The sequence below is a fragment of the Rhamphochromis sp. 'chilingali' genome, assembly GCF_963969265.1.
Source record: "Rhamphochromis sp. 'chilingali' genome assembly, chromosome: 16".
NCBI classification, from domain to species: Eukaryota; Metazoa; Chordata; class Actinopteri; order Cichliformes; family Cichlidae; genus Rhamphochromis; species Rhamphochromis sp. 'chilingali'.
The window spans coordinates 7,464,137-7,688,662 of NC_137943.1; the positions used below are offsets into that span (position 1 = coordinate 7,464,137).

The 224,526-nt window shown below is 41.7% G+C and overlaps 3 protein-coding genes across 6 annotated transcripts; all 3 read right to left on the reverse strand.

Annotated features, from left to right (window-relative positions):
• Positions 1–23,599: 23,599 nt before the first annotated feature.
• On the reverse strand, positions 23,600–59,028 carry rem2 (RAS (RAD and GEM)-like GTP binding 2). 2 transcript variants are annotated; one of them, XM_080861744.1, is made up of 5 exons: positions 58,319–59,028; positions 55,263–55,599; positions 52,620–52,693; positions 38,640–38,817; positions 23,600–25,192 (listed from the first exon to the last, which is right to left on the reverse strand). In XM_080861744.1, exons 1-5 carry the CDS (start codon positions 58,328–58,330, stop codon positions 24,924–24,926), a joined length of 870 nt encoding a protein of 289 aa, XP_080717870.1. In that variant the 5' UTR covers positions 58,331–59,028; the 3' UTR covers positions 23,600–24,923. The 2 variants fall into 2 exon arrangements, with proteins under 2 accessions (XP_080717870.1, XP_080717869.1); XM_080861743.1 differs by having other exon boundaries at positions 23,600–25,252; positions 58,319–59,004.
• A 13,065-nt stretch (positions 59,029–72,093) lies between these two features.
• LOC308383680 (somatostatin receptor type 5) lies at positions 72,094–75,728 on the reverse strand. Its single transcript, XM_080861745.1, has 2 exons — positions 75,190–75,728; positions 72,094–74,764 (listed from the first exon to the last, which is right to left on the reverse strand). Exons 1-2 carry the CDS (start codon positions 75,660–75,662, stop codon positions 74,458–74,460), a joined length of 780 nt encoding a protein of 259 aa, XP_080717871.1. The 5' UTR covers positions 75,663–75,728; the 3' UTR covers positions 72,094–74,457.
• A 14,185-nt stretch (positions 75,729–89,913) lies between these two features.
• Positions 89,914–201,263, reverse strand: carmil3 (capping protein regulator and myosin 1 linker 3). 3 transcript variants are annotated; one of them, XM_080861729.1, is made up of 40 exons: positions 201,031–201,263; positions 197,669–197,763; positions 181,108–181,158; positions 177,692–177,751; positions 177,489–177,610; positions 174,225–174,319; positions 173,737–173,807; positions 173,494–173,567; positions 159,528–159,603; positions 156,222–156,310; positions 151,640–151,734; positions 147,684–147,770; positions 145,245–145,354; positions 143,691–143,768; positions 137,316–137,392; positions 132,694–132,798; positions 128,448–128,517; positions 128,259–128,340; positions 126,136–126,232; positions 125,985–126,039; positions 123,606–123,778; positions 122,531–122,599; positions 122,050–122,143; positions 116,625–116,723; positions 116,415–116,534; positions 110,350–110,463; positions 109,562–109,737; positions 109,388–109,475; positions 107,104–107,229; positions 104,163–104,229; positions 102,019–102,206; positions 101,179–101,258; positions 98,621–98,740; positions 97,557–97,725; positions 96,007–96,379; positions 94,630–94,736; positions 92,716–92,923; positions 92,323–92,394; positions 91,881–92,000; positions 89,914–90,652 (listed from the first exon to the last, which is right to left on the reverse strand). In XM_080861729.1, the coding sequence occupies exons 1-40, from the start codon at positions 201,086–201,088 to the stop codon at positions 90,612–90,614; spliced, it is 4,251 nt and encodes a 1,416-aa protein (XP_080717855.1). In that variant the 5' UTR covers positions 201,089–201,263; the 3' UTR covers positions 89,914–90,611. The 3 variants fall into 3 exon arrangements, with proteins under 3 accessions (XP_080717855.1, XP_080717854.1, XP_080717853.1); XM_080861728.1 differs by having other exon boundaries at positions 109,382–109,475; XM_080861727.1 differs by having other exon boundaries at positions 91,845–92,000; positions 109,382–109,475.
• Between the last annotated feature and the right edge of the window lie 23,263 nt (positions 201,264–224,526).

Sequence of the window (224,526 nt, forward strand, 5' to 3'; positions counted from 1 at the left end):
CTCATCTAAATGTCATCTTTCCTCAGGATTCTTTCATGGAAATGCAAACAAATTCAGGCAGTTAGAAAATTGCTCAGTGCCTCAGCAGCGGGCAGGTTTTGTTGTTGGAGACACTTTTATTGATCATAAATTGATTTGAAGGAGGAAAGTCTTTATTTGGGAAGAGCTTCTCTTCTGAGAAGAATCACAGGGCTGGGAAGAGCAACCAGAAGAGAACCAGAGACTAAAGTACTCAAAATGCTGTCTATACAGTAGTGGGTGTGTTAAAAGCTGTTAATCCTTGTGGAATACCCCCACCCATCTTTCACTTGTCCTTTTAATCCATTTTATGAAACAAAGACTCAAAATACAGATGATAAAAATGGGCTAATTATTAAGGTGTTTCCAAAAGTAACCCAGTAAAGGAACTTGACTAAGATTTATGGCAGACTGATTTGGTATATCCAGATATTTTGATAGATCCTGTATACGTCCATTTAGCAATCTAGGGTTGCACACGTATATATATTTTGAGATGTGTATATTTGACTTCACAAATACATAAGTCACTTGAACCAAAGAGAGTGATATTACCAGCAGTGAAGAATCAGAATCAGAATTAGAATCAGAATGGGGTTTATTGCCAAATGTTGAGCAGGTTTACAACATTAGGAAATTGCTGCGGTGCTTCAGTGCAAACATGGTGTCATAAATAACACTTAAATAGACATGGAAAAAATAAAAGTAGGGATAAGAATTAAAAGTGCTACGTGGAAAGATATGTGCATGAGATATATACATGAGAGTAAGAATTAAGAGTGCTACGTTGAAAGATATATACATGAGTGCAGGTGGTGATCAGTGCCAAACATGGAATGATACAGTGAACACAGCGTAGGGTCATGTGTTAGTGGCGGGGACAGTCATATGGTTATTGTTCATGTGTCCAACAGCAGAGGGGAAGAAACTGTTCTTATGGCGAGAGGTTCTGGTGCGGATGGACCGGAGCCTCCTGCCTGAGGGGAGCAGGTCAAATAGACTGTGTCCAGGGTGAGAAGGGTCAGCTGAGATCCGAGCTGCACGCCGCAATGTCCTGGAGGTGTACAGGTCCTGCAAAGATGGGAGTCTGCAGCCAATCACCTTCTCAGCAGAGCGCACAACACGCTGCAGTCTCTGTTTGTCCCTGATAGTGATATAGACCTGGTTATATCATTAATGTGTATATTCTTTGTGCTCTTGTTAGCTTCTATGTTACTTTTTCCAACAGGCTAACATGTGTCGTATAACATCAAGCGAACTGTATTTTCAGATACTGTAGCAAAATGCTTTTTCAAAAATAAAACTATAAGAAAACTATTTTGCTTACTTAGCAAAAAAATACACAAAAATAACTAGCTAAGGTAATAGAGAAAACACTAGGAACCACAAATGCTAATAGTAGTGCTGCATTCATAGAGAGTATAAAACCATAAATAGTTTAAGAAAAAAGATGCTAGTACTGAAGAAAAATTAAGCTAGCACTAGCATTAAGTATTAGCATAATTAGCATTAAGCGCCTCAAACCTGCATTTTATTTGGCCACCAGATGGCGATAGCTGTGGTTGTAAAAAGACTTCTGGTCCTATAGAAGTATATGAGAAAACTTGAGGTTACTCTATTCCGTAACCCCTGTTCTCTGATAATATGAGTGAGTTGTCTCACTATGGGGAACGCTCTCTCAGCGTTGTCCTCAGAAGCCTCCATATCATTACTCCAGCCAGTATTGGCTGGCAGTTGTGACGCTTGCGTCAGGGAGGGGCCACCCTCCTCCTTATAAAAGGGTGTGACGCAGCGTCACCCGTCATTGACCCGTGCTGGAATAAGCCAATTGGATCGCCTCAACAATCCAGTGGGAAATGCGTTGTTTGCTAACGGGCTTGCCAAGATGTGGTTTAGCCCACACGATTCCTCAAATACCCTCCACTTGTTCTCATACAATGATCTTGTGGAGGGGGCTCTAGCACTCTGAATAGTGGCTATAACCCCCTGGGGGAGTCCTGCCGTACTCAGATTCAACCTCTCATGGGCCAAGTCCACAGGGCGAGGCGCTCGGGGTGAGGGTGAAAAATCTCCCCCCTGGCTTGGGAGACTAGGTCTCGTCGGAGAGGGAGAGGCCAAGGTTCGCTCCACAAGAGGGGCATAATCTCCGCTAACCAATGGGACCTCATCCACCTTGGGGCAATCAATATCATTGTTAGCCCTCTCTCTCTCACTCTGGATAGAGTGGGAGAAATTAAGGCCAATGGAGGGAACGCGCATAAGCAGAGCATGTGGCCAGTTGTGAGCTAATGCGTCTACCCCTAGCGGAGCCTCCTGGTCCCTCAGGGAGAAATACAGTGGACACTGAGCGTTCTCCCTCGAGGCAAACAGATTAACCTGTGGCTGGCCAAAGCGGGTCCAGATTTGGGTCACCACATGTGGGTGCAGGGTCCAGTCCCCCTACTGCGGGTTTCCCCTGGACATTAAGTCTGCTCCCAAGTTCAGAGCTCCTGGAATGTGAGTAGCTCTCAGTGACAACAGATTGATGCTGCTCCACATTATCAGTCTGCGAGCCAGCATGTGCAAAGGACGGGAACGTAACCCGCCCTGTCTGTTCATTTACGCCACAACAGTGGTGTTGTCTGTTCTGATCAGAACATGGTGGTTTCTCAACAGGGGAAGGAAGTGTCTCAGTGCTGGAAATGCTGCTAGCAATTCTAGCCAATTTATGTGAGCATCCCTCTGTTGTGAGTCCCAGCTGCCGCTCACTGCTCTGCCCTCGTGAGTGGCACCCCAGCCCGTGAGACTCGCGTCCACGGTCACCACCTTTCTGGCTGTGACAGCCCCCAGTGACACCCCCTGAGTGAGAAATGTGGGATTTCTCCAACAGTGGAGTGCTGCAGCGCAGTCTGCTGTCACTCTGATATGGCGGTGGGTATGGCGCTTTCGATTCAGTCTCAGTGATGCAACCCATCGCTGAAATTCCCTCATATGCAGTCTGCCTAGTGGAATGACCGCCAGTGAAGACGCCATTAATCCCAGCATCTGCAGACATTTTCTGAATGGGAGATATCTTCCCAACTGAAAAATGCTGGCATGTGATAGCATTTTTTTTACTTTGTCCACAGAGAGACACGCTCTGTACGAGGCGGAGTTTAGAGCTATTCCTATGAAAGAGATGGCCTGAGCTGGCTGCAGGACACTCTTTTGGTAGTTTATGGTGAAACCCAGAGCCATCAGATGATCCACTGTCAACCTGGTGTGCTCTCTTCCCATTATTTCTGACTCTGATAGCAGCAGCCAATCATCTATGTATGTTGCTATGCGATGCCCCGCCTCTTCAGTGGGGCTATGGCTGCCTCTGTGCATTTCACAAATACCCGAGGGCTCAGTGAGAGACCAAACGGCAGGACCTGGTACTCATACATTCTGCCCTGAAACGCAAAGCGCAGGAATTTTCTGTGAGGCGGGTAAATAGGGATGTGAAAATATACGTCCTTCAGGTCTATTGATGTAAACCAATCGCCTGGGCGCACTGCATGCAGCAGGGTGGTGGTCGTCAACATCCTGAATTTGTATGACCTCAGATGCTGATTCAGAGCCCGTAGGTCCAATATCGGACACAGTCCCCCGCCCTTCTTGGGCACGAGAAAATACTTTGAGTAAAAGCCGCATTGGCTCTGCTCCTGGGGTATTTCTCGTACTCCTCCCTTTGATAGCAAGGTAGTTATTTCTTCTTGCAGGATCCTGGCTGATTCGCCTTTTGCAAGAGAGAAAATCACTCTGTGAAATCTGGGAGGGGTGGTTGCGAATTGCAAACGATAACCTCGCTCTAATGTCCTCACAACCCATTCTGGCGCAGCGAGAGCTCACCATTTCTCTATTCTTGCTGACAGCGGCCCCAAAGACAGGCGCTCCACAGTAGACGGAGCTCTGGCTCCCTCTTGTGGCGGAAACTGGTCCTTCGGGCCAGACCCGACTGCACATGCACGGGCAAGCAAGCCCAGCGCTTATGGGGCCGGTCAAGCAAGACCAGCGCTTATGGGGCCGGACACCACTGAGGGAATCAACCCCGGTGGTGTCTGGGTGCGTGGGGGCATTATGTTTTTCAACATACTTTCTGTGTTTTTCACACATTTTTCCCGTGACCTTGGCAACATGCCTGGATGCAACGGGTGAGTTTTTAATAAACAGTGTGTTTTGTGAGACTGACATGCTTGATTCAGCTGAACAATGTCTCGTCGTCTCTTTGTTGAAATGCGCTCTGTGGGATCCAACTCGAGTCCCAGGAGTTGAAAGGTGGAGGCAGAACACACTTCTCCGAACGGGCTCCGGAACTGAGCCCTGGAGTGAACTTGGAGCCCGGGCTGGTCCGGCTCCAATCTCCCCGTGGGGGATGTTAGGCAGTCCACTTCTTCTTGCGGTCTGACTGCTTGGCTGGTGATGGGGCACCCTGAGCGGCAGCAGGCGGGACATGTTTCCTGGGCCAGTGGGTCTTAGGGTTCTGCAATCCTAGGGGACCCTGGACCGCGAACTGCGGGGCTGGGCGGCCAGGGATTTTAAACGTCGGCATGCCGGCTGGAGACCTGAGCGAACGTGCGGCGACCTGGTGGAGGCGGGGGCGCAGCCTGGGTCTTCCTAGGGAGACACAGCTGCAGGGCCTCTCCCTCTTTCTTTTCTCTCGCAACATCTTTGCATGGTGGCAACGGCGGTCCCGAAAAGGCCAGTGGGGTCGATGCTTTCGTCCAGAATGTCACGTTTTTCTCTGTCCAAAAGCCCCGACAAGTTCAGCCATCTTGCCCTCTCCTGTAGGACGATGATGCTGAGGGCTCTGCCCGCCGCTTGTACTGCTGCTCTAGTGAGGTGGAGACACTGGTCCGTAAGTACGCCCAGCTCTTCCCACAGCTCGCTAGCATCCGGGTTTGCAGCAGCCTGGTCCTGGAGCTTCGCCGAGTAGGCTAGCAGGAGCGATGAGGCGTTCAATGCCCTCGCGGTGGTGGCAACCGATTTATACGCCTTGTCAGCCAGGGAGGACTGCAAGCGTTCGGCCTTGGAGGGCAGGGACAGACCAGATGACATGGAAAGTTTCTGGTTTGGGTGGAGATGAGAAGCCACCAGATTCTCCACTGTGGGAATTTGGTAGATGCCCTTCTCCTTCATTCCAGCGCAGTCAAACACCGCCGCTCCCTGCACGGGGTTGGGTGACAAAAATGGCTTTGCCCAGCAGCGTGTGACCTCGTCCACGCATTCGGGGAAAAGCGGCAGTACCTGCTTAGTAGTGCGCTTTGCTTTGGGGAGCATTTTACCCCTCGTACCGTGAGGTCGAGGTCTCCATTGTCACCGCGGGCCATGGGATTGTCAGCTTTTCAGCTGCCCGTTTTGCAACGTCAAATAGCTCCATGCCGCGGGACTGTGTGCCGGGGTTATCACAATCGGCTCCTTGTGTCACAGAATGCCGACCAGAGGGGGCAAAGAAAACGTCGTCATCCTCGTCCGAGACGAGATGTTCCGACGCTCCCTCAGAGGATTCGCTGAGTAGCTCGTCATTAGCCTCGAGGGAATCAGACAACATAGCTTCGCAGCTGACCTCGGCATCATCCACCAGCGGGAGGACGATATCCATCTCGTCGACCCAGCTGGTGCCTGGTATGGCGGACTCAGTGTGCTCCATTGGTGGGCCGATTGGAGAAGACATTGGGTCCTTCTTCGACAGGCTAGCCTGGCGGGCTAGCCTTCGGCGAATGCTTTTAGGGTGAAGCGAGCGCAGTGTTCGCATATACCCGGTGTCGAAATAGCCGGGCGTGTTGCAGCCCGAGGCACATCACACACGCGTCATGTGTATCTGAACCTGAGATTTTGCAACCGCAGGGGCAAATTCTGGGCAGCGGTTTGCAGTCTGCCATATTAAGGAAGCTTGGTGTAGCTAGCTTGGAATGGCTGGACGGCTAACGCTGATTTTTTTTTTTCTTCTCTCGGTCGGGTAGCTATGGTGAGTTAGTATGACCTAGCTAGTGTGGTGGCTAGCGCTTGTGCTACTTGGCTTGGTGACCGTGTGTAGCAAAGACAGTTAGCTTGGTCAGCTAACTGTTGTGCTAGGTGCGTGGTGGCAGCTGACACACTCTCCGACCTGGCTCTGTGGTGAAGAGCAGGTGACTCAAAACGCAAGCCGTGCTAGCGCCCAGTGACCAAGGTGTTAGCTTGCTCGTGTGGACAGTTAAGCTAGCACTCGCGTTCACAGTCAGGAGAGATGAGGTTTCTAAGAAGCGAGAAGAGGAAATTGAATGATGGGTGACGCTGTGTCACACCCTTTTATAGGGATGAGGGTGGCCCCTCCCTGATGCAAGCATCACGACTGCCAGCCAATACTGGCTGGAGTAATGATATAGAGGCTTCTGAGGACAACGCTGAGAGAGCTTTCCCCATAGTGAGACACCGAAACGAATGTTTGAAAGAGAACAGGTTTCTGTAAACAGTTTCCTTTTGATTTTACCCTGTCACTCATTTTGGGTCATATGAAATAAAAAGTTGATTTTATTTAATCAACGTTGGCCATACTGTGGTATGAAACCGCATGCTCATTGGCTAATGACCTGTCAATCCCAAGCCGTTAGCCAATGAACACGTGGTTTCACAGTCAGAGCAGCCCTTTTCATCACATCCATTTCTTTTGCAACCAAAATGGAGATGGTGGAAACCCTCACGTTCACATCGGGACTCCAGAAATCAAAATCAAATCAAATCAAATCAAATCAAATCAAATCACTTTTATTGTCACATCACATGTGCAGGTACATTGGTACAGTATAGGGGTGGGTTTTTATAATCGATTCATCGATTAAAATCGATTCTGGCTTGGATAACGTAAAATCGATTCATTAAAATCCTGAATCGATTTTTTAATATAAATTTATTTTGTCCGAAATGCCAGAATCTCTGGTGACATCTCACAAAATTTCAAGAACCACCAAACAGTAAATGAGAGCAGGTACAGGGATTCTGCACATAGACTTAAACACACAGCGCGACCCGCGGATCAGAATCAGTTAGATGTCGCCTTTCTCACAGTCGGGGCTGAAAGCCGACAGCTCGCTGATCCGGGTCCGCGCTTTGTGTTCACGCCCTTTATGCGCTGATTCTAAAGCTGTTAGTTTGATCTCTCTCCAAACAATATTGACCGAATCAGCAGCAAAAGAAGATCCAAACGCTTCACATAAACATCGTCATGAATTCACTCTTTTACTGTTTTGCTTCCATTGCGATGCGCAGCTCTCTCTCTCTCCCTCCCCCTCTCCCCCCCCCCCCCTCTCTCGAACAGTTTCGCTTTCTTCATTATTCGCTTGCTTGTTACACAAGTCTACTGTTGCTTACAGCGCTGTCGGCCGCTGTTTTTTCCCCTTTTACATTCTTCCGAAAAGAAAACCTCATTTCTGCTGTTCAATACTGAACAAATTGAAACTTTTTAAAATTATTCAAAATGCAAAATGCTTAGCCATGTCTCTAATAAAACCGCTGTAACGTCAGAGGTAATGTTGATTAATTAATGGTTTTCTTTCGTTTTTGATGTACTGCAGAATATTTTTATAAAATCCCAGGCCAGGAAAATCACCTACATGTTTTTCTGTGTTTTATCTTCAGCTACTTTGACACAAAGGCATCTGCTGTGATGCTCACACCTTGGATAAAGTCTTGAGAGTGTCAGCTTCCTTTTTATAGATACAAAAATATGTAAATGTCCTGATCTGAATTATATCTCTGACTGTCAAAATTTCCCAGATTTAAATCGAATCGAATCGAATTAAATCGAATCGTGGATCGAATCGATTCGGGACCTTGTGAATCGGAATTGAATCGATTCTAGAAATCAGTGACGATACCCAGCCCTAGTACAGTACATGTGAGTGAAATTCTTGTGTGCGAGCTTCACAAGCAACAGAGTTGTGCAAAATACAATAATGTAAACAAGCAAAATACAAGAATGGCTACATCTGAAACTAATAAATATATGTACAATATATAATAGTATATGCATTTCTGGATGTGTATACTAAATATTTTCCTACGTGTGTGTGTGTGTGTGTGTGTGTGTGTACCCATATTTTACAAATTAAATAGAGTAAACAATAAATAAAATATATAAAAATATACAGAGTTGAGACATGTGCAAAACAGTGGCATTACTGTACAGCATAGGTGTCAAACTCTGGCCCGCGGGCCAAATTTGGCCCGCAGCCTAATTACATTTGGCCCGCGAAGCCATACCAAATTACTATTAGAGCTGGCCTACTGGTATTATACAGCTAATATATATATTGTTTAGTATTAAGCTTTGCTTGTTCCATATTCAGTTTTCCAGCAAAACTTATTTGAGTCCATAAGAAAAGATTCATTCTTATATCTGGAGGAAGATTTTTTTTTCAATAAATATTAATGTTAGCCCGGGACTTTGTTCCAGTTTTGAATTTTGGCCCACTGTGCATTTGAGTTTGATACCCCTGCTGTACAGTATGGAGTGCATAATGTTGAAGTTCCAGTAGTGAAGGTGAGGTGTCTATGACGTGTTCAGCAGTCTGATGGCCTGGTGGAAGAAGCTGTCTCTCAGTCTGCTGGTACGGGACCGGATGCTGCAGAACCTCCTTCCTGATGGAAGCAGTCTGAACAGTTTATGGCTGGGGTGACTGGAGTCCTTGATGATCCTCCCCGCTTTCCTCAGGCACCGCTTCCTGTAGATGTCTTGGAGGGAGGGAAGCTCACCTCCAATTATCCGTTCAGAGCACCGCACTACTCGCTGGAGAGCTTTGCAGTTGTAGGCGGTGCTGTTGCCATACCAGGTGGTGATGCATCCAGTGAGGATGCTCTCAATGGCACAGTGATAGAAGGTCCTGAGGATGCGGGGGCTCATGCCGAATCTTTTCAGTCTCCTGAGAAAGAAGAGGCGCTGCTGCGCCTTCTTCACTGTTTTGTTTGTGTGTACTGACCACGTAAGATCCTCAGCCAGATGTACACCAAGGAACCGGAAGCTGCTCACTCTCTCCAGAGCAGCGCCGTTGATGATGATGGGGGTGTGTACTTCTCTGCACCTCCGGAAGTCCACTATCAACTCCTTTGTCTTTGCGACGTTGAGGGTGAGATGGTTGTCTTGACACCAGTGGGTCAGGGCGCTGACCTCCTCCCTGTAAGCCGTCTCATCACCATTGGTGATAAGACCCATCACTGTAGTGCCGTCCGCAAACTTCACAATGATGTTGGAGTTGTTAGTGGCTGTGCAGTCGTAGGTGTAGAGTGAGTATAGGAGAGGGCTCAGTACACACCCCTGTGGAGCACCAGTGTTCAGTGTGATGGGGGATGAGGTGATGCTGCCCAGTCTGACCACTTGGCGTCTGTCAGACAGGAAGCTAAGGATCCAGCTGCAGAGGGAGCTGCTCAGTCCTAGATCCTGCAGTTTCCTGTCCAGCTTCGAGGGAACGATGGTATTGAATGCTGAGCTGTAATCTACAAACAGCATTCTCACATACGTGTCTCTCTTCTCCAGGTGTGACAGGGCAGTATGTAGTGTCAGGGCTATGGCATCATCAGTGGACCTGTTGTGGCGGTATGCGAACTGTAGAGGGTCCAGTGAGTCGGGTAGTGCAGAGCGGATGAAGTCCCTGACCAGCTTCTCGAAGCATTTGCTCACGATGGGGGTCAGGGCTACAGGTCGCCAGTCGTTCAATGAGGAGATGGTGGAGGATTTGGGTACAGGGACGATGGTGGCCATTTTGAAGCAGGCTGGGACTACAGACAGAGAGAGGGAAAGGTTGAAGATGTGTGTGAACACTCCAGCCAGCTGAGCCGCGCATGACTTGAGGACGCGGCCGGGAATCCCGTCCGGACCAGTAGCTTTGCGTGCGTTCACCTTCCTGAAGCACTTCCGCACATCCTCCTCAGACACAGTGTGCGCACTGACGTCATCCGCGGTGCGCACACTGTCCGGTCTCATGGTGTTCGCTGTGTCGAATCTAGCGTAGAATACGTTTAGATCCTCACACAGAGAGGCCGTGGTCTGCGGTGTGCTGGGTTTCCCTCTAAAGTCTGCGATCGTGTTTAGTCCCTGCCACATACTCCGAGGGTTGTCAAACTGTTGCTCCACCCTGTCCCTGTACTCACGTGGGAGGAGATCACAGTAGCTATATCAGTCTTTTATGTCCACATGAATCCAAGTTCTATAGAGTTTGCTGTTATTTGTAGAGAAATAGTCCTGTGGATTTCAGTTAGCTAAAATTAAACCTAATCTTAGCACAATAATGCTAAGCTAAGCTAAGTTCCAAATAGTGATGGGTCGGTCGCGAACGAAATGGCTCTTAGAGCCGGATCTTTGACGTGAACGACGCGAGCCGGCTCCTTATCGCAAGCCATGGGGTTTTTTTTCTTTCTCTCACCCTCTCTCGCACTTTTTTCCGCTTTACTCAGCATGCGAGGAAGAGGGGGGAGGGGCAGTAGTTGCACTCAGTAGCACAGGAACAGAGCAGGAGGGAGAGACAGAGAAAGAGCCAGGGACAACAACCTCACATTAGAAAGGTATAGTAATCATCCACAACTATTTTCAGTTGCAGATGATAAAGGATTCAGAAAGTTTATTCATGCAGGTCCATATGACAGAGAATATGCATGTTCTTTTTGTTTTCATATTATAATTTATATTTAACTGTGTTTTGGTTTGCAGTGTTTTGTGTTGTTTCACTTTAAATTTGTAAAAGGAAAAAGCTGAAAATTTAAATAGTTAAAAGTTGAAATGTGAATAGTTGATTTTTGTATTATATGATTTATTTATTACATTTTATGTGGAGTGAATAAATAAAAGTATATTTACGGTGGCCCCTACAGACAAAGCACATACAAAATTCAAATCACGTACAAACTCTGAAACGCGTACAAACTCCAAAACACGTTAAAACATGTAAAAACTCCAAAACACATACAAACTCCAAAACACGTACAAACTCCAAACCGCGTAAAAACTCAGAAGCACATAAAAGCTCAAAACACGTACAAAAGACAACAGAAGTGCTCCAGGATGCTAGGGGCAGTGTTGAGCTTTCGTTACCTAGTGGCTACACAAGCCAGCAAGTACCAACGACCGGATTTGGTGTGTGGTAATAACAGGTAAATGAACTTTTTTTTTTTTTTTTTTAAATATTTGACTATATATGAATGCTTGTGTATAAATACATAAACAATACACATATACTTTCATGCTTTCAATTGTGTAATTTAAGTGATCTAGGTAGCTCTGTTTTGGAAGTTCAGTTCATGCTAGAAATGTGTTTTGGAGTTTGTACGTTTTTTGTCTCTAGGGGCCACCGCATATATTTATATATAAACATATATAAATAAAACCACTTTTTTTGTACATTAGTAATTCCTTTTGTGCATAATTTTATATTATTGTTAATAATAAGTTAATTAAAGCAACAAAACAACCTGAAGAGCCGGTTCGGAGCCGAAAGAGCCGGAAATCCCATCAAAGTTCCAAATGCCCATGAAAGTAAAGACAACATTGAGAACAGATCTACTCAGCTCCTTTAACCTCCTAAGACCCGAACTCTTCCACTGCATGCATTTTTATTTCTCTTTGATATTTGGGCATATTGGGACCCGATAAATATAAAAACAAAGGATTACCAGATTTTTTGAGAGCCACATATGAGGATATTCATTTAAAATTTCGATAGAACAGTAGCAGTATAATGTCCTCGAAAGTGGATATCAGGCCCTTGTAGAGCAAAATTGAGTATTCTGGTCTAAACAACCCAAAATGTGATGTCCACATATGTGGACGCCAGGTCCTAGCAGGTTAAAGTGATTGATTTATAGCAGTGATTAATAAATAAATAAACTTTCTCTAGTTCTACAGAGTGAATCTTTTTTAGGGTTGCCATATTTTGCAACACACGGCTTTGCTTACACGTTTTGACCTGCTATTAATCCACATTACTGAAAATGTGGGGAGCACTGTGTGGGGAATTCAGCGCATAATGAGTTTGTTATTACAATCCCCTGGCCTTATTGTTCACCGCAGCTTTGACCAAAACAATTTTTATTACATCAGCGGGAGATAGTCAGGCTATCGTCTGGCTCATCCTCACTCCTTTTGTTGCGTTTTGGTTATCTCGAATGTATAATCGGCTCTATGCACTCATGAGACAAAGCAGAAAAACAATGACCTTTGAGCTACAATGAGCCGTTGCTCCTTGAAAATAAATCACATGAATTCCCCAGAGCTTCCCTCCAATGCCACTTAGTGCCCTGCCATACCAGTGTTGCGGGCATCTCTGCAGCCTCCACATGTCCCGGTCCCAGTTACCATCATTACCCCCTTGCTTACATGCCCATACCAACATATCAGGGAAATATGCTCCTTATTAGTTATGCACAGCACTTACTGAAAATAGTCTATCTATGGTGCAAAATGAGGAGTAAGTTTGACAGCCTTTCTCTGGCACACAGTAGGTGGTGTTTCGTCTTTTAAGCTCCCTGTCTTCCCTGCTCCCGAGAAGTATTCTTTTTCCCGAAAATCACAGTAAATGCCCACAGAATGAGTCAGCGACAGAAATACAGAGAGAGGGAGGATATCTGTCACGATTTAAGAGACTGATATACTGTCAGTGAAACAAATTCTATCATATTTTCCTTTTCTTTTTCGTTGAGAGATTCTGTATGGCTGTCAAATATCTGACAGCTATCTGACCTGTTTAAAATGCCATAAAATCCGTTCTGCGTCTTCTCTTCTGAGAGACACGTTGCACAGTTATTTTGAAGGGCCATCCAGCGTGTGCGCGTGCTTATCACCATCTATTTGCTTATTCAAAAAAAAAAAAAGAAACAGAAAAGTAAAAGCGAACATGCACAAAAAAATCTCCCCTGTTTCTGAAAATCAACATAAATATAGGACATTTGAGATGCCAAAGGACTCTAGGACTCATCGTCTCCCTGACAACGGTCTCCAAGCAACCATTACTCCTCAAAGCCTTTCTCCAATCCCGTCTCTGCCTCTGAGTCTCTCTCTCCTCAACCCCTCTGTGTCTTTGCCAGTTTGCCTTCCTCTCAAGTGTCCTCCCATGTATCCACTCCAGATAGTTAATGTACCAGTGTAAGAAAACACATCAGCCGTCCGATGTGATCGTGCGTGATTGGGTGTAGGCTGTGGCGCTCTTGCATTTTGGCATGAGGCTTTTCTCTACACCTGCTAAATCTAGGGTGGAGCAGAAAACGGGTAATGTTCAGATTCTTCATGGCATCTTTTTTTTTTTTTAGGTTCTGTCAAAAAAGCTTCTAGTACTGGTGAAGCAACTTAGTCCTAAAGGGGCACTATATGATCTGTAGTGATATCCATGCTGATTTTATTTTTGGAACTACATTACTTCAGTAAAACAGGCAGGGCATAGTTATTTTTAGCTGTGTTTTTGTTTTGAGGGAGAAACTAATACCCCGAAGATCACAACACTGTTTTTGTTTTCATCCCAGACTGTATGAAAAATTTGTGCATGACGTAAAAGGCTCTGAAACGTTTCCTGACACAAAACCGGTTAAACCAGTAATAAAATAAGACTTATGCTGTTTTTTATTTTGTTGTTTTTTTCCGCCTTTCTTCATACTTTATGTGGCATATTGCTCGCTAAATAAATCTTCCTCAGGGCACTCGTGGTTCTTTTATTGTTGTACAAGAAAAAGTCCCAGGCAGAACTGGAAACATTAACAATGCTTCATTTCCAGCAATCATTTCATTGCAATGCGGCAATTACCAGCCATTTTTTATAAACTGGCGTTAGAGAAGATGAAATGTCTGCTGTGAAAACGGTCTATTTAACTTCATTTTCCCATCGTCATACGCTGCCCTCTGGAATTACGCTCTGTGAAATTAAATGTTCTTAGCAGTGCGAGTGGTACAGATGAAATTCCATTTACTTCCGTTTTACTGGGCTTAAAGCAGACATCTGAAAATCTGGCCAAATAAATCCAAACTTTCTGCATGGTGAGATACTATTAGGTGTTCAGTCAGTGAGGAGAAAAATCATGCAAGTTGGATGAACCACAGAGCTGCAGTTCCCAACCAAGAACTAAAATTACAAAGTCAAAAAAATAAATATAACTGAATAGGTTGGAGCTGAGTGTGAGATTGAGTTAGCAAGTGAGCAAAGTTGAAGTTAAAAAGTCCAAAAGGTATGGAGCTACTGAAGCCTATAAGGTTCAAATAGTATTTACAAGTTCTTTGCAGAACATCTTCATACGCTCCTCGGCCGCTTTGCTCTGGACACCTGTTCAGCTGCTTATTAACACACATATGTAAACAGCCATTCTTAAAGCAGCAACTCAGTGCATTCAGGCATGTAGACATTGTTAAGATGACCTGATGGAGCATGAGAATGTGAAAGAAATGTGTTTTACGTTACTTTGAACAGGCTGGTCTCAGTATTTCAGAAACTGCTGAACTGAACACACAACCATCTCCTGGGTTTACAGAGAACGGTTTGGAAAAGGGAAAATATCCAATAAGCGTCAGTTCTGTTTGTGAAAATGTCTTGTTGATGTTAAAGCAGAAGGTATTGCTGCTTCAAGTTGATAGGAACGCAACAGTTAATCAAATAACCTCTCGTTATAGCCAAGGTATACAGATCTCTGAGTACACAACATACCCAACCTTGAAACACCTGGGCAACAGCAGCAGCAGAAGACCACACAGGGTGCCATTCTTGTTAGCTACAAAGGCAACAATTCACACATTCTTAACACGACTAGATATAGAACACTGGGAAATGAGGATTCTGAATTTATGTTGCGATGATTTGGGAGGGTAAGATATTGGTAAATAACATGAAGTCATGGATCCATCTTGCATTGTATTAACAGTTCAAGCTAATAATGCAATGCAACATTACACCAAAACGGTTCAGGCTGATGGTGATGTAACATTGTGTGAATATTTTCTTGGCACACTTGGGTCTCTTAATAGCAATGGATCACTGTTTCTGCTTCCAGCAGTCTAAAGGAGCACCTTTGGAATATTGTGGAATGGGAGATTCACTCCGTGATTCAATATGAATATATATTGAAAAAAACAAAAAAAACACCCAGCACGCCCCTGCGGGCGGTTTATCCTTCAAGCTCGGGTCCTCTACCAGAGGCCTGGGAGCTTGGGGTCCTGCGCAGTATCTTATGCTGGGCTTACACTGTGCGATTTTTGGCCCATTTTGAGCCAATTTTTGAGTCGTGCGACCGTTTTGGCAATCGGCCCGATTTTGGCCTTCATCGTGCGTCGTGCATCGTGTAGTATACGTGGGGTAACGAGAAGCGATTAACACCTCACGACCAGCTCCCGATCATCAATCGCTTGGTCGTGAGGATTTCAAACCTGTTTGAAATCCTCGCGACCGTCGTGAGGGTGTCACCGTAGTTTCTCACACTGCGCACGCGCAAACACAAATGTCAGCGAAAAAGACGGCGCAGCACAGCAGTGTAGCGTGTGATGTGGACACAAGCGATGGAGGCACAATTTGTAGAACTTTGGAAAGCTCATCCGAGCCTTTTCGATGTGGCATCACAAAATTATCACGACCACAACAACCGTGAAAATAGTTGGATCTACATTACTGCTCAATCACAGCTGCCTGATCAATGTTTTTCATTAGCAATTTAGCAAAGTTGATGGTGGTGGTGTGTCTGTGTGAGTGAAAGACAGAGAGGGAGAGCGAGCGACAGAATTTCTGTTATAACCTTCATTTTATGGACGCACAGTGTGAGCACTCGGGTCGCATCAGAGCATCGGGTCGTATAGTGTGAGACCCTGCATCGTGACCTATGAACTTCTAACCCCTGCGAGTCAATCGTACAGTTTGAGCAGGAGCTGAATCGCGCGACTGAAAAAATCGCACAGTGTAAGCCCAGCATTAGCTGTTCCCAGGACTGCACTCTTCTGGACAGAGATCTCCGATGTTGTTCCCGGGATCTGCTGGAGCCACTCGCCTAGCTTGGAAGTCACCGCACCTAGTGCTCCGATTACCACAGGGACCAGCTCGAGAGTGGAGGGTGACTCCACATCCTCTCGAGCTCTTCTCTGAGCCCTTGATATTTCTCCAGCTTCTCGTGTTCCTTCTTTCTGATGTTGCTGTCATTCGGGACTGCTACATCGATCACTACGGCCGTCTTCTTCTGTTTGTCTACCACCACTATGTCCGGTTGGTTAGCCACCACCATTTTGTCCGTCTGTATCTGGAAATCCCGCAGGATCTTAGCTCGGTCATTCTCCACCACCCTTGGGGGCATCTCCCATTTTGACCTCGGAACTTCCAGGCCATATTCGGCACAGATGTTTCTGTATACTATGCCGGCCACTTGGTTATGGCGTTCCATGTATGCCCTGCCTGCTAGCATCTTGCACCCTGCTGGTATGTGCTGGATTGTCTCAGGGGCATCTTTACACAACCTGCACCTGTGTTCTTGCCTGGTGTGATAGACCCCAGCCTCTATGGATCTTGTACTCAGAGCTTGTTCTTGTGCTGCCATGATTAGTGCCTCTGTGCTGTCTTTCAGTCCAGCTTTGTCCAGCCACTGGTAGGATTTCTGGATATCAGCCACCTCCTCTATCTGCTGGTGGTACATACCGTGCAGGGGCCTGTCCTTCCATGATGGTTCCTCGTCTCCCTCCTCTTTCTTGGGTTTCTGCTGCCTGAGGTATTCACTGAGCACTCGGTCAGTTGGGGCCATCTTCCGATACCCAACATCCACAATGACGGCGAAACAACTACTAGCTCAGTGTTCCAACATTCAAAAGAAGGGACTGCTCTCACAGCTAGAGATTGACGAGGTACAACATAAATGCTACGGCAAGGGGGAGCCAGGACGCCAGGTCAGGGGGGAGATATCATCACCCCCACCCGAGATTGGGTACCAAGCCCCAAGTGCGATAGGAGAAGGATCGTTGAGTGCGAGAGGAACTGACCTGAAAGATAGGACCATGGCCAAGATTGAAACCTGGACCCCCCGTAGCCGGTTACCAAAGGTGGAAAGTAACGAATTACATTTACTTGCGTTACTGTAATTGAGTAGTTTTTTTTGTGTATTTGTACTTTTTAAAGTCATTTTCCAAGTCGGTAATTTTTCTTTTACTTAAGTATATTTTTTAAAAAGTATTGTACTTCGCTACATTTTCAATCACACCCGTTACTGAGTAAATTAAAAGAACAAACAAAGAAAACAACAACATTGCGCTTCGGAAATACTGCAGGGAATGATGGGTAGTAGAACAAATTAGCGTTGGGTCACGATAAAAATGGAGTCTGACATCGGTGGTACGGATCCAGCGAAAAAAGAAACCCCATCGAATTCTGCTGATCCTGAACTCGAAGAAACCGATGTGAACCCCTGGCCGTATTTAAGGGACCATTTTGGCTTCAAGTGCAAGAAAGGCAACAGCTTTATTATGCAGTGTAAGCTGTGTTTGCACAGAGAGACCGAGTTAGCAGCTTTTAAAAATTCCACATCAAACCTGCGCAAGCATGTAGAGGTAAGTTAAATGAAACTTGTACATTTATTTTAGCAAAAAAGGCTGTGCTCAAGTTAATCACATTAAGTTAAGACATAAGCTGTTATTGGGCACGTTGTTGTCCATGCAACTTAAAATATTTTTACTTGATTGGTAAATTGCCAAAAGAAAATGTGTTCACTTTTCCTGTTTGTTAATAATAATAATTAAAAAAAAAAAAAAAAAAAAAAGTTAAATTAGACAGAAGACAGAAGCGGCTACTTTCTTACTTAACCCACATATGTTCACACTGCAGGCAAAAGAATAACATGTGCTATGTGCAGAGGTGTTTTTTTCTGTTCTCAAACTGATCTCCCTGTTGGAGCTCAGTCTAGGGCATAGGTGTCAAACTCTGGCCCGCGGGCCAAATTTGGCCCGCAGCCTAATTACATTTGGCCCGCGAAGCCATACCAAATTACTATTAGAGCTGGCCTACTGGTATTATACAGCTAATGTATATATTGTTTAGTATTAAGCTTTGCTGTTCCATATTCAGTTTTTCAGCAAAACCTGTTTGAGTCCATAAGAAATGATTCATTCTTATATCTGAAGTTTTTTTTTCATATAAATGTTAGCCCGCGACTTTGTTCCAGTTTTGAATTTTGGCCCACTGTGTATTTGAGTTTGACACCCCTGGTCTAGGGGGACTTATTTTTTTCTTCTTATCTTTCCTCACGTGGTGCATTTTCCATCGTTATTAGTGATGGGTCGTTCGCGAACGAAATGGCTCTTAGAGCCGGCTCTTTGACGTGAACGACGAGAGCCGGCTCCTTATCGCGAGCCGTGACGGCTCGTGTTTTTTTTTTTTTTTTTTTCTCTCAACCTCTGTCTCGCACTTTTTTCCCGCTTCACTCTGCACGCGAGCCTTGTGCTTTACGCTGGGCAGAGGGGGGAGGGGCGGTAGTTACACTCAGTAGCACAGGAACAGAGCCAGAAGGAGAGAGAGAGAAAGAGAGCCAGGGACAACAACTTCACATTAGAAAGGTATAGTAATCATCCACAACTATTTTCGGTTGCAGATGATAAAGGATTCAGAAAGTGCGGATTCATGCGGGCCCATATGACAGAGAATGTGCATGTTCTTTTTGTTTTCATATTATAATTTATATTTAATTGTGTTTTTCAGTGTTTTGTGTTGTTTTCACTTTAAATTTGTAAAAGGAAACAGCTGAAAATTTAAATAGTTAAAAGTTGAAATGTGAATAGTTGATTTTTGTATTATATGATTTATTTATTACATTTTATGTGGCGTGAATAAATAAAAGTATATTTACAGTGGTCCCTAGAGACAAAGCACATACAAACTTCAAATCACGTACGAACTCTGAAGCACGTACAAACTCCAAAACACGTACAAACTCCAAAACACGTACAAACTCCAAAACACGTAAAAACTCCAAAACATGTAAAAACACGTACAAACTCCGAAGCACGTAAAAACTCAGAAGCACATAAAAACTCAAAACACGTACAAAACACAACAGAAGTGCTCCAGGATGCTGGGCGCAGTGTTGAGCTTTTGTTATCTTGTGGCTACACAATCCAGCAAGTACCAACGACCGGATTTGGTGTGTGATAGTAACAGGTAGATGAACTTTTTTTTTAATTATTTGAATATATTTGAGTGCCTGTGTATAAATACACAAACAATACACACATGCTTTCAATTGTGTAATTTAAGTGATCTAGTAGCTCTGCTTTGGAAGTTCAGTTCATGCTAGAAATGTGTTTTGGAGTTTGTACGTGTTTTGTCTCTAGGGGCCACCGCATATATATTTATATATAAACATATATAAATAAAACCACTTTTTTACGTTAGTAATTCCTTTTGTGCATAATTTTATATTATTGTGAATAATAAATTAATTAAAGCAACAAAACAACCTGAAGAGCCGGTTCGGAGCCGAAAGAGCCGTCTCTTTTTAGTGAGCCGAGCCGAAAGAGCCGGATCTCTAAAAAGAGCCGGAAATCCCATCACTAATCGTTATACCTCTCTGACCTGTCTTCCCCATGTGATGTTTGTGTAATGTATGTATGGTAGGAGGGTAAGATGACGCTGGCAAAGGTCGGCAACCTTAACCCAATTTCCTTCGGGGTCAACCTTCAGGATCAATAAAGTTTTATTGAATTGAATTGAATTGCTCCTCAAAATTAACAGAGCAGGGCCAAGTTTAAAAAATTAAAACACATTTTTATAGCAGCTGCCGTACAGCTCAATTCAGTACTTGTTCTCTTATTTGACAGTTTAAAACACATTCACATGTAAAAGAATTATATGGTTTTGACAGTTTGGTTGGTTGGTTTGGTGACCATTATCCATTTTGATGTATAGACTTGCAGTTTAACTGCCACTGAGCTTTAATTTGTAAAGTTTTTCTTTTAATTAAAAAACAACTACTTTGAGATTTATCCCATTGTCTTTTTTGCACTACTCAGAAGAGGTTGTCCTCCTGCTGACAAAAAAGTAACTATGTAACTTTTACTCTGAGTAAATTTTAAATGAGCTACTTTTTACTTTTACTTGAGTAAATTTTTAGACAGGTAATTTTACTTGTACTTGAGTAAAATTTCAGCAAAGTAATAGTACTTTTACTTGAGTAAAATATTTTAGTACTCTTTCCACCTCTGCCGGTTACCAAGATTACGTGAAGTACCCTCAGAAGGTCTGCTAGATGATGTTAATGCAGCACTACGGACGATACCTACAGCCACGATTACCGACACTAACAAGCTGATGTACAATACAGCAGCAGTGATCAGTGAGATGCTTGGCTACAAGTTGAACAGCCACAAGGAGCAGTACCCTCCATGGAGAAGGAGGCTAGAGGCTAAGATCAAGGTAGCACGGAGGGAGGTTAGCCAACTATCGGAGTTGCAGAAAGGTGCGATGAGGTAGGTACCTAAGAAGTACAGGAAGCTGTCTACACCTGAGGCCTTGGAAACTGCCATATATATATATATAAATATATATATATATATATATATATATATATATATATATATATATATATATATATATATATATATATATATTAGGGGTGCAACGATACTCGTATCGATATTGAACCGTTCGATACAGTGCTTTCGGTTCGGTACGCATATGTATCGAACAATACAAAATTTGTCATTTATTTTATCAACTTTCCTTCTAACGATGCTGTCTGTGTTGAGCGCTCAGTGAATCTGCGTTCGACTACTCCGCCTAGGCTGCACTGTCGAGCGCAGATCCACTGAGCGTTCAACACAGACAGGATCATCAGAAGGAAGAGCGCAGGGCAAGCTAGCGAGACAGAAGTTAAGCTCTCCTTGCAACATGGCAAATTGAACCTCCCCCACCCTCATTCAGATCTGGCGTTTGGAATTATTTTGGTTTTCATGTGACGTATGACCCTGAAGGTAAGCGCGTCATGGACTAAAGTAAAACAGTATGTTGGATGTGCCACGCAATGCTCAATTACATGGGTGGGAACTAGTGTGTTAGCACAGTTAGCTCGTTAACGTGTTGGCCGTCTAGCCCCACGCAGGGGTAGCTCGTTAACGGAGATTTGCCGTGTTGTGGCGTTAACATCATTTCAACGAGATTAACGCTGACAGCACTAGTGGGAACACAACGAATATGACTGCACATTTACGCCGACATCATCCTAGTACAAAGACAAGTGGAAGCAGACAAAAACAACAAGCATGCATGCTACAAACTTTATCCGAGTCATTTAGACAGCCGTTAGCACATGATTCTCCTTATGGGGACCTGCTATGTTTAATATTGTGGCGAGCTCAGACAAGGAGGAGACGGAGGTATCGTTTGGTCTTGCTTCCCGTGAGCTAGCCAGGAAGCACAGCCGTTTATTGACATCTGCAGAAGAACACTGCCGCTAGCTAACTGCTCAGCGCGGAAACCGCACAGCAACAACAACAACAACAACACACAGGGCGCCCTCTGACCCCGGAAGGACACACCGTCGCAGCGAGAAGGCGTCACCCGTCACTATGGCAACATAAACAAAACATAACTGTACAAACAGAACCCCGAACAGCCCTGACCCGCTACAATATGCTGCTGAGAATATAGCCCAGAAGAAGCGGATAGTATAGCTTTTATTTTGGAAAGAGCTATTTCTCTGTAATAAACTCTCTTTTCCAAAGATGAGTGATTCCTCAATCAGATACAGGGCTTGCAATATCGCTAGCCCGACGTCCTGGGGCTAGCGATTTTTTCAGTCGGGCTACCCTGCCCGTCGGGCTATTGTAGGAAGGAAAAATATATGTCAATGCTTTTGCATTCTTTCAGAAATGTAGCTGGGTAATTATGTCATTGGCATCGGTGAGCCACTGTCAATATGTGACATATTGAAATCGCGTTTGAATTTGCGCTTGTTTTTTTGCTTTCACTTTGCAATCGTGCAAACTGTGTATAGAGAGCGACAGCACTGATCTGTGAGTGATGATAATTTGTGCACCAATTCCTCTGACATCGTCTTATTAATCGTTAGCTTACTATGCAAACATGACAAGTGAAATCTCCCGCAGCAAGCTTAAACATGTGAGAGGTTGATCGCGCAGAGAATCGCTGAGCTTATGTGAGTGAGTGTGTAAAAGCATTTCAGTTCTGCTGAGCCAAACAAGACAGGTCAGGGTGAAGAAGTGACAGCCAAAGAAAAGCTTACCACAAAACGGAGAAGTTATGACAAATCAGACTATAAGGCAAAAAGAAAGTGCAGCTTTATGGTTTCATGGACAAAATAATTTCTGTGGCTGCAATATGACGAGCTAAATAACCAGGGCTGCACATAAGTGGTCCGCAGGTGCGCATTCGCTGTCAAAATAAAAAACACGCACAAGGGTTAGGGTTAAATTTAAAAACTGTATTTTTGAGTTAAAATATATATTTATAATTTTAATAAATGACAAATTAAAAAGGCATGAACATTTTTTTTGTATCGAAAAAATATCGAACCGTGACACCAAAGTATCGAACCGAACCGAACCGTGAATTTTGTGTATCGTTGCACCCCTAATATATATATATATATATATATATATATATATATATGTATATATATATATACATATATATATATATATATATATATATGGCAGTTTGGACATAGCTGTATTAGCCAAACCTGTTTAAAATCCTTAGTTACAGAGACACAGTTAAAAATAAGGAATAGATATGTAGCTTGGAATAATGGTTAAAATGTCCAAATATCTGCACACTTGAAGAAAAGTTCCACAAAACAACAAAACGTAACTCCTTTGTATTAGCAGTAAGCTAATGTATTTAATGAGTCACACATCTGGCTTCAGCTGACTTGATTGAGGTCTTTGACCTTAAGCGCTGATGTTTTATCCACAGTTAGCGACACAGTTTGCACGAGTTACATTTAGCAAGACTTAAAGTAATTAGCTCAAAGCTACAGATAGCCTATATAGTGCTAAAAACAATGGTTAAACTAAAGGCAAATGGTGTGCTTTTGTTTATCTACTAACTCAACTACAAAACTACAAAAATTGTAACGATATTCACTTTCATATTAATAAAATCAATATAACATCACTTTAAATGAGCATATTCAGAGCAGAGGGCTGTGGGAACAAAGGGGTACTTCAGTTGATCTGCAAGATACTGCACAGGTTTGTAAGACTGAAAAGGCTAGGAGTGAGTGCTATAGAAGGATTTGTTTTTTGCACTCTCATCATTAAGCAGGTAATTTATCACTTCACACAAATTACAAGTGTTCTGTATATATGGTGGAGTTCAGGCAGTTCATATTGCTAAGCCTTGGTTCATATTCCTTCCTCCGATCTATTTTTAACCTAAGATTTTGTTACAGGCGCACAATGATGAGGCAGCATCTTTTTTGCTGCTAGCCCTAAATGGAGCCAGTGTCCTGAGAATCCATCTCCCAGTCTGTCCAGAATACCTGCGAGTCATCTGATGGTTTATTACACCATCCCTCAGTGTGACTGACAGCTGTAATGAGGCGCTCGTTTTCTAGTGGCGTCTTAAAAAACTGACGAGACACTCGGACTGGATGTCAAAGAAATCTTTATTTATTCTCAGTGGTAAAGACGAGAGTGCTCAGTTGACGATGACAAACAAGTGAGGAAGTGTCAGTGACGCCCCCACGCTTGATGAGATATCAGAACAACGTTTCCAGAACGTTCTTTTCTGGGTCACCTGTGTGGCCAGCCCCCACAGAATTCAGTCGAAACACACATAATAATAATAATAACATTAATAATAATGATTATAAGAATCATCATCATTCATCATAATAATGATGCCGGTGGGTAAAAAAGGGAAGAGAAGGAATACATCAAACAGCCACAGGTAGATTAGGTTTTCTTGTTTTGTCCCCCTGCGCTTCGAGAGTATCTCAGTGTTCTGTGACTCAGCTTCGATTGAAGAAGAGTTCAGTCTGGTTATCCCTGCCAACGGCTTAGTCCTTACAGCCGTCTTGACCTTTTCTCCTTTGCTTCACATCCTCCAGTAAAGGGTTCTTTGTGCTGATCACTCGTGGTGCGTTCAGCAAAGTTATGGCTTGGGTGCTGACGTTTTAAACCGTGTATAAAAGTCTCAAATGAACATGTGCCACAGGCAGTATCATCAAACACTACTTTAAATCAATATGGGGACAGAACAGTGGATGCAGTGTGGAAAGTGGCCAAAGATGCGTGGAGATGGAGCACTTTTATAAATAGTCTTGCCTTTGAGATGGTGTTGCTAGAGACACTAGCTAGATTGTGCATTAGCTATTGGCCACTGAGGTACAGAATCGTGTAACTGTAAAACCTACAGGATCATGTCTTAAATCGTCTACTCTGCATGCTATAAAACAGGGTCTATAACAGGTATACATTAGATTGCTATCAGTCTCTACGTTATCAGTGCGTGCTACTTGGGTGTGTGTTTATTTGTGACCCCAGTCTGTTTCTCATTTCGTGACATTAAGCGTCAAATCGCCAGTTTGATCCAACTCTCATGCTAATCTTCCCTCGCCGGCTCTCATCAGGTAGCGAGTGCTCACTGACTCACCCAAGCCAGAGCAACAAATGGAGCTCACCTCCTTATCGTTGATTTTTTGTTCTCCCGAAATGAGTTTCGGGCTATCTGTTCATTGTTTTCTCCCACTTTCTCCTCCCCTGACCTTCCTCTTCGGCGGCTAAATTTCTCTCCTTACACCTCTCTAATTTTCCCATTCCCGTGAGCCTGCTCCAGTCCTTTTCATGTTGTCCCTCCAACTCGATCTCCTTTTACTCCTCAGTCTTTTAGCCCCCCACCCACTTCCATGTCTTTCAATTTGGTGTATGTCTGTGTTCATGTTGAGTGTGTCTATTTGCCTGCATTTATGTGTGTGGGTGTGTGTCACAGTGCACTGAGGTCATGACAGGAGCGGGACTTCTGCCGAAGGATTTTGCTGCCCCTGTGGCGGCTCATCTCCCTGTAGCGGCCTCGATCCCGGTCCCTGTCTCGGCCGTACGATCGGGGCACGAGACCAGCCAGGAAGCGCTTGGCCCGGCTCGTCAGGCTCTCCCTGCGGCCAGCACCGGGGTCACCGTCCGTCCATCCGGGGCCCACGCAGTCTCCCCTCGCGGTCCGCACTGCCGCCTCCAGCAGCTCACTGGTGCCGTGTTCTAAGGAAGCAGAGAGCTCCAAGTAGAGGCAGTCAAACATCATGGCGCTGGACTGGGCCTCTGGTTGGAAACAGAGACATTTGGGAAGCATTTTATAACTAAGGATCTACATAATGTCAGCTGTAGATGGCATTTAGAGGCAGCAGTTTGAAATTTACGGACACTGGATTGTGAAAACAGCCCAGCTGCCGTGTGATGTGTATCACCACGAGGTAGTACTTGAGAGCTCACTCACTGCAGTTTTGAAATCTCTATTAGCTTTCTAAGTGTTTGGAAGTCCTTTCACAGAAAATCGTGACCGGCTGTGTGAGATGGGAGGATTGGACTCTCCCCCGTGTAATGTGCTTCTGAAACTGTGCCTGAAAGCTACGGCAGTAACAGAGAAATAAAAGAGGAAGGGGAATTGTGGTGGGTTTTAGACTGCGCTATTTTATGCGTTTAAAAACAACATTATATTTCTCATTCATGAACATTGAGACTAGAAATCAAATTATTTCCTGTCACGTGTCCTGATGTGGCTTACCAGGGTGGCCCACAGAGTTCAAAAGCACTGCAACTTAAGAAAACACAAAGAAGAAATGTTTCAAAAGCATAGAAAACACTATGGAAATAGAAAAAAACAAAGTTGAAGCTTCTTTGAGGCAACAATAATGTGACAAAATGGCTACTAGAAAGCATGGCTCTGCAGTGTTATAAGAATAATGCATTTAAAACACACATTACCTGCATATTTTCCCCCCTCACACAGACACAGCGTTGGCTTCTTTTAAACGTGTCTCAGTGATATCATTCGCATGTTTCCCTTTCTGTCACTTCCAAAAGCTGTTCTGTTGTTACTCACTCCCCAAAAACACTTCCACTGTATTTTGTGAGTTTTTGCCATTCTACTACTTGCTGATTTTTCTAAAGTTGCAGTGCGTTTGAACTCTCAGGGCCACCATAGTTTACTTCTGCGTGAGCAGCCTCCAACCACCTATGGAGGTTGTGTGTTACTGTTAAAAGACTCGGAAGAAAAGTAAGCCAACCTGGGGTTAGGGTTATGTTGCTTTTCCCAAATTCTACAAAAATACTATGAAGTATGAAGTCATCATATACGAACAGATGCAACTTCATGACAATGGATGAAACACTGTGATGCAGCTGAAATAAATTAGTACAATAAGAAACTTGCAGTACAAACACCTCTCTATCATTTACAAATGTTGTTTTTTATCAAGAAATGCGCATTTCTTATTTGTAATTTTATCTGCCTCTTACAGCACCACAAAACTAAGGAATCTTAATTCTACCACAAGGCCCTGATTATTGTGCATTTGTAAAATCAGCATTCACAGGTGAGTCCACAAGGACACAGTGAGACAGTTGAGCCAAGATGGGGTTAAATGTGGCCTGGGCTGTATAAGCTCAAATCTCTTGGCAGCAGGGAAATGCTTTCTATCTCAGTGTGACTCTCGTGAATAAGGACAGGTGACTAAGCATGTTGTTGACAAGGCTCAGGATATCAGCTAAAAGCGCCCGTCTGTCCCTGGCCAAACAAGCCACAGTGATAAGGAAAGCTGACAGATACAGATCATTCTACAACAAATGGCTTTCTTTGTTAACTCAAATGGCACAACCACTGCTCTCCCTCAACTGTGCTTTAGCTTTTACTCCTGCTCTGCACAGAGCTAAAATCTGAGAGCTCACAAGCAGCCACGCGCTGGAAAGGTCTTTTAAGTGTATTATTGGCACTCACAATAACTGTTTTTAGAAATACACCGCAGGAACTTAAAATGAAGAGGTCACAGCTGTAGAACAATTATGTTTGGGTTTTGTCAGGACATTTTAGAGTATTAGTTTAGAAAAAATGATGTCAAGAGCACAATAATACTCAGATGAAGTGCTGATAAAAACTCAATTGTCTACTCACAATGGATGGAAAACAGCACAAAAAGTAAAGCAAATTCAGATAAGCTGAACCTTTCAATTATGTAATTTTATATTAAATGTGCCAGAGTGACTGAGGCTCTCCTGAGTAGTTCTGATTCTTCTATTAAATGCACGTTACAATGAACTCTAATTGGAATATTTCTGAACAATAAAAGATTTATAGCTTTTTTTTAGACCAATAATTGCATAATTACATAAATGTGCATTCCATTTTTTTCACTTATCCTTAGCTTATGTTTAATGCACGATGTGTGTTCCATCTTTAGGTAATATCCCCAGGTATTTCTTAAATCTCAGACTCTATTACAATGGCTCTGTTTGGTTCACAGTTCAAAATAGTTCTCTTTTGTTTTATTGTAAACTGCTTCTCTCCTCTTCGCCTGTAACGTGCTGGTTTAACGAGGTGCAGACAAAGACAGGCCATATCTAAAGGTCACCTCTTTACGTTCTGACTGGGTTCCACTCACAAACTGATGCTCTGAGTAGTACACTGTATTGCCAAAAGTATTCACTCAGCCATCCAAATAATTGAATTCAGGTGTTTCGATCACTTCTATGGCCACAGGTATATAAAATCAGAAACATTTGGGAAAGAATGGGTTGTTCTCAGGAGTTCTGTGAATTCCAGCATAGTACCATGACAGGATGTGACCTGTGTAACAAGTCCAGTCATGAAATTTCCTCACTATTCCATAGCCAGCTGTTAGTGGTGTAACGCAGTGAAAGAGATTGGGAACAACAGCAGCTCAGCCACAAAGTCATAGGCCACGTAAAATTGCAGAGCAGATGCTACAGACCTGCAAACTTCATGCTGCTTTCACATTAGCTCAACAACAGTGCATAGAGAGCTTGATAGAATGGGTTTCAGTGGCCACATCCAAGCCTTACATCACCAAGCACCACTGCGTGTAAAGCATGCGGCCACTGGACCAGTGGAGGCGTGTTCTCTCGAGTGACGAATTACGCTTCTCTGTCTGCATGGCCCATGAATGAGTCTGGGTTTGGCGGTTGCCAGAAGAACAGTACTTGTCTGACTGATTGTGCCGAGTGTAAAGCTTGAAGCACAGGGAGATTATGGCAAGGGGTTGTTTTTCTGGAGTTGTGCTCAGCCTCTTAGTTTCAGTGAAAGGAACTCTTAGTGTGACATTTCATGCTCCCAACTTTGTAAGTGGCTCCTTTCTGTTCCAACATGAGTGCAAATCAGTTCATAAATAAAGCAAGGGTCATAAAAACATGAGCAGGTTTGGTATGAAGAACTTGACTGGCCTGCAGGTTGAGTCTTGACCTCAACCTCATAGAACACCTTTAGGATGAATTAGAGCGGAGTCTGCAAACCAGGCCTTCTCGTCCAACATCCATGTCTGACTTTAGAAATGTGCTTCTGGAAGAATGGTCAAAAATGTCCATAAACATGACATCATACATCATAGGGTGACATCATATTAAACCCTATGCATTAAGCATAGCATCTCCCTCAAGCTGATATGCATGTGAAAGCAGACAAGCAAATATGTTTGGCATTATAGTGTAGGTTTATGGGACCTTTTCCTAAAATAGCTGTGTACTTGAGATGACTAGATATGCTCTCTTTTTTACTTAAAAATATGCTAATGTCATTATTTGAAACTTTGGCAATGATTAAAATGAGCCACCATTCTAGCAGTACAGTGGGGGAGCTAATTATTTTATCCCCTGCTGAATTTTTACATTTGCTCTCATACAAAGAAATGAGCAGTGTCTAATTTTTATGGTAATTTTATTTTAAAGGGGGAGGGAGACAGAATATCAACCAAAAATCCAGAAAAAAACTTACATAAAAGGTATAAACTGAGTTTCATATCATTTAGTAAAATAAATATTTGGGTCTTCATCATACTAGAAGATCGATCCACGACCCGTCATCAGTGTTCCAGCTGAGGGAACATTTTATGGACACTGCCCTGTCCCTTGGCCCCTCAATGCGGTGAAGTCATCCTGTACCGTTAGCAGGAAAAACACACCCAAAGCATAATGTTTCCACCTCCATGCTTGACTGTGGGGGTACTTGTGCTGTAGGGCAGGGGGTGGTGTTCTTTAAGTCCTCCTCAGCATTTCTCTTCCTCCAAACATAGCAGGCTGCATCAGTGCCAAAGGGCTTGATTTTACTTTCATCTGCAACGTAGCACTTTATCTGAATCACTTACATGTTCACTAGAAAACTTAAGACAGTCCTGTACATGTGCTTTCTTGAACAGGAGGACCTTGCAGGCGCTGCAAAATTACAATCCAATAATGGTGTAGTGTGTTGCCAGTGGTGTTTTTTGTGACTGTGGTCCCATCTGCCTTCAGATCATCAACAAGTTCCTCCTGTGTATTTTCTGGCTGATCAACTACCTTTCTTATGACCATCCTGACCCCACGTCAGGGGCGGAGCGTGGAGGTGGCTTACTGGGCTTAAGCCCGGGTTGTTTTGTCAGAAGTCCAGGGTCTTTTGGAGTGTAATTTTTTCATAGTTAGATGCCTGGCTGACAACTGTATAAAACAAAAAGTACACACAATATTCGAAGCACATAGTGCACACTGTGGGAATTTACGACTGTGCGTGAATTCCCCCGATATTGGTATGATCCAAGCTCAGGCACTAAGCGACTGAGCGAGGGGGCGGGGCAGCTGCTGCCTGTGAGTGCGCTGTTGGAGAAACGGAGCCAGCCATACTAAGGAGAGCTTAAGTTTGACCAGGTACCAAAGCAAATCATTCGTACCGTACAAATAATGTAAATATGACGGTGAATCACGAAAGATTGATATCAAACTGATCACTTGACCAATATTACGTTACTCGCTCTTCAAGTGAATCAACAAATGGCGAAATGAAAAGCCGAACAAATGCTTTTTTTTTTTTATAGAGTCTTATCTTACGTGTGTTTATTTCATATTTTCAGTTCTTACCCTCCCCGACTAAATCGGTTTCAGTTATGTACTGAAATATAAGAATGGACATTAGAGGCTTCTTTCAAAGAAAAAACTCAGGTAAATGTTATTTTATATATTATGCTTTGTATGTTGTTCAGTATATTTCAATGCAAAACAAGAGGGATTTCAGTACACAGCAGGATATTTACATTTGTAACCAGATATTTACATACACTTTAGGGAGAAAACATAAAACATTTTTACTGTACAACATCAATTTAGAGTAAACTTTTGTTTTAGATAAATATTGAAATATCTTTTGAATTAGTTAAATGTCAGAATAAAGAGAGACAGAGCTGTCTATTTTTATCACTTTGATCAAATTTAGGAGTACATGTACACTAAGTTAGTTAATTAATAAGAAACTCCAGACGATTCCATTCTGAGCTGAAGAAGCTTCTGATAGGTTAGTAGAGTCCATGTGAGTAAATTGGTGGCACAGCTGTGGATGCATATAAAGGCAAAACACAGAGCCTGTTTCTTTGACATGGGAAAATCAAGAGATGTCAACCAAAACACCAGGAAAAGAACTATGGAGCTCCATAAGTGTGGCTCAGTTTGAATACAATTTGGTGCCATTTGCAATTAAGAAATACAGATAGTTTCTCTCTTTACTCTTAAAGTTAACAAATATGTTTTTTATATTTATCAATCTAAAAAAATAAACATTTAGTCTGATTTGATGTTACAATTAAAAAAGTGTTTGTGTTTTGAGCTGAAGAGTACATAAATATGTGGTTTCAACTGTATATTTGATGATTGTCAGCACAAAGAGGGAGAGAGAGGAACAGAGAGGGAGAGAGAGGAACAGAGAGGGAGATGGAGAATGAGGACAGAACAGAGATGAACAAGAGCAGGTGAGACACACATGTTAGTCAAATGGTTGTTTACCAAAAGTATCACCGTATCATAGGTACTCATGTATCTCGTACCTAGTGTTTCTTTTTAGGTTTGCTATTTTTCAAATTCTATATTTAGCCTTGTTATGCAGGCTTGTTTGCACAACAAGGCTAAATAATTATATAAACTTTTCTCAATCTAAATAGTGGACTTTGGTAGAATTAAAAAAACAAGTGTAGTGCAGGTCTATGATGATTTTTAGTGCTACTATCATCTAGTTCTGATTGTGGTTCTGTCTTGGTTAAGTCCTCAGTAGTCCTGATTTTGAACTGTTGTAGTCCTGTTTTAATTCCGGATCAGTTTTGGGTTTGGTTGAATCGGGGTTTAGTCCTCATGTTGTGATATAGCCCCGATTTTGTTCTGCCTTGGTGCTTAATTAAAAAACTAGTTTAAGGTGTCCTGCACATGTGATATATATTTTTCCCTATATGAAGTCATTCTTTTTTGAACAAAACTCAAAACAGAGCCTATTAATCTTTCAGTCATTTCTAACCCCTCCCCCCCCCCCCCAAAAAAAGCAAAGAAGGTGAAGCAAAGAAGTAGGTGACAAAAGATTTAATAAAGTTTCCAAGACGAAGAACAAAAACCAGACTGTAAAATAACAGAATTCTTCTATGTGGTCACATATGATCATCTCATGGTGACTTAAAGTTTTCTTCCAAAAGTTTCAGGGCTTTCAGTTGGATGATGAGTTTGGTCTGATTTCTTTGATATGGACTTGTACCTGAAAATGAGTTCAAAACACTGATCCTATAATGCTTACATTATATTATGATATTATATTTTAAATTAAGGCCATTCCAATGCAACTTGTCAGTCTGGTTTTGGTGTGGCTGCCTTTGCAGAGCATGAACATATGCACACCAGTGTTACACGGGTATTGCACTAGGGAAAAACAGCTCCAGATTTGATCTGGGTCTAATAATCCAAGCACACAGCAGCTGTTGAATGTCTGCAGTGTCACCTAATAGTGGGTGAGGTAAGAGAGAGAGGAAATACAGCAAATCCCAGACCAGATTACCAGGACTTTTACTAATACCTACAACAGCTGATTGAATAACCTGTTAAAAGGGAGCTTGCAAAATTGAATTGAAGGGGGAGAGGGCTGAGAGGGGTACAACATGAGAGGATGAAGCAAAAGGAGAAGAGAGAATTGAAAGATGAGGTAAGAGCATTAAACGAGATAACAGAAGCAAAGGAGCAGATCGAAAGCAGGAGGAGATCAGACAAAAGTAAAAGTGAAGAGGTGACAGGAAAATAAGCAACAAAACAAAGGAAACGAGTGGAGGAGAAAAGCAGAAGAAGAGAAAAGGAAAGGAAATGAGGGAATTAAGAGGAGATGAGTAGAAAAGCAAGAAAGATGATGAGAATAAATGAAGACAGAAGGTAAGAAGGAGAGAGGTGGGAGGAAGAATATGGAGAGGAGCTGAGACAACGAGATGAGACAAGGACAAGAAAGATATCAAGAGCAGAGGAGGTAGGAGGGAACGAATAGGAAATAAAATGATGAAAGGAGAACAGAAAGGAGATGAAAGAGGGGAAAAAAGAAGGGAGAGCAAAGAGGAAAGCAACCAAGATGAGAAAACATGGTGAGGAGATGAGACAAGGGATGGGGCTCTCTACCTATATCCTGACCATTAGAAAAGACTGATGAAGAAAGACAACAGTGATGAAAAGGAGGAAATGTGACTTATAAAGCAAGAAGGCGATCCCGACAGGGAACGACATGCGAGACGGCAGATGATGTGAACATGCAGGAGAAGGGGAAGGAGACAGACTGAGACAGGAGGGGAAAGACAGAAAGAACGCAGACTAAGCAAACGGAGCCAGAGTGCATATTAATCAAAGGCCTGAGGAGCAAGGCCACACCAACACCATATTGAGCAAATGATAAATATGTTCCCAGAGTGACAGTGTGTGTATCACTGGGTGGTGAGGATAGAGAGGCAGGGAGAGATGTAGCAAGAGGGGGTAGGTGAGACATAGCAGCATAAAAGTGTCACTGTACATGCCATAAATAGACTTTATGACTTTAGCTCTCTCAGAAAGGCCTCAGGTACTTTTAGAAGGATGTTGGCTAGGCAAGCAGGTCGGAGAGCTGCCTCTGTCAAGTTCACATGTCAGAAAAAAAACAAAAAAATGTACACGTGGCCTGTCCAGAGACAACATGAGAACATTGTTGTCATGCGCCCCGGGAACATGGATGCAGCATTTGCATATCGCTGACCACAATCCCCCCTTTTTTTTGTTGTTGTTGTTTTTCTATGACAAAAGAATCTGCTGAGTATAGGCATCTCTCATTATTCATTCCTACCCTCTCTACCGCCTCTTTCTACTCACATCATCAAGTGTACGCTGAAGCCGAGAGCCAACACGAGTTGACAGCAACGAGCATGCGCCAGCGTGCACATTTTGCACTTGCTGCCTTGATTTAAGTTGCACAGCAAAAAAAGCAAAACCCCCCCAAAACAAACAAGAATTTCCCCTAAACCGTGTTTCCACTAATTTTGATTGACTATACAAAGCTTGAGGAAAACAAGAAATGCACAGCCTACTGTGTCTTGAAACTTAAACCATGCCAAAAACAATATCCTTTATAGAAATTTATGATAATCCTAAATCCATAAATTAATCTAATGTATAACTATGTACAGTACTGTGCAAACGTTTTAGGCAGGTGAGAAAAATGCTTTAAACAAAGAATGCTTTCAGAAAAATTAATGATTGTTTATTGACCCCAAATGTTTTCTGCAGCAGGACAACGACCCCAAACATACAGCCACTAGGTCATTAAGAAATATCTTCAGCGTAAAGAAGTACTGGAAGTACTGGAAGTACTGGAAGTGATGGTATGGCCCCGAACATCATCGAGTGTGTCTGGGATTATATGAAGAGACAGAAGGATGTGAGGAAGCCTACATCTACAGAAGATCTGTGGTTAGTTCTCCCAGATGTTTGGAAGAACCTGCAAGCTAAGTTCCTTCAAACACTGTGTGCAAGTGTACCTAGAAGAAGTCAGTGTGGTCACACCAAATATTGATTTGATTTAGATTCCTCTTTTGTTCATTCACTGCATTTTATTGATGTATACAGAGACATCTATAACCAAGGATAAGTGTAGTTATTTCAAATATATCACAATGCAAATACACCAAATGCATGTTTCTGACCAAATTTCATTAAAAGCACACAGTAGTTGACATATTATTGTCTGACATTACTGCAGATAAAAATCTAACATTGATTTATCAAATTCAGTTTTCCAACTAACAATCCTCAAAGCTTTGTTATTATTGCCTGCCCAAACCCTTTCTTTATGGTTTTTTTAATATTAAAGCAGCAAATATCATATTTTGGCCACTAGGGGTCAGAAATGCTCCAAAACAAACCCATCAATAAAACCTTATAGCAACAGGTAGGTACATTCTTGTTGCTTCTCACACCAAAGCACAAACACAACACAGTGCTGATATAGTGCCGATCGTTAGGTTCTTTATGTGAGCAAGTACAGTCCAATATGTGTACACAATACTCAGCCTATTAATCTTGATTAATAATACTTATATCATTGTGCAATATGGCACATATATATGCTCTGGACTAGTAACTCAACAGCTTTGTCTTTACTTTTACCTGACCCTGACACATAAACAAACTCCAAGATCATCACTTTTTGCAGCAACTACTTCTCAACATAAAATGGGCACTCTGTCTTTTTCCAGCTGTAAACCATGACCATGACATGACCATGTATTTTGCTCAACTCTGTGATGTTGACTGTTAACCTTTTGGCTATAATAGATAGGTTAGTGTATGAATTCTTGAGTTTTAGGCATCGAAGAAATAAGTAACCATACATTTAGTGTGGATACTACAACAAACTGTAATCTCAAGAGAATTTGTGCCGAACTTGAAGATTCCCTCATGAAGATGAGAGAGTTGGATTGCTCTAAGTCTTTAATTGTACATTGCCATATTTAATCAAAAATATTCCTTTCATCTTATTTTACCAGTGTCAACATCCCTTAAACAAACCTAGTAAACATGCCTGTGTGCAGATGTTGGTGAACTGTGAGCCTGCATAAGCACAAGCAGACCCACACTCATCATGCATGGGCCCCAAGTGGATGTGGCCATAGTGCTTCTGTTTGCTGGGTATTTGTTAAACTTCCGAACTCAGGAAAAAAAGCATGAAACTTTTCTGACAAAAACATATTCAAGTTTTGAAAGAGTCTGTCCATCTATAGATCATGAAGTTATTTATCTAGCACATCAGCATATCATTTGCATCTCATTTAAAACATGTTCATGGCCCTACTTTACTTTTTCTTTTGTCCCCAACAGGTCCTTAAAATAATATCAGGGTCCACATATTTACTTTGACTCTGTTGTTATGTGATATGAGTACACGTTATCTAGCCTAGCTTTATTATAAGTGGTTTGAAAAGGTTTTATTTATTCACTGGGTTCCACTTAAATGATCTATGTACATTTACAGTAATAAAACCAATCCAAAGAGTTAAAAGTAAATGCATGGTAGAGCTGCAGAGATGAGTTGGCTTTTTTAGGACAGTTTGGTAGGACGAGCAATCATTCCACATTACAGTAAGTCACTGGATGTTCACATCAAAATTGCTTTAGCATTAAAAGCTGAGTCGAGTAAGGGCTAACATGCACTCTGTCCAGACTTTGATTCAGACTCACAATTTAAGCTTTCATTTTATCTGCTAGTGAAGCTGATCTCCGATCAATGACAGTTCGTCCAGATTACAAATGAGACAATTTAGCTTTTACGCCTGTCACAGCCAGCAGCAGCGGCTTGTGGGGGTCTTTTAAAAACTTTTGTGACTGAATAGTCAAAAAAGAGCAGAATTCAATAACACTGGCAGGCCGTTAGTAATTTTTAAATGAATGCTACCTAATAACAAAAATTTTAGAGATGCACACTCACAATATTGATGTGTGGCAAAACTGGCACATGGATGTAGCACAAACAGTATAACCTCTGCTGAAATATGCCCAATCTGATTGTGTAAGAACTCAGAGTGGTTCTTTTGAAGGGCAAAATAAGCCGCACTCTTCCCCAGCGCACGCGCCGCTCCACTATGCATTTCACACATCACCCCAAATTGAGGCTCTCTTTCATACGCACAGCATTCTCGTACATTTGCCCTTCCCTGCGTCACTCCTCTCCTTCCCGTTCCTCTTATCAAAGCCCTCTCTTTGAAACCGCCTCGCTGACATCAAGCAGCGAGAAGATAGAGCGAGATGAGGGAGTCTGCTTGTTAGCACGTTTAATATGTGGATGTAAATGCAGCCAGTTGTGAATATATGATGAGGACAAACATACGTAAAGATTGTAAGAGCAGCTGTGCACTGTAAAAGGGAGATTATCCAATCAGAGATATGCCTTCTGGAAAACAAACAAAAAACAAAACATCAAGCAGCGCCGAGGGACACGGAGTTAAATATATAAATGAATATAAATTGAAACTGCAGAGATGACAGTGAAGGCTTAAGATCACAGCCATATATGACACAATTACAAATTTAGATCAAGGTCAAACTGGGCTGTCACTCTTTCTCTCTCTTTTTTTTCAGCTACCACCACTCTTCACCCAGCTCCTGTTTGAAACATTAATGAAATCCGGGTAATGGGTTTGCCTGGCAGAGCTTCATAAAAATTCACCCATAAAAGTCCAGCCAAATTATAACCTGCCCGTGGTCTGATCTGTGTTCAGTGGATTGTCACCAAATGAATTCAGTGTAGAATTGCTTGTTTCTCCCTCACTGAATTTATTTAACTTCAGTGCCGAACGCCAAAAATATGCAAAAGCGTGCGAAGCTCGCTGCCCAGCAGGGTTGTTTAGCAAAGAAAAGTTAACTCTAAGATCTGTGGGATTTATGCTGCTTTTTTAACTCAATAAATAACATGAAATTATGGTTTCTTGACTTGATTTGGCTACCTGTGTATATAGAGGTGAGTAATCAACCACCAAGGAAATCTTGTGTTTGGTCAACTTTTCTTATTTGATTTTTATACTATACAGTCATTCTGTTCATCACTCTCAAAAAGCCTAATCACGCCCACTTTGATTGAGTTCGGTAGAATAATACAACATTTTTGTTTTTTAAAAAGCCAACTGGGGTAAACAGCTTTCATAGTTACTCCATATTAACATCTCATCAGTTTGTAGCAACAGATCTCCTCATGGGAACTTTGTCTACCACAGAGCATTAATCCCTGGATATTGTAAACAGTGAAGAAATTGATTTTGCTGATCAAAGATAGATCCCCAAAGACGGCTTCTAATTGAGATGATGTAAGCCTTGAGGAAGATTTATGGTAAAACAGCGTGCAGAGAGAGACAGATGAGCCAAGGCAGAGAAGAGGGTAAACAGAAGGGACTGATGAGTAATTGTACAAAGCACACACTATTCTCTGGGGAAAATGTGTGCCTATTAACTAAACATTTTCATTTTGGGCTTTTAGGCATTCTTATCTATTATAACCAGCACCGAAAGCATCGGTACTGACCAGATCCTATTGTGTGTTTAGGATGTTACATTTGGGGAGGAATAAAGGAAAGTGGACAAAGAGAGTGCATTACAATTTTTCATTTGTTTCTTTTCTTGCGTCATTCACCCAGAAACATCATTTCCAATAAGCCCGTACATGATAAACATTACAAATGAGGCAGAGTCCATGGGAAAGTTAGGCAGCTGCGTCACGCTCAGATATGTCAACTGCAGAGATTAAAGGTTTAAAAACTGGAAAACAGCAATGACAAAGAAGGCTTCTGTGATTTTTGCAGCGCTGATGTTAGGACTTTGTACATTTTCAAAGGAATTGCATATTTGTCTGCGCTCACCACTGACGCTTTAAACTTTAATCAGATTTAGTCTCGCAATAAAAACAGTAAACCTCTGGAACACACTTCTTTTGTGAGAGAAGCTACTGCAGGAAAATGTCTGATTAATTTGTTTGTCGTGCATTTTTAAATCATCATTCCCCTGCGAATGCAATGTTAGGTTCTCCGTTTGTATCCAAGATGGGATTTAGTTAGATTAATCACTAAATACAAAATGAATAAAAAGTGCAGCACAAAAATACGGAGGTCCACAGATGCCAAAATGAATAAAATAAATTATTAAATAATTAATTGAATGTGTCATTAATGATTAAAAATGGGAATTAATTAATTAATTAGATATATAAATAATTAATTACATGGGCTTTCAAATAATTTAAAACATTTAATAAATTATTTAATTGTGTATTCATTTAATTCATGTTGGCACTTGTGGCCCTCCATACACCTGGATTTTGCTAATATAATAAATGAGTCATCATGAATGCACTGGTGTAAATGCATTTTTTTTACATTTCCCTTGATGATTACAGCTAAAATTCTAGTTATGTGTTGAAAGTGTCTTCTTTTAAAATCCAGAGAAGGCACTAATGTTATTGCAGTAATGTGTATTCATATTACCACAACCCCATGCTAACAGTTTCAGCACTGAGGCAGTCTAAAAATCTGCTCCCTGTTACAGTTGGTACAGGGGTGACTGGGAGGTTACTGGGAAGAATGTGAGAATTCATCATGGGTCTTTCTTTTTTTACATACAGGTTATACTACACACCAGCATCCATCCTTCTACCTACCCTCGGAGCTGATTTCACGGGACCGCACTAGGTCACTCTTGTTGCCCACAAGGATGATTGGGGTTTGTGGCTGGGACTCCCTGAGAAGGAGGCGGAGCTGGGCGGTGCGGTGAAAACTTCGCCTGTCTGTCACTGAGAAGACCAGGATACACACATCGCACTGCAGTGTGGAGAGGTCCTGTGAATTGCAAACACACACATGTATTATACAAACACCTTGGTGGAACAGACCGGTGTGCACACGTAAAAAGAGAGATCAGGTGACAGCAGAGCAGGTGTGGAATGTCAGGTGTCTACTAACCATTACAGAAGATCGTGTTGCATTCCGCCAACAAATTGATCATTTGTTATTCAACTGCTTTTTAAAATTGCCTCTCCAGTGCCTGCTGGTGTGTTTGTTCAAAGCCATGGGAATGGCATCAATGCTATTTCCAAGTACTCAAATTTTTATCACTGTCCCACGAGAGGACTCAGAGGGGTTCTTTGCTCAACTTGACTATGTGCCTGTCACGCTTCACTTTGAATTGCCTGACCCTCTTAAAAGTGAGCACCAACATCCCGTCGGGGCTTCCTGTCACAGAGGCTCAATTAGCCCGTGTGGCTCTTGCAGAAACAGCAGCTTGTAACTGCCTGGGACCATGTTCGCCCTCTATTGCGTTTCCTCTCGATTCAGCTGGCTGCGTTTACATTGGACTGAAGGTGGTCCGTGGGTGCAAAATCGGTCATGGCAAGCTAACTGAAAAAAATCATGTCCAGCAAGCAATCGTGGCTCAGTCCCTCCCAGCTGATCACTTGCTGAGCCAGTCTAGCATGCTTTCAAAATATTGTCTTCTCTGCTGTTGCAGCAGTCACACGGCTATTGTTGGGTGAGTGATATTAGACAGTCAAGATTAAGGAAACTGAACTGTCTGTGGCTAAAACGTGCTTTTACATTTAAGTTTGACCTTGTGGTCAGGGAGATTAGACTTTCATTAAAGCCATGATAAATGGACTGGTTCTTATATAGCGCTTTTTTACTTTACTTAAGCAATCAAAGCCCTTTATAAAACATGCCTTATGTAGACCAACACTTTTTTCTATGCTTTCTGTCTAACACTCCAGTGAACGCATCGGAGAAACTTGGACTTAGTATCTTTCCCGATGGCATTTGGCATGCAGACTGCAGCAGCCAAGAATCAAACCACCAACCTTCCTTGATAAACCGCTGTACACTAACAGCACCCACGGCAAACATTAAAGCTAGAACCTAGTTAGTTTTTCTGCTGTTTGTTGTTAAAGAGAAAGTATTCACTGCAGGAGACCAACTATAAAACTAAAAAGATCTGCCAAGTGACAAGATGTACAAGCTGAAACTTTTCCTGGTTTGGAAAAATAAAGCTAAACTGAAAAAGCTGCAGTTACTTGAAGAACCACTTGAGACTGGCTTCAATATAAAGTCAGTCCCAGAGACAGTATAACCTCCATGACTGCTAAAAAATGCATATGATGTGGAGGGGTGGGTCTGACTGTGATACTACACAGTCTTTGGCAAACAACTTGTGATTGACAAGTCATGCAGTTGCGTGTTTCATACCCAGGATAATGCTCAATTTTGAAACATGGTGTAACCGAGACTTGGCTTTTTTTATTCAGTATGACCCAAATCAAATGACTGACCTCAAGAACTCAGCAGTTAAATGTTTACAAAAGTTACGAGATAAAGCGGTTTCCCCATAGACTTTGATAGGACCAAAGGTCTTTTTGCACTAATAGCTATTGCCATCGGGCAAATGCTATTAGTGCATAGGAACATATTTGCATCCATAGCTAACTGCTCCCTTCATGACAATGACAACATGACACTGAGGTTTTGTGGGTTCAGCAAAGTTTCTCCACAATAGCGTGCACATGGAAATATAGATTTGTGAATGGGTCAGTGGGGTCAAAACGGTTAAAACGAAAGACATTTCATCTTATGTTGAACAAACTGAATCAATACAAACCATTTTTCTCCCAAAGACAGAAACCTGAAACCAAACCACACAGTGTAATGTCAGGCCTCGTTCTCGAGGCTACATGTCGATAATACAGGAACCATTATGAAAATAGAACCATAAAGTGGAAAGTACAAAGTTTTATATCCAGTCTTTGGGAAACACAGACTATGCATGCAGTCTTTAGCTATAAAGGAATACAAGTGCAGTGCATTTCTGTTCCCATTTTGTGGCGCAATAGCAGAGAATTAAGTTTATATAACATTCTTTAGCTTGGAGCTTTTCTCTTGACTTTACTGTAAAATAAAGGAATTATATTTGATGGTTGGTTTAATCCAAAACCTTAAATCTATAGCATTCCATCAGCAGACATAATCTATTCATAGTTCAGCTGAAAATAGGACACAACCACAAAAGACTGGATCAATAAAAAATAACTTATTTCGACCAGATGATCCAATTTGCCTGCTGAATTGGGACCGCATACAGTCTGCTTGTGTGAGCGTGCCCATGCCTGTGCCCTACATCTACAGCTCCCAAGGTAAACATCCCAGCCCTCCAGAGAGTTTCAGACGGCTGAAAAATTCAAACAATCTGAAGCGGCCAAGAACTGCCCGATCAGACCCCGGAGCAGGAAATTCATGGGGAGCACCTTGGCAGGCTATCTGTTTGACAGCACACAGCAAAAGACAAGCAGAGGAAAAGGAAGGAGGGGGACGGGAGCCACCGGCCACCTGTCACTGATGAATTGGGGGGGGGGGGGGGGGGGGGGGGGGATCAGGAGGAAGAATGAAAACAAGACAGAGAAAGAATCAGGGACAAATCTTTGCGAGAAAAGCCGTACAAAAATAGAGTAGACATCGATTAGATGGGCAATGAACCGATCCAGGAAGAAGGCTGTGACCAAGTAAATACACCTCTCTATCAAACGGAGGCAGAGCAACTCGGGACAGCGCCAACTCTCTCCCTCTCTTGATTAAGCAGCTTCTCTCTGTTCACGGAGAGCAGGCCATCTGTCAATACCAACTCCTCCCATGCACACACAAATACAAAAGCCAGGCACGCGTGCACATACAATCATCCACAACATTCACACAGTACTAATAGAGCATTCAGGGGAATTTAATGGAATTATCAAGATTAAAAACAGGGACTCGTCTGGCTGAATTGAACAACATTTTGCCAAAATGTGAAAATCCAACAAACCAATGCAACTGAAGAAGAGGAAACCAAATGCAGAGAGCCAGCAGGATGAATGCAAACTGTGTAAACACCAGGGTGAAGTCAAACAAGAAAATAACAAGGGTAGGGAAGGGAATAAAAGAAGGAATTAAAAACCCAAATATCCACAAAAAGAACTAACCTTTAAAATAAACCAGGAATTGAAATGAAAGCAAGACAGACAAAAGGCAGCGATATTCAGACAAGCGCAACACAGGAGGCACAGCTAAATGCTCAGAAACACAAAAGAAGTGTTCATCAGTCCTGGGACCACTTCGTTTTTTTTGAGGGAAACCTTTTAGTGCTAAGTTTCAAAGTCTGGAGGACTTCTCAGTAGAGTTGAAAGAAGTCAGAGTAGTAGATTTGTTTTGGAATAACACATTCAATATTCACATATCCCTGGATCTGATCCATAAGTTTGACTATCTACCCATATGAAAAAGATATAGTAAAAACTAGGGCTGGGCCATATTATACCGTTCACGGTAATACCGGTATAATGTTAGGCAACGATAGGAAAATGAAATATCGCGATAGAATATGAGTAAAACGCGCATGCGCAGTGCCTTTGTTTTCATACGCACATGGCCGATTGTTGAGTGAAACAGATGAACCAGAATTGGTTTGTAAAAATGGTGCAACTTCAGTGATGTGGAACTGGTTTGGTGTTTGTCCGTCAGATACACAACAAAGCACATTTTTTTGCAGAACATACAAGCGGCCGTCGTTATTGTCGTATTTGTCGGACTAAGATGCTCTTAAATCTGGGAGTAATCTGGGTCCTAAACTCCGTACCTTCAGGTCAAACGAACACTGCAGCATCACTGAGAGTTAAAAACTGTCTAAATTCTTTCATCTTTAATAAAACGATCAGCGTTGCTGCTTTACCAGGTGTAACTATGAAGTTTAACTTCCAGGCATCCATGAAAACAAAATGTATTACATTTAACGGAGTTAGAAGTTAGCAGGAAGCTAGCGGAAGTTAGCTCGCTAGTTTCGCTAGTTACCTAAACATGATATAGCATGTTCTGACTGAGAGATTTCTGAAAAAATTCAAACGTACAGCTCTGCTATCACTTCCAACATAAATGAAGACAGGAAACTAAACAGCAGTGACGTTTGTAGGGTTACTGAAGTTGGGCTAGCTGGTATATAATGATGGGCTACGTAATCGTTAGCGACACAGCTATGTTAGCATAACATAAACAGTGAAGCTGGAGGACGAACACTAACACTTTTCCACTTATAAAAGTTAACGTGAAGGTTCCTCATGGTTAGAGACAAATGCAATCGCATGGCAGGATGCTGTAAACGGACGAAACTTCAGTCAGGAGAACAACTGAGATAATCCATCCACAATACGAGGTTAGTCATTAATATACTGCAACAACATGGGAATAGAGCAGCTGCCAGAGAATTCAACATTAATGAATCAATGGTACAGAAGTGGAGGAAGCAAGAAGAATGAGTTTAATAAAGTTTGATTTATCTGACTGCTTTGTTTCGCTTAATGTTGGGAGTTCGCCTTGTAATCGGAAGGTTGCCGGTTCGAGCCCCGGCTTGGACAGTCTCAGTCGTTGTGTCCTTGGGCAAGACACTTCACCCGTTGCCTACTGGTGGTGGTCAGAGGGCCCGGTGGCGCCAGTGTCCGGCAGCCTCGCCTCTGTCAGTGCGCCCCAGGGTGGCTGTGGCTACAATGTAGCTTGCCATCACCAGTGTTTGAATGTGTGCGTGAATGGGTGGATGACTGGATATGTAAAGCGCTTTGGGGTCCTTAGGGACTAGTAAAGCGCTATATAAAATACAGGCCATTTAATGTGCCTTATAATCCCGTGCACCTTATGGTCCGAAACATACGTACTGCACACTGCAGTTTAATGTTGCAAAGCACCTCTTTTTAACTTCAGTGGATATTATACATGGTTATGCTCAGGATATGTCAGCCCATTTCTACTGGAAATGCCTTTTGGTTAAACTTTCAGCTAGAAATTTGCATTTGCACTGTTACATTTTTACAAAGCTTTAATGTACATAAAAACCAGCTTCTTGTTTTAGTGAAATAAATGGAAGGTTTTCTTTTTGCGCTAGTAATGTTGTGGAGTTGTATTTTGTCTCGCATCAATTATATCGTCAGTTATATCGTTATCGCAAATTTTCAAATATATATCGTGATCAATATTTTGGGCCATATCGCCCTGCTCTAGTAAAAACTTATATGTGACTACTCATGAAAGTGGCCACTTTCATGAGTAAATCATATAAGGCTTACATGATTTACTCATGAAAGTAGCCACTTTCTCATTACTTTCATATATTGTTTTAGTAAGTATCCAAAACATACAAGTTTCATTATATAATTTTTCAAGGGATCTTATATCTGTTTTCACTCTTGTATGCTTTTCATACAAGTTTCACACAAGACAGATACAAACTTTATAAGATTTATATATATCTTTTCCATATGGGTAGGAATAATTATGTATAAATAGATATGTCTGAATTTTCCCTGCACTGGGGCTGAGCTTCTCAGACTCAGATGATTACACAGTCATCAGAATCAGAATCAGAATACTTTATTGATCCCTGGGGGAAATTATTTTTTGTTACAGTGCTCCATTTTAAACCAACATTAAGACAAGACAGACAATACACTAACTAAGAATAGTACAATATATACATATATATACATACATACATACATAAGTCACTCATAAATAAATAGTTGGAAAAGAAACATGTGTAGTTGTAGCAGCAAACAGTGTGTTAAGTGGATGCGTTGTACAGGGAGATGGCCACAGGCAGGAATGATTTCCTGTGTCGTTCAGTGGTGCTTTTCGGTAATCTCAGTCTCTCACTGAACGTGCTCCTGTGACTGACCAGCATGTCATGGAGTGGGTGGGAGGTGTTATCCAACATTGTCTTTGTCTTGGACAGCATCCGCCTCTCCGACACCACCTTGAGGGAGTCCAGCTCCATCCCCACAACATTGCTGGCCTTACGGATTAGTTTATTAAGTCTGTTGGCATCTGCGACCCCGATTAAAATAAAGGAACAATATTTGTTTCCAAAGCTACAGTTGTGATACTGGCTCTATATTGAAATTATCAATAAAGAATGGCCTTTTTTTCTGTGGGTGAATGTAGCTTTGGGCTAAATCCTCAAACGACTCCTCCTTATGCCTCATGCTGTTACCCATCATTTATGACTGTGCATTACTTTCTCTGTTATTGATAGCCTCAGTTTCATGATGCTTAGTTTTAGTGCTGACTTTTAGGGGCCATAAAAACAGCATAAACATAAAGCTTTAGTTAGAATCTGTTCTAAATGACAAAGAAAAGGCTTTCTAAGACTTAACGTCTCCACATTTCCTGTTCCTGGCAAAGATAATATTGATGGAGCTGCGCTGGAGTACATCTCATTGAAACTTCAAACACTTGATTTTGAACTGGTGGAAACTATTTGAGAAGCTTAAAGTGTGTAACAAAGTTTCTGCACTATTCTCTGAATCAAAATCAGCACTTTTTAAAGACTCATATAGGTGGTGAACAAGGAGGATGATGAAAACTGCAACATTAAGAACAGTAACTTAAAACAAATTTCATGTGATAGATCATGTTCTCGTTATTTCATGAAAATAAGTGAAGATTGAAAATGTGGGAACACTGAGTTGTTGAAGACTGTGTCATTTCTGCAACAATCACCTGGGTGATGTTTATCTTATGTTAAAAAGAAATAAAATAAACCTCCAAATCTCCTCCAAGAGTAAATATTTAAAATGTGTCTGCTTTTGTCTTATAAGATGTCTTGTTAGTGCAATGATTAATTCAACAGTATGAGTCAGGTGAACCTCGTGAAAGTAGACCAAAGCATTTCTTTTCCACTTTGGACCAGCGACCCTCTCCTCCAACGCAGCAGCATTGAAATGAAGCAAGTTTGCAGACGAAGGATCAAAGATCGGATCAAAGCCTGTCCTCGGGCCTGACCCAGCACCGAGACGTGACTCTGAAGCTGAACAAATCATTCGTCGGCTTCAACTTAGCAGGTAATTCAAAGTACACTGTAATGCATTCACTGTATTATAAAGAAGAAAAGCTAGTTTTCCCCAGGAACCACATGTCCTGAACACTGTGGGTTGGGGTTTTTTTTGTGTGTGTCAGGTTGTGTATATGGATTAGTTCTGAGAACAGATAAAATGATGGAGAGTGATTTTACCAAAAGAGTCCGAAAAATTGTAATGAAGGGAATATAATCGAGTAAATCAGTTAGAAACAGTCAAATAGAAGGGTTCAATGGCGTTTCATATACAAATTCCTTGGGGGTGGGGTGGGGGGGTGGGGGTGGGGGCAGAGCCTAGAGTGTTTTGCTCATCATAGCAAAGATCTTCTGCAAATCAGAATCAGAATCAGAAAGGGTTTTATTGCCAAATGTTGAGCAGGTTTACAACATTAGGAAATTGCTGCGGTGCTTCAGTGCAAACATACTGTCATAAATTGCGCTTAAATAGACATGAAAAAATAAAAGTAAGAATAAGAATTAAAAATGCTGCTGATGTCAGACAGACAGCCTGCCCGGGACTTACCACCTCGGTAAATTCTGCCCCAGAGCAGAATGTCTGATTTACAGATGTGTTTTTCTAAGAAATTGTTTGTACAGAGGAACAGCAGATATAATTTGTGCAGACCAAGAATAGCTTTTAAGGAGATACAGCCTGAGAGACAGGGCAGCTTGTAATCCTTGATTCAATTATGAACTCTGCATCATATCAAAAAGTGCCTGAAGATAATCGTGACCATTGGTCCAAAAGTAGAAGTTTAATCACAAGCTGACTTTGTGACAGGACAAAAGTAGTAAATCCAAATATTAAATAGAGGGCTACTGAAAGGACTAGTTAAAGTTCAGATCTGAATCCTCATTGTGATGTTGTGGGAGATTTAAAATGAGTTGACTTTGCAGCTGAAATAATTTGGGGTGGACGAGTGGTCATAAATTTGCTTTTCAGCACAGAAGGCTTTTACTGTTCAAGCACAACACTTTTATCTGTATGTTTCAAAGACGATCAAATGTGCGTTTTAAAGGACTATTTTCTTTACACGACTCTGTCATTAAACTGGAAAGATTACCAATTTTCATGCATTGTTGTGTTTTTTTTTTAGCTTTTTTATAAAAACAACTTTTTCCACACATGCACACACACATAGATTAGCATGCACTCTAAAAACCACTCATGCTGGCTAGTGCCATGCACTACATCAGTATCCATTAACAGTGAGGACAATGAATCACTTATCAGGCATGATTTGCATAACATGTTGTGGCTCTGTGAGCACTCAGACTATTATCCCCTCCAGTTGTGGTTTAAAAAAAATAGGCTGAATCAGAGCATTTGGCCCTTTTTTGAGAGGACGTGTGAGCATCCTCTCACTGCTTCAAACACACATCCTGAATGACTGCAAGCTGTTTGCTTTGCAGCACAAAATACATAAGCAAAGCTACTTTAGGGCCTTTACATGGAAACAAAAGGGTCAAGCACATCCCCACACAATTTTCACAAACATACACAGACATATATATATATAGGCGTATATAGCCTCCATTCATCTTTCTGAAAAGTAATCACATGCACTTTCCACACGCCTGCCTCTTTGGCCTGTGCTGTATTTGTCTGACTGACTGGCTGTCAGAGCAAAATGAAAGAGCAGGAAGATCAATAAAGATGCGAAGGTGATGAATGGAGGAACAGAAAATGACAAGGAAAAGGACAAAGGAGGAAGGCGGAGCAAATGCAAGAAGAGAGGACAGAGGAGCACCTTGCTCTGTGGTAGTCAAAATCTGATAATAGGATGATGAAGCTTAGTGCAGATGGAATGCCGAGTTAGTGGGTTCGCTCTTTCTCTTTTACTTACTTACTGCTGCACAAAGACAACCCTAAGGAAACATATATCTGAGTCCATCTGGCCTGCACTGAGTAAGTCAGACACACGCCTGCACACACATACCCATTCCATAATCCAACCATGAATGACCACAGCTTGCTGAATAAAGCTGGCATCACAGCATAGACTTAGTACACCATAAAGACCGTTAGTGCACCATGGAGACTATTGCACGCCACCTCAGACACACACAAGTGCACAAGCAGAACATACACAAAAGGATAAAGTAGTAATGGGTGTCCCTGCATGACCTAGTTTCAAGCTGAAATATGTCAGTGTGTGGAACCAGCTCCCTGCAGAACTGTCTATTAGTAAATCCCTGAATCCCTGCCCAGATGCTGCTCTGTTCTTGACCCATGACCTCTATGTACATTGAGGATAAAAGAGGATTTCTTTCCAAAACACAATAAAGTATTAATAATATTAGAATTGTTCCATGACCATAGAATTATAAGGTTTGATCTGACTTTTGGGCTTAGAAAAACCTTGCTAACATTAGATTGTTCTTTGCCATTATTACTCTTATTTTATCATTTTAAAAAAGAACGTTGCCCGACGTATGTACAAGCTATGCAGTGTTAACACTCATAACATGGTTGAAGGCTATTTCTCCCATCTTTTTTTATTCTTTTCTTTATTCTTTGCCAATACTGATAGACACTGACATAACAAAGAAGCTGAGGGTAATAAGTCAATCCATCTGAAACAAGCCAGGTCAGCAAATTTTTACCATTAGCTTAGGGTGACCAACCGTCCTCTTTTCCCCGGACATGTGCACTTTTCACGTTCTGTCCGGGGGGATTTTCGAGGACCCATGTGTGTGACGTCATCCCCGAACTGCTGCTTTGTGAGCGCTTGTTCTGCACTCAAGGACAGGACTGACAGCGCGCAGCAACGCGCCTAATGATGTTCAAACGATCCCAAAGCGCAAGTGCATCTTTTCAGACGAACTGCAAAAGAAATTTCCCTCGTACTGACCATAGCTGGACTGGCCATCGGGCATACCGGGCATTTGCCTGGTGGGCCGATGGTGATTTTTCGTTTTTACGGCCGATGGTTTTGTTGTTGTTGTTTTGTAACGGTATAAACAATCAAAGGTGGTGGATTGGCCAGATGCTGGCCGGTGTGTAAAAATAACTCAGTTATTTGGTGGTGTCTATGGCGGAGCTTCCACAGAGGCTAGCAGGTGGATGAGGGAAACGGGAGGCAGGAGGAGGAGAGACCCGAGGCGGCCGCCGGTCCGAGTGTCAGGTGAACTGAACTTCAGGTGAAGTTATGACCTGCAGTCTATCTGGGTCAGATATAAACCAAATTTAGGTGTAGTTTATTTTCATTGTGCTAACTTTTTACAGTCAGTTACAATAACTCATACTGCGTACTAGCTAGCATGACGGAGTTTCTATACAGGTGGGCGGGTGCTATGATGTTACTGATAGTGATATGATATCGGTTTGGATATGTGGTGAGAGGGAAACATGAAGATGAAACCAGGAAATGTCCTTACTGAATCATCAGAGCTAAACAGGTGATGGAGAAACAGGGTTACCTTTAAGGTGGGCATATATGAGTTGAAGGGAAGTTATGAACTGTTTCTGAGAGACAAATAACACCAGGATCCTTTTCTATGTAGCTGACAGCTGGTAACTGTGCAGGGGCGGGTCTAGCAAAGTTTTGCCAGGGGGCCAGGTTGGGCATTAACAGGGAAAAGGGGGCACAAAGAAATACCTTTCTTTCTTATTCTCATTTAAAATGTCTAGATTTTAAAAAATAATTATCTGAATCTTACAACCAAAGTTTTTTTGGCTTTATGGTTTTTCCTATAATACCTGGTGGGCCGGTCTCCAGTCAAAATACCCTGGTCAATTTTTTCTCCCAGTCTAGCCCTCATACTGGTAATTTTTTTTATGCAGATTAAGCATTATTTCTGTACCATTATTTAATTCCAGAGGTTTTTAAGTTCTTTTTTTGCACTTGTTGACTTGTAAAAGCCTATATGACATATTTTTTTCACAATTAATTAACCGCACAGTGAAGGCATCGTTTAAATATGTTAAATATGTTTCTTTAAGCAAGTTCTTCATGATTGAGCTAAGTGTCCTCTTTTTTGGAAATCAAAATGTGGTCACCCTACATTAGCTACCATGCTAGATAGCTACTGATGTCAAATTATGCTGGTGTTTACTAGGTACAGTGACTAGAAACAACAAACGGGCTAATGGATAGCTGAAGCAGCTAGCAGAGTTAGCAGCAGGGTTAGCGGAGCGCTAATGCTAAACAACATGCTTTTTGTTGATGTCGTGTTCATCTACTTGTGACCAACAGTATAAATCTTATATACAGTAAATCAATTTCTCTAGTTGACATTGATCTCTTAAATATAGTACACAAAACTGTGACTTCAACCTTTATTTTTGTTTACACACTTATCTGCACAAGATGAGTGTCCCACCGGAGACTAAAACAAACAGAACTGCTTAGGTATAATAGCTTATATGGATTTGGGCAAGAAATGGGGAACCGTAAATAGTGCAGAATGACTCTCTTAAGACTAAACAACAGCAAAACAGGAAAGGGAAAAATGTCCAGGGAGTTGCTTCTCTGGACAGAATTCAATACTCCAAGAATTGGCTGGTTGAACTGTGTTTTTCTTCCTTCCTAATTGAGATAAGAAATGTGGTCAAGCAGCAATTATCTTCTTCCAAATTGCATCCTGACTTGCTTTAACATAATAAACGATCCTACCCTTAGGTGCAGCAGCAAATTCTCCTCACTCCATGCTGATAAACACGCATACTGTGCATCATTGCCCTACATTCTTCCAGGCCTGAGGCTGCACGTTTTGGTTGCTTACAATAAATATAAAGATTTTAAGCTATCAAATAACAATGGAAACTTCAGGACTCACTTAGGGAAAAGGTGTCCACTTGGTCTTTGACACAGAGACCCTACTGGCTGTTTAAAGCTTAAATCAATGACCAATCTCAGGCTTAGAGTGGAGGACAACATAGGCTGGCTAGGTCAACGCCAAGTGTGCCAGTGTTTCTATTTCTGGCACATCGTGACTTATTTAAACCATCCTATCCCTATAACGTCATCAACACTCACAACGTCCCAGTGTCTGGCCAAGCAGACTCTCAGCCTTCTGTGGCTGTGTTTGCTGGTGTTGTTTTACACATTTGACCAGGCCGATGCAGAGTGTGCATTCACGCACGCGGGTACAGTCTGTACATATTTACAGGTTCTTTCGCCCTTACGGTGCGCTCTACCTGTGATTTGTTGTGCAACGCTCCCTGCAGTTCGGGGAAAATTGTAGCTCCGACTTGACGTCCATGTACCAATCAGTTGTGAGTCGAACCGAGAAGTACTTGAAGGAGCAATCTATGGGTGTAAATGCCACCTTTTCACATTTTTTTAGCAGTTTGCATTGCTGGGAAAGGAAGAGGATGGGGCCAGGCCAGAGAACGGATGAAGCCCCAAAGCCAGCAGGGTTGGATGCTGACTATTCCAGCATCATTTCATGCGTGAGCGAGTGAGTGATTAATTCAGCCACATTTGAGTGCGTATGTGTGTGTGTGTCTGTGCATGTTGCTATGGTAACTTGGGTATAGGATGGGTTGCCCCATGGAGAACACTTGCGGCTCACTACAAGACCAGAAGCCTGGCCTCTTGGGATGGAGAGTGCCCGGCGGTTAATGTTGTGCTAGTTCAATGCCCGGCCACGCGTTAGACATCTGGATGACATCTGTTTCTGCACCTGATTGTTTGTATGTGGGACACTCTGCCTTTAGACACTGTGTGCATATATATTGTATCTAGTGGCATTACTGCAAAACAAAACAAAACAAAATACTAGCATAAACGCGATGCTGAACAGGGTTGCTGCCCCTCGCCCCACCAAGTGCAGACGGCCCTGGAGTCTTTCCAAGCTCCCCGCTGTACTGCTTCTGTTGCTTCAGCCTTAATGCCCTGCCTTGTATAAACACGCACATAATAACAAATATAATTAACTCTCAGCAAGATTTAACCAGCAGAATGAGGCGAGCAAGCACGAAAAAAAGCCACCGAAAGAACAGACGAGGGTATTCAAACACAACGACTGCAAGGCAACAACACTGGAGGTGAGAAAGGGGCACCAGGAAAAGTGAAGAAGTGAGCACCCCTGCTGTGGATGCTCCTGAGTTAAATGTGACTAATTCAACCTTAAGAAAAGAGAAAGCCCAGTGGACATCTGGAATAGGATGATCTACCCTACATACTAATTAGAGGGCTCTACTGTTCCATCACATTATTAACAGCCATTAATAACTGCACGCCTTTTGGTTTTGCATAATATGCTCTGTGTCAAAAGGATCTTTTTTTTTGACAAGCTGGCTGCTGGTGCTCAAGTTTCTCCTGCTACGACAATCACCACCACCAGGTCACATTAACTTGCACGCACTGTTCAACTGTAAAGACCGATGATGCGTAGCAGGAGCAATTTTAGCCTGCGAAGAAGTCGTCTTTTTTCAGCAGATTTGAATCAAAACATATGTTGTTAACTACTGAGTGATTCCCACTTTTGAGAGAGAGAACTTCAAAGAGATCAAGTACAGCGAACGCTTCTCCAGGATTCCCTCTACAGTGGAGGACACACACGCAAACGCACAAGTAGGTGTAAAAGCAAAAGTAGGAATGCACTCTCTTTACACCTCTTTACACGTGAAATCAGACAAATGGCTTTCCCTGTTCTTCAGTACAGGCAAAGATTATAAAGAGTGGGAAGAGAAAGAGGGCATTGAGTGAGAAGGGACACAGAACTGGTTTAAATGTGTAAAAAAGAAGACAGAGAGAGGACGAAGCTATCAGTCACTCACCTGTTTCCAGTTGTCAAAAATGATGACTTTGCTGTCCTCGTCGTCCACTGTCACCGTATACTCGTAGCCCTCACCTGCAAACAAAACGCCCTCGTCACACATAAGAAAGGACAATGCAGCTCATGTTAAGAATAAATAGGGGGGGTCTGACAGGTTGTAAAAGAAAATCATAACAGTGGCGATAAAAAGAATGAATCACAATATTCACCACTTAAGTAGATTGTCTGCATATTCTGCCTCAAGACACTGATGAACCAGTTTAAGTCTTAAAAACTGTCCTTGACCTACTCGAGAGTTCTTACATCATTATCTGTGAAGATTACAGCAAAGCATTTAAAGACCGGGCTTTGGAGCTAAATGATGTGTTTATGAAGGCGGTATAATGCAGATGTTTTAATGCTATTTTGCTCCAGTTTAAATGATGATGGTGATATTCCGCATTTTCTTAACTGTCAAGGAATCCCATGAAACAAATGTTTTAAGCCTATATGTTAAAGCCCAGTCTAACTGCTCTGCCTTATCGGCGACTCTCGGTCCAAGCCTCTTTACTCTTACCGAAGAAGGAAATCTTTTCAAACAGCTCGTCAAAAAGGTAGATTTTCCCCATTTCCTATAAGTCAAGGTCAATTTTTACCAAATGCTACTTGAAACGAGATTTATTATTTTGGGAATGAAATGTTTTCAGATGCAGATTAATAGACATTTTTGAATATTCACAGCAGCAGCGTATATGAGACAGTGAAGATTGAGTCCATATAGAGCACAAGTGTCGAACTCCAGGCCTTGAGGGCCGGTGTCCTGCAGGTTTTAGATGTGTCCTTGATCCAAAACAGCTGATTTAAAGGCTAAATTACCTCCTCAACATGTCTTGAAGTTCTCCAGATGCCTGGTAATGAATTAATCATTTGATTCAGGTGTGTTGACCCAGGGTGATATCTAAAACTAGCAGGACACCGGCCCTTGAGGCCTGGAGTTCGACACCCCTGATATAGAGAAATAACACATCATGTGTCACTATTTTGAATCGCATGCTTAATTTTCCATCATCTGATCTCAAAAGGCAATTTTTTTGAGTAATGGACATTGAATCTTATGATACATTTAAAATACAGGCACGTCTGGAATCACTGCGGCGACTGCCGTTGGTACGCTACCTTCCAGCAACCACATGAAACTCACGGATCCCCTCTTTCTAATTGTACGTGTTTTAATTGTTACCGGCAACAGCTGCAAAATCAAAGCACTTTGAAAATCCGATGATTCTTTTTGATACACAAAAGCAGCCAGATGGAGCTACTGTACGTGCCCATTAAATATCGTAAATTCATTTAGGCGTAACAAACTGAAGCTTCCTATCATTACACCATTAGCACAAACACTTCTTCATTAAAATACACAATAACTGTGGAAAACTCACCGGGATCAATGAGATTTCTGCTCTTAGGGACAACAAATCTCCCAGTGTAAATCAATGCTGTCTTTGGAAAGTAATTACTTTGCGTATTGGCTGGTAAGGTGTTACTCCACTCACAGATGCTATGGTTCTGAGCATCTGTTCAAAACTACTAAAAAAGTGCTAATTAAATAGGTGTTGTGTCTTTTTTTTTTCTTTCCACACTTTGCAATTTTAATGTGTGAATAATTGAACGGTTTAGTGCACCACTTAAATTCCCCGGCATGATAAGAGTGGCATTGGGGAAACATGTAAAGGCTCCTTGTCTGAGAGGGGTTTTTGTTTCTCTCCCTGTATGATGCATAAATCCAAATGTACAATGTTGGCAGCAATGAATACCACATGATGATGTCAAGGATACGTCAGCTTTATGCATGATGGAGAGCGTTCGTCTCTTAATGACAGTGACTTATCGATTGGCCGAGACAAGAGCTGATTATCCCCGGTGTTAAACTGATCTTTGCCACAGACAGACCTGCTGACTGATAGAGGGGGAAAGAGGGTCGGGACAGTTTTAATGAGCTTTAATGGTAGACGTGTATACCTTAAGTAGAAATATACCCAATGACACGAAGACCAATAAACCAGAATATCCCATTTGCCTGGCTGAGGTCACTGAGACCTTTTACATGTCTCTTTATTATATTTAAAGCTACAGCTAGTAGCTGGTTATCCTAGCTTAGACTGAAAAACAAAATAGGTGGAAACAGCTGGTACGGATTAGTGCAGAATCCCTTGGTCCCATCTACCAATCTGCACAATGTCTGCATGCTAAATATAAAAGCATTTGCTGAGCTGAGCAAAAAGAACAGGAAAAAAGGGAAACCTGTAAACCTCTCTTGGAGGTGAGAAATTCAGGATCAGAATTGTAAACCTAAACATAGTTTTACTCTTTGGTTTTATACTTAATGTAAACTAAAAAGGTATAGCCTTCATGCATAAGCGCTACTGATGTACACCAGTCTTTTTTAGACATTTGGACACTACATGATTTAGGTAGTCATGATATGGCAAAACAAAAGTGCTCAAAGAGTGGTTGGGTGAATTTTGTGGTTGGATGAGCGTGCTTTACTGTTTTCTAAAGTTAAACCTTGGTTAAACCTAGTTAAAAACTAAGTGGAAACAAACTATGAATATAGGTGAACATGCATGTATGAAGACATTCCATCAATCTCTGTCCAGGTCATTACCACATGCTTGTGTCTCAGAGTCTATAGAGAGGGATCTGTCTGACTGCCCGGCCAGAGATAAGGCCAGCGACGACTTGCCCACGCCATTCTGTCCCAGTAGCACTATCCTCAGTGCCCCGCCATGGCTGTGGTAAGATGACTGGGCAGCAGCCGATTGGCTGAAGGACTCATCCCGAGGCACCGCTGTGTCACTGATAGGCAACGTGGTAGGCTCCTCCAAGCCTGGGATCCAATCACAGTCCTCGGATACGGCCTCTTCCCTTCGCAGCTGGTGCTTGACAGGCAGGGGTGTGCTCCCTCGTCGAAGCGGGGGTGCCGTCGTTAGAAACATACTGTACTAGAGTGAAATAGAGACAAAATAAGAAAGACTGTCACTGGGCATTGCGGGAGGTGTTGCTCGCACGAGTGCATTCCCAGATTTTTAAAGTTCAAAGCAGACAGCTGATCTACCTGTAACGCTGCCTATTCTTGTCCATGTTATCGCAGGAGAATGTGGGAGGGGGAGGGTACTTCCACTGTGTGCGTATGTGTGTAAAAAATAAAAGGAGAAGGAGGTGATAACAGCAGAGGTGAGACAGATGAATGGCAGTGTGAGAGAAAGATGCTGATGAAGACACAGAGCATGTCAAAGGGAAAATTAAGAGAGGAGGAGGGTGATGTTGAGGTGGGGAGTGGTGATATGAGGGCAGTAGGAGCTGCTGACAGAAAAGTGACAGCAGGTTGATAAGGATGCAGAGAATGAGGTGGAGACCAGAGAACAACAAGAAGCGTGCATGTAACACGGAAACATTTGGCAAGGATAGACAAAAAGAGACTGCAGCTGTGCGTAATAAGTGCACTCAGGTGGCTATATGCTGCACGGTGAGTGTGTGCACAGCGGGAATTCACATGCAAACAGGTCAAAAACATAAAGTCTGCATCTTTATTCTTAGTCTTTTAAAAATGGAAATCTATAATTGGAGGCTTCCAGTGGTTTTGTATAGAACAATGGCTTTGCTGAGAAAGCTGTGAGTGTTTCTGCACGAGCACAATAGTGCATGTGTGTGTGGGAGTGTGTGTTTTGCAGCCACAGCAGGTCAACCACAGAAGACCTGCATTAATATTAATACAGCAATTAATCTAGCTCCACAGCAGCACCAAGCATTGGTGGCTCTGTGTCTGTCTGTGGCACAGCCAAGTACAGTACTGGCACTTAATTAAAGGGGACTGACACAATAATAGGAGCACACTCAAATACATTACAATGCAGTTTACAGCTACTGTTGTGTTACTGAGCTGAGCACGTCACAGGACACGAGCTACAAGTCATAAACTTGCGTGTTGAATTAGATTTGGGTAGGTTGCTATAATGTAGCAAACTAAAAAGGTATAGCAGAAAGGTTAGGTATATTGTAGCATATAGTATAGAATAGTATAGTAAGTATACTATAGTTTATTTTAATATAGTATAGTATAATGTAGCACATAGTATAGCATAGAATACTATAGTAAGAGAAGTAATAGTAATACTCTATACTGTAGTGTAGTTTAGTATACAATAGTACACTATAGCATACAGCACACACACCAAACTTAATATTTAATGGTTTTTTAAATGAATAATGAAAGTTAATGGAAGAAACCCAGTTTCTATTTGGTTCCACAGATATCACGATGTATCAGAGAACTGTTGTCCTGTGAATGTGATACCATCACTATTGTGACATTCACAGGACTATTGTGACAGTACTGCATTGTTAGTTACTCTGTACATACCATTTGTAGTGTTTTTGTATAGTGTTGCATGGAGATGTCTTTTTTTAAGAAGTCCACCTACTACTGATGAAACTGAGATATTTTAAGAAAGAAAGTGTAATTTCAAAAATGTGTATTCAGTCTGTCTGCTGTTGTCACAAAGCAATGCTGACAAGAAAATGAAAGAAAGCTGTTGCACAGCTCGTTGACTTAACCACTGTGTGGTATGACTGGTATAATGTAAAATTATGTTTTTGCTAGTAAGGAGGCTGTAGACCTGACACTGATTCAGACCTCTGTCTTGGATGAAATGTAACAGTTTGGACAGCCAGCCTCAAGATAGGATCCTCTGACTGCTAACATGACGCTTTTCCTGGTGTAAAATAGAGCACAGAGTGTAACAGTGCAGTCCTTTGAAGTGCACTATAGCGTAATTGCAGTGTTGTTAATATTGTATAGTGTTTTTACAACAAAATGCAGTTAAGGTGTGGCTGATTGTGACACTTGAGTATGTAGCTCTCTCATGCACACGCAGACACATCAAGCCTGTCGCTCAGGTAGCAGCCAAAGGATCTAATCAATTAAGCACGCCTTTATTGTCTGCAGCGCTCAGAGGAGCTTTCCTACGCAGAGACCGTGACCACGGATCGCGCCAGCGTGTCAGGGGTTAATCTCTCTCTCGCCAGGCTGTCTAGAAACTGGGGCAAACAGCAGTGCATAATACAAAATTAATACTACAGGCTATGTTTTTATTCTCTCTTCCTCGCAGCCCAATCACACAGACACTGCTGTTTCTTTCCAGCCCAGTTAGTCTTTTTTACTTTCGAGTCTTACGAGCCGTGTTTACTGTACAGCTGATCCATAATTGTGCTCAGCATCTATGGAGTAACCTGTGGGATTAAGTGCTCCACTATATGAACGGATCGAAGGCGTTTAAGAAGTGTAACACTTGCCGACGGTTTACAGAACACACAGATATCCTGTCACAGCAAACGCCGAAACGCCTAACAGCAAGTGGGGTTTAGACCGGGTGAGAAAATCTGGTTCATTAATATTCAGTCTTTAAGTCACCAATGAGCAGTCAAAGTTCGCGTGATAGTGAAAGAAATTAAGAGCCTAAATAATAATAATAATAATAAAACAATTATCTAATAAAAGTGAAAAAAAAAAGGGATTCATGCACATAGAAAGTGTAGCTGTGAGAAACCAAAGTGTGCTGCAGAAAAAAAACGTAGGCGGTGTTGTAGCAGCGTACCTGGAGTGTGTGGCTGGCTATTGTGCAGAGCGCACGAGGCTGTAGTGGAACATCTGCGTCCCCTTACCTGGTCAGCCATGGTTATCGGTGAGTCTTCTCTTTGCAGAACGAGGCTCAAGTCATCTGTGCTGCTTGCAGACCCGGCATCACATTAACCACGGCTTTAACGCACGGCACCCAAAAGGCACGCGCGACTCATTTAACGTGATGTTATTTTCCCCTTCTCCGCCGAGTAAAACCTCCCCCCTCCACCTCCTCCCTGCCTTCCTCCTTCCGCTCGCTAGAAATGAGAGGTGCGGCGCGTGGAGCGCCGGGATGGGAAGAAGCAGGCTGCCAGGTGGAAGAAGACTCTATACCTGCGTCTCCGCTCGGCATAGGAGGCGACTTTCTATGTGAAGGAGATGAGGACGGACAGCCACCGGCACCGAAACGCATCCCCTCATGTCCTCTGAGAAGAGTTCCAGCGGACAGCAGTTTGTACGCTCCTCTCTCCACCTCCAGTTAACACCTGCATGTATCTCTCTCTCTCTCAGTCTGTGTGTGTGTGTGTGTGTGTGTGTGTGTGTGTGTGTGTGGGAGTGGGAGTGCGCCCTTGAGTGACTGCAGAGTGATCTTGGGTTGGAGGTGAAGGGAGTGATGAGTACGGGGTGGTGTGCCCCTCTAATGCTTTCAAAAAGCTTGTTAAGTTCTTTTCAATAACTGTGTGTGTGTCAGACACCAGGGTTTGAGCTGCTCCCGTAGAAAAAATATCATTCAGTTTTGACAACTGTTAGCAGTTTCTGTCTGTGAGGCGGAGCGGCCGCCAGGGGGAGGCAGAGAGACATCTCATGGATGGGGAAAAAAAGGCGCTGCCGCTGAACGCTTGTACAGAGAAATGAGGGTGTTGCCAAAAAGTGATTTCCGGTGTTTCAATTTTTTTTAATGTATAATATTTTTGCTATATTTTTGCCAATATTGATAAATAGTCTGGGATCATCGAGATTTAAGGAGGAGTTATAAAAGGATATATAAAACAAGCAAATGACCTGTTTTGCAAGTATCTTTACGTACCTGCTGCTACATTATAATCAATCCAGCTCTTTTTGACCACTTAAAATATCTTTATGTAACTATTATGTTATATTTGTTGCAATTTTACTGCTGGCCCCACCTCTCTTGAAAAAAACATTTTTAATCAATCAGAGTTTTGTGTTCATAAATAATGGGTATATAAAAGTCGCTTTGCTCTCTTTTTGGCCTAAAACAGCTTGATATCATTCACGGGAGATATGTTTGATATGTGTTTCACAGATTATAGGTCAACACGTAATTTAAAACCGTTTAAATACAGACAATCTTTTTTTCTATTCTTTTTCTTTTTCACACAACAAGTGCCAAAAAATGATTTCCAGTATTTGCCGAAAACTAGTTGTGGTAATTAAGCTGTATAAATGACTTGTTGGCCTATGATCTGGCAAAAATATTCCAAACATATCTCTCATTAATGATATCAAGTAATTTTATACCCAAAGGAATATTATCACAAGGTAGAAATTCCAATCAGCTTTAAAAAAAGTAATTTTCAAGCGAAACCTGGGCATGAAAAGTTATAACAAATATAACATAAGATTTCTATAAAAAATATTTTAAGGAACTACAATGAGTATAATGTGGTTACAATAATGTAAGGTCACAAAGAGACTTCTAAAACAGGTCATTTCTTTGTTTATATATAAGCTCTTTGTAAATCCTGTTCACTGCAATCTATTTGAAAATACAAGTGAAGATACTAGACATTAAAAACACATAGGAACTTCTGAAATCACTTTTTTGGAACAACACCGGCAGCATCACAGAGAAATAAATAGCAGTAGATGGCCTTCATACATAAAAAAAACAGAGCTCATTTCAGGAGGGGATTTCAATTCCAGCATAAGTAGAGTGTAACAAGCCCAATTCCACAAAAGCTGGGCTGCTGTCTGCTTTGAGGTCTGTTTTGATTTTATGGAGCTACTTGAGGTGAAAAACATGAACACTACTTTTGCATTACCTAGCAACACTTTTGCATCCTTCGACAATATGTTTTATAAACCAGTTCCTTCGGAACAGATGGTGTGCGAGGCCATTCCAGTTGTGGTGCCACTTAAGGAAAAGACTGTGGATATGGAAAGGAGAAATGGCACATTTAGTGCTCATAACTCACTTTAAATGGCTGATGTCTGACAGTATCTAACTGGTCGCTGTGACGACAGCTGTAGCTGCTCTTCCCACTTTTACTGGTGAAACACTGACTGGATGTATGAACATTGTTTGTCTTTTACTGGCTGCTGTGACCGATCTATAGTGCTGTGGCTATATATGTCCAGTTGTATTAAGCTTAAATTTTTAGCCTTGGGTGTGTCTACTACAAAGTACCTTCAATACAAGCTCAACCAGCTCACTGGTCACAGACACACACGCACACACACATATGCACTAGCGGTTCATGTCCAGTACATTGGGTTACACTCAAAAACAAACACACGTCGGCCATAATCGTAGCCAAGAGTCTGCAGTCAAGGTCTCAGAGACAGCAGCGATCGGTGAGAGATCTCCCTACATTCTTAATACAGCAGTACAGACTTTTGTGGTCAGCCATGCAGCTTTGGTTGCATTGATTCACACTGCAAACAAGACCAGTAGAAGACTAATTCAATACATGATGTTTCTGTTACACAACTCAGTCCTCTCCCATGCCAGGTGAAGACATTATTGTGAGGTAAAACAACCATTTTTGAGACGTATGGCAAACTTATGAAAGATGACACAAAAGCAGCCCTTAAAACTATTTCCTGTCACATTATTCTGTTGCTGAAATAAACAATAAAATGAAGGTTTCTGGGAAAACTTCACCTGCTTCCAAGGCACACGGATAAGCACAAGGGTCTAAAGAGGTCGCAGCTCCTGCAACACTTTTAGCAGAAAGAACAGATATTGTCACTTGACCAACGGGCTTTGGCATGAGGCCTTCATTAACAAGAATTATATCACGGACAGCACTTTAAAGAACTTACTTGTTTGAGTAGAGAGAGAAATAAATCCCAATTGGAAAATGTTTAAATGTGTAGAGTGTACCTATCCACCAATCCAGTTAATAAATATTAAGCCAGCCCTGATATTGAGGTAGTCTGGATGAAAACATACAGTCTCAGTCTCATGATCACAGGTGTCTAAAATCACACACTTTATAAACATTTGTGAAGGAATGAGTTGCTTTAAAGAGCTCACTGAGTTTGAGTGTGGTACTGTAACAGGATGTCTTCATTGCAAAGTTCTTCCCTCTTACATAAAGTGGAAATGTTTAGGAAGCGCAGCGACTCAGCAAAGATGTTGCAGACCACATTAAGATACACAGCAGGGTCTCCGTAAGTCTGTAACTTTTTAATACACTACGTGCTGAGGCATAAAGTGCATAAAACCAAATGCTCGGCTGCTGCTCTAAACCTCCTCTGCCTTTAACATCAGCACAAAAGCGATGTGCCAGCAGCTTCACAGCATGGGTTCCCACGGCTGAGCAGCTCCTGTGAGTGTAATGTGTAGGTGGCACAGTACTTTTGTCCATATAGTGCATATGATTCTAAAAACTACATACATACGTCAGCATTATTGATTCTTAAAGATGTGAATATTATCCATTCCACGTGAGCCCCACACTATCATGAATGCTGTATTTACACTACACCTTGATTTAAAAGAAAAAAGCAGATGGTCGCGGTCTTCCTGTGTTCTTTACCCACAGGATGTAGTGTGAATGATTTCGCCTCAGTCCATCTTAAATGAGTTTGGGCTCTGAGTGAATTGCAGGCATGCGATTTTTTTCTTTCCATGGTAGAGTTTTGAACTGTGTGTGTGAATGCAGCAATGAAGTGTGTTTCAGATTGTGCTTTTCAGAAGAAGCCAGAGTCAAAGAAACCATGTCCACTACTGAAGTGTGTCCGTTTTCAATGTGCCCAAAGGCCCTAATAATATGACCACAGCTCCTGCAGGTGTAATGTGTAGATTGCCCAGTACTGTTGTCCCTATAATGTGCATGCTTCTTAGCTCTGTCCCTTGCATACAGAAATATTATTTATCATAGATGATGAAATTACTAAATTCTTTGCAGTTTTTTTATTAGAAAAATAACACATATCTGAGATTGTTGAACAAATGTACACTCATAATGTTGCAAACCCCTGTCTTACTGAATGACTCTCTTGGATGGTCTTTTTTTATTCCCAGTTATGTTACTGATTAATATAAACAGTTAGCTGAATACATAAATAGTAAAATAGTTGTGATACATTACACCAAGTTCTTATTTTTTTCTTCTTTTTTAGAGTAAGTTTTGTGGTCATTAAATTCAAAATCAAAGTGTATTTTTTAAAGTGTAATAAAATTCTCAGTTTCAACATTTCCTATGTTGTCTGAAGGTCTCTGTTCAATGCTTGGAGTGCTCTTTTGATTTCTGGTATAATTTCACATAAGCTGCAGGTTTGAGTGTTTGTAGAAGTACTCACAGCCAGAGGTAGAAGCATCCACAAAAATCAGTTACCGTCTACAATTTTAGACAATTATTTAAGCTATGGTGCTTTTATGTTGTAAAAGCGAAGCTCTCAATTTACTGGTTGATCTACGCCCCTACCCTCACCTATGGTCAAGAGCTGTGGGTAGTGACCGAAAGAACAAGATCGCGGATACAAGTGGCGGAAATGGGCTTCCTCCGAAGGGTGGCTGGCCTCTTTCTTAGAGATAGGGTGAGAAGTTCAACCATTCGGGAGGGGCTCAGAATAGAGCCGCTGCTCCTCCACATTGAAAGGAACCAGTTGAGGTGGTTCGGGCATCTGACAAGGATGCCCCCTGGGTGCCTCCTGGGTGAGGTTTTCCGGGCATGTCCCACCGGGGCAGAACCAGGACACGCTGGAGAGATTATATCTCTCAGCTGGCCTGGGAATGCCTTGGTGTTCCCCCGGATAAGCTGGAGGAGGTGGCTGGGGAGAGGGAGGTCTGGGCTTCTCTGCTTGGGCTGCTGCCCCCGCGACCCGGCAGAAGAAAAGGCATGGATGGATGCTGATACATGAATTATTATTTTTATTTTTTTTAGCTGAAATCCTGTAATTGCTTAAATATTTGGGAATATTTGTTAAATACTTGTTAAATTTAACTGCAATACACTGAATCATTCACCTGTAAGCTGAAAGTGCAGAACTGTTGAAAGCTGAAGTTCACACGAAAGTAGTTAAATATCTTTATAATGTACATTAGAAAAAATTTTAGTATTGACCAAAGAAAATTTAGAGTCAGCAAAAATCTGAATGAATATTGAAATCTAACATTCTTTAACTTCACTTGACTTTAATTAAATTACTTTAATTCCATTTTAAGAGTGGAATTACATATTTTAAAGGTCTAAACTCAAAACTCTAAAAAGAAAATCTGAATCTTTGCAAAACATCTGCTGTGTGTGATTGTGAGCAGTCCTCCCACAATGGGAAGTGTGTTAATTATGAATATTTTTGTCGGTTCTGGTGGTAAGTTGAATTTTACAAAAATCTATTGAATCATATTTACTTTGGTGGACAGAAAAAAAACTTTTCATAATGTGGAACTTTAGTATTAAATTTTCAACAGTGACTTTTCTGCTCTTATTTGTATTCAGCAACCAAAAATATTGTGGCAACACTGAGAAGACAAATTATTAACGGTGTGTTGTCAGATAGAGGTGAAGGTGAGGCTGTCTTATAGCTTTCTGTAGCAGAACTTGAAAAAGCTGACTCAATTCTTATGACCAGTTCTCGTCTGAGGTTCAGACCAGAATAACATAACTATAATACTGAACCTAAAGTATGATCCTCGACCCACCGGGGAACCGCTCCCAGCTGAAGTCACAGAGTAGCAAACAACCAGTCCAGAGACAGACTCTAATATAGCATCACTTCATCGCTCACTCCTGTGAACCACAATGAGTGTGAAGAACCTGCTGAAAATTTGTCCATGTCTAATGTTCTTCCAAGTGAAGAACCTCTTTCTGAAAGTCTGCGAATGTCAAATGTTTTTTCCAGTGAGGAATTCCTGTTTGAAAGTCTGTCAGTGCTTGATGTTCCAGCAGTTGAAGAACCTCCTTAAAATCTGTCAATCCTGGATGTTCCTAACCCCTAAATCCAAAATCTTAACTCCTATCAAAATATTTTTTAAACCATGTGGGTCTGAAAGATTGTTCTACATAACAGTGTGTTTTTAATGTTCCTGGTGTAAAAATGTGGTCACAGGAGTTAAAAAACGTTCAGTCTTTCCTGCTGTTGAGGACATCTCATCCCAACACGTAACATGCAGACGCTATGTATGCAGACGCTATGTGGGGCCAGGTTTCACAATGAACACACCCGAAACTCTGGCTGATTGGGACCCACACCCAGTTTCACACCTTGGCTCAGGCGATTAGAGGATCATCAGGGGGTCCTTTTGTCCCTCTGTGGGGGGTTACTCCCACTAGGTTTATATCTGGGACTCTCCACCATTTGACCTTAGAACTGAAGAAGCTTCTCGGATGAGAGGTGAAACGTCTTCAAGCAACTTAAAGAAGTCCAGACGCTTTTCTTTGCAAACTCCTTTGACCAGACGCTATGTAACAAATCGTTGGTATGTTACGAGATCTGAGTGATGAGAGCAGGTTGGAATGAATCTATACATGTAAGGTTATGGTTAAGGTTAGGGGTAATGTTTGTCATGGTCCCGGGACTTCTACCCGATGTTTTGTGTTTTCCTGTAATCATTAGATATTATTATGTTTTAAGTCCGCTGTTTATTTGAAGGGTCCCCAGGTTATTCTGTTTAGATGTCGTTATTAGATTTCCCCTCGTGTCTTTACCCCTGTGTCTCCCTCAGTGTATCAGTTCTTATGCCTTGTTTCCCCTCCTTGTGTTTTATGCCTTCCCAGCCCATTATGTCTGTACTCTCCCGTGTTCTCCCCGGTCTGCGTCTCGGTGTACTTCCTGTTTTACTTCGATAGTCTCCCGTCAGTGTACGTCACGTTGTGTTTGCTCCTGCCCTGTCTCGTTGTGATTATCAGTGTCAGCTGTGTTCCCCGTGTTCTCCCACGTCCCTCGTTATCCTTCTGTGTATTTATGTCCGCGTCTCCCTCAGTAACGTGTCGCGTCCTCTCTCTTGGCTGTGTTTCCTCGTGTGCCCCAATTCCTGCCTGCACACAGCACATGACAATGTTAGGGTTAAGGCTGCAATAGAAAGCCACGAAGTAAATAAAAAGTGCTTCAATTAACAATACGGAGCGTGTCATAGGGACGCAGAAAGGTACCTTTCGCTTTACTGTGACAAGGCTGGGGCTGTGGCAAATCGTCTGTATGTTACGCATTGGGAATGAGAACGCTCTGTGTTGAGACTCCTCACTGAAAATACAATGAATCTCTATGTGTCGGTTACAAGGTACTCCATTCACTTGCATCCACACAGTTCAAAAAGTTTACATCTCTTAGCTTTGAGAGACACATAGTTGGAAAGTGGACCACGGTGGCAACGTTTTGAGGGTAAAATGATGGCTGTAGAGCGAAAACTGTGGACACAGCAGCAATTGAGAGATACATTTTAAAAACGAATCTTTTGGTTTCTGCCACTGTGGCAGTTGGTCTTCTCAGTGAAACCGCCAACACTCTGTCCCATAGACACCATTATAAACTCTGAAACACATGAAAAAAGCATTAAACCTAAACTGGAACTGAAGAAAAACTATAAAAGACAGTGGAAAGATAAATAGTTCAATGTCTTGGCTTTGTTTTAAAGTTTGAATGATGTGTGTAGGTCAACGTATGTGGAAGTAGATAGAGTTGAAAGAGGAGTAGGTTGAATCCTCTTTGCACATTCTCTCCACTGAAATACATTATAAGTTTTTTTTGAATAAAGTTGTTTATTTAAAAAAACATAAACGTTAGAAATGAAATAAAATAGAAGCACACACATCTAAAAGAAGAGGAATCTAATGGTCTAGAATGGTTTGGAGGTGTTGGAGGAGATAACCTGTGAAAGACATACAGAATAAAAATAGCATCTCAATACTGCGAGTGCTTAATCAGCATTCACACTAAAAATCAGCTTCCCATAATGCTGCGTTTCTCCTCGCCACAGTCTGTCCCTGAGTTCAGACTATTTTACAATTCAGTGCACTTTGCTGCTAACAGTGACTGGAACGAGCTGCAAGGCAAGCTTTAAGTTTGGGGAAACAGCTCTCTCACTGTGGAGTTATATAAGAATTTTATTTCACAGACTAAAACAGTTAGTCTGGTTTTATTGGTTTGTCTGTTTTTAAATAAAGCAACAATGACTACAGCACTAACAGGGATGCTTGTTACTGTTGCTTTTTTTTGTTGGAGATCTTGTGGCAGAGGTTGGTAAATTGTATGCTGTTAGTATCCATGTCAGAATTTTCCCTCCACTACTATTAAACATGAGACATTTTAATGCCTTCTGTTGATCCATGCAAACCCAGTTTTTCCTGGTTTTTCATTTTCATTTTTATACCACTCTTTTAAACCTGTCATCAATTGGTATCTTCGTTCTTGCAGTCCGCACTGAAAATCCTTTTATGGCTCAGACTTCTACTATTGCAGATACAGAGATTTTTATTCCATTTTGGTTCCTTCTGAAAGTGCACCTGACTCATATCTACCGTCTTTAATATAAAAGGAATCAAGCCTTGCAAATGTACTCTGCTTCTTCCTCCGTGCAGACAGAGAAAGATTAGAGATCAAACTTACAAGCCAGGTAAAGCCAGTGAAAGGCAACTTGGCGGTAATGTTAAGATGTCATTTTCTCTTGATCTTTTTCCCCCTCAAAGCTTTCAAAGAGTTACAATGTCATAACTTAATGCCATAAACCTTGTCCATGGGCAGTGCCCATGCTCATTAATTAATAAGTTGAGCAATTCAGATTTATTGAAACACGTTCAAGCAATGGAAATAAAAAAAAAACAGACTTTGTTATTTCTAATGAGCTTGAAAGTCAGTATTTGGTATGACAACATTTATTCTTCAACACAACCTGAACTCTCTCAGGCCGATTTCTTGTAATTTCTATAACTAGTCTTCAGAAATAGTTCTCTGGGCTTCTTGAAGGACATTCAAAGCTCTTCTTTGGATGTTGGCTCCTTTTGTTCTCTGTCACCATGATCCAACACTGCTTCAGTAATGTTGACATGTGGGATCTGAGCAGGCCAATCCATGACTGATAGTGTTTCATTGTGTATTTTTCTATCCATGTATGTTTTTACTGCATTGGCAGTGTGTTTGGGATCATTGTCATGCAAATAAAACACTTTCCAGATGGCACTGCATGGAAAGTGCATGACTGAAATGCAGCTTTAAACCATCACAGAGCTTCCACTGTTTTACAGTGTTGTACATCTTTTGTGACCTCCTCCATCCATATTGACTTAAACCAACAATTTCACAATTAGATTCATCACTCCATGAGACCTGCTGCCACTGATTTGTAGACTAGTTTTTGTGTAATTTGGCAGCCCATGATTTTTCCTGTTTCTTTGAGACATTCAGATACTATTCACCTGCTGTAGTGTTTTAGGCCTGCCACTTCTTCTTTTGTCTTCCACCTGTCCAGTTTCCTTAACTTTTTTAAGGACACACTGCAAACGTCGGTTATCGGAGCATCCTTTTCAGTTTTGGCTTGGTACTTTTGTCATAATCCTACTGATAAAAAGAGGCAAAGGCACTGATCAATATGTCTAAACTGTGTGATCTAATTATTATCATTTAAACACCTCAAACTCAGCTCTTGCTTCAGCAAGATGCAATCTTCTAAACCTTGTAGGATTTAGAGCTATGCTAATTAATATGCAAATTAATTACTACATCACATTGACCAAAGGACAGAGCAAAACTCTGTTAAACATGTGTTAAGCTAGTTGTCAAACAAACACAAATGCAGTGGCTAGTAGACTTGTAGTCAAGATCGCCTAAACCAAGACCAACACAAGACCAAGACCAGAGGGTATCGAGACCAAGACAAGCCCAAGACCACTTAAAAGTGGTCTCGAGACTGGTCTGGCTAGCTTCTGAGCCCAGCAGCATTAAACAACTAAAATGTCAAAGTTAACTGTATTTTCAAGTTCTTGCATCATATTACATCATCCATCCATTTGCTTCCGCTTATCCTTTTCAGGGTCGCGGGGGGCGCTGGAGCCTATCCCAGCTGTCATAGGGCGAGAGGCGGGGTACACCCTGGACAGGTCGCCAGTCTGTCGCAGGGCCAACACACAGGGACAGACAACCATTTGCACTCACATTCACACCTAGTGGCAATTTGGATTTTCCAATTAACCTATCCCCACAAGCTGCATGTCTTTGGACGGTGGGAGGAAGCTGGAGTACCCGGAGGGAACCCACGCAAACACGGGTAGAACATGCAAACTCCACACAGAAAGACCCCGGCCTGATGGTGGAATTGAACTCAGGACCTTCTTGCTGTGCGGCAACAGTGCTAACCACCGTGCCACCGTGACTATTACATCAGTCACGCTTAATTATTCAAGGCATTACCAAATGATTTGCTTTTATCAAGTGGTCGGACACGGCTTGGCTCAGTGAGGGTGGCCGATTATCTTGACTGGTTATGCTGTGAGGAACTAAAGCAAAACTAAAAGCAGTGAAAATTAGACTTACATTCACCAGACACACAGAATAAAAGGTTAAGTTGCTCTGTACCCTCTGGAAATGTGCATCTGTAACTTCCAACTAACATAACTTTTAAAGTGCTAATCAACAGCGTGAGGTAAATAAGACTGATCATCTTGTTCCACTGCAATGTTCTACAGGGAAACCTTGGTCCTGGGTTCATGTGGTCGTTATTCTGGCACTTTCTACCCACGTAAACATCGCAAAAAAGGCTCAGTAAGCTCAAAACACAATAAAGAACACGTAGGTGTGATGCTGAGCCAGCCTCTAAACTCCCCATGCCCCAAATCTATTTGAGCATCTGTGATGCCCAATGCCTGCTGTATGGAGGTCCCACCCCACTCCTCACATGACCTGAATGATCAGCACTTGAGAGCCACAAGCCAGACATGCATAAACAATTTTAGGCAGGTGGTTTTAATGTTTTGGCTGATTAGTTTATGAGTTTTAAAGACAAAAACTGCATGCTTATTGCACTGCTCCAAACATAAATTTGTCAAGCAAAACTGAAGCTCCATCATTCATGTCTCAGCTTTAGAGAAAGTCCTACGTGAGTCATTTCAAAAACCAAGGATTTAAAATAGACAGACTTCAAGGTAACATTATGATGCAATGCACAGGTAAGCACATACAAATCATCAAATTATCTCACTTTGAATATAATTTAAAGTGAGAATGATTTTTGTGTGTAATGAAAGATTAAACATATTCCATGTACTTACAAATATAACTCTGAAAAAACAGAAAGTAATGATTTGCAAATGTCATCAAACCATATTTTATACATAATAGAACATGGAAAACACATGAACTGTTTTTAAGTGAGAAAATATTCATTTTGAATTTGATAGCAGCAAAAGAATTGGGAAAGGCCCGTGTTTATCACTGTGTGACATCCCCTCTTCTTTAAACAGCAGTCAGTAAACATCTGGGAGCTGAGGAGAGCAGCTGCTGGACTCAAGAACATTTTTCCCATTCTTGTCTGACACGCGATTCTAGCTTGTCAATAGTTCTGGGTCATATTTGTTTTCATATTTTTGATTTTATGATGGGCCAAATGTTTTCAGTTTCTGAAAAAGTCTGGACTGCAGGCAGACCAGTTTAGCACAGAGACTCTCCTACTACAAATACCTGCAGTATGCAGTTTGGCATTGTCTTGCTGAAATGTGAAAGGTCTTCCCTGAAAATTTTTTTAAAAAAATGTCTGAATGGGAACATTTGTGGCTCTAAAATCTGTATATCATCATTCCAGATGTGCAAGCCACTGATGTACCTACATACCATCAGAGATACAGGCTTTTGAAATGAGTGCTATGGTCCTTCACCTCTTTAGCAGGGTCCATGTTTTCCCAAAATAATTTCAGGTCGTCTGACCCCAGAGCAGTTTTTAACTTGGCCTCAGTCCATTTTAAATGAGCTTTGACCGAGAGAAGGCAACAGCATTTCTGGATCACATTCACATATGGTTTCTCTTTTGCATGACAAAACTTTGACCTGCATTATGAATGCATGGTGAAATATGTTGACAGAGATTGGTGTCTGAAAGTGTTCCTGAGCCTGTGCAATGATTTCCTTAAGAGAATCATTCCTGTATTTAATGCAGTACAACCCGAGGGCCTAAAGAACAGGGACATCCACTATTCATTTTCAGTCTAGTGCCCAGATTCTCAAAACCTTTTGATGATATTTTGTACTGTAGATGATGAGATATTCAGTCATTAGAAGAAACACTATTCCAAAATTCTACCACAAATACATACAATACTTGCAGACTGGTGAACCTCTGCATTTTCATGATGATCTTTTTATACCCGGTCATGTTACCAGTTAATCTAGTTAGTCCCAAAATGTTGCTGCAGCTTTTTCTTTTTAGTGCGACTTACTTTTCCAGCCTTTTGTTCTCCCTGTTCCAGATTCACAATGAGCTAATATTTTTCATGAAACAGTGGAATGTCTTTTTGTGATGTTTTCTATGTTCTTTTGTGAATAAAATGTGGGTTTATTAGATTGTTTTTCTCGTGTTTTTATGAAATATTCTTATTTTACAGTGTCACAACGTTTTCGGAAAAGATCATTCAGACAGTTGTGTGTGTGTGTGTGTGTGTACAGGGTATCATTTTAGTCTCATTAAACACATCCTCTCTGTGGGATTTAAACAGTGCTCAGTGAGAGTGAATGACCTAACATAATTTTAAGGCTATTAAGTGGTAAGTGTCCAGTCCTGAACACAATCATACTTCGCCTAAATGTCCAAGCAGAAGTGAGATAAAAGGGCCTTCCTTTGTATCAACTGTCTCCTGAATCCCTTGGATATTAATATTTTGTCAGCTTCACTTTGCAGCCCATTCTGCTCAGTGTCTGAACTTGCAGCATTTTCAGTAATACAGCAGGTCCCTAGACATGCTGGGACTTCAGTCAATACAGAGAATAGAAATGGGAAGGATTCTCTCAATGGGCCTGCTGAGCGTGACTTATATTTTAAGCTTTCTCTAATCTAGAGACTTAATTAAGTCTCATCAGGACATCAGAGCTTGTGAGTGCCTTGCACCGCATGAGAGGATCACAGCACAGACAGATGACAGAGATAAGTGCTCTCATTAGCCACCAAGATAGCATTGACAAAAAAACCCCGCCTGCTCCCTGCTAATGGAAACACTGCAGTCTGTCATTTGAATATCCAGCTGTGCACTCTGAGTCAGGAGGTCAAGAGGTAACTAAGGCAGGATTTGTGGCTGTCAATGAGAAGGCCCCCACAAGGTTAGGGATCACTGTATTCATTTCATTCATTTATTCGTCATGGTCCTGTGCATCTAGCCACAGATCTAGATAACAAAACGGGTGGAACTGTATTACTTTTACCCATCCAAGGAAATGAATGACTATCACTTTGGATTTTATTTAAGAATTCATTATGCTCATGTGAACATTTAGCTGCTGAGGAACCACATGTTTAACTAGTTAGCGAGAAGAGTAGAAGACCTAAAACAGAGAGAACATTTTACACAAGTCGCCAGTGGCACTGGATTTATATTTAAAAAATTAAATACATGAAAGGCTGGGACCAGGAGCTGAATTTTTTATATTGATTAATGATACAGAAACAGAACAAGTGGACAATAATGCAAAGATTTAAAACTGTCCTCTCACATACAAACAGATGGCAAACAAACCTAAAAGATTCAGGATTCATTTTAGGAGAGAAAAACAAACAAACATATTCTTCCAATAAGTTTCATGTTTGCCTGATCATTTCAGATCATTTGCTGAAGTGGTTAATAATATTTCAATGGGAATATTACACCTTTAAAAGATTGTGGGACAGGAGTGACCCTGGTTAGAAACACCACACAAGGATTGCGGCTTTGTGGTTGCTGGATGTACAAATAGGCGACTAATTCCTCGTGTCCCCAAATGCCCCAAAAGATTAACAATAACAGATTAACAATATATGCTTGCAGTAAATAAGTGCTTTCATGCTGATACTTTCAGTAAATGTATGTGTTTGCTAAATATAAAGCTTCAGTTAGCCATCTGCTAGCTTAGCATAGCATATGTAAATATATGAAACAGGGAAGCTGCTAGCTTGTCTCTATCCATCACCAGAAATACAGAACTTAAAAAACCAGACCTCAGGTTGTTATGTCCAATATAGATAATACATTTAATGCTAAATTAAAAGAGGTGTGAGTTTAAACGTGTATTAGACAGAGCAAAGTTGACCCTTTGCAGCACCTACTCTGTATGCTAACCTTCCTGGTGCTTTACATCAAGCAGACACATTTGAGAGAATCTTCTTATCTAACTCTCAGCAAGAAAGCAAGTAGGCATGTACCCAAAGTGAACCCCTGCATCAAGCAAATATTAGTGATAAAAATTTAAGCAATCTTCACTTCAGCTGAAAAACAAACCCATTATGCAATATTTCAGGGCAAGTGATTGCAACTCAGCTGCTTACTAGAAATCTTGAAATGAATAGGCTAACAACAAAAAAATCCAATTACCCGCCCTCTGCCAATTTGTCAAACAAAGCCCCCATACCTGCGCAAATACATGACATGCCCTTTACATTGTGATATTAAATCAGCGTGGATGTAGATAGGCTCCACTTGTTAAGAAGTCATTTTCCCATGCAGTCATCTTCTGATGTGAATTATTGTGTCAAATCCCGATTTAATAAGCACTTCTACGCATTACAGTTCAGAACAAAACAAGTCATCTTTTTAGTAATACTTCCCATAAGTCAAGGAGGCTTCTTTTCATAAGGTTATCAAATGACATTGAATTTAGACAATGTTGCTACTAAGCTGTACAGGGCGCTTTTCGGGGAAGCAGGCATAGCTGACTGTGTCTCCTGTGCTTTTACTCAGTCACAATGTGAAGTAAAGGGGCTGTGAGGTTACATTGCTGGATGTAATCTACTAGATGGAATGTAATGACATCCTATGGCAGGTTTCTGAAACATAGCAAACCTCTTTTCATACTATACACCTGCTATATGACATAATGATCAGATTTTTTTCCTTTAAGTTCAGAGATGTTTGTTTAAAAGTTCCACTGGTAGTTTGATTTCCATTTGCTTGGTTGGTTTAATGTCAGTCAGCAGACGTCCTTCAAAAAAAGCTGTTAAGATCACAGGTTCAGGTCCCGTGTGGGAGCTCTAAAGAGGTTGTTTTAAGGTCAGTGACCTGGATTTGGAAACTGTGATGTGAGCTCTGGTATATGAAGAGAAATGTCTTCAAAACCTGTTTTTAAATCATTTCAGATTTCCAGCTTTGTGTTTATGGAAAATTGCCAGTGTTAAGACAGGAAGTTGCCGAGTGACACTGGTATTGTGCTGAGAAATATAAACCTTGTGTTTTTATGGCACCTAATGCATTCTGTTTATGAGACACTGTCATCTATTTGAGAGCTTCACACACACTGTTGCCAAGAGCCTTTTTAGAGGTGTTACAAAAGCAAGCAGAATGAGACTGACCACAAAAGGATCTAAACAAACGCATGTTCTGTACAAAGTGCATGAATCATGAATTTTGATTTACAGCGGTTGATATAACATCTAATATGACTATTGCCCCACGAGGGTATGTGAGTGAGCACAGCTGTGTAAACTTTATTAAGTCACCCCGTGTGTCTGGGTTTGATGAGTGAGAGAGTGTGCAGAATGCTGAGCTATTGGCAAACGTGGGGGAGGAGGAGCAGGAGCGATACGCCAGCGTTGTGCAGGTGGTTTTCCTCGTTGAACATGAAGAAAAGATGGCAAAAGGGCACGGAGCTGACGTACGGCAGGACGGGACAGCAGGAAGTACAGTGGTGGGTTCCAGCAAGGCACCAGGCACACCAAAAAAATGGCCGTCAGTGACGCCACTTCCCACAGCAGGGACACGCTCTGCGCTTCCTGCGTTGGCCCAGGTGTGGCGGCTGACAGATGAAGCAAAGTTGAAGATAGTTTAGCCCCAAGTCGGCTAATGGGAAAAGCAGCTAAATAACATGAGGAGACAACACATTGACAAACTCAATATGGCAACCAGCTAACTGCAAAAACCAGAGTGGAACCAATGAGCAGCGCAGTAGCTTTCTTGTTGCGTCTGTCGGCGGCCAGCGAGCCCCTGCAGCTATGGAGGTGAGAGATGATAAGGCCGCAGTTAACGGTGATGCAGAAGAGAGGGGCCACATAGTAAACCAGAAAGGCAGGAACCAGGAAGTAGAGCCACTTGTTTTGGCCAACGGACCACGTGCAACCACCACTGAAGTCAATGTAGGTGACCTTCGGTAATGCCATGGTCAACGAGACCAGCCAAATGGCTACCACAGCGCATGACCTGTGGAACAAGGAAACAAGGGATAAGTATATTTGTTTGCTACTGTATATACAGCACACCTGCCTAACTTCCAGTGGAGGACGTACACGGCTAAGTTCCCATATGTAATTAGAAGAAAAAGATGTCTTCAGAGAAAAAGTAGCATTCATTTGAAGTTATTTATCTGGTCGCTCTCCTTGAAGCTCTGTTTTGGTCTCCTCCAACTCGAGAGGGGATACATGTGATATCCTTTAGCAGTCAGTTGCTCCATTGTACTGAAATACATTTAAATACCTTTAATAAAGATTTATGCAGCTTTTTAAAGGTAATATTTTACAGGTGTGAACAACATGTTAAAGGAATCATTGTAAACATTATACAGTCAAACAACTGTACAAACACTGCCTCAAATGATTTTTACAAACCCACCTCCGCTTCACACTCACACTTTTGTCAGACTAGCAGGCGGTCTCATCCATGGTGCAACGATACGATACCTCAGCACAGACAATGCTGCCAGGCTGAAGATCTCCACTCTCACTGTGACTGAAGTTGTGAATCCCAGGAGGACACAGGTCCCACCGCCAAGCTGCCAGTTATAGAAACTGGCAGTCAGGAGCGCACAGGGCAGGGTGAGCAGAGCGCCAAGATCTGCCAGGCTGAGATTGAGGAGCATGATGGAGCTTGGCTTGGAACGACTGCGGGGGTTCCTCAACAGCACCAGCCAGAGCAGAAGATGACCAACACCCATCAGAAGAGAGACAAGGCTGACCATTGGCAGCACCACACCGAAGGAGATGGTGGTGTTGGTGGAAACCACATTAAAGAGGAGGTTTACGATAGCAGGCATGGCTCTGACAAATCTGACAGCAAAAAGATGCTGCTGTGAAATAAAGACAGATGGAGGATAGTCAGGCATAGGAAATAAAGGAAAATAAAGGGGAGCATGACGGCCAGGCTGGGGTGGTTGGACAAAAAGCTATTGTACGTGAGGTCGAAAAGGCTCAGCAAATGTCTACAATTACAAATATGAAGAAAAAGATGAAAAAATGCCAACAACTGTGAGAGCACAGCATTCCAAATCAGGAATTTAGAGAGACACATGATGACTTTGAGACCTAATTGTAGTTATTAATAGCCTCCAATGTATTATTCATATTCCTAATAGGACTTGCTTCTTCCAAATCACTTGCAATTCGGAGCTCACCGGGCCCTTCCTCAGACTGACAAGCCTGATGATTCAGACTAGATGATCTGTCTCTCAAGAGATTTAAGTAACAAACAATCAGAGTGACATCAGCAAGTCCACTGCATCGTGACACAAACGAGACAACTCACCTCGGCGGGCACTAGCAGACAGACGAAGGAGGATTGTTCCCAGAGGGATAGACAACACACACAAACTAGTCGTTAAGAAGGAAAAACAATGTGCAGACTTTGGTGAAGAGAAAGATTTAACCAGAGTGGAGCCCCGAATGTAAACAAACCACTTATCCCCACAAGTAAACAAGACACTCACTTGATGTTTAAAGAGAGGACTTGGCTGCATGCGCACTGATGTTAGGGGATGTTTTCTGAATACTTGATTCTACATAAGTGTTTAAGCAGAAACTTCAGCATTGCCCAGATACTTTACCAAATGCATCAACAGGAATGCACCACTAAATGTCATTAGCATTACTAATGGCTTCATGGATTGATTCAGCTGCTCTCCAGTGTATCCCACTGGAACATCTTGAAGAAAACCACACTTTAAAGAGGGATCCAAATAAAGGCTCCTCAAAATATGCCAGGAGTTGTCTGGATGTGAGTCAATTAACTTAAATTACATAATTTAAATTGAGTCACTCATATCAATTGTTGAGTTACTTTGACCCAATTTTTTAAGCTTCATTAAAGTTAAAGTGAGTAAAATTCCACTGCTAGATATCAGTAGATTGCAATTTGCATGTAACTAAGCTTTAACTAGGTTAAAATCCTATCTACAACGGCTGCTGTTCATCTCATTGTCAATAGCCAGGTGTCCACATCTATGTACTTTGGAGGAAGCTGTAAAACTTTATGAAAGGAGGCTGATATGACTCGATAAGTCAGTGAAACTCACTTCTGTCTGATGACAGCAATAGTGAGGTGAGTTGTTGAGGATATCCTGGACTAATCTGTTGAGAAGTGCTCCTGTTTTGCTGCTGTTAGCCGGTGATAGTGGTTGATAGCTGCTGTTAGCCGATGTTAGCTGCTGTTAGCCAAGGTTAGCTGCTGTTAGCCAGAATTAAATAGACCTATTTTGAAGTCGATCTAACACTGTTGGACTGTGACACTTAGCGTGTGGGAGTGTGATTTTTAGGACACGCAAGCCTAACCTTGGCCGGCATAATGTTAGCTTATAAGCAGCTGTTGTTGTTGTTTAGCTGGCTCGTCAGCTGTCCAGAGACAGGAGGATCGCATGTCTAATCTGCTGACACCTAGTAATTTTGACAATATAGGGAATAAATAAGCATATTTATGCAGATTATGTGCATAAATATCTTTAGTTCAGGAAATGAGGATTGAGGTGAGGAGGAAGAGCATGATGCTTTTTTTCCAAGATGCCAGTTGCCTTGTCTTTTTTCACATCTTTGCTTTTTTGGTGAAGAGGACCTCTTCTCAGATGATAAAACATGTGTATGATCCTTCACATCTTGAGTCTGAAAGTGCAGACACAATTTGAAATCAGCCCCTACAATACAACTTCTCTTTGGCTTTTGGCGTACAACGTCTCTAGCCACATAAAACACTATTAGGCAACTTACATCTCAACCACTGTAGTCAAGATGGCGGGTCAACACAACAGCTTCCACAAATGCCCACTCCTATGTATTTATAATGGATTAAGTTTATGAGAATGCATCACTTTGCTGGAAGATGTAATTACACACTAATCAATGTCTGTCTATTTTATTAAATAACCTTAAAAAGTGACGGGCTGTACTTCTGATTATTATATATGACCGTAGCTAGTTAATATTGTGTGGCAAAGGCTACAAATCAATAAAAGAACAGGTTCCCTTTGTGAAATGTCTGAATTTCCCTTTTTGTGAAGACATTGCTTCACTATAGCTTTTGGTATAGTGAAGTTAGGCCGGTGTGTATAGTTGTTGGTAGTTTTAATACCAATCTGTCTTTTTTCCCCCTTTTCTTAAACTTCAATTTCAAATTAAAAACAATAAATGTAATTCACTCAATCTTTTCCCATCATGTGTTTAGATTTCTCTACTGGATGATTTGCATGAAGAGAAATGGACAAGTGACCTCACTCACTGGTTCGTGGTCTTCGAGTCCTCAGGCTTGTACGTCACTATCTTGGTATATTTTAAAGCAGATAGCAGGGGTGAGGGATTGATGGAACAGTATCAGTAAGTTCATCAGGAAAGTGTTCACAAAGGTCCTACAAGTTAGCGGTCGGATAATTTTCCAATACATTTTTTGTTCCCTCTTAGTGATTAAAATAATGCATGTTTAAGGCACTTTGTGTTAATGGATCTTCTTTATAGGCTATTTGTTTACAATGCCTTTCAGTCTTTATGGCATTATTAGCCCATTAACTGAACCACTCCTTAGGACCAAATGGGTAGATGTAAAACTGATCTTCATATTTCATTCTCTAGAAGAAAGCAGAAACTTAAATCTTATACTGAAAAGGTTTCACAGTAAACGCTTACCTGTGTTTTACCAGGTAAGTGCTACAAATAGAGCAGTGGCAGAATGGGGCTGCATAGCATCAAAACTAATTTACAACCTAGTGTAAAGAAAGTAAACCGTTAACAGTGAGGTGTGGACAGTTACCCACAATTCTACAAATTTCCCCTCTTGTGTTTGCTAGGCAATTTGAATTCAGTGTGAGGGGGAAATATTGATCTCTGCAAAACACCGATAAAAGCTCCTGAGATGATAAAATAGAAATAAACAGTGTGGTTTGGTTCTTAGCTTTCAATAAATATTGCAGTTTTTGTTCAGTAGTTTTACTGTGTGTGAAGAGAAGGTAACTTCACAATAGAGAATATTGACTTACTAGTAGATGAATGGTGTGCTCCTGCCCTCCCTTCAGGATGGGGAACTTACTTTCAAAAAGAAAAAATTAGGATGTTATTAGGGGACACTTGTAGATTATCTGCTAGTGCAAAGTATGTTTATTAAGAAGTGCTTTATTATCAATGTGAAACTAGTATCCAAGCTTATAAGGAAGTGGATACCCACAAATTCTTTATGATAGCGACAACACAGAGATATGGCTGAAAATCTGAAAATCGCTTTCCACATTAAATGTAATAAATATGCAAATTTCAACATAAAGTGTTACCAAATATTCAACAAACTTTAAATATTAGAATTTCAAGCCTCACACTTACCCATATCTAATCAAATGCTGCCCACATAGGTTTAGTTTTTTTCTCGTCACACATTTCGAGAACAATAACACGGTAAAAAAAAAAAGCAGGCATGACTCAAAGTACAGTTGTAGTTTATTTGTTTTTTATGATGACTATGTGTCATTTTGTCAACATCTCCAGAGATATGCTCTTTAACCATTAACTGTGACATTATCAATGGAATTTGAAAATGCCAGTGTGCGGTGGTGGGATGCATCATTACTCCCACTTTTGTCAAAATCAACGGCGTCCACAACATCGTGTGTGAAGGACAGATGGATGATCAACTGTACGAACATTTGTTCATTCTTTACCCCATCTGTCCTTTTTATGCAGTATCTGATGAAAAGCTTAACAAACCTGTCCAAATTCCATCTTTGGGGGTGGCTGACGCTGCGCGCTTTACACATAAACCAGGGGTCAGTGAGGCAGCATAGCTAGTGAAACTGTTTTGTTGCATACAGGCCTTAAATAAAAGTGATGGTTGGGGGCAACAAATTAGCAACCTGCTTCCAGTCATACTAAAATTTACTCCACACATTCTAGTATTGTTTATCTTTTTTTCTAACTCTCCAGTTTTATTAGTTCAACAGCAACCGGATGAGGAATGACGAGCCGAAATAGAGTAAAGGGGATAAGAAGGAAAGATGTAACATGACAGATGAGGAGAAGAACAGAAACGTGATGGGAAGTGAAGAGACATGAAATGCACAGCACAGGGCTAAACTAATTGCGTTTAATTTTAGACACACTGACCTCAAGTTGAGCTGATTTACTGATGTAGAAGTTGTGACTGGCTCCCGGCTATTTTCGGTTCAACCACTTTAACTCTTCAGTGGCAGGATAAATTTAATTAAAACTGTAGCATGAAAATCAATCATTTCAGGCTCACGTAAGGCTGGATTTTATAGGAAAGCAAAACTTGCTGCAAATGTACATTTGAGCTGATTGCCTTTTGATCACTTGAACTATATGTGGAATGATCTGGCTTCCTTTTCATTCCATAAAACCACCTGAAATGAGCTGGGTTGAAAGTTGTAGGCAGCCTTCCAGCCTTTCTTTGAAGATGTCCAAGTCCAACACTGCCTCTTCCTCACTCAGCATCTCTGAGGCTGTTTTAGCTCTGGGTGAGGCAGCTGGTACACGTGAAGAAATTCACTCAGTAGAAGGTTTTAAATGACATGGACACAGGATTAGCAAATAATTAGCTATAGCTATTCAGTTTCAGTAGTGACTAAACTACAAAGCTATTACCTTCTATCAATACCTTCGTCAAAATAACAGTAACATTAGACAGGAAGCTAAAAGCAGTGTTAAAGCATAATTGTATTCTGTTTCCAAAAGAAAGCCTCTGGCCATGAGCTGTCATAGGGCCAGAGGCAGGGTATACCCCGGAGAAGTCATCGGTCTGTTGCAGGACTCACATTCACATACAGTCAGTTTACAGTCGCCAATGAACCTAACCATGCTCGTCTTTGGAAGTCTTCACTAGCACCATATTTGATCCATTACTGATCTAGAACTGTTCTATTGCGCTTACACATCAAATACTTTGATGTATGGTTAGAGCAGCATTTGTGGAGGGTAGAGAACAGGGACATCCAGACTTACATGCATTCTTCACGAGTCACAAGAGGATGAACTGAAATGGAAATACTTCAGAGTGACACAACAAAGTCGAATCCCAAGTGGAGGAAAAATAGAAGCCAAGAATTTAGTGCAAACAGACCCAGGTGTGGATTGAAGTTGGAGTTTAAAAGGAAATCCAGAGGAATGAAATGCGGGGCAGAGCCAAAGGGAAATACAAAAAGGATGGTACATGTGTGCGACTCGCTTACTGTGAACAGTGACCTGCTCCCGGGAAAAAGCCCTTCCCTTACCATCAGCTGATGTGCAGTATGAAGAGGAGAACGAGCAGGCACGCACCTGTGTTACTCCTCTATCCACTCGTCTTTCTAACTTCCCACGTTGCCCATTGGCTATGCACACACAGACACACGCATACACAAATACAAACACACAACTTGAGCTTAAAGGAGACTCTTGTCATTTTTTCAGGTAAAAGTGTACAAGCTGGAAAAAAGGAAACTTTCAAACAAGCAGAATCAATTCTGTTCAATGTTTAAGACAGTTTTAATGGCAGTTAGAAAAGTCTTCTGGTGCTTCTTCCTGCAGCGAGGTTGTAAATACTACTGTGCTCTCCACAGTTTAGGGACTGTCTGTGTTGCACAAGCCTGACATCAACACCATCTGGCACATTTGGGAGTGACTGGAAAGCCAATCATGTCCAGCATCAGCGCTGAGCTCTACTGATGCTCCACTAGCTGAAAAATCAGTGTCGGAAGGTTGCAGCAAAACACCACTATGTCATTTTAATGGTGCCCAATGACGTTTTCTTTGTAATTGGATTGTCACTCATTCAATTAAATGTGATAGTAAACATAGCTTTTACGAGCAGATTGCTTTATATCACAGTGCATTATCCACAGGCCTAATATATTATGGAAGCTAGCTTCTTTTCTTCCACATCGTAAGGCACTGCTATAGACTTTACACTGGAATTAAATCACACAAACAGTTAATTTCTATGTTGAGCAACCAACTGATCAGTTTTATATCATTTGTTATGATGAATGAATGAAATTTTCCGCTGCAAATAATGTTTTTCTCACTGTTCCAGGTAAGAAGTGATCAACTTCTACAGGTATCCTTGCCTGGGTTCACCCATAGGACAAGAATGAACATTTTGCATCATGTTTTTCAAAAAAGCATAATAAATTGAAACAAGAAAAATGGGAGATTTTGTGGTAATATCTCAAAAAAAAACCAACATGTCTGAGACTAATCTGGATGTCCTTCCTAAATCCAGTGACTCATTTCATAAATGCTGTGCAGGGAGTTTCAGCCTCGGTGGAAGTTTATACTATGTTGATATTGAAGTGGTCTGAGAGGATACCAGGTCTCGGCACCACCCCCTTGGTCTATTTTCAGACTTTAAAATAAATAAATAAATCAGCCTGTGACTTTAGCTGATTCTGGGGCCATTCAGACCTGATCATCTGTCAGGTAATATGAAAACTAATGAAACTGGTCTTTAACAGAACTGGGCTTTCACCTGTGAGAACATGGTTTGACACCTGTTTTAATTCAAATTTAAAGTCACAAATAAATTGACTTTATAGCTTGTATGAAGTGCCTGCATATTCCAATGCTTGACTGGTGGAGGGGTTAGAGCAATTCAAAGATACAGATTAACAAAACAAGGAGACTGACATCTGCAAACTAAAGCAGCACACATAAAAATCCCATATGGTTTGTTATTTGAATGTGGCTGTGCAGTCCATCTTCACTCTGCGGCCTTCAGTGTCAGAATTCTCTTCCTCCCTTGGCTTGGTGACCTCAGCCGGCCACGCTGCCTCTAGCTACATGTATTTGTTGTCTACAAAATATCTCACTCCCACTAAAGGTAACACCGCCTCATCTTCTTCAGCTCTGACCTCACTATCACTTTGCTCTCTCACACGCAGACACACACACAGTGAAACAGAAGAGGGTACAAACACCCCCGCAAGTGCAAGCACACTGAAGCACGCACACACAGCTTTAATCTCCGCTAATTGCTGGCGGTGGGTATTATTATGCTTTAAGGGAAAACAAACAGGTATAGAGCGAGGGAGCAGGTGGGAGGAAGAGAGCACTGAGAGCAAGGCAGACGCAGGCATTAAGAAGAAGGGAGGGAGTATGAATGACTGCCTCCACCAAGAAAGTGTTGAAAGTGTCAAGCACGCCTCCTCAGATCGTAAAGATGGAGGCAACGTGAATAGAAGCCTTTTATGAACCTGAGAGGAAAAACACAGCGACAGCTGCGTCGGTGGGAGATGTTTGAGTCATTTCGAGTTCAGGATGGAGCCAGAGGAATCTGTTAAGTGTGTGGCGCTCAGTTGCGTCATGTTTATTCTTTGTAAGGAAGAATAAAGGTTTTAACCTGAGGAACTGCAGAAGCAGCAGGGTTTGCAGCTGATTTTCAGTATAGTCAGATTGAAACCTCAACTCGTTTTACCTCATTTTACACTTTGTTTGCTTTTATCATAAATGTTCTTATTATACTGTTTCTTATAAAGTTTTGGAAATATGAAAAAAAAACACAACAGAACGAAGGCTAGTACAAACAAGCTACAGACTATTTCTGAATGAACGAGTGAGTGAGTGTTGATGTCTTCAGCAATGAAATGCAAAAACATAACAGTGAATCAGTTTATAGTTATAGTTTAACACAGAATACTAAGTTAAATTGAGTGCTGATCATTAACTATTAAAGTATTTTTAAAGTATCAAATCTTAAGAAAACCTTAAGGAATCTGATGTAAATTTGGCTGTAGCGGTGATATCACAGGCATCGCTTCCTTTTAGTACAAAAGGTATGTTGCCATGTTGCCTGTATCTAAACTGCTGAAACGATACAGGAAAATTATAGCAGACAGAATAGATTTACTATTTAAATTACTTGTAGTTAGGATCAAAATGATGTTTAGTCATGTTTTTTTTTTTTTACAGCTACAATTTAGGTCTCAACCAGCTCTCTGTCTAAAGAGTTCCTTGTCCCAAAGACTATTTCCTAGTTTGGAATAACTGGAAACCAGTTTAAGTTGAATACTGGTGTAAAGATAGAGTGTATAAAATCTCACCACTAGATGGCAGTAGATGGCGGAAAGCAGTCAGCTGAATGTGTTTTTCTTACATTTCAAGTGCACAATCATAGCTAGGGTGGCAACTGTGGGACAAACAACCCTGTCTTGCATTCATCCGTGGTAAGTTTAGACTGTCAGTATGCTGCTTTCCTCAGTTGTCAATATGCCGGATGTCCACTGCACAAAGTTTCACAGGAAGCTGTAAAACTACCCTGATATACCCTTGGTAAGTCGGGGAAGCTGTCTTCTGTCTGATGAGAGTGATGCTGACACTTGTTGAGGACATCCTGAACTGTTTTCTCAATAAGTGCGGCTTTTTTTTTTGCTACTGATAGCTACTGTTGGTGAAATCGTTAGCTGCTGTTAGCTGGTGTTTCATTATTGTGTATAATGAAAAATGTATATTAGATAAAAATTTTAATTGAAAAATAGAAAAGCGATAATGTTTAGCAACAGAACAGTTAACAGTCCTGCTCGTGATCAGATAAATTCTTTTAACTTAAGCAGCATTTTTGGTCACATTACAAGGCCAGCATATTCATGGCAGGTCTTGTAATGTGCCTGTGGTGATTATTGTACTTATGGAAAGGACCTGAGCAGATCTTCCATCACTGCTTTGGACAAAGTCTGATTTTGATTGTTTTGCCAGAATCTTGTCTGCCAAGTCTTGAATCAGTCATTGTAGGCTTTGTGACAGACTCCATAGTAATGTACAGAAATACGGGACCAGATAAAGTTTGGGCACACTTACTTTTTTAACCTTCTGAAAACGTGCTGCTTTCAGCTGCTCCCTTATTCACAAGGGGTTGCAATAGTGGGAAGTTCCAAGTGTTTGATTTGGCAGATTTTCCACATGAGATGACATCCTGACACGACTCCAAAGAAATTTGTACATCTCTTAGGACTGAACCAGGAATTTTTTGCTTTCTGGAAACTGTCTATTGCCACTAAACTGTAGTGTCACTACGACACTACATAGTGTATAATTTATAGTGTTTATAGTTTATAGTTTCAGTTCTTATGTTTTACATACTTTTGACATTTTAGGAATTGTGAAAAGTGTGCCACTGCAAACTTTTGGCAGATATTTAAATAAATAAACTTTATAAATTAGCACAGTTCTAGTTTCAGACAAAATGATCTCATTGAGACTTTAAAAATGATTAAAGTCAATGAGCCAGTGTAGTTATGATATATTTGAAATATGGTCAAAAGCTCCAGAAGTTATATCAGCCATAGCCAATTAGTTTAGCCTTGAAGGATACTGAAGCGAGACCCAGACCACAGTGTTCACTTCTCAATAGTTTTATTTTAGGCACAAAGATCAACAGAGAGAGAGTTTGGAGCTGGGAGATACTCAGGTGTGTGTCTGGCAGGCTCATGATTCCAGGTGAGTAATCCTTCTGGGAAAGAAGCTTCAGCTGATCAAGGACAAGGTGGTTTTCTAAGAGGCGTAGCGAAGGCAACATTAGCAAGAAAATCTCCCTGGGAGCTTCAAAGTGCATCAGAGAGTCTGATTCCCATTTACCGTGATGTGTCAGGTTATTATATAACAACAACCTGACGAGGAGTGCAGACTTGAGCTTGTCCTTGTATAGAGAGAGGTAACACAAACAGGTATGTCAGCCAAAGAACAGTAAAAAGGCTGATTCTGCTGGCAGGGGGAGCTCAAGGAGGGGCAACCAAAACTATACTTTAGAGAAAAAGGAGTGGATTGGAAAGGGAGAGAGCGGGAGAGAGAAAACCCTGACCAGCCCTGGACTGTGATAGTGTCATCTGAGATGTCAGCTGTTGTTTTGTCCGCTGGACTGCACTGCACCTGGCAAACATTGAAAAATATTTAATTCTCGAGTCCCATCTTTCTCTTCTCCAGTTCAAGCAGCAGCCTGCTCTACTCACTTTCAGATTTCAGCATCCACTGCTGCAAGAAAAAGTGCAAAATTCAACTCTTAGTTGAGCTGGTATGCATCATCATTGGTGTTCCTGTCACCTGAATTTCAGGTTTTTCCATATCCCAACACCCAAGTGACCCAACTCAGGATAATCAGACTTCAACTTTCATCTGAGCAGCACCCCCGTGAGTCAGGCATTTTGACCCAGAGCAATCTCATTGAGCTGTTCGCTCATATTAGAGTTTTCCTCTATATCCCACTTTAGTTCACAGCCTCAAAGATATAGTATCCCTGGCACTTTCTTTGATTAGCATCCTCCACACAAGCTCTGCCCACGCCTCTGTGAGCTTTAACATGATCACCTGCTTAGTGGAATCAAAACAAATGATTGTGACAGGCCAGCAAATTGTTGATGTCACATGGTCAGGAAATCTCAATTATCTCGAAAGGTCTATTTTTAACTGCCAGTGTGCATATGTGGATGTGCTGGATGGCTTTGGTTGTCAGCTTGATCGGGTTTTATTCCAACAAGAAAATGGATTCTGGCTTACAGCAACATTTCAAGCAACAACCTTACGACTTGTTCATGTCAACACTGGTATTACATTTGACTTCAGGAAGCTGTTGAATTAATTTTTCGGGGATAATCTCCAAAGGTGCAGATGACAGAAAGGAGTTACTGTCTTCCCTCAGATGGAGACGTTTGTTGGGGCTGGTAAGACATCGTGGATATCTTAAACTCAGAGGAAGTTCTGGCTGGCAGGTGTTACATCAGATCTTGTGCTGCAGTTTTCACCATCTTTATCCATATTCCTAGTTGTGGCATTGGCTGCACACTGTCCTTCTCCTTTGTTCTTCCTGGATTAGGGTACTCCCCTTGATCCCAAGCCTTGTCATCTCTTGTCTTTAGGGACTGCCAGATCATCCTGTTGCACCTAGAGGCCAGAGATCCCTTGCTGTCGCCAATGCTTATTCTGCCATATTTCTAAGCCTGCTGAGGAAACTTTTGGGTCTTTTAACCTTTGGCTGAACTCCTCTAGTTAGCATTTTTATTAAAATGCTACTTCTTCCACACAGTGTTGTGCTGCTGAGGCAGGGGGCTCAGTGATGGTTGGTGAGACTGCATATGCATGCAATGACCACAGACCCCGTGGCATGATGGCATGTTAATCTTCAAAGAAAGGCTCAATTTTGCAGACTTGGTGAGTTCTAAGTGAGTTCAAGTTATCCTCACCGAGCATCACACTAACAGTCTCGGTTGTTTTATTCGAATGTCCACAACTAACTCAGGGAACTAAATATGGATGGTGCCGGGGTCTATAAAGAACAGGATGCTTAATTTACATTTTCTGTCATTAGCAATACAAATTTAAAGCACCGCCTGGCTGCAAGGAGATAAACAAGGGCTTAGAGTTTGTGAGGAGAAAATCAGCATAATGCTCTATATTTACGTAGAAAGTATCCCACTCCAAAGGCAACATATGGGCCTTGACACTAAGCTGAAATACTTATTTTTTTGCCACGTTTTATATTACTTTACACATAAGCCCACCAAGCCCAAAGTCTCTTCTTACACACCTGTTTTTGTTTTGCTCTGTCGGTAGCACACTGGCTCATATGCGTACACTCATTGCGGGGCTTCCACTGTTGATGCGGTGAATCAAATGGCCCGCTGCTGACCCATCTGCTGGTGCCTAACACTTGAGACACGCACTTCTCCACAGTCACCGAAGACACAGAAACGGTAAAGGTTAAAAACACGCAGATAAAAGAGCACAACCCTCACACCAGCTGATATTCAAATGATGATGATGAATGACCTGGAGTGCCCTAAGAAAATCACACCGTTTTGTTAATGTAACACTGGGTTTGTGAACACAATATACAGTGATAAAACATTCAGCTAGGCATATGGTGCGTGGGACTGTGTCTGGAAGGGAAGCCGGCGAGAGAATTAGCTGAGCTTATCTGGTGACCCCGTGAATGTGAACACCCCTGGCTGTGATCTGTCCTGGCAGTGTGGGAGATCAGGTGACTGCATGGAGGGAATTAAAAGCTTCTCACTGTCACAAGATAAACAGGCGTCTCGTCATTGTCTGGAATAAACGCTGACGAACCGTCTAAGCCTCGGCTCACAGAGAGAGAGAGAGAGTCTGAGGTCTAATCTGCGATTTACATGCCAGAGATGGGAGCATTTAATAGAGCATGTTAATAGTGTCAATTAAATGCTGATCTTGCTCTGTGGCAAGTCTCCTCCAGAGCTCCAAACGATCTCATCAGCAACCATCAGCGTCATAACTATATGATCGTGCATATTCTGCATTCATTACAGTAACTGGATGCTGCTAGGATCCATGATTATGGTAATGACAGTGCATCACGAGTTGGCAGCGACTTGTCACTGGCACTCAGAAGCCGCAGATGTGCTCAGTCTCTGCTGCCATCTGGTGCTGAGAAGCAGTAATGCTAAAAGGGCATCTGGAGTCAGCTTTGTACTGTGAGCATAGATGATAAATATCATAAAGCATCCTTCATGCCACTCCTGATTCTGAGCCTATTATTAGACAAAGCACTGAAAATGCATAGAGATATAAAATTTTGCGTCATAATTTTCACATATTTTACAAAAGCAGAGTTTGGCACCACTAATGTGGCTCTCTACAAAACTGGAGCACTCACAAGCGACAACGATAGTTAAAACCAGAGTGTGAAAGTGTCTCAGTTTAAAGCACTCGGTTTTAATAGTAAAGATATCAGATTTCCAATGGTCAGATAGTTTGGTAGATATGCACTTTTTCTTCATTGCAGAGAGTTAGAAGAGAGGACTGATGCCACTTTTGTATCCATCAAAAAAAAGTTGACAGCAGATGAATGGTGTCATGTTCTTAAGAAATAGAAAAACATTCAGCAAAGACCTCAAGCAGGACCTGATCTGCTGTTCGCTGAAGTCTCATCAGAAATGCTCGTAGTGGAAGAGTGGCTGTGAAGGAGCTGTTCTTAAAATTTAAAATTACACAAGAACTGGACAGAAAATCGGTGACAACAGGTCTTGCAGAGTGATGAATACAAAATTCGAAATCTGTATAAAGACACAGTGGAGGTTCTGTTAGGTTCAGTGCTGCATTTCATCTGTGTTGAGAATTTGATGAAATTGTAAACAACAAAAGAACCATTAGATTTTGATTCACCATGAAATAACATCTGACTGGCAACATCTTTGTTTTTCAGTACGACAATGATCCTAAACGTATTACCACTGCAGTAAAAATGTACCTGATTGAATCATGGATTGGCCTCCCCAGAGCCCGCACCTCAACATTAGTGAAGCAATGAGGGATCATCTTGACTACATCTGCTGTTTTCTAAACCTCAGCAAAGATAACTGGGAGAAAAAGAGTTATGGCAAATCATACAAGAACTGTGGATAATTTGTGGCAACAGTTCTTATGGAGAGATGAATCTGAAGAATGTCAGAAGAGAGCTCCAACAGTGAGCTGCCATTTGTAAAACAGGGTGTAGGCTCAGTCATGGTTTAGGGCTGCATTTCAGCCAGTGGTGTTGCAGATCTTGTCAAAATTGATGGAATTATAAATGTAGAAATGTATCATCAGATTATGGTCCACCACACAATACCATCTGCCAATCCAATAAAAGCATACCTGGATAGAAAAACACTATCTGTCATGGATTGGCCTCCTCAGAGCCTGGACATCAACATTACTGAAGCAGTGTGGTGTCGTATTAACAGAGAACAGAAGATAAGGTAGGAGCATCTAAAGATGAGCTTTGAATGTCCTTCAAGAAGCTGGAGAACTATTCCTGAAGACTACTTAAAGAAATTACAAGAAATCTGCCTGAGAGAGTTCAGGCTGTGTTAAAGAATAAAGTCGGTAACAAATAGTAACTTTCAAGCTCATTAGAAATGACAGCCTCTGTTTTTTCCTGATGCATTTCTGTGGATGTTTGCTTTGATAAATCACCCATTTCCCATTTTCCCAGCAAAATATAAAGAAATGACGGGTGGCTCAACACAAGCACAGCACTGTGTTACTTCAGCAACAACACAGCCTAAATGGTGACAACAGCTAAACTGTTCCCGTTTTAGGATGCCACTCTGACACATATTTACATTTAGCGTAATGTATTGTGAAAGTAACTTTCAGCAGTCCACTTCCTTCTGGAAAGTCACTTTTATTTATTCGGATTCATAGAAGCATTTTTAGAAAAAATACTCATTTTCAGGCCCGCAAAATCTGATTAAAATGATCTACTGTCTAGTTTAAATACTCTTGGAGAGACAGGAGTGCATGGTAACACGTTTCTCAGTCATCACCGGCAGCATACATCAAAAGCATACTTACAAACACGGTTATCAAATGATATGTTATCACAAATAAAATCATGATTGTTAACTGGCAGAGTTACCACAATGGTTAGTGCAGTTATATATTCAGTATATACATCCAATTAGAATAAATACACTACAAAACTCACTTTCAGAAGTCACAGATTGTCAGTTAAATACAGATAGGGCATGAAAAGACACGCTTTCAATATTAAATGATTTTTGCACAAATGCATAAAACAGCTGTTTGTGAGCATACTGGAGACACACTGATCCACTGTGTTTGTATGAAAAGTAGAGCTTTGTTTATGCCTGAGAGTAAAATAGCGAGTGCAAGCAGTCAAAACCGGCATACAGTACATGCATTTTCAGCAACAAATGTTTGCAGGGATTAAAAATAAAAATATATTTTTAAAAAAAAGACATCCTGTTGAATCTTTGTCAGCCGAGTCCACAGTTTTAAAAGCTTGTCTCTCTCCAGTCCTCCGCGTCCAAGTCCTTTCTTCCCAGCAAACGTCTCCTGGTCCACAGGTAATGTCATAATGCATCTCTGTTACCAAGCTGGGGGCTTTCATAACCTACAGAAGCAAATGTACTGTGAGTGGTGGGAATAAAAAAAATGCTAGACAGCTACATTACACTTAATTCCACAGTTAGACTGGAACACCACTCTGAATGAATGCTAATGTTGCTGCTTAGCTCAATCCGGAAATATGTAGGGCGATAAAATGTCAGTGTTGTGTTCACAGCAATGACTCTTCAACAGTCAGTGGTTCACAGCTTGTTTCTGCTGCCCCCAAGTGGCCAAAAAATAAAATAAAACTGAAAGCTGCACTTCTATGGAAACAGATGGCCGTCTTCTGCATTAGTTTTAGAAGGTGATATTTCAAACGTAACTTTTTAAGCTTGCATGAGTGGGTGGAGACAAAAAAAAGCTTTGAGCTTAAAAAAACCTGGAGCTAGGCTCAGATATTATCTGCCGCATGCAAAAAGAACCTCTCGGTGTGGACAAGAAACACAAACGTGACAATGCGGCGCTTAAACTTCCAATACACCTAAACTCATCCCGACAGGTCACAGAGGATCCCGCACGCTCTTTATGACCGGCTTTTATGCTTGTGACACGTGGAGCCTTTTATCATTCTCACAGTGATGATAATTGAGTCCCCTGCAGCAACTTGCTGATATATAGTTCTGTATTACTGGGATAATTGGCAGTAGTTTTTGGAATGTCATTAGAGCTGAATTCCACTGCCCCGGGGTTTTCACATTCGGCGTCAATCTGCTCAAAGCAGGAAGAGATGATGAATCAGCTAAACCGTACTGCCAATTAGCACAATAATGGAACATGATATCAAGGAAAGAATCTGCTCCAATTAAAGGAGGGGAGATAAAAGGTCCTCGTTTGAAAAAGGGAGAAGGTCTCATCTAACAGCACACTAATCCCAAGCAGTGTCAGATCCGGCTGCCAGCTGCAATGAGACATATCTGGAAAACAGCCAAATTCCATCTTTAAATTATGTTTTATGATCTCTTTCTTTGGCAATCCAATTGAGGCAAAGGAGGCTTGCATTCAATATGTAGGGTATGACTCATCTCTGTTAAGCGTGTACACGTTTAGGCTTCCGCAAATGCTAAAAACAAATTACTGAAGATTTTGGAATATGAATGAAAGATTTTATTGTTATAAAAACAAGATGGGGAGCAAAAGAAAAAAAATACATTGTGCAAAAATCTCAACACGCATGCACTTCATGCTGCTTGTCATACCGCACATATCTGCAGGAAAGAGAGACGGATACATACACCCGGTCCCAGCAGGGTAGTCCAGAGACCTGTTTCTGCACTGAGGGAAATAGGGTTTTTTCACAAGGAATCTGCGATCTGAAGACCTCTCCAGATCGTAGGGCACATCCCGTTCCATGCCTGGGAATAAATGGCATGAGACAGACACACACACACATAGTGGGGTACAGGAACTCAGAATAAAGGATGCAGGATAAAGCAACAAGTTGATGCGCAGCCAGCACGCTCAACAGGGTTGGAAGCACATCAAATAGGAGAGTCACGCTGAGTTTGTTTGATAAAAAATAACAAAGGCGTTGCGCCATTGTTATGAATTATGAACAACAACAACAAAAAAAACCAAGACGTGCATTTGTATCTTTACGTACTAGTGCGCAGTACTACAAAATGCATGCACAACAGCGGGGCTGCAGAAACAAACACAGCACCAGACACACAGTACCTATGTCAAACGAGCTGGACTTCCTGGTCTGATGTGATGCTGCTGGAAATCCATTATGGCCTCCCTCCTCATCTGTGTTTGTTGGTTATTGTTAATTGGGAAGATCACAGCAATTATTTGCATCTTATTATGCCAATCTGCCCTTTCTATCCACATCATTAAGAACACACTGCCTGCTAGAGATCTGGCCTTTTACTTTTGGGGGTGTTTACGGTTCCTGTGACTGAAAAGCAAAAGAAGACGGCCATGCATGGAACGTAAAGATCTAGAACGTTCGTGATGGTGATGTTAAAGTTCCAGGTTTATTACTTTATTTTTAAAAAAGAAGAAAAAACAAAGAGGAGACATTTTGGACTGCTATGACTGTGCATAGATATAAAATGACATGGTTACCGTGACTGATTACAGCAGGATCTGCTGCTTCCATCCCAGGCTTGACAGACGCCGGTGGGCTCATCCTCTCGGTGCTTCCCTCACCTTCAGCGATGGGTTGACCAGGAGGTAAACACCTCTGATCATTGATTTGTTCTTCTGCTGGGGTGACGGGGGAGGTCTTGGCCTTATCTGGAGAGGTCTTGTCTCTAGAAACATCCAAGCTGGGCTGATGGAGGAGCACAAAATTTGACTATGCAACAGAAAAATATGACAACAAGATGTGCTTTCTCTTATAGTACGTACAGCGCATACAGCATATACAGTGGGGCAAAAAAGTATTTAGTCAGCCACCGATTGTGCAAGTTCCCCCACTTAAAATGATGACAGAGGTCAGTAATTTGCACCAGAGGTACACTTCAACTGTGAGAGACAGAATGTGAAAAAAAAATCCATGAATCCACATGGTAGGATTTGTAAAGAATTTATTCGTAAATCAGGGTGGAAAATAAGTATTTGGTCACCTCAAACAAGGAAAATCTCTGGCTCTCACAGACCTGTAACGTCTTCTGTAAGAAGCTTTTCTGTCCCCCACTCGTTACCTGTATGAATGGCACCTGTTTGAACTCATCATCTGTATAAAAGACACCTGTCCACAGCCGCAAACAGTCAGACTCCAAACTCCGCCATGGCCAAGACCAAAGAGCTTTCGAAGGACACCAGGAAAAGTATTGTAGACCTGCACCAGACTGGGAAGAGTGAATCTACAATAGGCAAGCAGCTTGGTGTGAAAAAATCAACTGTGGGAGCAATCATCAGAAAATGGAAGACATACAAGACCACTGATAATCTCCCTCGATCTGGGGCTCCACGCAAGCTCTTATCCCGTGGGGTCAAAATGATCATGAGAACGGTGAGCAAAGATCCCAGAACCACACGGGGGGACCTGGTGAATGACCTGCAGAGAGCTGGGACCAAAGTAACAAAGGTCACCATCAGTAACACACTACAACGGCAGGGAATCAAATCCCGCAGTGCCAGACGTGTTCCGCTGCTGAAGCCAGTGCATGTCCAGGCCCGTCTGAAGTTTGCCAGAGAGCACATGGATGATACAGCAGAGGATTGGGAGAATGTCATGTGGTCAGATGAAACCAAAGTAGAACTTTTTGGTATAAACTCAACTCGTCGTGTTTGGAGGAAGAAGAATACTGAGTTGCATCCCAAGAACACCATACCTACTGTGAAGCATGGGGGTGGAAACATCATGCTATGGGGCTGTTTTTCTGCCAAGGGGACAGGACGACTGATCCGTGTTAAGGACAGAATGAATGGGGCCATGTATCGTGAGATTTTGAGCCAAAACCTCCTTCCATCAGTGAGAACTTTGAAGATGAAACGAGGCTGGGTCTTCCAACATGACAATGATCCAAAACACACCGCCCGGGCAACAAAGGAGTGGCTCCGTAAGAAGCATTTGAAAGTCCTGGAGTGGCCTAGCCAGTCTCCAGACCTCGACCCCATAGAAAATCTGTGGCGGGAGTTGAAAGTCCGTGTTGCTCGGCGACAGCCCCAAAACATCACTGCTCTCGAGAAGATCTGCATGGAGGAATGGGCCAAAATACCAGCTACTGTGTGTGCAAACCTGGTAAAGACCTATAGTAAACGTTTGACCTCTGTTATTGCCAACAAAGGTTATGTTACAAAGTATTGAGTTGTATTTTTGTTATTGACCAAATACTTATTTTCCACCCTGATTTACGAATAAATTCTTTACAAATCCTACCATGTGGATTCATGGATTTTTTTTTTCACATTCTGTCTCTCACAGTTGAAGTGTACCTCTGGTGCAAATTACTGACCTCTGTCATCATTTTAGGTGGGGGAACTTGCACAATCGGTGGCTGACTAAATACTTTTTTGCCCCACTGTAGTTACCTTATTGGGAATGAGAGGACGCTCTCCCTCTGGCCCTCGCCCTCTCTGTTTCTCCTCGCGCTTTCTTTCACTCTGGTCTCCCTCTGCCTCCAGCCTTCCTGCTTCTTCTGGGAAAACAAAAAGCAGCCGACACAAACAAAGCTCAATTTATTTCGGGATTTCTATAGTAGCCTTGCACGATTCACAGGTCAAAGTTATTCTTAGCTGTCTTCAGTTCATCCACTTCCTCTTTTCACTCTGACTTTAGGCCAGTTTCCTTCTGATTGGCTGCCCCTCACTAATGTGGGTGGTGCTGCTGCTAGTTCTCCTGAAACAACTACATCCATTCTTTGATGTCACACAGAGCAAAAAGTAACCTACAAAGAAAAAAAAGACAGCCCGTCTTTCTGAAGCCTGAAGAGGTTTTTGGCTCACGGTGTTTATTTATTCATAGACTAAACTCATTATCTGAAACTTGTCTAATATGAGCATACCCCACTATAACAGTACATATACACTATACATGACGTAAGATAAGAAAAGCAGAATAAGACCTGAAGCTGGAATATTGGCAAGCAGCACACATTTCACACGAACCTGGGAATGGGAGCCTTTGGCTGAAGGGGCTGAAAGCACAAACTGTGCAAATTAAAACCAACCAACCTGGATTGCTTTTCCATTTCTGTGTTAAGAGCTTGCTCCAGCTTTTAAGAGACAACTATTTATATGTGCTGCTGTCCACAGCTTGCATTAAGGATTTCAATCGGACGATAAAGATGCACATCCCTGCACCCTTTCTCCGTTTTAACGCCAAACTGCTGGCTTTAACATTGATTTTATGCCATGACCACTTCTGTTACAGTGATCTCTTAATTCCCTTTGAGTCAGACTGCAGTCTACAATACTCGGAGGTTTTACTCATTAAGAAGTCTAGACTTGAGACTTAACAATGGCTCTTTCGCCACAAAAGGCCTCTATAGCTATAGCCAATCATGTCATCGTCTGCTCTCGTACTGCATCTCTCATTAAACACACTTTGACATACTCGTCTACACGGTTTTTGCAGCTTTTGTGAGTTTTCTGCTTTTTTTCTTTTTTAAAAACATGGCATCTTCTGATTGTTTTCCCTTTGAACTTTTATCCAACAAGACAGTGATCTAAAAATATATCACGGTCAACCACATGCCACGTGTACAGTGTACAGTGAGTCTATTTTTAGAATTATCATTATTATCAGTCATTCTAATAAGAGTCACACCTGAGTCTTCATCATTTATTATTTTATCATCATATTCATACCATGTGATTATTATCATGTTGGATACTTATTCATCCAATAGGGACATTTTACAATATTATACTTTAACAGAACTTCAGTTGTTGTTTAAATTGCAATACCTAAACTCTCCTGCAGGTGTCTCTGCCTCATGACAGCCAAACTAGGCTTAGCACTCTGTGGAGGCGGCTCTGGCCTTGGCCCACCGGGGGCCACGATTCCACCTCCGCTGCTCTGCACATCATCTTCTATCTCAGTCCGCGAGTCTGTCAGGGGCACAATCCTCTCCTGCCTGGCTGTCTCCATCTGTCTGTCCGTCTGTTGTTTGGAGGACACCACGTGGCCGTTAGTTCGAGTATCTGTCGGGGCATCTGAGATGGTGACTGATCTGTCAGCATCCTGGTCTATCCCTTTGATGTCACAGTTGCTGCTGCCATCGGAGTCTTCGATTTCTGCCCCGATGCAGCTGTACACCATGCTGACCAGGTCTGTGGACTGGATGAGGACAGAAGTCATGGACACAGTTAGAACGAGTCAAATCGCTGATGATTTAATGAATAGCATAACTCATAATCTGGTGCTAACAATAGAGAAAGCGAAGGCCTTAATTAAAATGTATTCTGTTGAATTCAATTATAACAAAATTAAATTATCGTTCATTTTTTTGCAGTGGATGTCCTCAAATCCCCTTAATGATCACTAAGGATCCACGGGCTCTACTTAAGAGAGAATTGGAGTAATCCAAGCCGTCCCTCAGCACAGAGTTTAAATAGCCCTCCACACCTTAGGCAAGCTACTACAATAAGACACATAAAAAGGCTGGGAACAGCAGGTGGCTCGGACAGCACACGGCCATGCACTGTTACATGTCATGTAGAACTATAGAAAGAAGTAGCAGCTGCTCACTCATGAATTAAACTGGAAGCAGACTTGAAAAAAAAATGGAAATAGAAATGCATTAGCATTTAATTTAAACTTTAAAATATTCTTTAACTATTAAACACTTTTATCAAGTCACTGTGTTTGGCAAAGCCCTGAGGAATGCAATTTCAAAAAAATTAAATGAACACTTTGAAAACAGATCAGATTGCAATGGTGAGAAAAGGATGTAGCTGCAACATTGTTGTGCACCAGGAGGAACCCAGGACCCACTGCACCAGCGTAGGGTCCTCAGGCCACCCTAATAAAGTCTGTATCTGATTGTTTGGTTAGAGACATTCACACCAGTGTCCTACTTGTAGCTCTGACAGTGCTCATCCTTTTCTTCCTTGCACAAAGCAGCAGATACCTGTCCTGCTGATGGGTTAGGGACCTTCTACAGCCTTGTTCAGCTCTGCTAGAGCAACTGCCTGCCTCCTGAGATGGAGGAGACACAGCAAACTTTGTGGAAATAGCTGGACTGATGTGCCATCTTGGAAGAGTTGGACTACCTGTGCAACATCTGTAGGGTCCAGGTATCACCTCATGTTACCAGTTGTGACACTGACCCTAGCCTAGCTAAATGCAAGACTAGTGAAAAACAGCCAGAAAAGATGAGGAGGGAAAAATGTCAGTGTCCTCCACCTGTAAAAACATTCCTTGACTTGGGGGATGTGTCATTGTTGCCCCTGTTAGTTAGAGACATAAGTGAATCTACAAAAGCTCAAACAGCCAACTTTTCACAGCACGGTACCTGTCTTTGGATGAGGCAGGGGGGGCTGGCAGTTCTCATCCCATGCACCGGCATGCCCTGAGTTGGGTGAGGTGAAGGCATGCTCCCATTTGCTCCTGGGACAACGCTCTCCGGCCTCACGGCATCTTTAGGATGCTGAATCATGGAGTAGACATTCTCTGAGGCGCTGCTGGACAGAAAAAGGCAGACTTTTCAGCACTGGTCCCTCTAATTGACTTCAATCATAAACCATACACTACATTTTGGATACAATATTATTATGCTTATGAATTTACAGTAACACCATCAGTTTGAAACACTGCAGTTTTTCTGAAGCGCAACAGCTTACTTCCTACACAATGTGCTGCTGTTAAAAAACAAAAGAAATGAACGTAGAGAGCAAGCCAAGTGAACGCAGCAACAAACAATCTCTTTGATTGCTTAGCAACAATCTGCAGGTGAAAGCTTACAAAACGCAGCATACTGTATTTAAGAAACTATTTCCATCTATGACTTCCCCTCAGATGAGTCAACTTTGCTTTTATGCTTCTCTTTCAGACTCCTGTAGACTCGGCCTACAGCATATGTGTGAAATTCCTGCACCGCAGCAAGGCTGTTAACCAGCAGAGGCAAAGGCATCACCGTTTTTTTTAAAGCACACCTCTGAGCTGAAAAACAAACTGCGGCTCTCGCTGAGAAACCCTTTCGTCCGTTTCGTGCAGCTGTGTAGTTTAAGTGAACAAAGTGCGCCTATTAAGTGCTATTCTCCCCACTCAGCTGTTAATCTGTGCAAATGATTTTTCTTTTTTTTTTAAAAGTTTGCAAACTTTTTCCACCAACACTTTCTAACTCCAGCGCCATTATGTAACAGCAGCTCAAATGCATCCAGCGCCATAAATTCAAAGCAAAGGAAAACAGCTGGGGATGGGGAAATATTTTCTCCTATTCAAATATTCATGAAGTTTTGAAGTGGCGTTAATGCCCAGCGCTGGATTAATTTAACCACCATCTCATTCTCTGGGCGTGTGCTCTTAAATGTTACTTTCCTCCACTTCTTCCACTCGGCTCCTGTGCTGCATACTCACTCCGAGTCCTGATTAGAGATGGTGGAGTTGCGGTTCTTGCGGAATCCTGAGAAAATGGACAACACACTTCGTCTTTTCTTCCTCCTCAGAGACTGGGCCTGATGCAGGGACGACAACTGACTGAAAGTGAAAAGTAGAGAAAAAAACAGAATGAGTAAACTAAAGCATTGGGTAAGAGGGTAGGCACACACAGTGAGATTAAAGCTAGATTGCATCATTTGGACTGTTTTGTTTTGTTAATGCAATCAGCCAGCAGCCAGTATTTATCAGTATTCTGTGAAAGTCATAAGTGGCAGGCTAAACCCAGAATTAACATCCGACTACATTATTTGAATGAACCGTTTGACAAGAACAGGAAACATAATTAGTATGCCGAGTCCTGAACACATGGTTTAATACTCTGGACAGAAGCAGTGTTTCTGCTGCCTAAGCACACTGCTGCTGAGCATGAAGCTTACACTGGCATGTAACTTTAAAACACTTGCAGGGTTAACCATCATTTACATAGTGCTGTCCAGCTTTGAGATGCAAAATCATGCCGATTTTACCAAACAGTTAATGTTACTATGCTATGACATCTAAAGGAATAATGCTTAAAATGAGCTTCACTTTGCATAAATATAAAAAATCTTACACTACACCAAAACCTTAACCCAAACTTTGGAAATAATTTAAAACACATATAATTACTAATTTAAAAAACAGTTTTGTGTTAAATATGTTTAAAAATAGCTTGTGTAGCTTTTCAGCACTGGCCTAATACTAGAATACTTTGGTTATTTGGGATAGTAGCACGAATAAAGTTATGTAATAATTCACACTTTATTTTACACATACAGTATATTCATAAAGTTAAAAAAAATGGTTTTAATTTCTTATACAACATTAACTAGATTATGGAAAATTGATTGTGACTTGTAAACAAGGCTGTGAAATATAATAAAATAATAAATTGGCCTTATTTATTGATAGGGCTAACATGTCAGCAACTCAGCATCTATTTATCTTCAAATTTGGGACAATTCTGGCATCCATCTGCAGCTGTGTTGTGCTTGCCTGATCAATTTAAATTCAATACTTACACCACTTTAAACTTTGTTTTTGGTGTCCAGAGATTACTCAGATTTAAAGAAAATAGTTCAGCTGCTAAATAGTCCACTGGTATGCAAGTGGCTATATAGACTATTTATTTCAAGGTAGTTAGTAGTGTAGGAACATGTAGTTTTTAGTTACAAATTCCTAAGTACCCCAAAAAAACAGCTGAAATCCTGTAAAATTAAAAAAATAAAATTAAATATGTTCATTCTGTGCAGAGGTTAGAGGGACTGCAGAGTCAATCAGCTATCCTTAAATTCATTCATTATTTATTATTTTCACTTAGTTCCATCTTCTTTGCCAACATTTCCTTCTGGGTTTGAGTCTTTGAGGATGCAGCTTCAGTCACTTATCCACATGGCACCACCAATATACCAACACTGCCCAGAAAAAATGGGAACATGGGAATTTTTCCAGTGAATAGCATACTGTAATTGACTTAAATGTGCATAACTGATTTTATTCCCACTTTTGTGGGGAGTAACATTGGAATTTTAATCACCTCATCTACTGACATGGTGAAAGACTTAGCAAACAGTTACTCACTGACACATTGAGCACATACTGAATATCATTAGGATTGTTCTGCAGTGACAGTTGGTAACTCTGGTAATTACTCTCCTTTAAGCACTGCACTCGGTCTCTATCAACAAAATATGTGGTTTCTTAGCTGCTAAATGCTCCACTATGTCCAGCAGCAAGTCTCCAGCTTTGTGTTTTTACTCCTTAAAACGTATCACGGGTTCACAACTGCAGAGTTCTTGCAAAGATTTAAACAGCAAATTAAAATGCACCATTTGCATTCTTTAGACACAGCTACTGTTCTCTTCTTAACATTCAGAAATTGCCCTTCCTTCTTCTCCGTCATACTGTGTACAATGCTACAATCGTAGATGCCGATATTAAACAAAGTTGTAAATGCTGAAATATGAGTGAACATATATCTAAATGCTCACTTTCAGAATTTTTTTTTTACTTTTAGTGCTGTATGATATCAGTGACTTGACCGGCTCTCACACCGTCTGTTAAATCTTTTGTCAGTGAGGTAAAAAAAGTCACCAGAAAGCTGACTTAAAGGGAGGAGGAAGGAAGATACAACAGTTTGTTTCAAACAAAGGATGACTCGAGGACTGCACCAAGACCTAAGGTGATGCAAATGTGTCCAAAAGCATGCGTTTCAACAAAAAGTACAAGGTAAAATTAAACGTGTGGTTAAGAAATGCAGGGAAAAGAAACTACAATGGAAAATGGTACATTGTACTTTATTTGCATGTTGTTTTTTGTGTGTTTGTTTTTCATTTTACTGTTTAAATGACAAACAATAGAAAACAGGTTTTACTGATACACCAGATGTAAGACACAGTTCCCTCAATGTCTCGTCTTGTGTGTCGTCCTCGGGGCTCAGTGTAGTAAAGAATTTATCACATACTTAATGACTGCACAGAGACGATTCTGGCGTCTACCTGTCAGGTAAAACTCGTTTGCTGTAGAAATCAGGCAGTCCGTCCTCCAGCATGTTGACTCCTCCATTCTCAGAGCAATGCTGCACACACACACACACACACACACACACACACACACACACACACACACACACACACACACACACACACACACACACACACACACAGTATGACAATGATCAGTCTTGCCATGCCGACAAAGGGGATGAAAGGCTGACAAAAGTTATTATCATTTCTAATGGCTGGCTGATAAACCTGAATCTGCTGCCAACAGAAATCTGTTTGTAAAACAGCTCTTCATCATGCTGCCCTAACTCAGTTTGTACTGATTTAGGGGGGAAAAGCTTTACAAAGTCTCGAAACAAACAAGCTGCTAAGTTAGCGGCTGCCCTGTGGCCCAGGGGAGATGGCTGCGCATGATTACCATTTGAATCACAGAGACACGTGCGACAGCTTCCTATTTTAAAGAGAGCTTATTTTTGGAAGGTGCCGCTGGCAATGAAAACAAGATGAATAACAAAAGTTCACATGCAGCAGCCAAGAGATTTAAAAAAGAAAAAAACACCTCAGAAAAGCCATGTTTGGTTTACTTTCTCTCGTTTGCCTCCCTCTGTGCACTTTTGTGGAAACACATGGACTGAAGTTCATGCTGTAGTATCAGATCAAAATAGGCCAGTTAAACACATACAGTGGTGCTACAGGCGCAATAAAAACTCACTTAAAAGTGAAACTGGTCAGTATACATCCTGTGGAAGCAGCTGCTAGTCTGGAGGGGACACTGATCCCTGCCCACTGAAGCTCATAACATGGTCAAATGTCACTGCAAAGTCACAAACTCACGGATTCAGGAGGTAGGTGTCCTGCTCTGTGTCGCCGTGGCGGGCGTGGCCTGGCGTGGGTCACGTGGCGTAAGGGGGATCCATTGGTGGGGAGAGTGGACAGACACTCCCATGATGCCGAGTGGGTAAGAGGGGCAGAGTGAGGTGGAGCTGAAGGTGTCGGAGAGGAACTGGGCTCCTCGCCTAAACCTATGACAGGAAGGGAAATGGATTGTGACAGAACTTCATTTATGCAATACCACTGATAAAATCCTCTTTGATTGGAATTAAATGTATGATTAGACTAAATTTGCAATCAGCTTGTGAATTTCACATTTTTATTGCTTTTGAAGTGAGAAAAAATGCTTCCTGTTAGAAGACAAATCCCACTAGTGGGGAAAAGGCTCACCCATGGTTGGGTTGGTGTCAGAAAACAATGTTATTTTATAATAATGCTTCATTCTATCTACAGAAATATTACTATACTGATTACAGCCCAAATGAAACAACATTATCTCTTATGTCATTCTGCCATGTTGGACATTCATTACTGTAGACGAAAAACTACTTAATTGACTAAAAAAATGAAAGATCAAGTGACTCTTGCCCTGGTATTGGCTATCTATATAAAACAGTAATGTGCAAAAGTCTCAAGCCATACTTCATGACTCCATATTTTACTGTGAAATGGAAGTTTGTCCACCTTTCTTCTTCAACACAGCCTGAACTCTGTCTCTAAACCTCTTTACATGGTCTTCAGGAACAGTTCTCCAGGCTTCTTCAAGGACAGTCAAAGTCTTTCGTTCTGTTCTCTATCAAGATGATCCCACACTGCTTTAACTCATTCACTGCCAGCCATTTTCAAATCAGGTAACTCCCCACTGCCAGGGTTTTTGAGCATTTTTACTCATTTTTGAAGAGCCACAGAAAACTGTGTGTTATGATCATATAAACGCTGAACCTACCAAAATGAAGAACAGACTCTCTTCTTTCATCCAAAAAAAAAAAAGCTTGTTTCTACCATTTTCCATTCTTTAGTAATCAGCTGTAGAAGAGAGGTGGGTTCCACCAAAAATGCCTGTTTTGACCAAAAAAAGGGAGAAAACGAGCTTTTTGTGAAAAATACATTTCAAGCAGAAAAGTGCCTGTGACACCTCTAACATATAAAATAGTTTTTCACTTCTATAAAACAGAAATAACACTGAGAAAGGTTATGTTTTATCAAAACAATTTATTTACAAATATATGAAAAAATAAAATTCACTGACAAGCTGCCCGAGGTTGTATTCTGGCCCCTCCCATTGAAAAACGTAATTGACGTCTATAGACGTCAATGGCAGTGAATGAGTTAATAATGCTTAGGTCTGAGCTCTGGAGGCCAATCCATGACTAATAATGTTCCATTGTGTGTTTTTCTATCCAGGTATTCTTTTACTGCATTGGAGGATGGATGCATGTCAAGTCCTGTATCAGGTCTCCCAACGTCTCTATTTCTTAAAGACATGATTATTAGATACCTTTCATCTGCTGTAAATTGTTTTTTAGGCCTATCACTTTTGTGTTTTTGTCTTTTCCTTGTCAAGGTTCCTCAGGACACACAGTACACCACGCTGAGATTTGACAACTTGTGGTCTAATAGCTCTTTGAGAATCAACTTGTTGGTGCAAACATATTATTTTTTGCATGTCAATCAATATTTTTTTGTAGATCTAACAAAAAAAGGGGAAACAATTAGGCAGTTCTTTGGGGGACTGTAACACAGTGCCATAGACGCAATTAAAACTGGGTTCTTTGCTAAGTCGTCTGTCATGTGTAGACACAACACTGGTTCATCCCTCGAATGAGGTGTCTTCTTTTGCTTGCATGATTGATAGGTCAGTGATAAGTGGCTTCACAATAAATAAATAAATGAAATTAAATCAATTCTCTGAAAATGCTTAGATACAAGGACTGGACTGAAAATGAGTGAATAAAACATGTCCAAAGAAAAACTCTGAAAGGCCTTCTGAAAGCAGAAGGAGAACTAGTACACAAAAGCTTTTACAACAAATTCTGAAACAAAATATAAAGGAATGAGTGGTGACTTCAGACTTTTGCACAGTATTGTATTTCACGATACTTTAGCACGTGACAGCAATAATTTGCGACTACAGACTGAACACTCACTCAGTCTGGTGGAGACGGGTCGAATTCTTCTAGTTCTGGAGCTCCGCTTCTTAATGGCCATGGTGTCCTTTTGTAAGAGATCATTGTACATACACAAATGCCTTCACTACATTTATAACACAATTACAACGCACAAAAAAGTTAAATGGACAAAGTATCCCATCCTCGCTAAAATAAATGAATGAAATAAAGTAGATCAATGACATACACGTACAGTATTTCACAGAAAATCCAACTGGAGTAAAGCAAAGGCAATGAAAAGATGCAGAAACTGTTTACAAAATCTAAGTGTGAAGCTCAGAACAACAGCATGTTGGAGGGTACAGGAAGTGTGGGATTTGTCTTGATTTTGAGAAGAGTCACAATAAAAATACTCGTGTTGAAGGGGAGAAAAGATCTGAAGTTGAAAAAATGTAATTCTTGTTCAACACGATTTGTTTGTAACCAGCTCTGAGCGTCAGTATGGTGGAACGGATCAGAGTTTCAACAGCAAAACTGCACCAGTAAACAGAAGTGAATCAAGCATTGGGACACTGATGTTTTACCTGCTTTCCAATATTTACTAGAGAAAACTTACATTTTTAAGGCTAATATCTCCATGTGCCGTGTGTATCTGGTCAAATCATGTTATCCCATATGAAAGGCTTCCTTCTTCTTAGTTGGGATTTTTTAAATTTCTCATTCTGTGCCCAAAATGTTATAATATATTTTTAAAATAGCACTTTTTAATGTTTGAACCACCTTTAGTGCTATATATATATATATATATATATATATATATATATATATATCTCAAACAACTTTAGATTCAGTAGAAGTTCTTCAATATCCCTGCAATCTGAGCACGCAGAAGGGCCTGGATCACAGAGGGATTCTGGAACAAAGGATGCTCACTTAAAAAGCCAGGTGATGAGGACACTGTACTGAACACAGGTTTCACAGCAATTTTAGTGAGAAGTTTAGTTTCAAATTAGACAGTGACAAACCGAACAGGCAACAAAGCAACAAACTGCAAGGAGAGCATCCATTTGAAAATTTAATGTGGATACAGTGGGTGAAATAATTATTCGATCCCCTGCTGAACACAAAGAAATTAAAAGTCTCAAATTTTTATGGTAGTTTCATGGAGAGAAACAGAATACCAAAAATCCAGACAAAAACAATTTACACTGCATAAAAGTAATGATTTGCATGTCACTGAGTGAACTTTTATTCCCAAGATCCCACCCAGAATTCTGGCTCCCATAGACTGGCTGCGTGCCCATGCAAAACACAGATTACAATTGATTAAATCAATTACAGCCACTCCTGATCTCGACTTGTTATGTGTATAAAGCACACCTGTCCACAGGAACAGTTTCTTCCATTCCAACCCTTCCATCACCAAGACCAAAGAGCTGTCAATGGACATTAAGGACAAGCTTGTAGACCTGCACAAGTCTGCAGTGAGCAACAAGACCATCAACAAGAAGTTTGATTAGAAGGTGACGACTGTTGGTGTGAATATTTGGAAATGTAAGAAATATAAAATGAACCTCATTCTGGAGCTCAACGTAAGATCTTGTCGAATGTATCGGCCCAAAACTACACAGGAGGAGCTTTTTAATGATATGAAGGCAGTTGGGACCACAGTCACCAGGAACACCAGTGGTAACACACTACGCTGTAATGAGTTGAAATCTTGCAGTGCCCACAAGGCCCCCCTGCTCAAGTAGGCGCATGCACAGGCCCATCTTATGTCTCCAACATTTAGATGTTCACTGGCAGAGAAGACTTGGGGGAAAGTGCTGCAGTCAGATGAAACCAAACTCTTTGAAATCAACTCAACCCGCATAGTCAGAGAAATGCAGGGTATGATCTAAAGAACACCGTCACCACAGTCAAGCACGGTGGCGGAAACATGGTTTGGGGCTGTTTATTCGCTAATGGTATAGGACTTTTCACAGCAGTGACGAACAAATGGACAGGACCATGTGCTGTAAAGTATTGGACAAGAACCTCCCTTCCTCAGACAGAACACCGAAGATGGGTTAGTGACGCATCTTCCAGGATGACAATGAACCAAAGCATACCACCAAGCCAACAAAAGAGTGGTTAAAGAAGAAGCTCATTAAGGTCATGGAGTGGCCTGGCCATTCTCAGATCGCATCCCTTTAGAAAAACTGTTGAGGGAGCTGAAGTGTCGAGTTGCCAGGCAGCAGCCAAGAAACCTACAGGATTTAGAGTTTCTGTTAAGAGTAGTGGGATAAAATCCCTCTGAGATATGTGCAAGCCTGGTGACCAACTACAAGAAGCACCTTAACGCTATGTTTGACAACAAGGGTTTCTACCCAAGTACTAAGCCATGTTTTGCGTTCAAATCATTATTTTTCTCAATGACATTAAAAATTTATTTAGAACTTTTTTGTGTTTTAATGAAACTACAAACTACCATTGAGCAAATGTACAAATTCAGCAGAGGATCTAATAAATATTTCTCCCACTTTTTTTCCGGGAGTCATGAAATTATGAGGGTGAATTAAAAAAAAAAAATCACACCTTACATTTATGCAGACTCCCCCAATTTGAGGGAGTCAGAGATGGATGAGAACCTTTCACCAGATTTGGTTGATTTTTATGTGGTATGAACCCAATTTTTGGGGTTGTGGAAAACAGTAGCACATCTGGAAGAATGAATGCTTTATTAATCTTTTAAAATACAGGTCAAAGGTGGACATCTTTCCATTGTTTGCTTTGGCTCTTCTAAACCATCAAATCAAATGTAACTTTTCTTCCTCTGTCTTTTGTCTCTGAAAACTGGTTTTGTTCTTAACACTTATTTTAGGTGCAGTCAGTTAAGTATTATATCCATGCCTTGAAATTAGACATGCTTCTTTTTAAATGAAGAAGCTCATTCTTGTTAAGTGTGCACATGAGGTCAGCGTGTGTCTCTCACACTTACTATTCCCAGGTTGACACCAAAGTCCTCATCGGGGAATTCCAGAGACTCGACTATTCTGGACTGTCTGACAGTGCGTCTGCCCGTCCCGACATCGTCCCAACGCTTTGCCTGGGACACCTGCCGCAGCTGATGCAACACACACATCAAAGGCACGTATCATTGCATAGACACAAACGCTCACACTCGCGCAGTGATGACATCTGGAAATATATCCTTAAATGCTATCTGGGAGGAGAGGCATGTCTGCCCTTATACCTGAGAAGCTCACAAACAAAGTACTTTACCACCGTTCGTAAAGCCCATGAAGAATATGAATTAAATACAATATCTTGATTATCAAAGCAGAGTAAGGCAAGATAGAGGACAAACCGGCATTGCACCAAAAGAGAGAAAGGAGAATGAGATGTAACAGCAGACGTGGTGAACTGAATGCCAAGCAGAGCAGGGGAGGCCGTGTTATTACTAAGAGTCGATTTTTTTCCCTGCTTTTCCGCTGATTTCATTTTAAACAATTTAATTTTATGGAGAGGAGAGCCCGGAGGGTCTCATCATGTCCTTAACCAGCTTAAATAAAGTTGTTATCTGGCCTCTGAGCTCAATATTCTCTGTAAAGAACAAAGCTCTATACCTATATATCTTCATTGTATATGTTAATGACATGCGAACCAGGGTGTCTTCTTCAGATAACTGCACGCATTAGTATGCTACTGTTCACCTGGAATAACGAAGAAGAATTTATCCAAACTATGCTTGTACAGTTCAGAGTTTTTATTAACATGTCTGAACTAAATGTTTTCAGTTTCAATTTTAACTTCGCTGATATTTCAATATGATCTTGAGAAATTTCCTATCCTGTGCTTGTACACTGGTACGGCTGGAGGTAGGATTATTATTTTATCAACCATGTGTGCGATGTGCAATAAATATACCAGAGTTATAGCAGCACTGAAAGACAACATCCATAACAATATTAATGTTTGAAAGCATCATATGGAATATAATGAATGAATGTCCACAGCGTAGGAGGACTTTCTTAATTCGGTTAGACATCATTATGTATATATGCACATAATGGGTACTTTTCCAGGATGTATTTATTTGTTATTATAAATTTATTTTAAATGGGCTGCTATGGGAACACACGATAGAGAACATTTCACTGTTGTTCACTGGAGGTGCACAGGAGCTTTATAATTGCTTTGCATTGATAAACATATTGCAAAGTGGTGACACAAGTATTGTAGACCCTCTGCTCAATTACTCATAATCTACTGGATGATACTACAAAAGTGCTCTTATGCATAACTTGGTTATAACAAGGGGTTATTCGAGGTACGGTTGCCATCACATCAGCTCAAAGCACTCTGGCCATTTTCCTCTGAACTCTTATCAAACAGGCATTTTTGCCTAGAGAGCTGCTGCTCACTGGGTATTTTCTCTTTTTTGGACTATTCTCCATAAACCCTAGAGATGGTGATGAGGGGGAAAATCCCAGTAGATCCACAGTTTCTAAAACACCAACAAATGGGACAAGTTCAAAGTCCCTCTCTGATTCTGAAGCTTGGTTTGAACTTTAGTGGGTTATCACGACCATATCTAAGTACATAAACGCACTGAACTGCTGCTGACTGGTTGATTAGACATTTGCATTGAGGTGAAGTTAAACAGGTGTAGCTAATAAAGTGTAGAGTGTACACAAGTCATAAAAAATCATTTTGGGGTAACAAATTAGATTCATTTTATCTTTAATTTTTTGATTAAAGAGAAAAAACAAATGGATATTTGGGGATATAATATAAGTGGATGTTATTGCTTAAGGCTTGATGGAGACAAAAAGGCTTAATAGTCGAGCACATGACGTGTCCTGACGGTTATTTTACTTGAATAGAGCCAAGTTGGCAGTTTCGCCCTGTTTTCAATTTTTATGCTAATTCTACAAGATAACCATCTCCTTCCTTCAGTGACATATTTAATAGACTGCATTCCCAACACAGCAAACAATTTTCTTTATGAATATAACTTCAAATAACACAAACCTAAAGTGAAATCTGTAATGTTTTATGCATGTGTGGTAAAAAAAAAAAAAAAAAGAAACTGAGGTGAGCTTTTCCTGTTATTTGCACAGTTCAGACAAACGCGGATCATTTTGGTTGTTTTTTTTTCATATAGTCATATTATAAATTTAACTATATCTTAGAACAAAACAGATTCCAGCTTTACATTCAAATAACATTTTTTTCTAGAATCTACAAGAAAGCATGCAGTAAAGTGATATTACCAGTACCAGGGTTTTATGGGTGGTGTAGAGCTCTTGTAGAATCTGATCAACTATGGAGTTGGTCAGATAGGAGACCACAGACAGCTTCACTTCTCTGGGATAGAGAAAGTAATAACAGTTCAATCAGTATCTCGAAGTTCTTTGCCTCTCTAGGACTTTTTAAACCACTCTCTTTCTTACTCCAGAGCTCTGTTGATGTCCTCTGCCGCCCTCTCCATCAGGGCGTTGCGGATGGCGGAGCGAGGGATAGAAACTTGTTCAGAGATGGACGACAAAGGTGGACTCAGTCTCTCAGCTGCTGAGCAGGACATGGGGCACAACTCACGGCAAAGGGACACCATGGAGTCCACAACCACCTAGAGTAGAAGTGTCCCAAGACATGTATCATATGTCGCCTACAGCTGATGGATTAGCTATAAAAACATATTTATATGCCCAAAACTTGTATTAATAATTCATATAATCCATTTGTCTCTTCAAGATGTTATGTTTATCAGACATTTGGGCAAAAACACACCTCAACTATCTAAACCTGCATTTTTGGCTCTTTTGTTGTTTTTTTAAATTGATCTTAACAAATGCAAATTACAAATGCAGCGTCTAGCATAATAACAAAATTAGGCAGCATAAACAGGGATGTAAATTATGCTCAAGTAAGTTGAAATTCAATACAAAGCATGCCATATTCCTCCTCGGGGTGCGTGCTGCTTTTTATCATTTGCCTATGCTGTGCTACTGAATCCCAATGAGACCAAAATGGAACAAAAAAAATGTCCGAGTGTTCCCTCCCTGAGAATTTCTTTTGAAGTCAGCATACCTGCACTGCACACACATTCACACGGCATTAATGGGCAATTTAAATGCAACTAGTACAGCGCTCCACTACTGTTTAAAATACCAATGCATCAGCGAAGGAATGTTTCAGCGATTACAACCAAGGCCACGGTTCAAACCCACCCCCAGCCTACCTGCAGTTCTTTGTCTGCAGCCTTGGCCAGCTCTCCTGCCAGAGTGTCCAGGCGCTGTTTAACAGGTCCATCCACTGACAACACGTGGGCCAGCTCACACAGAGATGGATAAAGCTGATGAACACACAACACACACACGTTCAGTGAAAGTAGCAATAATACAATGAAAAAACATCCACCTACATTAAAAACTGGTTAAAGGAAAAGCAAATACTAAAGAAAAATAACACATGGAATGAAAAGATTTGCTTTGTCACATTGGCTTTTTAATGTTAATGAACATGATGCAAAACAAAGCATTTGTATTGGGAGTTGGCTTAATCCAGAATGAGTTTTGGTTTACTTGCACATTATTTTGATATAAAAGTCAATTCTGCAGCTCAAATAACGGAAGAAACAGTGGCCTCAATTTTTCTACTGATGATTACAACAAAGAAAAATCTGCAATCTTTACTTCAGTTGGTGATATATTTGTGAACTGTCTTGCCGTGAGCTTTTCACAAACTGTTTTATTTGCCTTAGTTTTGAGATGGTTCAGTCACGTCAGATGAAAAAAGCATCCTCTTGCAACAAGGGTAAAAAAATCTCTGGTTGCCCAGTGACTGAACAGAATTTTCTTGCTACTGAATGCACGTAGTTGTGGTGACCGACTTGTTGCTCAGAGACTGAGCGTGCACCTTGTTCTGTGAGTTACCATCGTTTAATGTCAGTTTCTGTGGACGGTAACAGATTTGCCACAAATGGCAACAGATTTAATTCCCAACTTAACCCTTTGATCACAAATTGATAGCAGACTGACTTTATCTTATTGCTGTTCCAGTCTCAACGCAATGAAGTTGTTTTGAAGATGGCAACTGACTATTTCAAAGGCAGTGAGATGGTACGTTCACTGCACACAGTGGCAATAATTTTGTTTGTGCCGCAGTCTCCATCCACTGTTTTCCTTTTTTCTGTGAGTGAAGCATTATCAGGCAACCCTTCACTTCAACTCCTCACTACAGCATCCAGAGAACAGTCTGTTTATTCAGCCTCATCTGTGGTGCTGGTGCCCACCTCTCAATTTTAAATTGCATGTAGACATTGAGGGTCTTGGGAGGGGCCGAGCTGTCACCAGCTGTTATCTTTCAGAGGGTTGTTGGTGCCATGCCCCTCCCCTATTTAAGTGCACTTTAGATCAGCACGCATCAACACTGCAAGCGGAGTGAGGTATGGGGTCTTTTCACATCCCCATTCTCTGTTTGCTGTCAATGGGCCAGGAGGAGGAGCTGGCCGCCTGGTCAGGCTCTGGACTGGTGGGCTTCCCTGCTGCTGCAGGTCAATGCGGTCTGCTTGTCTCCACCGCAGAGTAAAGGGAACCACCTCCTGGGTCTGGGTGTGTTGGTGCCTGGACCTGGGAGTATAGAGGGTGTATGGGGAGTGTGAGAGTGTGTACAGCGTTCATTTCTGTGTCTCCATGTTGGGCGAGTGCGGAGTATTTGTATATGTGTGCATGAGGGTGGGAATGGATGCTTGTGTCTGTGTGTGTCTGTTTGTCTTATGTCTGTGTGTCAGGTCAGGTCTCAGACTCCACCTCTCCCAGAGCATCTCAGGCCAACCCAGTTGTGGCGGCCTATTTTCCCCCATCACATTCCCTGCTGGTGGCTGGTGTCCCCACCCGCCGATGTGTTGGTGGTTCTCTGTGACTGGGGCTGGGTGCTCGGGTGTGTACTGGCTCACTCAGGGCAGCTGCCGGGGGGCCTGGCTTCTCAGGCCACTGCTGGGGGCGGGGGACTCTCTGGTTTTTGGGCCCTTGGACTTGGTCTGCTCTGGCACAGCTGGCTGCTGGTGGAGCCTTGTCACTGCAGCCCCCTGTGGTTTCTACACTATGGCTGCTGAGTGACCGCCATCTGAGGCCCTCCTCACCTCTTTTCTAGATGGGTGCCGTCATTGTCCCTGCGGTGGTCCTCCTGGGGCTCTCGTGCTCTGGGGGGGAGCCTCTAGATGTCTGGGGCCCAGGTCTCCTCCACGCCTGCTTCATGTCTTTGGGCGCAGGGCTGTGGCTTCCACACCCACTATTAATTCTGTTCAATTCAATTTTATTTATACAGCGCCAAATCACAACATCAGTCGCCTGAAGGTGCTTTATATTGTAAGGCAGATCCTATAATGACTGCTTTGAGTGCTCAGATAGAGTAGAAAAGCTCTATATAAGAATCAGTTCATTTACCATAATAATTATTATAATATAATAATAATTCTTAGATACTTAAATGGATAAACCTTATGAACGCAAGCGTCTTCTCACACACAAGTGTCCAAACAGGTACTCACAAATGCACGCTGTTGTTTTCGTTTTCCTGTTTTTTTTTCAGCAGATGATCAAGCAGATTCTCAGGGTTTCTTCTCTCTCTCCATCTCTCTCTGTCCCTCTTCTTCTTCTTTTCTCTCCCTCACCTTCTGCTAACTTTCTCCACAACTTCTCTTTCTTTCTTTTTTCTATCCCCTGGTCTACACCGTTCTGATTGTAATGACTTAAGATCAAAAAAATCCTAAAGTATAACTATGAAGTAAACCAGTATAACAAAAGCCATAAAGGTCCACTTTGGAAAATCAATATGTTGGGCATGTTGTTTAGCCTTCAGACAAAAACTCTGATTCCTACACTGCCGGACAGGACAGACAAAAAAACCCCCAAAAGAACTCACTGTGTCTCTTTGCCTCTCTGTAACAAAATCAGGAAATAAACAATAACCAAAACAAAATAATTAAAAATATTGGTTTAAAAAAACAACAACATGAATGATGCATCATCTTTCTAGATGCACGATTTGTGACTCGACAACCATCTTTATCAGCCGTTTGATTAGTCTGAAGCATAAATGACTTTTTAGTTCACGTCACTAGGACATAAAAGCTGCACTTATAAACTTGTCAGTCACATCTGACAGAAAAATAAAACGGGTCTGCTTGCTTTAACCCTCCTGTTATGCTGCAGGTCAGATTGACCCAGAACAGAAGAGATGTCACATGTCATCTGCATCACTACAGAAAACAAAAAAAAAATCTAAATTATAAAAGAAAATTGTAAAATAATCAATGCCAGTGTTTCTGACACTTTTGGATGAGTAAATTTGCCCCGGGCCAAATTAACCCAGGAGCATAATTGGTGTTCCTGGAAACCAACATAGCAGGAAGGTTAAGACATAATAAGGTTTTAGAGAAGGATCTCAATATACCTTTCTTTGAGTGCCATCTCTTTCTTCTTATGCCTGCATTCATGCAACCTCTGAGCAGCTCTGGGTGTAGAATTTTAAGTGCATCCCTAACAAACACTATGAAATACAGCTCCATATAAATTGTAAAACTGTTGACAAGTGTTGTGTATAAATAAGCATGAAGAATGTACATTATGCTTGACAGTGTCCAGAACCATTTATTAAATGTTTGCGTACTGCTTTAGAGTAAAAAGCAGGGAGAACGTGCTTATTTACATCTTCTTCCTTCCTGTTAAATTGTATTTGGAATGCAACAATCCATTTATCACTTACAATCCTGTTCACGCCTTTTCTTTAGAAGAAAATAGAAAGCACTGCTCCCCCCGCGTGTCTCCAGTGTATGTGTTGGTGTAGGTGTTGAAGAGTGCAGGTCTACAACTGGTGATCGGTGAAGGATATTTGTGTATTTGAAGAAGTGAGCAGCACGAAACAAACTGTGCTGCAAAGCTGTGTTTTTCATCTTGTTTTTGCTCTGTTTGCAGGGCACATACATTAAGCTCAATGCAGAACATGCTATGTTTATTTGCTGCTGCAGCAGGATATGTGTATTGAAAATCAGGTTATTAATACTTGATTGGCGTTCAGCACAAACAGACTTCTCATTTGGATTCTAGCATTCAGTTTGGTCAAGTTACACTGCAGTGCTTGCAGTTGTGGCTGTTGAGAGCTCATGTGGCTAAAGCATTGTACGGATTTATGGATGCTGGATTATAATCTCCCACACTACATAAGCCGTTATCGATTCAAAATGGCTGCACCAGCCTAGCGTCGGTCTGGGTCAAAAAAACAACCCTCATAATCTTTATTCTCTATGTGTTTGTTTGGCCAGGCTGTATTTTGCTGTGCAGGCTTGGGTTATAAAATACTGAGTGAACCCTAAAAAAAGGTTTTAAATAGCTGCATTTACAGCTGCATTAATGCACGTTTATATGGTCACAGAACATCTTACAGTTGGGTCTGACGTCGTGCTCCGGGTAATACTGTGTAATAAACATTTGCATAATTCCAGTTTTACTGGTTTTTGCAGCCCTTTCGTTTTACTTTTATTGGTGTTTTCCTGTTCCGACCATGAGCTTCAGCTCTTGTATTTTAATGCACGAATGACTATAAGGAGGCTGCTAAATATGTCTTTGCATCAGTGCACTGTGATGCAGTTAGGCTCTGTAAAGTTTCTCCAGGGAAAAGGGAATGCCTTCTTAGAAGTGGATAATCCTAAACTGCTAACTAATTGGTCACTACAGCAGTTAGGTAAATGTAGTGAAGGACAAAGTACAATATTTCCCACTGCAATAAACTGAACTGGCACACATTCATTAACTAGATGCTTGGCTTTGAACAGTTCTTACCATTGTGGGATTTTTATGATGTAAGGGGGTAATATCCCTAATATGGTCACAGCTCACCATGAAATTTCCAGCTACCGCTTGTCCTGCCTCCATTTTTCACCTGGTGTTCAAATCTTGTGTTTGAGAGGGGCAGCCAGTTAAAAGTAAGCTGTTGCAGTGGGAGACGGCTGAGCAAAAGTGTGGATGACCTGGGAGGTCCACCAATACCCAGAACTCTGAATCATACAATGCTGCAGCACTATGTGAAAGTTTTTAATCAACTCTCATTTTTAACATTTTGTTACTTATGGAAATACATCATATAAGGTAAAAACAGACTTTGTACAATTCTAACGAGCTTTAAAGTCGATAATGAAGTGGCGACCTTTAATCTTCAACAAACCCTGAACTCTCCAAGGCAGCTGTTTTTGTAATTTCTAGTCCTCAGAAATAGTTCTCCAGGCTTATTGAAGGACATTCAAAGCTCTTCTTTGGATGTTAGCTGCCTTCTGTTCTGTTCTCTGTCAATACAATACCACACTTCAGTAGAGTTGAGGTCTGGGCTCTGGGGAACAATCCAGTGTTTTTCCATCCAGGTATGCTTTTACTGGATTGGCAGATGGTATTGTGTGGTGGACCATAACCTGACAATACATTTCTACATTTATAATTCCATCAATTTTGACAAGATCTGCAACACCACTGGCTGAAATGCAGCCCTAAACCATGACTGAGCCTCCACCCTGTTTTACAAATGGCTGTAGACACTCACTGTTGGAGCTCTCTTCTGACATTCTTTGGATTCATCTCTCCATAAGAACTGTTGACAGAAATTATCAGTCCAGTTCTTGTATAATTTGCCTTAAGTCAGCCTTTTTCTCCCAGTTATCCTTCCTGAGATTTCGACTACAGCAGAAGGATCAGCTGAAGGACCAGATGCATCGCTTACGTTTTGTCAGATCTTTGCTGGATTTTATCCCTGTTACTTTAAGACGTGACTTTCAGATGGCATTCATCTGTTGTAGATCATTCTTTACGTCTTTTACTTTTTCTAAGAACATGCACACCATGCTGGGATATGCTACGTTTTGGACGAATACGGTACTTCTTTAGGGAATCACCTTGTTGGTGCAAAAAATATTAAATGTGTCATATTTGGCATTTTTCACAGACTTTACTAAAGAAATGGGAATAAATGGTGTGTTCTTGTGAAAGGCTTTTAGCAACAAAATGTCTGAAGATATAGTTTAAAACATGTTTTTTGCTAAGTTGTGTGTTAAGTATAGACAGAACGATGGCTCATCCCTTGAGATAGATGTCTTTTTTATGCTTGAGTGATTTACAGGTGAGTGTTAAGTGGCTTCACCAACTATAAAGAAATGAATGCTGGTTCAAGACTCTAAAGTACATGTGGAAGAGTCAAAGATTAAAATACATAGCCACACACACACGCACACACACACACACACACTTATAACCCACTCACAGCTCTCGAGTTCCTTGCTTCTTTGAGGATCTGTCTAGCCGTCTGGACCTCCTCTCCTTCCTCGCAGCCTTTCAGGACACAAACCTGCTGCTGCACCCGTACACACAGACGCTCCATCACCTGCACACATACACATGTGCAAAAGTGGAGGCATACAATTAGACCCAAAACAGAAGTGACTTATTCCTCAGCATGAGCACAGCCACACACCTGTTCAGCAGTGCTGGTGACGAGGCCTTGGTGCAGCCTGAGAGCCTGTTTCTGAGAGAAACGCTGAGTCTGGTTGTTCCTTAGCAGGGCACGCTGGATCTGTCACACACACACACGCACACGCACACACACACACAGAAAACAAACAGGGAGGAAGAGGAGTGGTGATGACAGGTGTTTACAAAGTGCGGTGTGCGGGAGACAGGAGACGAACCCATTTGCATGGTAATAAGGAGACTAGAGAGAGAGGTTTGATCCCTAGGGAAAAAAAAAATACGGGACGCCTTTAATCTGTTTTCTTGACTCAGCAGGTGGATGCGTTGACTGCATCATCATCTTAGCATATGTAAAGAAAGATTGAATAAAGAATTGCACAGGGACTCTGAAGGCTCACACGCATTGTCCAAGCTAATAAAGCCTCAAATTAAATTAAAAGCTCTCCTTAGGGAACCGTGTTTGATTAGAACCAGAAAGTCTGCAGGCAACTTAACAGTCAGAAATCCTACAGATATATACACATAGTAATGTGTTAGTAGGGTTGCCAACCGTCCCTTAAAATACGGAATCGTCCCGTATTTAGAAACAAAAGTACACGTCCCGTATTGAGCTAATAAGGGACGCACTTTGTCCCGTAATACAGTGAGAATCAAAAGTAGTCTATAACTTTTAATGGAATTAATGCTTTGTTTGAAAACATAATTCCCAGCCCCTCTCCTGCTTTGTGACCAATGAGCTGACAGCACACTTATGACAATTCGAGTATGACAATTCAGATTACCGCTTATCTCATTGGTCGAGGAAAGGTCGCTTGCGGAGAAAATACCGGAAGACAACAGATGACCACAACAAGAAGCATGGCCAACAGGGAAACAAACCCCGACACTGCGGTGCAAGTCTCGGACGACAGTACACCTAAAGCTGGGCAGACACTGTGCGATTTTTTCAGTCGCGTTATTCAGCTCCTGCTCAAACTGCACGATTGACTCGCAGGGGTTAGAAGTTCGTAGGTCACGATGCAGGTCTCACACTATACGGCCCGATGCTCTGATGCGACCTGAGAGCTCACCCTGTGCGTCCATAAAATTAAAGTTATAACAGAAAATCTGTCGCTCGCTCTCTCTGTCTTTCACTCACACAGACACACCACCACCATCAACTTTGCTAAATTGCTAATGAAAAACATTGATCAGGCAGCTGTGATTGAGCAGCAATGTAAATCCAACTATTTTCACGGTTGTTGTGGTCGTGATAATTTTGTGAGGCCACATCGAAAAGGCTCGGATGAGCTTTCCAAAGTTCTACAAGTTGTGCCTCCATCGCTTGTGTCCAGATCACACGCTGCACTGCCGTGCTGCTCCATCTTTTTCGCTGACATTTTTGTTTGCGCAGTGTGACAAACTGCGGTGAGGTTTGAAATCCTCGCGACCAAGCGATTGATGATCGGGAGCTCGTCGTGAGGCTTACACTGTGCGATTTTTGGCCCATTTTGAGCCGATTTTTGAGTCGTGCGACCGTTTTGGCGATCGGCCCGATTTTGGCCTTCATTGTGCGTCGTGCATCGTGTAGTATACGTGGGGTAACGAGACGCGATTAACACCTCACGACGAGCTCCCGATCATCAATCGCTTGGTCGCGAGGATTTCAAACCTCACCGCAGTTTGTCACACTGCGCAAACACAAATGTCAGCGAAAAAGACGGCGCAGCACGGCAGTGCAGCGTGTGATCTGGACACAAGCGATGGAGGCACAACTTGTAGAACTTTGGAAAGCTCATCTGAGCCTTTTCGATGTGGCCTCACAAAATTATCACGACCACAACAACCGTGAAAATAGTTGGATTTACACTGCTGCTCAATCACAGCTGCCTGATCAATGTTTTTCATTAGCAATTTAGCAAAGTTGATGGTGGTGGTGGTGTGTCTGTGTGAGTGAAAGACAGAGAGAGCGAGCGACAGAATTTCTGTTATAACCTTCATTTTTATGGACGCACAGTGTGAGCAATCAGGTCGCATCAGAGCATCGGGCCGTATAATAATAATAATAATAATAATAATAATAATAATAATAATGGATTGGATTTATATAGCGCTTTTCAAGGCACCCAAAGCGCTTTACAATGCCACTATTCATTCACTCTCACATTCACACACTGGTGGAGGCAAGCTATAGTGTGAGACCCTGCATCGTGACCTACGAACTTCTAACCCCTGCGAGTCAATCGTGCAGTTTGAGCAGGAGCTGAATAACGCGACTGAAAAAATCGCACAGTGTAAGCCCAGCATAAGCCCAGAATTAGAGCAGCAATGTTTGTTCGCTCAGAGAAAGGGTAAGAATGGGAAAAGGAAAACACCTGGCTGGAAAAAGTTAATATGTGCAGTGAATATCAGCGCTATGTGGCCAGAAGTGTGATAATATAACTTATTTTGTGTAATAAACAACTGCAAGGATAGATGATTACAACAAATAGATGACTAATACATAAAAGTAATACATAGATGAATAATGATGATGAATTAAGGTGCGTAATCATGGCAACAAGCGGGTTTACAAACAGGAGCAGCTGATTAGCATTAGAAAAGCTGAAATAATACCTCAACTGAAGCCAATTGTACTAAATGCACTAAATGTGCACTGTTACAAGAATGTTTTTCTTTCTATTATTTTCTATTATTGTAAGTTAAGCGGGACAGAGTTCTTTTAAAGAAAGATTTACTTATATTCTCAAAAGTTAAGCATGACAGGCTTCTGTTTAAGAAAGAGACCTGTTTTACTGTGTTAATGTTGTCATTTTGAGCTAAAAATAAATGGCTAAATGATCATTTGTTTCACATGTGTTCATATCACAAAGAATAGAATATGCATCTACTTAAATCAACTTCAAGTCAAATGGTTAAAAAAAATAATTTCACACACAAAAAAAGAGCTAGAAAATTCACAACAGTGGGAAGGGTGAAGACAACTGGGTTGCCCGGCCCTGGCCACGAGGTGTCCCTTATTTATTTTTCAGGGAGTTGGCAACCCTATGTGTTAGCTTTGTCGAGCCGTATCAGAAATGTACCTTCAGTCACAAGCCTCTGGGGAAGACGGATTTGCTATTGACTGAAAACTGAGCTGTCACGGAAATAGTGTTTGACATGCAATGTACACGGATTTGTTTTGCTACCTGCAGCTTACAAGCTAGCTGATGAGTAGCATTTTATTTAGCAGTGATACTAAGTAACCATTTCAGCAGCTACAATGATTAATGTTTAATTACGGCCAACTCTCCTGCTTAGCACCATTAGCAGCCACACTTTATGAGGATTTGTTTAATGGATTTTATTAGGATGAGCATCCACACAAAAAGACACAGCTGCTAAGAAAGGCCACATTTGCTGTATGTACACTGCCTGTCATTTTTTTTTGTGTTGCTGTCAGTTAGTTTCATTCTTTGATTGGCAACTTGAAAAAGTTCTCCGATTACAAATACAAGAAACTGAGTCTACAATCAAAATAAGAATCTTGACACGTATGCCTCGACGTGCCGGATTGACAGACAGCAGTCAATGCAAACTGACAACTGGTGCTCGGCTGATCAAAAAGTGAAAACTCTGAATGGGTGTTGATTTTCTTCGTAACATGGAACACAGGTGGACTTTAAATATGTCTTTGTTCCCTGGCAAGAAAAACCTCAACTACAATTCAAGTGGCCTTTACTTGAAGCAACCACATCATAATTGCAAAGACAACCATGCAACTCACTGCCCAGAAACTGTACGTCTGCGAAAAGAGATCTGTCACTTTTTGGCTTTTTTTTTCTCTTTTTCAAAGTAACAGGAAGTGCCAAGAGACTTAGAGAAATGCTGCAGAGCAGATACTCAGAATCAGAGAGAGGAAGAAAATAAATCATCAGAAGAGTTTTAAAAAATCTTGACATTTCGGCATATGGCATGAGTGACAGAGCAAGTTCAAACTCAAAGAACACTTCTGAATGTTGCTGGCAATGACCAGCGTAGAGCAGTATAATAAATTGCATAAATTAACAATTAACTGAATAATGTTGTTGGAATTTTTTAATGTGACCATTACACCCTGCAGCAAAGATGCCCGCCTGGGCTTTTTCTTGCGTTGTTTCTGCCTAAAGACCTCCTGGAGGAACCTCCAGGGCTGAAAAATGAAGCAAACACAAGTTCCAAAGACTGCACTTCCTCAAGCAGGCACTTGGCGTTGCCTCCAAATGAATGGATGTGACTACTGCTTTCTTTATATTTTAGTTAAACCACAGACTGTATATGTTTTTATCATGATAATACTAATTTTCATCTAAACAGACAAGGTGTTGCATTCCAAGACAAGTCTGATTTTAATTTGAGAGCATGAGAGCAAACCCTCATAGCACCCTATTACCCAAACAGAACACCCCACTCACAGACTGCAGGCTTACTTTTAGGTCCCAGGGTTTCTAAAAGTAGAAGCGGTAGACAGAGCTTTCAGCTATCAAGCTCCTCTCCTTTGGAGCTAGAACTCCCAGTTTGCATTCGGGAAAGATACACCTTCCCTACTTTTGAGCTTTTTTGACATAGCTTATAGCCAAAGTTAAATCAGGTGACCATGAACCTTTTTTTTCTTAATTATGCCGCTACCAGGCAGACTGCTGGAGGACTTCCCATGACAAACCAAGCATTGGTCACTCCCTTTATTTTCTTTCCCTGTGTGTTTCTGTGCCACTATTGCCATTTTTGTACAGCGCTGTGTGACCGATTGTCTGTGAAAAGCGCTTAATAAATAAACCTTACTTACTTATTATGTTAAAAACTGTCTCCACTATCAATTAGGTTGCATTTTGTCCCCCCCAAAGGAAAACAAGTGGCAGCAGATGCCTGCCTCTCCCTGAGTCTGGCCTATTGGAAGTCTGTTCTTATCAAAAGGGAGTTCTTTCTCCCTCAAGTCGCCAAGTGCATGCTGTAAGGAATTGCCAGATCTTTTGTGATCTCACGCTATATTACCTCACAATATAAAGCACTGTAATATCACCTTTTTGGGGAACTATATAAATAAAAGTGAATTGAATTAAGTCTTTAAATCCTTTAAACTGAACCTGTAATACATGGATGCAATATGAATATGACACAGACAGAACTACGTTAGCAGTTACAGACATCTGGAATCTCTATCACAGATTGCAAACCTAACTCTCAGAAGGACTCTGGCAGTATTAGAAAAGTCATTCTCATGTCACAACATATCATACAGACATCAACATAATCATCTCTGGGAACATTCACATTTAATCATCACTTCTAACGCACGAGTAAATGAAAGCCATTCATCAGACCCACGCCTAAGTGTGACTCTTATTACCAGGCTCTTATTAACCATCTGTGTCTTGCAACATGGTGCAGCAAATTTAGCAAACCACAGGCTAAAGAAAAGAAGTCCTCCTCACCTTGGTCAGGGCTTGGTCGGTCTTCTCTGGGGCGCTGCGGTGCGCTTGAGTGACATCGCTGAGGGGCAGGGGCATGTATTGCAAGGTAAAGTTGCTGTTTGTTGCAGAGCGAAGGAAGACAAAGAGGGGCAGATAGAAAGACAACATTACCCTGGCAATAATAAACTGGAGAAACTGATGTTAACAAGAACAAACAGGAAATGCCCGGGGCACTTATAACAGCTGTCTGCAATTCCCTAATACGCAAATACACCCACACACCCTTGTACACACAGACAGAGATGCGCGGGTACAAACTTCACGCCCACACTTATTTGACTGGCACACACGTCAGGAGAATGATGAAACATTCTGTAATCGCTAACATCACGCAGAGATGGTTATCTGCCTTTCATATGGGTGTGTGAGTGATGCGTTTCATGTGTGTGTGCGTCCGCCCTCTTCAAAAGGATGTTGGTGTGCTGCGTTGCGTTCGTCTTACTGCTCCAACGCTCTCGCCACATCTTGGAAGCCTGTCGCCGTGGTGTTGTTGCGATCCCACGTCACACTCCTGAGAGGGATTAAAGCAGCGGGAAATGGGGTAAGACCAGCACCGAGAGGAGGGAAAAGGAGAAGAGGATCGGTTGCTTTCTAAAGTGCCTAATCCACATTAAAATCTCACACAGATACATCAAAGTGACAGTACTTCTTTGACCACGCAGGACAGACATAAATATTAAGATATTCGTCAGAGCTTTCTTTTAGCTAGGTGTATGGTATCCCAACATTAGAGATGCATGAACAACTGCCGTGCCGCTAATGAGCTTCTGTTATTTCGCAGAGCAGAATTTCCACCTACACCCGACACCGACGAGCTCCTGTTTTTAATACATCACTCATTTTCAGCTCATCTTTCCTTTCATCCATCCTCCTCCTCAATCCCCCCCATCCCCCCTGACTTGGTTTGCCCTAGAAATTCAATCAGCAAAAACCCAGATCTATCTCTTTAGGTGGTCTCCCTCTCCGATCTCTTCGTAACTTTCACATCCAACCTTTCCCAACACACACACAGTACTACTCCACCCCCACCCCACAACCCCAGTATTCAAGGAGGTTTCTGGCCTCCTTTGCCCTTTCTCAATATTTTATTGACTCCTGTTACAACTCTAAAGTCAAACATACCTCCGAACATGAAGTGTTATTCGCTGTGTTGTTAAGGGTGGTGCTGTAAAAGCTATGTCTGAAAGGCCCCCTCCCACTAATTCATCTCTCCAGTTTGTAACATCCCTCAGGCTACTCAGTATTAGGTCTGGTCCTAATACCCCCCACCCTTCTTATCTCCTACATGCCACTCCACCCCCTCCCATCTTTGAAGCGCCACCTTCAACTCACTGTTCATAGAAACTTCACTGTATCCCCTTCCTAAACCTAACATATTAATTTTCTTTCTTTAATCTGCTGTCTATAGCATCTTCTCCAGACATGCCCCTCCTACGTATGAGGGTTTCTGATCTGCACTGAAATCCCCTCTTTTCTTCATCTTAATCGTCTATTACTGCTGTAACGCACACACCCACCTAAGTGTTGTGTTAATCTGCAGAGCTTTGCTGAGCATCTTGGCCCCAGAGTCCTCCAGGAGGTTGCCGCTCAGGTCCACCTTCCGTAAACAAGCGTTGGAGCCCAGGGCGTTGACGAGCACTGTGCCCCGCTGCCGAAGCCTCGAGTCAGCCAGCGAGAGGGACTGCAGGGCCTGGAGGATGCCAGGGGAGCAGGGAGTAACCAATACGGAAGCATATTTGAAAATCAGATTTTTTTTTTTTTTATAGAGGGCAATTATATGTGAGAAGCACCACCTATGTTTAAATGATAAAAGAAACATCCACCTAAAGCAAGAAGTTATTACTTCCAATTTCGTCCATACTCTAAAAGAAATCTGTGTATTTATCAGGTTCATTAATTATTACAATTTCTGTTGAAATTTAATTAGGAAAAAAATCAATAATGAAAGAACATGGTTGAAAATCAGATCAGATTTCATTTCAAACCCTCATTCATTATTAATTGTTGTTTTGCTGTTTTACTCGTTAGGACTTTGAAATGCACGCTGAACTAATTTGATTGTTAACACTCCTTTAAATGATGTTGCTGATGTACAAATTGGACATATTTTCTGTTAAAAAAAGGTTTGAAAAGGGCTCTACTGAAGGTTTTTGCCTGTCTCTGCTTAAACGACTCTGTGAACACATTTTTGAATATTCCTTATGCACACAAAGATTTCCAGCCATGCACAGTCTCCTGTGGTTAACTCTCCTGGACCTGGCTAGGATTGTAAGAGCCATCTACAATATTTTGAAGAATACTCATTCGTTTTCTAGGAAAGAGTTAGATGTGAAGGTCGATGCTTTTCTCATGTCTCTATGGTAAACATAAACCTGGAACAAGCAGTTTTTTGGGGGGGTTAAAAAAGAATTCAATACAGGAGAAAATGGATTACATTTTTACAGCTTAAAACAAACAAGAATGAGGTTCCAGTTAGTTTTATACGTTTTTGTAGAACTTGTAATATTGCCTCTGCACACCAGCACAGTGGATTTTAGATCGAACAATCAAGATGAATATTTCCTTGCTTTGAGTTTGGTTTGCTTTTGCAGTGTGCTTTTGTGCCAGTATCGTACTTTTGCAGTACGAATTACTGTCCAAGTTTTGCAGCATTTGAGTTTTTTGAACAGAGAGTTTAGCCCTGTACATTTGAGAATTCACCTGTGACCCAGTTCCACTTTATGCCCATACCATAACACTGCCTCCACCATGTTTGACAGACAATATCGTATGCTACAAATCAAGTTTTTTTTGGTCCTTCTTCATATTTTTCTCTTGCAATCTTTTAAGTTCAGGTTGATCTTAATTTCATCTATGCAAATACTTTTTTCCAGTAGTGTGCAGGCGCTCTTAGATGGTTTCTGGCAGAGTCTAGTGGGGTCTTCGTGCTCTTGAGCGTAACCAGTGGTTTGCACTTTTTGTAAACCCTCTGCATCTCCATTCTTGATGGCAGACCTTGACAGTGACACTCCTACCTCTGTGGGACTGTTCCTGACTTGATGTTGGGCAATTGTCCAGTTAGGTTTGAGCAAAAATGGAGGACTGTGTATAAAAATTGCTGCAGTTCCAAAACAGTTTATGCTACACTTTTGTTAAACACCTTGAATTAAAGCTGAAAATCTGCACTTCAATCACATGTTGACCGATTCCTTTAAAATCCACACTCCTGTTTCCTTATCCCTACTGATAGCAGTCTTATGCATTCTGAATCATCTTCATTTCATTTAGTCTGTTGAGAGTTTTCTTTTTTCTCACGTTTGAGGCTAGAAGCCTTTTATGACTCATACTAGAGCGTTAACATGGTACTAACACTAATGCCAACAGTCTGCAGGGGACACTCACAGATTGTTTTGATGCTTGTGTTTTCAACACTTAATGTGTGAGCTGACTATGGCTGACCTCTGATAAAGTGCCTGTGTAATTCCTTTAAATGTGCACATTTACAACCGCCTGGGCCAGTGTTGGTGCGCTTTCATACAAGCATCAGTCCATGTTCGCTTCTGGAGCATCGTTGTGAACTATCACCATCAACAGTGGTAAATAATTGAGTAAGCTACTTGTCATGCTGAATTTGCGCAGCAGAGAGAGCCTCGGGAGCCCCGCGTACAAACTGAGACCAAATGAATCATTCGTCTGGCTCGTAGACAGCGTGGCTCGTGTACATGTTTATACCTTGCGCGTGTGGCAGGTGGGAGATGGAGCTTAAGACTGCACGAATGAGGATACAAGAATTAAACTGTGACAAGCGAGGGTTTGTGCGCACAGTGACAAATCTTGGAGGTCCGCGTGGGCATGCATCTGAGCATGACACCACAGAGAATTTGTGCACGCACAATATGTTACATAATCAAACTCACACACTCTTCTTCTTGCACCAAATGAACTAGTTTCTGCAGAATTTCATCCAGCACCCTGAGGAGGCAGAAACAAGAGGGAAAGCATTCATCATCTGCATCATCTCCACAAACCATCTGCACACAGCTGCTTCCCCCCCCGCGCAGTCCATACCTGCCCTTGATGTTGAAGTTCTTCCCCAGCATCAGGTGTTTGAGGGAGGGATGCCGGGAGAACGCTGGGATGACAGCCAGCAAGTCAGCATCCAAACCTACACACACACACACAAACAGAAGCCAACACACATCATTGGAGTACGAGCGCAACGCCAGCAGTGGTACGCTCAGTGGAGCTTATGTGAAAACTCATTCAAAGTAGACCTTTAATTACATCCTAGTACATGCCAATAAAAAAGTAGAAACATGCCTGAAACTTCAAGTTATTCTGGACCATAAATAGGCAATCCATTAACTGGTATAAAGGACCGAACAAGTCGTATTTTATTACATAAAATTGAGTATTACTGGGCCGTTATACCAGTGACTCATGATTTGCTGAGCCAGGTGCTAACATTTCTGGCCCTCAAAGCTCCATTTTTCCCTCTCTCTCTCTCATAGTCCATTTTGGAACAAAATCTCACTGCCCACTGAAATTCCAAAATACTCCCAATTAAACCTCCTCCTTCTCACACCCACTCACCTTTTCAAAAGCTCAAGGATAGAGGATGCTGCTAAATGGAAGCGGTTACCATGGCAAGATATTTCAGAGTAAAATGCCTCATTCAGGGATCAAAAATATCTGCGGGTTAAATAAACTCCAGCGCTCACAGTGAAGTGCATTCATTTTACGAAAGCTTGCTGTGACACATTCAAGGAGGGTGGGTGACGGAAGCTGCTTGCAGCTAATGTTTCAGGTATTATTAGCGTCTCTGTTATAATACTATAACTAGATTACTGGCTGTTTGGGAAACGAGCTGGTCAGCGGTCAGCAGGGTAGGTGGTAAAAACAGTCCAATATATATTTTTAGTTCTAGTTTTTACCCATTACAACATCACAGGATTCATTGGTTAAGTGTCAGATTTTTTACTGAAACTTCAAGGTGAAGAACAGTCCTGTAAAATTTGAAAATATATCAAACTAAATATGGACATGCATCATGAACAGAACTACACTTTGCAGTAGTTCTAGTCAACACAATCAATAGCAGATTTTTAGGCATCAAGTAGTTTATGGTATTTATTTAAAGACAATTTAATTGGACTGCATAAATAATGGTCTTTAAAAGAGATTTCGATAACTCCCACAAACAGGACTAAGATTAGGCAAGAATCAAAACATGCCTTTGTTGGTATGTTAACACGGTGATTCAAATTCACACATACATTTGCATCATCAGTGGTATGATGCAGCAGGTCTTTATTCACTATGCTCAGCTGGTAATCAGGTCTTGAATGTAAAGACAAAAATCTGGTGTCGCCATGAATGATTACATCATTGTTGAACTATGAAGAAATACATTAGTTCAGCCACTAAACTCACACAGATAAGGGGACTGGAATCAGCTTCTTTATTCATGCTTCAAAATATCATTCTCATTTTATCAGTCATGCTAGTAGACTAGTAAATTCTAATCGCATTCATGTGGGTGTGCACTGCCGTGTCTCTTTTATACATTTAACCTTTTCATATTTTCCCATAGTTTCATTTTTCTTTGTAAAAACAGCTACTTTGTTGCCAGAACACTTTTCCATCACTAGGATGGGTCAGAAGATGCCAACGCCAGCCTGTGAACATGCAGGGGTTTAGTTAGCAAGCCGATAACCAGCTCCGTGTGACCACTGATCGCCACAGGGAGGGTAAGTGAGTCGTGATAACAGTAAGACACCCTGGGTATGATGAACTCTCTTCATAGTGCAGGCCTCTGGTTGTTGTGTTTGTGGCATTTCAAGTACAAGTGCTGCCAACAGTGAAGCTGCAGATTCACCTCAAACTATCCGATGTCAACACTCACAGCTGAAGGGTGCTTCTCCCAGCTCTACTTACATTTTCATTTACTGGTTGTTATAAAATGCAGACAGATAGATCAGGAAATAACCAATATCAACCAACAGTACTGGCCCACCGATAAATCAGCCAGGCTCTAGGGACTGAGACTGGTTCACTAGTTTAGTTTAAAAGAAAGCCATTCAATTTAAAAGCTGATGGAGTCAAAACAATAATGGCGTAGTCTATACGATTTACAGCTACCCAACACACATACAACAACCCCTGTAAGTGCATCCCTTGTGGGTTCTTACCATTATCAGAGATATCTAAAGTCCCCACGCATGAAACTCGAGGAAACAGCTCCTGAATCACCCCGGCACCTGCTGACCTCAACTGTGGAAGGCAGACAGAGAGGAGCAGAGCATGATGGGATAGCCACAGGAGGTGATATATGAAGATGATGAGTGAATACACCCTGAGTACAGGCCGACAGAGCGTACCTCACAGCTGCTGATGTCCAGGTGTAAATCAGTGATATGAGGGTTATTGGACAAACCGAGGAACAGCGCCCTGAAGGAAAACAGAGGTAGGATGGGATGGGAAAGAGAGCGAGAGAGAGGAAATACAGATTAATCGTGAAGCAGATATAGAAAAAGGGGTACGAAAATGATAGTTAGATAAGAGGAAATGTTGAGAAACAGAGGTCAATTGAGGCACAAGGATGAGCAAAAACCACATTGGAAAAGAAAAATAAAGAAAAATCAGTTCCACTTAAATCCAATCGCCTTTCTCCCTCTAACAACCCCCCCTCCTGCCCCACATTCTCCTCTGCACACCTAAAAGTTTAAGAACCATCTTAAAGGATTTAGAGAAAAGTAGCTTAAATATAAGATTCATAGCTCACTAAGTTGGCAACAGAAATTACCTCAAAAACCTTCAAGTTTTATTCAGAAGTGGCCGATTGTAGCGACTGTACATTTACACAAGCCCAGCTGGATGCGGGGGAAAAATACATTTGCACATCAAGGCTCCGCTGGAGGTTGTTCTTGTGCAATGAATACACATTTAAGAGTTATGCACCATGAGGAGGTAATGAGGAAAAGTGCTAAGTGGGGAGTCTGCTCCATCCATTTTGGCAGGGATCCATCACGCAGCGCGCAATCATCCCAATTGCTGGCATTTTGCTTTGTTTTCTCTGCTATTGATTGTGTTCAGCAGGCTATACGCCTAGCAGAGAAACTGTAATATTGCAAAACTCCATTTATCCCCGTTGGGAAACTCCTTTTTTTTTGTTGCTTGGCTGCTTTGTGAGCTGGTTTAGCTACAGATCTCCTGAAGCTGGTGGGCATAGAGTCCTCCACAAAGACACGTCAGCACAGTGGAAGCTGGCCAACACGGGGGCTTCAGTCTGTGTCAACTGATTGAAGGCCAGTCAACTAACGGAACAGTGAACTGGCTCCACTGTCAAGGAAAAGCATTTGAAGCCTAATGTGCACCTTGATGATTAACTCTCACTGGTGGTTTGGATGCAAACCACACTCCATATGGCATAAGCTATTTTTGTACTGAAACAATGATGACCGAAAAATGGCAACCTTGTTTGCTGGGCGGTTTTTGCTTTAAATTAGGACAGGTTAGGGTACTATCCTCCTCCTATCAAGGCCTCTGCATGCATTAAAGTTAGAGTACAGGAATAGGAATGCAGAAATAATGCATTGGGTGGGGGGGGGGCTCTCCCATTTCTACGAGTCTCCTTTTGGATGGAAAACCGAAAAGCCTTCAGCGGTCTTCCTCCTTGAATTCGGTTTATACAGTGTTTTGAAACTAAAGCAGCTTACAGCATCATGAGTGGATACATTTTTAGCTGGAGTGGCCCCAGTGGGAATTCATTCTTCAGCACTCGCAGTCAAAACTGCCAGTGACACCCTGAACAAGGTTAGGAGTTAAAAATAACAAGATGCGCGAGTTTGTCTTATAACCCACATATATCATCAACCTCCACTGAAGCTAAACAGAATATGAGTTCTGGCTGTACCCGCAAAGTTTCCATTCATCACTATTCTCCCGCAAAAGTAAAAAATGTACCTGATCGCACAGCTGCTCGGCAGGTAGTCTGAGGGGGAAATGCTGCGTCCAATATCATAACGAAAGAAACGTGTCTCCCTCAAGTCCGCGTTTGCTCACTTAAGGCGTTTCATCCCGTAATTGGATTATTTTGCAGATTTCATTACTCCTACTGTGCATGAAATTTGTAGTAGAAATGCTGGGAGACATCATCCAAAAAATTATTAAAGTGAGGTTTTTTAAAGCAACAGATTCGCTTAATTCATAATTCCAAGCCTACTGTAATATTTCTATTTTCAAAAAGGACTTTAAACTTATCTTGTAGGAGTAAGTGGCTTCTCCAAATTTCAGTCATAAAGTATGTAGGAGGCACAGGAACACACTTTCTCCAGCGTCTCCTTAGCAGGTAATTTATAGCTTTTTTTCCTCTAATAATACTAGCATAATAGTTCAGTAGCTGCTTGATGTCTATATTAGCGCATCCTGTTGGCATCTTGGCATTTATTACAGGATATTTTGCCAAGTCAGTATATGCATCACGTCTAGAGATTTCCCAAATGAAGTGGAAGAGAATCAGATGCCAGTTGGCTGTCACAAATGATGATATACAGGTCAAAGCTAAACATATAGTCAGCAGAATATTTATACTGTAGCCACATCAAGAAGACCCAGTGTATCAATACATAATTAGAATACAAAACTAACAGTAGTTAGGTCGGGACCACAAGAGTCTAAAGATGATCGATATTTCTATCTGCAGTAATTTATATTTGACAGTGTGGGGTCTTTTGTGGGATAGCAGCAGCAAACCTAGCACATTACAGAGCAGACACCAATGACAGCAAGTATGAGACTGATCAAGTTAGACACAGCATGAAAGGCAAAGCAGGAATGGTGGGTTGCCAAGCTGCTTGCACCTCCACAGCAACTGTGGGCAGGCTAGAGCATTTTGAGTAGCACAACCTATATGAGCTCTAACAGGATGGCAGCAGAGTTCGACTGACAGTCTTATGAGCTAAAGCAAAGCCCAACCCAATTTTGTTTAGAACTCCATTTAGGGTGTGCGCTAATTTCATAACAATACTCCTTTGTATGACTCCCTGAATGAAACTGTAATTAAACCTGAAGACTGATGACAAAAAAGTCAATTTCTTGTGACTGGTTTTGTCATAATGTCACATCATAAAGACAGATTCTAATTTGGCTTATCAGACATATGCACCCCTAATTATCATGGGTTGGTCCTGATGACAGCATACAATTACCAGTTTACTGCCAGACACTGAGCTTGAGCATATTCTTTGACCCTCTTTATATGTAGACTTAACATGCCAGTTAGTAATATATAGTGCTTTGGTACCTTTATGGCAACTGTGCCCAGCGCTGACTTTGATCTATGTGTCATAAGAGAAAAGAGACCTCTCTCTTCACAGGTCACTTCTTCTGTCAGAACTATGAGCATCTTCACAGAGCAGCTTTTGAAAGGTTGTTTTGATGCATTTTTCTGACTGACTTGTTTATTTGGCATTTTTCTCCTTTATCTATATCTGGATACAGGTTTGTGACTCTTGGGGATTATATCTTGTTTTTTCCACCATCAAATAAACTTTAGTCTTTTGTGTCATATGGAAATACAATGTAATGAGCCAAGGTCCAGTAACACATAACAATACATACAAAAGATCCTGAAGTACTGTGCAAAAGCAACAGGGTTTTTTTCCTCCCGCCGGACGTTGCTTGATTTTAAGTCATTTTCAATCCTCGCCATTTACAGAGGAATGGGTTTTATTTTTGGGGGTTTTTTTTTATTTCTTAAGCAACTTAACGCTGACGTATGAATCATGATCAGAAACTGTGTCAGTGGAAGGGTGGCTGTCAAGAAGCCAAGGAAAGGAAATGAGGAGAAAAGGCTGAGGTATCCCAAATTGCACAAGACCTGGACTGAAAATCACTGGCAACCAGTCTTATAAAGTCATTAACGCAAATATGGTTCAAATCCTTGTCAATATATGGAGGGGTTCAGGTGAAGGTTACAACAGTGGATGTCTACAGCCGTCTGTAAAACACAGTGGAGGCTCTGTCACAGTTTTGCACTGCATTTTGGCCAGTGGTGTCAGCGACCTTGTTAAAATTTACTGAATAACAAACACAAAAAAGTACCATCAGATTTTGATACACCATGCAGCAACATCTGGAACATGTCTGACTGGCGACAGCTTCAGTTTTCAGCATGACAATGATCCTAAACAGCCAACGCAGTAAAAACATACATGGATAGAAAAACACCATCAGTCTTGGATTGGCCTCCAAAGAGTCTGGACCTCAACATTATTGAAGCAGTGTGGGATCATCTTGACAGAGATGAGAACAAAAGGCAGCCAACATCCAAAGAAGAGTATTGAATGTCCTTCAAGAAGCCTGGAGACTGTTTAAAGCAACTGAGTTAAGGAATAAAGGTGGTTATACCAAATATTGACTTTCAGGCTTGTTAGAATTGTACAAACTGTTTTTGCCTTATATACTTATGTCCATGTACGCCTCCACATGTTTAAATTAAATTGTTGTACTTCTTTCCCATTTTCCTCATATACATAAATGATGGGTGGCTCAAGACTTTTGCACAGCACTTCCAATTTCCAGTTTGATTTTCCCTGAAAATCCATGCGTTTCACAGCGACTCACCTCATCGAATCAGGGGGGACCTTCATAGAGGCCAGGCTGACATGTGTGAGGCTGAATGCTGAGCTGAAGAACTGACGGAAAGTTGGCAGAGAATCTCTGGCTTTTCTGGAAAAAGGACAGTACAGAAAAAACAGGAAGATTTTAAAACAGAGGGGGAGAGGAGCACCGAGGAGAGCATTTAAGTTAAATCTTAATCAGGCAGACCGAAAAATAGGATGACACTGATCTATAACAAGAGCGAGGATGACAGGAGGACTTGATACGCTCATAAAGAGTGACAGAATTTGCAGTAGACAAGCAGAGCAATGACAGGGGGGGAACAAGGGAGGGAAGAGAGCCAGAAGAAGGCTGAAGCAAAAAAGATGCTCGCTGCGACATTTGGGTCAGTATTATATCAACCCGACAGCATGAAAAGGTGAAGTCGGCATTAATTACTGCCATCACTTAAAAGGTAACATGGACCTATTATCTAACCATCTGCCTGACATATACAGCACATTAGCCCGTCATCATAGGAAGCATAGAGAATAAGTCTCCATGTATGAACAACATTCCTCTGAGTCAGAGCAGGCACTGTACTCGGCATTCATGGAATGAATATAGTGTACTGTTTCCGATCTGTTTAGCACTTGTCAAAGCTGTCAATCTGCCGTTCCAGCCCCCGCGCTGTACACATAATTCACCACAGGGGAGGATGAGGAAGGGAGGCTAGAGGAGGAACGATAAAGTCATGAGTGGCGAGGAGGAGGAGGAGGAGAGAGTGAGGGGAAGGATGAATTCATCTTGCAGAAAGATGAAGTTTGTTTTTCTTGGAAAGATTACCTGCTATTGCTTTTCAGGCGGCTGATATGTTGTTTACTTGTGCAGCACAAAACTCTTTTTTTTAGCTTCTACCTGATAAATGAGTATTGCTGTCACTGATGAGGCACTTTGAAAGCAAACTCATGAGAAGTAAAATTTACCTCATAGTTCACTAGTCAAAAAAAAACCCCTATATATAGAGAGATAGACAATCTTTTATACTTGACATGAAAAGCACAGCTGCGGCTGATTTCATTAACAATTCTATGAAAGCAGCCACCAGGGATTTGAACTATATTCAGTCCCTCCCACCTGAAACCCAGTGTATTTTATGAAGCACATAGGCACAGGCATGCATGTTGCATTTTGAAATGCTGAGGGTGAAGAACATTTTTTTTAACCAAAATCAATGTCATACCCACTCCCAGTACCACAGTTTAAAACCAAAGTTTTATCTCAGCATGATTTTTTTTTCTTTGACCAGCTTTGAACATCGATATGTCCTTGTCCACTAGAATAGGCCCTGAGCAACAGATCCACAGTTAGAAGTGCTCAGCCGTCTCTACAGACTGTGTAGAAATGCCATGGAGACTATCCAACACATAGTAGCAGGATGTAAGATTCAAGCTGGAAACGCATACATTTGGAAGCACAACCTAGTGACTGTGATAGGCTACAGGAACATCTGCGCCGCATATGGACTAGAAGTCCCCAAGTCCCGATGTGAAATCCCACCAAAGGTGGTTGAGAACAACAGGGCTGAGGTCCTGTGGGAGTTCCAGTTCCATACAGACAAGCAGCCAACCAACCAGACATAGAGGTGGTTGACACGGAAGATTAGAAAAAAGTTGTGACAGATGTGGCAATCCCAGCAGATAGCAACATCAGGAAGAAGAAGCATGAGAAAATAGAGTACTAGGAGTACAAGGAGCTAAAGAAACAACTGGAGCAGATTTGAAAAGTAAAATCCAAACAGGTCCCACTGGTAACAAGAGCAGTATGAACTATAACATCAGAGATCTCCATCCAGAAGAGCATAGTCCTAATTAGCAGAACCCCCAAACTCCAAGGACTCTGTTAGAGCACCCCAGCTTGAGAAGAACAGACAAACTACCACCCAGGGGTGATGGTGGAGTTATATATACCATATGTTCAGAGTCCCTGATCTATCCTGACTGCACAATTGATGATTCACCAAATTATTGTTGGTTTAATATGACAGCAAACTACAATAAAAGGCTTATTCCTTACTTTAACAGTTTAATCATACATATCATAATCATTTAAGGTTCGTCTTTTCCAATGATGCTTTAGCACCTTATTGTAATGGCTTCCTTAAGCTCGATCAACACTTTGACTCCGTTATCTGAATTAAGCCATTTCAGAAACACAGTCACACTTTCAAACAAGTCCTTCAAACTTCATCAACACTTTGTCAACCTTACTTTCCAACATCCAGAAACACACAAATTACTTTTAGTGTTTCCTCTTCCACTGACACTTCAGCTTGAAAATATGTCAGGCCTAGGCAGCTGCTACGTCAGTCTCAGAGAGCAGGACGTTAAAAGATTCATGTTAAAAAAATTGTCTGGATAGCTGGGGAAGGAAGCGTTTTGTGGAAGTCCCCTCAAAGCATCTCCAACAGCAAGTGCAAACTTAGCCACGGTTATGAAAACTGCACAAACACGCCAGAACTAAAGAGAGACATCACCTGTCTTTAGTAATACACCCTGTAATGCTGCACCAGCACCCCAAAATAGCCTAAAAGGGAAAGCTGCTCTGCACTCTCCTCTCCTCTGATTGCTGAGACAATTTTGTCATGTGTTTGGCACAGCTGCTTCACAGATATGAGCGCAGTAATTTGACTGGCTGGGAATATAATGAATAATCACTACACCCTTCCAATTTCTGTTCCACTTCAACAAATTCCTGTGTGCATATTGCAGCGTGAGCCCGAGCCCTTATTGTCCTTGTGCACACGACCCAGTGCTTCACACTGACTGTTATGACTGTCTATTAGAATATAATTTAGCAACTTGCCACGCTGGCCTTGAGAAATTTGACCGGGACACATTTAACTTTTAACGGGCTCTCATTTTAAAAGTGGCGTACGCACACGGGCGGAAGTAAACGTGCCGAACTGTGGCGTCTGAATTCCCATTAGGCAAATGCATGGTTGACAGAGTACAGTAACCTGTTTTAGAACATTCGCCCCATGCAGACAAAACCATGTTAGCTTGGCTATAAGATTAAACTGCATGGCGAGAGAGGAAATGAGAAAGGGAAAATGTGAGATAAAGAGGGGGAAAAAGTGGGAGAAAATGAAGTTGTGAGGGATTAAAAAAAAGAGGAAAAGGTCACAAGGAAAAAGAAAAAAGAAAAAAGAAGATAAAGACATTGAGGAAGACAGTAGTGAGAGAAACCCCGGCAGCTGCACTACAATCACAAGTCGCTCCTTTTCAGATAACCTCCCAGTGTGTGTAACAGCAGCTCTCCTTTGACCCATTTGTAACGATTAGCATATAGCCCGTCAAAGCTGCACGGATACAGAATGGCTTCTGTCACATAAGCAGATACGGTGTCACTGTCTCTCTCATGAAACACTCTCCAGAGAGCTCTATCAGCAACTTGTAACCGTGCCTGCACGTCTGTGTGGCAGCATCTTCCTAGACTCCTCATTGTTAGTCAAAAGTGACCACATCTGTATGTGTGCAAAGGGTAAAGGAGTGGTCTGAGGCAGCCCGCTCCATATTCATGAGCAGCAGTCAGGTGGTCGGTTCTTATCAAGTCGGTTCAGTTTCGTGCCTTCGTGTCGTTACGGCAACACAGCAGCCATCCGACCGGCAGCACCGAGCCAGCGTGCATTTAATACCACAAGAGCAGCAGGAGGACTGCAACTAGGAACTACAAACACAGGAAGAATGTGATGAGAAAGAGCAAAGGTAAAGATGATAAAATGTGTAGAAGGAGGTAGAGCGATAAGGATACAGGGAAGGAAGAGTGGGGCGTATAAGTTGAGAATGATGAGGAAGGAAAGGAGAGAGGTACAAATGAGGGAAGAAGAGTTATGAAAAAGGGAACGATAAAAAGCAGAAAGAAAAGACTGATGGAGAATAGATGCCATAAGTAAAAGGAAGGGGAGAAATAGAGATGCTGCTAGACAGGTGCAAAAAAAAAAAAGATGGATAGAGAGATAGAGTAGATAAAAGTAGACACGGATAGGGGAAAAGAAGGAGGCATGGGAGCCTGGGGATTGGAACAATAATTCCCGTCTAAAATTAGTCTCATTTTTCACCAACTTCTTTCTCTGTAATTCTGTAATGTAATATGCTGAGCAGGGAAGCTCCCAGGCTCCTGTGGGACATGACATGATGAGAGCCGGAACGGCTTCTGCCTGCTAGTGAAGATAACAAACACACACAGGGTTCAACCGCACACAACACGCACGCCAACAACAACAACAACCCAAGCACTGTTGGGCATGCATACAAGTGCTTGACAGACAGAAAACCTGTTAGCAAACAGAGACATGTGTACATTAAAGGAAGCTGGAAACATTCGGCACACACAGATGCAGCGAGGCAGAATAAATGAGGGATGCGATGTGAGCTTGTATGCTAATTCTATCAGCGAGGTCCAGGGCTAAACGCTAATCTACGGGAAATAAATGATGATGCTCGCTCTCCTCTGTGCCTCCTGACTGGAAAATTTCCAGAGCTGTTTGGCTGAGTCATATTAAGCAAACTGATATATATATTTATATATTTATATTCAAATAAAAATAGCCTAAACTGGGATTTACACTTGAGGTGAATGCCCACCTGTGAGAGAAGGAGTTCTTGGAGAGATTCAGGTAGGAGAGGTCAGCGCAGCAGCCTCGCAGCAAGGCCCCAAACAACTGGCAGAGAAACAGAGAGATAAATGGGAGGTGTCATGTTCACTATGGTGAACACGATTGTGTTGTATAACAGTTATTTTGGCTCTTGAGTATTGAAAAAACAGTTATAGCACAAATTAAAGCTGACACAAAAGCAATGTGAAGACTCTTGAGTAAATATATAGTTTGAAGTATAAAGACAGCCTTGCTTGAAATTGAAAAATAGAATTTAGCAGAAGCTCTGCATGTTGTAAAAAAGGACAAGTACAACGAGATACGACAGGCGGTCAAATCAGGACAAAAAGCAGTCTCGTTTCGGGATTTATTTGATCCTTTCTGTGCCATATGGCTTGACTTTCCACAGAATAATGCAGTGTTTGTCATTAACTTTCTACAACTGCAAACAGGCGCATTTAGCATCTGCTGCATGTGATTTTCCAAGAAATATGACATCGTCAGAAATCAGTGCTGGGAATTCTCCTCTACAGGGTGAAAACTAAACAAAGTGAAACTCTGAGGCTGAGAGGAGTACATGATAAAAGATGCTCACAGTCCTGCGTCATTCATTCATTCCACTTAGCATTGGACAATACTTACTCTAAATCCCTGCATCTGAGTATAAAAGGTAGTTACTTGAGCTTTTGTACTTGTCTTTTCAATACATTTGAAATACATTACATAAATATTCTACATAAAACATGGTGAGCTTATAAAAAATGGTTCAATTGTTAACAGTTCCACTGCATAGTCATTTTCCCCATATCAACATCTGGTTTCACTTAAAGTCAATTCTATATTTTTACTCCAGTGCACAAAACCTTTTACTAAACTTCTCATTCTGACTGTCAACAAGCACACTAATGTTTGGGCCTTGTGACCTTAAATAGAACAACCATATATTTTTCATGACAAATTCTGCATGATTCACAGTTTATCTAGTGCAACCCCTCACTGCATTTAGAGTCTAAAAACAAGGTGTTTTGTGATTCAATCTCTGTTTGCATCCACAGGACAAAAACAAAGAAAAGCATATAAACTGTAATCCTGTGACAGGCTTTTGTTTTCTTTCCTACTTTGGTAAATCTATTTTGTATTTTGCTCAAAACACTGAGTATTCACTAAGAGTAGTTTATTGGTATATAAACATCAGTCCAAATACCATTCACTGTGACGATGCCCATCTCCCTGAACCAGTGGACTAATTACTAAACTAGGGCTGCTCGATTATGGCAAAAATGATAATCACGATTATTTTCACTGAAATTGAGATCACGATTATTTGACGATATTTATTTAACCCTTTAAGACCTACTATAGAACCAAGTCCACCAGAGCTTATATTATTTTTTTACATGCTGTAGTGCCATTTGTGGGAGCATTTCAAGTTGCTATACATCAATACAACTGTTATAGCCCATATTTTAATAATATGTATGCATTAAGTCCATAGTAATTACATAAATTGCAAAAAAGTGCAATAAACTACAAAAAAAATTGAAAATCGCTTTTGTTTTGTTTACATATATTTCTACTTGGAGAAATTTAAGAGGTTTATCCCTCAAAACTTTAAATACAATAAAGTTGCAAAAAATAGTTTCCCACCACAGGAAATTTATTTTGAGTGTCTTCATAGTTTTATTTTGGAGATACAGCAATTTTTATATACTGCAGGAAAAACAAACAATCCTATGATGCAAATTTGCAAAGAAAACAGCATGTGCATCATTTCACTGTGGGAAGTGTTACGAACAGCTGACAGGAACGGCAAAGCGTGTGTCTGGAATATTATGTTTTTGTTCCTGCAAGCGCTTTTTATGCAATTTTTGCAAAGCTATATGTGGAACGAAACCGTGACCGAGGACAAGCTGATGGCATAAGATGTAAGTACAACTCCTCCGGTTTCATATGCAAAACAAATTATTGCGCTAGCTTACACGGTTCAGGTTATACAGGGATTTAACAATAGTTACGCAAAACGGAGCGTGCTGCTCTGACCGGCTTTAAAGGGTTAACAATGACTTTAAAAAAATAATATAACATAGTGTGCAACACCACTGAAGTTTTTTTTTTTACCTCTCTTTTCAACCAACGGCAGTCACTCTCCAAATAACTTCTGCTTAGCTTTCCGAGCTTCCCTCGGGTCCTCTTAATCAGCGGTCTCCAACCTTTTTTGCGCCACGGACCGGTTTATGCCCGACAATATTTTCACGGACCGGCCTTTAAGGTGTCGCGGATAAATGAGGGAGGGGCTAATAATCGGCTCAGTCATTTTTAATGATCGTTGAAAGCCCAGATCGTAATCGTGATTAAAATTCGATTAATTGAGCAGCCCTATACTAAACTATATTTAAAGTTTTATAAAGGGTAAATTGCTACTTCCACACAGATGCAACACTATTAGCAATCTAATCATGTCAAATAATAGTCACCAAGGCCACTATCTGAAAGAATAAGTAAGATTTAGTTTTTTAAGAATTCCACTTGTGAAGGAGAGTTGTACTCTGTTAAATTTGGTATTTGTTGAATTCATCTCTTTGGAGTTTAAATGCTAAGTAACATTGTTCCTGTACTCAGAATTGAAACTATCCTTGTATAAACTAGGCCTATAGAAATAACGAGGTTTCTCAGTACGGCATTCAGCCAGGAAAAGAACTTTAGCTGAACTTTAGTTAAAACACTGAATTAATTTTATTGTCTGTGAAAGACTGACAGAGAACATTTTCTCTCTACCTTAAAGAAATGTTTGAATGAAGGTTTGAATCATTAATATTTGTTTCAGAATATTTGGAAGCTGCTGCACGTCACCACTTACTCAAATCTACACCCTAAATGAGCGACAATAATGTAGACTGAAAAATAAAAGTGATATTTTTATACAAAACGGAGTCTTGTTTGGCTACTTTTCCCGTGTATATTTAAGGGTTAACGGCCCCGAGTTCCAGCAGTCAAATGAAAAACAGCCAGTAGTGTTTCTGCCAATCTTTGAAAGAGTGTACGGAAAGTGCTCATCTGTCAGAGAAGTCTACTAATTCCCGATAGCAGGACCAAATGGGCAATAAGAAGTGTAATTGTATTGTACTGAATCAAAGTCAAGCTGAGCCCATACCAGGAAAAACGAATTACTATTCTTCAATTTGTTGCACTGGATATCTATCAAATGTTTAATGCCTCAAAAAAAAAAGAAGCTGTACAGGATTCGTGCAGGAAACCAAGTATGCTGTGTCGCACGCAGTTCTCTGCCTATATGATCCATGCTGCATTATGCTGCACAGCGCCATGTATCATTCATCAGAGGCCATTATCAATCAAGCCATGCCTTGTGATGATATGGCTGACTTTCAAAATAAAGAGCTTTAGAGAGTACTAAAGTGAATGTGCAGGGACCTGTGATCCGACCAATGTTAAAATAAAGATGATAAATATGTGTTTGTTAGGCAGGAGGACGCAAATTTGATTGGCATTAAACCAAACCCAGATTCCCTGGAATACTTTAATCAGCATCCCATCACTTGTGAGAGGTTAAACTATCGGACAAATCCATTTTTTCGCTGGCAGTGTGATCCATCACGCAAATTGATTAATCGACCGTTGTCTGTGTGTCAAGCGTAGATTAAAAACAGAAACGTATTAATAATTCAATCCAACAAGCTAACACTAAAAAAGACTAATTTTCCCCGAGATAGCTCCTCTCTAAAGGATAAATGACAATTAGCACAAAAAAAAGGACATTAAAGCAGGTCTCACAGAGAACTCTTTCTGTCACCCTCTGAAGGTGAGCAAGTTCAACTTGGAAATAAAGCAGAAGAGAAGCAATGACTTCCATCCATGCACATAATTCAATATAAAATTCATTGCCCACATTAACAGGACGGGTGGGCTAGTCCTCTGCGAAACAGATTCCTGGCTGACAAGCTCGCTGCTTTTAGGTGTTAAAATTGCTCAAGTGAAGAGCGGCGAGGGAGGAAAGTAAACGTATCACAGCGGCAAGAAAAGTCCAGAAACTGTTTGCCCTTTTCTTTTTTTCCCCATTTCCCCCCAAAAAACATAATAATAAGTACAAATCAAGAGGAAATTATATTTTTGAGAAACCCAAGGTTAGCCAGTGTCTGTGCTCTGATTTAGTTCCACACTAAAACTTGTTTAAACAATTGTAAAGAACTAACATAATTATTCTGTATTGTGATAAATATTTAGTGTCAAAAAGCTTTAGATAAAGAGAATTTATCTATAGCTAGAATCTACATCTGTGATATTTCTTTCTCTTTCTTCTTTCAAAGGTTAAATATGTACTTCCTTTAAGTTGAGTTTTTTATTTTGTCATTTTTAAATCAGAGGTAGATGTTCTCTAAACTGTAGCTTTAGTTTTTCATTTGATTTCTTCTTCTTTCTTTTTTTAATTTCATTTATTGTGATACAAATGAACTGGAGAAAGAAAAAGTACAATTTTTTTGCATTTCTTCAAGAAGCAGAAGTATTGCACAGAATGACCCATTATATTAATATATCTACACATTACATCATTTTTATAAAGTACAGTTTGGTCTGCCATTACTAGCAGACTTTCAAAGTATTTACATCCTGTTGTTTTCAGCACTAACTCTATACTTTCACCTTCCCATGAAAGCTTAAGAATGTATTTTTTTAATGTAAAACTGCAGCACCTGTCATGTGGTGTTCGTAAACAGTAACCATTGGTTATTCTTTTATTTGTCATTCTACTCAAAAAAATGTGTCTGTTTCTTTAAACAACACAAAGAAAGAAAGGTTCCTACACTAAGCTTGACTTACAGTACTACATAAAGTCTAAGGTGCAGCTGTACATTGTAACCTACACCTTAGAATTCATGCTACTGCACCAGCTGTGATGGATCTGCTTGGTAGCAAAACCATGTAAATGCAGTATATTATATATTATAATAGTTTAGGATATATTAGCACGAGATTAATGCCTCAGTGAAACAAAATGTCAAATGCCGTAACTGTAACTAGCTGGCATGCAATGCTAATGCAAAAGCCAGTGCTTCGCTAACATAGACCTGTTTACTTTCACTGAAGCCTTCAAAACGGCAGGAGTCTACACACAGCGTGCAAAACAGCATGTTGTTCAATATTTATCTACTCCAAGTCCAAAACAATCCGCTGGGTTTCACTCGTGATGGTTAGCAGTGCAGAAACACATTTAAATGCAGCTTTAAATGCAACTCCACCTGCCGTGGTAAAGCTCTACGGGATTCAGCCCAGATCAAATCAAGTTATGAAAATATTTCAAAACATTTAAATCAAAAAAAAATTTAAATATATTTTTTTCACTGAACAGCAGGTTGATCATAATTTTTATATGAAAAACAATCTCCAAACTATGCTAAACTAAACTGAGTTTAAGATGAAGTAGTTTGGTAATAAGGATAAAATTCTGTTGCCTGTTATGGTGGATACAAGTATAAAGTAGCTGAAAGTTCTGGTGTACTGTATTTGTAGTAGTCAGTACAGAAAATGGAGCATTTACTGTAGATCTTGTCCTTCTGAACCGCTGAACAATGGCAGTGCTTAGATCTTAGATCTGTAGCCGACTCTGACCTTTAACCTCACTGCCGTGGTGGAAACGATAAAAAAAGAATATTTATGTCTGTTCTACCCAACCTTGCCTGTCCCTATGGCGTTCTGTGGCATCAGCAGCAACACAGCACTGACAAAGCAGCAATGACTGAGAATGAACAATAAAATGTGACCTTTTCACAAACCCCTACATCTTCTAAGGAGACACAGACGTTAAAAACGTGAGTACAGTTGTAACTTTCAGCATTTTTAACCACACAGTATCGCATATTTGCAGCAAACCAACTGCCATCGCAGCAGTAATCTGCAGGGACAGACATGTTCAAGTGTGGCCAATGAACTCTCTCCCTGAGAGAAAGCTCCGTCATCCTTTCCACTGTTAGCATATCTGCTACCACAGCAAGATGCCATTTGTCACACTGGCTCACAGACATACTAAATTTAGACATACTCACAACAACAAAGATGCGAACAAAAGCTTGCAACAAATGCTTCTGTGTGCTTTCCGTAAAAGACATAATTTGTATAAATCACAAAGGTTATACGTCTTCATTATTGGCCCTTCTAAGAGCTCCCACTTTCACCTAAAGCATTATGCAGAGAGAATCTCTATGAGATATGGAATAAAGTGAGGTTTTGTGTGGTAGGCGTTTCATATTCAGACCGCTAGGCCTTTCGGTTTCTTGGCTTGAATCCCATTCTAGTGATGAGATCAGATAGTGATGGGTGGATATCGACTGTAACAAAGACAGCGAGTACAAACCGAGTCCACAGTGCAGTCTGTCCCAGACAGGTCCAAGTGGACCAGGCAGTTAGGCTGGGCCAGGAAGAGGTACAGGTTCTGCATGGGAAGAAGGAGAGAGACTTTAAGATAGTGTTAATATTTCTGAGTTAAGGATGTACACAAGTAAACATCTGCACAGTCAAGGGCAGTGGTCATTGGATTAATTGATACACTCTCACATGGGAATTAGTTAACATCATTAGAACCCAGTCAATGTAGGATTTTTAAGACCAAGACCAATGCTGATGTTTAGTGATTTAAGTCTGATATTCTGATATCCTTTTCTTTTTAGATTTTCATTTATCAACTGTTATAAATGCCAGTACAAACAGCTGCTGATATATTGATAAATCAGTCCTGTTCTGAACAGTATCCTGCATTTTGACACCGATCTCTCATCCCAATCGATCGCGGCAGATAGCCGACCCTCCCTGAGCCTGGCTCTGTCTGAGGTTTCTTCCTGTTAAAAGGGAGTTTTTCCTTTCCGCTGTCGCCAAAGTGCTTGCCTCATAGGGGGATATACGATTGTTGTTTTTTTCTCTGTATGTATTATTGTAGGAGCTACCTTACAATATAAAGCGCCTTGTGATTTGGCACTGTATAAATAAAGCTGAATTGAACTGATTGGATATAGAGAAAATGACTGATTTTCACTAGATCACAATGTCAAAATTAATCAGTAAAGTGATCTAAACTTGAGTATAAACCTATATTACATATTATATTATAGACATAAAATGTCTTAATTATATATAAGCATGTTTCACTTGTTTATGTGTATTAGTATAAATACTACTATTAATATTTGTAAAATCTGAGATTTGCATCTGCAATACCTGGAAAAACCCTCTAAGCAACTCAGCTAAACTGTGACCTAAACACACAAGTCAGGGTATGGATTTAAAAAAAGAAAAGACTGACTAAGCAGCTAAGGCAACAACGAAGGAGTGCTGAGCTTCAGAGGCTCAGCCTGAAAGCCTGAAGAGATTGTGGAGGCAGTAGCAACTTGCTAGGCGCTTCATCTTCCACAGTTTTATGGGGAAGCGCAGGCATCTCAGCTACAGTTTGCCAGGAGGCACATGGGAGACTCTGAAGTAGGCTGGAAGAAGCCCCTGTGGTCTGATAAGAGACCATAAGGCCTTCAGAATCTGCAGCTGGGCTGAAAAATGTTTTTTCACTGCGCAAACTGACTGAACCTGGTCAACTCCGTCAAAGAAAGTCAGAATCAATATTTATGTACACATGTTTTTTTTTTTACATTTCCATCCTAAGGTGGCATAACAGCAGCACTAAAAAAATGATGATTTTCCAGTTTATCAGAATTAAGATATTGTAAACAGTGTAAGTAACAGAGGCCTGAGAATTTTCCATGCAATGATACATTGACTCTTTCCTGATGGGCAAGTGTAAAAAATCTTTATTATAATATTACAAGATTCCTCCCCCCCCCTCCTCCACTCAAGATTTATTACAGTAAGCGTGCATTAATATATTTGAATGGGAACACACAATGCAACAATTTTTGTGCCTTACTGTAGCGTCCTCTCCAGATAAGACCCCAGGGTTTTTGCTAAGGTCCAGATGCAGCAGAGAATTGGAATAGTCGTCAGCTGAGCACAGTGCCTGGGACAATGAAACCACACCTGGGGGGGGGGGGGGGGGGGGGGGTGTTGATAAAGGATTAAAAGAGAAGGGATACAGTAGTTTAATTTAATCACTTATAATCTTTTTTTTTTCAGGGGGCCAATTTAATGCTCTGGACATGACATATCATCAACTGAGGAATAAAAAAGCTGAAGAGGTGAAGAAAAACAAAACAATCTGTGGCAAAAAAATAAAAACTAATTGAGCAGAGACTTGTCAGTGCATGGCAGGCTTGTACAAAAAGAGCTTTCAGAGGAAGCCAGCCACCTTTTACCCACTATCCCAGTTTCCAAGTGCACCCTGAAAGCCAAACAAAAGTATGTATAAATCAGATCACTACACAATTACAGCCACAGGCCTGATGGAAGCCCTCATTAAAATCCTCATTCTGCAGCACACAGCACCCCATGTCAGGTTACAGCTTAAATACAGACACAGCAACAGCACTGGTGAAACATCTATGAGAGCCAAACAAATGCAAAGCCTACAACTACCATTTCTCTGTGCTGTATTGAATCTAAAATATATCACTGATAACAACCAACAGGAAGTGTTTTTAGCACTAGAGAGGAGGGTGGAACAAGACAGCCATTGCATGTGCCTATCTGAAGCTGGCAAGGCAGTAAGCTGTTCATCCCTAATTTGTAGCGATTAGGAGGGAAATGAGGGGAAGAGGGGGCAGAGTGTCTAATCCACCCCACACTCTGCCTCAATCCATCTATCAGCTGCTTGATTCTGCTGCAAGCACAGACTTTTAGAGGCCAACTAGTCTGTGTGACATTGTCAAGTGTCTATAGAAGTAATGGTGTGAGAGTTCCTGGGATGCATCAGCTTATTTGCATGTCTGATTAACATCTGAGAGGTGACGTAAGCATGTGTTTATAGCATAAGTGTGCATACGGGCTTTGCTTGGCATAGGTGTTTTAGAGACAGAAGGAAGGAGGGGGAGCGAGAGAGATCTATAAATATTCAACAAAAAGTGCTCAGCCCCTGCAAAGTCAAACCCACCTACCAACACCCAACATTCAAGGTCAGCATGATCGTTTCATTCTCCCAAATCACTGTTTCAACCCAGTGGCTTTTAAAACGGCACCTAGTGTGGTCTTCCCATTCATAACATACAAAAGCAGTCAAGGTCACTGTCTGTAGCATGAAGTTTGCATTTAGCTATACCGTTAAATTAGGGATCTCCTTGCCTATTCTGCATTGAAAATGAGCAGAGCAGTAAATGCACAAGCAGAAGATTTGAGAGGGGGGAGAACTTGCAAGCTAAAGAACAGAAAATATATTTATATGAGTATACATGTATTGTCAAGCAAGTACAGTGACTACAATAAACATATTAATCATTTAGCACATTTAAAAATACGACTTACAGGCAAAACCAAGATAACAAGTCTCATTAATCGATCTCAAATGACTGTTACATCCCAACTATGCTAGTTAGCTAGTTAGCTTTAGCCAGAGTTTGATTTCCTTGCTTTCCTGGCATTTCACTACTTGATAACAAATTGAATCTTGGATCAACAAGATAGATCTTTTTCATTGAAATGGGTCGGGTTAGTTTAATCCCTCAGGAAAGCTGTAGCTGTATCTCACCAGCTAGCTTTAACCCTGACGTCACATTAGCTTGTAAAGATTAGCCTGTTTGGCCATTAGCTTTTTTGTAGTACTTTTGGTTTTTATTAATTTAATTCATTTTTTAAAATTTTATTGTTGTTACAACATTGTGTGTTTTTCAAGTAGTATAATAATACTGCTCTCTGTAATGACAGAAACGCCCATTATATCAGCTAAATCAGATAATCATTACCCATAATGCCATTTAAGATCAGGAATTACTTGTAATTTGCAATAATCATCAAAGAATAAGCTAAAAGCATATGGAATTACATCTGTATTAACATTATCCTTTTGAATCTGCTTTAATACTGTTTAATATATTGTTTGGGATAAAAGCATTAAAACTGGGACACTCTGCTAATACACAGGATTTCATGGAGAATACTTTTTTTATATAAATAATCGACCACTTTCAGTTTTGACCTGATTATTATTTGTTGGATTGATTCACGTGGGACATTTACTGGTCTGCATTTCTGTTTGAGCAATTGTCCGTTCAAATGCAACTGCATTTAGAGCAGCAGGCCACCATTGTGAACCTGGCTTACAGCTAGCTTTTACAGACAATTTCCAAGCTGTCTTTGAGCAAGACACAGTGTTTTGTACTGCTTTGTGTAATGTAATATGAACTCACAATGATAAAAATCTGTGTTTGTCACACAGTCAGCCACTAGGGGCTGCTGTGTCTAATCGCTGCACACTTACCCTTTGAGGAAAGTGAAGTCTTGGAGAGGTTGAGGAGACGCAGGCCCTTGTTAAGGCGACACACCTGTTGAATAAGGTTGGAAACTCCTGGTAGGAGGAGGGGTGGGGGAAGACAGAGAGGAAAGTCAAGTCATCACTTAAACATAAGAGAACATATATTGATCTATCTACACCAAAGACATTAAATGAGCAGTTCAGTGACAAATCACAAAAATGCCAACAGACTTGCTCATTAACAGTGAATTATGAAATGGTTAAGCAACTTGTAGATACTATGTTGGGCTCTGGAAAATGGTGATGGAGAACTGATACATATTTTTTGCAGGTTAAATGAGAAAATACAAAGCAATTGATCTGAAATGTTAGCCTATATTAAATAACATTTTGGTCATTCCATGTCAGTTCACCAAATGTCTCACATGTGACCGGTTTAGATTGGATATGATAGTGGAGCAGTGAAGGGCTGCAAGTGGGATTCAAACTGGGCTGCTGCACACTGGCCATGTGGCATGTGATCACCTGCACACTGACCACCTGGAAAAAAATATTTCAATGAATGAAGGTAGGGGTGTTTTCACATATCTTTTAGTATAACTTGTTTAGAGGCCGTGTTAGAAGGAAATTACATAGAAAACTACTTGAGATGGGTTATTGTTATGGTAAATATCTGGTACTATGACTCTGTAACTATGGACTCTGAGAAGAATGAATCCTTGAAGTCACTCAAATATCTGAATGTCCAGTCTCTGACAGCAGATTTGCAGGCCTAAATCTACAATTTGCAAAATATGCATTATTTAATTTAGACCCTTTAACTTAAAACCAGAAAAATTGAGAAATATTACAAGTTATTAACAATGCTGGCTGCTTTAGATGAATATTAGTATTTCAAATATTCATATTGGGAAAATGAGAGAACACCATCACAAATTTTGGGTATATTAACAGGAAATTGCTCTTAAAATGAGAGAAAGAAAGGTACGTACCTGGAGATTAACACTAAAGTTGAGTTTTGTTTTGTTTTTTGCATATTTAAGCTTCAAAATCGGCTAAACCATTCATCATCATATTTTCCATTTGCATGAGAAGATGTAAATAAAATATCAGTCGCATGTCTGCAAAACTCCTGCTTCTACTGCAAATCGCAAATGTTTCCAACAATGTTTGAACCCAGAGAAAGTGACACATCAAGATGGTCATGTGGACCGGGAACATTCTTACTCATTTCAGCACCACTGCATTCTGCTCAGGTCAGACTTTCAATAATGCTCACACAGTCCTATTTTACAAAAAGTACATCACATTGGTAAAGATTTCACTGTCGCTGGCATCGATTTCAAAAGGAGCACATTCTTCACATTCCTCTCCACAGTTTCAATCTCAGTGTTGGTATTTCATGCTTTCTTTGAATCATTTTTTCAGTAGGGGCATAAATCTTAAAAGGCTTGCTTACAGTACATCCCTGCATCTATATGCCCTCACAGAGCTTATATATAGTTTGGCCATGTAACATTAGACTCCCTTATGTATGTACTCTCCAAACCATGTCCTTGTAATTCTAAAAATAAATAATAAATAAAAACCCAACTGACATAATTTACAGCCTTAATTTTTAAACATATTGCAGTGACTAATCCACATGAGCACCTTGTACAAAAGAGTTTCAGCTCAGCAGTTTCATTAAATATACTGCAGCCATGGAGATAATATGAAAGGCTTTGCTTTTATTAAAAATGGAATTCATTGAAATGCCAAAAGTTGTCTCCTAGTTCGTGTCTCCCTCGCATCCTTTTTTTTTTTTTGTTTATTTGTATTTAGAGTAGTTTTACTTTAGGCAACCGCACACACAGACTGAAGGTCATCCTTTGCTGTAAAGATGTGCATTATTGTGATAAGGTTGCAGTCATTTTACAGCTCCAATCACAATAAAGTAAGTATGTGGCCCGCCCCCCCGACACTTGTCACTTGTGAGGTGAGTAGAAGTGACAAGTGTCAGACGTGAGGACAGAAATGAGCTAATAAGTGGCGTTTGCATGCATATAAGGTCTGACTCTGCACACACACTTCAGGCTGCCTGAATTGTATGGTGTTATTTTTGTGCCACTATTCTGTGCGCACATAAAAAAAAAATTGCAGGTGCAAGTGTTGCATTTTGAGGAGAAATTTATTTTGAGCAAAGAAAAGCCAAATTTCTTTGCTCAAATGAACAAAATTCATTGCTGCGTGCAAATGAATTTTGCGTTCGAAAAAATGTATTTCAGTGTTTGCTATTATCCACACACACACACACACACACACACACACACACACACACACACACACACACACACACACACACACACACACACACACAATAGCAGCCCCTCTCGTTCAGTTTTTGCACTTGCGCTCGCTCGCAATGTGTTGCTTGCGCTTTCAACATTTCTGCCCGTGCGCGCTCAACTCTTTCTGTACACCGTTATATTTGTGCCACAAAACCAGCCAATCACAGACTTGGATGCAAAAAAATCTGATTGGCTGTTTTGGTCTCCAATCAGCTCGAAATGACGAAATGCAATATCCCAGAATCCATTTCGTCCAAAACTCAAACGAGGCAGTGGCGGAGGAACACAGAGTGGCGGAGTTTAAAATATTACTCTTTCTGGGTCACAAAATAAACTTTTAAGATATTTTCATGTGAAAATGGTGCTGTGTAACCTTCAAATATCTGCTTGATTCATCAAGACATCACATATTTGCATAAGTGTTCTAACGTTTTCGGAGATGCCTGTTACCCACCAGCTGACCGCATTTGCCCGGTGGGCCGATGGTGATTTTTCCTTTTTATGTTTGTTTGTTTGTCTTTGTTTGTCTTTGTAACAGTATAAACAATGAAAGGTGGTGGATTAGCCAGTTGGTCATGATCAACTCTGGGCTGGACCAATTACAATACATCCGTATTGAGGGGAAAAGGAATCCCGGACTTCAGGTACAATGAAAAAGACACAAGCTGCCCCTTCTTCTCTCAACCTCTCCCCTCCCTCTCCTGTTGCTACTTCAATCATGAAACTGATCAATGATCAGCTGATCGTCTCTCTTGTTTGTTTATCGCCCACTTTGCGCCAGAAAGAGGAAATCAGCAGGTGTCGCGCTAAACAACAGCAGCACGTTCAAGCTTGATAAGCTGTTGTTAGAATTTATTGGCTGGTCTCCAAGACCAAAACAGCCAATCAGATTTTTTTTGCATCCAAGTCTGTGATTGGATGGTTTTGTGGCACAAATATAACGGTGTACAGAAAGAGTTGAGCGCGCACGGGCAGAAATGTTGAGAGCGCGAGCAACACAATGCGAGCGAGCGCAAGTGCAAAAACTGAGCGAGAGGGGCTGCTATTGTGTGTGTGTGTGTGGATAATAGCAAACACTGAAATACATTTTTTGCACGCAGCAATAAATTTTGTTCACTCAAATTTGGCTTTTTTTTGCTCAAAATAAATTTCTCCTCAAAATGCAACACTTGCACCTGCAATTTTTTTATGTGCGCTCAGAATAGTGGCATCAAAATAACGCCATAGAATTGTGCGTGTTTATTTTTCACTTGCAGAGACAGATCACAAAGTGGCAAAGTGTGTGTGTCTGTGTGTGTGTGTGTGTGTGCAGAAAGGTCTAAGAGGTTCGGATTGTGTGGTGAGCGGTGAGACCAGAAAAATAAAGGATTTCTCCACAGTGAAAGACCAATCAAAACCTACAGCTTGAAATATATGAAAGAAAAAAATGAGAAAAAACAGACATAAAAGAAAATAAAAGGTTCTGTGAGGACAGGGATTGATTCTGAATTCTTTGAAAGCAAACAAAAGCTGTGAAGTAATAACATGGGGCAGAAACCCCCCCCACCCCCACCCCCCAAAAAACAATCAAAGTTGCCCTGAGAGAGACAGCGGGAGGAGGGAAGAAGAGTTCATAAGAGTCCAGGTTGGTACCTTGGTTGTCTAGTGTGTTATGAGCCAGGTTGAGAGAGTGAATCACAGAGGCTGGGTTCTCTGATAACGCAGATGCCATCTTCTGTGGAAAATCCCTGTGGACAACATTAAAAAGAAAAGTTTTATTTCTGCAAAATTGAAAATTCAATACCGATCTCAGATACTGACGAAACAAATCTCCTGTCTTACCTCAAAGCACTTTACAATAATTCCAGTGTTTTGCTTAAACGTACCAATTAATTGATAAAGGTACTTTAGATTTTTTTAAATTAAGCTAGCATTGCTTTTGCACATGCTTCAAAAAATGTAATGTAATTAAATCAGGTAAACTTTCTAATATTTCAAATTCATCGCATTTCAGGCCATTTTTGTTTTCATTTTGACAATTGGGTCTCATAGTTAATCAAATTCAGAAGTCCAGCATCTCAAATTATTAGAATATGTCATTTCAAGCTTAAATAAAAAATGGTTCAAAACATATAAACATGCATCTTTTGGTTTAGCTCAGCACACTTAGCTGCAATCATGGGGAAGACTGCTGACTTGATAGTTTTCCAGATCATCAACATCCTTCAGGAGAGTAGGCCATGAAAGCTCAATGCTGAAAAGGCTGTCTGTGTGCAGAGGTCTGTGTCGAACAGTATGCATGGAAAGTTGACTGGGAGGGAAAAGTGTGGCAGGAAAAAGTGCACAAACAGTCTTGAGAGAACTGTCAAGAAAAGGCGAGAACACAGGAGAGCCGTGCTGCAAGTGAACTGCGGCTGCTGTCAGAGCATCAAAAGTCACCGCCCACAGACGTCTTTAAGAAAGGAGCTACAAATCTGTCGTAGTCCTCATATCGTTTCACTCCTGAACCAGAGGCAATGTCAGAAGCATCTTACCTGGGATAAGGAGAAAAACTCGGCTCGTGCTCAGTGGTCCAAAGTCTTCTCTTCAGATGAAAAAAAGGTTTCATTTCTATTGAAAATTAATTTTCTAGAGTTTTGAGAAAGAGGAAGAGTGGAGAGCCACAAGTTTGTAAAGTCTGACAATATGGAGTGCCACGTCATCTGCTGGAGTTGCTGAAGATTGGTTCACTGGTCTACCAAAAGCCTTCAGGACACTTTATGCTTCCATCCAGCATCTCCATCAGCTTTATGGAGATGCTGATTTCCTTTTCCAGCAGGACTGGACAGTACCTGCCTGACCACAGTGCCATAACTACTACCAAATGATTTGCTGACTGTGATACTGCTGTGCTCGATTGGCCAGACAACCCTCCTGACCTAAATCCCACAGGGAATCTATTGGGGTATTATTAAGAAGAAGATGAGAAGCACCGGCTATCAAAGCAAGCTGGTCTTCAATAACGCCTCAGCAGTGGCACAAGCTGATGGCCTCCATGTCGCACAGAACTGATACAGTAATTGCTGGTAAAAGAGCCCCAATCACACATCAAGCTGGACATTTCTATATTTAAATCATCTTTTATAACAAATATTGTTATAATATGTGATACTGGATTTCTGATTTTCATAAATATTGAGCTCAAAATTAAAACAAAAATGCTTGTACACTGAACAAAAATATAAACGCAACACTTTTGTTTTTGCTCCCATTCCCCATGGGATGGACGTAGAGACCTAAAATTCATTCCAGATACACAATATAACCATCCCTCACAAACAGTGGTCACAAATCAGTCCAAATGTGTGGTAGTGGGCACATCTGCTATATTGAGATAATCCATCCCACCTCACAGGTGTGCCACATCAGGATGCTGATCTGACATCATGAGTAGTGCACAGGTGTACCTCAGACTGCCCACAACAAAAGGCCACCCTGGAATGTGCAGTTTTGTCTCACAGCAAAATGCCACAGATGCCACAAGCAATGAGGGAGCGTGCAATTGGCATGCTGACAGCAGGAATGTCAACCAGATCTGTCGCCCGTGCATTGAATGTTCATTTCTCAACCATAAGCCGTCTCCACAGGCGTTTCAGAGAATATGGCAGCACATCCAACCGGCCTCACAACCGCAGACCTCGTGTAACCACACCAGCCCAGGACCTCCACATCCAGCAGGTTCACCTCCAAGATCGTCTGAGACCAGCCACCCAGACAGCTGCTGGAACAATTGGTTTGCACAACCAAACAATTTCTGCACAAACTGTCAGAAACCGTCTCAGGGACGCTCAACTGCATGCCCGTCGTCCTCATCGGGGTCTTGACCTGACTCCAGCTCGTCGCCGTAACAGACTTGTGTGGGCAAATGCTCACATTCGATGGCGTCTGGCACGTTGGAGAGGTGTGCGCTTCACGGATGAATCATGGTTCACATTGTTCAGGGCAGATGGCAGCTGAGAATGTCCCAGTTCTTGCATGGCCAGCATACTCACCGGACATGTCACCCATTGAGCATGTTCGGGATGTGCTTGACCGGCGTATACGACAGCGTGTACCAGTTCCCACGAATATCCAACAACCTCGCACAGCCATTGAAGTGGAGTGGACCAACATTCCACAGGCCACAATTGACAATCTGATAGACTCCATGCGACGATGTGTTGCACTGCATGAGGCAAATGGTGGTCACACCAGATACTGACCGGTTCTGGGTCCCCAGACCCCCAATAGCGCAAAAAACTGCACATTCCAGGGTGGCCTTTTGTTGTGGGCAGTCTGAGGTACACCTGTGCACTACTCATGATGTCAGATCAGCATCCTGATGTGGCACACCTGTGAGGTGGGATGGATTATCTCAATATAGCAGATGTGCCCACTACCACACATTTGGACTGATTTGTGACCACTGTTTGGGAGGGATGGTTATATTGTGTATCTGGAATGAATTTTAGGTCTCTACGTCCATCCCATGGGGAATGGGAGCAAAAACAAAAGTGTTGCGTTTATATTTTTGTTCAGTGTAATAGTCAGTTTACATCTAAAGATTATGGAATTTATATAAGTTGATCTTTTAAAAAAACAGAAAATTTCAAGAAAATTTCAAGATTTTCTATTTTTGAGATGCACTAGTACAACTTATTCTGTCTTTTAGCCAATTGGTAGCTTATTCTCAGCTGACCAAGGCTAGTTTGAACAAAACTCTGATGAACAGATTACAGCCAAGCAAAGTTAGCTAGTAAACTTGCTCCATCTAACTTGTAAAGAGTCAAACATTTCCCTCTGGAGAGAAACAAGGACTGTAAATAATTGACTTACTTTTGTCTGTCGGCTACAAACACCACTCAGAATGAAAGCTAATGTTTATCAATGTCCACTGCTTCCCAACACTTCTGCACATATTGCTCATCCACAGAACAATATGTACACAATGGCAGAACAAATTAATTATACAGTAGCAGATTTATAAACCCCACAGGAACATCCTAATATATATATATATATATATATATATATATATATATATATATATATATATATATATATATATATATATATATATATATATATATATATACACACATATTCATTAGTGGAAGTTTAACCACTTGGAACAAGATGTCTCCTACAGCCCTGAAAGCAAGGCAAGTTTCCAAGTTAGTTTGACTTCTGGAGTTTGACTGGGTCCCAAATTAGCTGTATTGTTATAAATCCCGCTCGCAGGTACATCTCTTAATTTCTGATTGTAGACACAACAATTTCACCAGAAGATTTACCAGTTACCAAAACATATATCTCACAGGTAGAGTTCCCAAAGATCTAAAAGGTAAAATCGACAAAAAACATTTACATTCAATGTTGTTCCCAAAGTTTTATTTGGGCAGAATTGCTATTTATTTCAAGGCAAATCTCCAAGCATTCATGTAGTCAGGATTACTCGATCTCCTTTAATGTTTGAAGTAAACAATCAAGTGAAAAGTGACATTTTATTGTGCCGGAAATCTGTGTTGAAATTCCACATCAGAAACTATATTTGTCAGTATAGGCGCCTTAAATCATATACTATTTGAGTATCTTAACATATTGTATTGTATTGAAGTCTATTATTCTCTTGTTGAAGGTAAGAGCTTTTGGCATAGTGCTTGTAGAGCACCTCCAACAAAAATGACCCTTTCTATTGGAAGTGATTTAACACAGGGGAAGTATAAAAACTCCATCAATATGCTGCAGTAAATCATCGTGCCCTCGGGCAGCCAATTCATCTCAATTAATACTAAATAAGAAAACTGCTCTGCTAAATGATACAAGCCATACATAGAAGGTGGAATGTCTTGCCAGATGAAGCCCAAAATTTCACATCTATTTCAATGGAGAAACAATACACCTGCTACAAGCAGATAGGTGGGGAGGCTTTATTTGAGCTTTATTGGATGAAAGAGTGGAGGTTAAGAGAGGCGAGAGACAGCAGGGGAGGGGAGGAGAAGTGGAGAGGTGAGGTGAGCTTAGGTGGAGAGGTGAGACAAGACTTGTGTAAGTGAAAAGAGAGGAGACAAAGGAGGAGAAAGAGTGAGAAAAGATTGGAGAGTGCAAAAGGATAAAAGAGAAGAGGTGAAGGGGCAAGGAGAAGAAAAGGAGAGGAAATTAGATTAAGAGAGGCGAGGGTAGGGCTGATGATGATGTCAGGAAATAGGAAACCTACGATTTGAGTCCCGCATTCTCCAGAGTGAGCTCCTCCAGACTGTTGGACTTGCTGATTGTGTGTAGAACCTGGTCCACCACCTCTGACCCCTGCAGAAAAAACACACAGCACATGTGGAACGTGGTGGTGTCGAGCCGCAGTGGAGGCCAGAAAAAGTGAACTACAAGCAGGGCTGTAACAAAATAATCTACAACTTATTTATTTATTTTTTGCATCTATTTTATTGTTGTGCCTATAAAAGATTAAGTACATAAATAGAAAAAAAAGCCCATGATAGTTTCCTAAAACCCTTGATGCTCTATTCTACAAATTACTTTTTGTCTAATGATCCAAAACCAGGATCTACTCATTTATTTTTTCAAAAAAACAAAAAAAACAAGCTGTAAATCCACCCAGTGCACAATGGAAATAAGGTGCTGTATCTGCCCTGTATCTGCTTTTAAAGAGGAAGCCTATAGACTGATGTTAGAAAAAAATCTTTAAATGAACTTCAAATCATATCTTATCTTTGGTTTTACACACAATGCCTTCGAATAGGCACAAAATCAATCAGTGTCTTAATTATAATGAGTATAATTACCATTTCATTTTTGTTGAGACTAAAAATAAGAGTTAACTCTATGATAAAGTTTCAATAAATTACCATATTCTTTGGACCATAAGACACATCGCATTATAAGGCGCATTAAGCGAAACAAAACAGTCAGATAAGTCAAACTTTACTCAGCTCATTCTTCTTACTTCCTCCACTTCCCTACCATTGATTCATTAATGTTTAATTCTCTCACAGCCACTCTATTCCCATGTTGTTGCAGTATATTAATGACTAACCTCGTATTGTGGATGGATTATCTCAGTTGTTCTCCTAACTGACGTTTGGTCGGTTTACTATGGGGCGCCGTTTGTAAAGTGAAACATGCTGAAATTAACGGCAACATTTTTCCACATTTAGCTCAAAACAAGTCATTTTTTACAACATTTAGTAAAATATTTGTAACTTTTCATATTTAAAACAGAATTTTGAATGTTAAATCTAAATGTTAAATATTCAATCTAAAGGTTAAATGGCCTGTATTTATATAGCGCTTTACTAGTCCCTACTCCCAACTCTTGAGCCACGATCACCCTTAAATGTTAAATCTAAATGTTAAATCTAAATATTATATTTAAATCTAAATGTTAAATGTTAAATCTAAATATTATATTTAAATCTAAATCTAAATGTTAAATCTAAATGCTAAATGTTAAATGTTAAATCTAAATGTTTAGGCTAACATGCAAATTTATTGCACGGATCAGCGGAAATACCAAAATAAAAGCTTTCCGAAAACCTTCGGTGCAAAAGTGTGCCGGTAGTGGTCAGACACGTTCTCACTCCCAAAGCATAATAATTTTCGCTAGGTGACAAATTGTCAACATTTTATGCTTTCGGGTACCCAACACGTTCCTAAATTACGGCAACAGAAAAAGGAGAGCACATGAGAACCGTTTGGACTCAATCTACACGTTCGTTCATTTTCTAAAAATCGCTTTGGAAAACACTATTTTACGTCATTTAACTGCTAGTAAAGGTTAGGAATAAGGTTATAGTTAGATAAGGTTAGGTTTAGGGCTGGAACACATGGCTGGAACGTCTATTATGGCGGGACCGTCATTCCACTGGAATTCAGCCATAACCCGACCATGAGAAAGCACGTCCGGCGATTTAGCTGAAAACATCGGAAGATCCATTTTGTCGGCCATCCAAAGGTTTAGCAGTAGTGCACTCTTAGCAGCTGCAGTCTCCACTTCACAATCGCTGCAGCACATGTCCAGCAAAATCGCTGGACATGCTCGTAGGCAAGAAGTGAAGCAGCACATGGCGGGGAGAAGCGAGGAAGAGAACAGACACGATTTTGCACCAGAGGTTTTCGGGAAGCTTTTATTTTGGTATTTCCGTTGATCCGTACAATACATTTGCATATTAGCCTAAACATTTAGGTTTAACATTTAGCATTTATATTTAACATTTAACATTTAGATTTAAATATAATATTTAGATTTAACATTTAACATTTAGATTTAACATTTAACATTTAGATTTAACTGTTAACATTTAGATTTAACATTTAACATTTAGATTTAAATATAATATTTAGATTTAACATTTAACATTTAGATTTAACTTTTAACATTTAGATTTAACATTTAACATTTAGATTTAAATATAATATTTAGATTTAACATTTAACATTTAGATTTAACATTTAACATTTAGATTTAACTTTTAACATTTAGATTTAACATTTAACATTTAGATTTAAATATAATATTTAGATTTAACATTTAACATTTAGATTTAACATTTAACATTTAGATTTAACATTTAGATTTAATATTTAACATTTGATGAAAAGTTACAAATATTTTACTAAATGTTGTAAAAAATTACTCGAAAAAACATGTTTTTGTAAGGTTTTGAGCTAAATGTGGAAAAATGTTGCCGTTAATTTCAGCATGTTTAACTTTACAAACGGCGCCCCATAGTTTACAGCATCCTGCCACGCGATTGTATTTGTCCCTAACCATCGGGAACCTTCACGTTAACTTTTATCGAGTGGAAAAAATTAGCATTCATCCTCCAGCATCACTGTGTTTATGTTATGCTAACATAGCTGTGTCGCTAGCGATCACGTAGCACAATGTTATATACCAGCTAGTCCAACTTCAGTAACCCTACAAATGTCACTACTGTTTAGTTTCCTGTCTTCATTTATGTTGGAAGTGATAGCAGAGCTGTACGTTTTAATTTTTTCAGAAATCTCTCAGTCAGAACATGCTATATCATGTTTAGGTGCAAACTAGCGAGCTAACTTCCTGCTAACTTCTAACTCTGTTAAATTTAATAGATTCTGTTTTCATGATGCCAGGATGTTAAACTTAATTGTTACACCTGGTAAAGCAGCAACGCTGATCATTTTATTAAAGATGAAAGACAGTTTTTAACTCTCAGTGACGCCACAGTGTTCGTTTGACTTTGGGACCTGAAGCAGATGGAGTTTAGGACTCAGATCACTCCAGGAAGCTCCTGACTAAGGTAGCCGTAATGCTCCGACAATTTAGTGTTAGCATGGTAACTATTAAGTGTTTTGAGAAACACAAAGAAATGATAATTTTCTAAAAACGCCAAAGAGACAAGCTGATTTAATAAAATAATAAATCAATAGACAACACAAGAGAGCAAACGTTTACATTTACAAACATTGTTTGTCTACATCTGGAGAGACAATTCTTAAGTGAGGGAGATTTTTAAAAAAAGATATTTACTATGCGCATGTCTTTGCAGTACAGCTTGGTGAACCAGGTGTTGTAGGCAATGGATGCCACAATCACTGCCAAGTCCCTGGAAAGAAGATGACAGATAAAATTCAAAACTTTAAATTAGCAAACTCCATCTGCTCAAAACCATTTGATCCCATTGATCTATAAATTTGCATTATCTCAGGCCAAACTTATTCTATGCTCTGCATTTAGTAAAAAGCAGTTTATCATTGTGACAGGGAGAACAGCACGGGCAGGGCTGCTTTCTAAAAGATGACTGATACTGCAGTCCTGCTGAGGAGAAGAAGCAGAGTGAAATGGAAAAAAAGGAAAGGAGAGAGAGATGTAAAGATCGATGGCCGGGTCAGTGGATTATTCAATAAAGCCACACTCTGATCCCAACTACAGACCTCAAACACTGCTACATCCACTACTGTACACCCAGACATAGAGCCCACAGATGATCCTGTGTATGCGTTTGGGAGGGAGAAAGTGAGAGAACAGAGAGAGCGAGAGAGGGTGTTATTTAGAATCCTCCAAGGTCCAACTATGGCCGTACTGCTGCTACACCTGCTATACATCATCTGACAAACAAGCAGCAACACAGAGAGAAGGGATGCACAGAGAAAGCGAATACACACAGGGAAAGACGAAGAAAGGATGATACGGAGGAAAACACAGAGTGAAAGGGGGGAAAGGAGGAGGAAAGAGTGTAATCGGACCAAGGATGTTTCTGTTGCAGTAACCAGGACATTACAGTTTATCTCAGAGGAATAAAATGGCTACAGGCTGTGTTCTTTTTTCATTAGCATGACAGCCGTCAGGCCAGTCCATTCTGACAAACACGGCCAAGTCTGTGCAAGCGAGCAGATGATGCACACGTCAAGATTCATCAGCACTGTCTGATTCATGTTTTGACAGCAGGACATGTAATTGACCTCTATGATCCAGCTCAGTCGTGCAGCGTGTTGGTGTTTATGTGTCAATTTGTACTGGTACGTGCGGACGCGGTGGCACAGTGGGTCAATCTGCTGCAGTTTATGTCCTTAATTGGATCGTTTTAGGTTTAGGACAGGGATATGAAACTTTATCCCTTTCAAACTTCAGTCATCTGCAGCAAGAAGGAATTAGAGGCAAGAGAGCAGAGTGGCCAGTCAACAGTCATTTCTTACAGTGCTCTGGGGAAAATGCACATCGATATCAACATGGATACTTGACCGATTTTCCTGCATACGGGTCAGGAATAGACACCCCCCGAAGCTTTTTCCTTTAACAATAACATTTCAGAGACTACTTTTCTAACCAGTGAAGAGGAAATAAAGTGTGAAAAACAGGATTACCAAGATACAGTTGGAGCAATCACAGAGAAAGGTGTCAAAGGAACCCCTCTACTTTAGCTGTCTTAAGCCTGCCAGGACTATTCTTCCTCACTAACCAAAAAGGAAAATAAAGTATAAATGCACATAAATACTGTACTTTGAGCATTTCGTGATCTGTTATCAAGGACTCCATTTGAAATAAAAACACACCACAGGTTAGACAGCAATTTTTACAGTTTTAAAAAATTGGGATTACCAAAAATTATGGGTTTACCAAATATTAAATTTTATTATTGGACTAATAATTTAAGAATAACTCAATTCTGATTGCAATCTGACTCATTTTGGCTGTCATCAGTTTGGCTTACAATGGAAGCTGCTTCTCGTGAGTTGGTATCTCTGTCAGCCTCAGCTCACTCCATGAAAAGTTCCTCTTCTGAGTATAATAAAGACATTATTGTCTTTAGTATAATAAGGCTGGGAATCTGGAGGCAATCCAAGCACAATTTTCATAGCCAAACATATTCAATATCTGCTCCTGTAACTGTAAATCATGTCTTTCGTCCATATTTAACAGATGAATCATTTCAAACTTGGCCCAACCTCATATAAATATCTCTATATTAATAAAATGTTTGCCCCTTTCCATCAGTTGTCTGATAAAGTTGGATAACCTAAACATAATTTCTTTAGATATTTACAAATCTGTAGATTTATGAGCAAAACATTCCCTTAGTGTCCAGGTTTTCGATACTTGAACTAGAAAGGAATGATTTCATATACTGTATTTACTCTCAGAATCCCTCCTTTCATCTGGTTTCCCTGAAATCTTTCAAAACATGCCCTTCATAATGCACATAAATCATCTTTTTGGATTAACTCCATTTAAAAGCATGCACCGCTTACATTTATTACGAAGTTTAACATTTCTCAATTTTATAAAGACAAACCTAACTTGTGACAGGTGTTGTCAAGTCCCAGGAAAATCACGTTCATGTTTTGATCTTGCACGGTTTTGCAGCACTTCTGTGAAGAAATTTTGGATCCTGATCAAATATCACTGGAAAACCAGTGGAACCTAATGCTCTGATGGATTGTGTTTTTTATACTGCCTTTGCTACTTTACTGCCTAAATGTAAAACACGACTTAAGCGAAAATCTCCCATAGCTCCCCTACATATTCAATGGATAAGAGAAGCTGTTAGTATGTGTTGCTGCTCTACTTTGAAACAGCTAAGGGCCTTCAGACAGAAATTTAACATGATGTGGGACCTTTTTCACAAATACGTTAAACAGTTGGACTTTTCAAATATCAGATTCTATATGAAGCTTTTTTAAGGCATCGCAGGTTAAGAGTTATTGTTGTTCATGATTTATTTATTTATGTTATTTATTTATTTATCATTTTTGATATGGATATGTAAATTGGAAAATACAGCAACTTGAAATTTGTTTTATGCAACTTGTACAATATCAATAAGGCTGAGCTGGTCTCTTTAAAGGAATATGCCTGCTCTTCCCACTGCTTAGCTTTGATCACAATTACTGTCACTTTTGTTGTTGTTTTTTATTGTCCTGTTGCCAAATTCGATACATTAAAACAAAATTAAAGAGTGTTCAAGTTCGATCAGATGATTGTTTTTACAGATAGTCCTGCCCTATCGACTGCACACTTCTATCTGCGAAATCAGTTTTGGGTAAAGGCAAGAGAGGATTTTAAGGACTGGATAATATATAATAATTAGGTTTACATATATACACACACTCACTGATAAACATGTATTTGTCCACAGGAAAGGCTGAACTCCACTGAAGATAATAGTGGTGCTTGACAGGAGGATCCTTTCCATAGCAAAGAAAAATCCATTCAGAATATAATAACCTTCGGAACAGAAAGGCCAGATAAGAGTTTGACAAAAAACATCTAAAAAAGCCAGACCAGCTCTGAAACTGGCTCCTTTGCACAGATGAAAAGATTGCCTGTGGCAAAATGACTGAAGGAAAGAGAAAAGCATGGAGAGGGCTTGGAAAAGCTCATGAACGGAGGCATAGTACAACCCCTAGAAAACACAATGAAGAAAGTGTGATACGTGGGCACGTGTGGTCTATCATGGCTCTGGGTCACTAGTGTTAACTGATGATGTTAACAGATGAGTAAACTGTGAGGAGGAGAGTTAAAACTTCTGCTTGGATTCAGCCAAGTGCAGCAAAGTTATCTGGACAGCGATTCACGGTATAGACAGACAAACACTGCAAGAACTACCCAGAAGGGTTTTTAAAGGTCATGATGGGCAATTATGCAAAGGGCAGTCAATCAACTCATCTTAACCCAATCAAGCATCGATTACAATGAAGGAAAAACAAAAACACAAGGAAGCAAGGACAAACAACAACTGAAGACAGCTTAAGTAAAGCTTAAGTTATTTCCAAGATGGCGCCGCGTATGGATGCCCTGGTGCTTCAGTGCGTTACTTTTGTCTTGTTTTTGTGCATTTCTTCTGTGTCTGGGAACTCCTCTGGATACTCGTACACCAGAGAAGAGCTCCTTAACTGCAGGACTACAACGCCTGTGGATTTATTTCCAATATTTGTCGCATCTGCGGCAGATTTACTGCTGACTCTGATCAGGAAAGTGAGACGTCGAAAGAGAGGTAAGCGAGCCGGCGTACTCGTGCGTTTGAGGAAACGCGGACTGAGAACGGCCCTTCCTGGGATCTTCCTTTCTAATGTACGCTCACTCTGGAATAAGATAGACGAACTGGCCCTGATGAGAAGCATGAACAGAGACTTTGCCTCCTCCTGTGTCTTATGTTTTACGGAGTCGTGGCTCAGTGAGGACATCCCGGACTGCGCGTTCAAGCTGGAGGGCTTTCATCTGCTGCGCGCGGACCGGCAGGCCGCTCTCTCCGGTAAAACCAAAGGTGGAGGTGTCTGCTTCTACATCAATAGTGGCTGGTGCACAGATGTAACAGTGATTGCTCAGCACTGCTCTCCCTCTCTGGAATATCTTTTTATTCACTGCAAACCGTTTTATTCTCCGCGGGAGTTTGCTTCATTCATCCTGGCCGCTGTTTACATCCCGCCAGACGCGGATGCGCAAGCAGCTCAGTGCGCACTCGCAGAGCAGATTCTCCACACGGAGCGGACATACCCGGACTCTCTCATCATTGCTCTTGGGGACTTTAACAAAGCCAATCTGAGCCATGAGCTTCCGAAATACAAGCAGTATATTAAAAACCCGACCAGAGAGGAGAGGACATTGGACCACTGCTACAGCACGATCAGCGGGGCCTATCGCGCGGTGCCGCGCGCTTCACTCGGACTTTCTGATCACGTCATGATCCACCTAATCCCCGCGTACAGACAGAGGCTGAAGCTCTCCAAACCTGTCGTGAGGACCAAAAAACTGTGGAGCAACGAGGCTGTGGAGGAGCTTCGCACGTGTTTGGAGACCACAGACTGGGACACAATGAAGGCTGCTTCTAACAGCTTGGACGAGTTTACGGACACTGTCACCTCCTATATCCACTTCTGTGAGGACAGCATTGTGCCATCACGCACCAGGGTGAGTTATAACAATGACAAACCCTGGTTTACTCCTAAACTCAAAAAGCTGTGGCTGGAAAAGAGTAAGGCGTTCAGAAGCGGAGACAGGGACTGCTACAGAGAGGCCAAGTACAGGTTCACTAAGGAAGTGGACATTGCCAAACATCAGCACTCTGAGAAGATGCAGCAGCAGATCTCAGAGAATGACTCGGCCTCTGTGTGGAAAGGTTTTAGGAATATTACAAACTACAAGCCTAAAACCCCCCACTCCACTGACGACTTGCTCTTGGCCAACACCCTCAACGACTTTTACTGCCGTTTTGACGAGCCATCAGGCAGCCTTCACACCTCCAACGACCCCAACAATAGAGGCACTTTGGACACTCATTCCCCCACCTCTCCCCCCTCCATAGAGCCATCACCACCTTCAAACTGTTCACCTGCAACACCCGCCCCCTCACCCCACACAAAAGAGGATTTCACACCACCTCCTCCGACCACAACTCTTCATATTCATGAAGCAGATGTGAGGAAGCAGTTTAGGAGTCTCAATGCTCGGAAAGCTCCCGGCCCAGACGGTGTGTCTCCTGCCACCCTCAGACACTGTGCAAACGAGCTGGCCCCAGTGTTTTCTGGCATCTTCAACTCCTCACTGCAGGCATGTCATGTGCCTGCCTGCTTCAAGTCCTCTACCATAATCCCTGTCCCCAAGAAACCTAGGATCACTGGACTAAATGACTACAGACCCGTGGCTCTGACATCTGTGGTCATGAAGTCATTTGAGCGCCTAGTTCTCTCCCATCTCAAGACCCTCACGGCCCCCCTCCTGGACCCCCTGCAGTTTGCATATAGAGCCAACAGGTCTGTAGACGACGCCATCAACATGGCCCTACACTTCATCCTGCAGCATCTGGACTCCCCAGGAACCTACGCCAGGATCCTGTTTGTGGACTTCAGCTCTGCCTTCAACACCATCCTTCCAGACCATCTCCGAGGCAAGCTTTCCCAGATGAATGTGCCTGATCCCATCTGCCGGTGGATCACTGACTTCCTGACGGACAGGAAGCAGCACGTGAGGCTGGGGAAGAATGTCTCGGACTCCCGGACCATCAGCAACGGCTCTCCTCAGGGCTGTGTTCTTTCTCCTCTGCTCTTCTCCCTGTACACCAACTGCTGCACCTCCACCCACCAGTCTGTCAAGCTAATCAAGTTCGCAGATGACACCACCGTCATTGGGCTCATCTCTGACGGGGATGAGTCTGCCTACAGGAGGGAGGTTGAACGTCTGGTGTCTTGGTGCAGCCACAACAACCTGGTGCTGAATGCCCAGAAGACAGTGGAGATTATTGTGGACTTCAGGAAGCACACAGCCCCACTCCCCCCCATCATCCTGACTGACACCCCCATCACCTCTGTGGACTCATTCCGCTTCCTGGGTACCACCATCACCCAGGACCTGAAGTGGGAGCCCACCATCACCTCCGTCATCAAGAAAGCCCAGCAGAGGATGTACTTCCTGAGGCAGCTGAAGAAATTCAACCTGCCAACACGGACGATGATGCAATTCTACACTGCAATCATCGAGTCCATCCTCACCTCCTCCATCACCGTGTGGTACGCTGGAGCCACTATCAGGGACAAACAGAGACTGCAGCGTGTTGTGCGCTCTGCTGAGAAGGTGATTGGCTGCAGACTCCCATCTCTGCAGGACCTGTACACCTCCAGGACACTGGGGCGTGCAGCTCGGATCTCAGCTGACCCTTCTCACCCTGGACACAGTCTGTTTGACCTGCTCCCCTCAGGCAGGAGGCTCCGGTCCATTCGCACCAGAACCTCTCGCCACAAGAACAGTTTCTTCCCCTCTGCTGTTGGACACATGAACAATAACCACGACTGTCCCCGCCACTAACACATGACCCTACGCTGTGTCACTGCATCATTTCATGTCTGGCACTGATCACCACCTGCACTCATGTATATATCTTTCTACGTAGCACTCATAATTCTTATTCTCATGTATATATCTCATGTATATCTCATGCACATATCTTTCTTTCTACATAGCACTTTAATTCTTATTGTCTGCACTGAAGCACCGCAGCAATTTCCTAATGTTGTAAACCTCAACATCTGGCAATAAACCCATTCTGATTCTGATTCTGATTCTAAAGGCCTGATCAAGCATCGCAAATCCATAGTTTGGTGATGTCAACGGGTCCCAGACTTTAAGCAGCTATTACCTGCAAGGAATTGTCAATAAAGCATTAAAATAACAGTTTAATTTATGATTATGGTAATTTGTCCAATTACATTTAAGTGCCTGAAATGAAAAATGTCTATAACTCTTCAATGCTGCATGCAGTATTTCTGTTAAAAGACAGAGAACATGTGCACTTTAAGCAAATATTCATATTCAATAACTCATAACTATAGCTTCATGTTCTGGTAAATGGCTAAAATAACTACAAAAAACAAAGTGCCCAGAAATGTGTGGAATTAACTGTATACAGTTCTTCCACAAGCATAGTTGGAAAATATTAGGTTCTTGTTACTGGGTGTACTTTAGAGAATATAATTGGAGCACATAGATGTCAAACATACAGACTGTGGGCCAGAACTAGCAGGCCAAAGGGTCCAATTTGACTCAGTGGGTTGCAGAGGAGGAAGCCATAATTTCTGGACCATTAAGCATTGTGTTGCAGGCTGTTAAGAACGGATCATGTCATAGAATTGCTTGTCCAAAACTATTAATTTTATCTAGGCAGAGGTCTGATTTTTTGTCAGTTTTACAGCCTTCTTTTGTACCCGCAACCTGCATACCACACAAAGTAGGTAATTAAGCTAAGAAGCTGTGTATGCACATTTCCTTGATTTACAACAGTCACATTTCTTTATAATGAAAATAGATTGGCAGAAAGTGGAAAAAAATTAGACAGTTGAAAATTGCCCTTATTTTTCTTAAGACATGTCAGGCTGTGTCATGGTCCTGGGTTTTAGAGCCAGTGTTTTTTAATTTTGCACTTTCTAGTTCTGTTGGTTGTTCGTTTTATCTTGGTTCTTGGTTTACTTTTCATGTATTATTCAGAGATTTTGTGTTATTCCTTTTGCTGGTTGGGGTTTGTTATTTACACTATATTATTATGTATCATTATTTATTATTTAAACTATAAATGTATTATTTATAGCCACAGAGTGCTATTAGTTTTGCTGTCTAGTTTCTGTTCAGGGTTATAGTTTGTTAATATTGCATTTCTTCCTTCAGTTTATCCTGCCTCCCCCATACTCTCCGGGTCTTCTTACGTCTCCTTCACTGTGTTAATGTTCCTATTTTCAGTTACTTCCTGTTTTATTTTGATAGTGTCTTGTTTCATGTGTGCTGTATTTAGTTTTGCTTCCCTTGTCTTGTTTTCCCCGATTAGTTCCAGCTGTGTACCCCAGTGTTTCCCATTACCCTAGTTATGTAGAGTGTATTTATAGCCTTTGTCTACCCTAAGGGCTTTGTTGCATCTTACTGTTTACACACCTCTGTTTTCCCTCATGGATCTCCAGTTTGGATTTATGGTTTTCACCTGCCTTTGAACTGTCTGCCTGGCCTTAATAAATGTTTGTTTTCTGTTCTTTAATTCTGTGCCTTGAGTCTGCATTGGGTAAATCATTCTAAACATGATCACCCCTCATTTCCTGTTTTGTTTTGTTTTTTGTGAAATTTCATGAAATTGGTCTTAAGAAATAGTTTTCCTGGTTTAATTAAAAGTTTGTCTTAAGACGTAAGATTTTCACTTATACCTGACACTTGAATCTGACCATTTTCAGAAGACTATTTTTTGTTTGTTAAGCTGCTTAACACTGACCAATGAATCTGACTGCAACAGCTTCATTTATCATTGGTCTCTCCAGAGCCCAAATCTCAACATTACTGAAGCAGTGAAGCATCTTGACAGAGAACAGAAACAAAGGCAAACAACCTCCAAAGAAGCCCGGAGAACTATTCCTGAAGACTCCTTACTAATTACATGAAAGCTACCTAAGAGAGTTCATGCCGTTCAGGTTTCAATAAACTCCTGCACTATTTCCCATTCTTAGCAAAATATAAAGAAAAAGAGGATAGCTTAAGACTTTTGCAAAGTACTGTATGCTTAATTGTTTTCTTGCAAGAAGACAGCTTGGAGGACAGGACCAACTTCACACCCGATCAGATCTGCACACTGTTAGACCTCTGCCTCACCACTACATATTTCAAGTACAACGAAGGCTTTTACAGACAAAAACATGGCTGTGCCATGGGCTCCCCCGTGTCACCTATTGTAGCCAACCTTTACATGGAGGAAGTGGAAAGGAAGGCTCTTGGCTCTTTCAAAGGAAGAGTACCCAGCCACTGGTACAGATATGTGGACGACACCTGGGTCAAAATCAAGACACAAGAAGTGGAATCCTTCACTGCGCACATTAACGCTGTGGATAAAAACATCAAGTTCACCAGGGAAGACACAAAGGACAACTGTTTGCCTTTCCTGGACTGCGCCGTGCACATTGAAGAGAACGGCAAACTCAACATCGAAGTTTACCGGAAGCCCACACACACGGACCAGTACCTCCTCTTTGACTCCCATCACCCTTTGGAACACAAACTTGGAGTAATTAGGACCCTACACCACCGGGCAGAACATGTTCCCTCTAAGCCTGAAGGAAAAAAGAAGGAACACACACATGTAAAGGAAGCACTCAAAACGTGCGGCTATCCTAAATGGGCGTTCTTAAAGTCAGCAAAGAGGCACAGAAAAGAAGATCAGACACCAGCGAGGGAGGACAGACGCAACAACATTGTCATCCCCTATGTAGCCGGTGTATCAGAGAAACTCAGGAGAGTTTTCTCCAAGCATGACATTTCAGACCCAGCAACACGCTCAGACAGAAACTGGTTCACCCGAAAGACAAAATGCCAAAACACAAACTTAACAATGTGGTGTATGCTGTACAGTGCAGCGAGGAATGCTCAGACCTCTACATTGGAGAGACCAAACAGCCACTTCACAAGCGCATGGCACAACACAGAAGAGCCACCTCCACAGGACAAGACTCAGCAGTCCATCTGCATCTTAAGGATAAAGGACACTCTTTCGAGGATGCCAATGTTCACATTTTGGACAGAGAGGACAGATGGTTTGAAAGAGGAGTGAAAGAAGCCATCTATGTCCACTGTGAGCGGCCATCTTTGAACAGAGGCGGGGGTTTACGACACCAACTCTCTGCCATCTATAATCCAGTTTTGAGATCCCTTCCCAGACGCCTTAACGCCCACTCACATCCTGGGCCATCTGACCTCAGGAATTCGCATGATAAGGTGGGGCCAGGTTTCACAATGAACACACCCGAAACTCTGGCTGATTGGGACCCACGCCCAGTTTCCCACCTTGGCTCAGGCGATTAGAGGATCATCAGGGGGTCCTTTTGTCCCTCTGTGGGGGGTTACTCCCACTAGGTTTATATCTGGGACTCTCCACCATTTGACCTTAGAACTGAAGAAGCTTCTCGGATGAGAGGTGAAACGTCTTCAAGCAACTTAAAGAAGTCCAGACGCTTTTCTTTCCAAGCTCCTTTGATCACTATCATAAAGAAAGACTAATAAAGTACCAAGATTGAAAACTCTTGATCGACCGATCAGATTTATCGTACATTGGTGGTAATTTACCGATCTATCAGTATAAGCATTTTCAACGTCAAATACATGAAAATTTCAAAAGTAATGTAAACAATAGATACAAGAAATGCCCTTCAACCATTTTATTGAAGTTGATGTCGCATAGTTTGCCCATCAGAGGGCACTCCGCATCTTCCTTGTTGGCAACATACATGTTTGGGAAACCATAAACACAACAACCAAGCAGCAGCTAACAGAACATAAATAATTATGAAAATCTATTATTTGAATGTGGATTTTTAAAATAACCAAATCTTGGCTGGGCATCAAACTGACGATCAAAATTCCTTAGACTCTCCACTACTTGCCAAACAATATATTAATGAAAATACTCTATAAGGTCATTTATCAGCATTACAGGTGCTAAGTAACCTTTCAACAGAGTCTAAGTGGTTAATCTAGGCTAACAGTCTGATAGCGTTAGCATCATCTTGACTGACATCTTGACAGTAACTATTTGAACCATAATAAAATTCAAAGTCTTCTAAGTGCTGCAAAAATAAAGCAAATCCTATCAGCCGCTCCAGCAGGAAGAAAGCTCCATTCAAAGCATATGAAAGTGCTGCATTGCAATGAATCAAAGTTACAGTTTAACTCCGTTCTAAACACAACTCAGATCCAGTAATAGTGACAGGTGGGGCAGATGGCCCGGCTTGTTATGGAGTCCAACTTTAGTAACAGGAAAAATTAAACCAGTCAGAAAGTTGGAAAGCAGTTGGACACTCTACATAGACAAGCGCTTATTAGCATGTGTGTATGCACGCAGAGGGTGGACTGTCAATCCAAGAGGTGCCTCTACATGTTCTTGAGTCAGCAAGGCGTAACAGTTTTTTCTCTCTCTGTCTCTCTCATTCGCCAAACAAGCAACTGTATGAAACCACAGAATCTCTACCCAAATTCACACACACTCCACCTATTTGTGACTTTGCAGTAGACACACAGAACCCAGAGTGACAGCGACTCAGCCGAGGAGAACGAATGGGGAGCCAATACAGGAAGCAAAGATGACGAGGACGAGACGGGCCCTGAAAAAAGGTGTCCGTTTTCAGTCAACACGAGTGAGCACAGTCTGTGTTTGGACAGACAGCAGTCAGCAGAAAAAGCATCGCCCTGTCGCTCGCGATGAGATCAATCGGGGGAGATGGAGGGAATAGAAATGTGAAAGGACAAGGAAGGGAGGGAAAGAGTAATGCACCACAAATAGCCTCTGGCACATGATCACGGAACAACCCATTCTTACATCGTTTGTGTGGCCATTTTACAGACTTTCTTGATTATTTCCTGCATTTATTATTTTTTTTTTTTGTGATATTCTTCGCTTCCTTTATCAGCCGTGATTTGATACGGGCTGGGCTCATGGGAACAATATGCTGAAGGAAGATCTTGAAAAACAGTACGGGCAGGCAGCTCCCACTTTATCACAATGAATATGAAGAAATTGTACAAAAAAACAAACAAACAACAACAAAAACAACAGAAAGGCAGCGATTTGGGCTCTCAATGCAAAAGACATTAATATATTCATGAGCCTCTGCTGCAATCATGTTTCTATGAATGGATTTTTGATTTACCACCATAGCAAGGTTTCACTCCTATGATGAGATCTACGTTTTTAAATGTGAATATGTTTTCTAAGTCAGAAGTGCTGTTGCTACACAAGAAAGTAGAAACCATACATACACTTCTGGGCTTTTTAAGGACAAAACAAATAAATAAATGAATCTTGAAACAAAAATAAGCTCGTCTGAATTCTGCTTTTGCATGTCAGCTGTCAAATCCTTTTATGATCGTATCAGTTGGGCAAGTTCTGCGCTCCGACACTATACGTCTGAAAAAGTAGACGCACACACAGACAAAAAAAAGGTACCAGCAGGGAAGTAGAGGAGAGCACACATGGCATCTTAAAGTTGTGGATTCTGCCTCTGAAGGTGTTTCATTCCACATCATCTAAGATCTTAGCAAACTTCTAACAAAACCCAACAGAAGCACAGGAGGGAAAGGGAGCCAGAGAGTCAACAGAAGAGTAGTGCACTCAAAATTTTAACCACAGAGGGTCTTGTTAGACAAATAGCCGCTCTCGTGTAAGGAAAGATGAACAGTGACAGCTGAAGAGACACACAGGAAAAGAAGAAGAAGAAAAAAAAAAAACAGTCCACCGTGATGCAAAATAAAATGCAGACCTCTTCCAAAACTACAAGGCACTCATAAAGCCCAAGAACACAGATGTGTTTTTATTGTTTTTGGTCTTTACTCCAGAGCACTGGGATATAAAATCACCATTAGTTTTAAGTGCTGAGTTTTGACTTTCAATTCCCCGTCGACCGCTTTATTACATTTGTTTACAACACACCTAAACCCAGTGAGATGGTAATTCTGGACCCATAATCAATTTATGCAGTTTTCTTATCTTCTATAGTTCAGAGCCATAAATCAGTTCACGCATGTTGGTAATAATGTCTTCTTTTTTCCCTCTTCTCTATGTTGACAGAATGAAAAGGTCAAACTGGGCCTCGAGAGCAGGGAAGAATTTGGTTGAGCTGATGCAAACTTTTCATTCTCTACACGAGGAGATGATTTTGTAAGCTGTCATCCAGAGACCAATTAGAGAACTGTAACCCTGAACTCCAGCAGGAGCAAATGGATAATTCTGTAAAACCTCCCACTTCAACTCTGATTAGGTGAAGAGAAAAGAGAGCAGGAAAAAAAAGGTCTATATCTTATTTCATTTCAAAAGATCCGTGCCCATAAAGCAATGTGGTTTCCGTAGACCTGTGAATTGGATGGCTAGCGGGTAAAATTGCAGGCCATAAATAGCTCAAAATCTGCTGCCCTTCACTTGAAAACTGATTTTGCTGACTTTCACCCTAGAAAGCCTTCCTCTGTTGAACTGGCAAAAGTTTCTCTTTACTTGCCTCTAATTTGATCACGTGAAGTACATGTATGTGGGAACCATCTGGGAACTAAGTGATCCCTGTGAGAATCTTTTCAAATGAAATGATTTTGCACACTCATACGCAAAACTTGGTGTAGAACTACACCTATACTGAGCCGTTCAGTGGAACGGCCTTGACTTGTGCAGAAATGTAGCTTGACGGGTATTCCATATCAGACTGGAAAGGAAGAAAAAACCCACTAAATCAGTAGGAAAAGAAAGGTGGCTGCAGACCGATTCTGGCAAAGCAGCACGAGTGAGCGTGCCAAACGCCTGGCTGATGTCTGTGGGTTACATACATCTGCCAAAGACTAACTCCAGCAGAACTAATGAATATCAAATACAATGAGTTTGTGTTAATGTGTCCATTTGCTCTCTGCAACTAACTTTGTTAGTTAATTGAGCTGTTCAAATCAGTGCGAGCTCCCACACTGTACTAAGACTAGGCATGGCCACAATGTCAGTAAACTACCTCACCTGCTGTCGAGGTGGCTGAAATCCAGTAAGTTGAACTCCCTGTTGTCCTGAGAGTGATAGATTGTGTCAACATCCTGGAACAGAGAGGAGGAGGGAAACAAACAATAACAGACAGAGTTTGAGATAGATATGAGACAGTATCATGAAAAATATATTTTCCACTCTACAAAGAATAGCAATCTACAAAAGGTAATATAGACAACAAACACAAGTGGATTTGTTCTGCGAGTATGCTTTCCTCACCCACTGCACTTCTTCTTTGCAGCCAATACCGTTGTAATCGCAGAGAGCTGCATAAGTCTCAGAAAAACCTCCTGAAAATACGAAGGAGAGGACAACAAGTCAATTCAAACTAGACCATGACAGATCGGAAATGGCAAGGACAGAATGAAGTAGCGGAGAAGACATGGAGAAACGAAGAGGGGAGAGGGTGCAGGCCAGAGATGAAAGAGGGAGTCAAAAAGAGTGAGACAGAGATAGTCAGCTGAGAGGGAGAGATTAGCTGTAAATATTGAGGTGAGATGAAAGTACAGAACCATGAAGGAGCTCTTCTTGTAGATTACTAGCAGAAAGCAAGTGCATCCAGTAACTTTGGTCTTCTGACCCACTTATGGACAAGTCTCCAAAATGGTTTGCTGTGAGCTACTGAGTCAGCGTGTGAATGGACTCTGAAGTGCTGCATGTATGAATGTGCGTGTGAGATGTGGTTAGAAAGGTAGCAGGGCTCTCACCACAAGTTTTCTGGGGATCTAATGATGACTCAGAGTTCGGTGAAAACTTGTGACTCCCATCGGGCATTTCTCCCTCTGCTCGACAAATAGGAGGGCTGAAACAAAGAGAGGAAGGAGATTCAGAGCTAGCTCGTGCTGGCAATGATGATGCCAAAGTGCATCTTAGAGCTTCCCAGGCCATCATGTGCAGATTTGAATGAAACACAAGGTACATGTGAAGTTGAATGGAATTATAGTCATTTAATATGTACATTTTTGATTGCAGTTGACTAAACTGTTATCCAGCATTTAAAATTCTATCCTCTTTGTGGGGGAAGATGTGAAAAAACAATTTCAATTTCAACTGACAATAAGAAAAGAAGCTTAATGTGTGAAATGCTTATTAAATAATTAATAATTGTAATTGTATGTACTGCATTCAATCAACAACTGTACATTTGTACTAAAACAAAATTGTAATTGATCTGACTGAAAAGCTCATTTGATGTGAATCATAATTTAAGCAGGATACTTACATTCATGGCAATCCTCTAAACCATAGGTGTCAAACTCTGGCCCGCGGGCCAAATTTGGCCCGCAGCCTACTTACATTTGGCCCGCGAAGCCATACCAAATTACTATTAGAGCTGGCCTACTGGTATTATACAGCTAATATATATATTGTTTAGTATTAAGCTTTGCTTGTTCCATATTCAGTTTTTCAGCAAAACGTGTTTGAGTCCATAAGAAAAGATTCATTCTTATATCTGGAGGAATAAATATATTTCAATAAATATTAACGTTAGCCCGCGACTTTGTTCCAGTTTTGAATTTTGGCCCACTGTGTATTTGAGTTTGACACCCCTGCTCTAAACCATAGTCTAGTCTGGCCTTTATTCATATAATGCAGTAGAGATAAGCCAGGAAATGTGTGGAAAGAGCAGGGACAGGACATTCAGCTAGTGTGCAGCCAACAAACTCAGCTCTTAAAGGCAATAAGTCCATGTGTTAGGCATCCTGTGGTGTAATACTACGACTAAACAACCTCTGACTAAATAAAGACGCCTGCTGCAGAACGCACATAAAGTGAAAATAGCCGAACCTTTCATTTTAGCTAGGATTTCTTTTTATTAGATTGAGCTGGTTCAGGTTTCTCCCTGTCAGATTAACCAGCAACAATGGCACCCAGATAAAAATGAGATTTGCCTCATTATAGGGCAGAACAGTGGTGGAATTGTTGGGTTTAAATCCATCAGCAGGCTGGGTACTGTTTGTTTGCATGCATCTCTCCCAGTCCTCCGGCTTCCCCTCACAGTCCAGAGACATGCACATTTAGCTAATTGGTGATGCTAAGTGGCCATAAATGTGATTGTGAGCGTGAATGATCATTTGTCTTCCTGTAATAGACTGGTAACATGTCAACTGGTATAAGCCCCACCCTCCCACAGAGTTAGAGCAGGGTGTCAAACATAAGGCCCAGGGGCCAGTATCTGCCCAGCTAAGACTCCAATCTCCTGACACCTTTGGAAATTTAAAGGCAGGCATAGGTTTTAGACTTTCAACTGTATTTTCACAAGTTTTAGAACTTCCCTGCTATTCATACTACACAACAGTAATTAAGGTAAACCTCTTAGTTAAACACCTATAGCATTAAAAGTATAGTTAGTTAAGTAGTTATTTTTAATCTGATGTGAAATGAGAGTTTCTTTGATCAAAGTGGGCTCTATGTGGCCCATTGAGATGGTTCACTATAAATCCACGAACCCTGCTGCAACAATACCTAATAAGTATATTTGTCATCTATATTTTATGGAGAGAGGCACACGGCTGGATTATTAATGAGTATTTTTTGTAATGAGAAGGCCTCTGGTATCAGTTAGAGGTTTAGGGAAAAGTACATTCTAAATATTATACTTCTTTCCTTTGGTGTTGTTGCTAAAGAGTCCTTAAGCAAGACATTGAACTCCCAGTGGCTTAAGCGGAGTACTGTAGTGCCCAAGAGACTATACAAAGACACAAGGATGCACCAAGGTTCGAATGAATGAGTATAACCCGTATTCCCAGCAGGCTCACACCCTGGTAGGTATCATAATGATACATCCTTACACAACGTCCAGTGAAATTAGGACATTAAAAGGAAATTTGACTTAAACATTGAGATCTCAAATGAACTCCTGCAAAACATAGCTCATCCACCTTTTCTACCTTTCTGCCTTACTTGCATCAGAAAGAAACAACAAGTAAGCAGAGCGTGTAGGGATGGATCAGAAAGCAAATACTGTGTTCACACATAGTACTGCGGCTGTACCTGCTTTGGCTTTTTGATAGGATTACACCGTTACACTGTGGAATTCAACACACACCATCCTTAATCGCATTTGTCAACAAAATCACACACACAACACCCAACAACATCCGTGACCTTAATCCCTGCCTTATCTCTGCAATCATCATCATCCGCCCCAGAGCGTGCATACGTGCACGCTCTCTAGATACTATCTGCATCGTGTACCAATCAGTTACCGGGCCGCACAATTAAATCCACAACACAAGGTTCCTCCCTGTGTTCTCTCCCCTTTCTTTATTTCTCTTTAAATGTCCTCACTGGAAGCAATCATCTGCCGCGGCCCTAATGGAAAAGAGCTATTCTGAACGATGATAAAGTGCAGAGATAGCCTTGTGCAGGTCAATAGTGGAGCACAGTCAATCCCAGTGCTCTCAGAAATTGTAGATGAGAACTAAGAGAGAGGGAAACAAACTCTGTGCCTTCCTTTCCTCCTCATACATTCTAATGACTGCGGGACAAAACTTTCTGGGCTTTTCATTGTGTGCATCCTTTGCGCTTTACCGCTTTAGATTAAAGCGTAGAGGACGTTCAGTGCCCGCTGTAGGATTTTCATCGGCATAAGAATGTGTTTCTTTTGACTTCAGGGTTGAGGCGACAGCATCTACTGACTGAAAGTACTACGTAAACAGCAAGAAAACGAAACCGTGCCTCGCGGTAGCAGCCTACTCAGTGTCAGCTGGCAAATTAAGCCCAGTGATTGCTAGGTGTAAGAGTCTACAATGACACAGAAATGGGTTGGAGGGAAACTACTGCAAGATAAGAATGATTTTTGGCTGTTAAAGAGGAAAGCAATCCTAAAGTGAAGCTGCCAACTTGCCAACACACTGTCAAAGTCTGTTAACGTGGGACAACTTGCCTTTGCTGCTCAGCAACATAAAGCACAAAAACAGAAAGCTTCGGCACTTTGCTCGAGGATGGCGACGCTTGACATTGCTTACGCATAAATTGAGTTGTTGAAGACTCTGGAGAGGGCGTAGTTGATGTGGCTGACCATGTGATCCAGCTGTTCCTGGGTCTGCAGCCTCAGCGAGTAGGTGGTCTTGTCTGTATCGATGATTACCTGTATCGACAATGACAGTTTTAATCCCATGAGAGTCAACGCTGCTACGACGGTACAGTTGGCAGGAAGCGCCGCTCTCACCTGGTGTTCTGGGTAGGTGTTCATTGCTCTGATTTCCAAAAAATTGAAGGTGACCTCGACCTGAGAGAAGCAGAGATGCATCACAAGCTCAAACAAAATCCTTATGTTACCTAATCTCAGCTTGTTTTGTTCACAAAATATTGCACAGAATAAAGAAGATTCTGAGTTCTGATGATGCCAATTTGCTCAAAAGGAAAACTCAAATGAAGCTGGAAGCACACACACACACACACACACACACACACACACACACACACACACACACACCAAGGCTTCTTAAACTTCAGAGAAAACACAGGCTGACCAGTAAAATTACATCTGAAACTGTTCGCTCTCACTCACCACCTATAAGTAGTGGTTAGATGTGCAAATTTGCAGAAAGGGATTATTGACAACCTAGTGGATGCCTTCCAATCTAGCTTGAACTGTTATCTTGATCGACTTTGGCGGCAATTCAATAGATCTACTCTAAAATTCAGACTAAATACCTTCTTTTGGAATTTTCTGTTATGTTTGTCCTGCACAAAAGTGTTTCCGCTGCAAGTCAGCTGGTCAGCAGCCTAATCTCTGCCCCAGATTCTTACTACAGCTATGCATGTGAGAGAGAATCATCGCCCTGATGATTTGCTGACTTGCTTACAACCCTTCTGATCAATTCACTGCTCATCATTTCTAGTGAGCACAGTGCTGTGATGATGGAAAATTATTATGGCCAAACAAATACAATTTGAAATGGGATCACTACTAGTACTGGCTAATAAAAAAAACATTTTAAGAAATGTATTTGCAGTCATGCTAGATGAGATACTACTCCTATGTCTGTAGTGATATCACAGACTGTATATTAAAGATGGAAGCCGTTTTGGGGTAAAAAAGTGAAGCCATAAGTCCACTGAATTATTTTACTTAATAATGACCACCAGGAGGCAAAACATTAGTATGATAGTATAGAAACAACCCTATTTCTCTTTAAGTTTATGACATCAGTAAAGACTATCCAGATGAGTTTCAAGTCTTATTGAACACAACCTCATTTATTTTAAATTAAATTTTGGTCCCAATCAGAGTAATAAAGATAATAAATTGGGTTATCTTTTAGGGTTTCCTATAAGTCACTGATGAATGGCTGTGTAATGTAGCTCGATTTCTTATTCATCCACTTTCAAACCCACAAAGATGGCTGATCAAAATCTATTTATGGGCTTAATTAGAACTAATTGGTGGCACCATCTTGACTGCATCCACCTTAAGTGTATTAGCAAAAAGAAAAAAATATGCATTAGGTTAGCTTTGCACAAATAGTGGAAGCAAGGACAAATGGCTAACCTGGCTCTATTAAAAGGCATTACAGTCCTCCTACTTTAACCAATCAAGGTGTTCAAAACATAAACTGTAGATAAAAGATGATTAGCACCACCAGGACATCACCCACTGGTTATTAATGTGCCAACTTGAAGCGTTAAGTTGAGTGTACCCTGAAGCACACTCCATTTTATTCTCCGCTTTACTCCAGTGGGGACTATTGACACTTAAAAGTAGAGATGGCACGATACCACTTTTTTATGTCCGATACCGATACCGATATCATAAATTTGGATATCTGCCGATACCGATATGAATCCGATATAGTTTCTTTTAATCAACAAAACTGTTTTTTAAAATATCTTGCTGCATTTTGCAAGTCTGCAAGTTCATACTCAAGTTTAAAACAACAACTACACTAAAGCTATTCTGTTATACCTGTATACAAAAAAAATATTTCATAGTTCAGCAATACTGATCAATCTAATAAACTTAGACCTACACCATCCTCCCTATTCTGGTATTTTAAAGAGTACTTAGCGTAAATATTAAGCAACCTAACTAATAGGGTTCCAACTCCCAGCAACAACAAAAATAAATAAATAAAAAATAGGGAACCACCCCTCACGCTCCACCTCATGATGCTTAATCGACGTAATCAACCTTAATTTGATGCAGTGTGAAAAAAAATGCACAGAAATCAATTATTTTTCAAGAAATATTAAATAGATTCAACATCTTTCTTCAACAAAATTGCAGACTGCACAGATGGTACCTTCCCAAAGGAAAAAGTACTATAGCTTACTAGGGTATATATATTAGACTTAATAGTCACTATATACAGTAATTGACTTCTATTCATTTTACATCAAATTAAAACTTTGGGTGTCAGATAATTATTTATTAAAAGCTAGACATTTTAAATGAGAATAAGAAAGAAAAGTATGTCTTTGTGCCCCCTTTTCCCTGTTAATGCCCTATCGGCCCCCCTGGCTAAACTTTGCTAGATCCGCCCCTGCACAGTTACCAGCCATCAGCTACGTAGAAAAAGATCCTGGTATAGAAAGTAATATTAAATAAATTCTAACAACAGCTTATCAAGCTTAAACATGCTGCTGTTGTTCAACCGCTGGTTTCCTCTTTCTGGCACAAAGGGGACCAAAAACAAACAAGAGAGACGGACTCGCGACAGAAAAGCCGATCAGCTGATCATTTAAGCAGTTTCACGATTGAAGTAGCAGTCGGAGAGCGAGAGGCAGTCGCTTGTTAAGCTTAACGCAGGAATGCTTTACAAACATTCAGAGATGGACTTACACACTTGCTTTACTTCTCTCGGGGATAACTTTGTCGGAGATGAAATGCCGGGTTGCTAGCAAAGCTCCAAATGCTATCCAGACCACCGACAGGTCCCGCATGCCACAGCCGCTCTATCACGTGATGCATACTGCTCCGACGTGCTAACGTTCTGAGGTGAGTTACGGAGTGTTGCAAGTTTTGTGAGGTGCTTTCGTGATATTTAATGGATCGGATTACATTTTTTATTTTTCTCCGATATCCGATCCAGTAATTTAGGTCAGTATCGGACCGATACTGATACGTAATATCGGATCGGTCCATCTCTACTTAAAAGATCAAGAAATCATAAGGAAAGTGTTTACTGAGATCATTAAGAAAGTGAGAAGTGGGGCTGTTTTCCCCACAGACGTTGACCCAATGAGGCACCTCAGGGAGACAGGTTTAAGGCACTACTGGCTTCACTTTTGTGACCCAGAAGTTTGTTGTATCTTTTATATACAGTGTATTGTTGAAACAGCCAGTAGCAAAGGTGACCAGCTGCATCTTAGCTACTGGCTGCAAGCTAAAAACTATATTTACATCCTCAAACTGCTGCTTTAGTTTTATCCCACCTGCCCCTCGTCGTCTACATTGTAATTGTCATCATTACTACTATCATCCTATAACATCATCACTGCAGTCATCATCGTTATCTCTTTTCTCCTGCTCTGAAAAGCCTTTGATTTTTTTTTCTTTGTCACATTTTCTGCGAATTACCATGAGATCAAGGCTGGCAAGTGAAAGCCATAAAATTCCACTGAGAGCGGGGGAACATTTACCTTGGTGGGCACTTTGACAGCAAAGAGATACAGTCTCCATGTTGCCAGGACCTGAGGGGAGAACACATTTATATTTCTGTCAGACAGCAGGAAATGCAAAATGCAAATCGCAGCAAAAAATAGCACAGCACAAACATCCCATAAAGAGAGCAAATCATCTCCGCAGTTCATCCAAATGGCTCGTAAGTCATGCTAAGCACCCTAGACATTAGTGAGCTAATGACGACAGCACGTGAGCGTGCGTGTGCGTATGTGTGTCAAAGACATATGATGGCGGGACTGCAAGTCATTTCACAGTCCAATTTATCGTGCCAAGTTGTGGTGATGGAACTAAGTAGTACTTATTCAACAGACGCCTCATCGCCCCGGCAAGAATACTGGTGAAATAACAGGGAGAAGACAAAAAAAAGACAGAGGAAGAGTAAGCAAAAAGAGTTGTGCTTTTGTCAGAAAAAAGCCATTACCATTTAAAAGTGTCTGGGGTAAATTAAGAGAAAGAAAATGTGAATAAATTCACATCTGCCTATGCAATTAATCTCATTCATAATTCAGAAATTCCATAATTAGCATACTCAATACATGCATGCATGCACTGCGCGTCTCTAGCCCTTCCAAGCCGCGTCTCTAACTCTCGACCACTGTCTCCATGCTCTTTTTCAGCCAGCTTTCAAATTGTCTTGTCCATAATTCCTTCCCTTGCATCCTTTCATTCCTCTGATTTCTCTCTTCATCTCCATGGAAATGTGTTCATTTTCTTGCTTAATCCCTAACCCCCCCTCCCATCTCCCAATGTGGCACTGTGTCCTGCCTGGTTTGCTCCCACCTAACACCTCACTCCAACCCCTCTTGCCCTCACCCCTCTCTCCTCCCCCCCCCCCCTTCTCCCAAGTCCCCTGTCTCCTTTCCTGTTTCAGTTTTTCTATTCTTTTTTCTGCTCTGTCACTTTCAATTCCTCAAGGCCTCTCTGCGCTGAATGGCTAATGGCGCCCTGCTGAGTGGCAGTGAGAGGAAGAAAGAAAATGAAACATACAAAGAGATACAGGGAGAGAGGGGAGAGATAGAGGAGGCGATAGAAGGGCAGAGACACCACTTTTCCCTCCAAATAATTAAGTCTTCTCCTCCACCATACTTCACCAACTCCCAGCAAAGCTCATCTCACAGATCAACCCTGTGTCTTAAATATATAGGCATCCATAACAGGCTCAAACAGAGAAGAGAGGCTGCACTAAGCTTGATGAGAGGCCTTTGTAGAAGGAGTCCAATCACAGCTCCTCCACAAATTTCCCATATAAATCCAGAGGGAAAGCACACAGAAGGAGGGGGAAAAAAGGACAAAAGTTGAGACGCAAATACTGTATATATAATGAAGACGTGGACGACAGATGCACCACTATAAAATCCTGCTACCTGACAGAAGGTCTCATCATGTAAACAAAGGCATCAATAATGCAGGCTCACTGATGGGCGCCGATTTGATCCCCCGATGCTGAAGCAAGTCTCTTGCATAGGATTTCTCCTCTCTTGTTATATCATTTACAGGCTATCGAGGCATCATTAAAGACAAATCAATACTCTGGTTATTTTTTGCTTACTTGGCTGGGACGTGTGCAGCAGTGAAGGGAAAATGCACCCAATAATCCTCTACAAAAAAAAAAAAAAAAAAAATCCCTGTTGTTTTGAGGTTTTATGAGCCGTCTAATTATGTGTTGTGTAACTTGGACGAGCTGTTGTCTGCGCGCCGCATCGACTGCGTTTAAAGAGAGTCAAAAAGCACGCTGTATTGTTTATAAAGTCGGCGAGGTTCAAGTCTTTTTGCCGTTTGCGAAAAGCAACGGAGACAACAGCCTGTCAGTCTCAATAAGCCTTTCAGTTAGCTTCCTGCATCATTTAACAGCCCACACTATATTGTAGCTAGATAGCAACTGAGTGGTAGACGGTAGTAAGCAATAGTCAGAGTTCCAGAGTAATACTTCAAAGTGCTTCACTTTAATATTTTAGACAGCTTAATCAGAATGGCCCAACGTTCAGAGCTGAGCAGCAGCCAGTCCTGTCAGTCTCCCCACCGCCCCGAAAGCTGTCACCCATATCAATCTGAATGATAATTTATATCTTCTGCCGTAATTGTCACACACGGCTTAGCGGGAGGCTGACATTTTCACAGGTGTACATATTAGTAATTTGTGTGGTGTAGCAGTACCGTAGCAACAGCTGTCGATTAATAAAAGTCAATCAGTGGGAGAAAAAAGGGAGAAAAGGCAAATATTTTGATTGTCAAGTAGAAACTGAAAATTCAAATTTTTCCCCTTTTTTAATATATTATGTAGTAAGGTGGATAACTCTGGGTTTGTGCTTGGTGGTAAGGATAAAAAGGAAGATAATCACCTTGGGCTTTCATTGTATTGCGAGGGATCTAATGAAAGGAGAAGATAATGTGGCAGAATGATTAACAATGAAAATAACTGGTGGAAGATAGAAGCAAATAAGAGACCATCTTATAGAGTTACTTTGCTGTTTAAATCAATCACTGTTAAGTAGAGATGCACAGATATCCATACCAATGTTGTTTCTCCTTTCTTGTTTGTCTTGTTTGCTTCCTTGGTATACAAGGGACATTTATAATACAAAAAATAATGTTTAAAGCCTTCTAAAGTCATTAAATTTGCTCAAATTTGTTAAAACAGTCCGACACAGCACACATATTGACCTCTGCCACTCGTGAATGTCATCTTATCCGGAAATAACAGGCAACGAGGAAATTATCAGCTGATTGCACCAAAGCCAGGAGGTTATACTTCAACAGCTTCTGATGACACTGTATTCTACAGCAAGTCAGATTATTCAATATTTGTGTATTATCTTTTTCAGTGTTTCACTTCGCAGACAGCCCCTGAGCACTTGTCTTACAACTCAAAGCAAGTAAAGAACAATGTTATTGATTCAGGAAGTTTGAATGAGTGAATGTGTTTCTAGCTAAGTAGCAGGTGCGGTGCACTTTGTGCTTTGGGTAGAAAAGCTGCTCTGCTGTGCTTGATCTCTGTATGTGAATTTAAATGAATCAAAAATGGGAATTAATTGTATCTCATCATTATGCAGTTGCATTTGAGCACCCAAAATAAAAACATGGCTTTAAAATACATGTTTTATATATATATATATATATATATGTATCCATCAACTGCAACCATCGTACATGAGCGTCTGTCAGTCATGGATGGAGAAAATTACTGTTGGTCCTGTCCGTCCTCTTCCTCGACAATCACATAAATAAATGGGTTGTCCTAAGTAACCAAAAAGAAAAAGAAAGTCAATAGTTTCTGAAGCAGTTTCTGAAGAATAAAGATAATAAGTATCAGCTGGCACAAGCAGTGACGCTAATGTCAAGTATGATGAGCCAGAAGCAGAATCCTGCCCACCTTGCCCTGACCCCCTCCCACAATAGAAGGTGACATTCTGGCAAACCTTCTATTCCGCAGATCAATCACAAATCCTAAAAGCTGCAGAAAGATTCGTTTTCCACCCAGGAAATCCTCTGAAATGAGATGGTCAACTTTTTTCTTTTTTTTTGATCTGGTCAGCCAGGCAGACAGCAAGCGACAATCTCTAAAAGTGATGTGGAAGTAACGCGAGAGAAGGACTAGAAGGCGAAGATGATGGGGGGTGAGGGGTTGGGGGAGTCCAGAAGTGCCCTTGCGGTGATGGCACGGTGTCAAAGCTCTAGTTCAAAGATCTAGCCAGCAGGCTGGCCCCCGAAGCTCACTGCGGAGGACCGCGTGTACAGTACACGCACAGAGCAACAAACGCATCTCTACACTGCTTTGTGTGTTCGCGTGCACACGAGGCGGGGGCTTATATTAATCATAAGCTGTCAAGCTCTGGGTCTTGCACTTCAAACGAGATGGCGCAAATCAAAGTGTGTCTCTGGGTCTTGTACGTGTAAATGTGTATGCGTGTGTGTTGCGGCATTGCCTCTGAAGGGAACAAGAAGAGGATCAGTGCCAGATTCGGCCGCCTGCGGTATTTCTGGCTCGGCCACAAGGGCATTAAAAAAACAAACCAAAAGACTCGCACACAAACACACACCGGGGTGAAAATCAGAAACATTCTATCGCCAATATTTGCATACGTTCAGCGTGCTCCTACAGCACACACTGCTTTTTGACTCTCACGCACGTATAATGATGCACAATAGCTTGCTAAGCTGGCTTTGGACTACACTCGTCCCCTCTCTCTCTCTCCCATCCTGTCACACAGAGTCAGCCACCATCACTCAAGTGAACCCAGCATCATAAGAACACAACCCTGCCATCAGTCAATCTGTCAGCTTATGTGTGTGTGCGTATGTGTGTGTGTGAGAGAGAGAGAGGAGGGTCTGAAAGCACAGATGCCCCAGGTCCTGCTTCGTAAGTGGACTTTAGAGTGGTAGGGAGGGAGAGATGCAAAGCTCCGAAACACATCTTGTTCCAAATTCTCTGATAAAAATGGAGTCCTAAATCAAAGAGATAGCACTCTGAAAATGAGATAGAAAAACTGGGGGAAAAGAGGCAGATAATGGGATGAAGTACTGTAATGTAGATGGGTGACGGAGATGAGAGGATGAGAGGAGAAATAGAGGCTGGAGAGTGGCTGGGATTGGACGAGTGGGTCAAAAGCAATAAAGGGAGGGGAAAATAGTGAAAGCTTAAAGCAAGCAAATGCAGGGATGCCGGATGGGACGAGAAATGAGCGCAGGTAAGGAAGGCCAAATGGATGAGGAAAGAAGAGAGGAAAGGAGAGGAGCAGCGGGTACAGTAAGGACTGAGACAATGAGAACGAGGGAGCGAAAGAGAGAAAGCGACTCAATAGAACGGAGAGATAAAGATAGAGGCAGAGTTCCCTTACAGCCCTGATAACTCACGCGCGCGCAAACACTCATTCACACTTTCTCTCGTTCTCGTGGGAGGAGAGAAGGTCAGCAGTCACACTTCGTAGCGTCTCCGCCACAGGGTACCAACATGTGTTTATGATAATTGAAAGAAGACTCAGTCCTAATTACAGCTGAGCGCTCGCCACGCACCGTCAGACGGCGAATCTAGAAACTCCACGCTGACAATCTCACAGGGGGAAAAGCCATGAAAGGAAAATGACGGGTGATGCAGTGGTAATGTTTACCATTACACAAGCACATCGTGTGTTGGCGAGAGTGAAACAACGCTGTGAGCGCCGGCCGTCTCTTTTCCTCCTTTGTACTCGGCTTTCTTTCACAGTCCAACACACAGTTAGATTTTCTGTGCAACAAAGAGTCGTCTTCCAGGCCCAGTTTCACCACGTCAAGTTACATAATTCGCTGAGCATCTCTCGCTTTTGACTTTATTCACCACCGCACGCAATTTTTGCAGCATCAAAAGCAAGTGCTGCAGAATTGGCTCAGTTTTACCATCACTGGCCACAAACACACCGTCCTGTGGGCTCCATTTCTCTAAAACACAAACCACACACAATGGGGGAAATTAAAAAATAAAAAGAGACCTTGTTCTGCTTTCAGCGTACAGCGGGTTTGAAGTTGTAAATACCAAAAACGAGATTCTTTAATTTTTTTGCTTGGATTGCTGCACTTTCACTCTCTGCGCCTACATGTCAAAGATGCCACAGTCACATTCTCGGAAGGCCTTCAAAGATATTCTAGAGCAGGGGCGGGGAACTCCAGGCCTCAAGGGCCGGTGTCCTGCAGGTTTTAGATGTTTGATCCAACACAGCTTATTTAAATGGCTAAATGACCTCCTCAACATGTCTTGAAGTTCTCCAGAGGCCTGGTAATGAACTAATCATTTGATTCAGGTGTGTTGAGCCAGGGTGATAACCAAAACCTGCAGGACACCGATCCCTGAGGCCTGGAGTTTCCCATCCCTGTTCTAGAAAATGGTACTCAAACAAGATAGTGAAAATGGTTTTAGTACACAAGTAATAAAAAGGCAACATGTCAAAGCAGGGGTGGGCGGTATAAATGGTATATGGTATAAACGATATGAATTTGGCCAACGGTAGAGATTTTGACTATACCGCTCTTCCGCAATAGCGCATGTTGCTGCGCAAAATCATCGCAGCGGCTGCAAGCTAGCATGGAGCTTACACGTGGAGAGGAGGAGGAGGAGGTGCTCATAAAGAACACTGGTGCGACGTTAGTCATATGCACCTGATTTTGTCATGGTCCTGGGCCATGTGGGCCCAGTATTCTCAGTTCCTTGTATTTTTGTATTTCGTTCCTTATTTAGGTCATGTTTCCTGAGTTGTCCTGTTATGTTGTTCCTTATTTGACTTCCCCTTGTGACTCTTATCCCCTGTGTGCCCCTCTATGTATCTGTGAGCCCTCATCTCCCCTCGTGTTTCATTTCCATGTTTCCCCAGCCCACTATGCCCGTGCTCTCTCTCTCCTCCTGTTTGCACCTCTGTGTACTTCCTGTTTTACTTTGACAGTCTCCCGTCAGTGTTGTTTACTCCTGCCATGTCTTGTTATGTTTATCTGTGTCAGCTGTGTTCCCATGTGTGGCCACTGATCATCCCTCTTGTGTATTTAGTCTCTGTGTTTCAGGTAGTCTGTGTCGCGTCGTCTGTGTTTCCACCCTCTATGTTTCCATGCCTATTGCATTCTTAGTCATAGCTTTACCTTAGTTATTCCCAGTTTAGGTTTCTGTTTAGCCACGCTATCCCTGCTGTATTTGTATACCTTGTCATCAGCCACAATAAAAGGCTCGCTTTTGTTTAAAGTTCACTCCCGTCTGCTCACCTGTGTTCGCACCTGGGTCCACCATACACACCACCGCACGGTCTGTCACAGCGGACCGTGACAGTACGACGCGACCATGCCGGACCCAGCGACACAAGGACTGGAGATTGTCCGGACAGTGGAGTCGCTATGCGACAAGTGGCTGCACTGTTCCAGTGAGGAGGAACGGGAGGAGTTCGCCCGCCAGGTAGGGGTGTGCGTGTCTGTGTTCCCCTGGTTATGGGAGACGCTGCACCCCCTCGTCAGCGACCTTCTCGTCTCCGCTCTCCGACTCCGTCCGCAGCAGCAGCGGCCCGGTGGGCGTGCACCTTCACCAGAGCCGTGCCATCGCGCCGTTGCCCCGCCGCCTCATGAGCCAGTGGCGGTCAGAGTCGGAACGGTGAGGCTCACCACGGACACACCATTGGCTCACACTTCATCAGCTTCCGCACCTTCGCCACCGCCTGCCTGCACGGAGATGCCCGAGGCTGTTGACTTCGGTGAGGAGGAGCGGCAGCAGGTGTTGCGAGCGTATCGGGAGGATGAGCTACGCTGGAAGCCCTGGCTTATCTCCGAGGAGGAGCTTCCGCCAGCCGCCCCGCCTCGGACCGGCCGCCCGTCCTCGGACCGGCCGCCCGTCCTCGCTGCCTCGATCGGACTACTCTTCTCCCGCTTCCTTTCTGGCGCGGATGTGGTCGGAAGACGAGGAGCCAGTCGCCACAGAAAACCAAGTTCCATCCGCGTCCACTTCAAGACGGAAGCGGCGTTCACGTCGCCGTCGCTCATCGCTACGGCATGTCTCGCCCTCCACTGAGCGACACGAGGAGGCTGTGGAGGTAATGGATTTCGACCTCGAGGAGCGGCAGAGCGCCGCATGCGCGCAACTGGAGGAGGAGCTACGGGGGAAGCCAGGGCTCGCTCCTCACTACGGTGAGATTTTCCGCGGGACACGCCTGGCCTTTGGGGGCCCCCGGAGTTGCCAGGAGCTCCCGCCTGACGCTCCGCCAACACTCGCCTCCTCAGCCTCTGCGTCACCGCAGGAGGCTCCACTTTCCACGTTAACGGGGCCCACGGCCAAGAAAAAACGGCGTTCGCGTCGTCACCGCATCACCCGATGCTCGGAGGTGAGTGAACCTGTTCTGTCAAGCCAAGTTTCCTCTGAGCGGGCGGCATGTGAAGTAACTACAGACTTAGCCGGTGATATGGCTAGCAATGAGCTATTCACCAAGCCACAGGCTAGGGACAGTCCTTCTCAGCCGATCATGACTGCTTCACTCAATCCTGCAGGGACCACAAAATCTACACATAGACTGGAAGAGACTTCCACTGATTCTCAGGGTAATAGTGTGAGTAGTGGGGTGAAGGTGTTTCCTTTTGTGTCTTTTACCATGTCTGAGGTTCCATCCAAGTCTGAGCTATCTGTTTCTGAGCCTGACCTCAAGAACTGTGTTTTCTCACCTCCGGGGCCCTCTGAAGCCACAGTAAGCAAGGATATTGCAGAGTTGGCAAATCATGGATTAAAGTGTAACATGACTAGTGATCCTGTTTTCCCTGCTACTCTTGTGTTTAATGAACTGAAAACGGTGAACGCCGATCATGAACTCACTCTAACCTGTCAAGATGAAAACATAGATGCTGATCATGGTAACCTGGACTGTGTAACGTCACAATATGAATTCTGTCTTCCTGAAGGTCATACACAGGGTGATTCTGAACTGTTTTGCTCCAGCACCAGTACCTCCACTCAGGAGATGGAGGCTGAGATCAGGGTTAATGTGACACCGTTTTCTCCTGTCTCTGTGAACTCATCACTGGATAAGATTTTAGCCTCGAACAATGTTGTAACCACTCACTCTCAGCCTGAAGTGTCACCTGCTTCAGTTAATGGTTTACGTACCGTTTTGCCTGTATCTGTCTCTCCACTCAATATAGTCATCACTCTGACGCCACAGATCACTGCGGGTGCAGGTTCCAACAAACGCATCCATCCAACACACCACAGTCATGCTACCACGGTGACATTGGTTAGGTCCATACCTGTGTATTTACTGTTTTTTCAGGAGTTAGCTCCTGATGATCTAAGCCTTGTTTTTGTGGATCGAGTGGCAATTCTTGTTTTCCGTATGGTTGAACCAGCTCCTCTGAGCCGCACACTACCATCGGTTAAGTCCAACCAGCTTATGTTGGCCTCTCCTAGGATTACTGAGACTGGGCCAGTAACCTGCGAGCCACCTTGGACTGATGCAGACTCTGGGAACCTAATGATTGCTGGCTCTGAACTGGTGGTCCCTACCACTGTTCACTTCACGGTTTTTCATGCCAAGATGTTAAGCCCTATAGACTGTTTTCTACCTGTTTTCTCTCTCTCTGGGTTTGTGCCTCAGCAGCCTGTGTTTCCTCAGCTCCTAGTCCAGCCAGGGGCCTACATAACTGTTTGTCCTGCATCTGCTGTTGGACTCCCAGGTGTGCCTATCCGGCACCCTGCGGCGACACCACCGCTTCACGTCACGTTAGCTGGAGGGTCCGAGGGGCCCGTTCAGCCTCCTGTCTCCGCTGGAGGGTCCGAGGGGCCCGTTCAGCCTCCTGTCTCCGCTGGAGGGTCCGAGGGGCCCGTTCAGCCTCATGCCTCGTCAGCTGGAGGGCCCGAGGAGCCTGTCCAGCCGCCACCTGCGGCCGCCTCGTCGTCGCCTGGTCCTGCTTCAGCCTGTGCTTCGTCTGGTCCAGCTTCATCCGAGTCTTCGTCCTCGCCTGGTCCAGCCTCCGCCTGTGCTTCTGCTACGCCTGGTCCAGCCTGTGCTTCTGCTACGCCTGGGCCAGCCTCTGCTTCTGCTACGCCTGGGCCAGCCTCTGCTTCAGCGTCGCCTGGTCCTGTGCTCTCCAAGCCTCGGCCGGTACGCCTGACACTTGGGAGCCGCCGCTGCCTTCCGCGCGGCCGGCCCCCTGAACTGCTCCGTCTCCTTCGTCGCCGCCGCTGCCTTCCGCGCGGCCGGCCCCCTGAACTGCTCCGTCTCCTTCGTCGCCGCCGCTGCCTTCCGCGCGGTCGGCCCCCTGAACTGCTCCGTCGTCTCCTTCGCCGCCGCCGCTGCCTTCCGCACGGCCGGCCTCCGGACCGGCTCTGTCACCTGTGCCACCCGCCTGGTCGGCCCCCCCGACCGTGTGACCCGTGAACTCTTGTGCCTGTGGGCTCTGGGTCGGCCCCCTGAACTGTATTTGGACTGTGGTCATGTGCTCCTGTTTTCTGTTTGTTTTTGTTTCCCGTTCTGGTCCCTCCGTCCTGGTCCCCCGCCTCCCGCCCTGGGTGGGTTGTTTTCTGTTTTTGTTTTGTTTCTCGCGTTTGGGCTGTCGGGAGCCAGCCCTTTAGGGGGGGGTGATGTCATGGTCCTGGGCCATGTGGGCCCAGTATTCTCAGTTCCTTGTATTTTTGTATTTCGTTCCTTATTTAGGTCATGTTTCCTGAGTTGTCCTGTTATGTTGTTCCTTATTTGACTTCCCCTTGTGACTCTTATCCCCTGTGTGTCCCTCTATGTATCTGTGAGCCCTCATCTCCCCTCGTGTTTCATTTCCATGTTTCCCCAGCCTACTATGCCCGTGCTCTCTCTCTCCTCCTGTTTGCACCTCTGTGTACTTCCTGTTTTACTTTGACAGTCTCCCGTCAGTGTTGTTTACTCCTGCCATGTCTTGTTATGTTTATCTGTGTCAGCTGTGTTCCCATGTGTGGCCACTTCCCCTGATCATCCCTCTTGTGTATTTAGTCTCTGTGTTTCAGGTAGTCTGTGTCGCGTCGTCTGTGTTTCCACCCTCTATGTTTCCATGCCCGGTCTATTGCATTCTTAGTCATAGCTTTACCTTAGTTATTCCCAGTTTAGGTTTCTGTTTAGCCACGCTATCCCTGCTGTATTTGTATACCTTGTCATCAGCCACAATAAAAGGCTCGCTTTTGTTTAAAGTTCACTCCCGTCTGCTCACCTGTGTTCGCACCTGGGTCCACCATACACACCACCGCACGGTCTGTCACAGCGGACCGTGACAGATTTGGGTTTAAGCATTCAGATGTTAAGCAGAAAATATCATCTGCAAATTATGCCGGGCAACAGTAATAGCGAAGAGACGAAGCACGTTTTGAATATGAGGAACGCGCCCTCCACAAACGCCCAGTCAGTCAAGTGGAAAGAAAAAAGGCGGCCCTACACACTAGCAGACTCATCTTTTCCAAAGGCACATTTTGCACTTTATCTTCAACAACTTTTTACTTGTATTTTTTTCATTCAAAAATGTTTACAGACTTATCTTCATTTTTATTTGCTATTTAAGAATTTTGTGTTACATTGTTTGGAAAAAGATCTGTTACATCTTAAAAATTATTTGAAAAGTTTTGCACAATAAATGTTATTAAAATGGCATTCTATACTGTTCAGTCATTTTGACATCTATATATATATGTACAGAAGAAAAGAATATATCACAATATATATCGTTACCGCACATGCTTCAAATTACACCGCAATATGGATTTTAGGGCATATTGCCCAGCCCTACGTCAAAGCACTTCCTCTTACATATCCATATAACCTGTCTCAAGATTACAGAAGCATATATAACCAGGTCATGGGTACACATCCCCAGCCCAGGAGCACCCATTTAATCTCAACACAGTATAGCAAAACACTCACTGCAAGCACAAAAGTTCAGCTACTTAAAGAAAAAAACAACAACAACAGATTTTGTCCCCAACCCTGAGAAGAGACCTCACAGAGGTGTGCTGACCTTTCATAGTGGAATCACTATGAAAGCCTTAAAAGGATACTCCTGTAATATGTTGCAGCCTCATAACGTGGCAGGACTCACAAAAGGCACACTGAACAAAAGCTGTCAGAATAAATGCATATTAGGCTAATGGATTAAACTAAGAAAAAAAAAGCACCTCCATTTACTATAATGCTACTAACAGTCTGTCTCCATATGATAATCTATCTCTGGATATCCCCATATTTTTCATGCTTCCTGTCAATGTAAGGCAGGCTTGCAAAATATGAAGTCTTTGTTTAATGTAAGAAGACCCAATGACATTACCTTGAATGGCATTAAAGGAGCCACAGAAGACGCAAGAAGAATTCTAAACATGCAGACTTGGTTTTGCAACTCCTCATTTACCTTATGGGTCTGGACAAGTCAGTAAAACCCAAGTCAATGATGGAGCCTTCACCGGTCTAGGCACTGAGGAACAGAAGCAATTGTGCAACTGCAAAGTAATAAAATTTAATAATTTAACAGGCACACAGCAAAACTATCAAAAACGCTTATTCATGAAGATGTTAAAAACCCATAGGAGTATGCGAAAAATAAAAACTTAAAGGAGGAAAAAAATAAATACAACAACAGACTGGGAGGCTTGCTTTCCATTTTAATCAACTGCTAATGACATGCAGCAGTATCGTCCCGTAAAGCCAACAGAGGTTAAAAAATGGCCGCCAGTAGTTCTTTTAAAATTTAACTGCTGTATCATGGCATCCTGTCTTTGCTTTGTCCCTAACAAAGTACTGTTAAAAAGGAAATATCAGAAGGCTGGATATGCTCTGTCACGCTAGCTTCACTTACAAGAAACACGCTAATGATCCAGTTATGTTACGACCATCTGAGGAATGTCGCCAAGATATGCTCAGTAATGATTTTTGATGGCACAAACTATCACTCATCCTTTTATTTCCCTCGCTGCTGGATTATTGTGATGGTCTCTAAACCAGTATAAATCAAAAATCAATTATTAGACTCCAAACCAAGAACAATAAACACAATGCCAATTTCAATCACGCTTCATTGGCTGTCTTATTGTTATAGGATTATCTTAAAGGTTTTACTTTAAAGATTTTCATGGACTGATCATAGGATATAAAGTCAAACACTTTCAGAAGAGCGACTACTTGGCTGCTGTTCCATACAGTAGACGCAGTATTTGGCTCCAGTTTGTGGTAAAGTTTACTTATTCAAGGAGTATACACACACACACACTCACACACGCACACACACACAAACACAAACAACTACTCTGATTTAGCAGGATCTACAAATTACTGGAGATGTCTGTTATTATTAATAGGTCTGTAATTCTTTAAAATAAATATAATCAGTATTTACTACTGTAAATAATTATGTATGTATTTTTTTTCAATGTATTAGTATTGTTATGCACTAGTTTGGCAAATATTTTCTGTTGTACATTTATCAAAATTATATCTTTTGACATTTTAATTAATTTTTTTTGAAAAATGACTAATCAGTTACAAGTTGCTAATTTGTAATTAGTAACTAATCAGGAAAATCCATGCTGGCACGGTTTTGGTAATCATGATTAGTTATTTCTCAGTTTTTGCATGTTGTTGGTAGTCCAGGAAAAGAAGAAGAATGGGCTCTACTCTCAGAGGTGACGGAGGCAGAAATCTAGAACAAATAGAAAACACAGAATTTACCAAATCTGTCAAAGCCCCCAAAGCACCCGAGTATGTGCACATGTTTCATACACTGCATTAAGATAAAACTGACACAAATGCACCACCACAGCCCACGAGCTACGTTTAAATTCTTCCTCTGTTTTTAATGGCATATCCACCTACACACCCAACCACAAAACACCTTATTGATTACAGGAAAATTACATGAACCATTTGTCTGACCAACAGCAACTGTTTGTAGTTCTATATAGTTCTACGAATAGGGTTTGTATATTGTAAGAATTACTGCAAGAATTTTTTAAAGAACTGTGTCTTTCACTTTTTTCATCTCTGTCAATTTAGTTTAGTTTTGTACCGCTTGAAGAAAGGGCTGCCCAAAACAACACATCATCATCACTATAAGAACATGAATGAAGTGCAATAAATAAAAAAAACTAATTTTAGCTACGCACAGCTTGGGTTCGATCTAACAAACAAACAAGTAAGACTTCCCTCTCTATGAAAAGACGTGATTTGCCAAACCTTACCCATCACATCATCAAAAGCACTGAAAACAAAGCCAAGAAGATTTGCACAAGCCTTCACAGACTGCCTGAGCTACAATATGCTGAAAGGTTAAAATGGAATTTTCACCCAATGATGCCAAAAAAAATATTGTGCACCACAGCTACATCCATATTGCTGAAGGTACACTTTTACTGCAAACTAGCATTTCTACTGCTTGTTAGAGAAATAAAATAAATAAAACAAAAAAGTAGAATTAGAAATATAAATATAAATACTCACTTGGTACTAGAAGTCTCCAAGAGCAAGAAATGGCACGTGTGGCTAGGTTTTTGGGCTTTTTTGTAATTGCTTTGTTCAGTGTGGGTCCATTAAAGGGCAAATGATTTTCAGTTCTGAATGATTTATGTTCAATAAAGCTACTTTGAAAGTGATTGCTAACCATAAATCATTACATATTCTACTAATTTCATCACAAGCAGCCCTGCTGCGCACATCCTCCACACCGGCAAACCCACAGAGCACACAGGCACAATCGAATCATTAAACACAGTAGCTTAAACTTGACCTCAAACCTCAGTTCTACAAGAGCCCCATGAATGGGACCTCCACGCAACCGTGCAGCTTAAGTGGGAATAAGCACCCAAGTGTGTTCAGGACTGTCAAACAGTGGCACTTTCAGCCAGTAATAGGCCCGTTATTAGGTGGGAGTGAAGAAACCGCAGAGTCAACAGAGGATAAAACAGAGCGACCAATCAGGGTAAATAAGTGGCGGAAGAACCAAATCGGCAACTGGGGCATCATAACACATCAGAGATTCCTTCCCCCCCTCTCTCCTTCCTTCATTCCCTTTGCTCCATTGGCATGCTCTCCCCTCCTCTTCCAGCAACACCCGCCCACTCCTCCCTTCCCTCCTTCCATATCGCTCTCTCCCCCACTCAGCCTTTGAAGATGCTTTGTTTTCAGAGTTGCCTCTAATCTTCAAATAGGGTGATCTAATAATGGCTGTAAGAGTGTGTGTGTGTATGCGAGCAAGTTTGGATGCACTGAGCAGTGCGAGTGTGCATTAATACCTCCTGCACATGTATGCAAAATGCACACACAAGGGTAAATGTGCATGTGCGTGTCTGAGCATAGCCAATGATGGAATCGTGCATGTTGATGCTCCCCAACGCAGTGCCCTCGGTGCTGTTTAGATGTCACGCTGGGCCTGTGTCTGTCTGAGATGGGTGGTGGGGGAGACAACCCTGTGTGTGCCTGTGTGTAAGTGTGTGTCACAGCATGATGGCTGGTACAGTCAACACACACAGACAGTTGGATACCAGCAGTCTCTGGAGGCAAAGAAGGGCACGAAAAAAAAAAGACAGAGAGAGCAAATGTAGAACAAAGACTTGAATGTAATGTAAATACAGAGTTGATGTTTTAAACTCTCTTCCTGTGAACCGAACAAACCAGGGGAATCGAGATGGAAGCTGTGGTTTTCTTTTCTTCTCCAGGACAAAATTCAAGCTCTGCATCTGACAGCAATCCTAGAATGCGCCACTTTCTGACCTCCATGTATGATACTTTCAAGCATGAATATTATGTGCATAATACCCAGAGAGACTGAAAAAAGTCAATTTACAAACTATTCGCCCTTCTTACATCCAAACAAATGTATCCATTAGAGTGAAAAGATTGCCTTTTAGGAAGGGGGGAGACCTTGACAACGAGCTAGAACGAATACATATATAGCTGCATCCAACATCCTTTCCCTTGAAAGAATTTGGAGCAGTTGCAGAGGCAGCAGCAGCCAAAGCCCATTTGGATAGTAAGAGAAAAAAAAACTCTCGTAAGGCAAAGACCTAATTGAATTGCTTCTGATGGAAAGAGAAGCTCAATACCCTTTTACAGGTTTGAGTAAAGATGGAGGGACGAGTGGAAGGGCATAAAAGTGGAGAGATGGAGAGAAAGCGAGAGGCGATCAGCGTGGCGGTGGGGGGGGGGGGGGGGGGGTGATGACAGGGAGGAGAATAATCAAGATGGACAGACAAGGAGGGAGGGAAGGAGGAGGGAGGGAGGAGGGATGGGAAACAAAGAGAGGATGACAAAAATAGAGGGGGGTGTGGTAATGATGGAGATAGGTGGAGGCAAGGCAGAGACAGGGGGAAAAGAAATAATAGGAGGGACGGAAAACTGAGAGAAGTCCTGGTTAATAGTTTGGATTCTCACATCAGCTCATCCCTTTCTTGTTGCCTTTAAAGGAGGAAACAAGCTCGCTCTTAGCAACACAGTATGAGTAACTGATCGGGCACCAATGTGCCTGACTAACTGACAGTCTCTCAATAACAGCACTGGCCTTGGTTCCTTGAACACATCACAGACAACCTACACTCCCTCTGGCATGCAGTCCCACACAAACACACGAGGCTCCTTCAATAACAAACAAAACAAAAACAAAGCAATAAACCAGGACCCTGTATGTACACAACATCAGGCTTCCACACATGCACACACCACACTCTCGCCTGCGGCATTAAGGCCATCCTGCCACATCTAATAAACTCTGAGGATGGATTCAGTGGGACACGGCATGGTGTCCACTTTGCTCTGCTTAGACAGCATCTGTCTTAAGCCTAATTTTCAACGCGTCTGTTGTGTGGCTCAGGAAGTACAATCTGCGACTTCTTACGGCCCTTTCAATTTGTTGCAATTAAGCTCTATTGATTTCCATTTTGACTTTAACGAGCCAGCGTCACTAAGTCGCACATTTAAAGCCTCGCACGGAAAGATTCTTTAATTTTATTAGCAGCTCTCTCGGGTCACCGGTGTGAACACAAGAATGAAGTGGGGGGAGGTGCTGGGGTGGAGTGCGGGTATCGGCGTCTCTCACCAGAATCCTGTCCTCTGACTTGCCGCTCCTCATGTCCTGCTTGACGGCTCGCACAAACTTAATGGCTTGTTTGTCCAGCACCTTTCTGATGCTCTCTGGAAAGAAGGCAGAGAGGGAAAGACAAGGATAAAAAAAAGGAGCACTGATTACATAATGTAAACACATTACAGAAAAAAGGTTACAGTCCTGAGATGCTCTGAGAAATGCTTTGAAAGGCTTTCAAGAGGGTAAATCGGTAAATTAGAACATAAAGCATGATGAAAAATGGAAAGAAAAAAACGGAATAAGAATGAGATGCACCAGTTTTCTTTCCAAATACTGATTCTGAGTATCCATTCAATATAAGGGCTCTTGTTCTTCACTGTCTGAAATGCACTGATCGGGCCACTCCTGCATATCAAAGTAACATGAGGGTGACAAAAGTCAGTAGAGGGCTTCAGCTGTTAAAATGCTGTCTAAAGGTTTAGAGTGAATACTAACTTCTAGTAACTGATAAATAAAACAATACTGTGCACAAGAGGCTGCTGTCATACCCAGCCCAGAAGGGAAGTGGAATCACTAAACTGCAGTGACTCAAAGGCAACTTTTAATGTGAATTGTGATAATACAGCACCTCCTTAATACAGCGCATCAGACTGAGGAACATCTTTGGAAGAAAATAAATATAGACTAAAGTATACAATCAACCAGCAGTTATTTAAGTTGCTTTAGTCTGCGAGCCACTTTGCAACCCGCCACAAGCCCAACTCCTTTTTTTGTGCTGTATGTGTCTTGATCAGCGTCAATCAATTACTCAATCTCTTCTATGCAGAGGTGTTGCCGCTGTTGTTCCCGCCTCCTACTTTTCTTAGGCACATGGAAAAGCAGCGAGGTCCCAAACTACAGTCATGCCACACTATACATATATAAATTACTGCAGATGGCAATAATCTTCTTTTGACTACAGAGGTCTTGGCTGGAATGTGATTAAATCATGCTCCATGCTAAACCCGCTTAATAAAGTTCAGTATCAGTGCTGATGCCAATTCAGCACATTAAAGCTTGATCCCTAATTAACCCTTCGATGTCCAAGCACCCCAGCTATCAGGTGGTGGGGGGTTAAAACCTTTTTCATGTGTTGGTTAAAGTATTTAGGTTTCTCTTCTTTGCCAAGTCTTGAAATAAAAAGTTTCAGAATCTAAAAACCAGCTGAAATATGTGGTCATCATCAGCAGATAATGCCTCATTTGCCTCGTGTTAAGATTGAAGTCTTGTTTTTATGCAAATAAGTAAAAGAGGCTGATGAAGATCACGTGAGAGCTAAAACACTTCAAGTGATTTTGTCCAACAACTAAAAGTAAAGTGCATAGTAGTTGTGCATTTATGAAGAGGGTAAACTGGATATTTTTCAGCAACTGATGAGACAAACAAGCAGTCTTTACATGACACCTTGTTTGGGTTTTTCTTGTCATCATTTTGATGTATGGTGATGAACATGACAGACTTTGGATTTAGGACACCAACAGGTGACATATTTTTGGAAATAGTCCCAGTGCTTCTTCTGTCTCAGAGCTTTTTAAAAGCTCTAAAGATATAGTTATCAATCAAAAAATATGTTCACATCCCAGCTAAATCCCCACGACCATCACGTCTTGTGTCTGAGGTGGATTATTCCTTAAAAGACAGCCGCACAGGGGCGAACAGTCACAGAGAAAAGAAGACAGCTTCAAAGACGCCAACATGAGGACAGGCAGACACATATGCAACTCCTAGCTGAAGAGGACTCATAACTGGACTATTTTTAGCCTCAGAGAAGAAAAAAGCAGCCCGGCTCTTCTCAACGGAACCAAACACACAATTCAGAGCTGCGGTCTTTAGGGACTTCTACCCCACCATGCCAGGCAGGCGACCCTGTGAAGCTCACTGAACCGCACCAGAGGCCTCTGCCAATTACATCCCCCCCCCCCCCCCCCCAAACAACAACCAACATCAAAATAACATCAGCCTATAGCCTCAGTGTGGAACCACGCACATATGCCTACAAGCTGTGATATGTTCACAGCACACATCTCAAATGGGGCCATCCGTGCTAAATATGCACTCATGGAGCCCAGCAGATGGAGATACAGCGAGTCATGCTGTGTCACGACGCTCCACTCACAGTCTCCCAACTTTCCCACTGTATCAACCACACACACACACACGCACACACAATTCTCACAGTCCCCATCCGGCAACAACCATGAAGTTGGCTCTCACGCTTGACTGAGCAGCGGCAGATGCCAGCAGGATGAGACAGGGATGGGATTGAGAGGGGGGGCACACTCAGGTAGATCGAAAGAAGGATCAGCTGAAGACAACCAGAGAGTTATTGACATTAAGCTGGGTAAGACCCAATCGCTTAAACCTTTTAACGCACTATCCAGAACCCCCCAAGGCCTGCCGGTGTGACCTCAGCATCTGTTCCCTAAAAAAGGGGCAAGGTGCGGTGGAGATGAAAAACCAGCATGGGTCAGTCCCCCTTTCCACCGTCAGTTCCCTCTAATACACCCTGCCTTTTCTGGCAGTTTGATGGATGTGCTCACTCACCTTCCCCAAGCCTCAGGAACCCCATCTCCCCCACCCCTCCCCATCTGGTCCTCCACTAGCAGGTGTGTTAATGGCCTAATACCGCCTGCCTCTTACAACCAGGCCACACAGAAGGTGCTTGACCAGGTTGAGCTGGTAAACAGCGGGACTTAACTCCATCAGGATAATTAGCGGTGAGAGACACCCTTCATCAACACTCTACCATCCAAACATGGTGTGTTCGTGTGTCCTGTGCTGTCCGATCTCTTCAGCGGGAGACACAGGCTCAGGCTTCCAGCTGTACCCATGCTGCACGAAAAGCGCTTGCAGTCACACAATAACTCCCACGCACACACGTGCAGCGAGAAAAGAAAGCCATTAAAAAAAAAAAACTCCTAATGAATGCACAACAAAGCCATGACGCGCTCACACGCACCGCAGCACTTGAAAATAACTCTGACAGCACTACTGGACCCGTGCGCACGATAAATTTCACCGCGGATCTTTATAACAAATCAATCCCAAAGTGAAGACTCCTGCACTGAGATCGCTAGGATTAGTCCTCACAAGCCCGAACAGCCATTAACTGTGGTTTTGCCTTGGGGAGGCATATCCTGCGTTTCCCTGCGGTGATAACTCCTTTCAAATCAAACGCAGTGGAAAGAGGTTGTTTAAAGAGCAGCTGAGTAAAAGAAAACTACCCGTACGCGTCCCGAGAGCTGCTCTCATCCATCCTCTCGCGTTCTCGGGAGTGCTCGAAGCGGTGTTAAAAACACACTTTTCCCCGAAAAAGTCATCCCGGGTCGGGAGCTCACCTGTGATTTCCCTGTTGACGTTGGCAAAGCCCGCCGCTGTAGTCTCCTTTGAGGCCATGGTGCGCTCCTCCCGCCTGTCCGGCCCCCTTCTCCTTCCTCTCCTCTCTCAGATGTCTCTTTAGGCAATCGCTGTCCACTTCTTCCCCCCTTCTTCTTCTTTTTCTTCTTTCAGCGCCTGCAGGTGCTCCAGGCGCAGCAACAGTCCGCACAGTGTGGTGAGAAGCGATGCCGCGGTGCGCAGTGGCAAACCCGAGGAGCGCCTCCGACTTCAGCACTCAGACAAGAGAGAGAGAGAGAGAGAGAGAGAAAGGGGGGAGAGAGAGAGGTTTGAGATACTCTTCATCATCTTTAGGTCACCATCATTTGTTTGAAATAGCAGATGTACCATAAAAAATAGACAAAGGAAAGAGTCCTATTGTTAAATTGCAGAGATTCTAGGCTTCCAGGCGTCCTAATAATTTACATGTTTTAAACTGTAATAACTACACTTTTCATATATTTTTAATTGATTGATTCTTACATTCAAAGGTAATCACTTGCTGATAAATCATGATTTTGGCTAAAAACAATAACAATAGAACACTTTCTAGTCAAATCTTCAAATGTCTTTGCTGGGAAACAAAGTGAGACGGTTTTACCTTGTTTTAAGCGACAGAATCTTTGATGTGCTGTTTAGACAAAATTACTATAACAGGAATTTAGATTTGATCATTTGATTGGAAAGAAATACCATATAGAAAACTAAGTGTGGAAACAATCAGGGTGGATTTTCAGGCTTAAATACAACCCTGAGCTCGCATGAAAAGTGGCACTGTACAGGAGTTCCTATATGTTTTGGCAAAACAAGTATGCACTGCTATGTACTCTATACATAAGGAGGAGTCCTAATAGTGAAAGAAAAAACCTGTTTTAGCATCAAATCATGCATAAAATATCTAAAGCTAAAGTGTTCATTGTGCAGAATCATATGTATTATAATAATGGGTCAGGTATGGATTCGTGAATTGTATAAACCTTATCTGTTAAATATTGTAGCAGGAAATTATTTTAATTATAGTACTGGTTATTTATATACAGTGTAATATATAAGTAAATATAAAAATCTTCAGAAGAATACATAAGAAAGTAGCCTAATACAGTCAAAGTAAATTTAAAATTGACTTCAGTAAAGTACTTAAATAAATGTTAGCATACATTTAACCACCGTTTCTAGCTATATGCTCTTGTAATAGCCAATGACTGTAGAAAACAGTCTACAGTAATTGGTAATAGCATATATTAGCAACTGCAAGCTACTGTGAAATTAACTAGTCCATTGGCAGTAGTTGAGGGAGGAGGGAGCTTTGTTTTCATTCTACTAAAAACTAAAAACATTTTTTTTTAACATATATCAAAAATATTTTCAAAGTTGAACTTTTTCAAAACGTTTCCGGCCATAATTTTCATCAGCGTCTTAGCATGCTCACCAAATTAACTAGCTAGCCTTAGCTACAAATAATAATTCAGAACTTTTCCTAGCCACTACTTTGGCCTAATAATTTACATGTTTTACACTGCAATAACTACAGTGTTTCATATATTTTTGATCTGCCGATTATTAATTCATGCAAACGGTAATCACTTGTTAATGAATCATGATTTTGTTTTCATATAAGCCTATAAATACTAGCCTATGCAATAGTTTCCAAAAAGCTCCTTAGCATGTTCATCAAATTAACTAGCTAGCTTTAGCTATAAATAATAATAAAATAATTTTATATATATATATATATATATATATATATATATATATATATATATATATATATATATATATATATCTGAACATCCTTGCTAGCTGCTGTTGCTAATACTCTAAGTACATTATATTCACATTTAGCTACAATAAAACAACCTCTTTTTTTTTTTTTTTCCTTAATGAGGCTCCTAAGTTGCCTGCTAGTTACACCATTTGTATGAACTGAATTAAGAGCTGGTGGTATGTTCAGCTGCATCAGTAGTTAATGTTAGGTGGATAATTTAGTTACACACAGCTCTATAGAGGAAAAGTCTGGAGCATCTGTGTCCGACCTTAATGCAAGTTTAACTCACAGTGCTTTTCAAGAGTGCCAGGATCTTTGGTTGGCTGCTTCATGTGCTCCTTAGCTACTTACAAGTAGCCTAGCTAATTTAATTTCTCTGGCAGTTTGAAAGCCCACTGGTTAGGTGAGGCAAACTCTACTATTGTTATGAAAAGTGATATTTGAAAAAAACTTTCATATAGTCGCTATGAAAATACAAATTAGAAAACTTTTCAATATGGATTTGAATATTTTGATAGTATATTTACATTACGTATTTATATGCTGCTCCCTGTTTAATACCCTCAATTTGTATTGTATGTATTTTTGATTCCAATAAACATCTATTTAATTAAAAAAAACTGATTAAAACTATACATCCCTTTTAACAAATAAAGCATTAAGATGAAAGTCAGATAAGAAAAACCTTTGTTTCTCTCAGAAGCAATAGCACTGTAAATTATAAACTAAACGAGTTTGAAATGAGATAAGAAATGAAAAAGTAAGAAACACATTCCGTAATCAAACTTGTTTAAATGTGATCACTGAATGGAAGTCACAACATCTGCTCTAGTAGATGATCCTGCTCATGAGGACCCTGAATCCTTCTGCAGGATTTAAGGCTTCCATGTGTCAAACCATTCATATGGGCTCTTGTATTCCCCTGTGTCCGACAGTAAGTAATTATTTATTTGAAGAATTTTTAAACTATAGCTCTTCTCAGAAAAGAAACGGTTTTGTGATGTCATGAGCAGAAAGCTGATATGATGCGTCTGATAAATGTGTCTTCGTGGCAATATGTCTGTAACAACGTGAGGACATCGGGGGGAATAGAGCCATACAGTGGGGCAAAAAAGTATTTAGTCAGCCACCGATTGTGCAAGTTCCCCCACCTAAAATGATGACAGAGGTCAGTAATTTGCACCAGAGGTACACTTCAACTGTGAGAGACAGAATGTGAAAAAAAAATCCATGAATCCACATGGTAGGATTTGTAAAGAATTTATTCGTAAATCAGGGTGGAAAATGAGTATTTGGTCACCTCAAACAAGGAAAATCTCTGGCTCTCACAGACCTGTAACGTCTTCTGTAAGAAGCTTTTCTGTCCCCCACTCGTTACCTGTATGAATGGCACCTGTTTGAACTCATCATCTGTATAAAAGACACCTGTCCACAGCCTCAAACAGTCAGACTCCAAACTCCGCCATGGCCAAGACCAAAGAGCTTTCGAAGGACACCAGGAAAAGTATTGTAGACCTGCACCAGACTGGGAAGAGTGAATCTACAATAGGCAAGCAGCTTGGTGTGAAAAAATCAACTGTGGGAGCAATCATCAGAAAATGGAAGACATACAAGACCACTGATAATCTCCCTCGATCTGGGGCTCCACGCAAGATCTCATCCCGTGGGGTCAAAATGATCATGAGAACGGTGAGCAAAGATCCCAGAACCACACGGGGGGACCTGGTGAATGACCTGCAGAGAGCTGGGACCAAAGTAACAAAGGTCACCATCAGTAACACACTACAACGGCAGGGAATCAAATCCCGCAGTGCCAGACGTGTTCCGCTGCTGAAGCCAGTGCATGTCCAGGCCCGTCTGAAGTTTGCCAGAGAGCACATGGATGATACAGCAGAGGATTGGGAGAATGTCATGTGGTCAGATGAAACCAAAGTAGAACTTTTTGGTATAAACTCAACTCGTCGTGTTTGGAGGAAGGAGAATACTGAGTTGCATCCCAAGAACACCATACCTACTGTGAAGCATGGGGGTGGAAACATCATGCTATGGGGCTGTTTTCCTGCCAAGGGGACAGGACGACTGATCCGTGTTAAGGACAGAATGAATGGGGCCATGTATCGTGAGATTTTGAGCCAAAACCTCCTTCCATCAGTGAGAACTTTGAAGATGAAACGAGGCTGGGTCTTCCAACATGACAATGATCCAAAACACACCGCCCGGGCAACAAAGGAGTGGCACCGTAAGAAGCATTTGAAAGTCCTGGAGTGGCCTAGCCAGTCTCCAGACCTCAACCCCATAGAAAATCTGTGGCGGGAGTTGAAAGTCCGTGCTGCTCAGCGACAGCCCCAAAACATCACTGCTCTCGAGAAGATCTGCATGGAGGAATGGGCCAAAATACCAGCTACTGTGTGTGCAAACCTGGTAAAGACCTATAGTAAACGTTATTGCCAACAAAGGTTATGTTACAAAGTATTGGGTTGTATTTTTGTTATTGACCAAATACTTATTTTCCACCCTGATTTACGAATAAATTCTTTACAAATCCCACCATGTGGATTCATGGATTTTATTTTCACATTCTGTCTCTCACAGTTGAAGTGTACCTCTGGTGCAAATTACTGACCTCTGTCATCATTTTAGGTGGGGGAACTTGCACAATCGGTGGCTGACTAAATACTTTTTTGCCCCACTGTATATCAAACAGTTTCATTCAGTGGCTTTCTCCTCAGAGCTGTGAGACCACCGCTCACAGCTGTGATAGGATTTGGGAAGGAGGATTGTGAGGCCAGGTTGCAGCTCAAGCTGTGAGTAACAATGACATATGATTCACCCTCTCATCTGAACGGCTGCTATTTGTCAATGTCATCGCTTATGCAACGCAGTTAGGCTGCTTTTTTCTTAGATGCAGCCTAAATTAGACACAAATTTTGAGCTCGTTGTCTCTTTTTAATATAACAAATGTGTTTCATAAAGATACAAATTAGTGGGATGTGGAGGGTGCAGCTGTCGCCGAATTTCCTAAAATTGGCCCTCCAGGGACATAAAACAAAAGTGCGCAGTCTGGTTTATGCATACATGCTTTGGTGTATATTCAGGGCTGTGTATGAGAGACCTTTGTGTCTGCATCTCATGGATACTCTTCTCTGATGAAAGAAGACCCAATGGGGGGGCATTATGCTGGAGAGAGAGAAATAGAGGGAGAGAGGGAATTGGTGGGGGCGTTAAAGGAGAAAGGTGGCGTGTGTAGGGCTTGAATAAGAGGTTTAAAATCTGGGGGCTGTAGCTGTCTCCAGGTTTCATTGGGTTAAAAACTTCAGCACTGTTCAAAGATGCACTTGAAAGGGCGATCCATGATTTATTCATCAATGCAGCATCTCGTGGATAGAAGTCGAGATGCTCAATATGCTCTCAATTACTTGTCTGTCGAGGTACGGTGTGTACGTGAATCTGCTGACATAAAACAATGCTGGAATAAAAAAAAGGTTTTACAAAGGTGCAGCAGAGTATTTCAAGCAGACAAGTGTCGTGAGGGGGAAAAAAGACACCCATTCAGTGACATCTGTTTATATGCAGACATTTGGTTGTCATTTGGCAGAGAATAACAACAGAATACAGCACAACATCTGTGCTGAGAAAAAGTGAGACACATCACAGCAGCAGTTGGAGGAATAGCGAGGCGAGGAGGAAAGTGTGTAACACACTGGAAACCGCATCCACTCTAATAGTGACTAGATGTAAAGTGTAGTCCCTGCTGTCTTTGCTCATGTTAGTGATGAGTCAAAATGATGCTTTAAAGCAGGGTTTCCATCCATTCCCAATCTCCACCTCGGGCTGAGTTGTCCTCAGCGTGTAGTATTCCCTGGTAGAGCTCTGAGGTTGTGCAGCAGAGCTGTGATACACTGCCCTCATCTGGTTGGATGCAGTAAACATCCAGCCCTAGCCCACCCCTCCACCCCCTCCCCACCCAATGAATGGGAATTTCCATTTCATGTTAGCAGAGGGCAAACTGCTGTGTCACGTACTGGCATATTCTACCACTGCAAGGCCATGTCATAAACTTTACACTTATATTATATCACAGCGGAGGAAGGATCGAACAGATCCTTAACTGAAAGGGTCACATAACAGCAGCATGTCATAGGATTCTGCAGCGAGGCCAGATGAGAAATTTTGCTGGAGGTGAACAAAAAGGAATTCTAAAGTCACAGCAAAGCATGGGAGTATCACCGTTCTCTGCATTGTGTGTCACAGGCTGGGTCTCTGACCCAGCGCTCTGAGTTCATGTTTGTATTTGTCTCATTTTGTTATGTGATTTAGTTTGTGTTATTTCCTATCTGCCTTTAGTTTAGGCAGTTATTGTTCCTGGGTTTTCTATGTTTTGGGGTTTTGTATTTATTCATCACATATTAGGTCTGTTAAGTTGTGTTGTCATGTTTTAGTATTTCCTGTTTTATTCTGACAATGTCATGTGTTCTTTGTTTATTGTATTTAGCTTTCCTCTCCTGGTCCTGTCATTAGGTTTATGTCTGTCAGCTGTTTTCCCCCATGTGTCGCCACTTCCCCTGATCACCTCATGTCTGTATTTAAGCCTTTTGTTTTCTTCATGCCATTGTCAGGTCGTCTGCTCATCCATGTCTCATCTCCAGGTACCCATGTCAGTTCACTATGGTTAAGGTTTTTCATGTTTTGTTATTAGTTCACCCAGTTTAGGTTATTGTTTAGTTTTCACCGATGCCCTATTATTTTGTACCCTCGTTGCCAACCTCAATAAACGGCTTGTTTTGTTAATCCACACCACATTTTGGTCTGCGTTTGAGTCCTCCTCTGCAACACATACGGTCTGCCCCAGTCAGACCGTGACAGTACGACCTGACCACTATGGACTCAGCAGACCGCGAGCTTTACGAGCGTCGGGAGGCAGCCTTCGCCCAGCTGGAGGAGGAGCTCCGCTGGAAGCCGTGGCGTACCCCCGACTACGAGCGCATTTTCCACGGGACTCGGCTAGCTCTCGGAGGTCCCAAGAGCTGCCGAAAGTCCCCGCCTGTTGCGCTGCCTGCATCTAAGCCTCGCTCGCTTCAGGTGGGAGTCCTCCGTGTGGCTTCAGGCGCTCACGCTCCAGCCTCGGTGTCACCATTCTGTGCACCAGGGGCTCAGTCGCTCGCTCCGCCAGCTTCCTCTGTTCGCAGGAAGCGGCGCGCACGCCGCCATAAACCGGACATCGCTGAGCAGCTCACGGTGGTGAGTGAAAATGACTTTTATTCTCACGTCCCGTCTGACATTAACAACAATCGGCTCACTTCCGATCCATGGGGAATTTCCCTTATGGATGACGACGTGGACTGGGAGGATCCGTTTTGTTTTACTCCCTCTACGCAGGGAGGGATGAAAGACAATTCCCGCTCGCTTAAGTCTGCACATGCGGTTAAAGGAAAAACTGTTAACACTTCTACCAGGTCTACAACACTCAGTTCAGGTTTTGTTAAGTCTGGTTCAATCATCCCCAAGTCAGCTCACTCTAAGACCGTTAACCCAAGGACTGCTAATACTAAGACTGCTAAACATGAAGTGGACGGCGGATTCATTTTTGCTTGGTCTGTTTTTGTCGACCCAATACATATTAACCCTAAGCCTGCCGTTTCTAAGACTGTTTTTTCTGAGCCTGCTCCTTTGCCTGTTCGTGTTTCTGCTGCCAGGGCAGCTCGGGCCCAGCGTACCCCTGCACCCGTACCAGTTCCTCGGGTGAGGGAGTCTGAGGCCCAGCTGGTCCCTGCTCTGGTTTCCAGGCCAGCTGAGGCTCTGTCCGTTTCTGCACCCGTACCAGCTCCTCGGGTGGGAAGGGCAGTTGCCCAGCCGTTGCCGGTGCCTGTCCCGGCTTCCGGGGTGAGGGGGGCTGTGAACCAGTCCACCCCTGCACCCATGCCGGTCCCCAGGGTGAGGTCAGCCAGGATACAGCCCGTCTCCGCACCCGTACCTACTCCTCGGGTGGGAGTGGCTAGTGTCCAGCAGGTGCCTGCACCCGTTCCTGTTTCTACTGAAGGCTCAGGAGAATTCAGTCCGCAACCAACACCACCATCACTACTGCATGCTTTTCAGTCTATAGCTCAGTCATTAGCTCTGTTAGCAGCCCAGTCAATAGTTCATTTTCCTGTGTTTCCGTTAGCTCAGCCCTTAGCCCACTGTGCAGCTCAGCCAGCTCCCCATTGTTCAGCTCAGTTATTTGCTCAATCACCTGCTCAGCCTTTTGTTCAGCCAGTAGTCTCGGCACCTACTGGTCCTGCCACTGCTTCTGCTGGAGGGCCCGAGGAGCCCGTCCAGCCTCAAGCCTCGTCAGCTGGGGGGCCCGAGGAGCCCGTCCAGCCTCAAGCCTCGTCAGCTGGGGGGCCCGAGGAGCCCGTTCAGCCTCAAGCCTCGTCTGCTGGGGGGCCCGAGGAGCCCGTCCAGCCTCAAGCCTCGTCTGCTGGGGGGCCCGAGGAGCCCGTCCAGCCTCAAGCCACGTCAGCTGAAGGGCCCGAGGAGCCCGTCCAGCCACCTTCAGATTCTGCTTCTGTTTCGCCTGCTGCAGCTCCAGCCTGTGCTTCGCCTGCTGCAGCTCCAGCCTGTGCTTCGCCTGCTGCAGCTCCAGCCTGTGCTTCGCCTGGTGCGGCTTCGTCAGAGCCTTCGTCTTCGCCTGGTGCGGCTTCGTCAGAGCCTTCGTCTACGCCTGGTCCGGCCTCTGCTCCTGCCTCGCCTGGTTCGGCCTCATCCGAGTCTTCCTCGGCTTCTGCTTCTGCCTCGCCTGGTCCGGCCTCTGCTACGCCTGGTCCAGCCTCTGCTTCAGCGTCGCCTGGTCCTACGGCTGTTATGCCGCCGCCCAAGCCTCGCTCTGCACCTGGGAATCTTCGGCCACCTGCTGGACGTCACCGCCGTCGAGGTCGGCCGCCTGAACTGTTTCTACGCCGTTGCCGTCCGCACGGACGGCCCCCGGAACTGTTCGACCATGGACTTCTGTGCCGTCGGCCTCCGGGCCGGCCCCCTGATCACTTGAACTATGATTTTCTGGACCGTCACCCTCCGGGTCGGCCCCCTGAGGAGTCATGAACTGTTCCCTGCGCTCCTGTGATTTTTGATGGACATTTTGGTTTTTTTTTGGTTTTTTTGGCCTTGTTTCTGGCCCTCCGTCCTGGACCCCCACCGCCCGCCCTTGGTGGGTTGTTTTTGGTTTTGTTTTTCGTGGTTTTGGGCGTCTGGAATCCGCCCTTGAGGGGGGGGCTCTGTCACAGGCTGGGTCTCTGACCCAGCGCTCTGAGTTCATGTTTGTATTTGTCTCATTTTGTTATGTGATTTAGTTTGTGTTATTTCCTATCTGCCTTTAGTTTAGGCAGTTATTGTTCCTGGGTTTTCTATGTTTTGGGGTTTTGTATTTATTCATCACATATTAGGTCTGTTAAGTTGTGTTGTCATGTTTTAGTATTTCCTGTTTTATTCTGACAATGTCATGTGTTCTTTGTTTATTGTATTTAGCTTTCCTCTCCTGGTCCTGTCATTAGGTTTATGTCTGTCAGCTGTTTTCCCCCATGTGTCGCCACTTCCCCTGATCACCTCATGTCTGTATTTAAGCCTTTTGTTTTCTTCATGCCATTGTCAGGTCGTCTGCTCATCCATGTCTCATCTCCAGGTACCCATGTCAGTTCACTATGGTTAAGGTTTTTCATGTTTTGTTATTAGTTCACCCAGTTTAGGTTATTGTTTAGTTTTCACCGATGCCCTATTATTTTGTACCCTCGTTGCCAACCTCAATAAACGGCTTGTTTTGTTAATCCACACCACATTTTGGTCTGCGTTTGAGTCCTCCTCTGCAACACATACGGTCTGCCCCAGTCAGACCATGACATTGTGCTTCCAAATGAAACAGAATATGTGGGTCAGTTATGGTTAGGAGAGGGATCTCAATCAAATCCTTTAAATCTCACTTAAAGACACACACACGTACACAAAAACAAACGCTTCGCTTATCTGTGGTTTGAGATCAGGGCTTGAAGGACAAAGGATAAATAAATAAATTACACCCGATACTCGTTTTTGAAATTTGAATATACTCAAACGTAAAGAGCCAAATATGTACCTCTGACCCAGGACATTTCACTATCAGCCGACCCTAATCCATAGTTCACTGTATACATTTTAGCATGTGACGTCGAGTTCAGTATCACTGTGACCCTTACAGAAAGAGCAAACAGACAAGAATGATGGTGTTAAACACACAGAAGACAAAGATAATCTGTCACTTTCAAAATATTCTAACACTTCTTCATTTATCTGTCAGTAATATCCCAGCCTATCCGGATCTTATCTTGGGTCGCATAATACAAACCCTTTTCTAAACATGTTCTAAACATCTGTAACATGTAAATAAAAACAGAGTGCAATGATTTGCAAATCTCATAAACCCGTTCCTCACAATGGAACACATAAAACGTATCAAAAGTAAATTGAGGAAATGTAACTTTTTCAGAAAAATATTAGCTCGTTTTGAATGAACAACACATCTCTGAAAAGTTGGGACAGGGCCTGGTTTACACTGCGGAGCATCTGTTTTTTCTTAAACATCTGGGAACTGAGGAGACCACTTTCTGGATTTTTGGGAGAGGAATGTTTGTCTGATATAAGATTCTAGCTACTCAACAGTCCTGGGCCTTATTGGTTGTATATATATTTTTTTTATTTTAAATGATTAATTTATTTGTTTGCTTTATGATGGGCCAAATGTATTCAGTAGGTGAAATGTATGGACCGCAAGTGGGTCAGTTCAGCACCCAGCCTCTTCCACTTTGTAGCTGCAGTATGCAGATTGGCATCGTCTTGCTGAAATATGCAAGACCTTGCTTGAAAATGCCATTATCTGAGAGCATATGTTGCTCTCTTTGAGTATTGATGATGGCTTTCCAGATGTGCAAGCTGCCAGTTCCATATGTACTAAGGTACTGCCAGACCATCAAAGATGCAGGCTTTTAAACTGAGCCCTGATAACAAGCTGGATGGTCCCACTGTGAATGATGTGCAGTCCATGTTTTCCAAAAGGAATTTCATATTTTGATTTGTCGGACAACACAGAAGTTTTCCCCTTTGCCATCTAGTACTGATTCTGAGCCGTGTCCCTTGCACACAGAGATTTCTCTGCACGCATTATACCCTAGATCAGGGGTGCCCAATCCCGGTCCTCGAGAGCTACCGTCCTGCAGCTTTTAGATGCATCCTTGTTCCCACACACCTGAATCAAATGAATGGCTTGTTATCAGGCCTTTGCCAAACATGATGGCATGCTGAAGAGATCAAACCATTTGATTCAGCTGTGTTGGAGTAGGGATGCATCTAAAAGCTGCAGGATAGTAGCTCTCGAGGACCGGGATTGGGCACCCCTGCCCTAGATGAACATTTATTTAGTCTTTGGTGAGGAACATTATTCTGAAATTGTTAAAATGTTTCAATGCAGTCTTTTCAAGATTGGTGAACTTCCGCCTGTTTTCACTTCTAAGAGGTTTGACTCTCTAAGACGCTCTTTTTTTACCCAGTCATGATGCCGACCTGTTACAGGTTAACTTAATTATCTGCAAAATGTGCCTGCAGCTGTTTCTTTTCAGTAACACTTACTTTTCTTGCCTTTTGTAGCCCTCGTCCCAACTTTTGTGAGACACATTGTTTGCATCAAATTCAAAATGACCTTTTCTTAAAATATTAAAATGGCTGACTTTAAACATGAGTAATTACATTTTACACTTTTTGGAATTGGGTTGGTAAATAACATAGGATGGGGGGGTGCTTAAAACTATTCAAGAGAAGAAAATCGCTGACTAGGGCGCAACTGTCAATTTATGTTTAATTTAACATACTGGGAGATATCAGTTAGGGAAAACTCATCTCAAAAGGGCCCTCGTTTTTTTTTGGTTTTTTTTTTTAAAGTAGTATTATTGTATAAAATATGAATTTGAAAATCACATGAGGTTCAGATAGGAAAGACTTGCCATGACACCATTTCATCTAGAGTGTTTTGGTACAGATTTTGGATAACAACATTAGGACAAAGTGAATCATTAGTACTGTTCCAGTTCTGATTTGTGGAGATGAGATGGCAGGATGCCTGTGAGTGTAGGTGTCGATTTCAGGGGAAATCATGAATACTGCTTCATAGGAATAAGTCTTTTTTTTTTTACTTCCAAAATATAAACACAAACTCATACTGGTTTGTGGTAAATGTAATTACCGTAACCATAGAGGAACTGGAAGAAAAATGGAGCTTATTCAAAGAAAATGATATCTGTCCTTCTTTTCGTGAAGCCTCAGTTACATAAAATGTCACGAACAGCTCACCATCCAGACAAGGAAAGAAGGCTGGGCAGACATTTCTGAATATAAATAAATCCACCAATATTTTTTATGAAATAAAACGTACACTGGAGAGCTGTGGATCAGGGACACAATCCACAAGTATTCACTCAGTCATCCAAATGATTGAATTCAAGTGTTCCCATCACTTCCATGGCCACATGTGTATAAAATCAATCACCTATGCATCCAGACTGCTTCTACAAACATTTGTGAAAGAATGGGTGGCTCAGTTAATTCTAGTGCAACAAGTTTAGTTGTGAAATTTCCTCACTGCTAAATATTCTACAGTCAACTGTTAGTGGTATACCAAAGTGCAAGTGATTGGGAACAACAGCAGCTCTGCCGCAAAGTTGTAGGCTGTGTAAAATCACGGCATGGGGTCAGCGTATGCCTAGATGCATAGTGCACAGAGGTCACCAACTTTCTGCAGAGCCAATCGCTACAGACCTCCAAACTTCATATGGCCTTCAGATTAGATGAAGAACAGTGTGTAGAGAGCTATGGGATGGGTTACCGATCCCAGCAGCTGCATTCAGTTCTCAGATCATCAAGAGCAATGCAAAGCTTCAGATGCAGTGATGTAAAGCAAGTCACCACCGGACTCTACAGCGATGCAGATGTTTCCTAAAGTGATTAATCACACTTCTCCATCTGGAAGGGTCTCGGTTTGGTGGTTGCCAGGAGAGCAGCACTTGTCTGACTGCATTGCACCAAGTGTAAAGTTGGGTGGTGGGGGGATTATGGAGCAATAAGGTTGTTTTTCAGGAGTTGGGCTCAGCTCCTTAGTTTACGATACCAAGATATTTTATTCTCCCAACTTTGTGGGAACAGTTTGGGGATGGCCCCTTCCTGTTCTGCACACCAGTGCACAAAGCTAGGTCCATAAAAACATGTATTAGCGAGTTTGGTGTGGAACAACTTGACTGGCCTGCACAGAGTCGAAGCCTCATCCTGTTAGAACACCTTTCAGATGAATTAGAGCGGGGTCTATGAGCCAGGCCTTCTGTCCAACTTCAGTGTCTGACCTCAAACATGTACTAGTGGAAGAATGGTCAGAAATTTTCAGAAACACTCCTTGTGGAAAGCCTTCCCAGACAAGTCCAAGCTGTTAAAGCTGCAAAGGCTCATATTAATCATATTTAAACCTATGGATTAAGAATGGGATGGAACTCAAGTTCATATGCATGTGACAAGCAAATACTTTTGGCAATAAAGTGTATATTAGACAAGTACTGAAAGTATGGCTACATGTACTGTAAATGGATCCATACAGTACCTTCTCGCTAGCAGTCCTCTTCAAAAAAGGGTGAAGAAATTACAGGAGGTCTAAGATCTGAGCACATGCAGTGAGTGGCATGAACAAGAAGACACGATGAAAGAGGAGAGGCTTGAAGAGAGGAGTGAATAAGTCTGGCATTTTGTTGATCTGCAGTAAACTTCCATTAAAGTAAGAAGATTTCTTACCTGTCTGAAATGTAGGTGAGAAGAAGTAGTCACTTAAATAAGCTAAACACTGCCTGAATGACACTATTTAAGTAATTAGATTATGTCCACTCCTGCTATCACCGCAGCGTTTTTACAAGTGCACTTTACGGTTTGACTCTCATCTATTTTTAGTGTTTCTCAGAGGAAAACATTTGAGTTGACCTTCACAGCAATGCCTCTGCTTGAAACAACTGATTCCACAGCAGCCAGTTGCTAAATGGGCTCACATACAGATTGAGAGGGAGTGTTAAACAGCTGGCTGTATGGAGACAGCTTAACATCAGCGTCATTCCACCAGAGGCTACACTCTGCTTTGTCAGGGTTCCTGCTGTTACAACACTTCATTTTGTCTGATTCCTGTCTTTCTTGCGTTTACGCCTGAAGAGGAACAAAAAAAGGGGGGGTAGACAGTGAGCCAGTGAACTATTAGCAGGAACATGGAGGATCACTTTTAAGACCGGAGAGTGGATAACAGCATGAGCTGAGCTCTTTGGCTTTCTGTTTCATGGCTCTACTGATCTGTTAATGTCACACGCCAAAAAAGCTGAAAAGAATATCGATTGGACAGGACGCCTAAAGGGCTCCACCGTCCTTTTTCCAGACATCTTTGAGGTCTTAGATGTATTAAACCAGCCAAGATTTGACAGCATGCCAGAATAGGAGGTAGGTGAGACCTTCACTTGAATAAATTTCTGCCAGGATGCTCGCGTTGGGGTTTAACCGTTTATTGCAACTCACTCTCAATCACTCTTTTTGGCTCTGCTCCTGATGTTCTCCAGGAGCAAATTATAAAAGGTCCTCTCTGAGTTCAAAGCCCCTCGGGCTGAGCCCAAAGCATTCATAGGAACAGGAATCGACAGAGGAAATACATCCTAGAAAAAATACATACACGAATCTAAATGCTAATGCAGGACAAGAGAGTATCAGGTGGTACAGCTGCATGGCCCAGGAGTGTGTGCAGAGGAAATTACTTTAACCAGAAGGCTGTGGTCATATATGCCTGTACACAAAGTGCTCAGCAAGATTAGTTCCTTCCCGTTTGTAACATTGTGTTTTTTCTTAGTGCAAATAACAAGGAAATATTGACATTAGCAACTATTTTTATTGTGATTTTAATAAACAAAATGCACTTTATTGTTTTTTTTTTAATTTACTGTTTGTTTGTTTTTTGCTGTAAGCTCATCCACAAATCTTAAACTGCTGCCTTTTTTTCTGAATGATTACAACTCGACCAGCATTATGTCACTTAATGTTGACATGCTATGCTCATTTCCAACTTGGTATTTTTTGGGAAGATCTCTCTTAGGCTAGCTTTCAACATACCGAATAATCCTTATTTTTTTTTATTAATTTTTGTTAATCCTTATTGTCTGCCCCCATTTATTTATCTGTTAGCCTCTTTGCTATTAGGTCAGTCCCCTTTTTCATCTTCTTCTGGCCGTATTAATTAAATGCAGTCATGTGAATTTAGTCCTGTGAAAAAGTACACTCTTAATTTTCCATAGGAATTAAGTCAGTCATTAAGAAGTCAGGTGCAGTTGATTAACTGGTTATCAGCAAGTGAGACCACCTCTATAAATGCAGACATTTTGGCAGTCAAACTGCAATAAACCCAGATATGTAAATGCATTGACAAAAGTGACATCTACCCATAAGTGTATCGGGTCACTGTCAAATGCCTGGCATACCAGATTATCAGTCCAGTCCAGCCACAACAGCTAAAGCTTGAAGAAGACAATGGTACCGTGAAGGCCTGGGTGTTTGAAGGTTCCTACATGCACTCTTCTGGACAAAGACCTGTGCCTGGAATCTGCTGGAGCCGCTCTTTCACTTTGTGTGTGTTAGAAATGAAAGGATGCCATATGATTTGAGTGAAATTAAAATGATCAACCAACAGCTTGCTGAATTCAAAGACAGTGAAAATGAAAGTGAAAAAGATGATGCAGCAGGCTAGTAAACTATTCCAAAATTTCCTTGGAGCAACTCCAAATGGTAATCTGCTTGTATGCCTGACATACATCAGGCATGCTCCTAATGAGACCACAGATGGTCTCCTAGGGGAGCTCCTCCTAGATCTGGACCAGCGCATCACTGAGCTCCTGGAAAGTCTGAAATGAAACCTGGTGTTGTCGAATGGAACAAAACATATTGTCCCAGAAGTGTTCTATTGGATTTAGGTCAGATGAACTTTGGGGCCAGTCATTGGTATCATTTCCTTCATCCTCCAGGAATTCCCTGCATGTTCCTGTCTCAAAGGCCGGGCATTGCCAGTAACCAGGACCCACTGCACCAGTGTAGGATCTGAAAGTGGGTTTCAACCCGATACTTAATAGTGGGAATGGTGCCATTGCCTAGCCTGTAGAGGTATATCTGACCCACCACCAAACCAGTCATGCTGAACAATGTTACAGGCAGCATAATATTATCTACGGCTTCTCCAGGCGCTTTCATGTCTGTCACATGTGCTCAGGCTGAACCTGCTTACATCTGTGAAAAGCACAGGGCACCAGTGGTGGACCTGACAATTCTGGCATTCTATGGCAAATGCCAATCAGGCTCCACAGTGCTAAGGAGTGAGCACAGGGCCCACTAGAGGAGGTCGGGCCCTTGGGCCACCGTCATGAAGTCTGTTTCTGATTGTTTGATCAGAGACATTCACACTAGTGTCCTGCTGGAGGTCATTTTGTAGCACTGGGAGTGCTCATCCTGTTCCTCCTTGCACAAAGGAGCAGATACCAGTCCTGCTAATGGGTTAAGGATCTTCTACAGTTCTGATAAGTTCTCCTAGAGTAACTACCTGTCTTCTAAAATCTCTTCCATGCCATTGAGATGGAGGAGACACAGCAAAACTTCTGGCGATGGAATGTATTGATGTGCCGTCGTGGAAGAGTTGGACTACATGTGCAACCTCTGTAGGGCTCAGGTATCCCCTCATGCTACCAGGGGTCACCCTGACCCTAGCCAAAAGCAAAACTAGTGAAAAACAGCCCCTCTGGTGCACCTGTTGTTAATCCATTAACGCCAAAGCAGCTGAAACTGAAACAACCCCCTCTGATACTTAACTGACCAGTTCAATGCCCCACAAGTTTAACAGATTAATGCTGTGCTCTGATTAAAAGCGTTTCTTTCACGTGTATATGGATATACACTGAGAACATGATAGGTCACCTTCAGAGCTGATGATTGTCCAAATGTATTTTCATGAAGGTTTTCTTGTTAAGAAATACTGAATCGATTAAGTTCTCTCCCAGAAAAACAAGGTAACACGTCTTCATACAGGCTAATAACATATATTGTTCAAAGTGACACATTCAACAGGCAGGGCACAGAAAACCTCTGCAGTACTGCGAAATTAGAAAAAGTGTCATGGGATGCACAAACCCTCAAGGCCCCCTTTCAGTCTTTATGTAACAAAAAAGCCACCTAATGACAAATCTATTGATTTTTGGGCAAACATTAGCCGCATCCTCTCAAAGAGGTTCAATAATACTGCTGAGTAAATCTCTAGTCCTTGCGTTTTATATCAGCTGAGTTCAGCGACAGAAGGAGTGCAGGCTTGTTCACTTGACCAAACAGCAGCCAGACTGAAACGGCCTCCACACCACAAGTGACTGCAGATTTACCGTCCCGTGGATCGATTGGCCGTATTCAGGAGCCAGCAGATGGTCACACGTTAAAGTCTTGTTTTTATAGAAGTTGTTATTATTGATTGGATAATTCAGGTGTTAAACCAGATAAACAGCTTGCCATCTGAGATTAAATACAGCCCATACAAAAATAAGGTTTTTCTTTATGATTTATCTTACAGAGACATTTCATCGCTTCTCTCCATCTGTGTTTGTTGTCTTTTTTGGAGATCAACATATTCTGAAAGTTAACGGCCACATTGGCAGGAAATCTGTTGTGTACATCCACACTCCCACCCAGAGTCAGCATCACCAGGCTGCACACTGGGTACCCTTAAATATATTAGTATGATAACATAGTCATACGGCCAACTGTGAAACCTATTAGACATTAGTTACATCAGCAGTTACATCATACAAAAAATCAATGTGTCTAATCACCATCTATGGTGTCTAATAGAGTCATATAAAATTCTGTTATTATTAAAGCAGGATATATGAAAATGTGCGGATTAAGATCATCATTAAAAACATTTGTGGACACGAGAGAAAAATATTTATCAACATAAATTACATTAACAAAGATATTGTAAAGTTCCACTACAAAAAACAAAAATCCTGTAATTGAATCACAATGGCAGATTACAAATTTATACAATTTTCACCAGCATCACAAACTGGCTGGATAAAAAGACAACCATCTCTTTATCCAGGTTCAGCTACTTAAGTTACACGTTAATAAGTACTCTCTGCCCGTAATCGTTTTAAAAAGTCAATTCAGGCTGTGTTCAAGCATCAGCTTTATGGCCAGGGAGACGAAAGCATAGGATCTGCATGCACGTGTTTAAGGCTAAGAACTTAAGGGTTACATAACCCAAGCACAGTCTGTTTGATTCAACAGCATGCTTTTGAAACAGCTGAAGTGGAAGAGTGGGCAAATGTTTGCACATTAAATCTATAGCTGTGTGTGCAGGAGGCGTCGCAGCACTCGCTGCTCATTCTAATGATCGCCCTGTCTACCTTACAAGGGAGATTACTACTTTTGCAGTATTAGTAAAAATTTAGTTAGTTCTGTTTTCTTGGATAACATTTGTTAACACCTGAAGTGCAAAGGCTGGCTGGTTCCATCATCAATATTCTCTGCATAGCATAAGGCATGAAATATTTCAGTGAATGACACTGTGAGTGACCAGGAATACTCATATATCCACTGGCATGAGCCTCATTATTACAAATGAATGAACAGCCACTTCTAATTAAAACATTCAACATTATTCTTGTTTTTTTTAATGTGGCAAAGACATACCCAATAAATTTGATACTAAAGACATTTAAAATGATTAGTCTGAGCACATCATTCTCTCTACATTTCAACCTCAAATGAATAGAAGATTTTGAAGTTATTAAATTGTAAAAATTCTGAGATTGAATGAAATGAATCTAATCAAAGACAAAGTCATAAAGAAAACCAGTATTCTTAAGAATCTGGTTACTAGTGAGCAGCTTAGTCAAGCATACCTGCAGATCCTTACTCACTCAGTCATTAATTTTCTTCGCCCATCTGTTCCCTCTCTGGGGCTGGTGGGGAGGGGGCTGGAATCTCCCCCAGCTTGGGAGGAAAGCATGACCAGAAAAGAGTCCTGTTAGCAGAAAATAATCTTAAGAAAAAGCAGCCAGTTCATTTTGACTCGATTGTGGGAACAAACATTATTCTTATCACATCAGGCTAAACATTAAATTATGAATGAAGCCTTGTTAATGCAGTTTGACTCTCTGCGGATCTGGAGATGAATTCTGAGCATGGAAATTAAGTAGCACAGAGATGAAAACTCAATTTGGTGTATAAATGCCAAATGAAAGCTATTTACTCTATTTCACTAAACAGAGCAGCTGCAGTGGGTCTCTTGACACAGTGAGACTTTTGATCTAGACAGCAGCTGTCACAAAGGCAGCTTACACTTGCAAATGTTGTCATTTACAGCATGGAGAGTTTTATGAATAATGCGCCTTTATAATGGAAATACTCAAGTACGAGTATCACAAAAATATGCTGAGTGATATTTCTGTACTCTGTAGCCATCTGTAGCCTTTCTGCACAGAAACCGGCTGAATACTGTTGTTGTACTGCTGTTTGAGTAATTCGGTTAAGTCAGCGAGTGCCTTTACAAATAATATCTTTAAAGATAGTAATTGAAAAGAGCAAACAAACGAACAAACAGACGTGAAGTAAAATGCTTACAATTATAAAGTTGTGGCAAAAGATCATTCTGTGTCATTACTCGAGTTTAAAGGTTTAAAAATTAGACAACAAACAATAAAAACAAATGAGATTCAGTTACCTTTTTACTTAAACATGTAGTCTAGACTGTCCAGCCTCTAATATATCTCTGGACAGTTTGTCACAAAAGAATGGTCTGCTGGCGTTGTAATACAGTGTGCATGTCTTTAAAATGCACTGATTTTTGCCCACTAGGTGGCAGGACTACTCCAAAGCAAAGTGACACATGAAGGGCACCTGATTCATCTGAGAGGTGGGTTAGTGCATAAACACCCTCGCCCCCACTCTGAATACTCTGGTCGTCTTAAATGGGTAAATACTGATCGCTTAAAATGCCTGGAAAAGATGCTTTTAGGAAAATGCTCTTAAAAACGCTGTGTTATGATTCCTGTTGATTGATGATGCAGAGGCAATCTCTTAAAATGAATGTAATGATTAAAACAATAGGTGAATGTGAGCTGTACTTACCTATCAAAATGATGATGAAAAAACTTTCATGTTATGTAGTTTGAGAGTAAAAAAAAACCCTGAAATATTCCCTGAAGATGCAAAACCTTCAAAGGCAGCAGAGTAGACAAAGACAATACAAAAGACGGCACAGAACATCACATGCACGCCAAGAAATACGTTCAAAATGAAACAGGAAACTAAAAAATAAACGAATTTTCACTGTTATCCAAAGCAGACATCATGGCATCAGTGTGCTACAAACAGAGAACAGAGGGATAAAGCTGCAGACTTTGGTGATCATTTTTGAGTTTTATTCTACAAGCACACTATATGCAGTTTATTATCAGTATTAACAACATACACTGCATGCTTCAACTGGATATTCATGTCTAGCCTGTAGATATGTGTGGTTTGTTGATGGGGTGCTTTTGAATTAGAAATCTTTGAGGTCAGCTGAATGGCACTGGATCATTTTATTAAGAGAGAAGCTCAGTGAAGCCTTGCCAGGCTCGCTGGTTACACCATAATACCAATGTGACATGTTTTTTTGAAAATGGTATTCGGTGCAATCTGCTGGACACATCACTAATTTGGTCCTCATCCTCCATTAGAGATGAACCTGCGGTCCTCTATTCCTGTATGAGCCGGAACAAAAAGAAATAACATTACAGATACAATAGCACTGTGCACCACAAAGCTGGAGGTTACAAACGGAATGCTTGCACATACTCGCCATCATGGCTATCACTATATTTGGGGATATCCACGTCCCTACTGGGGTCAGTAAGGTGTGAGTTTTATTTATAATAGAAAACAATGAACCAAACCTTTTTTTCCACCCCTCAGATCTGCAGGCGGTAGATTTCTCTAACTATGACACACAATAAATCCATATAGCAGTGCCAGCTGTGGGAGCCATCTGGAGATGTTAAAATGTACAAAATCAGTGGTTTTTTCACTTTTACTGCTAAAACAGGCTATTTATCTTTGGCTATGAAAAAAAAAGCTGATGAAAATGAAACCTTGTACATCACAGTGGAACAGATGATAGAAGCACATTTGCCCATTTAACAAAATTAGTTTCTGAAACATGCAACACTTTACAAGTTCAAAGTCGTGGCAACCCTTATTTTTTCTGCAGGCCAAGCTGAGAGAGAATGGCTAACAGTGTAACAGAGCTGCCATTCTGCAAGTATGCTGTGTGCATTCTTCAGAATTTTAAATCACTTTAGTCTACAAATCTTTTCACGAGTTCAGAAATCTGCCATTCGCTTACAAAAAAGTTCAAACAGAGCTCATCGCACCAAAGACCCAACTGTCTACTTCTAAATTACTTCACTCAAGTGGAAATAAAGGTCTCGGAACAAGCTCGTATACACTGAGAGTGGATTTTTCTCACCATTTTTCTCAGGGGTGTTTTAGGCTTTAATCAGGATTAATGATTTATGAAGGTGAAGATTTATATGCAGCTCACTTCCCAGCTTTTCTGAGGAACGTCAAAAGGTTAGAGGATTGGTAGTTTGGCACGCAATATATCACCCCTGTTTCAGGATATTTTTTATTTTTAAATAAGCAGGGTACTCGAAACTCTGCCTGAGCTTTTTTTGTTTGTTTGTTTGTTTGTTTGTGGGGTTTTGTCGTTCGAAACAGCTGGACCTTATGATATCTTGTAGTAAATGCACGGGTTGAACGTGGAGTCACTAATCGATCACAGGCTCCAAGTCAAATTACTTTTCAATAACCAGCGGGCAGCACAACAAACAGAGGAGGAATTGTTCTCTTAGGCTTTGTGCAAGTGACAAATGTCCTCTCCTTTTTATTTTAAGTCTTTGACTTTAGAAAGCGAGGGAAGAAAGAGAGGAATTTTGAAAAAAAGAATCACTGAAGTGTCTTAACAATGACAACAAAAGACCAAAATCTATCTAAAGTTTTATATAACCTTTTTTTTTTCAGTTATTCAAAGATTGCCTTTCTCAAGGACACTCTTTTGAGGGAAGAGTTCATATTTCAGCTTAATTCAAAATGTTTTCAGCACAAGGGTTTTGTGAAATGAATCAGGATAATTACTTCTTACCTTGGAACTTATGTAAAAACACAAAAATAAGCTAATTAATTCTTCCTGGATTGTGTGCATCTGTATATGTTATCTGTGTGTCTCTGTACCTGTGACTAATCCTCTATTTAATTGTAGTCATAAATAGGATGCTGTACTAATTGCAAGTTAGAGGGCATGGATGAGTACCAGATCGGATGATTTATGTCAGTGTCCTCAAATGTACAAAAACGCTTATAGGTGTTGCTAGTGGTATCAAAACAGAACCGTGTCTTCTTTATTGTCAGACCAAAAGGGAGTACATTTCAGAAATGACAGATAGCATATGACAGCAGAAGAAAAAGGTGAAGCTGAAAGAGTGGCAAAGAGAATTCATCATTAAATGATAGGATTCCTGCATCCTTGAATTATAGTTCAATTGAATTGACACCAAGTCAAAACAACAGTCACCTCAAGGAGTCTCATATTGTAAAGTAAAGACCCTGCAATAATAGAGAGAAAAACAACAACAATCAGATGACCCCTGTAAACAAGCACTTGGTGACAGTGGGAAGGAACAACTCCCTTTTAACATAAAGTGACCTACAGAAGGTAGAACGGTAGCACAGCGTTACCTCACAGCAAGAAGGTTCTGGGTTCAAATCCCAATCTGCTGTGTTTGAGTTTGCATGTTCTCTCTGGGTGCTCTGGCTTTTTTCCATAGCTCAGAGACTTGCAGTCAGTGGGGTTAGCTTAACTGGTGACTCTAAATTGCCCATAATTGTGAGTGTGAATTGTTGTCTGTCTCTCTGTGTTAGCCCTGTCATAGATTAGGGACCTCTCCAGGGTGTATCTTGCTGGAGTAGGCACTAGCCCCGAATTAGATAAGCAGAAGAAAATGAATGGATGGATGGAGGAATAGATTTGTTTCTAATGGGGACACAGAGTGCATTAGAGTATGTGATTCTATTAACAACATCTGAATCTATTGAGGGAGGGTAAAGCCTAAATAAATGGTTACACTTCTCAAAAATCCAAAAAATAACCACAGCAGTTTGTAAAGAAAATGATTGTAAAAAAAAAGTTGTTGCTTTTTAAAATAAAAATATAGAATACAGATTAAATTCTGAGTCTGCAGCAGGTTTTCTAACAAGATGCCTTGAATTGACTCTAGCTGGTTGACAGTGTCATACAGCTTCTGATTCCTTCCAGCTGTAATGTGTTTGCTTTTGACCCTCAGAAGTCACGATGACTATTTTTCAGCAAATGCCAGAATTTTGTCTGTGTTGAGTGACATTTTTATAAAGGGGCATTTTGTTGCCCTGAAGGCTGCAGGAATGAACGTGAGGTGTCTAAAACAGAAATGTGTTTATCCTCTAGGGACCATCCAATTGTATAATACGATACTCCCTAGAGCATCAATGTGTAACATTCTTGAGGGGGAAACTGTTGACATATGTC

Excerpts from the sequence above, each read along its gene's own strand:
- rem2 (XM_080861743.1), bottom strand. Across the intron at positions 52,694-55,262 it reads CTCTGAGACACAAGCATGTG|GTGAGGGCTACGAGTATACG; the intron begins GTAATGACCTGG and ends TTTTGTTTGCAG. Across the intron at positions 25,253-38,639 it reads CCGTGAAATCAGCTCCGAGG|AGGCCCAGTCCAGCGCCATG; the intron begins GTAGGTAGAAGG and ends GTTTCCAACCAG.
- LOC308383680 (XM_080861745.1), bottom strand. The coding sequence starts at position 75,662 with ATGCCTGACTATCCTCCATCTGTCTTTATTTCACAGCAGCATCTTTTT. Across the intron at positions 74,765-75,189 it reads CCTGCTAGTCTGACAAAAGT|GTCATGCGCTGTGGTAGCCA; the intron begins GTGAGTGTGAAG and ends CTTGTTCCACAG.
- carmil3 (XM_080861727.1), bottom strand. The coding sequence starts at position 201,088 with ATGGCCTCAAAGGAGACTACAGCGGCGGGCTTTGCCAACGTCAACAGG. Across the intron at positions 122,600-123,605 it reads CAGATTAACACAACACTTAG|GAGTGTGACGTGGGATCGCA; the intron begins GTGGGTGTGTGC and ends AATCCCTCTCAG. Across the intron at positions 107,230-109,381 it reads CCCATAAAACCCTGGTACTG|CTGCGGCAGGTGTCCCAGGC; the intron begins GTAATATCACTT and ends GTGTTGCATCAG.